The sequence below is a fragment of the Watersipora subatra genome, chromosome 4 (genome assembly GCF_963576615.1).
Source record: "Watersipora subatra chromosome 4, tzWatSuba1.1, whole genome shotgun sequence".
NCBI lineage: Eukaryota > Metazoa > Bryozoa > Gymnolaemata > Cheilostomatida > Watersiporidae > Watersipora > Watersipora subatra.
Window position 1 is genome coordinate 63,447,328 of NC_088711.1, and position 288,358 is coordinate 63,735,685.

The 288,358-nt window shown below is 36.7% G+C and overlaps 15 protein-coding genes and 1 long non-coding RNA gene across 25 annotated transcripts in view; 6 read left to right on the forward strand and 10 right to left on the reverse strand.

Moving 5' to 3' along the window:
* Positions 1 to 55,565: 55,565 nt before the first annotated feature.
* Positions 55,566 to 95,052, reverse strand: LOC137394475 (latrophilin-like protein LAT-2). Its single transcript, XM_068081198.1, has 21 exons — positions 94,932 to 95,052; positions 94,302 to 94,430; positions 93,014 to 93,208; positions 84,824 to 85,060; positions 84,095 to 84,229; positions 82,912 to 83,018; positions 77,539 to 77,697; positions 77,195 to 77,311; positions 76,217 to 76,418; positions 75,908 to 76,105; positions 74,754 to 74,897; positions 73,761 to 73,942; positions 72,579 to 72,758; positions 68,567 to 68,676; positions 68,327 to 68,426; positions 68,053 to 68,218; positions 64,795 to 64,922; positions 64,489 to 64,574; positions 57,435 to 57,561; positions 56,878 to 57,027; positions 55,566 to 55,673 (listed from the first exon to the last, which is right to left on the reverse strand). Exons 1-21 carry the CDS (start codon positions 95,050 to 95,052, stop codon positions 55,572 to 55,574), a joined length of 3,075 nt encoding a protein of 1,024 aa, XP_067937299.1. The 3' UTR covers positions 55,566 to 55,571.
* Positions 95,053 to 96,173: 1,121 nt separating this feature from the next.
* LOC137394476 (uncharacterized) lies at positions 96,174 to 101,418 on the forward strand. Its single transcript, XM_068081200.1, has 2 exons — positions 96,174 to 96,279; positions 100,991 to 101,418. Exons 1-2 carry the CDS (start codon positions 96,174 to 96,176, stop codon positions 101,416 to 101,418), a joined length of 534 nt encoding a protein of 177 aa, XP_067937301.1.
* A 5,257-nt stretch (positions 101,419 to 106,675) lies between these two features.
* On the reverse strand, positions 106,676 to 107,815 carry LOC137394477 (uncharacterized). The gene has a single exon (XM_068081201.1). It carries the CDS (start codon positions 107,813 to 107,815, stop codon positions 106,676 to 106,678), a length of 1,140 nt encoding a protein of 379 aa, XP_067937302.1.
* A 12,243-nt stretch (positions 107,816 to 120,058) lies between these two features.
* Positions 120,059 to 151,311, reverse strand: LOC137395146 (lymphocyte-specific helicase-like). 3 transcript variants are annotated; one of them, XM_068081970.1, is made up of 18 exons: positions 151,274 to 151,311; positions 150,607 to 150,959; positions 149,809 to 149,975; positions 148,546 to 148,631; positions 146,934 to 147,036; positions 145,089 to 145,238; positions 143,358 to 143,540; positions 142,418 to 142,641; positions 141,303 to 141,428; positions 140,313 to 140,580; positions 133,601 to 133,883; positions 133,022 to 133,128; positions 130,986 to 131,105; positions 130,106 to 130,222; positions 129,772 to 129,931; positions 125,566 to 125,757; positions 120,659 to 120,880; positions 120,059 to 120,589 (listed from the first exon to the last, which is right to left on the reverse strand). In XM_068081970.1, coding segments are annotated over exons 1-17 (2,769 nt in total). In that variant the 5' UTR covers positions 151,276 to 151,311; the 3' UTR covers positions 120,059 to 120,589; positions 120,659 to 120,752. The 3 variants fall into 3 exon arrangements, with proteins under 3 accessions (XP_067938071.1, XP_067938069.1, XP_067938070.1); XM_068081968.1 differs by having other exon boundaries at positions 149,809 to 149,978; XM_068081969.1 differs by lacking the exon at positions 120,059 to 120,589 and having other exon boundaries at positions 120,601 to 120,880; positions 149,809 to 149,978.
* A 309-nt stretch (positions 151,312 to 151,620) lies between these two features.
* Positions 151,621 to 176,138, forward strand: LOC137395190 (prolyl 4-hydroxylase subunit alpha-1-like). Of its 4 annotated transcripts, none has more exons than XM_068082025.1 (15): positions 151,621 to 151,744; positions 151,991 to 152,172; positions 153,589 to 153,743; positions 155,434 to 155,598; positions 157,867 to 158,030; positions 160,864 to 160,965; positions 162,157 to 162,306; positions 164,456 to 164,632; positions 165,311 to 165,381; positions 166,590 to 166,689; positions 167,829 to 167,882; positions 169,224 to 169,289; positions 171,409 to 171,477; positions 171,581 to 171,677; positions 175,771 to 176,138. In XM_068082025.1, the coding sequence occupies exons 2-15, from the start codon at positions 151,994 to 151,996 to the stop codon at positions 175,836 to 175,838; spliced, it is 1,617 nt and encodes a 538-aa protein (XP_067938126.1). In that variant the 5' UTR covers positions 151,621 to 151,744; positions 151,991 to 151,993; the 3' UTR covers positions 175,839 to 176,138. The 4 variants fall into 4 exon arrangements, with proteins under 4 accessions (XP_067938126.1, XP_067938123.1, XP_067938124.1 ...); XM_068082022.1 differs by having other exon boundaries at positions 151,670 to 151,749; XM_068082023.1 differs by lacking the exon at positions 169,224 to 169,289 and adding an exon at positions 169,386 to 169,451 and having other exon boundaries at positions 151,670 to 151,749.
* Positions 176,139 to 176,315: 177 nt separating this feature from the next.
* Positions 176,316 to 183,943, reverse strand: LOC137394766 (isocitrate dehydrogenase [NADP] cytoplasmic-like). Its single transcript, XM_068081528.1, has 11 exons — positions 183,856 to 183,943; positions 183,503 to 183,542; positions 183,305 to 183,417; positions 183,105 to 183,191; positions 182,855 to 183,015; positions 180,781 to 180,927; positions 180,413 to 180,549; positions 179,786 to 179,937; positions 178,756 to 178,896; positions 178,167 to 178,329; positions 176,316 to 176,612 (listed from the first exon to the last, which is right to left on the reverse strand). The coding sequence occupies exons 1-11, from the start codon at positions 183,869 to 183,871 to the stop codon at positions 176,531 to 176,533; spliced, it is 1,239 nt and encodes a 412-aa protein (XP_067937629.1). The 5' UTR covers positions 183,872 to 183,943; the 3' UTR covers positions 176,316 to 176,530.
* Positions 183,944 to 184,523: 580 nt separating this feature from the next.
* On the reverse strand, positions 184,524 to 187,179 carry LOC137393813 (elongation factor 1-alpha). Of its 2 annotated transcripts, none has more exons than XM_068080517.1 (6): positions 187,062 to 187,179; positions 186,612 to 186,783; positions 186,164 to 186,511; positions 185,608 to 185,985; positions 185,264 to 185,428; positions 184,524 to 185,159 (listed from the first exon to the last, which is right to left on the reverse strand). In XM_068080517.1, exons 2-6 carry the CDS (start codon positions 186,762 to 186,764, stop codon positions 184,803 to 184,805), a joined length of 1,401 nt encoding a protein of 466 aa, XP_067936618.1. In that variant the 5' UTR covers positions 186,765 to 186,783; positions 187,062 to 187,179; the 3' UTR covers positions 184,524 to 184,802. The 2 variants fall into 2 exon arrangements, with proteins under 2 accessions (XP_067936618.1, XP_067936619.1); XM_068080518.1 differs by having other exon boundaries at positions 186,969 to 187,080.
* A 2,112-nt stretch (positions 187,180 to 189,291) lies between these two features.
* On the reverse strand, positions 189,292 to 195,237 carry LOC137394762 (protein Mpv17-like). Of its 2 annotated transcripts, none has more exons than XM_068081522.1 (6): positions 195,123 to 195,237; positions 191,850 to 191,968; positions 191,061 to 191,153; positions 190,855 to 190,950; positions 190,278 to 190,363; positions 189,292 to 189,608 (listed from the first exon to the last, which is right to left on the reverse strand). In XM_068081522.1, the coding sequence occupies exons 1-6, from the start codon at positions 195,184 to 195,186 to the stop codon at positions 189,497 to 189,499; spliced, it is 570 nt and encodes a 189-aa protein (XP_067937623.1). In that variant the 5' UTR covers positions 195,187 to 195,237; the 3' UTR covers positions 189,292 to 189,496. The 2 variants fall into 2 exon arrangements, with proteins under 2 accessions (XP_067937623.1, XP_067937624.1); XM_068081523.1 differs by having other exon boundaries at positions 195,046 to 195,237.
* Positions 195,238 to 201,836: 6,599 nt separating this feature from the next.
* Positions 201,837 to 226,377, reverse strand: LOC137394478 (uncharacterized). The gene is made up of 15 exons (XM_068081202.1): positions 226,332 to 226,377; positions 226,096 to 226,243; positions 225,604 to 225,784; positions 225,047 to 225,221; positions 224,319 to 224,519; positions 223,661 to 223,751; positions 223,301 to 223,438; positions 221,431 to 221,602; positions 220,366 to 220,527; positions 219,770 to 219,898; positions 219,079 to 219,193; positions 208,604 to 208,726; positions 206,462 to 206,649; positions 205,365 to 205,444; positions 201,837 to 202,331 (listed from the first exon to the last, which is right to left on the reverse strand). The coding sequence occupies exons 1-15, from the start codon at positions 226,375 to 226,377 to the stop codon at positions 202,175 to 202,177; spliced, it is 2,106 nt and encodes a 701-aa protein (XP_067937303.1). The 3' UTR covers positions 201,837 to 202,174.
* LOC137393615 (uncharacterized) lies at positions 210,086 to 212,777 on the forward strand. The gene is made up of 3 exons (XR_010978307.1): positions 210,086 to 210,291; positions 210,807 to 210,848; positions 211,985 to 212,777. It is a non-coding gene; the product is annotated as an uncharacterized lncRNA (long non-coding RNA).
* Positions 213,369 to 215,055, forward strand: LOC137394411 (uncharacterized). The gene is made up of 4 exons (XM_068081129.1): positions 213,369 to 213,713; positions 213,829 to 213,969; positions 214,106 to 214,170; positions 214,562 to 215,055. The coding sequence occupies exons 1-4, from the start codon at positions 213,443 to 213,445 to the stop codon at positions 214,736 to 214,738; spliced, it is 654 nt and encodes a 217-aa protein (XP_067937230.1). The 5' UTR covers positions 213,369 to 213,442; the 3' UTR covers positions 214,739 to 215,055.
* On the forward strand, positions 215,256 to 217,617 carry LOC137393468 (uncharacterized). The gene is made up of 3 exons (XM_068080038.1): positions 215,256 to 215,610; positions 215,901 to 216,050; positions 217,136 to 217,617. The coding sequence occupies exons 1-3, from the start codon at positions 215,355 to 215,357 to the stop codon at positions 217,369 to 217,371; spliced, it is 642 nt and encodes a 213-aa protein (XP_067936139.1). The 5' UTR covers positions 215,256 to 215,354; the 3' UTR covers positions 217,372 to 217,617.
* Positions 226,378 to 232,146: 5,769 nt separating the features above from the next.
* Positions 232,147 to 245,151, reverse strand: LOC137394763 (serine/threonine-protein phosphatase 2B catalytic subunit 2-like). Its single transcript, XM_068081525.1, has 12 exons — positions 244,866 to 245,151; positions 244,530 to 244,730; positions 244,313 to 244,437; positions 244,049 to 244,160; positions 243,712 to 243,857; positions 243,457 to 243,596; positions 240,821 to 240,993; positions 239,674 to 239,799; positions 238,344 to 238,445; positions 235,305 to 235,389; positions 233,904 to 234,001; positions 232,147 to 232,982 (listed from the first exon to the last, which is right to left on the reverse strand). The coding sequence occupies exons 1-12, from the start codon at positions 244,918 to 244,920 to the stop codon at positions 232,855 to 232,857; spliced, it is 1,491 nt and encodes a 496-aa protein (XP_067937626.1). The 5' UTR covers positions 244,921 to 245,151; the 3' UTR covers positions 232,147 to 232,854.
* Positions 245,152 to 245,379: 228 nt separating this feature from the next.
* On the forward strand, positions 245,380 to 258,848 carry LOC137394853 (phosphatidylinositol 4-kinase type 2-alpha-like). Of its 3 annotated transcripts, XM_068081622.1 has the most exons (11): positions 245,380 to 245,534; positions 249,382 to 249,751; positions 250,060 to 250,260; positions 252,501 to 252,632; positions 254,164 to 254,317; positions 255,085 to 255,158; positions 255,258 to 255,296; positions 257,056 to 257,155; positions 257,275 to 257,408; positions 257,764 to 257,823; positions 258,634 to 258,848. In XM_068081622.1, exons 2-11 carry the CDS (start codon positions 249,392 to 249,394, stop codon positions 258,817 to 258,819), a joined length of 1,440 nt encoding a protein of 479 aa, XP_067937723.1. In that variant the 5' UTR covers positions 245,380 to 245,534; positions 249,382 to 249,391; the 3' UTR covers positions 258,820 to 258,848. The 3 variants fall into 3 exon arrangements, with proteins under 3 accessions (XP_067937723.1, XP_067937725.1, XP_067937724.1); XM_068081624.1 differs by lacking the exon at positions 255,258 to 255,296 and having other exon boundaries at positions 257,275 to 257,412; positions 257,768 to 257,823; XM_068081623.1 differs by lacking the exon at positions 255,258 to 255,296.
* Positions 258,849 to 265,610: 6,762 nt separating this feature from the next.
* On the reverse strand, positions 265,611 to 279,746 carry LOC137395270 (ethanolamine-phosphate cytidylyltransferase-like). The gene is made up of 7 exons (XM_068082139.1): positions 279,672 to 279,746; positions 273,395 to 273,735; positions 272,282 to 272,417; positions 270,146 to 270,269; positions 268,891 to 269,015; positions 267,269 to 267,474; positions 265,611 to 265,934 (listed from the first exon to the last, which is right to left on the reverse strand). The coding sequence occupies exons 2-7, from the start codon at positions 273,728 to 273,730 to the stop codon at positions 265,785 to 265,787; spliced, it is 1,077 nt and encodes a 358-aa protein (XP_067938240.1). The 5' UTR covers positions 273,731 to 273,735; positions 279,672 to 279,746; the 3' UTR covers positions 265,611 to 265,784.
* An 890-nt stretch (positions 279,747 to 280,636) lies between these two features.
* The window catches only part of LOC137393096 (peptidyl-prolyl cis-trans isomerase G-like), a 20,368-nt gene continuing 12,646 nt past the window's right edge, over positions 280,637 to 288,358 (reverse strand). Inside the window, exons 9-19 of the mRNA XM_068079507.1 lie at positions 287,802 to 287,951; positions 287,450 to 287,585; positions 286,733 to 286,874; positions 286,184 to 286,442; positions 285,824 to 285,877; positions 285,634 to 285,688; positions 283,080 to 283,212; positions 282,796 to 282,895; positions 281,796 to 282,602; positions 281,605 to 281,634; positions 280,637 to 280,872 (exon numbers count right to left, since the gene is read on the reverse strand). Coding sequence (XP_067935608.1) covers positions 280,842 to 280,872; positions 281,605 to 281,634; positions 281,796 to 282,602; positions 282,796 to 282,895; positions 283,080 to 283,212; positions 285,634 to 285,688; positions 285,824 to 285,877; positions 286,184 to 286,442; positions 286,733 to 286,874; positions 287,450 to 287,585; positions 287,802 to 287,951 — 1,897 coding nt within the window. The 3' untranslated portion in view covers positions 280,637 to 280,841. The remainder of the gene's footprint in view (positions 280,873 to 281,604; positions 281,635 to 281,795; positions 282,603 to 282,795; positions 282,896 to 283,079; positions 283,213 to 285,633; positions 285,689 to 285,823; positions 285,878 to 286,183; positions 286,443 to 286,732; positions 286,875 to 287,449; positions 287,586 to 287,801; positions 287,952 to 288,358) is intronic.

The following is a 288,358-nucleotide window of genomic DNA, read 5'->3' on the forward strand; positions in this document are numbered from 1 at the left end:
CTGACTATGCAGCAGCGGTCAGATATTTTTATGGACAATTCTGTCCCACATCTTTCTGTTGTATCGGCTACTAATATCTATTTAGAGCAGTTCTAATTTCCTACAACACTATTTTAACAATATTTGATCAACAATACAAACTTACAAGTATCTGTTATAATGAGTTCACACCCTCTCACAGCCATTAATTATGAAGGTTTTAAATTTGGCTATTTTCAACTGCCCACTATAATCAGTACAACTAAGATTTAAGAACATGGTATGTACGTTTTGTTGAACAAATACTGCTGGCTTGTTACTTTCACTAATGAAGAAGATGAATATCTGTTTGTTTTCATACCTTCTCACAGTAAGATAATTCTTGCTCATATTTTGGTGTCAACAAGAAATGATAGTCCAAAAAGTATATTACTTAAAACAGAATAGACAGTGTATATATATTGAATTGGATAAATACAGTCAAACATGGATAACTCGCCCTCGGATAGCACAAACATATGGTTAACTCGAACGATTTTGTTTGGTCCATTCTCACGCAATGATAAATTGCTTCAGATAGCTCGACCTCAACTTCGTTAACTCAAACAGTTTTTTGCCCAACGGCTACCGAAACGGTTGTTATCGCTTTAGAATATCACTTTATTCCAAGCCATAGAGATAAACCTCAACTTTTAGTAGTTTGTAGGCTTCGTTACTACCATCATCGGCAAAATATTTTTGTCAACGAATTTTCTAAAGGTTTGGTGATATTTGATTTTTACCAAACATTCGCTTAACAATGTTCCTTCGAAGACAAAGAAAAGCGGGGTAACCTTCGCATAAACTTCAAGAAAAATCAGCAAAATTGATCTTGGTTAAAACGCTCAAAAGAAAAAGATGTATTTTCTTCTGAGCACTTCAACAGCGATCAAGTTTTGCCAATTTTAGTCTGAAAACGTTCTGGCAGTCACACCACATAAAACAACAAACAAATCTTAAGTGCTTGAAAAATCTATTCTTTCTGATAAAAATTTTTTAAACTTCACATTAGAAGCATTTAATTTGCAACAAGCCATTCATGCTTTTGATTTATATTATAGTTTTTATATGTACATGTGTCTACTAATAAATACATGGACTTATGACAAAGCTCTGATAACTTGAACGCTCTGGTAACTCGAACACTTTCACTCGGTCCCGTGAAGTTTGAGTTATCAATGTTTGACTGTACTTGACAGTTTGCTAATTGAGATGTATGAGAATACAACTTCTTATTTGATTTCTGTACTTGTAGTTTAGATAGTTATTAGTTGTTCGCTTAAATTAGTATTGTATGTTGTAGCCAGTGATGTGTGACAGATGACACAAGAGAGGGGAGTACCTGCTTTCGCTAATCAATATAACAATTCATCTTGTTCTGAATATGAAAATGAGTCGGTTATATGTAAACCATCATCTAGACACCACAAACTGTTACCCAAACTATTAGATGTCTTTGAAATAAAATAGCAGATTGTTCTAGAACACTGTAGAATAGTTGTGGTATAATTGATGCTTTACTGATTCTATGATATTACTGGCTGAGAATATTCTGTAAATCATAGACTTTTCCATTAATCTTTTGTGACCCGCTTCTTTACCTGTTTAGCTATTTTATTAATATATAACATTTATCGACAAATATATTATTTTGATAAATATTAGATTAGTTCCATCTTGAACATGCATTACCTGCTCCATGGTTAGTAGCTGTTTGGCTGGTAGTTAGTACTTTAGTTATTAGTACCACTCTATTCAGATAATATAGATATTGATTTCTATTATTTCAATAGAAATGCTGTTATCCGGATAATATTGGATCGTAAGCTATTGATAAGGATTGACATTGGTAATTTTGATTGCTGAACCGCAATGTTTACAATTTTTGGCAAATTTTTCATTTGTAAACGTCTATAAGCAGTAGAGTATATTCTTTCAAAATGTGTGCATGTTATTGACAGAATATTGTGGGTGCTAAATGATAATCACATTTACTACATTTGCTATAAAAAACATCAATGAAAACCTGAAGAATGCAGATTTTACTACCTGTTTATTTGCATCGAAATTTGCATGAATTTTTGTGGTAAACTCAACTACTGGCATACTAACTGAATATTATTTAAACCATAACTGCCACGAACAACTTTTATCGTATTTATTAGGTAAATCAAACACGCTGATTCCGATTTTGTAATCAAAATAAAGATTAGGCCACTAACTTTCAGAGTAATGAAGGATTTTTTTTATAGCGTTTTAATATCGGTTTCGAAAACAACACTATCGGCATAACAAGCCCGCCCATAAATACGTGACGTAACCTAGCTTTTTAGGAACAGAAGTTACGTAGGGATGTTTAGACCGATTTAGAATAATAGAGATGGGTGTTTTAAAATCCATTAATATCTAAATTCACCCTTGAAAATAATATCAGTCTTTTCTGAGAAGTAGATAAGCTATTTAGCATTGCATATTTAAAAAGCGCGATAACAACGCTAGCTTGTGATAAAACCGCGCTTTTGAGCTCATTTTTCTCGGCATCCAGCCCATTTAAACGTCATGTAACAAGCTGCGAGCAATTTTAAATAGTTTATATCCCTTTCGTAAAAAACTGAAATTATTTTACAGGCTGGATTTAGATAATGATGGGTTTTAAGACACCCATTTCTATTATTCTAAATCGGACTAAACATTCCTAATTTCCGTTTCTGAAAAAGCTAGGTTTCGTCACATATTTATGGGCGGAGCTTGTAATGCCGATTGTGTTGTTTTCGAAACAGATATTGAAACGCTTTAAAAAAGCCTAAATGACTTTGAAGGTTAGTCGACTAATCTTTATTTTGAGTACAAAATCGGAATTAGCGTGTCTGATTTACCTAGTATCTACGATAAAAGTTGTTCGTGACAGTTATGGTTTAATATACATGTATACTTAATATTACTACGCCCAAAACACTCATATTTGCTATTGGTCACTTTTGTGTTTTTGTCAGTCGTTCTGCGTCCTATAGGATGTTGTTGATATAATAAAACATATACCAAAGGCCCTACTAGAATATGTTAGAAAAGAGTTGTACAAAACAGATGTGCATTAGCTTTCTTAATAAAAGAGCTACAACGGCTGGTCATATTGATCTGAAAATCTTCTAGAAGTTTCCATTAGTAACACACGCTACTTAAAATTAATTAGCTACCTGATTTGATGTTATACATGTATTATTATTATTATTGATATGCTAGTGGCTACCTGTAGTTGGTTGCCAGCTGGTACACGCTTGTGGACCACCAACAGTCACTTTTCCCATTATATGCCCACTACTGCTACTTGTGCACTTTTATAATTTATTCAATAACCTTGACATTAATCTACACACCAGTGTAGACACTATAATTGCTTGTGTGGACCATTAATGTCGCAACAGCAACACATCTATGGCATTGTGGAGGTTTGAACGTTTACGAACTTTGAACCCTGCAAAATAAACTGATGGAAAGTTGACAACTCGAATGCCTACTAGTAGGATAATCATCAATGACAGTGGGCCAGTAAGAAATTTGCAACTTACTAGCTTGACAAATTCCAACTAGATTGACCGTTTCTTTTTCCTTCATCTCTTGGCTCCAGAATGAAGAACTAAACAGATATTATCTTTGAAGAGTTGAGTTCTCTTTTCTGGTGTGTTGGGTATCTCCTCATTAATGGGTAAATTACCAAAAACTTACCGGGGGCCATATTGACTTTAAAATTTGACATACGGTCGGTCGGGTCAGCCCAAGATACAATACATATAAAAATTTATATTTATTTATTTGTAAATATATTTATTAAAAGAGCATGTGAAACATAAATAGAAAACAGCACTAAAGTATTAACATGCCATTTAATGAGAACAGCGGTGTTGATCACATTTTTTCTACAAGCTCGTTTGCTTGCAGTTCACATACATGTATATTAATATCTTAGAATGAGAGTTGTATTTTCAAAAGTACCTATGTCTTTTTATTTTTATTCTGTATTCTAACGAATCTTTTTACTACAAAAATATATTTAACAAAATTGTATGTACGCTCATTGCAGTGATTCATGTTTGCTACAATTAGCAGCAAAAACTAGCTTTTTATAAGCAATAGGAAATGAGTTACAAGCCTTGTTCAACCACAAGCCTAGTTTAGATAGCGGCCATTGTGTTATGTAACGGTATGCCATGATTAAAACTTGTTGGAGTTGGGTGGAGACAACTCTCACTTTTGGCATTTTTACGATACCCTCTTGGGACCAATTAACTTATGCTCCGCTGAAACCAACAGAGTACGCTGAACCCAACGCTTCCTGAAATACAACCTGCCTGAAGCTAACAAGAAAGACCTTAACTCTTTGTAGAAACGATAACTCTTTAGTTACCTAATTATTGTTGCAATCTTGTGCTATAATTTATATCTAAATTAAAGGATTTTTAAAAGATCTATTGAAAAATAGGCTCTGACCAGAGCTGTCAACTCTCCCGGATTTTGCGGGACCCTCCCGGAATTGAGATTACCCTCCCGCAAAAATAAAACTTCCTGTTAAACTCCCGAATTTATGTTTTGTGATCTAGAACGCTGGTGTCAATCACATGGCTCGCGGGCCACATGTGGCCCACCACGTCATTTTATGTGGCCCGCGAGAGCGCAACTCATTCGCACCCGACGGAGTTAACACCCGTATTTATAACGTTGCTAGGCACCCAACGTGAGTTATCTTGTCTCTGAATTTTATCTATTCCTTGTATCGTTATTTTTAGATTACAGAAGAATATTTTTGATTAGTTAGAAAAAACATTTCATTTCAAAATATGCGTCAATGATGTTTATGGCAAAAGTTAAAACTAAAATGCTACACCTTTTTTGACATCTAGCTAAACCGGAAATCATCGCGGTCACTTTAAATTTTATTGTTCGCGATCAATTTATTCCAATTCCAGAAGTAAATATGCTGATTCAGAAAGGGTAAGGCGGTGAAAAACTACATAAATCTAATCAAAACATTATTTTTAATGTTTCAAAGTTTATATTAACTTTAATTTTGTCAATTTGAATCGTTATGCTCGAATGAAAATGCACTTTTTAGGCTGTCAGCCGTAGTCAGACTAAAGCTGTCATTCAATCTCAATAGGATCATATTGATTCTTAGAGCTGTCTATGAAGTCGGAAAAGTCAAGAACAGAGTTACTGAACATATTTTTATAATTTGAAACATGTTTATGACAGGTTATTTGAGTTATATTGGCATGTAGGTTTGATATGCTTTGGTTTGAAGATCATTTCATAGGAGACTACTCGTCGCCTACACCATTCAGCATTGTATCTGGTAATAATTCTACCTCATGCTAGCTGTGGCCAACCCCTTTAGCAGCTTTCATTCACATTATATTTTTAATAAGTGTTGTTAAAGACAATCTTAATAAACAGTTTTATATTTAGAAAACTGGTTTATAATGTCAAATTTGCTGTTAGAACATGGGCCCCATCGGGAGCCAAGTTTGCTAGATTTGCACCATTTTGACTAGTTATACTATACAATTTCCCAGGGGAGAACCCTCCCCCCACCGAGAGGGCGCTCGGCACCCTTCTCGGACTCTCCCCGCAGTACCATTTTCAAACAGGTAGATACAGCCCTGCCTTCATTGCATCAAGCACTAAGAAGGGTAGTTGGGATGTGAGTTAAGCATAGTTTTAGAGCTGAAATCCTATGTTAACCTGCTTAGGTCCCCATTTAACAACTTGTCCGCTGGCGCAAGGCTTTAGACCCTAATTTCTCCCTCACTTGCATAGCACCAGGTTGGCAGGTCTGGCTCTGACAGGTCGTGCTCTGACAGGCTGCGTCGATATTGGTACGCTAAGGATTAAAAATAAAGGCAATCGTTTACAGCCGGACTAAAAGAACAACGGACCACATCTGGCCTGTGGGCAGTAGTTTGCCCACCTCTGTTCTAGACGTTCGTAAATATTCTAGGAGAGTTAGCAGTACGTCATTCTTGCTGTCAGCACCAGCGTAGAACACAGTAGACTAGTGGCCATACCAGACAAAGTGTGTTCCACAAATGCTTAGATGTTGAACAAGCACTACAACGCTGCCTAGCGGCCAGATGTGATGGGCGGAGCTTGTCTAACATGGAAGTTGCTGTAGAATAGTATAAAGGAGATAAATGTCACAAGGACACGTGACCTATCATCACGTCGTCTCATCACAGCATGTATGCCCGAGGTAGATAACGGCTCGGCTGTTAGACTGATAAATTGGTGTAATGCAAAGTCCATCCAAAAGACACTAGAGTACATTTAGCCCCTACTTTAAAGTGAAAATCTGCAGCTATACATTCTATGTTCAGGGCTTCTCTAGGTTGCTGATGTCTGAGTAGGAAATTGAGGTCAACAGTTGTAAAGTATGCATTTCTAATTATATAGATTTGTATTTACTTTCATATCAACAAATAATTTTTATGATAATGTAAGTTTTTTCTAGTTATGTAGACGCCAGATAATTCTGGTCATGCGCATTTGTTTTGTTATAAAAACATTTTGAAAATCTTCAAAAAGCATTTTTTCATCTGTTCTATCACTATAATTATAATGATAATAATATATCCAGAAATGAACAGTGGCTGCTTATAGACAAAACCTCTTTCTCACGGTTTGCTCTATGTGTATACAACTCTATATTTAGAGGCTGCCATACATTCATACATTTTGTAACAATCATTCTTGAGCGGTTATTACTGTTGAAAGGATAACTCGATCTAACAACCTGGGTGTTATTTTCCCTACAGCAAGACCAGAGCAAGCCAAGTTCAGCTAATTCTTACTTAGACCAGGTCAATGACCTCATTGCTAGGAGATGAGCAGTAGCTATCACTCCTGGTCGATATCTCAGAAGCTATATTCCGATCTATTTAGTGCTAAGCCGGTTTTGCAAAAACCAGTTTGCAGTTTTTTAAAAATGGACATTTCAGAATTGCTATATCCCTTCATACCATCAGAGCGTGTATTGGTCAGCAGGACGCTTGATGAGCGGATGCTGGCACTTTAATCAAGACTTGGCTAATAAAGAGAGCAGTTTGCTTTCATTGACAGGAGGAGATGGATAAACTTGTAGATGTCACAGTAAGTCGATAAAAATGTTAGTAAAAGCTGTGGTAGGGCTTAACAGCTAAGATTTGCCTGGCTAGTAAGAGTTTCTCAACCTACTAGCTTGACAAATCCCGACTACTTGTACCCCTTTCTCTCTTCATGATCTCAGATATAATCCTCTAGAAGTTGAGGTTTCTTTCTTTCTATATTCTGTGTTCCTTAATAATTGATGAGTTGCCAAAAGAACATTCAATGGCTCCACCCACTGACTAATCAACAGCTGTGGTGCTTTTATTCTAGATGTTTCTAATATTGTAGGCAAGTCCATGTAAGCAGTACATACAGCTTTCATTGCTACCTGCATTCACCGTAATACGTTGTAGGCTAGCGACCATCACTGACGAAGCGCCTCGTCTCATGTGAATGGTTAGATATTGAATCATGAACGCTGCTTAATGGCCAGACATAATAGGACTGTGCTTGTCAAATAAGAACAGTTTCTATGGCATTATGTATGTATCGTACTAAACTATCCTCAGCGCGCACACCCACACAACTGGACAATACACATCAGCTCGCCTCAAGGCTCACAGAATGTATGACCAATGTATGTAACAGTCCTGAGGTAAAATTTAAGGGGCAACTGAAGGTTTTAAACAGACAGCACATTCTTTTATTAAAGTACCCGGAAGTCTTGCAATAAAGACTATTCAATTGGAGATCATCAATAGCAATAACAGACATGAACAATCTACCAGTAAATGTCTACAACTAAACTGTTGACATGTATGGTCAATAGGAGTATTGTTCATTTAAGGGATACTTTAAGATGCACTAATAAGATACTATAAATGGACTATAAGGGTTGAGCATGGGATCAAGGAGTCACAGTATCTGCTTCAGAACTAGCAGAACCATAATTACTGTAATTATTTGAAATCTAGGAGTCGTCTCAGATCTAATACTGACTAGGCCGCCATGTTTTGCCTGTTGCGTAGTCTACTTTAAAATAGTCTTGTATAGCAGTTTGGCTCTGCTAAACATCTATGCAAGTTTTATTGTAAAGCGTAAGACTTTACTGATGCTGTCTGATATATAGCAATGTATGGAGTGAAGTGGTTATTTGCTGTTGTTTCCATATATTACAGTGCACCCTCAAGATACGATTACCCTGAGGAGGTCCTACTACACAAAGTTGTCGTCAGAATAGACACCTTTTTCAATTTGGTAACCAAAATTAACTCTTTCTTCACATTCGTTATTTTAATACAAATATCCATTCTGGTGGCACTGGGTTGCGTTGAAAACCTGAAACTTGCTCAGCTTGAACTTCTGCTAGTCAAAAGCATGACTCAACCAGCGACCTTCACAAACTTATAAGTATTGTTTGGAAGCGTTGCTGATTACTCCGCAAAGAGTGACAAGCGTCTTAGGTTTTTAGGGCTACACTTCCTGTACTGAAAATAGACCGAGATTGTTTTCAATAGTCACTGTCAGTCACATACTTGGAAACGGATTTGCTGTCAGTCTATCGTGGCATTTCACAGCTGTTTACATAAATTACCTGTCAGTCTATGAATGGTGGGCCAGATGCTTCAAACCGAAACTAGTGAAGTTTCGTTTGATCGTGTTGATTTATGGACAAACTAGCTGCATGACCCGTTTATGGGAATAGATTCACGTACAGCAAAAGGTTTATTGAGAGTTGTCTTTCATACTGTAAAACAACTCCAAATATGCAGTTTACTGCAATTGTTGCCCTGATCAGACTGTATACACATATGCAGTCATACATGTCAATAATGTTGGGGGAGAACAATGAAAATCTGCAATGTGTTTGACAGCTAGTCTACAATGCATCAGTCTCGAACCACTCGAATCGGAGTTGTCCTATTTTTGTACAGAGAGCTGATAATGAAATTGACATTGCTAGGCACACTGAAGTTCTTCATACTGGCAGTATTGAAAGATGTTGCATGTTTTAAGAAATTCTACAAAATATTTTGCTCATCACCAGCATTTATTGAATGGAGACTCCTACATGCTTAAAACACTAATCAGGGCTCACCAGTTCTTCTTCTATAGCCTGGGTTTTGACATGGTATATACAAACAGTGTACCAGTAATGTGGTTGTGTCGATAAAATTTACTATCAGTAAAATTTACATGTACAACACCACAGGCAGTACGATGTCAAGGCAGATACAGCATTAGCACCTTACAATAATAGAACACCGCCAACATGATAGCCTTTTTATGAGATACAATAAGGAAAACGAATGCATGAAAATATAAGCTTGTATATACTGAAAGATATGTTAGAAAATGCTGCATATAGATAACATGTAAGTATAGCAGAACATGAAGGACATAGCATGACATAACAATAACATAACGTTAATTCAATGCAAGCATGACATAACAATAGCGCAATGTTAATTTAACGCAACACTTGCGGATAAACAACATTATTTGTTTTTCTGTTGGGTGTATGAACAAACAGTTTTCGGCTTGTGCTTACTCTTGAGTAGGCAACGTACAGCTGGCCGAGCAGCTGCTGTAGTTAGTGCATCTTGCTGTTGTCGCCTTTTCGTCTGTTCTGGAAATTCAGCTCGCCGAGCAGCTGCTGTAGCTAGTCCATCATGTTCTTGTCACCGCTGCATCTGCTCAGTGATTACTACACGTCTGGCAGCTGTAGCAGCTGCTCTGAGCAGTTTGAGTCGCTGCTGGGTCGGCTCAGCAGTCTCTGCACTTCTAACAGCTGCAGCATCTATTCTGGCCTGCTCTTGACGTGGCTATGTTTGTTCAGCAGTTTCTGCTCTTCTAGCAGCTGCAGTAGCTATTCTGTTTCATTGTAGGCGTAGCTGTGTTTGCTCTGCAGTTTTTGCACTTCTAGCAGCTGCAGTAGCAGTTCTATTTCGTTGTAGGCCTAGCTGTGTTTGATCTGCAGTTTCTGCACTTCTAGCAGCTGCAGTAGCAGTTCTGGCCTGTTCTAGTCGTAGCCGTGTTTGCTCAACAGTTTCTGCTTGTCTAGCTGCTGCTTTGCAAATTCAGTCTCTTTCTCTACAGGAATCAATCTGTTTTTGCATTTTGGCAGTAGAGTAGGCTTTTTGGGAGACATCGTACTGCTTCAAGAGGTGAGCGTTTTAATTGGTAAAACTTCTGGCTTTTAGATTATTTGAGGTATATTTTCAATTGGGAGCGTTTCTAAAAGTGAATGAGATGGTGTGCTTTTTTGTAATAGATCCTGCTCTCTTTCTTCTCACCGTCGCCTATTGCAACGCTCGGAGTACCCGTGCAAGTTCTGTAGTGGCTGTAGTTCTGTAGTACTCGTAGCTGGAAAAAAAGTAAAAGTAACTCAGCTGCGGAAGGAATGAACATGTTTACTATCACAAACAGAGGCAAATCCAACGATTTTAACACTTTCGCTGCCTTTAACGCATTTATGCATTTTCTATGGTCGACTGCCGTAGACGCATTTTGCAACTTTCCCAGCAATTGCGTAGTAACTGAATTTCATTATTTGTTGATAACGTAACCAATGATCTTTAGGACTTTCATGGTAGTGACAGTGTTGTCCTAAGATTTCTCTATAAAATTAGCCTAAAGTTTAATTTTTTAATCTTTGCTTGGGAATTTCCAACTTAAAAATGAATATTTTGTGTAAGTTCTTTAAACGCCTCCGAGTTAGAAAACAAATAACTACTTATGTTGATGACATTATAGCCGATTAAGATTTTTGTGATTACACAAATAATTAAAATAGCTTAAAAATTTGACTCTGATGGTGGTAAAAGTAATGGTTTTGTAAGAATAAGGAACATTGCAGAGGATCGTTTTAGCTTCGTAGCTTCACATCGCTTTATCAATGCACAAAGTATAGATACAATGAATTTTTTGCATAGAAGTGTTTGTTAACATGTGGGCAGAATGAAATATATAACCAAAACAAATGTTCTAGATGGAGTTTGAAATTGAAAAAAATATTGTATACATATCATGAAGCAATGTCGGCAAAATGGCTGGCAGTCGGCCGATAATTAAATTTGTACATGGACGCAAGTGAAAGGGTTATGTAGTGTAGGTGTGGCAATTCATAGACAATACAACATTGAATGAGAAGTACTCACCTTTTTGATATATAAACTTAGTAGGTGAGAACAGCGTTTTTTTCCAGTGGCCCCAAGAAACAAACGTTCACATGACCTTCTCGGTACACGTTGGCAGTAAATATTAATTACATGTAAATAACTACTCATTAATTTATTTTATTAAGTACATTTGTGTAGCTGTATAGGCACCTTTGTGTAGGCCGCAGAATTCAGGACGGTGCTTTTTAACACGGCAGCAACTTTGCTGTTTGAAACAGAACAGTACCGTTGGGCACTGTAAAAAGGCGCGCTAACCGGAGATTTCGGTAAATGCGCCCTAGCGGTGAAAGAAAAACCACAGAATCGCCGCACCTTTATATAAGCCATTTGGCTCAAATCATCAGAAAAAAGTAGCCGCTAATAGTCCGAAAGTACGGTATTTACTACTCATATTAATTCAGTTGGCTTCGTACGACCGAAATTCGTACGACGAAAAAAGGAAAGACCGCTCTATAAGGGGGACCAACACGCACACGCACACGCACACCCACACGCACGCGCACACACAATAGTCGTCTCGTCTGTCACTTTTCAATTATTCCTGTCGTCAGGTGGTCAAAATCGTCATAAAACATGGTAGGACCTTCACCCTGATACACGATTTTTTCGCTTTATGAAGTGGAACATGATGATTTTTTCACCTCACCATACGAATCTTATTTCACCATACGAATTTAACAAAATAATTCGCCTGAGTTTAAATTTGGTAGTCAGTGTGCTTATTATGTACGGCAAAATAACAAGACACCAAAATGCTGTTCGCCGAAAATATTTCCACAACACCTGAAAGAGACACGATGACCGATTTTTCTCAGTTCAGCAATTCTCGTGTGTAAAAATGTAATATTTTCTCTTCAAAACCAGTAGCAAAGTTGGAGCTGCAATCTCTTCATATAAAAGGTTCTCGTGGTCAGACAACTTTTTTTAGTCTGCCAACAACGTCCACTTCATTACGAAAACAGCATCGTTTGAGTTTTCTTATCAAATGAGGTTGAAAATTTTTAAACAGGTCCGCTAAAAGTTTTATTAAAAGCGAAGATGGAAACTGATAAGTGATAGAATTTTAGTGATAAAAAGTTCGAATTCAGTAAAATAGTTAAAAATACATGCTAAAACTTAGCTTTAAGCGTGTGTGTGTGTGTGTGTGTGTGTGTGTGCGTGTGTGCGTGCGTGTGTGTGTGCGTGTGTGCGTGCGTGTGTGTGTGCGTGTGTGTGTGTGTGTGTGTGCGTGTGTGTGTGTGCGTGCGTGCGTGCGCGTGCGTGCGTGCGTGTGTGTGTGTGTGTGTGTGTGCGCGTGCGTGTGTGTACACACATACAAAAATACATAGGCCTACTAAAACTTAGCTTTAAGCATGTGTGTGTTTAGTAAGTTAAACTTATTTGAAGTGAATTCAAAGTTTTTGTTATACGTACATCTATCTTGAAGGTAAGAACTTTTTACGGTATGTAGTACTACTCATAGACAATGTAACGTTACATTTTTAATGCAGACTATAACCAATAAATTTACTAAATATAATTAAGTTACTGACGGTAACTATAGTTACTAAGGCTAACATACTATTTTGTTACTAGTTTTTAATATGTACCACACTTCTATAAAATTTTGACGATTTTACCAGGAGATGTTTGCATTATATAATTAGTATGGTTTCTATACCCCTACATACAATTTTTTTACCATACAGTGTCAACCCTGGGACGGATCAAAATCGTATCCTGAAGGTGCACTGTATATTCTCCCACAAGAATCAACACCGTGCACCCTATACAATGGGTGAAATATAGGCTCAAATATAGTTTATACTAGAAAGCAAATAGGTACATGCGATTGGGAAAGCGTCTATAACTTTAAGGTGGTAACCACAAAACGGTTAGGCTTATAATTACTTGCTTATTTCATTAGAGGTCAAATCAAAATAGCAATAACTAAAGTAAAATGAACCTTTTGTCCTTTGTAACTTGTTTTAGTGTTTTAGGCTTCTTTAGACATCGAGCAGTAAAATGGGATAACTCAGCAAGGAGTTTGAAAGACGTACTGAAGTTAAAGTCGCTGGTCACACACTTAAATGTAGCAGCCTACTGATCAGAAAACTGGCTTTTCTTAACTGAACACAAAACGTAAACAAAAAACCATTTTTGACCCATTGGTGGTTTGACTCATTTGACTCAAAGTTTTCCTAATACAGTGAAACTCGGATAACTCACCCTCGGATAACTCGAAAACACGGTTAACTCAACATATTTGTTTGGTCCATTCCCACGCAATGATAAATGGCTTTAGATAACTCGACCGAAACTCCGTTAACTCGAACAGTTTTTTGCCAAACGGCTACCGAGACGGTTGTTACTATCGCTTTAGAATATCACTTTGTTCTAAGCCATAGAGATAAACATCGACTTTTAGCAGTTCTTAGGCCTCGTTATTACCAAAATCAACAAAATATTTTCATTAACGACTTTTCTAAAGGTTTGCAAAAATCAAATTTTACCAAACATCCGCTTAGCGATAACCCTCCGAAAGCAAGAAAAGCGAGGTAAAATTCGGATAAATTTAAAGCAAAATCGGCAAAATTGATAATGGGTTTTTAATAGTAAAGCAGTTTTGTAATAACTGACTTACTGCAAAATTGATCTTGGTTAAAACGCTCGGTAGAAAATACGTATGTATTTTTTCTGAGCGTTTTAACCGCTATCAAGTTTTGCCAATTTTAATCTGAGAACGTCCTGGCAGTCACATCACCTAAAACAACAAACAAATCTCAAGTGATAGAAAAATATCTATACTTTCTGATTAAAAATATTTAAAACTTCATACGAGAGACCCTTTAACTTGCAACAAACAATCTATAGTTTTGATTTATATATAGTTTGTATATGTACATGGATCTACTGATAAATACGTGCACTTATGACTGTCCTGATAACTTGAACGCTCTAATAACTCGAACACTTTTGCTCTCGAACACTTTTGGTCCCTTGAAGTTTGAGTTATCCGAGTTTCACTGTATACAAACAAATAAACATTTCGGACAACTGTTGCTATGCAAGATCAATTAGAAATTTTGCTCAGCGTGGTGATATTATCATTAAAATGTAGTTGCCTATTATATGTAGTTGAATGTCAACTAATACACGCTAACAAACTACCAGCAGTCACTTCTCTTAATATATGCCAACTACTCATACTTGTACACTTTTATAATTTGTTCAATAACCTTGACAATCTATATTTCTGTGTTACTTAGTATTTCAGTCTAAGGAATATGGTCACTAAGGATGTTTGTATTGACTGTAGGAAATTTAGTAGTTTCTGTTCCAGTGGTTTTTATGGGTTAGTAGTTAAATACTTTCACTTGATCATCAAGTAGATCATGGCCATCCGGCGGCTATTGAGCTATTTCTGACCATTTCTGGTATTCTCTGAGCGAGACAGTAACTCAAACTGGTTAGCTTTATAAACAGCTTATAAATGTTGGCACTGTATCAGCAGAAACATCGCTTAAGCATCTATAACATTCCTGCAAGTTGTTCCCATACTGTTTACTTGTGATCAATTTAAATAATCCTATTTGAAGGCGGATCAAGCTCAACATCAGGACTTTAGCAGACTGTGATGTCGTTGTGTTGTACGCAACGAGAAAGCTGCTATCTCTGAGCTAACTGATGGTATCATTACATGTAACTAGTAAGTTGATTCAGTAAACTGTATAAAATAGAATGCTACTAGGTCCTACTTTAGCAAACTGTGATGTCGTTGTGTTGTACGTAACGATTAAGCTACTATCTCCCAGCTTACTAATAGTACCATTGCGTGTAACAGTGTAACTAGTAAGTTTGTTCAGTGAATTATACAAAGATAGAAAGCTACTAGGTCCTTCTCTCCTTATTGATATTTACTAGCTAGCATGCACTGAGATGGATGAGAGACTATCTAATTAGCAGCTGCGCTTTCACTAAGAAGCAAAAGTGACAGTTGTGTTACATAATATTAGTGACTAATATGGTTTCTTATAATTGCTTATTGATTAGCTATGATAATAATTTAAAATTATGCAACAAGTACTTAGAGTATTTTACTTTAAGTACTTGTATTGTAATTATGCAGCATTTCATCTGTATGTCCGCCTTATATAAAATTCTACATTGTATCATTGTAGAATTTTATATAAGGCACATTTCTGTACATTATAGTATATCAAGAAAGTTTGTTTTAGCCCAATTAGTCAAGGTTTTAGCAGATTGTGAGTTGTACTATAGATACTACCAATGCCCAACTATACCATATGCCCAACTCTATACTATATTTAGAAGGCTATTACTTTGGTTTAGGAGGTCAATTTGTTATGTTCTGCTGAGCAAATAATACCTTAAAACTTGTATTTTGAAAAAAGGAAGATTTGTGTGTCATAATACAATTTCATAGCACTTGATGCCAGCAATCTTTGTGGTAGATTTAATAATCCCTGCACATATTCTCATATAAGCACAAATTGGTTGTTCAGACAGCAACAGATGATATACTTTAGACAGAGATGATAATGTAATTCTACTAAATTGGTTAAATCCATCAGAGAGATGGGGTGACTAGAAGTTGGAAGGGCTAGTCACAGTTGTGGTCAGGACCTGATAGTTAGGATTTGACAGGCTAGTAAGATATTCTCAACCTATTAGCGTGACAAATCCCAGCTACTTTTACCTGGTTTTCTTGGCTCCAGGATCTAGAATAGACTTTATAATCCTAGTTGAGCTGAGCTCTTACTCTATTGTGTACCAGCTCGGTGATTGGTAAATCACCAAAAACACCTACACTGGCTCCACCTACTGCCTAATCAGCAGCTCTGAAACTTACTGCAGACTTGTAAAGATTTTAGGCAAACTGTAAGGGTTATTCTATCGAACAGAGATTTCGTGGATGTCATCATCAGGGGGGAAATTTAGTAATTTCCATTTGATATCTCAATCGAAATTAGTAAACAGAACTTGTAAGATAAGCCTATCTCATATTCACCATAAACATTTATTCAAATTTATATAAATAATTCAGATCCATGACGCTAATCTCAAAGTCATCACAACCAAACAAGACATTATTTATGCCATGCAATATATATCATCCTCCCTTCCTACTGTCGTACTATGTTAAGAATATTGTTCAGCGACCATCTGCATCAGCCAGTTGCTAACACTGCCTTTCTTTTATTTTCTATAACTCAATGGACTTTTATGCCATCGGTTACAGTGACACTGTTATGTTGTAATCAGCTGTTCTCTTACGCACACCTACCTATGATTGTGCCTGTCAAAATTAACATAAAATATTCTTATTATGTTAACTTTCTGTAACTTGTGTTTGGCTCAGAACTACATATTTTATACTTTTGTTATGTAATCCTTTGTTACTCGTGTATATAACAAAGTTCTGCCTTCTACTGGAGTCTTTTTCTTTCATTTCTACTTGGGATATCCAGCAATAAAATACTATTAATCTGATTGTAAAACTCTGGCCCCTCCTAGGCTCACTCAGTGTTATTCACCGAAGGGCAGCATTGTGCAATGAGGAAAAACACGCTGTTACAAACCTTGTCTCTAAATTTACTGCCTGATGACATACATGAAATATCCTTTCGATAGAAATATTGAAGCTGTAGTCCGTCATTCTTTCTATCAGCACATAACATAGCCGTTGCAGGCTAGCGGCCATCCCTGAGGAAGTGCATTGACAAAGTACTGTATGTTGTGCAAATGCTTAGACATTCAACTAGGACTAGAACGCTGCTTAGCTGCCATATGTGATAGGGTGACGTGTTCTTCACATGATGACAAGTTCTGTGGCATAATAGTCCGGCGTACTGGACAGTCCTTAGGTCTCACATCCTTACAATTTAACACATGACTCAGCTCGTCTCATCCTTCGCGAAACTTATGATCAAGGAAGGTAACAGTTCTGCAGTAAAATGATATTGGTGAGACTGACAATTTTTAAAATAGCAGCTTATTCATGCAGCTGGAAGCCTTGCAAGAAAAAATAGAGGTCATCAATAGCATTAACAAACATGAACAATCTACCAGTAAATGTTCAGTCTCAAACTAAACTGTTGACATGCATAGTTAATAGGAGTGTTGTTCATCTAGGTCAGGGGTTGGCAACCTGCGGCTTTTTCATCTACTCCGCTACAGCTTCCTAAAGCTGTGGATTTCTCTCCTTTTTTCACCATATGCCAAGTAATTCATAAAAATATAAAATTCTATCACTAGATTTTGTAATATAATTTAAAAAATTGTAATTATGGTGATAAATCAAACATTGTCGCTTGTTATGCGTCATTATTTATGTTATATTATTATTAGTACCTCATCACATGATTGTCACGCGGCTCTAACTTTAACATAAAAGTACAGAAAAACGTACCACTGGATTGGCGCGGAGGGCCAGATTGCTATAAGATGCTGTCTGATATTATGTCAACAAACTGGATTAAACAATTAAAAATCTAGTAAGGCTGGCCAGCCACTTAAGTCTGCAAATCATCAACAAAACTACTGAAAAACAACAACACTAATACAGGTAGTACACTTTAAAACTATTTATGTGTCAATAAAACCACCATAATTATTTTATTTTTCTTTGCAAAAGTGTAATTTTTTTCAGAACTTGCAAAATAAGAGGAATTACATGCGTAATTTTTCAAACTGGAAGACCTGCTCAGCTGTAACCCCAACTACGCTGCATCTTCTGCTGGTTGGTAGTTTTCAGGTGGTAAAAAGATATCACATAACTTGTTGTTCTAGGTGCCTGAAGGCAGGTTTAGATCGAGCAATTTAAAGACATACATGCAACTCATTTAGTCAACTCTTGTAGTAAATACATGACAGTTAAAGCAAGTTGCAGCTGCGAAACATTTTTTTTCTATGGACCATTCTGTCTTGCTTCTTCCTGTTGCATCGGCTACTAATATCTATTTAGAGCAGTTCTGATTTCCTGTAACACTACTTTAACAGTACAGTGCACCCTCAAGATATGATTACCCTGATATTCGATTTTTTCACCTTAAAAAGTGGAACATGATGATTTTTTCACCTCATCATATGAATTCTATTTCACCATATGAATTCAACAAAATTTCTCACTCGAGTTCAAATTTGGCAGTCGGTGTGCTTATTACGTACATCAAAATAACAAAGACGCTGAAATGCTGTTCACAGAAAATATTTTCACAAAGCCTGAACGAGACACGACCGATTTCTCTCAGTTCAGCAAATCTCATTTGTAAAGCGGTAAAATTTTTCCTTCAGAACTAGTAGCAAAGTTGGAGTTGCGATCCCTTTTTATAGGAGATCTCCGTGGACAGACAACTTCTCTTAACTTGCTAACAACATTTACTTCATTACGGAAACAGCATTGTTCAGGTTTTCTTGTCGAATTAGGTTGAAAAAGTATTAAACAGAGTTCACTAAAAGTTTTATTACAAAGGAAGACAGAAACTGATAAGTGATAAAATTCTAGCGCTAAAAAGTTAAAATTCAGTAAAAAATAATTAAAAGTGTGTGTCAGTGAATAAGCGAGCAAGCGATCGAGTGAGTGATGACCAGATGAAAAAGGGCGGCACTTGTCTAACATGAAAGTTGCTGTAGAATAATATACAGAAGACAATTGCCACAATGGACATGTGACATAATATCGTGTCGCCTTACCACAGCATGTATGGCTGTGTAGGTAACAGTTCGACTGTTAGAGAGATGAATTGGTCTGATGCAAAAATCTAGCCAAAAACACTTTAGCACATTTAGCCCCTACTCTAAAATGAAAACCTGAAGTTACACATTATATACTATTTAGGGCTTTTCTAGGTTGCTGATGTCTGAGTAGGTAATTGAAGTTAACAGCTGTAAAGTATGCATTTCTAATTATATAGATTTATATTTATTTTCGTATCATGAACAAATAACTTTTACAACAATTTAGTCTTATCTAGTTATGTGACAGATAATTTTAGTCATGCATATTTGCTTTAGCATAAAAAACATTTTTGAAAATCTTCAAAAAGCAATTTTTCATCTGTTCTATCACTATAATTATAATAATAAAAATATATCCAGAAATAAACAGTGGCTGCTAATAGACAAAACCTCTTTCTCAGAGTTCACTCTATGAGTATACAACCATGTATTTAGAGGCGGCCATAAATTCATACATGTTGTAACAATCATTTTTGAGCAGATATTACTGTTGAAAGGATCACACAACCTGCGGGTTATTTTCCCTACAGCAAAACCAGAGCCAGCTAAGTTCAGCCAATTCTCGTGTAGACCAGGTCAATGACCTCATTGTTAGAAGATGAGCAGTATCTACCAGTTCTTTTTGGTATCTCAGAAGCTATTTCGCTCTATTTAGTACTGAGCCGGTTTTGCAAAAACCAGTTTGCAGTTTAAAAAAAATTACAGTTTCAGAATTGCTGGTTTTTGATGAACAGCACATTTGTTAAAAAAAATTTTTGTGGAAATTTTATTTCAAATTTTAGAAAATGCTACATCTAGTATCTCTGCTTCCTAATGTCAAATTTGAATAAATGACACGAACATGTGGCTTATGCGATTATTTAATATCAATTATTAGCCATCTGTTATTTGCCTTCTATAACAGATTTAGCTAACTTTCTTTAGTTTTTTATATGCTGAGCACATTAATAAAACATTATAAACAAACTTTGACAATTAGGAACTGAATCTTAGAGCCACATTTTCCGATTTCGAACTAGCAGCTTCTTTGGAACTCATTTGAATTTTAGATGTCGGCTCAGCCCTAACACTGTCTTGGACTTCTGCATCTCTAGTGTATGCTTCAGGTGGCAGGGGACATTAATTTGTTGTTTACCAAACGGCAGAGTTACGATAGGCCGTTGGAAGATTTGATTATTTATTGTGTTAGGCTAATAGCAGGGGACAATATTGGTAGGTCATTGGGAGAGTACAGTTTTTTACAAGTTTTTCATCCCAAATGAATTGAAGCCCTAATTCAATATGGAGTAGCCAATGTCAGTAAGACGTGTAACTAATCCTGATTGTTTCTTTTTAAAATAGAAACAACTGAAATACTCAAGAGTGAAAGTGGTTATCATCGGATAATGATGAGATATGTGACCAACTTATTTATCATTCTACTAATAAACTGGATAGCAAGTTTTTAGCGTAAACCATATAGATTTGCTATCATCTACTGTCAAACCTACCTGTTAAACCTACTTGACCTTTGTGTATCAATGTATACCCTCGTGTAACCTTGTGTGCCCTCGTATTCACTTGTATACCGCCGTGTATCCTTGTTTACGTTTATGTACTGTCATATTAGGGCAAAACAACTGTAAAAATAATTCTCATAAAATAATTATATCAGTCTTCAACCTTTGACCTTTAAAATATTTTCTGTAGACCAGTAGAACTTGTAGATGTCACAGCGAGTCGATAAAAATGTTAGTAAAAGCTGTGGTAGGGCTTAACAGCTAAAATTTGCCTGGCTAGTAAGAGTTTCTCAACCTACTAGCTTGACAAATCCCGACTACTTGTACCCCTTTCTCTCTTCATGATCTCAGATATAATCCTCTAGAAGTTGAGGTCTCTTTCTTTTTATATTCTGTGTTCCTTAATAATTGATGAGTTGCCAAAAGAACATTCAATGGCTCCGCCCACTGACTAATCAACAGCTGTGGTGCTTTTATTCTAGATGTTTCTAATATTGTAGGTGAGTAAGTAGTACATACAGCATTCATTGCTACCTGCATTCACCGTAATACGTTGTAGGCTAGCGACCATCACTGATGAAGCGTCTTGTGTGAATGGTTAGATATTGAATCATGAACGCTGCCTAATGGCCAGACATAATAGGGCGGTGCTTGTCAAATGAGAGCAGTTTCTATGGCATTATGTATGTAGCGTACTAAACTATCCTCAGCGCGCACACCCAAACAACTGGACATGTAACGCATCAGCTCGCGTCAGCTCCTCTCAAGCCTCACAGAATGTATGACCAATGTATGTAATAGTCCTGAGGTAAACTGCCAGGTGCAACTGAAGGTTTTAAACAGACAGCACATCCTTTTATTAAATTACCCGAAAATCTTGTAAGAAAGACTATTCAAGTGGAGATCATCAATAGCAATAACAGATATGAACAATTAACAAGTACATGCCTTCCACTAAACTGTTGGCATGTATGGTCAATAGGAGTGTTGTTCATTTAAGGGATACTTTAAGATGCACTAATAAGATACTATAAACGGACTATAAGGGTTGAGCATGGAATCAAGGAGTCACAGTCTCTGCTGCAGAACTAGCAGAATCATAATTACTGTAACTATTCGAAATCTAGGAATCGTCTCAGCTCTAACACTGACTAAGCCGCCATGTTTTGCCTGTTGGTAGTCTACTTTAAAATAGTCGTATATAGCAGTTTGGCTCTGCTAAACACCCGTGCAAGTGTAACGGCGTAAGACTTTACTGGTGCTATCTGATATATAGCAATATATGGAGTGAAGCGGTTTTTGCTGCTAATTCCATATATTAATTTTCATATATTACAGTGCACCCTCAGGATACGATTACCCTGATATACGATTTTTTCACCTTACGAAGTGGAACATGATGATTTTTTTCACCTCACCATATGAATCCTATTTCACCATACAGATTCAACACAATATTTTGCCCGAGTTCAAATTTGGTAGTCAGTGTGCTTATTACGTACATCAAAATAACAAAGACACCAAAATGCTGTTCGCCAAAAATATCTTCACAACGCCTGAAAGAGACACGATGACCGATTCCTCTCAGTTCAGCAATTCTCGTGTGTAAAACAGTAAAATTTTCTCCTCAAAACCTGTAGAAAAGTTGGAGTCGCGATTCCTTCATATTAAAGGTTTTCGTGGTCAGACAACTTCTCTTAACCTGTTAACAAAAGTCCACTTCATTACGGAAACAGCATCGTTTGGGTTTTTTTACCGAATTAGGTTGAAAAAGTTTTAAACAAGTCTGCTGAAAGTTTTAGTAAAAGCGAAGATGAAAAATGATAAGTGATAGAATTTTAGTGACAAAAAGTTGAAATTCAGTAAAATAGTTAAAAATACATAGTAAAACTTAGCTTTAAGCATGTGTGTGTGCGTGCGTGCGTGCGTGTGTGTTTAGTAAGCTAAACTTATTTGAAATGAATTCAAAGTTTTTGTTATAAGTATGCCTATCTTGAAGGTAATACCTTTCTACGGTACATAGTGCTGCTCATAGACATTGTAACGTTACATTTTTAATGCTGACTATAACCAATAAATACACTAAATACACAAAAGTTACTGTAGGTAACTATAGTTACTAAGGTTAACATAATATTTTGTTACTAATTTTCAATACGTACGGAACTACTATAAAATTTTTACAATTTTTACCAGGAGATGTTTGCATTATATAATTAGTATGGTTGCTATACCCCTACATACGATGTTTTTACCATACAGTGTTAACCCTGGAACAGATCAAAATCGTATCCTGAAGGTGCACTGTATATTCTCCCACAAGAATCAACACCGTGCACCCTATACAATGGGTGAAATATAGGCTTAAATATAGTTCATACTGGAAAGCAAATAAGTACATGCGATTGTGAAGGTGTCTATAACTTTAAGGTAGTAACCACGAAACGGTTAGACCTATAATTACATGCTTATTTCATTAGAGGTCAAATCAAAATAGGCAATAACTAAAGTAAAATGAACCTTTTGTCCTCTGTAACTTGTTTTAGGCTTCTTTAGACACCGAGTAGTAAAATATACAATAACTCAGCAAGGAGTTTGAAAGACGTACTGAAGTTAAAGTCGCTGGTCACACACTTAAATGTAGCAGCCTACTGATCAGAAAACTGGCTTTTCTTAAAGGTTGACTTGCAACAAAATTCACATTACAGTTATTTGGTATCAAAAGATTCACCATGTCTTACTCTGTTGTGTTGTAGGTGCCAAATATGTGGAAATGTGATTACAAGCTCTTAAAAGCTCAAAAACGAATTCTGATCTACGGCGGTTTCGTGATGGCTGCGATTAACTGTTTGTTTTTGAGCTTTTAAGAGCTTGTAATCGCATTTCCACACATGTTGCACCTACAACACAGCAGAGTAAGACATGGGGAATCTTTTGATACCAAATAACTGTAATGTGAATTTTGTTGCAAGTCAACCTTTAAAGGCAACCGATTGGCACAGGTGTTACAGCGTCGGTCCACCAATCTGAATATTAAAAGTTGGAATATCGTTGGAAGTTATCTTTTATCGTAACCTTGACCACTAGATACAGATAGACACCAAACAGGTAGCATCGCATTTTTAGAGTAAAAATATTTCGTTATTTTGCTTTATTGTAGATGCATAAAATATTTGTTATTAAATTTGCTTTGCAGATTAAACTTTACTGTTTAGAAAAAATAAGCAAATCGTTATAAAGGAATGTCCAAGATGTGTGATCCCCATCAAATTATTGTAAAATTACAGCAATCATGGTCTATAGAACTAGTGAGATTTATCAGAAAAAGGAAAAAAGTTGTCAATGCAAGTCAATAATACTGCAGTTATGTTACAGCCAACAAATTAAAAAAGTTGAATCAAGTTTTTCTTTTTTATGGCCAAATGGGTGAGTTTGGAAAGATCTTGGAACCAATTAGGCAATGTGCATGTCTTTTAATGTTCTTATGACGTAAAATGCCTATAACGTCAACATTCCTGTAACGGCTTTTAACGCTGTAGGAGCGCCTACTTTACATGCTAACAGACTACCAACAGTCACTTCTCCCATTATATGCCAACTACTGCTACTTGTACACTTGTGTAATTTGTTCAATAACCTTGACACCAATCTATACTCCTGTGTTACTTACTATTTCAGTCTAAGGAATATGGTCACTAAAAATGTTTGTATTGACTGTAGGAAATTTAGTAGTTTCTGCTCCAGTGGTTTTTATAGTTTACTAGTTAAATACTCTCACTTGATCATCAAGTAGATCATGGCCATCAGGCAGCTATTGAGCTATTTCTGACCATTTCTGGTATTCTCTGAGCGAGAGAGTAACTCAAACTGGCTAGCTTTATAAACAGCTTATAAATGTTGACACTGTAGCAGCAGAAACATCGCTTAAACATCTATAACATTCCTGCAAGTTGTTCCTATACTGTTCAACTTGTGATCAATTTAAATAATCCTATTTGAAGGCAGATCAAGCCCAACATTAAGACTTTAGCAGACTTTGATGTCATTGTGTTGTACGTAACGAGAAAGCTGCTATATCTCAGCTTACTGATAGTACCATTACATGTAACTAGTAAGTTGGTTCAGTAAATTATACAAAGATAGAATGCTACTAGGTCCTACTTTAGCAGACTGTGATATTGTTGTGTTGTACGTAACAAGAAAGCTGCTATCTTTTATCTTACTGATGGTACCATTACATGTAACTAGTAAGTTGATTCAGTAAATTATACAAAGATAGAATGCTACTAGGTCCTACTTTAACAGACTGTGATGTCATTGTGTTGCACGTAACGAGAAAGCTGCTATCTCCTATCTTACTAATAGTACCGTTACATGTAACTAGTAAGTTGATTCAGTAAATTGTATAAAATAGAATGCTACTAGGTCCTACTTTAACAGAAGTTGTGTTGTACATAACGAGAAAGCTGTTATCTCTCAGCTTACTGATGGTACTATTACACGTAACTAGTAAGTTGGTTCAGTAATTTGTCTAAAAATAGAATGCTTCTAGGTTCTTCTCTCCTTATTGATATTTGCTTGCTAGCATTCACTAAGCTGGATGGCAGACTATCTAATTATCAGCTTTGCTTTCACTAAGAAATGAAAGTGGCATTTTTATTACATAAGATAAGTGAATAATATGGTTTCTTCTAATTGCTTGTTGATTATAATATTGATTGCTTGAGTTATAATATTAATTTAAAATTGTGCATCGAGTATACAAAGTATTTTACTTTAAAGGTTGACTTGCAACAAAATTCACATTACAGTTATTTGGTATCAAAAGATTCGCCATGTCTTACTCTGTTGTGTGGTAGGTGCCAAATATGTGGAAATGTGATTAAAAGCTCTTCAAAGCTCAAAAACAAAAAGCCGCCGTAGATTGGAATCTCTTGATTTCGATGACGTATCCGCGCCGTTTGGTTATTGTCTTGTCACGTGATGTTCTCGCGTGAATTGAAAGGCCAATAAAAAGCTCAATATCAAACTTATCGTAGCAATAGTTTATGATAAACACTTCGGGTTTTACCTAAGACCCCGTATCAAATATAGATGCTCGCTACTTTACAGTTTCGGCTTGGCCATTCCGTTCGACAATTCATGACTGAGTTGCGATCATAAAAAATGTCAAATTCTGAAGAGTTAAGACCCTGGCGTTTCGAGCCTGACGCTCTATCTGAAGAAGATCCTCAACAGAATCAAACCTCCCAGCAAGTAAGCACCGCCACTAGCCAGCTCTTATGTGCCAAGCTAGCTAGTAGTAATAGTTTTAGCTTGAGAGTGATAGAACGAATATTATTATATATGATTTTAATGATGATAATTATCGCTTCAATATTGCGAAAAAATAATTACAGATTTTTCTCGAATGACAACATTAACAATTTTAATATTTAAATCTAGTGCTGCACTGATATACTGTTGGATAACATCGACCTGATGTATTAGCTATGGTTGCATAGACATATCTGTTCATTTCTTTAGGAGCTAATACCACCGGCTACAGAGTGGTGTGCCTGCAAGCGTTGTCAAGACATGCCATCTCTTCCTGAATGTTTGTGCTGCCATTATGCTGAGTTTGCGCATTGTCTCCTTGACCGAGGGGAGCATGAATGCCTGTGTATGCATCCTGGTGTAAACGAATTTGTGGCGTCTGCACCCCTTGAGTCGAGGTGGAATAATTACCTGCGATATCATAGTGAGTTGGATATTCATTTAATGCCAACAACACCAAAGCTATGCTAATGTGTCAAGCATTATCTACAATTCTTGTGTTACACATTTAATGCATCAGTTGAACACACATATTCTGAACTCGTGGAACACAAGGAGAACTGGTATATTTTGCTTGCACACTTACTACATTAGAGAGTGTATTAGTTTTATGATTTTATTATATAAAGATCGAGATTATTTTGATGATCAGCAATTATTGTTTTTCAATAATTGTTTTGGTAGATAATCTATTCCCATTTGGAGAGCCATCGCCAAATGCTCGGAAAAGGTTGTGTGCATACCGCAATCTTGTGTTTTGGTTTATGCCGCAAAGCTTGTTTGCAAGTCTGCAAACTCTTCTTCATCATCTGTTGGTGGGAAAAGAGCCCGAATCTTAGACACCAAGCAGGCAGGTAGAGGCCGTCGCTCACGGCGACAAATTTGCGGCATAAGCCAAAACACAAGCTTGCAGTATGCACACAACCTTTGTAACAACATCCGTTGTAATGGACCTCACTCTCAGGCCGTGGGAAATTAGATCGGACTGGCATCGCTTGAAGCCTTCCAGCTCCATGGTGTTAGAGCTGGTGGTCTCTGTTGACTGCAAAGTAAAGAAAGTTACGACCAACAATCACTTTCACATTATTTGAATGAACTATTTAGCTAGATGAGCAACTTCATGTTTATGTATTGATAACTACTAAAAAATTTGGGTTTTTGTCAGGCTGTGAAGTAAAAACTGTCAAAGTTTTACCTTGACAAGATGGCTGCTGACTATTAAACCGCAGCTCTGATCCATCATAGTGTAGGCCCTGTATAGTGCGCAATGCCCCGGACTATCGCATCTACCGTCACCTGCCAAATCAAGCTCCCAATCGATTGCTGCCATCAATCCCTCGTTATGCAGGGTATACTGCTCAGCAATACACTGTAAAATATTGTAAAACTTCATTATACAAGATTAATTTGTATCATTATTATTAGTCTAAGAATGTAGAATCCTCTTCCCCTTTTTGTGCTATATTATGATGAAGAATCAGAATTGTGAATTATAATATATTTTGCTTGAAGGATGACATATTTTCATTTCAAGAAAAAAATTGTTTCTAAATGTCGTTATTCAATTAGTGTGCCAAGCTTTTACTCACATTTTCCAAGTTTATGAGTAAATATTAACACTCACACCATGTAAGTATTCTCTTTGTTGGTAGAGGCAAACGCTGTGGCTTGGTATCGCCATGTTCAGGAGCGACAGAAAACGGAGGTTCTGCGTAAGGCATCCGCCAGAAAAGAGTGATGCAGCTGCCAGCAGGGGGTTGATGACGTGAGCTCTGTTCACCCTGGCAGTTGTTTCCCAAGTGTACGATCGGTGACAGGAGGCACATGTAACCTTGAACTCTACCCATCCGCCTTCTTGCACCATCGTGAATGAGCAGGGGAGGGCGCAGGCGTGACAGTGAAATAGTCGCTGGAGTGCTGTCACGCTGTCACGCTTACTATTATTTTCTCCTCTTTGAAGGAGGATTCGGGTCTGAAATCACAACACAATAGTTGACTTACAATAAGATTTGTACAACATCATTTCCTGTTATTATATCATATTTGCTTGATCAGAAAAAGAATAAATATATAGCCATGCAATCATGACACAGATTTTACAAAACCCTATCAGAATCCATGATATTGTAAACATAAAATGTGAGTAATAACTCTATATGGATATTTTTTATATTTTGTCAAGTTTGGTTTAGTTCAGCTCTATCTTACATGTAATTGGAGAGCGTTTGACGCTGGCCAACATAGCGCTCAAACTCTTCCCAGTCTTCAGTGGTTGGCACAAACTCTTCATCTAATACTAATAATCATCAACTAATAATATTAATATGCTATTAACGATGATACCAGAAAATGACAATAACTATTTTATATAACATATCTATAAGTGAGTGGGGTTAAGAAATTTGGCGAAATTAATCGTGAAACAACATTATTTTATCAATTATATATTAATATATTACGTTTTACAGATAGATATGCAGTATGAATTAGTTTTTTATTATAATAAGAATAATACACGTAATTAAAAAGATAAAATACTAATAATATAATATTACAATTAAATGACATTAATATTGTTATATTAAATATAGATTAATACAGTACTATTAGGAGAATACTAGAAAATAACCCGAGTTACAACTACTAATACAAGTAGTTCATAAAATAAATTACTCACGTGCTTTGGTGATATGTGGAGTATGCAAACAGGTTAGAAAACATGTCGTCTTTGAACTGGCGAAAACAAAGGTAAGAGTAAGCAGGCGAATAAATAAAGTTTGTCACATCCAGCTTCACCCAGTTGCTCCACGCCCGGTGAAGGTCTGGTCTTTTCTCAGCTCTTGGCCAAAAAAAAGGTGCTTCTCAGCTTGGCAGCTGCACAAACACTATGTGGCGCGTTAGACATTATGACGAATTGAAATAAACAAGTTTAATATGAGAAAGCGTGTTTGCTATTTGCGATAGATCAAACTTGAACTGAAACTAACATTATCTGATCATGTGACTTACAATTCCCGCTATATGGCGCGAAAAATTTCTACAGCATTTTTCAACCATCATAGCGGACCAAAAGGCTCATCATTTTTATCAGAGGATGATATGCAATCGTTCAAGCTAAGCTTAAAAAATTAAACATATTTTTATGCTATGTTTTGAGATATCAGTGCTCAAAGTTGTAGCATTACGATGCCGATAAAACAGACGCGTAAGAACAATAGACATGGTTTTTATCGCAAGCGTGAAGTATATTTGTGAAAATAGTTCGACGAATAAGGATGCATGAAAGTGTAAACATAAACTATCTCGCACACATTTTAGCCGTTTTAGCACACATACGTCACATTTTAGCCGTTTTGGAAAACGAATCCAAACTAGGGCGGTCTCGTGTGGCTGCGATTTTCTGTTCGTTTTTTAGCTTTTACGAGCTTTTAATCACATTCCCACATATTTGGCACCTACAACACAATAGAGTAAGACATGGCGAATCTTTTGATACCAAATAACTGTAATGTGAATTTTGTTGCAAGTCAACCTTTAAGTAGGCCTAATTGTATTGTATTGAAATTATGCAGCATTTTACTTGTATGTCCTCCTCTCCTGGTGTATCATTGTAGAATTTTATACAAGGCACCTTTCTGTACATTATAGTATATCAAAAAAGTTTGTTTTAGCCCAATTAGTCGAGGTTTTAGCAGATTGTGAGATGTATTATAGACACTACCGATTCCCAACTATACCATATACCCAACCCTACATTATATTTAGAAGGCTATTACTTTGGTTTAGGAGATCAATTTGTTATGTTCTGCTGAGCAAATAATACCTTAAGACTTGTGTTTTGAAAAAAAAGGAAGATTTGTGTGTCATAATACAATTTCATAGCGTGTTATGATGCCAGCAAATTATGTGGTAGAGTTAATAATCCCTGCACATATTCTCATATAAGCACAAATTGGTTGGTCAGACAGCATCAGATGATACAGTTTAGACAGAGATGATAAAGTAATTCTACTAAGTTGGCTAAATCCATCAGAGAGATGGGCTGACTTGAAACTGGAAGGGTTAGTCACAGTTGTGGTCAGGACTTGATAGTTAGGATTTGACAGGCCAGTAAGATATTTTCAACCTATTAGCGTGACAAATCCCAGCTACTTTTACCTGGTTTTCTTGGCTCCAGGATCTAGAATAGACTTTATAATCCTAGTTGAGCTGAGCTCTTACTCTATTGTGTACCAGCTCGGTGATTGGTAAATCACCAAAAACACCTACACTGGCTCCACCTACTGCCTAATCAGCAGCTCTGAAACTTACTGCAGACTTGTAAAGATTTTAGGCAAACTGTAAGGGTTATTCTATCGAAAAGAGATTTCGTGGATGTCATTATAAGCTCTATGGGTCTGTAGGTCACTGTTAGGCATACTGATAGTGATCTACAGAGCTCATAGAGACAGAGGTATCTATCAATATATGATCATCGTTGTTAGGTTAACTAACAATGCATGAGACTCATATACATAACTTGGTACAATATTGAAATGCACTCACTAAACAGTATGAAAAATGAGGTTCATGCTATTTAGACACGTAAATAGTGTATCTATGTGACCAGTGGGCAAGCTCTTCTTGTGGTCAGAAAAGTAGATTGCTAAACAGTCTTAGCTGGTACAAATGACCGCCTAAACTGATTTAGAAATCGCTGAAAACGGAATTGCTCAGGATTTGTGCGGATCAGAGCTGATTAAATTTGCCGCATAAATCCGATTTTGGAGCCAACTTGTGTCCGATCAGAACTGGTACCTACGTCAAAAATAATCGGCTTGCGGCCAAAGAAATAGGTCCTAATCTGACTTGAACAAGTCTAGAAAAACATCCGTTACTTTTAATATAAAAAAGAGCAACTTGTGCTCAGGCTCATCAGTCGTTTGCCAGCGCTTTAACGAGACTGAAGTGGAGCACACAGAGCTTATATACTCACAAGTAAGTGTTTTGTGTTGATGCCAGGTTATTAAAACTTCAGATGGAAAACATTAGAGGGAGATGTTTTAAATTTAAATTGAGTGTTAAACTAATTTTATAAATTATATTTTATTTGGAAGATAAATGTTCAATTCTTTTATACCGTTGAAGATAATTGTTATTTAGTGTATTGAGACTTTTAACTATAACTGGACGAAGTGACTCTGGAAGTTTTGATTGTTATAAGTAAAGCCAGGGTTAAATGATAAACTAATAAATCGCACTCTCTTAATTTTGAGTCATACAAAGCCATTGTTGAAGTTTATAAGTTCACACAGCAGAACCGGGTTGCTCAGTTCAAAGTTCAAACGTGTAGTGTGTTACACATAGACCTTGTAATAAGATTTATATGCTAGCGAGTGAATAATAACTGAACAAAAACAAGACCGACAGAGAAATAGCCAACTAAAAGGATATATTAGGGACAAATTTGTAGCACAATAAATAACAATGGTATACTAAGCATATTTTTCCTATTACATCATCATCAGGCGAGAAATTCAGTAATTTCCGTTTGATATCTCAATCGAAATTGGTAAACTGAACTTGTAAGATAAGCCTATCTCATATTCACCATAAACATTTATTCAAATTTATAAAAATAATTCAGATCCATGACGCTAATCTCAAAGTCATCACAATCAAACAAGACATTAGTTACGCCATGCAGTATATATCATCCTCCCTTCCTACCATGATACTACATTAAAAATATTGTTCAGCGACCATCTGCATCAGTCAGGTGCTAACACTGCCTTTCTTTTATTTTCTATAACTCAATGGACTTTTATGCCATCGGTTACAGTGACACTGTTATGTTGTAATCAGCTGTTCTCTTACGCACACCTACCTATGATTGTGCCTGTCAAAATTAACATAAAATATTCTTATTATGTTAACTTTCTGTAACTTGTGTTTGGCTCAGAACTACATATTTTATACTTTTGTTATGTAATCCTTTGTTACTCGTGTATATAACAAAGTTCTGCCTTCTACTGAAGTCTTTTTCTTTCTTTTCTACTTGGGATATCCATCAATAAAATACTACTAATCTGATTGTAAAACTCTGGCCATTTCTAGGCATTCTAGAGCCGGCGGAACCTACCTCACAACCACCGGCATGGCTGGGTCGAGCCTTTCTATCATAGAAGGAGGCTCATTCGACGGTGAGCCGACTCGGCAGACTGAGATGAAACAAAGGAAAGGGACTGGTACCTATTGTAAAATATCATTACAAAAAGGAGCCATTGCATTCGTTACGGCAGAGGTTGCGCACACTCTCTGCATGCTTGTCGCTTGTTTATTGCATATGACTTTATGTATCCATATATTTTTGTGGTAAAATATATATATTTCGGTGATTAAAACACTTGGTGTGTTTATTTGCTTGACTGTCTTGTGGAGAGTAAAGGAATGGGCAGTTTCCTTTACATCAATAACCTTGACATCAGTCTGCACTCCAATGTTACTCATTACTTTGGCCTAAGGAATATGGTCACTAAGAATGTTTATACCTGACATATAAAATTGCTTGACACTAATAAGTGGCGTGAGGGCAACTCCGCGCCTTGCCAATGTTTATATGATTCATATTTTTGCTACAGGTTGCAGCTAAAACTGGCTTTTGATGTGCAATAGAAGATGAGTTATGAGCCTCGATGCATTGCAAGACGAGATTAGATAATGGCCTTAGTATGTTACAAATTTACCAATTTTTGTTTGTTTGTTTTATTTTAAATTAAATCATAACATAACAAAATTATAGAAAAAGTAAGGTGCAAGGAGGGCCCATATGCGCAGTAGCATTGCTATTCCAGGCTCAGAGCCTGAGTTAACAGATGAGATTGATTTTCAATGAAGAAAACATGGTTGTCTAAGCAATAGAAATCAGCACAAATCTATCCCAGAGAGTACAGAAAGTACTACTTCAAAGCAGCCCTAAAACCATCATGGCTACCTATTTTCCTCAACCAAATTGGCGAGGAATTCCATGCTGATGACAAACGATAGACAATCCGTCTATGGCCACCAGTTGAAGAAGGGGGTGGAAGGGGTAATGAAAATAAGGGATGACGAGTGTTATAATGTGTTGACAAGTTAGTTTGAGATTTAAATTGTGTGAAGGCTAAAAGACATATTTTTAGTTGGTAAAGTTGCTGCATAGACAAAACACGATATTTTTAAACAAGGGAGTTGATGGAAAATAAGAGTTTTTATGGTATATTATTCTAAGCAATTGCTTCTGGATGACTAAAACTTTGTTGAAGTAGCTGATTGGAGCATTTCCCCACGTTTCCAAGCAATAAACTATTTTACTGTTAATTAGAGTATTATATAAAAGCAAAGGAGGCATTTTCGGTAAGATCAATGAGACCTGATAAATAAGTCGCAAACTTTGTCGCAGTTGTTTTTTCAATAGTTCTATGTGTCAGGACCAGTTTAGTGTACTATCTATTGTAACACCTAAAAAATGTATGCTATCCACCATTTGTATGTTTTGTCCATACATGGAAATGTTTTTTGTTAATCAAAATTTATTTTGTGGATTTTGAATAACTATGAAATTATTCTTGTCAGCGTTCAACGTTAGTTTGCTTTGGTCACACCAATTTTTTATCACGTCCAATTCTTTGTTAATTATAGTTATATCTTTATTCAAGTTTTAAGCGGTATAAAATAAGTTAGTATCATCAGCAAAGAAAATAGTTTTAAATTTATCAGTACTCTTTACAAGATCATTTATATATAATAAAAATAGTGTTGGTCCAAGGATGGATCTTTCCCAGGGTCGATACTCTGAAAGAAACACCCACCTGGCTAGGCCCAGACTTGGATATTGTACCCCTAATCACCTGGTTGGCCAATTTGAAATACACCCCTAAACACTGGGAGTTCCCTAGAGGGAACTCACCAGTGGAAATCACCATTGAACAGTGTGAAGAAAGCTATGAGAAACATGGGCCCTTTCACTGGCTTGGCTGTGGAAACTCCCCTTAAAGGAGCAAATTTACTGACAGTAACCCACGGTCTGAAAACCCCCCTAAAACGTGATTTTGGGCCAAGCCTAATAGGCCTTTTGGAGGAGTATCAACCCTGGGAGATCTTTGGGTACTCCACATTTAATTACTAAAGGTTGGGATATTTTTTGAGATATTATAACACTTTGAAGACGATTTGATAGATAGTTTTTTTGTAAGTTATATAATAATAATTTATCAGACGTTACAAATATATGTTAAAAAACAAGTGACATAAACAAACAATGTTTATATTACTTGCATAAACCGAAATAAAAGCTTCTAGACAAATTGTTTGCCATTGTTAGCTTTTTGGCCTCCGCTACCAATTGTTAGCTTTTTGGCCTCCGCTACCAATTGTTAGCTTTTTGGCCTCCGCTACCAATTGTTAGCTTTTTGGCCTCCGCTACCAATTGTTAGCTTTTTGGCCTCCGCTACCAATTGTTAGCTTTTTGGCCTCCGCTACCAATTGTTAGCTTTTTGGCCTCCGCTACCAATTGTTAGCTTTTTGGCCTCCGCTACCAATTGTTACTTGATTGTTGGTTTTATTTTGACTCATTTTAGCTTGTTCTGGTTAGTTAATATTTTCTTCACAGTCTTCCGACCTGAAATCTTCTTCTTAACTGCTGAACTAGTTGATATTAGCGTCCAAACAAGTTTTTTTTAGCGACGTAACACCTTTTACGTATAGTCATTTTTAATACTTTGCATGTAAAGAAAGAGAAACTTTTGGCAAGATCACAGCTTGCACATGCATCCTAACCACAAAGGTTAGCCTCAAAATAGTAGTACAGATCATATCATAATTGCTCATACCGATAACTAGTTGTTATATAACAAATTTCTTAATAAATAAAATGATTTTAAAAGGTCTATCGAAAAGGGAATCTACATGAGAATTTTAAATGCCCAAACTTTCTATGTCTGAATCAGTCTGAACAAATGAGGGTCGACTGTACCAAAAATTATATTGTTTATTAGCATTAATAACTCACCATAAGGTTCCAGTAGCTGTATAGAAACTTTCCTATACTGCAATATACAGTCGACCTCATTAAAATGGACATTGTTAGTCCGAATATCGGATAAGATGGACATTGTCTGGTGTAGAAGTAAGTTAATCAATGTACAGATGTTAATGGCGAATGTCGCTAATAGATGGCGAGCTTCACAGCTGCACATGCTGCAGTTTTCACCAGAATTCATTTGTTTACTTCACAAAATTCCCAAGCTAGTGCTCTCCACTGTCAGTTTACCTCTGATTAATGTCTATCATCTCAAGCTTACTTATTATCCTAATAAAGTAAATAAATATTGTTTTTACTTTTTTTGTATTTAAACTGTAATTATTTTCTTACAGGTTAAATATGTTATGTATATAAAGTATAGTATAGTGCACAGTATAGAGTACAATGTATATAAGTCTTATTAGTATAGTGCACAGTATATAGTGCATTGTATATAAGCCTTATTAGTATAGTGCACAGTATATAATGCATTGTATATAAGCATTATTAGTATAGTGCACAGTATATAGTGCAATGTATATAAGCCTTATTAGTATAGTGCACAGTATATAATGCAATGTGTATAAGCTTTATTAGTATAGTGCACAGTATAGAGTGCAATGTATATAAGCCTTATTAGTATAGTGCACAGTATAGAGTGCAATGTATATAAGCCTTATTAGTATAGTGCATAGTATAGAGTGCATTGTATATAAGCCTTATTAGTATAGTGCACAGTATAGAGTGCATTGTATATAAGCTTTAATAATGTGACTTCCCTTGACTTAAAAAATCCCAACTACATTGACCTATTTTCTTTTCTTCTACATGTATTTCCTGGCTCTTTGCTCTTGAACAGAACAAATATTATTCTAAAGGAATTACGTTCTCTTTCATTCTATATTAAGTGGCTCCTTATTAATGGGGGAGTTACCAAAAGAATCTTTAGCTGGTGCTGCCTACTGAATAATCAACAGCTTAGAGCACATCAATTCCATAAGTACTTTTATCATATATTTCAGTACATCAGAGTCTTGGCTTTCGAATGAGCCTATATTCAATACACAAAGAATAATAGAACTATAAAAAACAGGGTGTCAAAAGTATGTTCTGCAATAAAAAACACTTGGTTGTGGTTCCCACAATGTGATGTCATAATTATCATTTAGCCTTAGGTTGTCAATCCCTTTTGCTGCCATTGAGGCTGCGATTTTCTGTGATAATCGGTGCTCTTAAACCCAGTGAGCGCTAATAATAAATTAGCATTATAGATAATCAACAATGCCTGGGGATCGTGCTAACGCCCGACTAATACAAACGCATGTTCTGGATTAATAGATTTCGGGTGATTGTTTGAGTTAGCTTATTCATCCTTTCGTTCATTTTAAACATTTATAGTAATTATTATCACATCGTTTTATATGATGGCATTGTTTGTCCAATACAGAAATGATTAATAACTTGATTAATTAGTAATTAAATATCAAAAAGAAAAAAATATAAAAATTACAATATTGATATTATATTCGAATAAATTACAGTATATGGAAAATAAAAAACAGGTGTATTGGACTGTTAAATTAATCACTTTGTGTATGATACTAGCTTATAGGCAGATTAAGTTATTTACAGTAGGCTTCTCTATTTTGAACAATCCCGGAGTGCACTGAGTCAACCCCAACAATTGATGTAATTCAATTGACTTCTACAACAAAATTAAACAAAAACAGGAATGACTACTAACAACATACTTGGTTGTTAACCACCCATGGTGGTAAAGGTAATGAAATCACATCGATTAAATTGTGACCTGCAGTGGCATGGCCCTAAGACTATATGTAAATTGCACTCTTGCGAGATCATGCAATTCTTAAATTTAATAAGCCTCAGTCGTGCCCCTCAACATCACAATAAAAAGAGAGGGCTAGTGCATAATATCATCGAAAAAATATAGTGTAGTGCTTGGAATCTGAGTTATTTATTATAAAAATAATCTGTACATTGAGAGCTAATGACACTGATTCCTTTGTCATCTTTGTTGGTTCTCTGGAGTTGTCCTACCTTCGCATGCCTTGAGCGGGCATTACCGTAGTTGATAAATATAAGCGGTAGGCGATCAAATAAGCGGTAAGAGCACACAACACTGAATATGAAAATTGTGATGTCACAATTTCCGAGCTTATACCATTGAACATTTCTGCGGTAGAGCTATGGGGAAATCCTATAAACACCAACTAATGTCTGTCTCACTATGTCAAACAAAGGCTCAATTGAAAGCCAAGATATTGAAGAACCTGAATAAGCTAAAACAGTACACATGTAATTGATGTACTTTAATGTTTCTAAATATTACACACAAGTTAGTAGAACAGCATTTTTATCACCAGCACACACAGGTGCGTGTAAGAAGCTGGGGGCTATACCTGACGAAGCATGTTACATTAATCATGTTACATTAATGATTAGATATTGAATCAGGAGTAGTGCTCTACCGAGGAGCCAGATATAATAGGGCTGGCTTGTCAAATATGGAGGTTTGCTATGGAATAGTATATAGTGGCACTGGACTATTCACAGTGATGTAAACATCACAAATTGACAGTTCTCCTGGTAGACTGTCAATTTGTGAAACAAATCACAGGTAACAGTTCTCTTGTCAGACTGACAGCTTGATCTCATGCAAACGTTGATCTATCTATAAATATATATGTTTCTTAAAGTATGTCGTGTGCCTGCATTCCGGCTATAGCTATTAAAATCCCTCCCATTCGCAAGTCCAACGCCCTACCCATTAGGCCACACAGATTTAGTTGTTCACTTGCTGATATGAGTCGCTATATAAAAGCAAATACCCAACGGCTTTGCATACCACACAGGGTTATTGTGTAAGTAAGTGATTATCATTAGTTAGCTCACTAAAATTTTCCATTGGCAATGTGCTAGGCTAATAGCAGGTGGCAGGCAACTCTCATTACTTCTCAATGTTTATAAGCTGATTTTTAATACCCGGGCAAAGCCGGGTAGCACAACTAGTCATTAATATATCAAAATACGTAAATAGAAATTCCCCTGTCATACAGCCCACGACCAAAGTGATATTGGAAAAAAGAAAGGGTACTGATAGTTGAGAAATGCAATATTAGCAGTCAAATGGCATTGCAGTGCAATAGGATAACTGCAATGGTAGCTGTAATGTACTGGGTGTTATTATGTACAACAAACAGCAAAAATGAAAGGAAAAGATTATATGTTTATATCTTCTCTCTGCAATAGGAGAAATGCAATATTAGAAGTAAAATGCACTGATATTATTAGAATAACCAATATTATTAATATAGTAATACAGTAATAATAATAAACCAATGTACAATTTTGTTTACATTTCAAAACGTCATAGCAACCAATATCAAGAAGTTGTGATATTTATCTAGATTTCTAGAAAATCTATTTAACAAAATTATTTAGAAAAAATAATAACAGTAACATATTGCACACCATCGGTCACTATATACTTTGATCTGGTAAATTCGAATGATTATTCTTATAATTAAATCTTATAAAATCGAATAATTATTCTTATAATTAAACATCGTAATAATCTTATAAGAATTGTTAGAAAAATATCATCATCATTATCTTTACTTTCACTGCTTTGGATATCAGTTGGAATACCAAAGTACTCATTATAAGTGTCCAAAATGTCAGAGTCTGGTAGAATCGGCAAAAAAGAAACGATTACTTTTCAGTACTTCTACGTTAATTACAGAAACCCTCGGCAATTGGACAATGCCATAGTCTGGTGAACTGTGCACGTTTTTCTCGTGAAATGCGCACGACTTAATGGTTCTACTTTATGTCGCACGGCCTTATCGGCGTTTCGTTGCCCGGTCTTAATTTTGATTAAAAAAGGCTTGTCAAAGTTTTAATAGCGATTTTAGGCCAAATTAATCTGTCTATTTATGTATAATCTGATCAGATGGGTAAGGTTTAGGATATTGTCTACAAATTTCAGACTTGGTAAATATTTAAATAGGTTTATAGGTGTTTTGTATCGTTATTATACTTGAACGACTTCATTGAAAAATGGTTAAATTTGTTGATGAGATTTTGGTACAAGGGTTTGCGACGGCCGTTGATGAATAATTTTCATGAGTTGTGTGCACATATGCATTTATCATAAAGCTCCCAAACAATCACTTCGCTCATGTTTAGTCTAGGGATTATAAAGGAACTTGTTATCTGGGTCGCTGATGGTGAAATGCTGACGGTGTCTTTTATGACAAATTACTAGCGATCTGTTCAATTAAACCCGCACTATTTTTACTGTAAGTATTCTACCCAATATGGCCTATTGGATATACATTGAACATACATGTACTTACCTATTATAGACTGAGGTCATGTATTACCTAGTTAGTTATTATAGACTGAGATCATGTATTACCTAGTTACCTATTATAGACTGAGGTCATGTGTCACTTAGTTAGTTATTATAGACCAAGGTCATGTGTTACCTCATTAGTTATTATAGACTGTGGTCATGTATTACCTAGTTAGTTACTATAGACTGAGGTCATGTATTACCTATAATAACTAGCTATAGTTAGTTATTATAGACTGAGGGCATGTGTTACCTAGTTAGTTATTATAGACTGTGGTCATGTATTACCTAGTTAGTTACTATAGACTGAGGTCATGTATTACCTATAATAACTAACTATAGTTAGTTATTATAGCCTGAGGGCATGTGTTACCTAGTTAGTTATTATAGACTGAGATCATGTATTACCTAGTTAGTTATTATAGATTGAGGGCATGTATTACCTAGTTAGTTATTATAGACTGAGGTCATGTGTTACCTAGTTAGTTATTATAGACTGAGGCCATGTATTTCCTAGTGAGTTATTATAGACTGAGGGCATGTGTTACCTAGTTAGTTATTATAGACTGAGGTCATGTATTACCTAGTTAGTTATTACAGACTGTGGTCATGTATTACCTAGTTAGTTATTATAGACTGTGGTCATGTATTACCTAGTTAGTTATTATAGACTGTGGTCATGTGTTACCTAGTTAGTTATTATAGACTGTGGTCATGTATCACTTAGTTAGTTTTTATAGACTGAGGTCATGTCGTTGTGCAACATAATTATATTTGTATTAACCTGCCTATTATCTGCCTAATAGCAGAGATACAACGGCTAGACATATTGATCTGAACATCTTCTTGAAGTTTCCATTAATAACACACGCTACTTATAGTAAATTAGTTATCTGATCTGATGCTAGAAAGCTATTATTACGATATGCCTGTGTCCACCTGTAGTAGGTTGTCAGCTAGAACACTAGCTGTCACTTCCTTTATCATACGCCAACTACTGCAACTTGTGCACTTTTGTCATACCTTCATTAATTTTGAAAGAGTTGTACAAAACAGATGTGCATTAGCTTTCTTAATAGTAGAGATCCAACGGCTGGTCATATTGATCTGAACATCTTTTAGAAGTTTCCATTAGTAACACACGCTAGTTGGAGTAAATTAGTTATCTGATTTGATGCTACAATGGTATTAGCATTGACACACAAAACTTGGCAGCTAAAAAGTACGTAGTTTACCTTTATTAATTGAAAGATGGACATTCTTCGCGATTTCACAGAAGTTAAACGAAGAGATTAGTAAAAACCGCAATTAAGACTTGACAGGATTTTATGGACTAGCGAGAGGTTATCAATCAACTATCATACAACCTCTATTTGAACACCACCTCTATTTGAGCGCTGCTTAGATATTTTCTGATTTTTACAAACCCATAAGTGATCAGGAAACATGATTCTACAAAATGGTGCTAATAATGAATCGGTTACATCAATAACAATTAATTCTCTTGTTGCTGCCATTCGTATCGAAGTCCGTTTTATAACTCCAAAGATTTACGGTTTTTCGTTAAAACTTTTAAAGTAACATCAAAAAAAACTAGTAGCTGTATCAGGCTAATAGTAACTCCATGAGTACAATAGTACAATGAAACTTGGAGGCTAAACATTGCGCTAAGCGTGCACGCGAATAAAAGTTTATCCCTATTTCTTTGAATAGCGGCGCGTAAAAGTTTTGCTCTATTAATATTGACTAGTTCGGCAGTGCCAAAAAAGAATTGAGGTCAGAAGATATTGTGGAAGGTATTGAACAGCCAGAAGAATAACAAGCAACAATTAAAACTCAACTGGCCGGGCAAATGATGCAAATATTTTAGTTTCCGCATGCATGTATTATATGCATGGTTTGTTTATGTACTTGTTCTTGAATATCTATTCGTAGCATTTGATAGATTATTATTATACAACTTATAAATTTGCAGATTTATAATGCATTATTTGATAGCACCAATGCCGTTATATAAACTCACTTTTCGATCGACACTCATAACTTCTTTTCTACGGTACATAAAAAGCAGTTTTGGCTGTAAATTGTAGCACATAATTATATCAATGAGTACAATTAGCTTTTGTGCAACATATACATTGTTAAATATAGTAATGAAATAAAAATATTCCTTCAAGTTTAGAATAAAACAAAAAATTGAAACCTCCAGCGAATAGCAAAGCATTGCACAGGCTACAATATCATCGCAGATTAATTGCAAGCAATAGATATCAACTGGTAGAGATATTTCTCAGATACCCAATGCATACTCATTTAAAGATCTACAACGAGTTGAAGGTAAGTTAGCAGATCTTTTTTATCTAAAAGTGTTAATTTCGCTCTGCCCGAAGGAGACTGCAAAATGTTGGCGAAATCGCTTCACCCAAAAAGGGTTAAATTTATTTTCCCAAAATTCTGACAAGCTTACCGTAAAACCTCTATTTGAATGCCATGGCGCGCTATGTTTCAACCCTTTTCCTGTGGTGGCAATCAAATAGAGGTGGCATTCAAATAGAGGCTGGCGTTGTATTTTTCAAACAGCTGGTCAGAATTTTGAGGAACTAAATTTAACCCTTTTACATGTGAATAGAAAATGTCGCTGATATTTTACACTCTCCTGCAGGCGGAGCGGCACTATAACCCTTTTAGATGCAATAAATCTGCTAACTTACCTTCAATTTTTCAAAAATCTCCAAATAAATATACATTGGAAAGCTGAGAAATATCTCTCCCAGTTGATAGCTATTGCTTGCAATTAACCTGTGATGATATTACAGCTTGTACCCTGCTTTGCACTGTTATGTTATAGCCTAAGTTATATAATGATCTATCAAAGGCTACAAAAATATATTTAAGAACAAGTGACATAAACGAACCATGTTTATAATACATGCAGAAACAAAAATTTATAATTTTGAAACAAAAATATTTGCATCTTTTGCTCGGCCAGTTGCGTTCTGATTGTTGTATTCGATAAAACAAGCATCTTCTTCTGGCCGGCCAGAAGAAAAGACGGCCAGTTGGAGCAAATGAGTTATTTAATTTGATGCTACGAAGCTATTAGCATTGACAAGCAAAACTTGGCAGCTAAAAAGTACTAGTTTACCTTTAATAATCATCTCAAAGACTGCCCATCTCTCAATTGTGGAAAGTATTGGGCAGTTAGAAGACCTTGTTCAATATCTTCCACACTGTCTTCTGACCTCACCTCTTTTTCTGCACTGCTGAACTAGTTGATATTGGCCTCCAAATAATCTTTTTAGCAGAACAAAACTTTTAAGCGTTGCGTTTTGTACAAACAATAATTAACTTTAAGCTGGAAAAGTGCTAAGCACAACTTTTACCCTAAAACTAGTCATTCATATACCATTGTAAATGTAAACCGTTTTTCGCATCCCGTTTTCACTCGTTTTACAGTTTTATCAAGACTGCGTGGAACAAAGAACTACTATTAGCCTGATACAGTTATTAACTATTTCTATGGTGCTGCTTTCAAAGTTTTAACAGAAAAAACAAAGAGCTTTGAAGTTGGAAAATGAACTTCGATACGAACAGAAGCAACGAAAGAATGAACTGCTATTGATGTTACAGAGTCATCCTTAGTACGATTTTGTGGACACTTTTCTACTGATCACTTGCTATTATGGGTTCATAAAGATCAAAGAATGTCGAAGTGGCGGTCAAATGGAGGGTGGCGTTCAATTAAAAGGTGGCGGGTTAGAGGTTAAAAATGAGAGGTTTTACGGTATTTGAAAAATACAACGCCAACTTCTGTGGGACCTCCATCATAGGAGAAGGGTTGAAAAATAGAATGTGCATTTTCTTAATAATAGTTTATTTATGACTGCATTTTGTCTAAAAATAGAATGCTACTAGGTCCTTCTCTCCTTGTTGATATTTACTTGTATTCACTGAGCTGTGTGTCATACTATCTAATTATCAGTTTTGCTTTCACTTGGAAATAGCAAGGACAGTTTTATTACATAATATTACTAAATCATAAGGAGTCTTCTAATTGCTTATTGATTAGTTATGATATATATTTAAAATTATGCAACATTTTACCAGTGAACTACAGACTTCTTAGTGTTGAGGCTCAATTAAAAGAAAGAATTAAATTAAACTGTTTCATAAAATGTCTCTGAAGGTTTTGTAGAATCTTACCGTAACTTTTTGTAGCAGCATGTATAACGAGCGTTTACTGATACTACAGTACATCATGTCTAGCGACTGACAGAGTTAGAAATCAATAGATTTTAGATGTCAGGGAAAGATGTAACTTTACCTTTAGCATATGACTGATATCATGATGGGCAGAACTCTTGCTGGTGCAGACTTATGGCTAGAATATTCGGAGTTAGGGATTAGCAATGGAAATTTAAAAAGCCAGTAAGAAATCTTCAACTTGCTAACTTGACAAATTCCGACTACTTTGTCCTGTTTTCCCTTTCTCTTGCTCTTTCTTTCTTCTCTTGGTTAAAAGGATATATATAAATTATATATATAATCCCAGAGAAGGAGTTGCGTTCTCTGTCTTTTCATATTGGGTATTTTCTCAGTAATTGGTGAATTACCGAGAGGAACTCTTCTTTGGCGTCACCTTCTGACTAATCAACAACACTGGAGCCTTGCTTCAAGCGTTTGTAATTATTCTAGGCAAGCTAGTATTACGTAAATTAGCATCCATCCTTGAAGAAACGTGTTGCACAAATGTTTAGACTGTACTACAGGAGTACTACCTTGCCTAGCAGTCAGATATAATAGGGCGGGGCTTGTCAACTGAGAATGCTTTCTGTTGCATAACATACAGCGGTACTGGACTATCCCGAGCGCGCATACCCTCACTGCGGGACACGTGACCCATCAGTTCATACGTCGCAAAACCTATGACTTACATGTAGGTTACATGACTTACATGTAGGTATATGAAAGTTCTGCTGCAAAATTCTATGTTAAGACTAATAGCTTTACGCGGGCAGCACATCCGTTGGGCAGCTTATTGCTTAAGCTGCTTGGGTGTCTTGTAAGAAAGAGTGGAGAGTGGAGATCCTCAATAGAAATAACAGACATGAACTTGAAATGTCAGTTTCCTTTTTTAGACATGAAGACAAATGACAAGTGTACATTAGGCAGGTCTACGCATTGTCTGAATGTGTCTCAGAACTTCTTCAATATGTGGTATATATTATATATCTATATATATATTAATCATATGTGTATGCGTACGTCGCTTTGTCCAGCTATAGTTATTAAAATCTTGTAATTGAAAACTCACATCCTGCTAGACTTGATCTCGGAACCTACCGTTTGGCAGGCCAATATCTTACCAATTAAGCTATGCGGGATTGATGTATTCATTGAGCAATATGAGTGATTATTTAGGTTAAAGGTTGACTTGCAACAAAATTAAGATTACAGTTATTTGATATCAAAAAATTCACCATGTCTTACTCTGTTGTGTTGTAGGTGCAAAATATGTGGGAATGTGATTACAAGCTCTTAAAAGCTAAAAAACGAACAGTTAATCGCAGCCACACGAGACCGCTGTAGTTGGGATTCTCTTTCCAAAACGGCTCAAATGTGATGTAGTTATGGGAGATGGTTTTTGTTTACACTTTCATGCAACCTTATTCGTCGAAATATTTTCACAAATATACTTCACGCATTCAATAAAACCATGTCTATTGTTCTTACGCGTCTGTTTTATCGTCATTGTAATGCGGTCACTTTTAGCACTAATATCTTTTAACTTACTGTTAAAATTCATTTAATTTTTTAACCTTACCTCGAAGGAGTACATATCATTGTCTGATAATCAAGACAAGCCTGTTGGGCACCTGTAATAATCGAAAAGTGCTGCAAAAATTATTTGCGAAGTATTGGGTCACATGATCAGATTACGACTTGATGATTAGATAATGCTGAAACAAAACTGTAAAGTAGCGAGCATTAATATTTGATATGGGGTCTTCGGTAAAACCCGAAGTGTTTGTCATAAACTAGTGCTACGATAAGTTTTATATTGAGCTTTTTATTGGCCTTTCAATTCACGTGAGAACATCACGTGACAAGACAATAACCAAACTGTCATGATTACGTCAGAGAAATAAATAGATTTCAATCTATGACGGCTTTTAACTAAGGGAAGATGATGTACTCAAGATATATTCAGTTCATAGGCTAAGTAGTTGCTGAGTATCATACTACAGTAATGTGAATCAGTGTTCGTTATTTATTGTTATGATTATACAGCAACGGCCATTAGTCTCTTTCATGCATGATTATTTATTTATATAAATTTAACTATTTAGTACGAGAATAACTACTAGGTACGACATAGCCTCAGGCTACATAACTAATTAGGTAACACAAAACCTCCATCTATGACGGGAAAGAGATAATGCAAAGCCTCAATCTATAGCACCAACTAAGAACTGCATGGCATCAGTCTATAATAACTAACTAGGTAATATATGTCCTTAGTCTATAATAACTAATTAGGTAATAAATGACCACAGTCTATAATAACTAACTAGGTAATACATGTCCTCGGTCTATAATAACTAACTAGGTAATAAATGACCTCATTCTATAACAACTAACTAGGTAATACATAACCACAGTCTATAATAACTAACTAGGTAATAAATGACCTCATTCTATAATAACTAACTAGTTAATACATGACCACAGTCTATAATAACTAACTAGGGAATACATGCCCTCAGTCTATAATAACTAACTAGGTAATACCCTACAGGATGAAAATATTCGTTGGTTATAAAAATTTGCGATTTCGCGAACAGTCAATTTCACGAATTATTAACTTCCGTGAATAATTAGTTCTATTTTTAATCACAAGGGAGAATAACTACTGCATCAAATTAAAAACTAGCTGCTAGGCTAGTTTTTAATATAAATACTAAACGTAGTTGAGTTCTAAAACATTTTTAAAATCATTGCCTGGACTTTGAGCTAACACCATTGCCAATGCATCACATTTCTTTACAAAATTATTCAAGGTTGTCACAATATATGCAGAATGGCGTCATTGCAAAAAATAGCCACTAGGCAGAAGTACTAAACGTAGCCGAGTTCCAAAACTTCTTTAAAATCATCGCCAGGCTTCGAGTTTTATTGCCATTGCGTCAAACTTTACAAAATTATTCAAGGTTTTCACAAGTTATTCCCCATGGCTTCGTCATCGCAAAAAAATCTCTCCTAGTCTTTTTACATTGAAATCAACCCCATCAATCTCTAATACCGAAGTTGAGGACGATCATGACTCTGATCTGGACATTATGGTATAAATTTGATTTGCAGTGCAGATACGTTTTTCCATAATTAACTGCATTAATTAATTCTTTTGTTTAAAAACTGATCACTTTCATTAAATACTTCAGCTATTGTTTTTGTACCTCCTTAACACTTATTAATATTTTTTTCTTTTTTGCGTTTACTGCAGATTGAGAATGAAACAACCTACTCCGATTACGAAAACTAGAGACAAGTAGTAATATTCATCAAGGCAGGAATATTGGCAGAGAAGCAACCAGTCAACCCCTTCATCGACAACAACTCCTTGATATCGCTGCAGCAAGCTTGATTAAATTATATATTTTATTTCATGTATAGATATATTATAATTTATTACAAACTTGAGGGTACAAATAAAATATTTCAAATACAAATAAAATTTTACAAACGATGAATGGAGTAAATATAAACAGTTTAGTCTATATGGCGGTTGTCTAGCAATAAAATTAAACTGATACTCTTGATAAGTGAATACTAGCGTGTAATGGTGCTCTCTGACTAGTTATTTTGGTAATAGCAGCTCTATATCGCTGTCACTGTCTTGGGTGAATGTTAAAGGCGATTCTTTCGCTACTACATGGCTGGTAAGGAAGTTATCATCAGAACTCTCCTCGTGGCTTACTATTGCAAAGTTCTGCCGGTTGGCCAAAGATTTGTGCTCGTAAAGGCGTTTTTGTTCCTTTTTAAAACAGATATATTCTCCTCGTAGGTAGCTGCAGTCACTTCTACCTCAATTTCCAGACTTTCCTGAATGATTCGTGATCTTCTAAAAATGACATATACCACCCTTGCAGTATTGTGCTTGCGTGTATGATGAAAAATCTCTCTCTCACAATAAAACAAATAATGAAGCGGTAAGGGTGGAAAAATAAATATTGCGTTTTACCGAAGAACCAAAGTAAAATTCAACTAATTTAGTAAATGGTTTTGAAAAACCTCATTACTTACCATAAATTGTTGGTTCATCAAAGGCCTCCAAATCTATGAATATTTGTAAAAACCTCTGAACGCAGCAAAAAATGTATAGGTTAGCTGTCCCGTCTTAGCACGATCCACCCGTAGTTGTAAGCTAAATAGAAAACGAAACACGCAATGCGCGCATGCGTAGGGTTAACTCTATTGGTAGACGTAATAGAGTTAACTCTTCATAGAGAGTAGCAGTTTTCAGCAGCGAATAATTTAATCCGCGAATATACATGAAATGGCAATTTTCGCGAAATTTAACTCCGCGAATAAATTCATCCTGTAGGGTAAATGACCTCATTCTATAATAACTAACTAGGTAATACATGACCACAGTCTATAATAAATAACTAGGTAATACATGCCCTCAGTATACAATAACTAACTAGGGAATACATGGCCTCAGTCTATAATAACTAACTAGGTAATACATGACCTCAGTCTGTAATAACTAACTAGGTAATGCATGACCCCAGTCTGTAATAACTAACTAGATAATACGTTGTAAAGGAAACTGCCGATTCCCTTTACTCTTCACAAGAATATAGGCCGATATATTATATATATATATTGTATTATGATATATATTATAATATATATAAATTATATTATAAATATAATATAGTATATTATTATATATATTACTAATATACATTGTATATTACTAATATATATATATACATGTATAAGTATAAGTAATATATATGTATATAAGTATACATGAAGTCTATGCAATAAACAATGAACAATCATGCAGAGAGACTACGCAAGCTCTGCTGGCTCCTTGGTAGCGCGCTAATTTTATCCTCTTGCTTGTACGATATGCTCCACCTCTTTCGTATTGTTTCCTGTGATCTTTTTGGTTGTGTTTTGGCACATCAAGCCGGCTCACTTGCTGCCGAGTCTCCTGTCATGGTACTAAGACTCGGTTACGATGTTGGTAGTGTGGACGATCCTGCCAGTGGATCCTGCCTTCCCCCTAGTGGAGGCCCTGGGGGCTGCTGCACAAGCAGAGCCAACTGACTGACTGCTTGGTCCCGGATCACAGCGGTCTGTTTCTCTGAGACCTCTTTCACAGCCTGAACTTTGGCCATGGCCTGGTCTTTGGGCTTAACATAGAGGAATTCGGTCCCAGCTTGGACTGCTTCCGTCAGAGTGGCTGTCGAAAGGTGCCAGGAGGTGGGGCTGTAGTAGCCTATCTTGACAAACTGTTGTTTTTGCAAAGTTGTCTCCTGTCGAGCGAAGCTAGCAAAACAGCAGCTTGTCACAATATGCACTGCATCTGATGCATCAGCTGCACTGAAAGGGAGTTGTTCTCTTCCGTCTATGCGGCTTGGCTGCGGTGTTATGTCAGTCGCTCAAATGGTAGTCATAACGGATTTAGCCCAAAAATTTATGTAGAAAAAAATGAGATAAAAACGTTAACATTAACATATCTTAAAACTGCAACTGAGGTTGCAAAAAGTCATACTGTAATGACCTGAGCTGGCTAATGTTGAACTTCTGCAGCAGAGGCCATGGTAACTAAATTTCGGCATCCATATAACTTATTTATTTATAATCTAATTAACTGAAAACGATGAATGAGCCAGCAATGAAACTGAATTTACTTTAGAACAAATAAAACCGACTGATACAAAAATACAAATAAAACTGACTGAACGTACAAATAATAACATGCTTAGTTGCGGTTGTTGCTTTTTAAGTTCTACTAAAGTTTACCGCAGAGACCGGTCTCTGGTTAAACGTTTCTATCTTATTTTTTTCTACATAAATTTTTGGGCGAAATTCATTATGATTATCAATAGAGCAACCGACATAACACCGCAGCCAAGCCGCACAGACGGAAGAGAACAACTCCCTTTCAGTGCAGCTGATGCGTCAGATGCAGTGCGTATTGTGACAAGCTGTTGTTTTGCTCGCTTCGTTCGACGGGGACAGCTTCGCAAAACCAACAGTTTGTCAAGACAGACTAGGCTGTAGGTGGACGTAGTTTATGGAGCTGCAGAACAGCTCTCAGACAGATCGGCCCTATAGGGTGCCGACAAGTCTCCATACGTTACACGCACCAAGCGCTCTACCTGACAGATATGCTCTTGTAGAGTGGTAGCTGCAGCCCGCCTAAGGGTACTCAGCTTACACCGAGCCTGCCTAGGGGAGAGGCCGAATCCGGCTCGAAGTACGTCAATGATGGCTTCTACATGGTTAGCTTGTCCGCAGTTTGCCGCTCCCTCCTTTAGAGCCGTCTAGAGGTGCAACAGGCTAGCTTTATCAGTCCAGTTATTGGCTTCTGCCACCTCCTGAAAATGGCTAATGAAGTACTCCACATCTCCGGACCCCGAGTACTGGAGACATTTGAACTGATTACCCGGAGACTTGGCCCGAGGCAACAGCACCATTTGCTCCAGCACCTCAGCCAGTTGGTGCGTGCCGTGGTCTGCGCTCTTGGTGCATCAGGCAGTCACTTTGTCTTTAGGATTGCTCAACGATTGCTGGGGAGTGGCGTTACTCTATCAATACGACCCACTGGATCAGGGATGCTCCCCCTTTCAGGCTACTTGGCTGAGTGCTCGCCGATAGTTAGGGGTGGCACTGCTCAAGCAATGAGGCCCATCAGGATCAGGGATAACCCTCGTCTCTCGGTGCTCTCTGCTTCTTGTGGAACCGAGATCCACGATTCCACCGCTGCCAACAGCGTAAAAGAAATTACCTGCTCCCTTGACTCTCTACAAGAATGCAAGAATAAATACACCGAGTGTATAAAACGCAAGAATATATATTTGCTAAATATACATGTATATAAGTATACATAAAGTCGGTGCAATAAACATTGAACAATCATGCTGAGAGACTGCGCCAGCTCTGCTGGCTTCTTGGTAGCACGCTCCTTATATCTTCTTGCCTGCGCAATATGCTCCGCCTCCTTCTTGTCGTTTCCCACGATCTTTTTTTGTTGTGCCTCGGCACACTGAGCTGGTTCACCTGCTGCCGAGTCTCCTGTCATGGTACTGGGACTCGGCTCGGCTACAACGTCGTTCGTGTGGACGATCTCGCTAGCCATGGTCACGACGTTCTGCCGTCATATTATGTACTAAAAATAGGTGTATCAGTCAATGTCAGAGTACCACTGAGTGTTCCACACTGCTATAGTATTCTAACTTCACTGATTATAGTAGATGAACTCAAACTATTGTGGGCATTGACAAGCTTTCCTTACTGGCAGATGTTTCCAGCATTTCTAGGTTTTTGTTATTATTTTAATACCCCAGTAGACAATTTTAGTAGACAATGGTCCTGGTGACCATTGTCTACTTTCTGTTTAAGAAAGAATATTCATCTACCAACCAATAAAAACTGATATGACTAAAATACAAACTAACAGGTATTTTAATAGTTTCTATGACCATGTTTTATGATAAGAGAATATAGATGAAGCTGTAGAGTGACTTGTAAATACTCTGTATAACAACACTCTAGTATAGTAGTCTCTGTTTATCTAGTGACCAGCTGTCCTCAGTTTAGTTAAAAAGTGAGTCACTAGAACTATTATATAATAGAAGGTCTCTTACAGTCAGATATAAACATTCTTAGGAACCATATTCTTTTGGCTGAGATAATGAATACACTAAAGTATAGATTGGTGTCAAGGTTATTGAATAAATTATAAAAGTACACAAGTAGCAGTAGTTGGCATACGATAAGAGGAGTGACAGTTAGAAGCCTTCAAGCATGTACTAACTGGCAACCAACTACAGGTTGATACTTGTATGTTAATAATAATTATAACAGCGTTATAGCATCAAATCAGATAACTAATTAGTTTTAAGTAGCGTGTGTTACTAATGGAAACTTTTAGAAGATGTTCAGATCAATATGGCCAGTTGCTTTATCTCTGTTATTAAGAAGGCTAATACTAATCAATATTGTACAACTCTACCCTAACATATTCTAGTAAAACCTTTGGTCAATATTCGATTATATTAACAACAATCTATGGAGCGGAGACGCTAGAAGATTTACGCAAATGATACGAGATCACTTATATTAGCATCTATTTTTTAAAAGTTTTTTCAATGTAGTAAGGCTTGTGAAGGCATTCCTTCTGAGTATCCTGAGCACATAATATAACCTGGGTTTTAAGAAGTCTAACGGTACTCACATTAGCCTTGGTATATAGTTTAGTTTTATCTTTCATTTCTAGTTGGGAGAGATGATGCCCTGACTGGCTTGGTTCAGCATTTACCATAAATCCTTGTGTATAAGCCATACTCCAAATGTCCACAAGCGCTGTACTTTGTTTTGAGCTGGACTAACTAACTTTAACCATATATTGCTTCTGCAAATATTCTAAAATATGTTTCTTTATTGAAGTATTATATATTAATTCACTTTTTGTTTTATATGTTTTTTAAGCTATTTAGGATCTCGAAATAATAGGAAAAAGCTGAAATGAGCAAATAGGTAGCTTTTTTGACTGCAAACTCGAGACCACCACCACCTGCTGAACTCCATAATGAGGTCACCGGCTACAATATCAAATGCAATGTACAACCTGACTTTGGTTTGCAATCACAAAAGGCTGGTCAGAAAGCCAATTGTTTAAATTCAAAGACGATTTTTCCATTACAAATAATCTAAATAATTTTTATCTGCTCTAAGACTAGAAAATAAGTGTTTAAACATTTTTACATTATTTCATATCAAAAACTATATTATTAAAGCTGGTAACATATAAAGTACACTGAATTCCTTCCAATACTCCATCAACAGTGATGGCGAGGCTGGAGAATGTATCCATGTATCTTCAGCAGCTTCTATCCCAGTTTCATTTCTTTAGATTTTTGCACAAAATTAACAAGTATAAAAGAGCATGCAAGTTTTATTCTAATAAAAACTTAAAAATTAAATAATACACTAAAGTATGACTCAAAACACAGAATCTACTCCCTGCTTTGTATACCACAGCTAAATTGTCTGCATACACCAGGTAAATATTAACCATTTTTGTAGTCCAGCTGCCTCTTCAGGTTTCTTCAGCTGATCTCAAGGCTGTTAGAATTCAAAATTTATGTTCAACATCTGATCTGTTCAATATCTAAGACCCTTGAGAATGGTATAAAGTGTGCTCTTCTTAGAGATCATTGCTATGACACGTCTGCCTGTGTACTGCTTAGTTTTAAAAAATTATATGTGTCTATTAAACAGTCTTGAGGTTTGCACTGTGCAAAATGGTTCATCTTATTACCACAACTCCTAGGGCTATGTATAATCTTAATATATATATATAGATATCAGTGTTTGTTTGTCTGTCTATATGTCCATCCATTTGTCTAGTTATAGCAATAAATTTTTAAGAATGAAAATTTTGCTGTAAACTGGAGTTGAACTCACAGCCTTCAGTTCTGCGGACAGCCATTTATCCAATACACTACACTGTGCAACTGTCAATACCATGGAATAAATTGGGCACATGCTTATCATACATGCCAATATTTCATGGCTTCACTGCATCTGCAAACTGCAGCTAAAAAAATTCGCGAAGCCATACCAGAAGAAAAATGCGTGCTCATATGTGAAGGGAAATGATAAAACACACATGGCCAACAAAACTATTGCAATCAATATAAAGCTGTTGTAGGCACAGCAGCCGGTATAGTATGAATTACGCAGACATAAACACAGTACACAGAAATTAACTGAACCTTCATTTAAAGGTTAAAATGGTAAATGTTGTATATGTTGATTAAAAATAAACTTTCTTTGCAAAACTTTTTTTATTACCTGTGCAATGCCGGGCATTTATCTAGGTAGCTTCTATAACAGGGCTTCCTGATTAGGGGCACAAGCTGATGTTTGAAAGCGGTACAAGAATCAATTGTGAAGACCTGTTACCCAACTCTCTCAAAAAGAGCATTGAAGGGCTTTTGTTCCATTTGCAACAACTTGGTTATGTGAATTTAGATTTTCGTCTTTTTTATACATCAAAAATAAATATCGTAACGCCACCAATTCTGAAAATAATCTGTGCGTTTCACTCACCCACAAAAAACCACATTTTGATCAGATGATAACAGAGAAGGGGCAAAAAAATAGTCAGTTATCATTAGATGTTTTTTAGATGTTGCTGTGTGAAACATTAGACTTTTCATAAAATGACCTTCAAATAACATGTTGTGTCGATATATTTCAAACATGTCTGTTATTCATTGTATGATTTTAAACAAGGGAGTGTGAGATTGCCCTCGCTAGTTGGAGGGAGTTCAGTGATGAAAAAACGGATAAAAAAGCTCTGCTCTATAAAAGCTCACGAATTGAATATAGTTTGACACCCTGTGAGAAAGTTACTTAGGTTACTTAATCCAAAGGCTTTAGGCTGACGCAGCACAGAAGTGATTGTGGTTGGATACCCTTCCTAGCATGGGTCCTTATGTAACTCAAACCACCGACATGCTGATGTTAAGTTGGTGCCCTGAGCTACTGAACCCCAGCTGATTGTTATCGACTATATTACTAGGTTCATGCTAACATCTTTCAGAAAAACCAGTTTAAATCTTACAGCTCACGTCTGTTAACTAACGTTTTAGCAGCTGTTACTGAACGTTGTAACAGAGCACATCGACCAAAATCCTCCAAGGTATCTTTTAAGCCCAAATATTCATCAAAACTTCTCCGATCACCATGAAACCATAAAGGCAGTTCAAGATGTCGGTGAGTTCAAATATGATGAGTTTTTGTGATTACCCTGAAACCATAAAGGCAGTTTAAGATGTCTGTGAGTTCAGATATGATGGGTTTATGTGATCACTATAAAACCATAAAGGCGGTTTAAGATGTCTGTGAGTTCAGATATGATGGGTTTATGTGATCACCATGAAACCATAAAGGCAGTTTAAGATGTCTGTGAGTTCAGATATGATGGGTTTATGTGATCACCATGAAACCATAAAGGCAGGTTAAGATGTCTGTGAGTTCAGATATGATGGGTTTATGTGATCACCATGAAACCATAAAGGCAGTTTAAGATGTCTGTGAGTTCAGATATGATGGGTTTATGCAATCAATTTTCCCCGACATGCTGATTAACCTCAGAGGCATTGTCAAATTTCAAGCATTTACTAGCTGTTAATCAGAGGCATCATACCAGCAGCACCTTGCTATTCTACATCTGCTTTTTGTAAACCTCTGCTCAACTCTCATGTGACTATCTGATTATTCAATGGTTGACATGCTGAGAATACTGCTGCTCTTAAGAAATAAATAATGGTGGAAGCGTGGTGTTACCTCTATGGGAGTTTAGAGTGTATAATATAAATCCTGGCAGCTGCATGAAAAAAATAGTTCCTCTTTACCTGCACTCCACTTTACCTGCACTCCACGTTACCTGCACTCCACTTTACCTGCACTCAACTTTACCTGCACTCCACTTTACCTGCACTCCACGTTACCTGCACTCCACTTTACCTGCACTCCACTTTACCTGGACTCCGTGTTACCTGCACTCCACTTTACCTGCACTCCCCTTTACCTGCACTCCACGTTACCTGCACTCCATTGTGATCTATGAGATGAACTTTCAGACAGCATCAGACAGTGTTTTACCTCAGGCAGTATAGATACTGTAAATCTATTGAACTGGATAAATGCTTCAGAGATTGTGAATTGTGATGTAGAAGAACACAACTTCTCTTACATGATTTTATGCCTGTAGCTGTAGTCTAGATGGTTATTAGTTGTTTGTTATAATTAGTATTATATCTTGTAGTCAGTGATGCGTGACAGATGACACAAGAGAGAAGAACACCTGCTCTGGCTATTCAATATAACCATTTGTTTTGAGTATGGAAACTGTGTCTGTTATATTTAAACTAACATCTAAACACTGCAAACTCTAATACATACGTGAAGAAGTAATAAAATCCAATCATAGAAGGTTTAAATATATGCAAAATATGGTATGCTAGAGACAGGAGAAACACTGAATTCTGAAAATTATTGCCATACTAAACGCTTGTCTCTGTCAGAGTATCCAATTCATCCGGGTTCATGTGCTGCACCTCAGACTCCATGTCAACTCGCCCTATTGTAGGTGACAAATTACCTCCCTGTCGACAAATCAGTACAGGCCATTATAGCGGACTTTATGAACTTATTATGCATAAAAAAGAATTATTGACATACTATTTGGGAGAGAAAATGGCATACAGGGGTATCACTATTTCATATGCTAGTAACCTAGAAGTGCGTGTTGTGAGAGACCGTCAGGAGTATTGATAAAGCAAAGAGAATAAGTAGCTGCACAAGTATTCAAAAATACCTAAAGATGTTCGGTTGGTGCAGATGTTGAAGTGTCAGTCTGCTGATCTGAATATCATGAATTGAAGTCTCATTGAAACCAATCTTTTACCCTAAGCTTTAACCCTGGCTTCAAAAAAACGAACAGATGGACAGCTACTTCTCTTATGATAGTAAATATTTTTTGTCTACTTTAATTTAGACAGATACTTTTTTTTGCGGCATAGACCTTGTTTAAAAAAAGGGAAAATTTGGTTATGTATGACATTGAAGGCGTGCACTTCCTTTAACTTAATGTAAAATTACCATTATGTAATCGTGAACCCTAAAGTGATAAAGATAAGAACAACAAGGAACGTTTTCGCTATAAACCAATACTAACACAGCTACTGTACAGTCAGCAAATCAAAAGGTCAAGTTAATTTTTTCCTTTTGAAGGGCCAAAGAGATGAGCTTGGGACTATCTTGGAATAGATTAGGCTATTTACATGTATTTTACTGATCGTATAATGTAAAATCCCTATGAAGTAAGCTTTTTCAGAATGAATTATTTACGTTGTATGTCTGTCTACTGTATTGTGTAGTTGACTAAATCTCTTTATATCTAAACCTCTCAGCATCAGCGCAGCTCGTATTTATCATTAAATGTTTTATGGTATATAAAGGCTTTGTCCATAAATTAGAGGGATGCTGTTTGACCGACAGATGCGGTGTGATGAGAGAACCATATACCGGTGGTAAGTGTGGTGGAAATAATAAATAAATGGCAAAGACTCAAAACCACCGACTACCACAAAGGGTGAAAGGGATGTGCATTGTGGGTAAAAGCATTACCAGTAAAATATTTAGACAGAAGTGACATTTTCTACTATTTCACGGCATCTGTCTGTGTGGGCACCCTCATGACTGTTGAGCTGTTTAAGACAAATGTACAAGTCACTTCCATAGCAGGTTTTCGTTACAGTGATGATTCAATCAGAATCAAGCAACAATCTTGAAGAGGGTGCTACTTACAGTGCTAGCCAGAGGAATGGTAGACTCCGTTCCATCACCATGCATCGAGGAGGTGGGACTCCACCCCAACTGCTGCCTTATCTCTTTTGTTTTAAACACAGACCGTACTTCTTCATTCAGTAAGAAGAAAAAGACAAACAAAAATGCTCCCTGTAAAAAAATTGGTGTATGTAGAACGATTAGGAGTTGTTTACCCAGTTATGACATAACTCCTAATTATAATTGCAAAGATTGTGAGCTGCATTAGTAAATGAAGTTAGTTTATTATCCTAGGTACTACTCAAATATCTGATGATCGATAAACAAATTGTACTTCTTTACATAAATGGATTAAATATGACAGATTGAAGAGAGAGGGTAACTTCTGCTGCGCTGTGTATAAGAATACGCACTTGAAGACAATGAAGTTAAACACTAAAAAGTAAATGACTTTGGTTCAAATGCAAGCAGTAAGAATGCAGCAAATTCAGCTAATTATTAATTACATCAGCTTACTTAAGCACTAAGGCTACCGCTAGATATGATAAAGTGAAGACAACTGATAGTATTCTGCATACCTGAGCTGTGTTGAGTATAAAGAAAACCCATTTGAAGACGATAGACTCAAACTTGAGGGAGAGGAATGCAATAGACCAAGTGCAAGTGATGAGAATAAGCTGAGTCCAGACAGCATTGGCATGGTACCTATAATGATAGCAAAAGTTTGCATTGTAATGGTCAAGGCCAATGAGAGGAGTGGAGAAATGGATAGCGCGGCTCATGAAACGTTATTAGGTATATCACTGCTGCAAAGCGTCTTTATAGTATCTCAATATATCACAGCAGAATAGTACAACTAGTCACTGGAAATAGTAAAAAAAATTTAATAGCAAAAGAATATGCTCAAAGAAAATACTTTTAAAGCTTATTGCAAATGACTGAACTGATCCAGTTATTTAAAATGCTTGTCCTTGTCTTAGACTCAGCTTTCCTCTATTTCCTTTTTTTTCCATGAGTCTGTCTATTTGTTTTAAGCTGATGTAGATCTGCTTTCATCACGTGAAGATATTACTCGATGAGAGCAGTCCTGCACCTATATCACTCGATGAGAGCAGACCTACACCTATATCACTTGATGAAAGCAGACCTACACCTATATCACTTATGAGAGCAGACCTATACCTATATCACTCAATGAGAATGAGAGCAGACCTAAACCTATATCATTTAATGAGAGCAGACCTACACCTATATCGCTTAATGAGAGCATACCTACACCATTATCACTTAATGAGAGAAGACCTACACCTATATCACTTAATGAGAGCATACCTACACCTATATCACTTAATGAGAGGAGACCTACACCTTTATCACTTAATGAGAGCAGACTTACACCTAAATCGCTTGATGAGAGAAGACCTACACCTATATCACTTAATGAGAGCAGACCTACACCTATATCACTTAATGAGAGAAGACCTACACCTATATCACTTAATGAGAGCAGACCTACATCTATATCACTTAATGAGAGCAGACCTACACCTATATCACTTAATGAGAGCATACCTACACCTTTATTACTTAATGAGAGAAGACCTACACTTATATCATTTAATGAGAGCAGACCTACACCTAAATCGCTTGATGAGAGAAGACCTACACCTATATCACTTAATGAGAGCAGACCTACACCTATATCACTTAATGAGAGCAGACCTACATCTATATCACTTAATGAGAGCAGACCTACACCTATATCATTTAATGAGAGCAGACCTACACCTATATCACTTAATGAGAGCAGACCTACACCTATATCACTTAATGAGAGCAGACCTAGACTTATATCACTTAATGAGAGCAGACCTACACCTATATCACTTAATGAGAGCATCTCTAAAAAGTGCGGAGTATTATAATTAACTAGAGTGTTGGAATAGATTAAGTTTGCTTATCTTTTTTCTAGGTTTTTCTCAAGTGACTTGCATCCAAATTAATTAACGCAAGTCAATTGAGGAGTGCAAAAGCCTAAAACAGACCTGTCGTGACCCTAAAGAAAAACACCAATCTAAAAAAAGATAAGTAAATTTAACCTATTCCAACCTATAACTCTAGTTAGTTGTACATCTACTATATAAACGGCAATCGTTGTCTGTGTGATTGATTGTCCGCCTTATAGAGCGGTCTTTTCTTTTATCGTCGTACGAATTTCGGTCGTACGAAGCAAACTGAATTAATATGTGTAGTAACGGTAAATAAATTATAGAGCGGTCTTTCTTTTTCCATTCGGTCGAACGAAGCCAACCGAACTAATATGAATACTAAATATCGTAATATGGACTATTAGCCGCTACTTTTCTCTGACGATTTGAGCCAAGCGGCTTATATAAAGGTGTGGCGATTCTGTTGTTTTTCTTTCACCGCTCGGGCGCATTAACCGAAATCCCCGGTTAGCACGCTTTTTAAATGGCAAATTTTCTGCCGTGTTAAAAAGCACCTTTCCTTGAGTTCTGCGGCCTATACAAAGGTGTCTATACAGCTATAAAAATGTACTATTCATTAAATAAAATAAATTAACGAGTAGTTATTTACATGCAATTAATATTTACTGCCAACGTGTACCGAGAAGGTCACGTAAACGTTTGTTTCTTGGAGCCACTGGAAAAACGCATTTCTCACCTACTAAATTTCCACATCAAAAAGGTAAGTGTTTCTTATACGATGTTGTATTGTCTATGAATTGCCACATCTCCACTACTTAATAACGTTGGATTTGCCGCTGTTCGTGATAGTGGGTCATGTTCATTTCCTTCAGCAGCCGAGTTACTAATTTTTTCCAGCTACGAGTAGGCCTACTGTAACTTACTATTACAGAACTTTCACGAGTACTCCGAGGGTTGCGATACGCTATTGTGAAAAGAAAGAGAGCAGCTGCTATCGACTTACTGTCACCCTGCATCAGCCATGACCAGCTATACGTCGCCTGCTCAAAAGTAGGCACACGCCGAAAACTGTTTCTTCATACGCCCGACAGAAAGACCAAAAATGTTGTCTATCCGCAAGTGTTGCGTTGAACTAAGGGAGAGAGAGAGGGAGAGAAAAGAAGAGAGAGGGAGAGAGAGGGAGAGAGAGGGAGAGCGAGGAGGAGAGGGGGGAGAGAGAGAGGGAGAGAGAGGAAGAGAAAGAGGGAGAGAGAGGGGGAGAGGGAGAGGGAGAGGGGGAAGAGGGAGGGAGAGAGAGAGAGGGGAGAGAGGGAGAGGGAGAGGAAGGGAGAGAGAGAGGAAGGGAGAGAAGGGGAGAGAGAGGGAGAGCGAGGAGGAGAGGGGGGAAGAGAGAAGGAGAGAGAGGGAGAGAGAGGGAGAGAAAGAGGAAGAGAGAGGGGGAGAGAGGGAGAGGGGGAAGAGGGAGGGAGAGAGAGGGGAGAGAGAGGGGAGAGACGGAGAGAGGGAGAGAGGGGAAAGAGGGAGAGAGGGAGAGATGGAGAGAGGGAGATGTAACTGCATATTTGGAGTTGTTTTACAGTATGAAAGCCAACTCTCAATAAACCTTATGCTGCACGTGAATCTGTTACTGTAGGCGGGTAATGCAGCTAGTCTAGTATATAAATGGCAATCTGTGTGTGTGTTTGTCCACCTTATAGAGCAGTTTTTCCTTTTTTCATCCTTTGAATTTTGGTCGTACGAAGTGAACTGAATTAATATGAGTAATAAATAAATTATAGAGCAGTCTTTCTTTTTTCATTTGGTCATACGAAGCCAACTAAATTAATGTAAGTAGTAAATATCGTACTGTCGGACTATTAGCCGCTACTTTTTTCTGATGATTTGAGCTATGCGGCTTATATAAGGGTGCGGCTATCCTGTGGTTTTTCTTTCACCATTAGGGCGTATGAACCGAAATCTTAGTTGAAAGAAAAAATGAAACAATGCCTAACGGTACTGCTCCGTTAGGCACTAGGTTAAAAAGCGTAGGTTAATACAAAACAGTGCCTTACGGCACTGTTCCGTTTTAAACAGCCAAGTTGCTGCCATGTTAAAAAGCACCGTCCTGAGTTCTGCGGCCTATACAAAGGTGTCTATACAGCTATACAAATGTACTACTCATTAAATAAATTAATGAGTAGTAATTTACATGTTTAACTAATATTTACTGCCAACGAGAAAGGTCTCCGTGAACGTTTGTTTTTTCCGGCCACCTAAACATTTGTTTTCGTGTTTTACCTACTAAATTTCTACTTCAAAAAAGTAAGTACTTCTCATTCAAAGTTGTATTGTCTATGAATTGCTATACCTCCACTACTTAAAAATGTTGGATTTGCCACTGTTCATGATAGTAAACATGGTAATTTCCTTCATCAGCAGAGTTACTAATTTTTTTCCAGCTATGAGTACTGTAACTTACTACTACAGAACTTGCACGGGTACTCTGAGCGTTGTGATAGGCAATGGTGAGAAGAAAGAGAGCAGCTGGTATCGGTTTACTGTCACCTGCTTTAGCCATGACCAGCTGTACGTCGCATGCTCAAAAGTAAGCACAAGCCGAAAACTGTTTGTTCATACACCCGACAGAAAAACAAAAAATGTTGTTTATCCGCAAGTGTTGCGTAGAACTAACATTGTGTTATTGTTATGTCATGCTTGCATTGAATTAACATTGTATTATTGTTATGTCATGCTGTTCTTCATGTTCTGCTAGACCTACATATTATTCACATGCAGCATTTTGTAACATATTTTTCAGTATATATATATTTTCATGCATTCGTTTTCCTCACTGTATCTTATAAAAAGGCTATCATGTTGGCGTTATGTTTTATTATTGTAAGGTGCTAATGCTGTATCTGCCTTGACATCATACTGTCTGTGCTGTTATACATATAAATTTTATCGACATAACCGCATTACTGTTTGTATATACCATGTCAAAACACAGGCTATAGACGAAGAACTGGTGAGCCATGATTAGTGTTTTAAGCATGTAGAAGTCTCCGTTTAATAAATGCTGGCGATAGCAAAATATTTCGTATAATTTTTTAAAAGATGCAACATTTTTCAATACTGCCAGTTTGAAGAACTTCAGTTTGCCTAGCAATGTCAATTTCATTATCATTTCTCTGTACACAAATAGGACAACTCCGATTTGAGTGGTTTGAGACTGATGCATTGTAGTCTAGCTGTAAAACATATTGCAGATTTCCGTTGTTCTCCCCAACATTATTCACATGTATGACTGCATATGTGTATGCATAGTCTGATCAGGGCAAAAAATTTCAGGAGACTGCATATTTGGAGTTGTTTTACAGTATGAAAGACAACTCTTAATAAACCTTTTGCTGTACATGAATCTGTTCCCGAGGACGGGTTATGCAGCTAGCGGTTCGGGTTTATGGTCGTGGCGTCACTCGGGGAGGCGCGTGAGACTTTTTCGCACCAAGTGCAGCAAGAGCCCCCGGGCGCGGCGCTCCGGATGAATGAGTTGGTGAGTGCGAGGCGATTGACTGCGAAGCGATTGAGTGCTAGGCAGTTGATTGCAAGGTGATTGATTGCGAGTGCGAGGTGATTGGTTGCGAGGCGATTGATTGCGAGGCGAGTGCAAGGCGATCGATTGCGAGGCAAGTGCTAGGCAATTGATTGCAAAGCGATAGAGTGCGAGGCGATTGACTGCGAGGCGAGTGCGAGGCAATTGATTGCAAGCGATTGATTTCGAGTGCGAGGCGATTGATGGCAAGGCGAGTGCAAGGCAATTGATTGCGAGGCGATTGATTGTGAGACGCATGTAAGGCGATTGAGTGCGAGGTGATTGCAAGGCGAGTGCGAGCTGATTGATTGCGAGGCGATTGATTGCAAGTGCGAGGCGATTGATTGCGAGGCGAGTGCAAGAGCGCGATTGTCAACTGTTCGGTGGGTTGTAACTGGTCGGCCGAGTTGGGGACTAGGTGGCAGGCAAAAGTGCGCGATCGTCAACTGCAAATATAGACGGGTATAAACGGATGCATGAATCTAGATGCATGAATCTAGAATATTTACTAGATTTTACACGCATCTAGCTGTAAAACACATTGCAGATTTCCATTGTTCTCTCCAACATTATTGACATGTATATGTGTATGCATACTCTGATCAGGGCAACAAGTTCAGTAGACTGCATATTTGGTGTTGTTTCACAGTATGAAAGACAACTCTCAATAAACCTTATGCTGCACGTGAATATGTTCCCGTAGGCGGATAATGCAGCTAGTGTATATATAAACTAACTGTACTACCGGGCGTTGCCCGAGTAATAAAATAGTCTTTGGACAGAAAATTTATTAGTATTTAACATATAACAACATTTGCCATTCAACTTTTCAAACTACTTATCATGAGAGAAGTATTTTGTGCAATTGAAAGAAATTGAGAGAGAAAATAAAAACAACTGTAAAGGTTTTCAAACTTTGTCAAACAACTGTAACTTTCAAACTTCATATCATGAGGAAAATTTTTGTGCAGATTAAATGAATTTTTAAAAATTAAAAGAACTATAAAAGGGTTTAAATGTAAATGTAAAATAATTAGCAAGTAATAGCTAAATTAAGTCTGTTTTGCTACGATTACAATAAAAGATGATTCGATAATGACACAATTAATACGAACTGAGAAAATAAAAGAAAAATCCTGAATATGTTGAATTAATAAAAACAATTCTTGCATAGAATTGTGTGCGTGTGTGTATTAAAAGGTTACTGTTCCACCAGAAACTATCCATCAAAACTTTGACTAAGGCGATACTGGTACCTCTCCACACTGGTACAAATGGAAAAATGGGCTATCAGACAGTTTTTGTTTGACGGAACGGTGAGAGAATGTAGAGGCTATTCCTATTGAGATAATACAATTGTCCACGTAAAAAGTTTTGACCTTCATGGCGGTTTAGCAATGGAACCTTACGAAAAACCAGAAATATAAGTTTACAAAAACACGAAAAAGCATCGTTTTTCATAGAGTTAATAGAATTCATAAAGCTTTAAATAATGCGTCATTTAGCGTGTGAATACGCTATACGGTATTATCCCGTATAGCGTATTAACACATATCATCATATAATATGATAATGTCTTTGATCAATATGCCTTGCATAGCTCAGTGGCAGAGCGCGTGGATAAACAAATTGTGGTTGCAATTTTCGTGAGTTCAAATTCATCAGAATGAGGAATTTGAATTCTAAGATTTTAATAGCTATAGCTTGACATACCGAATATATATATATATATATATATATATATATATATATATATATATATATATATATATATATATATATATACATGAGTAAAAGCGTAAAATCCGAGCAGAGTGCTCAGATTTTTATCTGAAGATCGCTCTTACTAAGCATAAAACTATTAGTAATGAAGTGTTTTATCTAAAGTTATACTCTGTTTTACTTATATATATTTATATACATATTTATATATTCAAAGCCACTATATATATAATACCCATAATAGCTTTAACACGGATTTCTATGAGTGAATGTTACACGAATAAAATGGTTCTACAGCGGAGCACCCAGCCACATAGATGAGTTCTCATACATGTTAGCTAACCTAATAAAAGGTAACCAATGATCTTAATGTTTAAATGTACTCACTCTGTCATGGCATTTGCTGATTCATTTTTAGTATATGAAACTTCGTTGTTCTCTTTAGCCGCGAATATCATAACTAGCAGCGTTACCTGCCAAACAGAAGATAGATCCATCAGTCAATTGATAAACTGCAAGGTTACATGTCAAATAGAATTCTGTGAGTGACTATCTCTACACTCCCTTAGAGAGCTTCATATCATATGTTACCTTTGTGCGACTAAGAACTTTTTTCAAATGAATGCAAATAAAATTATTGTCTTCATTAACTTGTTAACTTGTTAACATCCTGATAATATAAGCCATACATACACATATAAGGGCTAGTGGTGGCCCTATAAACAACCAGATACTGTCCCACGAGACAAAGCACATGTCTTTGGAGAAATACTTGTCAATGCTTGCACCGACAATAGCTGCAACGAGCACCGCTGGCACACCTGTATAAATGGAAAAGAAATTGCATTTTTTTGAGATTTTCATCAAGCTGCTGAATATTTTGTGCTAAGGCTAAAATACAGGTGGAGAAAAGGCAATTCATAAAACATGGCATCACATTAAAAGCCGTGAAGTGAGTTGACACCAAGAACTCATTTCTCGTATGAATTTGTGGTATGTTATTACTTAAAATAAATTTGTGTTAGTCTCTAGCATTTGATCTACATAAAATAACTTTATCCAAAGTTACCTACATCGAACTAAACCTCTAGGCAATCGTAGAAACAAAATTCTTGCAGAAGATATTTGTTGTCCAATCTGGACGTCAGATAAATTAATTAGTTTGGTGCTCCGCTTGAGAGAGCCATGCTTCTCTTGATGATGGCTAAATATGGTTACACGCAGCCAGTGGTTCAGACAGTGAAAATACTATGGCAGTCTGGTATGAGCAGTCCCTGTCTGCTTAGCATGTGCCTGTGAGGCATGAGGCGAGGCTATGGGTGTTTTTGCTCAAACAATGTCTCTGTCATTTTAGCTGGACATGTCCGAGCCTAGGGGCAATGTAACCTTGACAACTGGAAACATATACAGTAGCAGAGAGCAATTTAAGATTTGATGCCATTCCTGTTACAACTGGTGGCCATTTTGGGAATTGAACCTCAACTTGTTGTTTGCAGATAAGACATTCTAGAACATTCTAGAACATTCTAGACCACAATGACGTAGCTGTTCTCTAACACTCTAACACTGGCAGTCTAGCATGCTGTGAGAGATTGTCAAGAGTGGCGATAAAGCACAGAGAATATCTACATGCACAATAATTCTAAAGTGCTGAAAGGCAGGCGTATTGTGCAGCTGTTTTAGAGCATTGGTCTACCGAGGTGAAAGTGGAGGGTTCGAATCTCTTTTAATGCAATCTGTTTTCCTCATCTCCAACTGTGGCTCTGGACAGATGGGAACGGCTCTTATTATAGTAAAGTTTATTGTAGTCAAAAGCTGAATATGATAGTACGGGACGACAGCATGACCACCTCACCCAGACATGACATGTTTGGAGTAGTGATAATTTGTGTATGATGAACGCATTCAAGTCTTTCGAGGCAACTGTATAATGACTTGAAAATGCTTTGGTCACGACTCCAAGCAATCTCACCACTCTCGAAAGAATCGTTCTTATTACCTTCCACGTTTTCTCTATTTCTATTTTGCGGCCTTGATTGTTCATGTTCTTTTTTGTCTCTTTCTTGTTGACACTTACATCTATGAGGCAAGCTACATTGATGATGGCGGCCTGTTTTTTCTCCTTACCTTGCCATGGCATAAATTTTCTTACCTATGCAAATGCTGAAACCATAGAATAGCTTAATTTTCTCATTTTTATTGGCGGATTGCAGTTGGTGTTTCCAGCACTGCTTTGTTCATTCTAGCTTGTGTTCCTCACTCAAGATCTAATGAATGTACATTCATATACCGTTGCATCTGGTTTTAAATTTTTTGTTGACAAAGTATTAGTTTATTGTTTCTTTTTCTGCTTTGCATAGTCAGCATTTAGCATAGTCAGCATTTAGCATAGTCAGCATTTAACATAGTCAGCATTTAGCATAGTCAGCATTTAACATAGTCAGCATTTAGCATAGTCAGCAATTAACATAGTCAGCAATTAGCATAGTCAGCATTTAGCATAGTCAGCATTTAGCATAGTCAGCATTTAGCATAGTCAGCATTTAGCGTAGTCAGCATTTAGCATAGTCAACATTTAGCATCGTCAGCAATTAACATAGTCAGCATTTAGCATAGTCAGCATTTAGCATAGTCAGCATTTAGCATAGTCAGCATTTAGCATAGTCAGCATTTAACATAGTCAGCATTTAGCGTAGTCAGCATTTAGCATAGTCAGCATTTAGCATCGTCAGCATTTAGCATAGTCAACATTTAGCATAGTCAGCATTTAGCATAGTCAGCATTTAGCATCGTCAGCAATTAACATAGTCAGCAATTAGCATAATCAGCATTTAGCATAGTCAGCATTTAGCATAGTCAACATTTAGCATAGTCAACATTTAGCATAGTCAGCATTTAGCATAGTCAGCATTTAACATAGTCAGCATTTAGCATAGTCAGCATTTAGCATAGTCAGCATTTAGCATAGTCAGCATTTAGTATAGTCAACATTTAGCATAGTCAGCATTTAACATAGTCAGCATTTAACATAGTCAGCATTTAACATTTTGTTACTTTAGGTTGGTACTCGGTATTGATAGCCCGATCTTAGGCCTCTGTTGGGCTTTCAGATGTGCTTGCTATGCAAGTGATGTTTTTTAATCTACTTTATTTCCTGGCTGTCTATTTGTCTATGCATTGGTTTATCCTTCCATCCTAGTGCGTGATCCTAGTGCGTGATCCTAGTGCGTGATCCTAGTGCGTGATTCTAGTGCGTGATCCTAGTGCGTGATCCTAGTGCGTGATCCCAGCACGTGATCCTATCGCATGATCCTAGTGTGTGATCCTAGTGTGTGATCCTAGTGCGTGATCCTAGTGTGTGATTCTAGTGCGTGAACCTAGCATGTGATCCTAGCGTGTGATCTTAGCGCGTGATCCTAGCGCGTGATCCTCGTGCATGATTCTAGTGCATGGTCCTCTCTTGCAACTTTCTCCAGTTAGTTCGTAGACTGTCTGTACCTATTATTATTATAATTATTATTATTATTGCTACTAGTACAATGGCAGACCCGTGCGCTGTGAGAGACCATCATGTGTAATAGCTATGTATACAATTATTCTTAGATGTGGAAAGGTTGTAGCGCACTTGGCTGGGAATCTGAATATCTGGGTGTGATTTCCGCGTGGTATGGTCTTTTTTCCTTACGCTCTTAGCATGACTTCAGACAGACAAACACAGTTCTTATTATAGTAAAAATGATTTAGCTAATGTTTGAGCTCCTTCCTTAGCTTTCTCAGATGCTCGCTTGACACAATGCCAGGATACTGAATAGAAGAATACTTTCTTGCAACTAGAAGACCACTGGCTATTTGATCAGCCTGTGATCACAACTATGCAGTTACTAGTTGAGAATTACAATTACAAGAGGCTTTAAGTGAACTAAATACGAGATGTCAGGAAAGGGCACTCACCCCAGCCTATAATGTAGTATCGCCATAAGCCAGAATTCTCTTGAGTATTCTGGTTATGGGCTGTATATGTAATGGAAATGTAGACATTGAAGCCTTCGTTCATCAACCAAGCAAACATGGTTAGGAAGAAGTAGTGAAACAGGACAGCAAAAGCTTTGCAAACAATCTGAAATAGAGAAGAGTGCTAAAGTTGGTCAAAAGGTATGACAAGGTACTAACCACATCTGAGTCAGATTCAGGCTATCTAGAGATGGTAGTGTGAAGAGCTCCTTACCTCATTGTCTGTTTGCGTTATTCCAACCATAAATACAAAGGTCGTGAAGACTACAGCTACTGCGTAGTGCTTATGCATGACAGCCGTTCTGCTCGCAGTGCTGCAACCCAAAATCATTCCAAATAGCAATCGATATACAAACCAGCCAGATGGGACATCATCAACCGTACCGATAAATCAATCACACTAGCAAGGTATAGCTTGGCTATCTAACAAGTAATTGCTAGAAACATGACTCACCCGACATATGCCAGCATGGCGAGGGTGGAGATGCAGAGAAGCAGCGACAAAGAGCAGCCAAGATATGACGGAGCAGTCATCAGTACTGGATCTGGCGGAGGTTTCCACCACTGAAATACCAACAGGAACACAAATTGAAGAGCATGCGCAAGTGTGTAAACACGTGTGTATGTGATTAAGTGTGTGCTATAAGTATAGAATCAAAAACTAAAGAATTTTTTATTTTTTCAAGTTTTAAACTTAAAAAAGGTCAAGTTAAAAACACTAGAGGGTTGTTCCAATTACACTTATAAATTATTTTTACCACAGAATTAAAATCAATGCAACTTATTGCCCTATGACTTAATACAGCCATAAAGGTATTATCGAGTTGCCATGGAGACGTCATTGAGAATGTGTACTAAAAGAGTATAAACTAGTATTAATACTATTTGACTTTTCTCACAACCTGGCACTCAGCTGCAGTTTATACTTAGACAAAATTTACCAAAAACATTGGTGACTTTCATAGTCTTGAGCAGTTCACCATAAACGAGCTAAATTGAATTGCATGAGGAGGCAACTCCCTAAATCCTAAGTCAATACATGTACAGTGCACCCTCGAGATACGATTACCCTGATATACGATTTTTTCACCTTACGAAGGCAAATACAGACGGTTCCCAACCTACGAACGCGTTACGTTCCAAACGATTGTTCGTAAGGTGAATTTGTTCGTAAGTTGCTTCAGTGCTATATTTTGTATTATAATTTATGTTTAAGGCCTATATAAGTATATTGAAGGTTTATATAAGTATGTTTAAGGCTTGTATAATTAACCTGTATTGGTTTGTATTGAAAAAAATATTTAATAAAACGGAAATAATACTTTGGTGGACGCCGGGCCATGACACTGCATTTCTTATTTATTGTATGTCTTGTCCTTTCTATTATATTGTTGTTTTAATCGTTATGCTATCACTTATTGTTGTTGTCTTATTTTTTGTATGTGTTGTCCGTTTATTATATCGTTGTTTCACTCGTTATGCTATTGTTATATCTGATATACCGTCATAGCACCATCACTTATCGTCACTTATATTGTTGTCATACCAACGCGCTAGCGGTCCTATTCATTCACCTTGTTAGCCGGTGTTCTTACCATTTGCCGTTAGCCGGAACGGTTGATATTATTGTATACACATAAATGAGTGCGCTCATTTATTAGTTGAGCAGAGCAGATAGCCGTATGCTCCTCGGCTGGTGAAATTTCCTTCGCTAATTAAAGGCTGAATAAAACCACAGGCACTCTCTTATCTTTATTTATTAGTAGAGATCTTGCCAAGTAAAGGCCGGCAAATCTCTTTACAATACGTATGTAAAGTTCAAACAAATAATTCGAAAGTTAATCGAGTTACGAACAACGTACATGCGTTCGTATGTACCGTTGTTCGTAACTCGAATGTTCGTAAGTAGGGAACCGTCTGTATTGTGATATCTTTACCTCGCTATACGAATTTTATTTCACCATACGAATTTGAAAAAAGTTTCGCCCGAGTTAAAATTTGGCCGTCGGTGTGCTCATAACACACGTCGAAATAAAAAAGACACCGAAATATAGTTTGCCGAAAACATTCTTAGAACTTTTAGAAGAGACACGATGATCGACTTCTCTCATGTCCGCGTGGAAAATTTCACACAAAGCGAGAGCAAATATTCATTTGTAGCGTTATTATAGCTTTTACTATAAACATTCAAGTCAGCATACGTATATAACTACAACTATCTACATTTAATTCGTTATCTATAGAATCTGAGACCGATACAAACGTTACAAAACGAAAGAAAAATGATTTCTATGTCAACAAAGTTGGATGTCGTAAATAAGAAGAAGGGACCCGTATTATTAACATTGTCAAGGAATATGATCGCAACCAATCTGCATTTGTAATTATTATTAAAACAAGAACTCTATTAAAGCAAGCACAAGAGAGAGCTTCCGACTGAAGATTTGAATGAGCTAGGTCATGCACGCGATCAGCATTCAAAAGGAGCAACCATTTTGTAAAGGCGAAGATTTAGTAAATACAGAAAATCCCACATTCGCAGAAATGTTTCAAGTGTTTAATTTACTGATGTGGACTAGTACATTAAAACAATGCATGTATAATATATATTATTTATCTCTTGTGTGGCATGTTTTTCATATTTTATTCATTTTATTTGTTTCCTTTTGATTTTATGTTATATTTTCTTGTTTAACCATGTCTTTGCTTATGGGCTTGTTATCTTCTACGTGAATACAATTCATCGTATGTATGTATGTATGTATGTATGTATGTAACTCATATAACTAGCTACTCAAGATAGTCGACGCATCCACATGACTTTCTAAAACTTGCTAAAGCCCTGTCCCCCATAGGGTATAACTACGTACAAACTTTGTATGTATGGTTACATTGATTCTTGTGCACATTTCATACAAGACAAACTACTGTACCACATTCTCTGGATCCTTTTACAAGCGCTAGCTAGCAATTTTCTGCATTGCACCATTAATTTTTTCGTAGAAATTTTGGACAGGAATGGACAACTTCTTTTAGTGTGCTAAAAAATTCCAATTAATTACGTTTTAAATTTATTTTCAAATGTACAGCACCATAATTAACATTGATACGTTTTTGCTTCCTCTCTGCTTTACCCGCTACATGTACCAGCTACGTTACTCCAAAGGTATGTACGTCCAGTATAGAAAATATAATTTAATTTTTCTTTTCGGTAGCCATTAAATGGTCAAGTGTGCGAGAAGCCGCTTTCTATAACTGCATCGCTCGGCCTTATTGATTTAGGTCGAAAAAGATTTCAACCAGATAGGCTAAAGTTTATAGTGAAAGTGAAGATAGGAACTGCTGAAGGATAAAATTTCGTAATAAAAAGTTGAAATTCAGTAAAATAGTTCAAAATACATACTAAAACTTAGTTTTAAGTGTAGGCTTAGCAAGCTAAACTTACTTGAAGTGAATTCAAAGTTTATGTTATGCGTACCTTTTGAAGGCAAGAACTCCTTACCGTACGTACTACATTTGGTACACACATTATAATTTTGCGTTTTATTGCAGATCATAACCATTAAATACACTAAATACAATACAGTTACTGTAGGTAACTATAATTACTAAAGTTAACATACTATTTTGTTGCTAATTGTCAATATGTACACATTTTTATAAACAAAATTGACGATTTTTACCAGGGGGTGTTTGCATTGTATAATTACAATGGTCTTTATACCCCGATATACGAATTTTTCACCATACGATGCCAACTCTGGAACGAATTAACATCGTATCTCGAGGGTGCACTGTATTCTTTAGCAGTCACCTTACTTCGGATCTTTTAGAAGCGGCTCAGCCTGTTGTATTGCATAAGGCAAAATGTGTGAATAATTTAGGACAAAACACACAGTACAGTTTTGTGACAACTCGCTAGCAGCCAGAATTAAGTAGAAATATGTTTAATAGGTAGGTAGATTTATTTTGACACTGGTAGACAGGTAGCTTTAGAGCGACACTCATGAACAGGTAACTTTAAATCAGTCTTATTAGAAAGGCGGCGGGTGAGTTAGCTATATACCGACACTGGTAGACAGGTTGCTTTATAACGACACTGATGAACAGTCCTAAATCAGTTCTATTAGTCGGGCAGTGAGTTCACCATCTCTCAACACTGATGGACAGGTGAATTATCTGACGTTCCAGTTACTCTATCAGGTATTGCCCGCCTGTTTTCTGTGGTTTAGCAACATGCTGTACATCACAATAACTACTATATCTCATGGTGAAACTCAGCTGAATATTTTATCATTAATCAATGAATTTTATTTACAGACTGCGAAACAGTTTAAAATTCTTCACTAAACTCTACATATTTAATACTAAAGACTTGTATTTGAGCTGGTAGTGCTTATTATACAGTGTGTATCTTAGCAGGATGGAGTTTGCAAAGACTTATTTATGCTATTAGAGTAACATACGTGTTCATTGTACATGTCTGTAGTGGCAGCAAAAAAGGAATTCCCTTGGCATTCGCACTCCACGGCCTCCGTACTGTTTGAAATCACGATGCAAGGAGATGTATCCCTATTCCAGACTATATTTGCTGAACTGTTTCCATGCACTATGGCTACGCATTCTGGATTGGATATGTTGTTCTTCTGTATCACACAGAAAGTGTACTAGTGTTACTGTAATAGAGGTAGTAGTTATACTGTAATAGAGGTAGTAGTTATACTGTAATAGAAGTAGTAGTGATACTGTAATAGAGGTAGGAGTGATACTGTTATAGAGGTAGTAGTGGTACAGTAATAGAGGTAGTAGTGATACTGTAATAGAGGTAGTAGTGATACTGTAATAGAGGTAGTAGTGTTACTGTAATAGAGGTAGTAGTGTTACTGTAATAGAGGTAGCAGTGATACTGTAATAGAAGTAGTAGTGATACTGTAATAGAGGTAGTAGTGATAATGTAATAGAAGTAGTAGTGATACTGTAATAGAGGTAGTAGTGATACTGTAATAGAGGTAGTAGTTATACTGTAATAGAGGTAGTAGGGATACTGTAATAGAAGTAGTAGTGATACTGTAATAGAGGTAGGAGTGATACTGTTATAGAGGTAGTAGTGGTACAGTAATAGAGGTAGTAGTGATACTGTAATAGAGGTAGTAGTGATACTGTAATAGAGGTAGTAGTGATACTGTAATAGAGGTAGTAGTGTTACTGTAATAGAGGTAGTAGTGTTACTGTAATAGAGGTAGTAGTGATACTGTAATAGAAATAGTAGTGATACTGTAATAGAGGTAGTAGTAATACTGTAATAGAGGTAGTAGTTATACTGTAATAGAAATAGTAGTGATACTGTAATAGAGGTAGTAGTGATACTGTAATAGAAGTAGTAGTGATACTGTAATAAAGGTAATAAATGTGAATGAATAGTACAACCATGCTAAGTGTAAAACTCTCACCAAATGCAATAGAATAGATTGTATTAAATAATTAGAATAGAATTAAATTAAATGTAGTAGAGCTAGTCTCGACTGTGTTCATTCTAGATAATCCTGTGATGGTCAGACAACTAACACACGGTATCTAATGCAGGAGCTTTGGAGTTATATGATAGTCAGAACTAAAATAAAGTTTAGGGTCCAAAACAAGTGACTCACATTGCTGTAAAGGAAGGACAATCTCACGGTTGTGCTATTAGAAGCGATGAGCTTGCTTCCGGAAGGTTCATAGATTTCTACCCTGAAGACAGGGGTGTTGATCGAGTCCTCTCTGTGATACCGAGGATCGTAGAGGAGCCGGGTGAAAGTGCCAAGTCTCACGGCAGCTACATACAAGTAACCTGCAAACACAGCTAATTAGCTGTAAGTTACTATAGAATGTAAACTGCAAGCTAATCAAGGAGACACCATGAAATGAGTTCAAGTGGAAGCGTCTGTAAGCATGAGAACATCGTCATAACTGAGAAATATGGTTAACAAACATGACATGAAACTGCAAAGATGTTGGTGCACCTGTGCTATATTTAGAGATGAGCTTACACAAAATTTTAACAGATTTTATCCGAAAGTATCAGACATTGTGTTATTCGTGATTGACTTTGATGTTTGAGATGATCTGACTGCTAGTATGTTTCAAGATTAAAATCGACAAAACTTGATCGCGGGTAAAACGCTTAGAAGAAAAATACATGCCAAAATGATGTCACTAGTTGCTCAGCTGCTGTCTCTCATTATTGCTGCCGGCTATTGCATTTAGATAGCAGCATTATGGGTCTCTATTCTGTCAGCCTTCTCGCAACTATAGGCGTCGTAATCGCACTTTCGCTTGATCTGGGCGTTGTAACCACGATCAAGTTTTGTCGATTTTAATCCTTAAACATCCTGGTAGTCAGATCATCGCAAACATCAAAAGTAATTGCAAATGACAAAAAATACTGATACTTTCTGATAAAATCTAGTGAAAATTTGCGCAAGTTTATTTTTCGGGAGCGTAAGCTATAATGCCCACTTGCTATAATGCCCACTTGCTATAATGCCCATTTGATAATACAATATGTAATCTGTCTTTATCTTGAAGGGAACAGGTAAAGATGAAGGATCAGTGATAAATTGGTGTGATCAATCTAACATATACAGCTAGTTAATTCTAACCATCTGTTGAGGTGAAAGTTTCTTCTTCAAGGCTGTAATAGGCTATAGCCGGGTCCTCAACCATTCCTATGGCGAATTGGTCGCTTATATCGGGGAAGATAAATCCTTCAAAAGTGGCTAGTTCTACTATTTGCACTTTGAGATCTGCAAAAATAGAGAATTACAACTGTTTATAAGTTCCAATCAGGTTTCAACCGAGGTTAACATACATGGTTAACATACAAGGTTAACATACATGGTTAACATACAAGGTTAAGATATGAAATTAACATATGAGATAAGCATACGAGGTAAACATAAGAGGCTAACATACGAGATTAACATTCAAGGTTAACATATGAGGTTAATATACAAGGTTAACATACAAGGTTAACATACACGCTTAAGATATGAAATTAACATATGAGATGAGCATACGAGGTAAACATACGAGGCTAACATACGAGATTAACATTCAAGGTTAACATATGAGGTTAATATAAAAGGTTAACATACAAGGTTAACATAGACGCTTAAGATATGAAATTAACATATGTGGTGAGCATATGAGGTAAACATACGAGGCTAACATACGAGATTCACATTCGAGGTTAACATATGAGGTTAACATACGAGGTTAACATACATGGTCAAGACATGAGATTAGCAAATGGGGTTAGCATACGAGGCGAACATACAAGGTAAGCATACAAGGATAAAAAGTTGCTAGATACATCTGAACCGTCGGTGTATCTGGTCATATCAGTTGACAAGTGTTACTAAAATGAACCATCATATGACTTTCATCAAATAGTTTGAGTAGCAGGCAGAGTATCAGGCAGAGTAGCGAGCAGAATATCGGGCAGAGTAGCGGGTAGAGTAGCGGGCAGACTAGCGGGCAAAGTAGCGGGTAGAGTAGCGGGCAGAGTAGCGGGCAGAGTAGCGGGCAGAGTAGCGGGCAGAGTAGCGGGCAGAGTAGCGGGCAGGTAGCGAGCAGAGTAACGGGCAGAGTAGCGGACAGAATAGCGGACATAGTAGCGGGCAGAGTAGCGGGCAGAGTAGCGGGCAGAGTAGCGGGCAGAGTAGCGAGCAGAGTAGCGGGTAGAGTAGGGGACAGAGTAGCGGGCAGAGTAGCGGGCAGAGTAGCGGGCAGAGTAGCGGGCAGAGTAGCGGGCAGGTAGCGAGCAGAGTAACGGGCAGAGTAGCGGGCAGAGTAGCGGACAGAGTAGCGGGCAGAGTAGCGGACAGAGTAGCGGGCAGAGTAGCGAGCAGAGTAGCGGGTAGAGTAGGGGACAGAGTAGCGGGCAGAGTAGCGGGCAGAGTAGCGGGCAGAGTAGCGGGCAGAGTAGCGGGCAGAGTAGCGGACAGAGTAGCTGGCAGAGTAGCGGGCAGAGTAGCGGGCAGAGTAGCGGGTAGAGTAGCGGGCAGAGTAGCGGGCAGAGTAGCGAGTGGCTATCAGAAACAAGCACAAAGAAGAAGCTTACCTATATTTTGGAGAGACTTGCGATAAACAGAGTTCTGTGAGGATTCACTAATCTGGTGGTATCTCAGGCTAAGGACAAGCGCATAGACAAACTCTTCAATAAGCTGTAAAAGTTCATCGGACTCCTGACCGAGAGGCAGCGTCTTATTCCACCCGGCATCGTGCCTCCCGTCCATGAGGGTGTTGAGCACAGACAGGTGCAACTAAAGGTAAATGAAGAGCTCTGATTAAACAGTGATAACAGTGACATCACAACCCATTATGAAGTGAAGTAATCATATTTGTGTACTTGAACACTACATGAGTAGGCTAACAAGCCCACAATGAGCCATTCCAATAATGCACATTTATATCTGTTAGAACCAATTTGCTGCCTGTGAAAACCCCTGAAGAACAAACGAGATTTCAGTAGATAATAATTATACAGCTGTATATTCTATGGTTAATGTAGCAATCTATCGTTAATGTAACAGAGCAATTTATGCACACCTCTCTGGTATTTAGGAAGCCAGCTCACATCAGCTTTTACAACATGACAAGGACCTCTTCTGCTATTCTTATAACAGAGACATTATGACAAGGACCTCTTCTGCTATTCTTATAACAGAGACAATATGACAAGGACCTTTTCTGCTATTCTTATAACAGAGACAATAATTTATGACAATGACCTCTTCTGCTGTTCTTATAATGAAGAAATTATGACAAGGACCTCTTTTGCTACTCTTATAACAGAGACAATATGACAAGGACCTCTTCTGTTATTCTTATAACAGAGACAATATGACAAGGACCTCTTCTGCCATTCTCACAACTGAGACAATATGACAAGGACTTCTTATTATAATATAAAGTTAACAAAAATAAAAACTTTTTTAATGAATTAATCAATTGATCTAAGAAAGTTTAGCCATTCTAAAGAACTTCATAGTCTAGAGAAATCTGTTCATATAAGAAAGTCTGAAACTGTAATACACACATTGAGGAGGGAGATGGTGTCATTATAGCTCATAACCCGACCGGGTAATTTTTCCGAGTAGTACATCTGGTGCTCATCCCTAAGATGGTTGTTGATGAGCCGTTCTAGTTCGACTTTCTAAAATTAAAATATTTACGTTTAAGGTGGACATGCTTTAGCCTTGCAGTTGAATAGAAATTCAACTAGTTTCATGTAAAGAGAAACTGACAACTATCACGGAATTCATGACTAAGCACCTGTAGAGACATGCCATGTCGAATCTAGCGAGTATGAAAATCACCCTTATCTAAAAGCTCTACAGCCATGCAATCAATGAATAAACCAACAGCTGGCCGGAGTCTTACCTGCAGATGCAGGAGGGTAGACATGGAGCTGATAGTAACAGATATCTCTACTGGATTTGCATATGTCCATGTTCTGGTGTGGTTACTGAGCAGAGAAAGCAAAGAGTGTACAAACCGTTCATCAAATGATTTGCCAGCATTAGTTTCATATGACTTGACCTAAAGGAATGTAAGATGAGATTGAAGCAACAGCATACCGAGTAACTTCAATGTAAGAGTGTGTTTTGTATCCAGATATTTACAGTACAGCATATACTCGCAGTTATACAAAAACTGGTAAACTTGTTCATAGACTCTACTGTATCACTTCTAACCAAAATAAGTACACCATTAAATACGGGATAGTCTGAGTGACATCCATCTTTCATCAAGCGGTCAGTTATTTAATGAATTTTCTCTACTGCTTTCTATCCTGAAGTACCTCTATAGATGCCTTTTTATCAATACTAATTTAACTAAATCATTGCCTACTGAAATCAAACGTGTAATTTTTCACTTTTGTTCACGCTCCTCCATTGATATTCTCACTGTACGGTGTCTTTCAGAAGTCTCAGAAAATGTCTGTAAAAGCACGAGCACCACTTGATAACCACTGAGTTCCATGGTTGTCTGTAGAAGCATGAACACCTCTTAATAACCACTGAGTTCCATGGTTGTCTGTAGAAGCATGAGCACCACTTGATATCCACTGAGTTCCATGGTTGTCAGTAGAAGCATGAACACCACTTGATAACCACTGAGTTCCATGGTTGTCTGTAGAAGCACGAGCACCTCTTGATATCCACTGAGTTCCATGGTTGTCTGTAGAAGCACGAGCACCTCTTGATAACCACTGAGTTCCATGGTTGTCTGTAGAAGCACGAGCACCCCTTGATAACCACTGAGTTCCATGGTTGTCTGTAGAAGCACGAGCACCTCTTGATAACCACTGAGTTCCATGGTTGTCTGTAAAAGCACGAGCACCCCTTGATAACCACTGAGTTCTATGGTTGTCTGTAGAAGCATGAACACCTCTTAATAACCACTGAGTTCCATGGTTGTCTGTAGAAGCACGAGCACCACTTGATAACCACTGAGTTCCATGGTTGTCTGTAGAAGCATGAACACCTCTTAATAACCACTGAGTTCCATGGTTGTCTGTAAAAGCACGAGCACCCCTTGATAACCACTGAGTTCCATGGTTGTCTGTAGAAGCATGAACACCTCTTGATATCCACTGAGTTCTATGGTTGTCTGTAGAAGCACGAGCACCTCTTGATATCCACTGAGTTCCATGGTTGTCTGTAGAAGCACGAGCACCACTTGATAACCACTGAGTTCCATGGTTGTCTGTAGAAGCATGAGCACCTCTTGATAACCACTGAGTTCCATGGTTGTCTGTAGAAGCACGAGCACCTCTTGATACCCACTGAGTTCCATGGTTGTCTGTAGAAGCATGAGCACCACTTGATAACCACTGAATTCCGTGGTTGTCTGTAGAAGCATGAGCACCTCTTGATACCCACTGAGTTCCATGGTTGTCTGTAGAAGCACGAGCACCACTTGATAACCACTGAGTTCCATGGTTGTCTGTAGAAGCACGAGCACCTCTTGATAACCACTGAGTTCCATGGTTGTTTGTAGAAGCACGAGCACCTTTTGATAACCACTGAGTTCTATGGTTGTCTGTAGAAGCACGAGCACCTCTTAATAACCACTGAGTTTCATGGTTGTCTGTAGAAGCACGAGCACTTCTTGATAACCACTGAGTTCTATGGTTGTCTGTAGAAGCGCGAGCACCTCTTGATAACCACTGAGTTCTATGGTTGTCTGTAGAAGCACGAGCACCTCTTAATAACCACTGAGTTTCATGGTTGTCTGTAGAAGCACGAGCACCTCTTGATAACCACTGAGTTCCATGGTTGTCTGTAGAAGCATGAGCACCACTTGATAACCACTGAGTTCCATGGTTGTCTGTAGAAGCATGAGCACCACTTGATAACCACTGAGTTCCATGGTTGTCTGTAGAAGCACGAGCACCTCTTGATAACTACTGAGTTCTATGGTTGTCTGTAGAAGCACGAGCACCTCTTAATAACCACTGAGTTTCATGGTTGTCTGTAGAAGCACGAGCACCTCTTGATAACCACTGAGTTCCATGGTTGTCTGTAGAAGCACGAGCACCTCTTGATAACTACTGAGTTCTATGGTTGTCTGTAGAAGCACGAGCACCTCTTAATAACCACTGAGTTTCATGGTTGTCTGTAGAAGCATGAGCACCACTTGATAACCACTGAGTTCCATGGTTGTCTGTAGAAGCATGAGCACCACTTGATAACCACTGAGTTCCATGGTTGTCTGTAGAAGCATGAGCACCTCTTGATAACCACTGAGTTTCATGGTTGTCTGTAGAATCACGAGTACCTCTTGATATCCACTGAGTTCCATGGTTGTCTGTAGAAGCACGAGCACCTCTTAATAACCACTGAGTTTCATGGTTGTCTGTAGAAGCACGAGCACCTCTTGATAACCACTGAGTTCCATGGTTGTCTGTAGAAGCACGAGCACCTCTTGATAACCACTGAGTTCTATGGTTGTCTGTAGAAGCACGAGTACCTCTTAATAACCACTGAGTTTCATGGTTGTCTGTAGAAGCATGAGCACCCCTTGATAACCACTGAGTTCCATGGTTGTCTGTAGAAGCATGAGCACCACTTGATATCCACTGAGTTCCATGGTTGTCTGTAGAAGCACGAGCACCACTTGATAACCACTGAGTTCCATGGTTGTCTGTAGAAGCATGAGCACCTCTTGATATCCACTGAGTTCCATGGTTGTCTGTAGAAGCATGAGCACCACTTGATATCCACTGAGTTCCATGGTTGTCTGTAGAAGCACGAGCACCTCTGGATAACCACTGAGTTTCATGGTTGTCTGTAGAAGCATGAGCACCTCTTGATAACCACTGAGTTCCATGGTTGTCTGTAGAAGCACGAGCACCTCTTGATATCCACTGAGTTCCATGGTTGTCTGTAGAAGCACGAGCACCACTTGATAACCACTGAGTTCCATGGTTGTCTGTAGAAGCACGAGCACCTCTTGATAACCACTGAGTTCCATGGTTGTCTGTAGAAGCACGAGCACCACTTGATAACCACTGAGTTCCATGGTTGTCTGTAGAAGCATGAGCACCTCTTGATAACCACTGAGTTTCATGGTTGTCTGTAGAATCACGAGTACCTCTTGATATCCACTGAGTTCCATGGTTGTCTGTAGAAGCACGAGCACCTCTGGATAACCACTGAGTTTCATGGTTGTCTGTAGAAGCATGAGCACCACTTGATATCCACTGAGTTCCATGGTTGTCTGTAGAAGCACGAGCACCACTTGATAACCACTGAGTTCCATGGTTGTCTGTAGAAGCATGAGCACCTCTTGATAACCACTGAGTTTCATGGTTGTCTGTAGAATCACGAGTACCTCTTGATATCCACTGAGTTCCATGGTTGTCTGTAGAAGCACGAGCACCTCTGGATAACCACTGAGTTTCATGGTTGTCTGTAGAAGCATGAGCACCACTTGATAACCACTGAGTTCCATGGTTGTCTGTAGAAGCATGAGCACCACTTGATAACCACTGAGTTCCATGGTTGTCTGTAGAAGCACGAGCACCACTTGATATCCACTGAGTTTCATGGTTGTCTGTAGAAGCACAAGCACTTCTTGATAACCACTGAGTTTCATGGTTGTATACTTGTACTAGTTTATACTTGTATGGGATGTTGATCGCTAACAGGATTTTAGTAGACGATGAATAGAATAGGCTACAAACAATAACTCTACAAAACTCCATTGTTAATCTTCCATTGTTTAACTGAGTTCAGAATCTAGAATCAGTATATGTTTAATTATTTAGTTATAGTGTTCAAACGACTCTAAAATAACTTTGGGAAATTCCAGAATGAAATACTTCTTGCCTGAATCTGGTAATCTGATAGGCTACTACTACTACTACAACCTGTATTTCTTGCACTCTTGTACCACCTTAGAACATCTACAATGAAATCTCTGATAATGCTATATGGTGCCTGTGACTGTTCAACTCATTCAATCTTGTAGTAGGAGAGGGAGACAAACCAACCGCACTTTGATACTCTTAGGTTAGATTATCCTAGCAGATTCGATTTAGCTGAAGATGAAAGTTGGACCAATTGGAGAGAGTGAAATGGATTAATACAGAACTGCTGGTTGATTAGCTAAACAACTGAGAATTGAACAAATAATCAAATGTGCCTTCTAGTCTAAACCAAACCATCTGAAGCTATAACATCACAAAAAGCAGCAAACATGTATACAAACAGCACATGAAGTTTAACTGCGATTGTAAGCATAATGCTCATCTATCCAACATTAAGCCTCAAAGTAATGCATACATTTGAGGTTAAGGTAGGGACGGTGTCGTTAAACAGAAACCTTTTGACAACTTATTTACATCTCAATAGGAAATACACGAGGTTTGACGAATTTGTAGATCATTTTTTACTGTCCACTTTACACTGCTTAGTTGTTCGTTCAGCTACTATCTTTTGCTGTTATGTTATGTTTGTAGTCCAAATGCTCATTATATGTCCAAATGCTCATTATATGTCCAAATGCTCATTATATATTGCATCTGTAATACTTTTTGAATAACGCTGAGAGATGTAGTATTAATGTCATTTTGTCATGAATGTCGATTATCACAATAAATAATGTAATAAAATATTTAAAAAAATTTACTCGTTCGGTTATAATATTGAATCAGTTTTTTTCACACTTTGGAAAAATTAAGGAGTAGAGCATGTCCGGTCTTCTTCTGATAAGCTACATCCGGAATTTCTTTACAATTGTGGTTAATCATGAAACATTCATGTTTAAAAATTATGTTTCAGGGTTATGCTACCTGATATGAACAGTTACAAGCAGAGTCTAAATGCCCTTAATGCTGAGGAGCTAAATGTGTTTTTAGATATTCGCTGTCAAAGATACTGAAATCGTATCTCCAATCGGCCTGATCATTCATTAAATTTTTACTTCCCCAAAAAACTACTACACTTTATACCAGACACAAACACTTTGCCGATTTACATTATAAAACAGAGTTATGGAAAATGAGGTTTGTCTTTCAATACATATAATTTACATCAATATTCTTTGTTTTTGTCTACTGATCTAATTTGCTCTAAATACCATTGACCGGTGTAAATAAAGTTTATATCTATCATATCCATAATGTAACTATAAATAACACTACTTGGAAATTGAAAAACAATCAGACTAAGTCGAAATCTTTAGTAAACCTTTGTTTAAATAGGCTGATCAAAACAAAGGCTCATTCCTTTCTGCTCTTCTCACCTTCCGAGAGAAAGTCCTAAAAAAAGGAGAGAGACAGGCATCCATCTGAGGCTCTCCCCAAATGCCGACTTTATCAGAACTCGACTCACACGATCTGTTTGCCATCGCTAAAAAAGACACTAAGTCGACTTAACAGCTTGATAACGACATTCGAAGTCCGAGAGTTGCTGGCCAAGTGCCAAGTGCCAAGTGCTGACATATAATTTAACATACCTTAAAATAAACTAAAGTACCGTGTTTATCCGAGCAAAATGCGCAAAACTTTGTACAAATTTTTAATAAAAAATTAAGACATCACAGACAAATATTATAGACGAGTAAATAGAGACAGCCACATAGCATGCTGTTGCATCAAGACTGCTCATTCTAGCTACAGTACACAGTGTAACCATGTTTCAAAGCAAGGTGTAAAACAAGTTTTCATAGCAACTTTACATAATGGTTATATGGTTTCTTGCTTTGAATACAGAACAATGCAACTGTTATTTCGCATGCGCTTGTTCTTGTTAGCGTGCCCTTAGCCACCTTGCTGATAAAGGATGCTCCACCTATCTACCGCATGTTGTCAATAAATTTATTATTACAACCCCATGTCTTCAACAATAGTTTAGTAGCTGATACTTATTATAAGTCTTCAACAGTAATTGTTACTTATTCTAAGTTTGACCAAGAAAAAATGGTCAATAAAATGGGTACCAATTTTCATTCAAAACTCAAAGAAGCATGTTATACTTGAATAAATATAGTGGATATGATGCAGACAAAGGAAGGCACCAAGGCTATACAACATACAGCTTTTGTTGGCAAATAGGTGAATAATTTTTTGCTGTTAAACAGAGAACAGTCAACGAGCAGGAGCAGTTATTGAAAATGTGAAGCTTTGGTTTCACATTTCAGAAAATTTGATGTGGAAGTTTAAGTTTAGAAAATAGAAGTCTCATTTTATGTTGAATGTTGGTAGATGAATAACTACGCATAATCTGAAAAAAAATAGAAAATTATCTTTTCAATATTTTTATATCTACTGAAAGTGAGAGCTGGCTTTTACAATAAACAATATTTCATTTAGTTGCGGCATCAAATCCACAGGAAATATATTTTAGCCACAGAGCTCACACGCTGATTACCCTATGACCCAGGGTACACATAGTTTCAGTAATGCTAGATATAAGCCAAGACTTACGTATGTCTGTTCTGTTATCTGATGTGTCGACACCAGGACACGGATTTCTAACAATAGCCAAAGAACCATCTTCTGGCTCAGCCTTTGTCCTTCCCCACCGGACACTCTCTCTGATCTCCTGCTTACATTGCACACCTTAAATAGGAGCAGCCAAGCTAAACTCCAAAGAAAAGACTGTGAAGTTGTCCTCTTTATATTCAATCATATATGCTTTATTTAGCTAAGTGAGTGCAAGGTTAGCAATACACAAAGTATTGTAATCCGTAGACAGAGTAATACCACTGAGGGATCGGAAATGGAACCACTATGGCCTACTTAAGCATCCGGTAGCTTTACTCACTCCACACATGGCTCTCTGAGTGTGAAGTATTTTATAACGATGACGAAGTATCCACTTTATAAAACTGGGAAGCAAAATATGCTAGTTCTTAGGCTAATTACAGCAGCTCCATTTCAGGCGGAAAATTTAATGATTTGTTTCCTGTACACACATAGGTTATCTCAGAGCACAGCAAAACAGGTATAAAAGTACCATAAACGGCCTATTCATGCTCCCTCAGTGAAACTACTTTCCCTATACCATGCTCAACTAAAGAAAACCAAGGGCGAATGACTGAGCCAATAACAGGCCATTGTAACAAGTTGATCACAGGCTACACCTACAAAACACCAAGATGTTGCTATAAGCAATCAAAGCTATTCTTACAAGGAACCTCAGGCTATTATTACCTATCACGAAGCTGCAGTATTTGTCACATGTCTCCAGGGCCTCAGCTTTGCTGAAGCAGTGATGGCTGATATCGATCCCTGATGGCCAGCGTAACCTCGCAGTTCCTCTTGTGCCTTCTCTCAGGTCGACCCACTCGACTCCATTTCCGCAGTGCGTGAAGGAACAATCTGATTGAAGTACACTCAGCTCCTCAGGCGTGAACACGTCACGCCAAATGTTGAAATGAGCGAGATTGCCTACGGCAGGTCACATGAGAGACTGATTATGTTGTATCAGTTTGTGTAATGCTTAGATAGTCCTTTGTAGCCGAATAAAAACTATTAAATAGTAAATAGTACCTGTATGTACTTAAAAATGGATTAATTTTGGCTGAGAAAAGCAAGCAAAGCGTGTCTCGAAGGTTTCATTCTCTCCTCATGTAAAGCCCAGAAATATGAAATACAAATAACAGCTAAGGAGACTCTTAGCTCAATCAAATGTTATAGAAAGGATTACGCGTAACAAAAAACCTAAAAACCATAAAAAAAATAATTTGTCTCTCGGTATGCCTACACCCTGCTTGTAATGGCTTCCTGCACCTATTAACAGCTTTGGAACACTACGCACTACCTGCTATTGAATAGTTCCCTGTATTCACCACCTGCTATGGATGAAATACCTGCACACACTACCTGCCATGAAATAGTTACCTGCATACCCTACATGTTATGGAAAAGATACTTACACACACTACCTGCCATGGAATAGTTACTGCACACGCTACCTGCTATGGATGAGATCCCTGCACACACTACCTGCCACGAAATAGTTACTTGCACACACTCCTTGCTATGGAAAAGATACCTACATGCACTACCTGCCTTGAAATAATTACTGCACACGCTACCTGCTATGGATGAGATACCTGCACACGCTACCTTCTATAGATTAGATACCTGCTATGGGGTGATGACACTGACCTACATAAGCAGCAGAAAGGTTGTATATGTTGTTCTCATCAGGTGAGTCCTGCCCCAGGACCATATAACCATTGGACTCGATATCTTGGTTTCTGGACACAAGCTGAATTGCACCCTTAGATTGTAACCTTGTCTTGTTGAGGTATACATTCAGCTCACCTAAACATCAGTAAATATAATCAGTGGATATCCATGAGTTATGTATGGCTAAGTCTGTGAGTTGTGAAGGGTGTAGAGTGAGGTAGCTATCATCTTTTTGACCTTTGCATAAAAAAATATACAAATATACAAATAAAATGCTACCCACATTCATCTACCTCGGAAATAACTTCTTTAATTCAGATTTTTTTCAAATTATTTTGAAAATTGCCGAATTGCCGAATTTTGTCAAGTTGAATAAATTGAACATTCATAAATTAGCAACTGCATAGGCTTTTGATGAAAGCTTAATTTAATCCACCAGGTGTAGACAACACCTAATCAACCAGGTGTAGACAACACCTAATCAAACAGGTTTAGACAATACCTCACTTGCCAGATGGAAAATAATCAGTACAGTATATCTTTTCACGAATTGGCGGACCTAGGCGTAATAAAGTCTTTGTCTAGATTTGAGGTATTTTGTTACGGCTGGTCTAGACGTTGTTAGTCATTTTTATTATTTTTCATCACAAGGGAGAAAAATTCTGTGATGAATTTTTCTCACTTATAAAAAGTATGTAAATTAGCATATTTTACATTTACATATTTAGCATATTTACTTAGCAAAAACCTCAAATGGGGTTAGGGGTTTGTGTATCTGCATGATGACTAAAAATCTCATGAACAATTGAGTGTGACTTTTAAAAAATTGTGGTAAAACCTAAGGATTTAAAATCGCTTAGCAATTACCTCAAATCTGAGCAGATTACGCCTAGATTTGAGGTCTTCCAATGCATGATGCACTGAAAATAGCTCTTAATCGATAGAGTGGAGACAGCACAACATTTATCAGACTGATGCAAATATGCAAAGGTTTTATACAGTCTAATGTGTATTTGCTGAAGATTTTGATTATATATACATGTATATCTACGTATTTAGTTTAGTATTGATGAGGCTGTTTTGGCTCTACTTTTCTAGTTTACATGTGTCACCTCATAAAAACAAGAATATAAATGTCCTTGATAAAATAGGAGATGCATGTGTTTTGTAAAAGTACATTTACACTATGTGACATTTAGTAGTGGGCGCTAGAAATCAAAAGTCATGCAATTCATCCATGTTGGGTTCAACTAATATGCCACATCATCAATTGATTGATGGCAGATAGTGTACCGGTGATTACACCTTTCTCATTTATTAGTACTATACTTAGGCAACTTCTGCTTGTAAATATTCCGTCATGACATGACGAGTTGCAAAACAATTTTCACATAAATATTGGCTAATAAAGTTGAACATCCAAATTATCAACTATATGGCAGCATATATACTATATACATTATATATACTACTATATGGCAGAATATATACTATATATATATACTACTATACGGCACCATATATACTACATATATATACTACTATATGGCAGCATATATACTATATATATACTACTATATGGCAGCATATATACTATATATATACTACTATATGGCAACATATATACTATATATATATACTACTATATGGCAGCATATATACTATATATATACTACTATATGGCAGCATATATACTATATATATATACTACTATATGGCAGCGTATATACTATATATACATGTATACTACTATATGGCAACATATATACTATATATATATACTACTATATGGCAGCGTATATACTATATATATACTACGATATATACTGGCAGCATTACTAATTGCTCCAAGAAGTCCTCTTTAACTATGTTTGATTTGCATGTTCTGATGTAGATATCTGATGTGGATTGTGAAAAATATAAATGCCGATGCTTCATCAACCAGTTTCTACTACAGATCTTGTTTATGACCATGACGGGACAACTCCTGTCTATAGACTTGAAAGAAAGCTACTAAGAATGGTTACCTAATCTATGCAGTGTGCATGACTAGGCCTACAATAATGAATGACAACTGTCTGCACTCAAAACCCTCACAATTATCCAGTTCCTATTGGGCCATACCGGTCTCAGACGTCCATGTGACCACCAGCTGAGTCCAGTCTCCATTCCTGTGGTACATCCGACCAACCTCAACCGTCTGGTTATGAATGGTCAGCTGAATACCCTTGCCAAGGCAAATGGAGAAGATACAGTCTGCAGCTTTTCCGGCAGCTAATAGAAGACAAAAGAGACACGAATGAAACATTCTTAAAGCTAAATAAAAATCAGCGAGATGGATGACGAACCTTTTTGTAACCATCATCAAAACAAGATGTACAAAAAAGGTTTTTATAGCAACTTTACATATGGGTAATGCAGTTTTTTGCTTTGAATACAGAATCACGCAACTGCTATTTCGCATGCGCTTGTTTTTGTGAGCATGCCCTTAGCCACCTTGCTGATAAAGGATGCTTCACCTATCTACTGCATGTTGTCAATAAATTTATTGTTACAACCCAATGCCTTCAACAGTAGTTGTTACTTATACTAAGTCCGAGTCAAAAAAAAGTAAAAACATTTCAATTTCAGAAAAAAAATCTATATTCGACAAATTTGCAATGAGGTGACTTCAAAAAAGGAACTGATTAGTTCACAGCATTAATGATAGCTTTTATAGTCACCATGGATCGGGTAGGCAACTTCTATAGCTGATTTCATCACGCATTGAGTAGACAATCCTATAATTCATTTCATCATGTATTAGGTAGGCAACTTCTATAGCCAATTTCATTATGCATTGAGTGGGCAATCTTATAATTCATTTCATCCCTGTGTTGGGTAAACAACTTCTATAGCCAATTTCATCATGCATTGAGTGTGCAATCCTATAATTCATTTCATCACGTATCGGGTAGGCAACTTCTATAGCCAATTTCATTATGCATCGAGTAGGCAATCCTATAATTCATTTCATCACGTATTGGTTAGGCAACTTCCATAGCCAATTTCATTATGCATTGAGTGGGCAATCTTATAATTCATTTCATCCCTGTGTTGGGTAAACAACTTCTATAGCCAATTTCATCATGCATTGAGTGTGCAGTCCTATAATTCATTTCATCACGTATCGGGTAGGCAACTTCTATAGCCAATTTCATTATGCATCGAGTAGGCAATCCTATAATTCATTTCATCACGTATTGGTTAGGCAACTTCTATAGCCAATTTCATCATGCATTGAGTAGGCAATCCTATAATTCATTTCATCCCTGTATTGGGTAGGCAACTTCTATAGTCCATTTCATCATGCATTAAGCAAGCAGTAGAGAGTAGCAATAGAGGCATCATGACCAACTACTGTGAAGGTTGGAAGGGTACCTCTTTAGTAACATAGATAGTTGAGGTCTCTTAAATTTAAAACGTTTAATAAAGTCTTATCATCTTAAGTTACTCATAGCTAGTTCAACTGTATAAACAATAATTTGTGTGCATCATTGACCAGCGCTACAGCTCACGTGCAAGTATGATAAACAGTTATGAACTGTTCTACAAAAAAGTTACTTTTGATTACAACAAAGTTGTTTTACCTTAATTATTTCTGTTGTAATTCCTTTTTTTTAAATGATCTCACTTCTCGACTTTTTTCATTTTTTTGTTTTGCTTTATGTCGTTTTGAAATATTTTAGTGCGTAATTTAGCGAATGGTTTAATTCACTACATTTCAAATGTTTTAGAACTATTATGTGTGTCAAATTGTCCAAGCAAGCTAGTGTCAAAAGTGTCAAAGCGCGCTAGTGTCAAGCAGTCAAATGTGCAATTTCAAGGTGCACTGTCAAAGTGTTCGAGCATACTAGTGTCAAAGTGTCAAACCGCGTTAGTGTCAAGGTGTCAAAGTGCTGCGCTAGTGTCAATCGGTCAAAATATCAAAATGTCAAAGTGTGTGATGCCAAGGTGTCAAAGCATACTAGTATCAAATTGCGCAGTGTCATGTTGCAGCATGTACATAATGAAGGCAGTAAATTATTGCTAGAATTTGATTTCAAAGTCAGTCAGTGTTGATAGTGTTTGCAAAAGGTTTGATACAGTCTTGGATAAAAGCCCAGACATCATGCATTCCTCACACTGTTTTAGCACAATTTTTGTATTTTGATCACCTCTTCTGGCTCCTCAATGTAGTCAATATATCGCTTAACAAAACTTACAGGCAATCTAATGACTAGACAATCATTGTCTGATATACTTGTACTGAACCATTATGGTTTAGTACAAAATTAATTCACTCTTAACGATGTGTAAAAACAAGTGCATGCAAAACAAACAGTAAAATTTATAAAATACTGAAAGCCCGGCGTTGCCCGGGTGATACAAAAATTTTTGGACAGAAAATTTATTTTTATTTAACATGTACAACATTTACCATTCTAACTTTTAAACTTCATATCATGAGAAAAGTATTTTTTGTGCAGTTCAAATGAATTAAGAAAAAAATAAAACAACTGTAAAAGTTTCAACACTTTTTCAAACAATTAACTTTTAAATTTCATATCATGAAAGAAGTGTTTAGTTGAAACAAATTAAGAAAGAAAAACTGTAGAGGTGTTTGAATATAAATGTGAAATCATTAGCAAGTAATAGCTAAATATAGTCTGTTTGATACGATTACAATGAAAAATTATTTGATTTACACTTATATGAATCTAGTTTGTTTTAGTACTGACATCATAAAGCGAAAATATTGTATAGGCGTATAGAGTGGTATAGAAACCCATAGTAATTATCTAATGCAACCTTCTTGCAAAAATCATCATCATTAAAAAATAGTAACAAACAATATGTTAATCTTAGTAACTATAGTTACCTACAATGACTTTATTGTATTTTGTGGTTATAATCTGTAAAAAAATGTAGCATTACAATGCACTACATGCAGGGTTATTACCTTTGAAACAGACGTGTAACATAAACGCTGCATCTAACTTAAATGAATTTAGCTTACTAAACACATTCTTTAACGAGGTTTTAGCATGTATTCTAATAAATTTCAAATTTCAAACTAAAATTTTATCACTTATCTGTTTGCGAATCCATTTTTACTATAACGGCTAACACTGATAGCAGCGAAATAGCATATCGACATTTTGTTATTTTCTCATAATCAGTACAATAATCGCCAAATTTTAATTTTGAGAGAAATTATTGTTGATATCGCGCGGCAAAAAGAACTCGCCTTAACAAAAAAATAGCAAAAAAGCATTGTGTTTCATAGAGTTAGGTGAGAAATGTTTAATAACAGGAACGCCATAACGCGCAGTCGCAATGTATCAATTAATACGTCATTTAGCATGCGCATACGGTATACGGTAGCTAATAAGAACAATAAAATTCTAAGGACTGCATAGCTCAGTAGTTAAATGCGTGGTTGGAATCTGGTGGTTGCCATCTCCGTCACTTCAAATCCAGCATGAAGTGAGCTTTTCATTCCAAGATTTTAATAGCTGCATGTATAACTGGACAGGCAGACATCTGAACGGACAGATGACAAACTCTGAGATTTATGTACATAGATTGAACAACATGATTTAATAACCTCTCATAACTTGAAAATTAGACACTATATGTCACTTGTTCAACTTGTCACTTATTTAACTTGTCACTTGTTTAACTTGTCATTCGTTTAACTTGTCACTCGTTTAACTTGTCACTTGTTTAACTTGTCATTCGTTTAACTTGTCACTCGTTTAACTTGTCACTTGTTCAACTTTTCACTTGTTTACTATTAATTTAAGATGCCGATAAGTTTGCAGTTACCTCTTTTGTTGTTTTAACTTAAATTTATGTTTGTAGACATAAGGATGCAATTTAAAATTCGCAATTTTGTAACAGAGTTATAGTTTGCATAGAGTCATTTTCGAAAACTTTACGACTCAATTATCTAATTTAGTTTAAAACTGGTAACTGGTTTGCTGGGTAGGAGAATACAAAGCTGCTCTACTGCAAGTGTTCTGTTTTGATGAAGTACATGTACTAATACTCTTGCTAGTCTCATGCTCTGTGAGAGATCATCATGAGTAATCACTATATGAAGAATAATTATTATCCTACAAATTCTTAGCGCTGCTTAGTGGTGTAATAGAAGCTTGCTTGACTTTCATATGTATGCTCCGGGTTTGATTCCGGTACGAGGCAATCTTTTTTTTAACACTCTTCTCTAATTCGATAAAACCTAATATTTGGGCGAGTTTAAATCGTCATAACTTTTGAATCACACGGTTTATAAAAATATTTTGATACCAAATTAATCATCACAAAATTTTACATTAGCTGATGCCATAGAAATACCATAAATACGTTACAGAATGAGAACAAACACATTTTAACCATTTTTGAAAAAAACTGTGAGCCTCTCCGAGTCGGACGATTTATCATTATTATTACAGTTTATGGCTTGGTTTTATGATTACTGATAAAATACGAATAATAACTTTCAGTAATACTACTAGTACTATTGTTCAATAACAATCGTTTAAAGTCCATAGATCTGAAGTTAGTAAAACTGGTAGCTGTAATTCGTCTAGCACGACTGGTCAGTGCTAAAAGTATTGCAATAAATAATAAAACATTTTGCAAAGCAAAACTGCGTTCAGATTGTATTGTTAAGATGTTTTTATTGACTCTGCTGATAACTGTTTCCTTTCATTGAACTACAGATACGATAGGGTGGTTTAGTGGTATAGCTGTTGCAGTGCCGGACTGTAAATCAGACCCGAGTTCAATTTCGAATCATATTCCTAAAGGTTTTGATGTTCCTTTGGACAAACGGACAGATACCGCTTTTAATGTAGTTTAGATTAATACTGGATCAAATATCAATAATGACTTCCAATCTTCTTGCAAACATGATATAGTTGTTATTTTCTTAAACTGAGAGATATCTATTTGAGCAGATTTGATGATGCACACACCCTGCAGTCAAAGTTATACTAGTTTTAAAATTAAAACTAAGTTTGCATTTTTAGCTTGGCAGCAATGGCTTGGCAGCAGAGGTCTGCATTCACCTTTGGACTGCATTCACCAATGCTGATTTAGCAAAGGTAGTTTTAAAGCATTTTTATGATTTTAATGGCAGACTCCAAAGAAGCACATTTTGTGATTAACTAAACACACCTTGGCAGCTGTATTTGTAGGAGAATATGCACTGTCTAGACGGAGAGTCAGTAATGGCAGGTTGCATGTAGAGACTCAAAGTAAAATGCTTCAGGAGAGGAAATGGCTTCTGGAGCAGTGCATAGGCAAAGGCTCCTTTCAGATCAGAGCTGGTTATGGGTAAAGGAAATTCCAGTCTGGAGTTCACAGCATCAGCTTTTGGCGAATAAAAAAATGTGTTTAGGAATTTACCCAAAACAATAAATGATGTCCCAAAAAAACTAAACAAAGAGATAGAAAGGAAAGAAACAAGAAAGATGGGTGAGAGATGGGAGAGAGCTACAAGAAACAGAAGAGAGATGGGAGAAAGATAGAGAGAAACAAGAGAGAGATGGGTGAGAGATGGAAGAGGAATGGGAAAGAGATGGGAGAGAAATGGAAAAAAAATGGGTGAGAGATAGAGGCAAATGGGTGAGAGATGGGTGAGAGATGGGAGAGAGATAGAGGGAAACATGTGAGAGATGGGAGAAAGATGGAGAGAAACAGGAGAGAGATGGGTGAGAGATAGGAGAGGAATGGGAAAGAGATGGGAGAGAAATGGGAAAAAGATGGGTGAGAGATAGAGGGAAACGGGTGAGAGATGGGTGAGAGATGGGAGAGAGATAGAGAGAAACAGGTGAGAGATGGGAGAGAGATGGGAGAGAGATAGAGAGAAACAGGTGAGAGATGGGAGAGAGAGATGGGAGAGAGAGAGAAACGGGAGAAAGATGGGTAAGAAATGGGTGAGAGATGGCAGAACCGTATAGCTTCGCACAGTCCCGCGACCAACGGAAGCGTATATGGGAGCTCGTTCATTTCCAAACAAACAGGCCATGGCAACTATTTTTTATATAAGTTATAATGGAGAGGGCGCAACATTAACCAACAAAAATTACTCCCATTGGCAGTCACTCTAAAAGTGATCGTTGTATCATACACCATCTGAAAGAGGACAAAATTCCTACAAAAAGCTACTAATAACTTTTTTGTAAAAACGTAAAGTAAGTGCAAAAAAGAGCAGTATTGAGAGTGAGGCAAGAATATTCCATTAGAGATCAGTACGTCGATCGGGTTTGTTTGGAAACAAGCATTTTTGTTTCCGGTTTTTGATGTGGAACTCTGAAGCTATCCGGCTCTGAGAGATGGGAGAGAGATAGAAAGAAACACGAAAGAGATGGGTGCGATAGAGGGAGAGAGATAGAGCGAGGAAAAGTGTACCAGTTCTAGTAGAATGTTCACTCGCTACTTGTTCTACCAGCGTAGGACTCACATATGCATATCTTGGTATTCCAGTAAAAGCCTGCCCCACACAAACACTGGTAGCCATTGGGTGTGTCTTCACAGCAGGGCCAATTGTAGTAGTTTGTTTTGCATAGGCTCTCCTTTTCTGTTAAGATCTCTGAGAGAAAGTCAAGCAATAATGAGGCACAAAAATTGAGCAGGCTAGAGCAAACATAGTCAGGTCTCTTTTCATAGATTGAGATATTCAACAACAGCAAGAGTTTAGTTTTACATAAACCAAACTCTGCCCTAAATGCTTATAACAGCAGTCTTCAGATTCACAGGCTAGACGCTCAACAAGTTTCTACGAAGCATTTTATTGGCCATGCACTAAACAATATTCACAGAGTTGACCTTAGACTCTCATGCTATATGCTGTAGTTCTAGACAGTCAACAGTTTAGAAAACTATGAAGGTTTCACGACAAATTTCTCAGCGAATTTGTTCTCAAGTGAAAAAAAATTATAAATTTAAGCTAAAATTGTACTATTCACTCAGTACTCACAATTCAACAGTAAATGTGTGTTCAAACCAATAAAAAGTACACTCTAACCGGTAGCAAAGCTTTGCTAATAAAAATATATGATTAGACAGTCTGACTATGGCAGCGGTAACAAACCTGATGACGCCTCAAGTAAGGCACGTGAATCTGTAAAACACAGGCTATCTAAAGAGCAGGCTAGCGCCAGGAGAGCCAGCAAGAGCACAGACTCATACAGTAGAGTAGAGCACCTGCCCATGCTGCCGAAATAGAGGCAGCAATAATCACTGACTGGTGTTTACTTCTCAGAGTCAATAAAGATTTGTGAGGCCCTGAGTTTGAACAGCGCTTGAAGAGAGAGACTGATTGAATGGATAATAGGAGTAATTAGTTGGTGATAGTGTTTGCATATTGACTGTAAATTCACTCTTTGCCCAATAGAAATTCTTACCCATTATGCCTGCTACACACACAAGGCTCTGCCAGCGCAATGCCTTAATTATTCATTACTCATAGGGTTTGGTGAGGACGCTGTTACGTCATACGCATAGTCAATGGCATAGAGTATCTGTCTATAACATTAAATCGTTTGAAACACTAAAACACTAGCTAAGCAGACAGTGAAATGATGGAAGCATACGGTAGTTCAAGAGATACAAGAAGACAGCATAAATATGTGCAATAAGTGTTATTGATTCTCCTTGACCAACTCAGACGAGAGTGTATCAACACATTTAGTGTTTGCATCAATAAAAAACTGTTGCCCTTGCTCAGTTACAAGCTAAATACATGCATAAGTTGAGGCTCTCAAGCTAAATTAGATGGAAATAAAATTACAAGGATCATGTTGCGAGCGAGAGCATTTTTTCGCATGGGCAGAAGGGCAAAATCAATTCTTGCCATGCTCATATTTTATTCATAAGTTTGATGTCGGAGCTTGCAGAGACTTTGTGCCTATTGGCTGATCATGACAAATGGTAGCAGCTTTAAAATTACTGTGCAAGTCTGCGATTCTTTAGAGCACTATGGGTAATGTATCGCCACCCGCCATTAGAACAGGTAACTTCAAGTTTAATAGTGCAATCACTGGCTAATCGTTACTATAAGCACCATGTCTGTTTGTCTATCTAAAGCCACACTAGGAGCGTTAGAAAAATTAATTGCAGGGCACAGTAACGGAACATCAGTACCACACGACCATGTGTCCACATCTAAAAATAGTTGTACACATAGTTATTACGCATGACGATCTCTCACGGTGCACGAGACTACTAGTGTACTAGTAACCAGTAATAGCGGTGGAGCTGGCTCGAGCAAACTGTAGGTTGTCTATACAGCCACGCCATTTCAGTCGTTTCTACTTTATAACTGCAAAATTTCATGTCTCCAACTAGCCACATCGGTGCTGCTGCTCAATTGGAGCCTCCGGAAGCCAATCAGCGAAAATCATTTAAACCGTCAGCCAGTATTCAAAAGATCAAGCTAGGTCAGCAGTCAATATCAAAATTATTGATAATGGCTGCGTTAGGGCTGACAGAGCAGCAGTTAATGCAGCCTAATGCGATGAAAAGAGGTTTATTACAGCTATTAGAGTGTAGATAATTCATTTTCCTTCTTGCTCCTCCCTAACAGCCCCTGAAGGGGTAGTTGTCTCAACTATTTCATCTAGCACTGTTGGAATGGTTGATGTCCACAGCCATAACACACTGCTCTAACTCCCAGCTGTGTTATTCTACAGCAATCCTCCACGAGCTCACAACGATTAACAAAATTGTGACAGGAAAATCCTATAATCATTAAAAAGTATTAACTTCTCGATATTTGTATTCCTGTTAAACCAGTACTTGATTCATATCTGCCTGTTTTATGTGATATGATGGGTTCCAATGCTGCCAGCTACAGCTACTGATTACGTTACAGCTACCGATGCAATACTTTATACAAACATGTAAAAACTTGAAAATGTGCAATTACATTGTTAGAGCAATTAGAAATGGAAGATTTCATACGAGTTGTTTTTAAAACATGCAAATAAGTTTAATGGAAAGTCAGGCAATAGTAAACTATATAATTTGAAGACACAAATTTTCTAGACAGATTTGATGAACATGTTACAAAGAAACTCAATAAGTAATTCTCTCACTTACACTTGGTAGCCTTGTATACTTTTATACCATAGCACGCCTTTGTCTTGAAGATTAATAGAAAAACTGAGAACCTTTCAAAAACTATGTTTTAGGTTTATGCTACCCAATATGGACACTTACAATCAGCCTCTAAATGCTTTTAATGCTGATGAGCTAACTGTATTCTTAAATATTTGCTGTCAAAAATACTCAGAACACATCTCCAATTACACCATCCATTAAATGCCTTATACACCTTATACCAGACACCAACACCTTATACCAGACACCAGCTCCTTATACCAGACACCTACACCTTATACCAGACACCAACTCCTTATACCAGACACCAACACCTTATACCAGACATGAGACACCTTATACCAGACACCAATTCCTTATACCAGACACCTACACCTTATACCAGACACCTACACCTTATACCAGACACCAACTCCTTATACCAGACACCAATTCCTTATACCAGACACCTACACCTTATACCAGACACCTACTCCTTATACCAGACACCTACACCTTATACCAGACACCTACTCCTTATACCAGACACCTACACCTTATACCAGACACCTACACCTTATACCAGACACCAACTCCTTATACCAGACACCAATTCCTTATACCAGACACCTACACCTTATACCAGACACCTACACCTTATACCAGACACCAACTCCTTATACCAGACACCAATTCCTTATACCAGACACCTACACCTTATACCAGACACCAATTCCTTATACCAGACACCTACACCTTATACCAGACACCTACACCTTATACCAGACACCTACTCCTTATACCAGACACCTACACCTTATACCAGACACCAATTCCTTATACCAGACATGAGACACCTTATACCAGACACCAATTCCTTATACCAGACACCTACACCTTATACCAGACACCTACACCTTATACCAGACACCTACTCCTTATACCAGACACCTACACCTTATACCAGACACCTACACCTTATACCAGACACCAACTCCTTATACCAGACACCAATTCCTTATACCAGACACCTACACCTTATACCAGACACCAACTCCTTATACCAGACACCTACACCTTATACCAGACACCAACTCCTTATACCAGACACCAATTCCTTATACCAGACACCTACACCTTATACCAGACACCTACACCTTATACCAGACACCTACACCTTGCCAATTTACGTTATAAAACTGCTTTACGCACAAAGAGTTTTTTTTCCAATACACATAATTTTACTTTAATATTCTTTATTATTTTTTGTTTCATGGTATAATTTACTTTGAACGACCTTGACCTCTGATTATAAAGTTCACATCTAACTACATTAGCAATTAGTAACTGTTAATGTTGTAACTGTTAGCGTTGTTACTGTTAGTGTTGTTACTGTTAGCGCCGTATCTGTTAGCGTTGTAACTGTTAACGTTGTGCCTGTTAGCGTTGTAACTGTTAGCGTTGTAACTGTTAGCGTTGTAACTGTTAGCGTTGTAACTGTTAGCATTGAGAGTAAACACCGATATAATATGTTTAATTGTTTTATAGAATATATTTCCGCTCAAAAATAATTAATCTCAAGTATCTGAGAGACGCCTCTACCTATCGATGAGAATTCTGTGGCGGGTACGAGGTTATTACAAACTCGGTTATCCCTCGGCCTATCAGTCTGCATGTACCAGTCTGTTAGCATCTGGTGATCTGATATCTTAAAATCGCTCAAAACAATTGCTGGTCTTAATCAAGCTCAAAGTTGCTTCAGAATGCAGTAGGCCTGCATGAGAAACTAATTATCACAAAGGTAAGGCAACTTCAACCACTTTGTGTGGTTTTCTTGGCAAACAAACTATAAAAAGGTAATCCTTCAAAAGCCCAAATACCAACTTGCTGTCAGGCCATGTAGGCCTATAATGGAACCTCTAACAGCGAGTTGGTTTGTAGTTGTCTTATCTTGTCAAGTAGTTCATAGCAATCTAGAAAGAAGCTATTTACGCAATTTTCTGAGAGTTTCATACAAGATTGCACAGAATTTTGACGGAGCTTATGTGCATATTTTAAATGGTGATAGTTTTGAAAGCTGACATTTAAACACAAAAGAACCTTATGGTTAACATAGTGTCATGTTGTTACTAATTTACCTTACGGCAAACACAACGTAAGACATTGCGCATTTACTATGAAGTTCACCGCAAGCATCCAAGTGTTTAATTTTGCAAAACTTTCTTTAGTTATTGGCAGCATTTTAACGAACATATAAGTAATCCGAACATATATGGAGCACAATATGGCTGCTTCAGGTATTCTTAGAATCTTCAAGTGATTAGTGTTTTCATAGCACTGAGCTGTTGTGAAGATGTCAATAAATTGTAAAATGTTTGTTGTAGAGCAAAATATTACAACTCCTCTTTTGTAAATAATATCACAACATTGAGCTGTGGGTGAGGCATGTAAAGTTTATGCTGCCAACGAGTCATCAAATATAGAAAAGGCAGCACCGAGATAAAGATGCCAACTAGACATGACTGAAGAAAGTAAACAGCTATTTTCACACTTTGTTGGGTCAGCCAAGAGAATCCACATTCCTTGCTTACATGGTATGTAAGGATGTTCTACCAAAACAACAGTTTAAAAGAAAACAGTTTTAAATTTGACTAGTTTGCAAAGTGCTGCCATGATAACACCATGTAAATCAGCGAATATCATAGAATAGAGTTCTCTAGCGATACACAGCCAACTGAATTTAATTCTGTAACCAATGACTCTTCATGTTAAAAATAACGAAAGAATAACAGTTTGTGCCTCAGCCAATCATAGAGCAGAAGCATGGATTATAAGGTTTCACCCACCACGGGATAGAAACAGCTGGATAATTATCTATAATGCAAAAGTCTGACCAAAATCATTTTAAATCATGCAATATTTGGTCACCCAGCCAATGTAACAAGTTGTTTCTTGAGCCTGTGATCTAACATCTACATGTACTAGAAGGCATGTGGAAAATCTGAACGACTGAGAAACTAATTTAGGGAGCTTGGCTAACAATAATTCTTTGGCCTTTGACAACTTCTAAGGAGTGACAACTCTTAAACGGTAACAACTTCTAATCACAAATTACATGGGGTGACAACTCTTACGCAAAAAAACTGCTAAGAAGAGACAGCTTCTAAGCAGAAACAGTTTATAAGCAGAAGTTAAGAGTTCGCAACATTTTTACACTGTTTTAGCTGACAAAACATTTTACAGTATAATCTTATTAGCTTAATACCCCCTGGTATGTCACTCTAATCAAAAATGTTTATTCTATGTTAGAAAATTAATAGTTAATTTCAAGAATTTCTCCAGAAGTTACGCTTATTAGATGATAATGATAAATGCTTTATTACAGTGCTTCTCGCAAGAGCCTTGATATCTGCTAGTAGAAATGATAAACCACGTTGTATGAAGAATGAAGGTTGTATGAAGGTTGGTGTGGACACGACTGTGCCAGCATGACTCTTTCTGACTGACTTTCAGACTCTTTACCCGTACGTATCCCTTCAAGTCACCATGAGTAGTTGTAGAATGGGGTATGAAATAACCAACTATTTAGGCCTGGGTAGATATCAACTTGGAGTTAATCTCTCAGTTAATAATATGTGATTAACGCTTTTTATTGCTACTAAACAGAAGATGACCATTGAACAAATTCATTAAACAATTTTTAGAGTTTACTGAGCCCGACAGTTACATGAAAAGCATTCAGTTATTGTAGTACACAAACATGGTTCATAACAATCTTAAGCAAAGCCATTTAATAACGGACCACGCGGGCTCCACACTCCACCACTATCGATGAAGGCACCCAACATGGTAAATAGCATAAACCTATTGCATCACAAAGCTGATGTAGCAGTTCAATAATTGTAAAGGGTGTGTGATAGACCCACCCTTACATTGACATAGGCATGCATAGTCATAGCTTTACTAGCTGCTAGTACATGTTAAACCATGAGTTGAATATTTCAACTTCATATTAGAAAGTAATTTGGAATAACTTGAAACGGGTTAAAGAGATTTTTAATGATTTGGAAAGAGTTAAGGAGATCTGGAATGAGTTGATAAGAATTAAAGAGATCTGGAATGAGTTGATAAGAGTTAAGGAGATCTGGAATGAGTTGATAAGAATTAAAGAGATCTGGAATGAGTTGATAAGAATTAAAGAGATCTGGAATGAGTTGATAAGAGTTAAGGAGATCTGGAATGAGTTGATAAGAATTAAAGAGATCTGGAATGAGTTGATAAGAATTAAAGAGATCTGGAATGAGTTGATAAGAATTAAAGAGATCTGGAATGAGTTGATAAGAATTAAAGAGATCTGGAATGAGTTGATAAGAATTAAAGAGATCTGGAATGAGTTGATAAGAGTTAAGGAGATCTGGAATGAGTTGATAAGAATTAAAAAGATCTGGAATGAGTTGATAAGAATTAAAAAGATCTGAAATGAGTTGATAAGAATTAAAGAGATCTAGAATGAATTGGAACAAGTAAAACTAAACTTTAATGAGTGTTAATATATTTATAATAAATTGAAGCACAAAAAATGAACATTTCAATAACCCAGCATTTCAATGCTATTATAGGGTGTTTGACAATGACACATATGACAAGATCCTTAGTGTATCATTGATAGTTAAGAGTCTTCACGTCAAACAATGTTTTATAGAAAAAGAAACTCGGTATTGATGGTCCAGTCATAAACCGATGCAATAAAAAGATGTCCTAAAACATGTACTGAAATGATGACAGCTTTTTTAACTACTGTACTTGTATGTTACTTCAAATTATATTAAGAGTAAGTTAGTTACGGTGCATAGCTACCACTCATTTTACTAGTAAACTTACAAATCAGTCAGCCTAGACCCCTGGTACCTAGTTTACAAAGTAGGGTAGATATATAAGTCTATTGTGACTGACTATCCATTAATTAACGCTTAGCATGTAATTTAGCTTTTTTACATAGTTTTGTATCACCCATTCGTAATAATCCTACATTTAATTATTTCAATTACAATGTATTTGGTATTGTTTTTGGAACTTTGAAATAAATTACACAAAATACCACGAGTTCTCCTAAAATATTTGCTCCACCAGCATATTTTCAACCGATAGCAGAACTGATTAACTTGGCATGTTAAAGCGCAACTGCAATTTTTATTGTTGTTAAAGAGTAGCGGGACCCAAAAGGGCACTAACCATGACTTGTCAATAGTTGACAGCTAGTCTAGGAGAATGACACCATTAGTCATGTGATACAATATATACAGTGATCCCTAATTTACCATAGTTATAAGGACTCAAGGCAGGTATTGACTAGAGCAGTGATTTGTAACCTTCTTTGAGTCGGATAAAACTTTCACATTTATAAAGGTTAAAGGCTACAAGCTACCAAAATGACACAGAATGACACTCAAACGCAGTAATACATTTAGTTTACAGACTTTTATGGTATTTAGACATGCACACTCATCTAGTGTGAAACCTGGGCCTGTCTTGATGAACGCAACATAAATATCTTCACAGGAATGATGGAAAGGAGCGCACGAAGCTCTTGCTCCAACGGCTCTCAGCCTCTGTTTTTAGTTTTTTGTTACAGTCAGGCTTGAGAAGGTCAGCGCACACAAATATAGGGTTGACAACAAAGCGGCGTCAAAATGGTTGTGTTGGCCCGAATGGAAAACTTCTTGGCAACAGAAAACTAGAAACTGTCCAAAAATGATCAGCAAATTTAGCTTTCAGTTTAATGAGCCGCTTTTTGTTTTTAAATCATAAAACCAAGCTTTTTAGACTGACTGTTTAACTAAGTGAATCAACCACTTTCAGTGGCATTAGAAAAACTGTATGAATACCTAATCTTTGTGCTTAAAGACAGAATATGTAATATGTAAGCAGACGAGAAAGACAAACAGATAATGACCAATAATTGTAATATAAAAGAAGTGGAAAAAGCCATTTTGTTGATAATTTCCCACAGCACAAAGGACTACGACTTGCAACATACTAGAGGAGTATAACAGTACTAACAGTTGGTATATACTAGAAGAATATAACAGTACGAAAGGTTGGTATATATTAGAGGAATATAACAGTACTAAAGGTTGGTATATACTAGAGGAGTATAACAGTACTAAAGGTTGGTATATACTAGAGGAATATAACAGTACTATATGTTGGTGTATACTAGGGGAATATAACAGTACTAAAGGTTGGTATATACAGTACTAGAGGAATATAACAGTACTAACGGTTGGTACATACTAGAAGAATATAACTGTAAACTATGCTCATGGAATACTGAATTATTAGCAACCTATTGCCACACTATATGCAAGTTATTGCACTTCATAAAAAACCAGATTCGAAGTATAAAAGCCTATATGGATTCTAAAAAACTCAGAATAAACACATGCTTCATTTCACTAACGCTAACATTTTTATTAAAAAAGTTGCTGTTTCCACGGAGATTTTACAATTTTAAAATAGCAGAAACATTTCATTTTTAATGATTTTAAACATTTCTTACTCTTTTTAAATCTTCAAGTGAAAAAAGCTTCATTGACAAGTTCGTAATTTTATTATCATTGCTTTTATATATAGGGGCTGAAAAAACACAAAAAGTTTCCTGGCGGCATAAAAACCCTGAAAAGATGTGATAAACCTACCTCCTTGCTTGTACTGTCCCATTACCAGGTGAGCTAAAGCTGCGAGAGCACAGATGTGACTAAACATTGCAGCGATGTGTAATTCTTCAGCTCATTCTGAAAAGTTGTAATACAATATATGTTACATGTATATAGCCACACATAATCTGTAGGTATTTAGTAATGCAGTGGACCAGATTGGCAAGAGTATCGCGCTTCAAGTATGCTCATGTAAATAATCTGACAGCTGGTGCCAATAACTTTACTGACACGTTAAGACAAGTGATAGGTAGTGGCTTGACACTTTAACGCGTAATGCTAATATCTATCTCTGCTTTTGTAGTGATTTCAAGGCTTGTGGTTTGAACAAACACTCTTACTGGTTTATATCCAAAAATTTCTTCAAAACGTAATCCGTGATAAGTGTTCCACACTAACCATATATAATCTCACTGTACACGAATTCGAATATCATATCATAGAACATAATTATCCAACAGGTGATGGCTAGATCAGCCGCTAATCATATCTTGACATCAAAATAAAGAAAATTATTGATTTCTCCCCATTATCAAGGCATGAAATATGTGTTGTGTGAAAGTGCCTCGACTTGCTCCTGTGAACTCGAGTAGTAACTGCGCTAGTCTTTCAGCTGGTCTCATCACTCAAGGCTGTCTTTAAACCAATTTGGTAAAGATTGCAGAAACAAGAAAGATATCATAGTTTCTCATAACACGGAATCTACTATACTTTATACCATATAAATCCTTGCCAATTCACATTATAGAACAGTGTTATGAAAAAAGAGTTTTTTCTTCCGATACACAATTTTTTTTTCACCATCTGAAGAAAGTAGTTTTTCAGATATTTTTGTAAGGTGGCCAGGCATGATGGTGTTTTACTGATGGACAAAGGCCTGTGTTATCCATGTTATCCTGTGTTATCCATGTTATCTTGTGTTATCTAGGGGTAAAGGCCTGTGTTATCTAGGGATAACGGCCTGTGTTATCCATGTTATCCTATGTTATCCAGGTTATCCTGTGTTATCCATTTTATCCTGTGTTATCCATGTTGTCCTGTGTTATCCATGTTATCCTGTGTTATCCATGTTATCCTGTGTTATCCATGTTATCCTGTGTTATCCATGTTATCCTGTGTTATTTAGGGGTAAAGGCCTGTGTTATCCATGTTATCCTGTGTTATCTAGGGGTAAAGGCCTGTGTTATCCATGATATCCTGTGTTATTTAGGAGTAAAGGCCTGTGTTATCCATGTTATCATGTGTTATCTAGGGGTAAAGGCTTATGCCTCCCGACTGACTGATGAGAGTTTGAAAAAGACAAGTTTAACGTGAAACACTCACTAATCTATTTTTGACAGGCGCTGGAGCCCTGATATGAAACAAAATTATCTCTAGTATATCCTTGGTACGGTTACTAGAACTCTAGTATATCCTTGGTAGGGGTACTAGAACTCACATACCTAAACATATCTCGTTGTCAAGCCATAGAAAGCTAAGGCTATGTACTCACCCTCTAGCAGTTGTAATGATATCTAATCAAGTAGATATGTGCATTTCATTACCATATATGGCAAAATTAGTTAATCTTCCACTTAGCAATGACTCTTCTGAAGAAGGCGAAACTCCAATATGTACATACAGATTAATAGATAAAGAAAAGCAATGAATACAGCTAGAAATGCACATTGAACAAGTACCTGCTACTTCTTGGGTTCATCCACCTGCTCAGCTTGTCACTTATACAAAGCTCACTTGATGGACAGAGAAAGTTCCTGCTTTGCAATGATTAAATTCCGCTCTTTCTGTGTATCTCTCTCTTAGCAGATGGCAGGTTTAATTGCCTCGTATATAGCCACTCTCAGGTCATAACGAGTTATGTATGAGAAATGTCTGCCGCACTTCTATCATAAATATTGATCCCTGCCGCAGAGGCCAAGTGCAAAATCAATTGGATCCGTGATTAGCTGAATAAGCTAAAAGAGTTATACAGAGTAAACGTTGAAACTGAATAGAGGCATTTCTATTGTTGTAGTACCATTATACCACCCCATAGAGATAGTAGATGCTTAGGCTAATTGCAATAATATGAGCATAAAATGTTGGAACATAAAAACAGCTGGCGGATATGAAAATCACCCATATTTATTTGAATAGTTTTCATACTATGAATAACATTGCAGTATTTTTTAGATACAAACACACGCTAATAGGATACTGCTTTGAAAAAAAACAGGAGAAATATGTCACAATATAGCCACACAGCACACCCAACTGTAGAATTCTAAAAGCTAAAAGAAATATCAGTAAATAGTGCCATATGAAAAGCCAAAAGAACTCCATCAATGTCTATTATAATATAGATTGTCCAAAAAACTAGTGCTTGGCAGTCATGTGCAGTATTCAACCATTCTCAAAGCAGTGAAACTGCGGACGAAGGTTTCTCAATATGTATGTCATAAGCTGAGCAAACAGTACTGGACTGGCAGAAACTTGAAGAGCCAGTCAGGTGAGAGAAGGTGATGCCTTTCAATGCTTATATTGATCCATGCCACACAGTGAATATGATTTCTCTATGTAACGGAAATGATAAGTCTAACAATTGCTATATACAGCTCCTTGATTTTGTATATTTATTCACTGGTTAGTGAATCACTTCTAGTCACTTCATCAGAAACTGAAAACCAACAATCTTGGAGGTCGTGTGCCATCATGAACTTCTAGTAAAGCATTTTGTGAATTATAACTACTGGTGTACAATAAACCAAGTAAATTTTCGTTTGAAAAAGTATACTTCTTCTGTAGCGAAAGTGTTATTAGCCTTGTAAGTTTCCTTCGGTATTAAATTAGTACACTTGTGTGGTGAAACTAAGTTCCCTTAAGTTTGTTTCTGTTTGGTGATTACTAGTTAAAAGGAATTGCCTGTAATTAAGTCAGTCCCCTATGCATACTTACAGACCTTTTTATTTAAGGTTAATAAAGATGAACATGGGTCAAGAGGAAAGTGCCGTAACTGAGAAAAAAGACCAAGAGGCCAAGACTACCCAGAGAAGGGAGAGAAACATTGGATTTTACTGCCTCGTTGTCTATCACTTTGGGGCAGAACGACAAACTGAGTGAGCAACCGACATTGGCTAGACAAAGACCGGTAACATAACCCAACGCAAGTATCGATAGAGACGCACTGGTAGCTACATCCTTCCAAGCTGCTTTGCTTGGTCGACAGCGCAGCCCAATGAGTTCCGGGGTCCCTAAGGTCAACTAGAACTTCTGAGAGCTGAATATATTTACCCAGACCACTCGTTGACATCCAAGGTTTGTTGGAGGCACTTATAATGGTGTAAGGAGCAGCTTCACTATTTACTAATGTTGTGTTTTGACCTGGAGTTCGAGTGCTGCTAACATTGCTGGCACATGTTTGATTGTAGAAAGGAGTTGCGCTTTTGAGAAAATAACTCGATGGATTCGTAGATGCCCTTGAGCCTTGAGTAGAAATGTTTGTGCGTTGGGTCACAGATGTCGTATTAAGTGTGGAGGTACTGTTGCTTTGAGTGGAAGATGTTGTACGCAGGGCAGAGGTGATGTTGCTTCGGGTCAAAAATGATGTATTAAAAGTGGATGTATTGTTGCTTCGGGTGGAAGATGTCGTTCTCGGGGCAAAGGTAATGTTGCTTCGTGTCAAAAATAATGTAGTAATGGTGGAGGTACTGTTGCTTTGAGTGGAAGAAGTTGTACTAGGGGCAAAGGTGATGTTGCTTTGGGTCAAAAATAATGTATTAAGGGTGGAGGTACTGTTGCTTTGAGTGGAAGTTGTCGCACTCGGGGCAGAGGTGCTGTTGCTTTGGGTCAAAAATAATGTATTAAGGGTAGAGGTATTGTTGCTTTGAGTGGAAGCTGTCGTACTCGGGGCAGAGGTGATACTGCTTTGGGTCAAAAATAATGTATCGATGATGGAGGTACTGTTGCTTTGGGTAGACGGTGTTGTACTCAGTGTGGGGGTACTGTTGCTTTGAGTAGAAAGTGTTGTACTCATTGTGGAGGTGCCATTGCTTTGGGACAAAGATGTTGTAATTGGGATGGAGGTGCCATTGCTTTGGGTCAAAGATGTTGTAACCAGGATGGAGGTGCTGTTGCGTTGTGTCGAAGAAGTGCTGGAGGCAGTGGTATTAACATCTTCCATAACTACAATACAACAAGTAAACAATTCAATATGTGGCAGAAGATGATCTGTTATGATAATCTGAGAGAAAATCAGAGTAATCCACATTTTTCTAGCAGCTAGCTTGAACAAGATACCGTAAAACCTCTAACTGAACGCCACTTCTTTTTGAACTCCGCCTCTAGTTGACCGCCACAATGAGAGAAGGGTTAAAAAATAGAGCGCCACCCTCTATTTGAACGCCACCTTTATTTGTCCGCCACTTTGACTATCTTTGATCTTTATGAACCCATAATATCAAGTGATCAGTAGAAAAACGTCAACGAATTTGCATTGATAATGAACCATTTACATTAATAACAATCAATTCTCTCGTTGTCAAACACCCAAGCTTTTCGCTTCTTTTCGTTGAAACTTGGAAAGCAACACCATAAAAATAATCAATAACTGTCTCAGGCTAATAGTATCTTTTGTTTAATATAGTCTTAATACTTCAAAAAACAGGCATATAAAAATGGTTTGCAAGTTTTGGACCAAAGGTTACGTTTAGCGAGTAAACATTTCCATGTTGCATCTATGCTAAATGAGGCGCGTAAAGGCTTTGCTTTGTCAAAAAATTGTTTGGACGCTAATATCGACTAGTTTAGCAGTGCAGAAGAAAAGTTGAGGCCAGAAGATATAGTGGCAGCTATTGGACAACTGGAATATGTTTTTTCCATTGAAAGCAACAATCAGAATGCAGCTATCCGAGCAAACGATGCAAATATTTTTGTTTTAAAAACGTTAATTTTTGTTTCTGCATGTAATACACCGATAAGTATGGTTCGGTTATGTCCCTTGTTCATGAACATATATTTGTAACATTTAATAGATTACGCAAACGTAAACGTTTGCTTTGCGTTTAAGCAGACGTTTAAACGCAAAGCAAAACATAAAAGTTTTGCTCTTCAAAAAAAAAATTGTTTAGCCACTTATATCCACTAGTTATGCAGTGCAGAAAAAGAGTTGAAGCCAGAAGACAGTGTGGAAGGTATTGGACAACTAGAAGTTGTTCAATTCATCGTAAGCAACAATCAATGCAGCTATCCGAGCAAACAATGCAAATATTTTTGTTTTAAAAACATTAATTTTGTTTTCACATGTAATATAAGTATGGTTCGTTTATTTATGTCCCTTGTTCACGATTATAGATTTGTAGCATTTAATAGATTGTCATTATATAACTCATAAACTTGCAGATTTATATATTATTTAATAGCATCCTTGCGGTAATCTGATCTTACAATGGATCAACTCTCATAACTCCTCTTCTATTGTACATAAAAAGCTAGTTTTGGCTGCAAACTGTAGCAAAAATATCAATGAGTGCAATAAGTTTTTATGCAACATATTAAATGTAGATTTAAAATAAAAATATGTCACCCAATTTGCCAACAAATTGCGAAGGACACAGGCTATAATATCATAGCAGGTCAATTGCAAGCAATAGATATCAGCCGGTAGAGATATTTCTCGGTTTCTCAATGCATATTTATCAAGAGATCTTTGAAAACTTGGAGGTAAGTTAGCAGTTTTATTGGGTCCAAATGGTTTAATATTGCTCCATCGGAAAAAAGAGCAAAATAAAGGCGACATTTGCTTTGCCCATAATAGGACTAAATTTATTTTCCGAAAATTCTGACGAGCCATTTAAAAAATACACTGCCAGCCTTTATTTGAACGCCGCCTCCAATTGACTGCCACTATAGACGTAGGATTAAAAAATAGAGAACCACAACGTTCAAATAGAGGTTTTACGGTATTTGCAGTCAGGTTATCAAAATCCTAATCATGAAAAATGCATTTAGGGTTAATACATGAATACTGGTGATTCGAAACATCGAATCATGCATTCATTCATTTTGCAGGAAACTTTTTTTGTATTGATAATAATTTTAATGACTGATATTTAGTAGCATTCGCCAAGCTCTATAAAAAAAACTGGTTTTGCTTTGTCAAGGTTTAAAAACTTTGCATGCTTTCGATTTACATTCATCTTTGTATTAAGCAGTTCATAGAACTGAATTGCTCCAAAGCATCTCTGGTATTGATGGGGTTTGTTAACTAAAACCTTTTGTTTCTTGAAATCAGACAAGAAATAGCTGTGATGTGCTTTGACTTCACGTATGCTTTCTAATTCATGGTACAAATAGTTGATTGGAAGTGTTTTTAGTTTTTTGTGCTAAAACAAAAAAGAGAGTTGTCATAAATGTGATTAACCGATCATAAATAGGTTATAAATAGAATAGATTATAGGTTATAAATAGAATTATCTAGCAAAACGCAGTACAAACATATTGTGTCCTAGTTCTGCTCAAACATTGCACATTTCCTTAGGAGTTCAGCACGCATGCACAGATGCAGTCTTGACATGCGCTAACAGGTGCTCATACCCTTAGGAGCTCTGCACGCGTGTGCAGATGCAGTCTCAACATGCGCTGACAGGTGCTCATACCCTTACGAGCTCTGCACGCGTGTACAGAGACAGTCTTGACATGCGCTATCATGTGCTCATTGCCTTAGGAGTTCTGCATGCATGTACATATGCAGTCTCAACATGCGCTAGCAAGTGCTCATTCTCTTAGGAGCTCTGAACGCATGTACGGATGCAGTCTCAACATGCGCTGACAGGTGCTCATACCCTGAGAAGCTCTGCATGCATGTACAGATGCGGTCTTGGCATGCGCTAACAGGTGCTTAACAAAAGGAATTCAGTTCTTAGTAATATCTTACCAAAGCTGAATCTGTGAATAAACCAGTTCTGATCGTCAGGTGTGGCTACAATAAAGAGGCTTTTAGATCCGTCTTCCTGAATCACAAAACTGTCGAAACGTGAGACCGAATGTTCAATCTCATAGCTCGCGAACGCCCATTCATTACTCAATAAATCACATACTCTTACACTATTATCAAAGGTGAAGAGAAAGAGATATGATGTATTGAACCAGAGGAGTTGGTCATATATAGAATAATTCGTCACACAATGCACTCTAGCAGTGCCGTGCTCTTCCTCTACTTGCACAAACATTTCCTGGTTTATAACTGCTGTCCAGTACCATGTTTGGGTGTGCCTTGCAATTTCGAGGTGCAAATCCTGAATACTTGATGGTTCAACTGGACGCCCAACCCAAACGTTTGCCAGAAACTCTGATAGCAAAAACAGTACAAATTGATAGGTATCAATGCTGTAGCACAGAAGAAAGGGTTGAGGTTGATTGGGAGGGTCTGGGTGCAAAGCAAAGGAATAAATAAAATGGCATGTTGGATTCCAAAGAGCTGGAGCATAAAACTTCGTAGTCATGTTTGATAGAGTCATCATAGCAACATAAAGTCCATGTGAGTCGTTGGAACCTGTGATCCAAAGCACATCTTCAGTATGGGAACCATAGTGTACTACGTTCTCAATTTCTGAGGTCTCTGACAGCATGGCTGCAATAAGAGACAGCACTACATATATTAATAGTAAAGATCAGTCGACCTTGACCTTAAACTGTAGGGAAGAGACTAGCCACTACGCCTGCTAGAAATAAGACCCTGAAAAAGTTAATAATGTGAAACTCTACATTAAAAAATCAACCAAATGTTAAAAATTTCTGGAAGTAAGAGCTTCCTGTTGGCAGTAAATACAAAGCCTTCTATTTTAGTTCAATGGAGAGACTGAAAGCTTTTAGTTATACAAAGTGTTACAAACATATAATTGTACATTTTTCAGAAACAAACTGTTTGACAACAACAACAATTACATCAGACCACAATAATGATATTTCTATAAAAAGTCAATTTGATTCAACGGTTATGTTTACATTATATGATATATATCTTACTAAAGATACTAATGTTTATATCATGTGTTATATATCTTACTAAGGATACTAGTGTTTATATCACATGGTATATATCTTACTAACTGTACTAGTGTTTATATCATATGATATATATCTTACTAAGGATACTAGTGTTTATATCATATGATATATGTCTTATTAAGTATACTAGTGTTTATATCATATGATATATATCTTAATAAGGACACTAATGTCTATATCATATGGTAGATATCTTACTAAGGATACTAGTGTTTATATCATATGATATATATTTTACTAAGGATACTAGTGTTTATATCATATGATATATGTCTTACTAAGTATACTAGTGTTTATATCATATGGTAGATATCTTACTAAGGATACTAGTGTTTATATCATATAATATATATCTTACTAAGGATACTAGTGTTTATATCATATGATATATATCTTACTAAGGATACTAGTGTTTATATCATATGATATATATCTTACTAAGGATACTAGTGTTTATATCATATGATATATATCTTACTAAGGATACTAGTGTTTATATCATATGGTATATATCTTACTAAGGATACTAGTGTTTATATCATATGGTATATATCTTACTAAGGATGCTAGTGTTTATATCATATGATAGATATCTTACTAAGGATACTAGTGTTTATATCATATGGTATATATCTTACTAAGGATACTAGTGTTTATATCATATGATAGATATCTTACTAAGGATACTAGTGTTTATATCATATGGTATATATCTTACTAAGGATACTAGTGTTTATATCATATGGTATATATCTTACTAAGGATACTAGTGTTTATATCATATGATATATATCTTACTAAGGATACTAGTGTTTATATCATATGGTATATATCTTACTAAGGATACTAGTGTTTATATCATATGGTATATATCTTACTAAGAATACTAGTGTTTATATCATATGATAGATATCTTACTAAGGATACTAGTGTTTATATCATATGATATATATCTTACTAAGGATACTAATGTCTATATCATATGGTATATATCTTACCAAGGATACTAGTGTTTATATCATATGATATATATCTTACTAATGATACTAATCTCTATATCATATGGTATATATCTTACTAACTGTACTAGTGTTTATATCATATGATATATACATGTAACTTACTAAGAAAGCTAAGAACTAAGAATATTTGTAATAGTAGATAACTCCACATTTGACAAGGTTGCGTAGATAACAAACAACAGGAGAGTTTTTACAAAGCCACTAGACAACTTTAATGATTAATCTAACAGTCAAGTTTGAAGAAATGCAATATTCGAGCAGCTCTCCATCATCACAAGTCTAGTCGTAAACATGCAAAACTCAAGTGCAGATTTTCTATTGGCAGGTTTATTTAGTAGTTTATTACTTTATGCATATAAAAGATTTTTGCAATTTTTTAGCAATAACCTTAAACGCAGAAACTAAAAATCAAGTCAATATTCTTATTTGTATCTACAATATTGTTACTCATTTTTTCTAAACTTGGGATTTTGTAAGGCCTATTAGCACAGAACTCTGGTCAAAAGACCATAATATAAAATATTCCGTATGTAGTTATGGTATCAATCAGAAGCCACTTATTGGGCCATACTAGTTGCACTGTAAACTGTAATAGACAACAATGTGACAATTTCACATCATCCATCAGTTAAAACGGAAAGTAACAATATTTGCACAAAATTTGATGAGCTTCGACTCCGCGGAGCCAAACTGTAAACAGGAGACAAATACTTGCAAACTAAAGCTCTGCATACTTTTGGTTGTATCAAAAAAGGTTTTTTAAGCTTTTGCAGAAAAGTGACTGAAAAAGCTGAAATGAAAAGCGTGACTTATAGACACCCATTTACTGATTTAAAGCAAACATCATGTAAAGAGACCCTTGAACGGTTATTCACGTTCATAACAGTAATATATCAAAGAATGACAGCTTCGGGGGCATTATGAGACTCAAACGCCATGTCCAAATCTCTATTCTCTTTGTTAAAAGAAGAGGGCGCAAGATCAACTTAATCCAGCGCAAAGTCCGCACCAGATAAAAATAGCCTAATATCCTGAAAGATTCTATTTGATTTAAGTGATGTGATTAACAGACAGAGGCACTCCTTCACTGTCATAAATTAAAACGTGATAAATTAACTGACATCTTTCAACAGGTATTAGAATTTGAGTTCATAGAAGGGATGAATTCTCATGTCAGATGGAGTTTAAATGGATTAGCTATGAAGCCATGATCAGTGTCTCATAAAGCATTGGTTCTCTTCTTTGAATGGTTAGGACTAAATTTATTAGCATGAAGAACGGCAAATAAAATATAAGGCTCGCTTTGACTTTTTTAACCGATATTCTAACAGACAAGCGCTTTTTCTGAAAAAGCTTTACTGTCTACGAGCACTAAGATGGTATCACAACAAAGATTAAGAGAAGAGCAAAGGTTCAACTCATTTTGAAACATTCAAAATTAGCATCAATGCCTTAGAAGACATCTTGATATTATTAGGATAAATTCTCATGTGTTTATCACTCTATGTGAAGGTCATCAATGTTGATTTTCTAAATCCTCACTATAATGGCCTTATAGTAAGTAATACAGTAATAAATAGTTTTGTACAGTAGACGCTCCGTAATGTATACCTCCAATAATCCAAATTTTACTTGACATGAATAATTTAAGTAAAGTTGTTGCTTCGAATTACTTGAAAACTGCATAAAACGTGAAGCGTCCAGTTGGTGTAAGTTCTCCAATTCGATTTGAAAATCGAGAATCTCATAGTTGGTCTTGAAATATCGTTTTCTCTCTTGTCGCTCTAGAGCAGGGGTAGGGAACTTATGGCTCGAGCCACATGTGGCTCTTTTGATGATGTTATCTGGCTCTTTGATAAATCAGTAAAAAAGTAATCCATAATTTTGCTGTTAATTTATTTAACATAATAATAAAAATAATGCTGAAATTACAGTAGCAACAAACAAAAAAATTGTCCATTTAACAAAAATATATTTTCATTTGCAACTCTTTGATGTGGCGCGTGCAGTCAAGAGTTTCTAGTGCTTTCGGTACTCCGCTGTACATTTTGACCATGATTGGCTCTACATATGCATGCGAGCAGTCATCCTCACACATGAAGAATATTAAAACGAACCTGCAGTCACGACTAACAGATGGAAGACTAAATGCCTACATAAAGCTGAACCTCACCACGTATCAAACGGAGTACAAAGATATCAGCAAAAACATGCAGCATCAGAAGTCGCATCAATAGTAAGAAGTACTTTTCATAATACCAACTTTTCAAAATAAATCTATTTTTCTTACACTCTAAAATTGCTCAAACATACTAAATTTGTTGTTCTTCTTTTTTCATTTTGTTTTTGAGATTTAAAATATACATATGGCTCCCCTAAAATTAAATTTTGAAACGTGTGGGTTTTGTGGCTCTCTCAATCAAAAAGGTTTCTGACCCCTGATTTAGAAAGAGAAAATGACGTGTATGAGTATCTCTATTAAATATACTAGTACCCTGACATATAGGGGTATCTCTATTAAATATACTAGTACCCTGACATATAGGGGTATCTCTATTAAATATACTAGCACCCTGACATATAGGGTATCTCTATTAAATATACTAGTGCGCCGAGAGAGATCGCCAGAGGCGCTAATAAAGCGCAGATAACAAGTAGCTAGATAATTATTCAGAAATATCAAAATTTGCTGATTGGCACCGGTGTAGGAATGTCGGTCTACCAAGCTGATTGTTGAGCTGGAGTCTCGTTGATGTGTGATCCTAACCTTCAACTCTGGCTTCAGACGGACAGAAGGATGGACAGACATCGCTCTTATTATAGTAATGATATATTTTTGTTTTATTTTATTTTAGACATTCAATTTTTTTCTTTCAAGCGTAGACCTTTCCATGTAGAAAAATTCTATTTGGATTGACATTGAAGATGTGCGCTCCTATTAACTTAATTTAAAATTATCATAATCATGAACCTTAAACCAAGTGAAAATGAAAAAAAGAAAATGAAAAAAAACAAACAAATAATACCACAGTTACTGTGCAGTCATTTAATCAAAGATTAAATTAATTTTTTCTTTTGTATGGCCAACGGGATGAGCTTGAAAATTTTTAGAATGGATTAGGCAATTTAGATGTACCATTTTAATTTTTACTGTTGGTTTACGGTAAAATCCCCATAATGTGAACGTTTTGGACTATTTACGCTGTGGGAGCATCTACTGTATAATTGATTGCTGATCTGAAAATAAAGTTCTACTAGACCACATGTGTGCTTAAATTTATGTTTAACATCTAATAAAATATATATTTATATTCTAATATTACCAGTGGATGATAAAAACATTCTATTTTATTATTAGTTATTTCTCTCTCTTTATGGCGCATTTTAGCTAGAGACTCCATCAGTCATAAATAATCAATGAGTGAGCATGTGCTAAGAAATTTGGAATGTCTGATTTGAAAGTTCTATATCGTTGCAGAACAAATTAGAGGGGACATCCAGTACGGTTCCCTTAATGAAGTTTGAAGTGAAGATCACGGCTAAAAGCAATTTTAAGAATACTTGGTTACGTGCCAGTACACGGTGTTCATTTGTGTAGAACTTTACAAATATATGTATAAATATACACAGATATGTATGCAGATCATGCACAACTGTTTCAATAATATTGCATTAGGCAATATTATGAGACGCACACTAAAATCTCTTAACGAATAAGAGAATGGAGACACAGAGAAAACGGATGTTATATTCTGTAGCCTTAACAATAGTTAAAAATGGAAATACTAAACAAGATTGGATTTAATGCCATCTTTCGGCTTATGACAAACTGTTAGCAACATTCTTCCGAGTAACAAAAAAATTTATTATGGGGTTTTTAGTTGTCATGAGCAATTTTATTTGAGTTCCCAAGTAAGATGATATCACAAGCATGAACAACTTGTGTCAATTATTACTAATAATACCCCATGTGATGTATACGTAACAACAGCATTGTAGTGTTGCTCTAGCATGCATTCAAATAAAAAACCTCGACTTAGGTAAGAATGTGTAATCTTTTAGCTCCACAATAATGCCAAATTTGATTGGTTTACAACAGGTCATGTGACCTGGGGCTATTTTCATTTAGCTCCTTCCAAATGTGAAGTAACCTGGTAAGCATCCTAGAATTATCAAGCAGGAAACATGATAATAAATAGTGTAATAATGTCATAGTTTAAACTGGCGTAATAATATAAAAATTTTGTTTTTATAAAATACAGGTGCAACTTGATGCAAACTAAATTGAATATCCTACGTAATTTTCAGTCTGAGTACTGCGGTGTTAAAGATGAGAAGTTCATCTATTGTAAAAAAATATAAGTTGCAGACCTACCCAATTGCACTAAAGTCGAACTGGTAATGTTGTATCGTCCTAAATGATTGTAAGAGGCTAGATAGATTATGTTGGCTCTCCAGTAGTCTGGACACACATCAATGATTTTGTGGCCCTCCAACAAATCTATTTGCTTGCTTTCTTCACGAGTGATAGAGAGTAAGTGTACAGAGCCTAGAAATACACCAACAGAGAAAGGCATAAGCTCAATATTCCATGAATGTTGCTTATCATCTGTATCAAGACAGATCGTAAAGGCGTGATGGCAATAGTTCACCGATTTGGACCCACTCGTTACAAAGGTCGCCGACGATCAAACAAGTATCTATGCTGAACCAACAAACTTAGTATTTTAAAAACAAATAAATTAATTTTATCAGATGTAGTGCCTTCACTCACAACTGGTGATTGAACATCCTAAAGTTGAACCTTAAAATATAAAAATAATGCGTTACAAAGCCTGCAAATTGATTTATTGGAGTAAATATTCTTTTAAGAATACACTGCAATTTATTACACAGCTCAAAACCCTATGATAGATCAATAATAAATGTTACAAGTATAGCAAGCAAATAAATACAAAAATATGTATTAAAGAACATAGAATTAATAAAAATGAATTGTGACAAATAAATTACTTGTAAACACTGCAGTAGTAATCAACAAGGTTATTATTGTTATCATAGAGACAAGCTATTGGAAGTGTAAGTAATAGGCGATAATCAATATGTAATTTATTTAACTTTGGAGGTAAAATTGAAATTAATTTAGCTTTTTAATTTTTTATTGATGTTATATTTTTTGTTTTGTTTTTAAAGTTGCCGGATTTTTTTTTACTTGGAAAACAGCAACATTTTGAGCAATTCTGAGCATGACATGATGGAAATTACTTTGAGTATAAAAATATTTAATAAAGTTTTGTGATCGTATGGTTGAAAAATAGTTTTGGTTATAATAAATAAAAGGTGGACAGCATGCATTTGCTAATATGGCATTTTCAGGTGTTCATGATAAAGGTAAGTAAATAAACTGAATGAGTGTAAGTTGTTTGAAAACAGAGTTGATGATTTATCATCATCCAATTTTCTTCGGCGTCTCTAAGTGCCCTTTTTTAAAATCTGAATATAAAAACTAGAAAGAATTCAGAGCTAATTAAAGGAACGGTTATAACAATAATAACAATTTTGGATCACTAACCCAAGAGGAGGAGAATCTTGGCAGCATTGAAAACACCAGGCATCATGACAGCAGCGACACAGACCACTTTCTGACAGCAACTGGTGATGATATTCAATGAATAATTGAGTAGAGATCTTGTTACTACACGTCATGTACCAATAATAATGTAACATATGCAACAACAATTATACGTGTAAACAGAATAAATAATTCAGTGAAAAAGTAATAACAAATATTTTACATCTTAAGGTGTTTAGTTATACATGAAACCTATGTTTAGATGTCAATATGAAGAGCAGTCTGTATGTAGACTTAGTGATCATACAATAGCGGATGCTATTTAGATTAGCACTGTATCGATTTTGCCTCTAACAACCAAATTCAATGAAGAAAGTTTTTGTGAAACTTGAATATGAACTAAACAGAGGAAGCTTGTATTTAGAGGTAGAAATAGTCAAGAGGCCATCATCGCCTGACTAGATCGTTTTTAAACCCACTTTAAAACATAAATGCCGAATATTCTATGTATCTAGCTAGACACATTGTCTATCGAAAACAATTGCACACAGTAGTATTGTAAGACGTGAGACAAAAATGTGAAATTAAGCTAAAAATATGGCACTTCGGTAAAAACATCACTTTTTAGACAGAAACAAGCCGAAGCACTTACCTTTCAAAGCAGATCCTTTAGAGTGCCATGAGCAGGAGGGATGGTATATCAGGGTGACCAATTATGAGAAACATGGTATGCGGGAAGAAAAACTCGTCCAATGCAACACCAGATGTTAAAATTGATGTATTTGTGGATGAAGATAACATATAGCTTACAAGTTCCTCCTTGCTGATATAATAATGGTGTGTTATATAGCTGATATAGTACTGGTGTGTTTTATAGCTGATATAGTACTGGTGTGTTTATAGCTGATATAATACTGGTGTGTTTTATAGCTGATATAGTACTGGTGTGTTTTATAGCTGATATAATACTGGTGTGTTTTATAGCTGATATAGTACTGGTGTGTTTTATAGCTGATATAGTACTGGTGTGTTTTATAGCTGATATAATACTGGTGTGTTTTATAGCTGATATAGTACTGGTGTGTTTTATAGCTGATATAGTACTGGTGTGTTTTATAGCTGATATAATACTAGTGTGTTTTATAGCTGATATAGTACTGGTGTGTTTTATAGCTGATATAGTACAGGTGTGTGTTATAGCTAATATAGTACTGGTGTGTTTTATAGCTAATATAATACTGGTGTGTTTTATAGCTGATATAATACTGGTGTGATTTATAGCTGATATTATACTGGTGTGTTTTATAGCTGATATAGTACTGGTGTGTTTTATAGCTGATATAGTACTGGTGTGATTTATAGCTAATATAGTACTGGTGTGATTTATAGCTGATATAGTACTGGTGTGTTTTATAGAAAGAAGTCATACTACACAAATACCGGTAATACGCTAAAATATTTATGGCCACTATGTTAGTGTCTGCGATGTTTCATAACTTAGATACCTGTGTTTTTTAAAACTCACATGCCTGTGTGCTTTATAACTCACATGCCTGTGTGCTTTATAACTCACACGCCTGTGTGCTTTATAACTCACATACCTGTGCGCTTTATAACTCACATGCCTGTGTGCTTTAAAACTCACATGTTAGCTTACACGCTGATGTACTTCAAACATCAGAGCGAAAAAGCTGTGGCGTGAAGGTAAAGGTTAATTTTAAAATCACTAGTGAAAAGCAAGGGAAAATGACTGAGTCAGAGATAAACTGTGGTTTATTGATTTATTGAATACGCGTAATAAATGATTAGAAAAGAAAAATAATACTTAGAAGTTAAACAACAGAGTGTAAAAATACTTTACCTAAAATATAGTCTATAATACTTTGTGGAGTGAGACTCAGAAAGTAGCAAGGGTTGTCTAACCTAAACCTGTCTCTGACACAAACTAAAGTGCAGATAACATTGGTTGATTACGAACACGTGGAAACAATCAAAATTTTACTGCAACCTATGTGGAGACAAACTTAGTCCTACACCAAATCTATGTGGAGACAACATTATTCGAAAGACTTATGCAGAATCGATTGAAGTAGCCGATATGAACGTATTTAGGCAACTCTCATGTAGTGCCGACAACCCTAATACCCAATAAACCAGTGCACCAGAAATGAACCAAAAAATAACAACAAAAAATTAGTGTTTATTCTGACTATGAGAAATGATTGACTTACTAAATCAGCCATGATTGACCTACTAAATCAGCCATGATTGACCTACTAAATCAGCCATGATTGACCTACTAAATCAGCCATGATTGACCTACTAAATCAGCCATGATTGACCTACTAAATAAGCCATGATTGACCTACTAAATAAGCCATGATTGACCAATAAATCAGCCATGATTGACCAACTAAATCAGCCGTGATTGACCTACTAAATCAGTCATGATTGCCCTACTAAACATCATCAGATACTTTGTCATCAATTACCTTGAACACTCTGCTCAGGTCTGATTTTTTACTCGCTAGTTGAGTTGGTTTCTTGACTCTTTTACGTTTGACATCTTCTCCTTTAGCCTGTGTTGCTGCAAACAGCATGCCACGTAAAAATATTTTGAGCTGACCTGGCTTTTTGTGAATCATTCTCTCCTCAAGCAAAACTAGCAAAAAGGTAAAAACAATTCTTCAAATTCGATTCTTAAAATTCCATGGATTCATTTTCAAAAAATAACTTTATAGTGTCAAAGCGCAAACCACAAGCTTTGATTTCGCTGCAGCAGATAAGAGAAAGATTCTGAATGTTTCATAATTCATTTTCAAAAAATAACTTTATAGTATCAAAGCGCAAACCACAAGCTTTGATTTCGCTGCAGCAGATAAGAGAAAGATTCTGAATGTTTCATAATTCAACACCATAATGTATCTATTGTTTACTTGGCATTCAGGAACAATAAATCTCAATTACTGATAATATACTAATAATATAAATGAAAAGTTCATTTGGTAAGTATCAAACATTTTTGAAAACAGGTTATAATATCGTAAAATTATGATATTCAAATGTTATGTGACAGCAGTTGCAAAGAGCTTTATCGTTGGGTAATTTTAGCATAAAATAACCTCAAGTCAGCAAGTTCAAGTCAGAATAAACATAGAGCATGAACAATAATGCTATGCAGCTGACCACCAACTTGACTTAAAACACTTCCGCTGGTTGGCAGTTTTCCTCTCCATTTCGTGTATCACCGAATCTTGTTTAAGATCTTCGAATCTTGTTTACGATGATAGATTTATTATTGATATAATTCTGAACGCTTTGATATCAAGCAAATTTCTTAGGCACCCAGCAGGAAAGAATTGAAGTTTATCACACACTGCTGTTCATTATCTGCTTTTATAAATTAATTATTAATTAATATAATCAAATAAATAAATTTTGACTTGCAACAAAATTCACATTACAGTTATTTGGTATCAAAAGATTCACCATGCTTTACTCTGTTGTGTTGTCGGTGCCAAATATGTGGAAATGTGATTACAAGCTTTTAAAAGCTCAAAAACGAATAGCCGCCGTAGATTGGAATCTCTTTATTTCGATGACGTAACCACGAAATTTGGTTATCGTCTTGTCACGTATGTTCTCACGTGAATTGAAAGGCCAATAAAAAGTTCAATATGAAACTTATCATAGCACTAGTTTATGACAAACACTTCGGGTTTCATCGAAGTCCCCGTATCAAATATAGATGCTCGCTACTTTACAGTTTTGTTTCGGCTTGATCTAATCGTCAAGTCGCAATCTGATCATGTGACCCAATACTTCGCAAATAATTTTTGCAGCACTTTTCGATTATCACAGGTGACCAACAGGCTCGTCTTGATTATCAGACAATGATATGTACTCCTTCGAGCTGAGGTTAAAAAATTTAATGAAATTTTACAGTAAGTTATAAGATATCACTGCTAAAAGTGACAGCATTACAATGACGATAAAACAGACGCGTTAGAACAATAGACATGGTTTAATTGAATGCGTGAAGTATATTTGTGAAAATATTTCGACGAATAAGGTTGCATGAAAGTGTAAACCAATACCATCTACCACAACTACGTCACATTTGAGCCGTTTTAAAAAGAGAATCCAAACTACGGCGGTCTTGTGTGGCTGCGATTAGCTGTTCGTTTTTTAGCTTTTAAGAGCTTGTAATCACATTCCCACATATTGTGCACCTACTACACAACAGGGTAATACATGGTGAATCGTTTGATACCAAATAACTGTAATGTGAATTTTGTTGCAAGTCAACCTTTAAATATCATAAAAATAAAGCATGTCAAACATCTAAGTTTCAACTGGAAACAGATGAATATTTTTACTAAAGTTTCAAATACGACTTCTCGCGTAGAACTTATAAGGAAATTTTAGACAACTTGACAAGTCTGGAGTATGAATAGTAAATAAACAGGTTGACAAGTCTGGAGTATGAATAGTATATAAACAGGTTGACAAGTCTGGAAATGAATAGTAAATAAACAGGTTGACAAGTCTGGAATATGAATAGTAAATAAACAGGTTGACAAGTCTGGAATATGAATAGTAAACAAACAGGTTGACAAGTCTGGAGTATGAATAGTAAATAAACAGGTTGACAAGTCTGGAGTATGAATAGTAAATAAACAGCTTGACAAGTCTGGAGTATGAATAGTAAACAAACAGGTTGACAAGTCTGGAGTATGAATAGGAAATAAACAGCTTGACAAGTCTGGAGTATGAATAGGAAATAAACAAGTTGACAAGTCTGGAGTATGAATAGTAAATAAACAGGTTGACAAGTCTGGAGTATGAATAGTATATAAACAGGTTGACAAGTCTGGAAATGAATAGTAAATAAACAGGTTGACAAGTCTGGAATATGAATAGTAAATAAACAGGTTGACAAGTCTGGAATATGAATAGTAAACAAACAGGTTGACAAGTCTGGAGTATGAATAGTAAATAAACAGGTTGACAAGTCTGGAGTATGAATAGTAAATAAACAGCTTGACAAGTCTGGAGTATGAATAGTAAACAAACAGGTTGACAAGTCTGGAGTATGAATAGGAAATAAACAGCTTGACAAGTCTGGAGTATGAATAGGAAATAAACAAGTTGACAAGTCTGGAGTATGAATAGTAAATAAACAGGTTGACAAGTCTGGAGTATGAATAATAAATAAACAGGTTGACAAGTCTGGAATATGAATAGTAAACAAACAGGTTGACAAGTCTGAAGTATGAATAGTAAATAGACGAGTTGACAAGTCTGGAGTATGAATAGTAAATAAACAGGTTGACAAGTCTGGAGTATGAATAGTAAATAAACAGGTTGACAAGTCTGGAGTATGAATAGTAAATAAATAGGTTGACAAATCTGGAATATGAATAGTAAATAAACAGGTTGACAAGTCTGGAATATGAATAGTAAATAAACAGGTTGACAAGTTTGGAGTAAGAATAGTAAATAAACAGGTTGACAAGTTTGGAGTATGAATAGGAAATAAACAAGTTGACAAGTCTGGAGTATGAATAGTAAATAAACAGGTTGACAAGTCTGGAGTATGAATAATAAATAAACAGGTTGACAAGTCTGGAATATGAATAGTAAACAAACAGGTTGACAAGTCTGAAGTATGAATAGTAAATAGACGAGTTGACAAGTCTGGAGTATGAATAGTAAATACACAGGTTGACAAGTCTGGAGTATGAATAGTAAATAAACAGGTTGACAAGTCTGGAGTATGAATAGTAAATAAATAGGTTGACAAATCTGGAATATGAATAGTAAATAAACAGGTTGACAAGTCTGGAATATGAATAGTAAACAAACAGGTTGACAAGTCTGGAATATGAATAGTAAATAAACAGGTTGACAAGTTTGGAGTAAGAATAATAAATAAACAGGTTGACAAGTTTGGAATATGAATAGTAAATAAACAGGTTGACAAGTCTGGAGTATGAATAGTAAATAAACAGGTTGACAAGTCTGGAGTATGAATAGTAAATAAATAGGTTGACAAATCTGGAATATGAATAGTAAATAAACAGGTTGACAAGTCTGGAATATGAATAGTAAACAAACAGGTTGACAAGTCTGGAATATGAATAGTAAATAAACAGGTTGACAAGTCTGGAGTATGAATAGTAAATAAACAGGTTGACAAGTCTGGAATATGAATAGTAAATAAACAGGTTGACAAGTCTGGAATATGAATAGTAAACAAACAGGTTGACAAGTCTGGAATATGAATAGTAAATAAACAGGTTGACAAGTTTGGAGTATGAATAGTAAATAAACAGGTTGACAAGTTTGGAGTATGAATAGTAAATAAACAGGTTGACAAGTCTGGAGTATGAATAGTAAATAAACAGGTTGACAAGTTTGGAGTATGAATAGTAAATAAACAGGTTGACAAGTCTGGAGTATGAATAGTAAATAAACAGGTTGACAAATCTGGAATATGAATAGTAAATAAACAGGTTGACAAGTCTGGAATATGAATAGTAAACAAACAGGTTGACAAGTCTGGAATATGAATAGTAAATAAACAGGTTGACAAGTCTGGAGTATGAATAGTAAATAAACAGGTTGACAAGTCTGGAGTATGAATAGTAAATAAACAGGTTGACAAGTCTGGAGTATGAATAGTAAATAAACAGGTTGACAAGTCTGGAATATGAATAGTAAACAAACAGGTTGACAAGTCTGGAATATGAATAGTAAATAAACAGGTTGACAAGTTTGGAGTAAGAATAGTAAATAAACAGGTTGACAAGTTTGGAGTATGAATAGTAAATAAACAGGTTGACAAGTTTGGAGTATGAATAGTAAATAAACAGGTTGACAAGTCTGGAGTATGAATAGTAAATAAACAGGTTGACAAGTTTGGAGTAAGAATAGTAAATAAACAGGTTGACAAGTTTGGAGTATGAATAGTAAATAAACAGGTTGACAAGTTTGGAGTATGAATAGTAAATAAACAGGTTGACAAGTCTGGAGTATGAATAGTAAATAAACAGGTTGACAAGTCTGGAGTATGAATAGTAAATAAACAGGTTGACAAGTCTGGAATATGAATAGTAAACAAACAGGTTGACATGTCTGGAGTATGAATAGTAAATAAACAGGTTGACAAGTCTGGAGTATGAATAGTAAATAAACAAGTTGACATGTCTGGAGCATGAATAATAAATAAACAAATCTGGTATAGAGAAACAAGCAAGGATGGTCTACCTTGCCACTCCTCATTCAGGGAGCTTCTGTCTAGAAGGGCATTTAGGTCTCTCTTGCTGATTACTTCCTTCCTGGTGTTCATCTCGATGACACCATCATGGTCATCTGACTTGAGGAGATCGAGGAGTTCCTGAGAACTGATAGACTTGCAGGTGTCTGTGTACGACTTTGTCATCCCTGTTTTGAATTTCTCTGTTGAAACGAAATGATAATAACAGAATGCTGCACACAAATAACATGATGGCAAACTTTTCTACCATATCTACTCATATAAATATGCAATAGCTGAACTTAGTGCATAGAAAAACTACTTGGCATACCAAAACAACTAGAACCATATACTCTTTAGGAATTCTCATGCTAGTCATGCAGGCTTGATTGCTGAGGAGGCATGCAATAACCTTCAACAAAAAACCAACCAATATGAGATCTGGCCATCTCAGCATAATACTTTAACTAAATCTGTTAGAAAGATAAGCGGTATAACATTCATTTAAAAACCTTGTCGCGAGTTCGGAATTGTGATTTCAAACAAATTGGTACTAAAGATTTTTCAAACGTAATTGCAATCGCTAATTTAAAGAACAGTAGCTGATGCCTTAGGTTTTTCAGCATGTTCACTATTAGGCAGGACATCACATACCCCTTTAACAAACAATAATTATTGAAAAGCTATCCATCAGATGTCTTTGCACTCCTTAATGAGACTGCATCAAACCATCTCAAGACGTTATTGATGAGGCTGTTAGTGGTGAGGCTGTTATTGGTAAGGCTGTTATTGGTGAGGCTGTTATTGGTAAGGCTGTTATTGGTGAGGCTGTTATTGGTGAGGCTGTTATTGGTGAGGCTGTTATTGGTGAGGCTGTTATTGGTGAGGCTGTTATTGGTGAGGCTGTTATTGGTGAGGCTGTTATTGGTAAGGCTGTTATTGGTGAGGCTGTTATTGGTGAGGCTGTTATTGGTGAGGCTGTTATTGGTGAGGCTGTTATTGGTAAGGCTGTTATTGGTGAGGCTGTTATTGGTGAGGCTGTTATTGGTGAGGCTGTTAGTGTGGACAGATGCAAAGTCATACAGTAGTCCTTCGCTAGTTCTCGGTTCAAAATTCGTGACTTCAGTACTTCGCTGGGTGTGAAATATTTATTAAAAATAGGTATAAAAATAAGACACTGTAAAACCCCTAATTGAACGCCACCTCTATTTGAACGCCACCTTTATTTGAACGCCACCTTTGTTCGAATGCCACCTCAATTTGAACGCCACCTTTATTTGTACGCCATCTCTATTTGACCGCCACTATAGGAAAAAGGTTAGAAAGTAGAGCGCCACCGTTTAATTGAACGCCTCCTCCATTTGACAGCCACTTTGACATTCTATGATCTTTATGAACCCACAATAGCAAGGGATCAGTAGATTAATGACTCGGTTACATCAATAACAATTAATTCTTTCGTTGTTTCTGTTCGTATCAAAGTCCATATTGCAACTCCAAAGTTTTTCAGTTTTTTCGTTAAAACTTTGAAAGCAACACCATAAAAATAATTAATAACCATATCAGGTTGATAGTGGCTCCTTGTTTAACACGGTCATGATACTTCGATGTATGTGAAAAACGGTTTACATGTACGATGGTACATGAACGACTAGTTTTAGGCTAAAAGTTAGTGGCCATGGGGCTAAAGGTTTATCATTATTTGTGCTAAATGCAACGCACAAACGTTTTGCTCTGCTCAAAAAATTGTTTAGACACTAATATGAACTAGTTCAGCAATGCAGAAAAGTTGAGGTCAGATGACATTGTGGAAGGTATTGGACAACCCGGAGATGTTTGTTCCGTCGAAAGCAACAATCAGAACACAGCTATCCGAGCAAATGATGCAAATATTTTTGTTTCTGCTTGTAATATAAGTGTGGTTTGTTAATGTCACTTGTTCATGAATATATATATTTGTAGCATTTGATAGATTGTCATTATATAACTTATAAATTTGCAGATTTATATACAATTTGATAACATCCTTGTGGTTATCTCAACTCGGCTTACAATGGATCGGGCTTGTAACTCTTCTTCTATTGCACATAAAAAGCTAGTTTTGGCTGCAAACTGTAGCAAACAGATCAATGAGTGCAATTAGTTTTATGCAACATTATTAAATATAGATATAAAATAAACATATGCCTTCAAATTTAGAATGAAATAAAAAATTGAAAGCTCTTAACAAATTGCAAAGCAAGGCACAGGCTATAATATCATCGCAGATTAATTGGAAGCAATAAATATCAAATGATAAGAGATATTTTTCAGCTTCCCAACACATATTTATTTAGAGATATTTGACAAGTTAGAGGTAAGTTAGCAGATTTCTTGCATCTGAAAGGGTTAATGTCGATTTACCCGAAGAATAGTGCAAAATGTAGGTAAAATTCACTTCGCCCATAAAAGGGTTAAATTTATCTTCCCAAAATTCTGACGAGCTATTTGAAAAGTACAATGCCAGCCGCTATGTGAACGCCAACTCTATTTAAACGCCACTACAGGGAAAAGGTTGAAAAATAGAGCGCCATGGCATTCAGATAGACGTTTTATGGCATATAAAATACATAAATCTTTTTCATACTATGATACAGTGAGATTCCACCGCGAGCATTTTCGGCCTACAAGCCGTCGCAGTTCGATATTTTCCTATTACGTTTTGTGAATTGTAAAAGTGCAATGCGCTTGTGACACAATTCATCGTGTTTCTTAAAGCACATAAATTACATAACTTTTTGATTGTATATTTCAATACATCAGAGTCTTGGCTTTCGAATGAGCTATTGTTTGCCATGGTGAGACAGACATTGGTTGGTGTTTATAGGATTTCCCCAGAGCTCTACCGCAGAAATGTTTACTGGCATAGGCTCGGAAATTGTGACATCACAATTTTCATATGCGGTGTTGTGTGCTCTTACCGCCTATTTTATCGGTTACCGCTCATATTTATCAACTACGATAATGACGCTAGTGTCAGGCGAAGATAGGACAACTCCAGAGAACCAATGAAGATAACAAAGGAATCAGTGTCATTAGTTCTCCATGTACCAATTATTTCTATGATAAATAACTCAGATTCCAAGCACCATACTATGTTTTCCCGATGATATTATGCACTAGCCCTCTCATTTTATTGTGATGTTGAGGGTCGCGACTGAGACTAATTAGTTTCAACATTGCGTGATCTCGCGAAAGTGCGATTAACATATAGTCCTAGGGCCACGCAACGCAGGTCACAATTTAATCGATGTGATTTCATTACATTTATCAACGACAGTACATTTATTGAAGCATAATTAACTCAGAACATGTGTTTGTATTGGTCGGGTGTTAGCACGATCCCGGGCATTGTTGATTATCTAGAATCCTAGTTTATTATTAGCGCTCTCTGGATTTAACAGCACCGATTGTCACAGAAAAGCGCAGCCTCAATGGCAGCAAAAGGGATCGACTACCTAAGGCTAAATAATAATTGTGACATCACATTTTGAGAACCTGAACTAAGTGTTTTTTTGTAGGATATACTTTTGGCACCGTTTTTCATGGTTCTATTATTCTTTGTGTATTGAATATAGGCTCATTCGAAAGCCAAGACTCTGATGTATTGAAATATATAATAAAAAAATTATGTAATTTATGTGCTTTAAAGGCCCACAATCCTCAACATCCTCACATGTTGAACCTACGTAAAGGAGAAACATGATTACGAATGATGAACAAGTGACTTTAATAGATATGACTTTATTAGTTTCTATTTCACGTATTTCCACTTATCGCTGGAAGCGATAAATGCTATTAACAGCTGAAAGTGAGAGACTACTGTATTGACACAGTATTGACACAGTATTTACACAGTATTGACAATGTATTGGCACTGTATTGACAATGTATTGACACTGTATGGACACTGTACTGAGACAGTATTGACACTGTATTGACACAGTATTGACACAGTATTGACACTGTACTGAGACAGTATTGACACTGTATTGACACTTTATTCAAACAAAACAAATTTTCAGCTTTGCAAACAATTATCACAATACCACTAGTGCTATAATACATCTTGCATTTAGCACAGGTATCTTTTAGTGACCTTGACCTCCTTGACCTAGGACATTCCATATATTTTACAGTTTGTAACGAAGAGGCCATTTGACAAGAAATCCGCCTACCTTTGTGTATGACGAGTTTCTCAAGACGTCTCTTTCTAGCAGCCCTCTCAACGACTCGCTCATCAACAGTGTTAGCGCAGACAAGTCGATAAACAACGACCGGTTTTGTTTGACCAATGCGATGAGCCCGATCTTGAGCCTGCAGATCACACTGCGGGTTCTAAAAAATGGAAGAGAACTATGTAGAAACTGAGTATAATCAATGTTAACAAATATACAACACATTTTGAGTGGAGTGACAGGTTGAGCAGGTGATCAAATACAAAGAGGTCAGTTGATTCTCTAACATTTTCAATTGTATGCTCCACTTACGCCTTTATAAGACAGTACTTACCCAATCGCTGTCAAATATAATAACTGTATCAGCAGCGCATAGATTGATGCCAAGACCACCAGCTCTTGTGCTCAGAAGAAAGAGGAAGTAGGTAGGGTCAGTGTTGAACAACTCCATCTACGAGAAACCAACCAGAAGGTTCAAGGATGTGAACATCTGTTTATATTATTGCAACCAAACACCCAACCTAGCTTTAGGAATGGATTACTTAAGACCTGATGACACAAGTGAGTGGTTGTCTTCGCTAATGCACAGTTGGCAGCCAATTTTGGTTACTGAAATGATGACACAAACTGATGGTTCAATATTTTCAGGAGTAGTGTGGTTTCATAAAAATATCATAAAAATTAATAAATACCAAGTTATACAGTTGGTTGCGAAAGATTTAACAATTACATATGAACAACAATGTACGCATTCTTAGGTGAGGTAAATTCTTGAGAGTAAACCTTAGCCTAAGTTCCTTCAACTAACCAGGTTTTTACTGATTGAGTATGCTGGTAGAAAAAACTTTTTACATGATATATGAGGGAGAAAGGGGAGACTATCACCCATAGCATGCCTGCGTGTAACTTATAGCTCCCATGGGATTAGCTGAATTTAGATGAAACTGATTCAATAACGTAATGTGACAGCGTAACGTAATACTTTAATGTAGCAACTTAATGTAACAGCGCAATGTAACAGCGTTATGTAACACTGTAGGTAACAGCGTAATGTAATAGCACAGTATTAAGGGAAGCAGACAAATGCTGATCAACTTACAAGACTCAATGGTTTTCAGGCCTGATATTTTTTCAAGATTATTTAGTACTCAAATTCAAATGTTATAAACTGTATAATGGTGAATAGGGGTTGACCAAATTAGAAAAGATCCCACCTGTTCCCTTCGACTGTGTATGTCTGTCTGTCCATCTAACCTGCAGTACTCGTGCCGCCGCACATGACAGTAGTCCTCTATCAAGTCAAGCATTTTAGTCATCTGGCTGAATATGAGCACCTGCAAGACACAAGACAGCTAGTGACTAGTAGGGACTAGTGACTAGTAGGGGGCTGCTATTAGTAGGTCATATCTGGTGCTGTTGATGTCAACAAAGGTGAAAAAAGGAATTAACTTATCACGAGTTCAATTTAGCATGGACTTGAAAACTTTTTGGACGCTGAAACATTGAAGTAAAAACAGAATTCTCAGAAACAGCTGACACACAAAAACCAAAGTCATTCGCTAGAAACACGGCATCTATAAAAACAGATCTTTGTTAAAGTTGTGCGACACAATGGAAGAATTTTGATACATTTAAGAGACTATAAATTTAGAAAAACTAAATGTAGATCTTCCCTTGGCCTACTTTGCCATCGTATGCTAATGCACTACTGCCTGTTTCACAGCCATGAGTGAACTTGCTGCTGTCTAGGCAAATGGAGCTATAAATATCTGAATAATCTACTGCTTTCTAAACTCGAGGAATAAACAACATATACACATAAAAACCTAATGTTATGATTCCAGCTCTGCAGAGTGCTTGCAGGTGCTTGATTAGATGTTTCCCTTAGCCACAAGAAAGCTTTTACTAATCGCCCAGCGATGGTGTATCGCCAGCAATTTTAAACGATGTCCAACATACTATTAGCTATGATTAAAACAGAAGGTAAGATGGCAACACAAATGGACGAACACAAGAACGACACCCTCGACTCAGGACAAGCAGCGAATCATCGTGATATCTTGAAAGTCAGTATGAGTTGGCTGCACTCATCTTATGCATATAATTATGTTCATATTAGTTACACTGAAGTTCTTTTAATATCCTATGGGACTGGCCTTACCTCGGTTCAACCAACAATATCTGTATCAATATATATATCAATATCAACTAGATTTGTTTTAAAGGTTTGATGTTAAAGTTTATGTTAAATTGACTTCAACACCAGCTGATGTTAAAGTTAGGCTATGAATATTATGTACCTACAGCGAGCCGTAGGGGTTAAAATGCGTAGGGGTTGATGAATATTCCCATCTGTTGCGCTTGGTTGACAGAGCCACAGATGATCTTATGTAGTTATATTAAAATATTCCCTTAGATTATCTTATAAATACATGATAAATAGAAATTTTTGCAAGCAAAATCGGCAATCCTTCCAGATTGTTTTTACACAAGAGAGCACCTGTTGAGCCTATCAACATTACAAATGATAGGAGAACACAAGAGAGCACCTGTTGAGCCTAGCAATATTACCTGTTGAGACAACTCATGATGATACATGTGTAGACTCATACAAGTGGTCAATTTTTAATAAGTTCCACCTTCTACTGGACGCGAGGTATTCACTGATTTTGAAGTTGTCTGACACTTGATGCATTTAGAGATAGCATTAAATTTTTAGCATCGTGCAAAATTATGAGCGAGTATAGAAGGCAGCAAAAATTGGACTTGAGTCATTTAAATTTCGAGAAATCCTCATGACAAAAAAACAGAAAAAAGCTGTGACTGTACGCCTCTACAAAAGATTGCCAAGATGATAGGACACTCCAGGGAGTGTTAGAACAACCATTGCTAATTAGGAAGAGTGAGAGCCTTGCAGTGAAATGAAGATCAAGAATGCCAGGAAAGACTACTGATAGAAGTGGAGTAACAGCCATCCACATGCAATTACTAGTCAACCTTGACTAAAGAATGAAGGGATAACTAATGATTCGAGGTTGAAACATTATTAAAGAATTATCGTGTTGTCGAGTTCACGAGAGGACAACTTTAGACATACTAGCTTCTTGAATGAACCTAGTGTACTAAAATGTGTTAATTCATTGACATTGGTTGACACAATGAGCACATGCGTTGTCAAAAAGCTCCCTTCCTACAAGGTTGGACAAAGGTCAACGCTCATGTCAAAGCTAGAAATAATTTGATAACCCACCTTATGACCTCTCTTCTTCAGTTCAGCCAGCATGGCATCCAGCAGCAGCATTTTACCACTGCTGTTCACAACTTCCTCATCAATCTTACAATATCCAGTCTCAGGATCTGCCAACATAACAACGCTACTCGTAGGGAGCAATCTTGCTATAATAAGAGCCGTGCCCGTCCGAAAGCCAAAGACGTTGGGAAAAAATATTGCACTGCCCGAGAATTGAACCTGCATTTTCAGATTTTAAGCAAAGCACGCTGAACCACCTTTCCACATACAAGAATAATTGTGCACATAGTTGTTACAAATGATGACCTCTCACAGCACCAGGACTGGCTCGGCATTTCATAAACTATCACAAAAAACAAAGGCGTGTTATTTTACCAAACTGACAACCAGAGAGGGAAATGAGATTTGATAATAGAAACATTGATGATTCTAAGAGCCAAATAGAAAAGTAGTGGACACCTATTGGCTGAGAGAGTAAGTGATTGATACCTATTGGCTAAGAGAGTAGATAGTTGATACCTATTGGCTGAGAGAGTCAATAGTTGATACCTATTGGCTGAGAGAGTAAGTAGTTGATACCTATTGGCTGGGAGAGTAAGTAGGGGTGACTACAGCATTTCCTTAACTGCATCATGGGATTCTGCAGTTTCACTCCGTGGACATGAGACTTGACCTTGTTTACTTTAGGAGTGCCTGTGGTCCTATTGGTGGTCAGATCCATTATCTCCTCGACCCAGCTGTCCAGCCCTACATCGTCTTCATCTTCTTTAGTCTCCATTTGGCTCAGGTAGTTGACTGGTTTAGTGCTGCGCCGTGAGCGTTTACCGCCGGGGCTCTCCGTAACTGTGGTGGGTTCATCACTCTGTACGCAAGGCCACAAACACTAATACAAGACTAATTCAAGAACATATACATGTATATATATATATATATATGTATATTAACTAAAAGCAAGTGCAAAAGCATATAAAAAGAGAACTCTACACTAAAAACCTAAAAGATTATTAGTGGAGTATGAAATTTTTAGTACAATCGCGTCTGAGGAGTGCTTCGCACGAAACAAATTTGTAACGCAAATACTAAAAGTTTACTTTTTTCGCAATAATTTTTCAAATATATATATATATGTATATATATATATATATATACATATATATATATATACATATACAGACGGTTCCCAACCTACGAACGCGTTACGTTCCGAACGATTGTTCGTAAGGTGAATTTGTTCGTAAGTTGCTTCAGTGCTCTATTTTGTATTATAATTTATGTTTAAGGCCTATATAAGTATATTGAAGGTTTATATAAGTATGTTTAAGGCTTGTATAATTAACCTGTATTGGTTTGTACTGAAAAAAATATTTAATAAAATGGAAATAATACTTTGGTGGACGCCGGGCCATGCCACGGCATTTCTTATTTATTGTCCTTTCTATTATATTGTTGTTTTAATCGTTATGCTATCACTTATCGTTGTTGTCTTATTTTTTGTATGTGTTGTCCGTTTATTATATCGTTGTTACACTCGTTATGCTATTGTTATATCTGATATACCGTCATAACACCATCACTTATCGTCACTTAGATTGTTGTCATACCAACGCGCTAGCGGTCCTATTCATTCACCTTGTTAGCCGGTGTTCTTACCGTTTGCCGTTAGCTGGAACGGTTGATATTATTGTATATAAATGAGTGCGCGCATTTAGTTGAGCAGAGCAAATAGCCGTATGCTCCTCGGCTGGTGAAATTTCCTTCGCTAATTAAAAGCTGGATGAAACTACAGGCACTCCCTTATCTTTATTTATTAGTAGAGATCTTGCAAAGTAAAGGCCAGCAAATCTCTTTACAATACGTATGTAAAGTTCCAACAAAGTTCAAACGAATAATTCGAAAGTTAATCGAGTTACGAACAACGTACATACGTTCATATGTACCGTTGTTCGCAACTCGAATGTTCGTAAGTAGGGAACCGTCTGTATATGTATATATATATGTATATATATACATATATATATTCATATATATATGTATATATATATATGTACCACCTGAGACCATCCAACACATCATCAGTGGATGCAAGCAGCTAGCAGGAAATGCATACACTGAGCGGCATAATCATGTCGCAAGTGTTGTGTATAGAAGTCTATGTGATGAGTATGGCCTTAATAAACCACAACACTGGTGGGAAGCTCCTGGTAAGGTCAATGAAAATGACTGAGCTAAGATCCTCTGGGACTTCTACATCCGAACTGACAAGCATGTCCTAGCAAACCAACCAGATATAGTGGTGGTAGACAAGGAGAACAGGAGGGCTACTATAATAGATATAGCAGTACCCAATGACTACAATATAGCCAGCAAAGAAAAAGAAAAGGTAGAGAAATATCTCCCTCTTGGAGAAGAGATTGAAAAATGCTGGAATGTAAGAACAACTGTAATCCCAGTAGTCATTGCGCCATTTATGCGCCGGTGTTATTGCACTGGGCGCAATAACACCGGCGCATAAAATGTGGCTTGCCCAAATACCAACAACAATCAACTCAGGTGAGTTGCAGAAAAGTGCGCTATTGGGAACAGCTAAGATCTTGAGGCGAGTGCTCAAACTCCCAGGTCTCTGGTAGGAGACCCGAGTTAGAGCAGAATTTACCACCCATATGGGGTATCCGGGGTGAGGAAACAATTTTTGTATATGTATATACATGTATATATACATTTATATACGTATATATATACATATATATGTATATATACATATATATATATGTATATATACATATATATATGTATGTATATACATATATATATATACATATATATATATGTATATATATATATACTAGTACCTATATATATATACTAGTACCTATATATATATACATATATATATATATACATATATATATGTATATATATATATACTAGTACCTATATACAGTCAAACATGGATAACTCGTCCACGGATAGCTCGAACACATGGTTAATTCGAACATTTCCTTTGGTCCGTTCCCACGTAATGATAAATTGCTATAGATAACTCGAACTCAACACTGTTAATTCGAACTGTTTTTTTGCCCAACAGCTACCGAAACGGTTGTTTTCGCTTTAGAAAATCACTTTATTCAAAGCCATAGAGGTAAACTTCATCTTTTCGTAATTCATAAGCGTCGTTATTACCACCATCGGCAAAATATTTTTGGCAACGACTTTTCTAAAAGTTTGGTGAAATTTGATTTATACTGCGATACGATGAATAGCACGTGCTAGCCGGGTCACGCGCGCAAGAATTTTCGCCACGCACATACAAAACAAAAATCGCATGTTGTTTTGTATATGCGTGGCGAAAATCCTTGAGTGCGTGACTCGGCTAGCCCGTGATGAATAGTTTTTCGACGTTGATTCCGTGTTGAATCAACGTCGGAATGTTGAATGTTTAAAGCGTCTTAAAAATGTTGTAATTAAACGTATACGTTGTCTGAGCTACAAAAAACTATTCATCGTTTGACGTAAACACAGAATACGTGTGTACATTCAATAAGTTTCTATTAAAAAAGCATGAGTGATATAGAATGTACCGTAAAACCTCGTAAAACTTCTGATTGAACTGCCTCGGAGTGTTGCTCTTAACGAATCCCAGGTAAAGTAAGGTAATCTGCATAAACTTCAAGAAAAAACGGCAAGATTGATCGTGGGTAAAACCCCAAAAGAAAAAAATGTCTTTTCTTTTGAGCATTTAAACAACGATCAAGTTTTGCCAATGTCAATCTGAAAAACGTCCTGGCAATAACATCACCTCAAACAACAAACCAATCTCAAGTGATAGAAAAATCTCTATACTTTTTCATGAAAACGTTTTAAACTTTACATTAGAAGCATTTAATTTGAAACAAGCCATTTGTGCTTTTGATTTATATTATAGTTTGTATATGTACATGTATCTACTAATAAATAAGTAAATATATGGACTTGTGACAGTGCTCTGATAACTTGAATGCTCTAATAATTCGAACACTTTTGCTCGGTCCCTTGAAGTTCGAGTTATCCATGTTTGACTGTATATATATATATGTATATATATACATGTATATATATATACTAGTACCTATATATATACATATATATATGTATATATAGGTACTAGTATATATATATACATATATATATGTATACATATATATGTACCTATATATATATATAGGTACTAGTTGAATGCCCGGCGGTGCACGAGTAACAAAAAAGTTTTTGCATCGAAAATTATTTTTAATTGGCTATGTTTGTTTAGCCAATAAATTGGAGTAACTTAAGCTAGTAACTTCAGCTAGTCTAAATCTTTACTATTACTATAATAAGAGCTCTGTCCATCCCTCTGAATCCAGCATTAGCAAAAAAGATTGCATCATGATTTCTCACGCAATCATGATCTTCAAGTGTGCAAGCTGAAGCATGCTATATTAATCAATCGGCATTAAAGATTAGCCGGTGTAATAAGTGTGACGTGCAGATTTATTCCATGGTATAGTCAACTGGACGCGTAGTGTAATAGATAGTGCGCCAGTCAGCAGAACTGGAGGTTTTGAGTTCCATTCCAGGGCGGAGTGAATTTTCCATTCCTATGAGTTTATCGCTATAACTGAACACATGATTGACCGACAGACAAACACTGAGATATATATATATAGATGGTATGGTCCTCTCTGGCATATACATTTATATATATAGATGGTATGGTCCTCTTTGGCATATACATTTATATATATAGATGGTATGGTCCTCTCTGGCATATACATTTATATATATAGATGGTATGGTCCTCTCTGGCATATACATTTATATATATAGATGGTATGGTCCTCTCTGGCATATACATTTATATATATAGATGGTATGGTCCTCTCTGGCATATACATTTATATATATAGATGGTATGGTCCTCTCTGGCATATACATTTATATATATAGATGGTATGGTCCTCTCTGGCATATACATTTATATATATAGATGGTATGGTCCTCTCTGGCATATACATTTATATATAGATGGTGTGGTCCTCTCTGGCATATACATTTATACATATATATAGATGGTATGGTCCTCTTTGGCATATACATTTATATATATATATATCGCTTTTTTTGCAAAACACTAGTTGTAGAAAAGCGCATTACAGTAATACTTCAACTTACGAGTGCTCCAACATACGAGAAACTTGAGATACGAGCCAGCTTTTCAGCAAGTCTTAGCACTAACATACGAGCCATGTTTGAGATACGAGCACGTGAGTCAGTTGCCAAGTATGCCGGAGGTGTTTTATGACAACAGCATCAAACTGTATTTTTCAACTGCACAGGTTATACTTTTGGACAGTGTTTTTGTGCGCGCTGTTCAATGCAGAATTATGTGAATTAAAAGTACTGTGCGTAGACCGAAAGTTTGCAAGTAAAATGAAAAATAATACAAAGAAAAAGAAAATGATAACAATTGATATTAAACGAAAACTTATTGAAAAATATGCGAAATGTGTATGCATGATTGAGCTAGCTCAGCAATTTGAAAGAAATACATCCACAATTATCAAACAGAAGGATTATATTCAGGGCATTTAGCTTGCAAAAGGACTAACCGTAGTTTCTAAACGGCGCAGCGATCTTCATCACCGCTGATGGAGAAACCGCTCAGGCATTGAATAAAAGATAAACAATTGGCCGGTGACAGCGTAACTGAAACGACGCTATTTAAAAAGGCCGGTGCTATCTATCAAAACTATAAAAATAGACATTCGGACAAGTTGGCTAGTGGTCGTGCATTAAACCTTTGTGACGACACCTGTGTTCGTCCTAATCGCAACATGTTGAAAGGGCGACAAAGGCAAACGTCCTTAGGTCCATCTTAAAACGACCGGCTAGTCGTGAAAGCGAAACAAAAGAAAAATTAGCTAACTAGCGAGAAACTTCAAACTATGAACGCCGAAGAAATTTTAATTACGTTAAGTTAAAAATGAAGGTTTGCTTTTAGATTTGCTTCTAAGTTTGTCTTTTAAGACTGATAAAATTCAAATTTATCGAAGTCAACTGTTGTAATGAAGGATAACTTATATCTCTCTCTCTCTGGCAAATGCTAGCGTTAGCCGCTACTGTATGTATTTAATTTTACGTTTTAATTTAACACATTTCCTTGCATTATTTTTTATTTGTTGCTTTTTGAAAGCAAGTGGTAAGTTAGGACAATAACCAACATGTTCTTTCTGTTACAATATCTTGTTTTGAGTGTTTTATTTGCATTTTTCAGAGTATGGAAACCAATAAATATATATTTAATTGTTCTATATATAAATAAATTGCACCAACATGCGAGTAAATTGACATACGAGCTCAGTCTCGGAACACATTAAGCTCGTAAGTTGAAGTATGACTGTATTGGGAACAGCTAAGATCTTGAGGCAAGTGCTCAAACTCCCAGCTCTCTAGTAGGAGACCTGAGTTTGAGTAGACATTACCACCCACTTGAGCGAACCAGAAAAAACAATTTTTATATAAAATATATACAAAAATATATAAATAAAAATATATATGCCAGAGAGGACATGCTACCATACCTACAAGGACTCTATGCAATCCTCATGGGAATAAATTGGATGGTGTGTAAGTAAAGAGAACATTATGAATGACACAAAAGGCTAGCAGACGGATGCATCGATTACTAAAATGCACCAGAGATTGAATGTATGACAGCACATTTATAGCAAATCGATTGTCACATGGCTTTTACGGTCAAATTTTCTGAGCAACCACCTGTATCATCAGCAATTCATGATGGATTATTTTTTACTTTTGTCAACAGCCATAGAATTTTTTGAAGAAAACCAAAGGTAGCGATAAATATCTGTGATATCTGAATTCATTCAGTGTATACTTATCGTAGATATGGAAGATGTCAAGTTACAAGTTTTTAAAACTTGTATTCAGTTTTTGCCCTCTATCATCTCACTGAGAGTTTCTGAATGCTAGCCAAGTACATATCAATGTTGTATCCAAGTACATCTCGAGGTTGTATTCAAATAAATCTCGACGTTGTCTCCAATATTTGTCAATATTTCTGGAGAATGCACTCTTAATTTGATTCATTAACAGAAGAAATGAGGCCTTTTACAGTAGTTTTGATTTAGAAGCAATTTTGGAATTGTTTACGTAGTAGAAAGCAAAAACTTTGCATAAATTATTTACGTTATAAGGTCGTCTGTTGTAATAGATAAATGAGTACAAGATGTAGCTCTTAGAAACAAACCCTCACCGGTTCTTCCTTCTTTTTTAACAGCTGCATTATAGTCTTGTTGACAGTAGCCTCATAGAAAGTTCGCTGTTGTTGAGTGAGCGGGGCATAGACGAGGAGCTCCTGTTTAGGAGGTAGATTGAGCTCCACATCGGCCTTGAGACGACGCAGAATGAAAGGAGTCATGATCTTGTGAAGCATGGCCAAAACATTTCTTTTCTTCTCTTCGGCGATAAGTTGTTGCTGCTGGTCCTTTTTAAGGCAGTCGAGTTTGAACCAGTACTCAAAGCTACGGAAAGGAAATCGTGTCTAAATAGCGGAGAGACCTGCTATGAACATGCCATTAGGAGTTGCGCTGCTCACTACTATTATTCAGTTCCTAAAGAAGGACAACGATTATAGTGTGCCATACGGTATATGGGGACGGCCGTAAGAACTGATATTTTAAGAAAAGAGTCAGACAGTTGCATTTGTAGCTGCAAACAATACTTTGCTGCTGTTTCACAACATAAAGATTAAATAAAATTATGAGAACTACCAATATATTTAATGGTAGATTGTTGCTTTTTTGTAAAGCAAAGAGGAAATATATAAACCTTGTATCTTCGAGCTCCCAATACAACAAAAAATGCAATAATAACATAATAATAAAATATAATGTTAGCAACTCTGGTGTAAATATTTTGAATTAGCTTCCAACTAGTCAATTATCAACTTTGCCAAACTTTAATAACAGATTTTGTTGTGAACCCAGACTTTGATCTCCTTAACCCTATTGATGCCTGAGAGAAAAAGTTGTCTGTCTCCCTTGTTTATGTTAAATTAGATAACTGAGTAGTCGGATGAGTCAAACCAACCTGAAGAGAAAGATTTCCTGAGAGTCATCAGATCAACTGTTATTGTTATCATTTAGTGGATCATTTTTGTTATTTATAGTCATGTTTCCATTAGAACAAAAACAGACAAGCATTCTCTAATCTTCATCTCAAAAACTGAAAACATGAGCGATACCTGTCCAAGTCATCAAAGACTTCTGGAAGAAGAAAGTTCAGCAAAGACCAAAGTTCTGAAAGGTTGTTTTGGAGAGGGGTGCCTGTCAGCAGCACTCGATGTGTACTGTCATATAGCCTTAGCTCTCTGTAAGCAAAAAATATTTATGAGTTGCCGATTTATGTAATTATGTATATGGTGCAGCCTTTGCATACAGAGTTCATCTGTTTAAGAGTTGCTAATGCCGTCACAGTTGAGCAATTATTCCCTTAATAATATACAGTACATTGTTGAATAATTATAAAATAAATGATAAATACTTCCAATAAGTACATAAATAATATTAGAAAGTAAATGCACTATATAAAACATATAAAAAATACATGTAAAGAAGTAAACTGAAAACAACTAAATTCCTTGAATGAAACTAAGCAGAATATAAAAATATTTTTTTATTGTCGCTTCAGCCTTACCAGAGAGACAAGCAAATGGAGGTGCAGCCTTGGCAATACAGGAGAGCGACGAAGTAGTGTTAGAGCTAGTCTAACATGACCTCCAATTGTCCTCCAAATTAACATATAAATCAACTTGTTTACGTTCTCTTGTTTCATTTTGGATTTATGAATATTTTATCTTTAATTATGACAGCTTTTCCAATTTGACTCTTTTTTTCTTGGCTTCTTTTTTATTCTCATCCCGACAATAACCTCTAGATGGCTTGAGAGATTTTTTTAAAGATGTCTGATCAAGTTTTAATTTAAAGAAAAGCATCGCCCTTCTCCCTTTTGTCCACCACTACTTTAATTTGCACTAGCTATTCTGAAATCCAAAATTTTAAAACTGAAAAAGGCAGTAAGAAACACTATCGAATATTATTTGAACACCATCAAACCAAAAAGTATGAAGGAGAATGCATAATATTTATTAATTTATAAAACTGCCATGTTTCAAAAAACTTCAGACACCATACTTAGTGAATTACTTCCAAAAATGACTTATAAATTACTTATAGAAATACCACTTGTAAATTATGCCGCACGTCAGAAGAATTCATAAGTTAATATGATCAGAATTTGAGGTGCAACCCTATAGTAATGACTCTAAAATGCCTTTAGCATAGACATTAGGGTGCCTACTTGATGAGCCTGCACTGGGCATTCTTGATTCTATGGCCTTCATCAACTATGAGATACTTCCAGTGCATGGACATGAGGTACTGTCTATCAACCATGGCTACTTCATATGACGTGCAAACTACTGGCTGACTTGACCATTGGCCATCAATGTCCGTGGATTTGCGTATGGATCTCCTCAGTACTTCCCTTTCGTCTTTTGAGCCATGGTAGAGCACCACTGGCACCTGTCAGAGAGCATGCACTACATTGACACCAAACAACACGGTAGAGCACCACTTGCACCTGTCGGAGAGCATGCACTACATTGACACCAAACAACTCGGTAGAGCACCACTGCCACCTGTAAGATAGCATGCACTACATTGACACCAAACAACATAGTAGAGCACCACTGGCACCTGTCGGAGAGCATGCACTACATTGACACCAAACAACATGGTAGAGCACCACTGGCACCTGTCAGAGAGCATGCACTACATTGACACCAAACAACACGGTAGAGCACCACTGGCACCTGTAAGATAGCATGCACTACATTGACACCAAACAACATGGTAGAGCACCACTGGCACCTGTCAGAGAGCATGCACTACATTGACACCAAACAACTCGGTAGAGCACCACTGGCACCTGTAAGATAGCATGCACTACATTGACACCAAACAACACAGTAGAGCACCACTGGCACCTGTAAGATAGCATGCACTACATTGACACCAAACAACACAGTAGAGCACCACTGGCACCTGTAAGATAGCATGCACTACATTGACACCAAACAACAAGCTTCAAATCTGTCTCAGGATGTAGACATACTGCTATGAGAATAGACGTGGACCAACTCAGAAGCTAGGAGTTCATGATGAGATAAAAACTACGAGAAAAGTTTCCATCGAATGGAATTTATATTAAACTATGTAACAAGCATTCTAAAACCTACCTTGGGAGCAAATCTATGGAACTCATTCACCCAGTTGGGGAGGGTTGAGAGAGGCACAACAATGAGGAATGGTCCCTTGATATCCATGGTTATGAGATGCGCTATAGCTGCTATGCACTGAATTGTCTTCCCCAGACCCATTTCGTCAGCTAGGATTCCATTCACTCCATTCTCAAACATGGTCTGCAATACAAATCCATTTCACATTCAACATCAGATCCAACACATTCATCATTCTAACATGACCCGTTCAAGACAAACTAGTTTACCGCCAACTACTGAGCATATCGTGTAAACGCCTTGGGATTGAGTTGTCACGAGAGGAAAGAAGTGGCTCACATCACCGTTTCGAGGTTTATCGACAGTTCTGTTGATGAATGAGTACTATTGTCAATCGTAATCTCGACCAAAATATCAAACCGCTGATAGCCAAAAAAATTGCAAAATTATTTGTACAAAAAAGGTTAGAATAGGAAATAAGCTAAGATATCAGTGGATGACGATATCCACGGACAACACATAGCATCTCTATCAATAAATCTCACTTTGACATCGTGTCTGTCTGTTTGTCTGCTGTGCATATCTAAATTTTTTGCTGAGTTTGTCCAAAATTCACAGACATACTCAGTGCCTTCCGCCAGGTCACCAAAATATTTGGTTTCACAACTCCATCAGGTTCCTGACAACCAGCCTCTTAAACACCACCCGCTGGCTATCTGATTGTAAATCAAAGAATCGTTGGGCGTCACCTGGCTCACTGCTAGTCTATAATTGGAATAATTCTATGTCCTTCGCATAGCTCATTGGAATAACTCTATGTCCTTCGCATAGCTCATTGGAGATAAAAGCCGCTCACATTGTGTAAGAATGTTCTAGTTCATGGATGGGTCTAATTAGCTAGTTCGTGGGGTCTTACAAACTCAGTATGTTTACAAACAATGGGTCAATGTTGTTTGGATTATCAGGAGTCATTGCTATGGAATCTACTACAGGTTACACCACGTAAAATTGTAAATGCTAATTCTTTCAAAAATGAACTGAAGCGCTACCTCAGACAACCAGACTAGACTAAACTAACTAGACAGACTTCTGCTGACTCTACTTTCAGGTTCAGCGCCTTGATTAGCCTTGCTATTGCGCACAGGGACCTCATCATCACCTTCCCTGGAGTGACATTTTTTTTCTATTTTTCTTGTTTTTGTATACTGTAAGAAGCACTCTTCATATTATTTTTTGTAGTTATATTATAGATGAAAATAAACAAACAAACAAATATAAATGTGTCGGGAACAGATATGCCAATTGTCAGGAGCAGACTTGCCAACCGCTTGAAAACTTAAACTAGAGTATTCTGTAGCCCCAAATAGCTACGTAAAAACCTAAGTTATTCACAATTTTACTGCAGTTCCAAAATTTGTATATAGTCAATATCTTCATATCTATCATAGTTTCATTCTAGAGCAGTCTTGTGTTTACAGTATCTGAGTTTTTCCTATAAAAATTACTCTCAAGTTTTTCCTATAAAAAACTCAAAACACACATTGTGAACTAAGGTTGTACAAATGGAAGTTGTGCGCTCCACAACAAGCAGATCTTAACAGGAAGCAAAGGAAATTCGTATATACTAATAACTGTTATGCCAGCCCATATCGATGAGGGCATTTGCGCAGCTTGCCAGTATCATAAAGTGTGCCGTAATTTGATATAGAGTAGACAAAAAGGGGAGCTTACATTGAGCCAGAGGAGGCCATCAACTTGGTACGGTCGGAGAGTTCCAGTGAACAAAAGAGGGCAACCCGAGGAGAGAGCCATATCAGAGTTGCTGACTTGAGACTGCTGACTAGAACTGATGGAATCGCTAAGGCTTGTCTCGTTTTCAGCCTGCAAATCCATCATTGACAGTAGCTCTATGACACATATCTATGAATCTAGGTCATTACACGCATCTATGCAAGTAGCTCTACAAAATACAACTCTTAGATTAGATCTGTTGCATGCTTATGAGAGAGGCTCTACAGAAAATATCTATGAGAGTAATTTTATAGAATACATCTATGAGGAAAGGTCTGTAACATGTATGCATTATTAAAATGGGTAAGCAATAAATCGAAGCATAACTTACTTATGGTCAACAGCACAACAGTTATAGAGTTGAGTGTATTCTACAAGCGATATATGATATTGAAGGTATGAATTATTTGTGCCCATCCTATGTGTGACAGTTTGACAAAAAATATTAAGTAACACGGTTCTGTACAAAGAGTGTAGCTATAGTACAAAGAGTGTAGCTGTAGTACAAAAATTGTAGCTGTAGTACAAAAAGTGTAGCTATACCTAGTACAAATAGTGTAGCTATAGTAGAAATAGTGTAGCTATAGTAGAAATAGTGTAGCTATAGTAGAAATAGTGTAGCTATATGTACTACAAATAGTGCAGCTATAGTACAAAGAGTGTAGCTATAGTACAAATAATGTAGCTATAGTACAAATAGTGTAGCTATAGTACAAATAGTGTAGCTATAGTAGAAATAGTGTAGCTATAGTAGAAATAGTGTAGCTATATGTAGTACAAATAGTGCAGCTATAGTACAAAGAGTGTAGCTATAGTACAAATAATGTAGCTATAGTACAAATAGTGTAGCTATAGTACAAATAGTGTAGCTATAGTACAAATAATGTAGCTACTGTACAAAGAGTGTAGCTAAGTTCCAAAGAGTGTAGCTATAGTACAAAGAGTGTAGCTATAGTACCAAGAGTGAAGCTATAGTACAAAGAGTGTAGCTATAGTACAAATAGTGTAGCTATAGTACAAAGAGAGTAGCTATAGTACAAAAAGTGTAGCTATAGTACAAAGAGTGTAGCTATAGTACAAAGATTGTAGCTATAGTACAAAGAGTGTAGCTGTAGTACAAAAATTGTAGCTATAGTACAAAGAGCAACTCGGCCAATCAGTCGGCTAACTATAGTCAACTAGTACCCAGGCAGTCTTGAGTGCCGAGAGAGATCGTCAGGTGTGTCAATAAAGCACGGAGAGTAAGTACATGTACATGCATGATCATTCTAAAATCCTGGAAGGTGAACGAATGGTATGAGTGGTGGTGGGTTCGAATCCCCCACAATGCAATCTTTTTTTCCTCAGCCGTGGCTTTGGACAGACGGACACTACTCTTGTTATTGTAAAGATTGACAGACTCACTTCTGCGTCGATAGACCAAGACTCTGCCTTAGCACCGTTATATGAAAACTTAACATATGAGAGTAGATCCATAGCATGTATGTATGTATGTATGAAGTACTTCATAATATGTAATTATGAGAATAGCTCTATGACATACATCAATGATAAATGCTTGTTTTCTAGCCTCGGCCACTGACCCTGCAGGCTCACACAAGGGCAGCAGGCTCTAGAATATTATTTTAGGATAGGCTCAGATGCCCCTGTCAATGCTCTGTGACAAGGACTGACAAATTCCAGCCTTTTCCAACCTAAGAACTACTACGGAATAACTGAAAGCATCTTCTTCTATGGATTTGGACAATATTTTACATACAAATACAGGTTAAAGAATTGCACTACCTTGTGAGATTTTCGAGACTTTTTTGCCAGCGGCTGGTTGCTTTGAGACTCTTGTGTTTGATTCATTTTACTCTTTTGATGGTCCATTCTTTCCAGTAGATACCTACAAGGTAAGTGTGTCATGCTAGATCATTTAGAGTGCTGGCTGTGACGCCTCATAGCACTTCATTTGTACCGTTGTTACACGGAGTGCTCAGGGGTGCCCCAAATGTCAGATCTCAGGTCGATCATGAAATTCGTAAAATCTTACATGTGCATAGAACACCCCGCACAAATGACAAGAGTTGTCTATACAATTAACAATAAATGTTGTAAGTGGCAGGTAGCTACACTATTCTGTATACAAGCAAAAGGTTGGGCAGAGTTGTGGTTTCCACAACTAGTGAAACGCTAAGCAACCTTGACCTTGACGCTCAGCAACCTTGAACCCTTAGCATTTTGAAGCTTAACCTTGTATATACATGCGAGTTCCCCGATCGTAGACTTTCAACTTTTCATTGACTGTGAACGCACTTAGGATAGCACAACTCCTTGTGAACTTGAAGCTCCTAGTTTCAAAAATCAAGTATAGCAGTTTCTTTTGTCACACTCTTGCAAGGAAGTCCTGCTTTAGAGGTAACTGAAGAAACAATGATTGCAGTACACCGATTTTGAGTGTATACTGGTTATGAATAGAAAAACATGGTTTCAGAGTAAATCTCTTGTAGCTACGCTACATGTAGATAAAACTTTCTAGCTTTGTCTATTTTTAACCTTTAGTACTAAGAATTTCAATCAGTTTGTCATAAGAAACTAATGTTTTGTCAGCAGACATGTTATAGTTCTCGGTAGGTTAGAAGTACCCTCCACATTTTGACGAAATCTCCAAAACTAGTAGTCCAATCAACTTGAACCTTTGGAATTACATGCAGTACGTGTATTATAATTATATGCAGTATGTGTATTACAATTATATGCAGTACGTGTATTACAATTATATGCAGTACGTGTATTACAATTATATGCAGTATGTGTATTACAATTATATGCAGTACGTGTATTACAATTATATGCAGTACGTGTATTACAATTATATGCAGTATGTGTATTACAATTATATGCAGTACGTGTATTACAATTATATGCAGTACGTGTATTACAATTATATGCAGTATGTGTATTACAATTATATGCAGTATGTGTATTACAATTATATACAGTACGTGTATTACACACAAAGCGGCCAAAATTTCATAATCCTTCGTAAACAGGAAGTGCGGAAAAGCAAACCAAAACTATGCAGCCGAGTTTACTCGAGTGTACGATCAGGTGGCAAAACAACTCCCAAATCATCTCAGGTCCAGGCTTCAAAGTGATGAATTGATTAAAAATTTTGACGTTTTGTGTCAGTTCAGAGAGTGAAATTTATGTCCAAGTGTTCATTAAACAAGAAATATAATTTTTTTAGTATTATGAACAGTTATACGCTTCATTATTCAATATTTTATTGCAACTTTCGGCACTCCTCTGTGCTAGATACTAATTCGTATCCTTGGCTTTCATATTGTAGTGAATAAACCAAACACCTGCAAGCACCTGCAAGCACCTGCAAGCACTACCCTCTGTAACTCACTTGGTATATAGCTCACTTTTAGTCAGCAACAACTGTAACTTCTGGTATCTTTCTTCTTTCTCCTTTTCTTCTTCCTTCTGCCATTCCTAACCAAACAATCAAGTATCGTATATCCCCGCGTATAAGCCCATGCGGGAATATATGGTACACAATCAACACCATATCTCTGCACCGCAAACTCAGGTCTCGGCGCAACAAACAGGATACATAACTACAGTATTACTTTGACTGACAACCTCAGCTACGTACATACTTTGTGATATAAATTTGAGCAAATATTTGACGTGATCTCTCAATTAGTTTCAAACATAAAACATTCAGAATTGCTCGAAACGCTAAAGCAAATAAGCTAATACAAATTAAAACTGAAATGTAAAAATAAAAGCAAAATATAACTTACATTAATAACCATATACAGTGTAAGTTAGAGTAAGTTATGTCACATATTTTTATGACTTACTCTAATACCAAATCTGCTCATAGCCGAGCATACAGTTTCGTATACGTGTATCCATGGTAACGTAACAATTTTGTCGAGCATACAGTTGCGCATACGTGTATCCATGGTAATGTAACAATTTTGCCGAGCATACAGTTGTGTACACGTGTATCCAATGTAACGTAAGAGTGAAGACCTAGCTTTACTGAATGTCATATTGATTTAGTTTTTACATATAATTTGTCACATGGTTGTATATAATGCAATTGTTTTAATGTTTCATGTATCGATAGTTGTTTTTGTGCATCTAAAACAAATTCAAATACAATTTATACTTATAAGAGTATTTGCGCTGACATATGATAGTTGTGACATACTATAAATATCGGGAGACCAGCTTGTGACGTGCCAAGATTTCAAGGTACATGCCAACTGCAAATACGCATCTCTCAGCATTTTATTGGTATGCCTACGCATAGATCATCTCTCCATTCCTCTAGCTGGTTCAGCATGGGAAATATTTAAATCTAACGCGATTAACAATGATGCTAAAGGTGTTTGCAAGTTGTCGCTATATTGCCATAGCAACCAGTAGCTAGTTACAGTATCATGTGGAAATGATTTAGCATTTTATAAGCCTTGACACCATCTCAAGATATTAAAACTATTTGCTATTACACGAATGAAAATGTATTTGACCGTAAGAATTGTTGTTAAAGCTAAATTCTGATATTTACAAGTAAATATCGAAAAGAATTGAGGCGTGTTGTCATATATATTCCCTATTCCAGTCATTTGCATATTTACAATTGGTAGTTGTCTACCTCTAGAAATATCCTCGTGTCTTCTTTCTCTTTCTCATCATTGAGTTTGTGCAGCTTCTCCTCTTCAGCCTCCATCTGCTTACTTACTACTTCTGAGATTATCGTTTCCAGACAAGGTGCCTTTAATGGACTCGCTGACAGCGCTGTTGCATCATCTGTCCCAACAACTACTAATCATATTAGTGCCTAGTGATTAAAATCATCATCGAATGGATCAGTTGGAAATTGCAGAAACATTCAAGCATTTATGATGTAAACTTCTAACAGAAAACGGTACCTCGAGACAAAAACCAGTAGCAGGAAAAAGCAGCTAGAGACAATATAGTGCAACGGTTTATGATGATCCAATATTTGCAACATTATAATATTTACTAGTGCAATGAGAATGAACAAGGAGAACATGAATCCCCAGTAACCAACCTAGTTAGAAAATCTTCAAACAACAATGCTTATTCTTCCTGAGATGGCAACCACTCACTCTGTGAAGTACTGCAGGAACTTTTGTACTACTTATAAGACATCATAGAAGTGAGAACTTGAGAAACAAAAGAGAAAGATAAAGCCATCCATCATTTCGGCTCTATTAGCAGATCTAGAAGGAACTACTGCAATGTAGTCCATTTAGTTCTAACAATCTGGTGTCTTAAAATGGCATCTCATGACAGACATGCTGGTTGATTAATTGATATATAATTATAACTTGCATGTGAAGTTTATCTCAGCTCGTTAGTACAAATGCATGCATGTGCATTTATTATGCAAATGGCTCCCTAGCAAAGCTAGCTATACACTGAATACCTGCACTGCGGTCGGTTGATGAATGAGATTCTAATTCGGCTTGATTAGGTGCGGCTGAGCTAGATACGGCGTCACTTTCGTGCTGCTCACACGGAACATTTTCAATTATGTCAACAGTCTTTGCTGACTTATGACCGTTCAGTTGAGTATGTGATGTGTAACTCTCCGGTTTAACTACTGCTAGAGAGTTTTCAGTATGATCTGTGGCCGAACTACTGATTGTACACTGTTGAGAACCATCAGAAGGAAAATCTCTCTCATTATGTTCACCAAGCACCCTTTTACATCGATTCGCTAATGAATCTGAGAAAGTTTTATTGGTGTTTGTAGACTTTCTTTGGCTTTTACGTCGCCTGCAAGGATAAAATCACAGATGTTATGTCTTTACAATTGACGAGACTGCTTAACAAGTAGCAAACACTAAACATATCGGTAAACAAGAGGGTCTAGAAATAGAAATTTAGTATAAAACTGCAACTCTAATCAATATCAATTAAACTACATTCGTCTGTGTTATATCCAGATCAATTACTCATTTGTGGATAATAAACCAAAGCACAATACCGGCATGATATAACCAATGCGGCATGATATACCGCACTTGTGCCTAATATTACAAAAAATCGTCTTAATAATACAACAGACATTATAACATAGTATTACCTACATGTTCGTACTTTTGATAAAGGCAACAAAATCGTTATATTCACTAAAGCGCTGAGACCTTCGTGGAGCGGCTTCGAAAAAACGTGGAACAGTTTTTACTTTATTATTTCCCGGGATTACTAGTAGTGTAGCGCGTGCACTTTGACAAAGGTTACGTTTGTCTAGTGTGCTATTGTGTTTTTGCTTTAAAACAACAGTTCACAAGCTATATGCACGATCGAGCATTTTATTGGCTGTTGTATTTCCTCTACGATATAAACACATGCCATAAAGGTAAGTAATGCTTAGAAAGTATGAGTAGCAAAACTTTCTCATAGACATAGTGTTGTATACTTCGCACTCGAAGGACAACCTTTCTCTGGGTACGTGAGGATCTGGACAACTGGTGCATTATCGTCACGTTGGCAGGAGACGGCAGGCAGTGCTAGTTTTGGATTCTTCGAAAAGGCCAGATTTTTGCTGAACATTGAAAGTATGGTAGGTACTCAGGTATTACCAAACTTTTAGCTCTTGGTTGATCGACAAGTTTTGTATGTCAGTTGTATATTAACATTCGTAGTAATTTATTTTTAATAGGATGGACATTGGACATAGTTTTTTAGAATAAAACACCAAAACAAATAGATAAGAAGGCATTTTATGTTCATAGACTTATCACACGATAGTAGCAAATGTTTTTGGTCGTTTTGATCATTTAACTGAGTTCACCCTGTTGCAGGTAATGGCTGGATGTAGTACAATTTGTGCTATTCTTCTTGCGTCTCTTGCCGCAGTTGTTCATTGTGAAGTATTTAGTGCTTTGGCTACCCTTACGGATTCTCTTCACCGAGAAAAAGTTCTGGCTCATGGCCTGAGACAGTATGTTGAGCTTGAACAAAACCGTCTACAAAAGGTCTTGGCGTAAGTAGTCAGTTCTTGGTAGTAAGATTGGTAACTCCTCAAACGTCATCCTAAAAGAGTTTTATCCATAGTTACATTAAAACTCGTCTATGATCACGTGAGAACTGCGGCATTGGTTGTCGTTTTAGGTATTTTTCAAAGCATATTTCTAACTATTTATTTTAGATGTTTTATATATTTATTTTGATATGCTACATTTTTAATTTAATAGTCTTAGTGCTGAGATAACAGACTCTGGCTAATTAATTGTTATGAAATGTGAAAGTGAGCATCATATCAAAAGTTATCCTCATTAAACTAGCAAAATCACAAATTAATGCATGAAGATCCATAGGAAGTCAATGGAATACTCCAGATAAATATATCATCTCATGTCAACCAATTTTTCTAATATTTTAGTGATATAACTTTTTCTTGTTTGTAAGCCTGAAATAGTATCATAATAATGAACATTGATTCTGGCAGATTTCATAATCTTGTTTAAATGGCAATTCCTGACACTTTGCTGGCTTGTTAAGAGTATGTGGGAAGATGTCAGCTATGCTACGTTGATAGTTTGTCAGCCCCATCTAAATATGTTAAGGTATGCAGTTTACAATCATTTCTTTTTGACACCTTGGAATCTGCTAGATTACTAAGGATGGAGCTTATTATGTTACAAAACCGTTATCCATACTTCTCCAATCCTGGGCAAGCAGTATGACAAAATTGTATTGTGTTTAAAGCTCTATACCACTCTTCTTTCCTTCACACTTCATGAACTCCCATACATTTTATTTTCTGATGTTTCCGTGTACAGTATCATCTTCTAGCTATGTTCATTTATCTTCATATTTAATAAGTTTTTATAATTCTTTTTCTTATATTTTATGTGTTTTTTGTAAATTCGTCTGTTGCCTTGCTGACAACATTTAGCAAGATGAACAGTAACCCGCATACAGCTTTGTAGTGGCACCATCACTTTGCTTTGCAAGATATTCTAAGCAATGCGACTTGCGGGCGATTCAAAGTACCGCAGGTATTACTTTGTTTCTCCTTCATAGAAATGTTTAGGATTTGTAACCGAGTATCACGTACACTTGTCAAATTAGATATCTGTGACCGGAGGTAGATAATCTGTTTCAAACGTGGTAGTTTCCCCATGACATAGGTACTATCATATGACAGCTGTCCGTAAAGCCGCTATAATCTCTAGACATGACAATAGAAAGAAGTTGTTTGACATTTGAAGCTCTTTATTTAACTAATCACACTTCAATGAGATCGCGATCAATCCCGTGAGTGTCAATTTCTCAGACTGTTAGACAGTAGACATCACCAGTTTGTCTTCCTTTTTCACCTCCTCGTGATCTTTCGTCCCCTCTCCGTATACAAGCTGGTACCAGCACATGTGTTCAGTTGTTTTTCTGCTTACAGACTGGCGGATGATTACGATGAGCATGCGGATAGAGCTCTTGTGAATGCAGAGAGTTACATAGCAAATCCCATCAATGCTTACCTCTTTGTTAAAAAGTTCACATCAGAGCTGCCACAGACTCAGGAACTTGTCAGCTCCGATGAGAATTCTAGATGTATGTATAGTAATATAGATGTATGTGTAATAACCATAGATGTATGCATAATAGCCATAAATGTATGCGCAGTAACCATTGATGTATGTGTAATAACCATAGATATATGTATAGTAACTATAGATTTATACATAGTAGTCATATATATCTGTATAGTCGCCATAGATATATGTATAGTAGCTATAGATATATGTATAGTAGCCATAGATGTAGGTATAGTAGCCATAGATGTATAGTAGCCATAGATGTATGTATAGTAGCCATAGATGTATGTATAATAGCCATAGATGTATGTGTATTAGCCATATATGTATGTATAGTAGCCATAGATGTATGTATAGTAGCCATAGATGTATGTATAGTAGCCATAGATGTATGTATAATAGCCATAGATGTATGTGTAGTAGCCATAGGTATATGTATAGTAGCCATAGATATATGTATAGTAGCCATATATGTATGTATGGTAGCCATAGATAAATGTATAGTAGCCATAGATGTATGTGTAGTAGCCATAGATATATGTATAGTAGCCATACATGTATGTATGTATAGTAGTCATACATGTATGTATAGTAGCCATAGATGTATGTATAGTAGCCATAGATGTATGTATAGTAGCCATGTATATATGTATAGTAACCATAGGTGTATGTATAGTAGCCATAGATGTATGTATAATTACGATAAATATATGTATAGTAACCGTAGATGTATGTGTAGTAACTAGGGCCCCCAACATACCTATTTTGTGACACGAAATGGCTAATTTGAACAAATATTTGCATCGACTTACAAAGTACTTACCTTCATGCGATGTCTGACATTTTTCTCATGTGCTTTAATTAAAGTATATGTTTAATTATAATGTTGATATAAATTATATGTATGTTAAAACGGGGCTTCACTCCTGTCTGTAAGGACATTAACTTAAATTGTTATAATGATTGTAGTTTGACAAATAAGACATGTATGTATATGTAGCATCAGTTTATAAGCTTAAGTGAGAGTACAAAGGCTAGTTTATCTTGATTCCATCTAGATAAGTCAGTTTGAGCCTTGAAAGAAGTTGTAATAACTGTTCATAAGTTGCTGCCAATCTCAATGGCATCAGATCAATTTGTACAGTGGAAGTTTGGAAGGATCGAAAAAAGAGCGATCAATATTCCGTGGTGAATTGTTACCAAGTGAGATTAAATTATTCACAAAGTGTTAGAGGCGTTGCTTACAGTAATTAACTCTGGTGCTAGCATAGAAAGGATAGTTTTAACTTTTTGTCTAAGAAACAACTTTTCGTTCCAAAATCTTTAAAAATAGCATTTTTTTATAGATTAGCAAATGCTGCCACAAACGAGGATGACGCATAGAAACATTTAGATTATATGACGGAGTTTTTAACACTTGAAAGACATTTTGTTTTTGCTAATAATGTTGTGTTAGAGGTTATAAATTTTTAATAAAATCAGTATTAATTTTATAAGTAAAATATGATACCTAAGAACAGCGTGTCAGAGCACAAGTACCATAATAATTTTACTAATAACACAGATTTCATGCTAATAAAAATACTGCTTAATTATAAAAACCAGTTGATTTGTTTTCTCATAAACCAAAGCCTTTGGTTTATGAAACAGCAATAGTTCATGTATCAAAAACCAAATTGGTTTGTACTAACCCTGTTTATGCCTAGTGTTTCTGGACATGCTCGAGGAGCACAGGCCATACCTGCCAGACAATGAGGATCTGGAGGGGGTAGTTGCAGCAGTGCTGAGATTACAGGACACATATGAGCTGACCTCACAGCGAATTGCTGACGGCACTTTTACTCCCATCAACAGGTCTCCTCCCCTTACAGGTACTCCTGCCTTGAGTAGCTTACGTAAGGTCATGGATTGTGCGTGATATCGTGTGGCTCTCAGTTGGTTTGTGCATTTTTATGTTAACAGTGTAAGGTTTGTGACTAGTTTAATAGAGGTGCTCCATATCAGTGTGCGATTCTTTCAAATATGAGTTTGGATCTCTTGCTATTTATAACAGACCAGTTTGTATTTTCATACGTGAAACCAATATCTAGTTAAGCCTTGACTTATAATTAACTTAAAATACAAATATTTTAACATTCAATCTAGCATTTGGGTGTTTTATTCACTCACTGAAGCAATAGAGCTCTGTAAATCAATAGATATGTGTGCAATTCTCTCCAGGTAGTATGGCTGTTTGAATAATATTCAATTTGCTTAATACTTTTTTTATTGTTAAATTACTGAGTTCCAAGAGGAATAGCATGAGTTCCAAGAGGAATAGCATGAGTTCCAAGAGGAATAGCATGAGTTACAAGAGGAATAGCATGAGTTCCGAGAGGAATAGCATGAGTTCCGAGAGGAATAGCATGAGTTCCAAGAGGACTAGTATGGGTGGTGGTAGTGATCACAAAAAAGAAAAGCAATGCTTAGAATTAAAGCAAGAAATTATAGAAAGACTTCAGCAAACATGCAGATCCACGCTTGAAAAACTCTCTATTAGTAATCATATGGAAAAACTCTCTATTAGTAATTATATGGAAAAACTCTATTAGTAATTATACGGAAAAACTCTCTATTAGTAATTATATGGAAAAACTTTCTATTAGTAATCATATGGAAAAACTCTCTCTTAGTAATCATATGGAAAAACTCTCTATTAGTAATCATATGGAAAAACTCTCTATTAGTAATCATATGGAAAAACTCTCTATTAGTAATCATATGGAAAAACTCTCTATTAGTAATCATATGGAAAAACTCTCTATTAGTAATCATATGGAAAAACTCTCTATTAGTAATTATATGGAAAAAGTGAAAGTTGTGGGAAGAAATGTAACTACAGCGTTAACATTTGGTTGTTAACTTCCTTTATCATGTAGCATTAGTGGGTATGAGTTGTCTTTCCTTGAAATTGAATCAAAAGCTACAAGCTATCGCGCTGCAACATCAATAAAAAAGACAACTATAATTTATGTTTATCATGTTATACCGCTTAGATGCCTATTTTATGTCTATTTTGGACTGTACGATCGAAATTGTAAACTGACCTTGACATTCAGGTTACTCTTTTATAAAAGTTCATTTCTACTATGACCGTTATTCACAGCTTTGTTTTAAATGTTTTTCACTGCTTGTTATTAACTCAGATGTCTATGATTAGATTGTGCAGTTAGTTATATATGGAAATCATCATGCCTGTTATTAACTCAGACGTCTATGATAAGATTGTGCAGTTAGTTATATATGGAAATCATCAACAATTTTTACTTCAACGACTCTAAGTTCGGTTTCAAATCAATTTGAATTTACATTTCTGCAACTTAAAAAGGCTTTTAGTGCCATCATCATAACGAGTTTGGAATTAATAGTACCAGATGTGTTGACACGCTGTCTGCACTTCAGTGATTACTGGAATGCACCTGTAAGTCACCAGCTACTAGGCAGTTATACAACTACCTTATGCAACTCATTACAAAACGTGACTAACACCTATTTCCGTCTCCTTGTTGTGCGCTCCAAAGACACAAAGGCCTTGTCGCTGAATAAAGTTATTATGTGGCTGACATCTATGTTGCAGTTTTATTCGTCTGGTACATGACCATTTCCTAAATTCTTTGTAAATACGTGTCAGTAGTCACTGTATATCGCATGCTGATTATCTTGTGTTGTATATATTGAGATATGGCATGTCACCCTCAATTCCTAATCACTTACTAACGGTAATACTGACCATATCCATTAACTGGTCGGTGTTATTAGGTGGGGAGTCTGTCATGATTTATATACCCAGCGCCTTGCTGACGCAAGTGCAATCATTTTCGTTGTTTAAAAGTTAGTATGAATAGATAGGAACTGCTGCCATCACCATAAAGCATGTGATACACATCAATACTTATTTCAACCCGTAGCCTGCCTCCACTACAACCTTATTGACAGTAGACCTTTGTTCTATCATGTCTGTCTGTCTGTCTGCTTAGTGTGAGCTCTGCTTATGCATGTTTTATATTTGTTGGCACGCAGTACTGCATGCCCTTTCTCTACCCCATCTTTAGATGTATGCACCTGAGCCTACTAACAGAGGAGAACTACTAATCTTGCAGCTGCCGACTGCTACCAATTTGGAGTGCACGCTCACGACCGCCAGGACTACTACCACACACTCCTCTGGATGGAGGAGGCCCACACTCGTAGACTGCGTGAGGCTAGCAACAGCACGGCATCCCTTCCCAGCATTCTTGATTATCTCTCATTCGCCTGCTACAATGTGAGGGTAACCTCTGTGCGGCTGTGTTCTGTCACGGCTAGACGAAGTCACGTTCAGCTTGAGTTCTTTAGTTTTAGCTTTGAGGTTTTGCTTTTTATGCTTTATCTTTTGCTTTCTTACTATCCGCATGTTCATTCTTCGCTCTCATTCTTTAGCCCAGCTACTAACTCTCTCTCTGATGCCTCTTACCATCCTAGACTGTCTCTCTTTGCTTACAACAGCTTCTGACTGCTTCCATCTTGGGCGGTTTGCCTATGGCCAAGAGGACTGGTACCATATGCTCTCGTGGATGTCGCAGGCACTGCATGTTCTCGAAAAAGAGGAGAACAAAACAGCGAAGGAGTCTGAGGTGCTAGACTACCTATCTTATGCTGCTACATTGGTGAGTGGCAGTCCCGCTCCCTCTTTCACTACCCGCGCCTTGCTCTCTCTCATTCTCCTTCCGCTCCTCTTTTTCAAGCGTCTTTTTTGTGTGGGCAGCATTCTCTCTCTATTGTCTTTATGTTACTTATGAAAAAAATTTATGTTGACTTTTACAGGAAAGAAGAATAATTTTTTACAACTTGATATAGTAGTTCAGGCTTCACCTATTGTTTTAGCCACACAATTTTCTTTTCTGTATTGGGAGTTGTGCGCACGTTCACTGGCGCAAGTGTGATGGATTCCAAGTACATGTAGCATCTAGCGATTTTCTGTTAATGCATTGTTGCAAGTTTTCAGGTACCCTAGGACACTTAAGTATTCGCGGCATCTAACTTTCGCGTTTTCGCGGAGTCATCATCACGCGAAAAATTCATGCGCGAAACTAAACTATCATAACGAACTAGCGAAAATTCGAAATTAAATAGCTATGTTCTACGCAGGCCTGTATTCACTGGTTGCAAGTTGGGGGGCTAATGTTAGACGACTAGTTATGAACATCTGGGGTGTGGAGAAGGGGGGGGGGTGCTGTAAGCTCCCAACAGGTTTCTCTTATGCAGGGCCTCAGCCGGGCCTCTCACGTGAAGTTTTAAAAAATTTTATTGGCAAGTATCAACATTTTTCTATTTTTTGAGATTTGCTTTGTTTTAGCTGATGTGACTGACAAAACGTTTTAAAATTAAAACAGGCAAAACTTGTATGCAGTTAAAAAGCTCAGAAAGAAGACATCTTTTTTTTAAGCGTTTTAACAAAGATCATTTTTGCCGATTTTATTTCAAGTTCATTAAGTAGGATATGGGCAAGCAGATGTTTGCTAAAACTTGATATTTTGCAAACCTTTATAAAAGTCGTTAACAAGAATATTTTGCCGCTGATGAAGATAATAATGACGCCTAAGAACTACTAAAAGTTGACGTTTGTATCTATGGCTTCGAATAAAGTGATATTCTACAGCGATAAAAACCTTTCTATAGCCGTTGGACTATGAAATTCCTAAAAAGTTGGGGCGTCTTAGCCGGCCAGCTGTCCAAGGGAATACGGCCCTGTAGTTCATTGATATCCACAACAAAATCGTGATATTAGAAATGCAGATAATTTTGTGTGTGATTGAGCTCATTGGGAAATTTCTAGTAAATTCGTTAATACACCGAATGAGCAGCATGGCAAAGCAAATTAAGATAACAAGTTTTTTTGGAAAAGCCAAGACAAACGAAGAAGATGATGATATCAGTTTAGTCACCGAATTTGTAACTGATGAGGATGAAAGTCTGGTAGGTGAAGTCATACAATTAAATAATACTTATTGTAGTGATGAATTTTACTGCCAACCAAAAACGATAACAACCCTCACCAGGTCCAACCATGTTATACAGTTCTGGTTGTGATGTTGGTTGTTATCTATTTTCTTTTTTATGAGACATGTACTGTATTTGATTTTTTTTAAATTTGAAATATTGTGAACTCAATACGTGCCATGGCCATCGCTTGCTATAAATACTTGAGATCTAATATTGGTACCATATCGGTCACGACGGAAAGGACCGAGACGTCATTGATAGTCCAAGAAACAAATGGCAGCAAGCGATCACGTTGAATTATCGATTTCTGCCATACATTTATACCTGCGGGTTACAAATACAAACTAGTCGCAAATATAACAACTTTTTTTACAAGAGGACCGGACCTGAGGAATCTAATTTGTTTGTTCCACTGTATTTATTTTCACATCACTATATTTTCGCACTCATCAGAGCTGCGAAATTAAGTTGCAGCGAAATTTTACTCTGTGTGCTACTCACGAAACTAAATACTAGCGAAATATAAGTGTCCTAGGGTACAAGCTATCTATATAAACATCGCACAACGACATCACTATATAGTTCTCAATGACACTGTTGATGCAGTGATAATTTTGTCATAGATAGAGTACCCTTTCGTATAGCTCTAGTCGATTGAGTTTGGAATTGTCGCACCCTGGAAATGTTCTCACCAGACGTAATAGAATATATGCTAACATTTCCTGTATGTTGCAGACTGCTTGCTGGCTCACCATTTTGATGCGTACCTCTATAGTGTCAGAAATTAGGCTTGTTTTATTCAGTTATCACAATCTTGACTAGAAGTTGTCTATAGGTCGTGAGTACACCGGCTATTGTTTTAGGATGTCTGCGGTTGACAAGGGACGTCATGAATATCAATACTTTCATCATGATGTTTTATAAACGCTCATTATTTTTGGCAATTTCTCAAAGTAAACGATAAAATGTATTTGCTATGACCCTTTGCAACTTTTGAACAAATACATGGGAAGTTTGCTGTTATTACATGAAAGCATTTGCCCCAAAGCACTGTCCAATGTAAATGATGTGATGTGCACTGCGTGGTACTTGTAACTTTGCTTTACCTATTGCAGCAAGGCAACCTCAGGCACGCCAAGTACCTGACCGAACAGTGGATCAAGCTTGAGCCAAACCATGATCGGGCCCTCAGCAACCTCATCTATTTCAACAATGAGGTAGGGCTAATAATCTGTATTCCTCTCAGCCATAGCTTTACTCAACGGTTTATGAAAGTTGGAGCTTGACATCCGGGAACCAGTAGATCAAAATCTAATCGTTGTATGGAAATATTCATTTAATTAAGCAGTAACCAGTAATTTTAATTTGGGCCTGTAAAATTTGCGTCCGTCCGTTTGTGATAGCAACAAGCATGCAATTACAGATACCAACTGTATGAAGTTTTTAACTACTGCTAATCTACCATAGCTTTGCTCGCTTTCTAGGAATTTAAAAAATAAATTTTTCTAGGAAAATAAAAAACTAGGAATTTAACGGCTGTATTTATTAGCTAGGAATGTTGTACTTGGGACAGTTGTTCATATTGTCGCATAAAAAATGTAACATATTTAAAATTAAAACCGCATAAAACAGCACATGACACTCGTGACGCTGTGTAAACCTTGCTTTCATACATCTTCTATGCCCTCACACCATGTGATATGAAATAGGAAGACAATATGATGCTAATACAACCATTCTTATTGGTTGTCCATATAGGATTGTTAACTCAATAGACAACCCGTTTGGTGGATTCAATTTGTTTGCTTTTTAATATGCTCTCAAAGGTAATTGTCGAAATTGCCGAGTAAATGCGTATTTGAATAGCACCTTGTGGATCAAGGACAATATCTAGGTGTGCATGATTATGTGTACTTGTACAATGGCAGACCCATGCGCCGTGAGAGATTGTCGTGTGTAATAGCTATGAGAACAATTATTCCACCATGCGATGAGATGGTTGGGTGGTGCAGATAGTAGCATGCTCAGCTGTGAGTCCGAATATTCGGGTTTGATTCACGTGCTGTGCAAACTTTTTTCCTAAAGCTCTTAGTGTGGTATCAAGGCCTATACACACTATCACTCAAATCAACATCTAGCTTCGGACAGACAAATGGACAGACAGACATGGCTCCTATTATAGTAAAGAATCATTGTTACGAACACAAAGTAATCGATTGAGTTTAGAGCATGACATCACGCGAGAACTGTCTCTTTGTATTCTCTTATGTTCCTAGCTCATGTTTTTCACAGGGCATCACATGCCTGGCTCAGAGCACATATGGATATGATCCTCGTGCCCATGTATGCCTTATAGAGTACATGTATACCTTGTCACTAAATGTTGCTGTTCCACATCATGTCAACAGATAGAGAAGGAAGAGGCAAGTAAATTGGAGAGCAAAACAGGAGATGATGGAGTGCTGCCTCCACTCAAGAACAAGAGAACAGCAGACAGCTACAGGAGTGGAGCAGAGTTTAAAACGTATGAGGCTCTCTGTAGAGGAGAGGATGTCAAGGTCGGAATCACTGATAAACTAGTCCTGTCGTATTCTGTTCTAGTCTGAAAACTAACCTACACACGTGTTGTGTGGTTTGTTACTTATGATGCTTTGTAAACAATGACCAATGAGATAGCCACTGTACAAAATATTTCTACTAGTACACTGCCAGTCCCGGACACCATGAGAGACCGTCGTGTGTAATAACCATGCGCACAATTATTCTAAGATGTGTAGAGGTGGTCGAGTGGTGCAGATGGTTATGAGCTTGGCTGGTAATCAGATTATCTAGGTTCAACTTCTATGCAGTGCAATATTATTCTCAATTCTCACTCATCACACATCTTTTACTATAGTAAAAACTAGGTGAGTGCCCGGTGTTGCATGGGGAATATAGAAGTTTTTGAGTAGAAAATTTATTTTTAATTGGCTTTTTATGTTTGTTATAAAATTTTTCTAAAAAAATTTAAGTTTTTTTTATCCAACGAATTTGAGTAATTTAATCTCTTATTTAACCCTTCGGGTGCCATTTTTGCATTCCTGCGAATCTGTAATTGCTCAGAATCGATGAAACTTAATGACCGCTGAATGAGTATAATATGTTTACAAATTATCTACAAACTATATATTCACAGTAAAAATATATTTCGATTGCCTATGAAGCAGTATTAGGCAGTTAGGACGAGTATTTAATTGATAAAAGAAATAGATAACGGCAAAATTTAATAAGAAAATAGATAACGGCACCCATTTAATCACGATGTTGCAAACGCTTTTTAAAAAATCATCGCCTTTTTTCAAAACTTCATGACAGCCTCCTTAATCCGAGTTCCAACACAATATCAACCTTTATACATCTATGAAATATTTAAAGGAAACGCTATATTTCTTGGTAATTGCGTTTCTCACCCATAGAAGAATGATGTTTTACGAAAATCAATTATTCGAAACTGTTCGTTTTTATAAAAAGACACGTTTTTGTATGATGTTTTATGTCTAACGTTTGTACAATGTATTTTAGTTCCAAGTTCGAAACCTTTTTTCTGTGGGAACACTCATTGTTTTTAATTTTATGAAGTTTCTGCTATCGATAATCATATTTTAAAGGATAAACATGTATTTGTTAGCTGATCGTTTGTTGTTCAGAGCTCTATTTCTGGTCTGTAATATATTCATATTACGTTATATAACTCTGTATTAGCTTATTCTAGTCCAAACTTCTTTCATGTTATTTTAACACTTCTAGCAGCAAAATAAAATGGTTAGCATCTATGAAATATGAACTAGAGCTCAGACACCTGTATTTTTATTTTAAAAAACAAGCTTTTTGTATTCGGCATCATCTAGTTTACTATAAGGTCACCCAAGACAAGTACTATTGGTCATATTCTGTTGTTTAACGGGTTCTAATGATGCATAGTTAATTTGGGCTAGATAGACCAAGTAATAACAGGGCAAGAGATAAAAAAAATTGCGATGTTTTTTAAAGTGAAAAAAGGTGTCACCGAGCACATGGCGCAATGAATAATGCGGCAGTTAAAGGGTTAAGCTCTTAACTAAGAGGTTTCGTTATAACTTGAGCTAGCAGTGGAAAAAAAATTGAGTCATGCTCTTTAAGCGTGCTAGATGAAGGGTGGGTATTTTAACCAATTGGCATTAAAGGTTGGCAGGTGTAATAAGTACGATGTGTTATTCCGTTGTATAGCAATGTGACTGCATTGCTTACTGGTTTAGCACGCCTGTCTGCAGGCTTGTAGGTTCCAGTTTCAAATACTGTTCAAAGCGTATGTTACCTTCCTAAACATGTAGGACACATGTAGGACAAATGACAGACAACTGATAAACGCTAAGAGTTCTATATAGATTGGTAGTTCATCATTGCATGTAGAATACTTTTGAGGAAAGTAATTCCTATAATTCCACTCAGAAACTTGCTTTCAAAGGCGTTGTTCTCAGCTTTTTCAAGGAACTGTAAGAGAATATATGTCTGTATTAATGACAATAGCAGCTTCAAGGACTATAATATATTATCTTATTTATTAATTTAATATGTACATTTTATTATCATCATAAGGAGTTATTTCTACAGTGATTTACAAGCATGATTGATTTTACAGGTCCAGAATGGGTGTGGTGAGAACATGACCTAAATTCTCTTGTTTTATAGCCCAACCCTTACGTTCACAAGCTACGGTGCTTTTACACGACCTCAGGGGACCACCCGTTGCTTATGCTTGCCCCAGTCAAGGTGGAGGAGTTTTACCTTGACCCTTACATAGTTCTTTATCATGATGTAATTAGTGACAAGGAGATAAAGGTGATGAAGGAGATATCCACACCAAAGGTTTGTCCACATGAAGCAAGAGCCCCAGTTACCGTCATAAGCTCATTGCAAGTAGTAGGGATAAGCACTCGAGTTGACGCGCTTGCTCAAGCAAGCCTTAATGCTCAACTCACAATTAAATTGATTCTATGATATATTTTACTTTCTGTAGAATTGAACCGACTTGAGACTTCCTATCAGTAAAATTCAATTGAGTCCGACCCTTTACTATCACCATAGACAAATAGACTTAATTCTCTATTTTCAAATGACTCGAGTTAAAATGCATCAACGCTTCCCATTATTATTAATAATTGATGCTTTATGATTACTATCTCTCTGATTATTATCGGCTGACAAAAATCCATCACTGACAATGATGTCTCAAGTAAACCACTCTGTTATTTGATACGTGCCGAAGCATCAAATAACAGGGTACCAACCTCCAACTTACTTTCAGACAGATAGACATGCATAGACATACATAGACATAGATAGACGTAGCTCCTATTGTAAAGATTATTATTATCTCCTGTCTGTCAGTCGATACCATAAGTTGAGTCCTTAAGTTGACATGTAATACACAATCTGTTGATTTTCTTAAATATATTTGGAGAATTTATTAAGCCTTTGTTCCATAATGCATGTCCATGCCGAGTACATGCCCTGTGTGACTATAGCTAGCTGTGAATATTGTAGCTGGCTCGTGCGACAGTAAATGACCCAGCTACTGGGAAGTTAGTAACCGCCCACTACAGGGTCAGCAAAAGGTTAGTAATATGCATACATTGCTCTTCCCTAGCTCGGATGTATCTGTCAGGTGCTCCTATATACATGTATATAATAATTTATATAATACACCCACATATATACTAGATATATATGTGTATATATTTAGATTGTGCTAATATATATTTTGTTCCGATATATATATATATATATTGTGCTGATGTATATATATAATATGAGATAAAATTTGAATGCGTATATCAAATCTTGATGTTTTTTATTAAGGGGCTATTGCATAGTTACTATGGGTTTCTATCATACCCCTCTATATGACATTTTCGCTATACGATGCCAAGACCGGAACAAATTAAAATCATACGACGAGGGTCCGCTGTACATACCCTCTATTGACATATATGTTATCTACTGACGTATATATTTTCTACTGGCGTAAATATTATATTTTCTACTGACATATATATTCTCTTCTGACATATATATTCTCTACATGCGTATATATTCTCTACTGGCGTCTATATTCTCTACTGACGTCTATATTCTCTACTGACGTCTATATTCTCTACTGACGTATATATTCTCTACTGACGTGTATATTCTGTACTGACGTATATATTCTCTACTGACGTGTATATTCTCTACTGACGTATATATCCTCTACTGACGTATATATTCTCTACTGACGTATATATTCTCTACTGGCGTCTATATTCTCTACTGACGTGTATATTCTCTACTGACGTATATATTCTCGACTGGCGTCTATATTCTCTACTGACGTCTATATTCTCTACTGACGTATACATCCTCTACTGACGTATATATCCTCTACTGACGTATATATTCTCTACTGACGTCTATATTCTCTACTTGCGTCTATATTCTCTACTGACGTGTATATTCTCTACTGACGTATATATTTTTTACTGACGTATATATCCTCTACTGACGTGTATATTCTGTACTGACGTATATATTCTCTACTGGCGTCTATATTCTCTACTGACGTGTATATTCTCTACTGACGTATATATTCTCGACTGGCGTCTATATTTTCTACTGACGTCTATATTCTCTACTGACGTATACATTCTTTACTGATGTATATTGTCTGTACTGACGTATATGTTTTGTACTGATGTATATGTTTTGTACTGTTGTATATGTTCTGTACTGATTTATATGTTCTGTACGGATGTATATGTTCTGTACAAGTATAATTGATATGCAGTGCCTGGTTGAGAGATGAAATGCATCCGACTGTCCAGACTCTCTCCAATAGAATCAGTGCTATAACTCATTTGAGTATGGAGAAGGCTGAGGACTTGCAGGTTAGTCAACTAAATACATAACTCATTTGAGTATGGAGAAGGCTGAGGACTTGCAGGTTAGTCAACTAACTACATAACTCATTTGAGTATGGAGAAGGCTGAGGACTTACAGGTTAGTCAACTAAATACATAACTCATTTGAGTATGGAGAAGGCTGAGGACTTGCAGGTTAGTCAACTAAATACATAACTCATTTGAGTATGGAGAAGGCTGAGGACTTGCAGGTTAGTCAACTAAATACATAACTCATTTGAGTATGGAGAAGGCTGAGGACTTGCAGGTTAGTCAACTAACTACATAACTCATTTGAGTATGGAGAAGGCTGAGGACTTGCAGGTTAGTCAACTAACTATTTCAAGTTAGAGTTGTCTTAGCAGTAAGTGACTAAGTTGCGTAAACAAGAAATAAGTTAATTACCTTAATGTAAAAGTGAGTAGATTATCCATATAGGAAGTAAATAGATCATTAATACAGAAAATGTATCCATTATTGAAAATGAGAGTAAATGGGTTACCTAGCTAAATTTACTAAAGCGCGGAGTGTTCAGACAGTTTTTCATCAGCATTTGTTAGTGTTTGTTACAACTGTGTGTGCGCATGTATGTATCTATTGTTGTTCACTATGGGCTTCAGAGAAGCGACAAAAAAGTGGTGAGAAGAAAAAAGTTGTTTTGTCTAAACAAGCAAAGCCTAGGATAACAGAAGGTACGAAAAAGGGATGCATTTAGTTGGTCTAACCAAAGAATATGGCTGAAAAAAACCAATAAACAAAAACTGTATTCTTTACATTATGTACTACTCTCATTTTTATGTTAGTTTGGCTGTAATTTAATTCTTAAATGTATTTGTTACAGGCTTGGATGCATTTTTGTAATTTATACAAAAAAAGTTCAATTTTTAAGGGGCCCAGAACCGATGAGGGCTTTGATATTGTGAAAGCCTTTTTATTTTGAAAGTTTCTGCATCACGAATATGATTTCCAAAACAAATTTTTTTCTTATGTGGAGGTACTACTGTAATAGTAGAAATAGCTAAGCTATTGGTGAAAAAACTGATCAGACTATTCATAGAGTAAGGTGAAGATTAAAAATCTAATCCTTTATGGCAAGAAGAGATGTTTAATTGAATAACATTTTGTAGATTCAAAACTATGGCATTGGTGGACAATATGAACCTCATTGTGATCATGCGAGGGTAAGTGTATTAAAATAGACATTATTGCTTGAACTATGTGTTTAATAAGGTGGACATAAACATGTCTGAAGCAATCATTTATGCCATTCTCTCAGATATCATCATGTCAGTAGGTATTCTTATATCTGCTCTCCTTCAAGGCCAGTCGGTTTAACAAAATTGATCAAGACTTTCTGTTTAACCCTTAAGATGTCTTATATTTTAAAGCGAATGTTTGCAATATTACAGATTGTTTTCGATTCTACATTGGTCAAGTTATATGAGGTTTTATTTGGGTGTTTAAGAACTTTATTGCTGCAGCTTACTATCTTGATAAACGATAAGTTAACACTCACATGTACATTTCTATATATTAAGGTAACGATGTGTTCTCACAACATAAGGTTTGGGCACCAAGAGACTTGCACAACGTTATTAGTGTGAGGATTCTGTTCTTCAGCCGACACCAAACTTCATTCTTGAAATATTTTGTTGAGAGAGTCACCTGCGACTGGCTTTTTAAGTTTACTCACAGTCAAGTTTCTTCTAAACATCTCTTCTAGTTCAAAATAAAAAATGTGGTCTAAAGCGTCATGTCAACAATTGCGGATTGAATACAATGGGTGAGCAACTTCCAACTTAGTTGCTTTTTACCGCTAATGTAGTGATTCACAATGAACATTCACACTAATTTTTTCACCCAATTGTTAATAGAGGTATCTGTGTTCGGGTATTATAAAAATTTTGCTAAAGATTTTTTGTTGAAACTGTTCTGCTGAAGCTAATTTATTCAAAGTGTGTCCGAGCTTACTCAAAGTAACTCTACTTATCCAACTTAACTCTACGCGCATGAAAATGTTTGTGTTTTTGCTTTCGGTGATAGACTAAAATTTATTCTAAACTGATTTTTAAGATTTGTTCATGACTTACTTTACATCAGTTCCTCTCATGTACCTATGAGAGATTAGCCTGACCGACCTTGATTGAATCCAGAGGGTTAGTATATGTCGACCAGATTTGCTAGTCGTGTAGCGTTTATACCTCTCGCCGGACCAAAAGATAAATTAACAACATGTTGATCATACTGGGTGACCGTTTAGAATTGTTTGCTCTTGAAATACGCAACTGATTAGCTGAAAATATGCTTTTATGTTTTCATTGGTTGTTATGAGTTTTCACCTCTGTACTGTAGCGTGCCTCACTTGACTCTAGAACTCTAGTTACATGCATGAAAATTTTAGTAAAACCAACAACTGTGCTTAGTAGTTTTCGGTTACACCGAAAGAGTTATCAGCACTTGTTGTTTTTGATGACACTCTCCAGTGTCAAACCAGTCATAGATGTAGTAACTATGGTTTTCAGAGAACCAGAGAGATGGACACATTTTCAGAAGATGAGGGTAATAGAATAGCCACGTGGATGTTTTATGTAAGTTGCTAATGTGGATGGGGCTATAATTCTCCCATCCTCCCTGGTGGTCTCGGGGCTATGTAATATTGTAAGCTTTTCTAATTCCATTTATAGCCTTCTGTAGATGTTAGACAGTTTGAGGAACATCGCGGCAATAGAGTTGCAACCTTTCTCATCTATGTAAGTGGAAGTCTATGTGTTTCTTTACGATGCATGGGCTGATCTCATTTCTATCTATCTAGACTGTCAGTGGTCCATTAGCTAACAACATGGATTTCTAGCATACATTGCAAAATTAAACTTGTTTCAAAAAATTATGACCTATAATAAAGCTTATTGGAGATCAACTTATTGGAGATACACAGTCAAATCTCCAGTTATTATCTCTCCAACATGTGAATTTCTCATCAATTCAAAAAAATATTTCACTCAAACCCCAAAGCAATCTCTAACACAAGACATTCGTAATTTTCAAAATATAGTTATGTTAGTGAAAGTGAAAAGACTGATATAAATTATAATTATTATATACAAATATAATAATTATAATATATATTATACAATAATATAGTATAACAAAATAATATAGCAGTGATAAATATATAAGCTAAGTTAGTTTAAACTAGTCTAACTTGGGAGTTTGGCCTGCAGCGTTTCTTTATCACCACCTCTACCTGCGAATCTATGCATTGCTTAGCCCTCACTTTCATCTGCATGTCTTCAAAGGTAAAGTAGCAATAAAGATCTCTTTTTATTGATTATTCCTTTAGGGATTTAGGTTTTATACCAAAAATATTATGCATGAATCACAATAATATTTCAACTTATAAGGACATTATCCTTACGAATCGAATCAAATAATTTAGTTGTTTATATAGTAATATGGAATCTTTGTAGCCTTTTTATTTTCCTGTCTATATTTGCTCCAACATATGAGTTTTAACATATAAGGCAGATCTCATGACAGATTAACGTCATATCTAGAGGTTTTGACTGCATGAAGTTAAATTTACTTCTCTTAAAATTGTTAACTATCACTGGCTTTTTGTGTCTAACATGGGAGATGACGGCCTGTGTAGGTAGTGTAACTTCATAGGTAGTTCATTTCATACGCACTGTAAGCCTAATACGTGTCTAAGAATATTATCTACACAAAAGTAAATTGTTTTTATTGATGGTCCGTCTATAGATTTATATATAATAGCTGTTAAATTTTCCTTGATTTAATCAAGGAAACTTATACTAGTGTAGGAGCTACTAAAAGTTACTATTTGGTACCAGGATATTTGTGCCGCATGATGCAATTTTAACGTGTCAAAATAGAAAAGAATAGGCATGCCATCAAGTGAATCGTGTCATGTGAATCATTGCCAATAATCAAAGATATCTATAAGCCTTGAGAAGCTACTAATTCTGTATGGGACAAGCTAACCGAATCTGTCATTCTACTCACAGGATTGCATTCTGGGTATTGCTAACTTATGTTGCTTATCTTCCTGTAAATCGGTAGACAGATTAATTTGGTATCTAGTTGTAAGGTGTTACATGATTCTTATGTAACTTCTGATTGTGTCATTGTCCACGCTTATTTGTTCTCTACTTAGGACTTTGGTCACGTCATCTGTTGTCAATCGTTAGCCAGGTTGTGTCCATGTATATCTGATATAGTACACCACACAGCTACTCACAGTTTCTGATGGTTTTCAGCAATTTTTGAAAATCTATTTTTAATCGATGATGAGTATAGCATTTCTTAGCTTTACCTGTTTGATTACATCACACATTTGGATGGAGTTGCTTTTTCCAAAGTAATCATTGAAGGCTACCTTTGTTGTCTACATGCCTGCCAAAACTTGGTTGTTGGTTAGTAATGACCAGTCAACGAAGTTTACAACAATTGTGCTAATTTATCTTGTTAGAATTCATAAAGTTACTCATTTGCAATCATATTTTTATAAAAATGAGAAGATAAACTTATAAAGAGTGTTTCATAAATATTGATTTTGGGATATCATAACCAATTAATAAAATGATTAAATGTATCCAATTTTGATTGTAAATATTTATTATTGGCCTTCGTGTTATTGAACAAACGTACAGTACAGCTTCGTTCATTGTTTGTGTGGGTCAATTGTAGTTCACCGATGTGGATGCAGGAGGTTTGACAGTCTTTACTCAAATTGGTGCTAAAATTCCTCCTGTGAAGGTGTGTACTAGTATCTAATCATTAAGCATTGACTTCTCAAGGATATGTAAGATGTGGACATGTTGGATTCAATCGGAAAAGGGATGTATTCTTCATATTGCAGGGTGCTGCAGCGTTCTGGCACAACTTGAAGCCTGATGGTGAGGGAGATGATAACACTCGACACGCCGGCTGTCCTGTCCTATCTGGATCTAAATGGGGTTAGTTGCTGGGGTGTTTTTAACCGTATAAACACCGGTTTGTCACTGTATTGTAGCAGATGGAATTTGTAACCAGCAAATGCAGGATTAAGCTCACTCTGTCCAACCTTAGTTGACAAATATTGTTTGCTTTCCTTCTATATGATGCGGTATTTACATGTACAGTCAAACTCGGATAACTCGCCCTCGGATAGCTCAAACACATGGTTAACTCGAACCGATTTGTTTGGTCCGTTCCCACTCGATGGTAACTTGCTTAGATAACTCGAACTTAACATCATTAACAGTTTTTTGCCCGACGGCTACCGAGACGGTTATTATCACTTTAGAATATCATTTTATTCCAAGCCATAGAGATAAACATCAATTTATAGTAGTTCATAGGCGTCGTTATCACCATCATCGGCAAAATATGTTATCGACTTTTCTAAAGGTTTGCAAAAAATCAAATTTTACCAAACATCCGCTTTGCGATGGCCCTTCAAAAGCAAGGAAAAGCGTAGCAACCTTCGGATAAACTTAAAGTAAAATCGGCAAAATTGATCTTGGTTAAAACGCTCAGGAGAAAACGATGTTTTTTTCTGAGCGTTTTAACCGCGATCAAGTTTCGCCAATTTTAACCTGAGAACGTCCCGGCAGTCACATCACCTAAAATAACATACAAATCTCAAGTGATAGAAAAATATCTATACAGCCATACTTCAACCTACGCGTGCTCCAACATACGAGAAACTTGAGATACGAGCCAGCTTTTAAAGAATAGAGAAAGCATAATATTATTATGCTTTATTATTTATCTTGAGGTGTTGACTGATGTTCTAAAAAAAGAATCAAGGAGATTGACCAACCAGAAGCTGAGATATAGCCAGCCAAACACAGGTCTACCAAAAAACATAAGTGTTTTGGTAATCATCAATATATGACGTATGAAATCAACTTGTGTGCCCATTGGTCAATTAAGCCAACTATTGCGCTCTCCTATAACAATCACGGCGTTTTAATTGGTTTAATTGGTTTAATCCCTGGAAGTATAGAACAATCAAATTGGGCCTAACAATCATCGCTCCTAGAATTCCGAACCAGTCCCTCTGACGTGTAGATTAGTTTTAGCATAAAATAATTACAAGCATCTATTATTTCGCAACATTTCGCTATCTTGCTAGTTCAGCTCAGTTTTGTTGTTCTCCTACTTAGCTTCCCTATTCAGACTCATCTTTAGCGTTGTTCAGATTTTTTAACTATAGCTAATAAATGGAATCAATTAAATCAATCATCAATCTCGGTTATCATTTGGAATTTTTTACAAATTATATTAGTTACGTCATTTATTCTATACGCAGTTATATTATTATTTTGTATAATATGCATTATGAATATTATATAAATCATAAAAAATAATCATAGATAAGATAATAGATCAATAGAAAAATCAAAGCAAATGTTATCGTTTTCTTATAGCAAGAGCAGCACGGTCAAGTTAGTCTTTTTAAGATTATGGCTGTAGTGAACTTCCAGTCTGTTAATAGTGAGGATAATCATGAAAATCAACTGAATGCTGCAGTAGATACACAGTAGAAGAATGCTGCGGTAGATACACAGTAGAAAAATGATGAAGGAACAAAAAGTCCCATTCCTATTTCTTATTCGAAACAAACTGCAACTCGCGGATATCGCATATAGACTATACACGCGCCATTCGTTGAACAGATGATCTTCGGAGCATATCCGTGGAGATCGAGTTAAAATTTGAAGCACAATAGTCAAAATCTGCTCTTCTGCTTTGAAAAATCATGACGGAGGGTTGTGGGCAAATGCCTTTACCACACAATGTTTGGATGATTTTCCTGAGAAACCAGAGCTAGTATGTAAATTATTTACTATCGCGAGAAGCGTTTCACATCTCGTAGCCAAAACAATCATTATACATAACGGCGGTAAGGGTGCGCAACTCCGGCACATGACCATTAAGTCGATTTTATACGTCACAGTTTTCGGGATTTTCGAAGGGTTTTCCTCTGATTCTTTATTAGGTAGGCCTGTGTTTGGCTGTCTATATCTCAGCTTCTAGTGGGTCAATCTCCTTGGTTCTTTTTTTAGAACATCAGTCAACACCTCAAGATAACTAATAAAGCATAATAATGTTATGCTTTCTCTATTCTTTAAGCAAGTTTTAGCACTAACATATGAGCCATGTTTGAAATATGAGCATGCGAGTCAGTGGCCAAGTATGACGGAGGTGTTTTATAAGAACAGCATCACTCTGTATTTTTCAGCTGCTCAGGTTATACTTTTGCATCGTGTTTTTGTGCGCATTTTTCAGTGCAGAATTATGTGAATTAAAAGCACTGTGCATAGGCCGAAAGTTAACCAGTACAATGATGGATAATGCAAAGAAAAAGCTAATGATAAGAATTGATATTAATGCCTGGTTTCCATATGACAGCGCAAGGTGCGCAACAAGGCGCACGACGTCGTATGTAAGCCGGCTGTGATGTGGAAACGTCATCGCACGCCAAATGCACGAGGAACGTACGATGATCGCAAGGATCCAACCGAATGGATCCTTGCGACAGTTGCGTGCGATGTTCTATCCCACTATACACCGCTCGACCTTTTCAACCTATCCACAATGCAAACGGGGGGAGGGGTTTCAGTCATTACAAGAAATCAGCACGTAGCGATAGAAAATTAAAATCGAGAAGAAATCGGTCTCCTGTACGAAAGAGTAAGCGGAAATTACCCACCCTTCCTGATGCAAGCATGGCGCCTACGCGCGCTATGGAAACACTGCATCGCAGCCCAAGCAATTCCCTGTGCACGATCACTGCGCCGCGCACGATCATTGGGTTGTCATATGGAAACCAGGCTTGAACGTGAAATTATTGAAAAATATGAGAAAGGTGTACGCGTGATTAAGCTGGCTCACCAATATGACAGAAATACATCCACAATTATCAAACAGAAAGATAATATTAATGGCATTCAGTCTGCAAAAAGACTAATCATAGTTTCCAAACGGCATAGCGATCTTTACGACGAGATGAAGAGACTGCTCATGCTTTGGATAAAGGACAAACAATTAGCCGGCGACAGCCCAACTGAAACGATACTATGTGAAAAGGCCGGTGCTATCTATCAAGACTATAAACATAGACATTCGGACAATTTGGCTAGTGATCGTGCATTCGTCCTTTTTGACGACACCTGTGTTCGTCCTTTTTGACGACACCTGTGTTCGTCCTTTTTGCAACATGTTGAAAGGGCGACAAAGGCAAACGTCCTTAGATAGGTTTCTCTTAGAACGGCCGGCTGATCGTGATAGCGAAACAAAGAAAAAATTAGCTGAACCGCAAGAAGAAATTTAAAACTATGAACGCCAAAGAAATTTTAATTACGTTAAGTTTAAAATGAAAGTTTGCTTTCAAGTCTGTGCATCAGAATCCAAATTAATCGAAGTCACATGTTGTAATGAAGGATAACTTTTCTCTCTCTTTTTGGCAAATGCTAGCGTAAGCTGCTATTGTATGTATTTAAATTTACATTTTAATTAATCACATTTTCTTGCATTATTTTTTATTTGTTGCTTTTTGAAAGCATGTAGTAAGTTAGGACAATTACCAACAAGTTTTTTCTGTTACAATATCTTGTTTTAAGTGTTTTTGTTTGCGTTTTTCAGAGTATGGACACCAATCAATGTATCTTTGATTGTTCTATATATAAATAAATTGCACCAACATGCGAGTAAATTGACATACGAGCTCAGTTCCAGAATGCATTAAACTCGTAAGTTGAAGTATGACTGTACTTTCTCATAAAAATTTTTAAAACTTCACATGAGAATCCCTTCAACTTGCAACAAGCAATCTGTTTTTTACTTATTTATAGTTTGTATATGTACATGGATCTACTGATAAATACATGCACTTGTGACAGTGCTCTAATAACTTGAACGCTCTGATAACTCGAACACTTTCACTCGGTCCCGGGAAGTTTGAGTTATCCAAGTTTCACTGTGTATGCTGGCATTTTGACTAGTGAGTGAAACTGCTAATTATAAAGAGTCCATCTTGACATTGTATTTAAATGTTTGCAGTGGCCAACAAGTGGATTCATGAGAGGGGTCAAGAGTTCATGAGACCTTGTGGATTGAGCCCAAACTAGTACCTCTTATCTCCAATGCTATGTTAACAAATTGGGGCGTTCTGTTTGTTTTATTATTTATCACATTTGTTACTTTTGTAATCTCAGTCACTGGCTTGTACCATTTTCATAACATAAAACCTATAGACTAGCCCACTGGTACGTTATTGACATTCAATGTTCTCTTCATTTCCAGACAGCATGTGTATGTATCTATCTGACCTTTTGCAAGATGGCTATTAGTTGTACTTTGTATAGAATGACTCGAAGTATATGTTGAAGTTGGTGCTACAAGTTAATAAAGCTACCTACAATTTTGCATCAATACATAACATAAATGAAAGTGTCTAATTATCTTCCTGGTAAAACTACTGTAGTGTTCTGCATTTCATATCACCATCATCACCACCTGTGATCACACACCATGTCAATGACTGATGTTGCATTTGAAGCATCTCCTTCATGCCGACATAAGAGAACAAATCATACATGCGCTGATGTGTGGGCAAAGCTGTAGCAATGTTTATTAGGAATGTGAAAATTATAGATCAATATCTGCGAGTCTAAGAATGTAAACCAGATGCTTGTGCTGACTAGGTCACACATAGGAAATTAAATGTCAGAGCAACCACCGCCACCACCACAAATCCCTTAGAGGGATGACAAGGGAGGCAATTCATAGAAGGCTAGAGCCTGCTGTGACCTCCAGCTAGTCAACTGCTCATCCTAGCCGTCATGTTCTCAGCGAGTTTGTCCAAGAACTCGAATGTGTTCAAGTAATCCTTCCTTTGTACGCTACAAACAGAGTGGATAAGTAGGAATACTGATTCTCTTGTAACTGCTAAGGCTATCAGAATGATTTTGACACGCATATGAATCCCTAGAGAGGATGGTCAAAATTATTTACCGTAAAACCTCTAACTGAACGCCACCTCTATTTGAGCCTCCACTATGAGAGAAGGGTTGAAAAATAACGCGCCAATCTTTATTTGAACATGACCTCTATTTGATCGCCACTTTGACAATCTTGATCTTTATGAACACATAATATCAATGGATCAGTAGAAAAGTATCAATAATCGTTTACATTAATAACAATCCATTTTCTCGTCCAACTCCAAAAACTTTTAGCGTTTCTTCGTTAAAACATTGAAAGCAACACCATAGAAATGGTTCATCATTGTATCAGGCTAATAGTAGTTTCTTGTTTAATGCTGTCTTGACGCTTCGAAGTATATAAAAACGTTTCCGTATCTGATAGTATATAATCGACTAGTTTTAGGCTAAAAAAGTTGTGCTTGATAATTCGAAGTACATGTATATAAAAACTTTTATGCGTTGCAGTTGTGCTGAATGCAACATGTAAAAGTTTGAAGAGCAAACGTTTGCTAAAAGTTAACGTTTACGTAAACGTTTGCTTAAACGTTTGCTTTGCGTTTAAGCAAACGTTTAAACGCAAAGCAAAACGTAAAAGTTTTGCTCTTCAAAAAAAAAATTGTTTAGCCACTTATATCCACTAGTTATGCAGTGCAGAAAAAGAGTTAAAGCCAGAAGACATTGTGGAAGGTATTGGACAACTAGAAGTTGTTCGATTCATCGTAAGCAACGATCAATGCAGCTATCCGAGCAAACAATGCAAATATTTTTGTTTTAAAAACATTAATTTTGTTTTCACATGTAATATAAGTATGGTTCGTTTATTTATGTCCCTTGTTCATGATTATAGATTTGTAACATTTGATAGATTGTCATTATATAACTTATAAACTTGCAGATTTATATATTATTTGATAGCATCCTTGTGGTAATCTGATCATACAATTGATCAACTCTCGTAACTCCTGCAAACTGTAGAAAACATCAATGAGTGCAATAAGTTTTTATGCAACATTGATAAATATAGATATAAAATAAAAATGTCTTAAAATTTAGAATAAAATTGAAAGCTTGAACAAATTGCAAAGCAGGACGCAGGCTACGATATCATCGCAGGTTAGTTGCAAGCAATAGATATCGACTAGTAGAGATATTTCTCGGTTTCTCAATGCATATTTATTAAGAGATCACTGACAAGTTGGAGGCCAATTAGCACATTTATTGCATCCAAAAGGATTAATATCACTCTGCCGAAAAAAAGAGGGCAGAATATAGACGACATTCGCTGCGCCTGCAAAAGGGTAAATTTATCTTCCCGAAATTCTGACGAGCCTTTTGAAAAATACAACGCCAGCCTCTATTTGAATGCTCCCCCGATTGACCGCCACTATTATAGAGGAAGGGTAAAAAAATAGAGCGCCATGGCATTCAATTAGAGGTTTCACGGTATATATAAAAACACTAGTAGCCTACTTGCTCATGCCTTTGACACAAATGGCCAGGTCCTTGGTCATGAATCCTCCCTCTATTGTCTCTATACAGACAGACTCAAGAGTTTCAGCAAATCGTAGAAGTTCAGGAGACTCACTCAGTTTAGCTCTATGAGCCAAGCCTCTGCTCCACGCAAATATAGAAGCTGTAAAGAATTAAGAACTAGAGTTCTTACTTGAAAAGAAATGAAAATCTTTAACAGTACGGAGTACAAATAACTCAATATGATACCCTATATATGTACTCTTATGTGCACATGTATATTAATTTTTATACATGTGCAAATAAGAGAACATAGGAATAGAGAACTATTTCCGGCAAGGTAGACATCTAACAACATGCACTCATACACGATATGTATATGTGACAAAAAATGCAACAGCAGGGTACAAATAATTCCATATTTGGTAGTACAGTGTAAAAAATATTTATCTAAAAATATAATGAAAAAATAGCTTTGTAGCTGGCAATACAGTGTGCACATCATTCCTCACTGACTACCAAGTCTTGATGACATACGTCAGTCAGTGATCTGCTGGCAGCTATTACATAACACTACTAAAAATCATACCAATAGGGTTAGTTGAAGTCTCTTTGCCTTGCTGATGGAATCTATAATGCCTGGTAACAGTGCCATGAGCAGCCTCTGCTTCCACAGTCTTTCCGTCAGGACAAATGAGCACACTAGTCATCATCCCTAATGAGCCGAAACCTAAAGGAATGCCCTTATTTGGTCAGACATTGCCCTTAATAGATAACAAGGGAAGATGACATGGGAAGGTGACACGGGAATGTGACACAAGAAAGAGAAGCAGATATGAATAAAGTCAAGCCTCTACTTCATTAATTAAAAATTTTTCAACATAGAAGGTAAAAGTTGACCAGATATTTGACTTTAAACCTGATGGTCTTATTCACACGATCACAGTTCTGTAAATGAATGTGAAGAAACTAAAAGGTAAAACAATAAATTATATGAAAATAATAAAAAATTAAATAAGATAAAGCGCTCAAGTTATTTTAAATATCATTTAGTTGGAGTTGAAAGTAAGTTATACTACATATCTCTATCACTACCGCCACCTCTCCAGACTAACACTTATTTATCGTTCTTCAAGATATAGTAATAATAAATACCTGTTTATTGGTTATTTATTAATTTTTACATCTTTTTTACTTCTCTATATCACATTTTTATTTTATTGTTGAGTATAATTATCAGCAGTATATATGGAGAAGTTTTAGTAAGTTTTTAGACTGTATAAGAAATTACAGTACAACCCTATAATATTCTATTTAACATATGAGTTTTACATAGAAAGAAGGTCATAGAACAAATCATTGTCGCATGTATGAATCAATATCTAAAAATATGTGATCAAATTATTCTGCGGGTCAAATGGTGTCTGTAGGGAGGCCATTTTGATCTTCCATGGCTTATACCTAGATTTAAAACAATTCTATAAAGCAAAAAGCATCACATTCACTATGGATTCTGTGAAACTAAGCTATTAACATCTGACTGAGTTTGACATGCTAAAGCAAGTCCTAATTTCTTTATGAGTTGCACATAGTCACTACCCAAACACAATGGTCACTACCTTGAGCCACCGAGTCTGATTGCACATCTCCATCATAGTTTTTACAGGCCCAGACAAATCCTCCCTCGCTTTTAAGAGCATAGGCAACCATGTCATCTATTAGCCTGTGTTCATACCATATTCCAGCAGCCTCATACTTGCTCTTATACTCCCTAAAAGCGAGCCAGCTAGCAATTTATCAGTAGACCAATGAAGTAGTGAACGTTGCTCAATTGACCAATGAGCTAGTAAAAACCGGTCAATTGACCAATGAGCTAGTAGCAACCGATCAATCGACCAATGAGCTAGCAACAAGCGATCAATTAACCAATGAGCTAGTAAGAATTTATCATATGATCAACTAGCCAGCAATGCAGCGTTTAACTCCAATGAGTTGTGACTAAATGCTACAAGAATCATTTAAAAATAACATCCATGAATTTCGTTGGCAATCAGCTAATTGTCTTCAATGGGACAATTAGAGACACCATTAAACATGCTTTGAGCAAAATATCAAACATAACCTTAAAATACTTGATGGCGGTACCATGGTCATATTAACAACTAAAGCTCACATTCAAGGGAGATCAAGCTATAGGAAATTCAACAAATATATGCAGGAAAAGCGAGAAATATGATGCTTCTAACCGTTCATAGATGTCCTGGAAAATGTCCTTGAATCGTCCGTCATACTTCTTAAGAATAGTGTTCTTAGTGCTCAAATAGAGAGGCCATTTCTTCTCGAGTGCGAACAGCATGGAACTGTGGGCGAAACTGGCAATCGACTAGAGCAGAAGAAAAACAGATCATGAGCAACAACAATAACACGTGAAGACAAAAAGAAACACATTAAATACAAAAAAGTGTAAGATGTTATAATCAGGCCTTTTGGTTTGCAGTGGCTGCACAAATACGAATGATAGAGGCAGCTTTACCTAGGCCATATGGGCTGTTGTCTATCGATGAAAAGTACATGCACGTGTAAAAGTGATGATTCGTTATTGGATGTAACAAACCTCATCAGTGTTGAACATTCCCATGGTGACGCCGCCTCCATTGTTGAACTCATGCACCACATACTTGATAGCCTCCCCTCCATCTGATGGAGTGAATGACAACTCCACTTTACCATTTCCAGGCACCACAAAATCCGTTGCCTTATACTAGAAATATCCATTGTAGAATTTTAACACAAAACTGAAGTCAAAGTGACAACTTGCCCAACTATATATGTATTATAAACACTCATTTGAACAAGTAGACCTACATGAACATAATAGATAAAAAATCTCGTATAAGCCAAACAGTTACCCTATTCAACGATTTCACTGCTAATCAACCATCATGATCAATCACTAAGCATTACCTTTTTTGACTCTGCACTAACAGAACATGCCAGTAGCATCGATACAAACATTTATAGTACATTCAAGATAAAGCCAATGACAATTTATACATCGAGCACACATTGCCGGTGTTATGCTTTATGGTCTGGAGGGGGCATACATAAACTGGTGTTCTATATATCGACACAACCAATCGGTGGTTTAATGGTCTGGAGGGGGCAAACATAAACTGGTGTTCTATATATCGACACAACCAATCGGTGGTTTAATGGTTTGGAGGGGGCAAACATAAACTGGTGTTCTATATATCGACACAACCAATCGGTGGGCATCAATAAGAATGAGTTCTCTGATAATAACAAAAAGATATTAAAGTGTTACCATCTCCTGTTCAAAAGTACTTTAGCTCTATATGTATCTTCAGTGAGGGCAAGATTACAAGAATAAACTGCGACAAAGGCTTGTGATACTTGTATACATACATACTTGTATTCTCTTGTGATACTGTATACATACATACTTGTATACTCTTGTGATACTGTATACATACATACTTGTATACTCTTGTGATACTGTATACATACTTGTATACTCTTGTGATACTTGTATACATACATACTTGTATACTCTTGTGATACTGTATACATACATACTTGTATACTCTTGTGATACTGTATACATACATACTTGTATACTCTTGTGATACTGTATACATACATACTTGTATACTCTTGTGATACTGTATACATACATACTTGTATTCTCTTGTGATATTTGTATACATACATACTTGTATACTCTTGTGATACTGTATACATACATACTTGTATACTCTTGTGATACTGTATACATTTTCACCATCATCTTTAAACATGATATCTGTGATGACGGTAGAAAAGGTAGAGAATTACTACCAGTACTTGACCAGTATACCTTGGTAAAAAAATCATTACTCAAAACCTCCAAAGTAAAAACCTGCTAATGAATGTTATAACATGACGTTGGTTGAATGTTTCTTTCAGAATTTGCAAAAAACAGTTAGTTTATCCAAAACACATCATTAAAAAAAGTTTTATCTAAACACAAATTGATTTTTAAGTTTAAGATACGCTTTGCAATAAATTGTTTCGTGAATCAAAAACTAGAAGAATAAAGATTACAACAATAGTACAAAATGTAGACTCACCATTACTTCAGACAAGCCCTAGAGATATCTAACGTAATTCGACCAGAATTATCATTCAACATTGAATCAATTGTGATCAAGCTTTTCACCACTTTTGTCGAACTTTGAAATTACTGGTTCAAATAAATGTACGAAAACTCCACGATTGTTACTTTTCTTACGCGGTTTTCGTTTGCCAATTTTACTGCTAAACCGGTCCAGTCACGCAAATGCACCATTTTTTTTAGTATAAATTGCCAAATGGATAGCATCACGAAATTATCTAAAAGACTTGCGATGAACTGGCAACGGATTCCTAATGCATAAACAATTACAATATAGAGAAAATGTCAGGCAGTCAATGAAGTGAATTATTCCTGAAGTATATTTAGGCTCAAGGACACTATAACCACGTATGACACTTTGACAACCCTGTCTAACTCTTCAGTGTCCCACTAGGCATAAAAAAAACCGTCATAAAATTTGAAAAACAATTAGCTTACAGAATAGCAGATTTTTAAACTATATGATAGTTTGAGAATACCCAATTGCATTATCATCAATAGCCTTAGCACCAACCTGGTCTCCGTAGGCATGACGACCAACTACAATACTCTTAGTCCAACCAGGGACCAGCCGTGGGATATTCTTGCAAATTATTGCCTCTCGGAAGACAGTACCACCAAGGATGTTACGGATTGTTCCATTAGGAGATTTCCACATCTTTTTGAGGTTAAACTCTGGTGAATAAATGCTGATAATAAAAAAGTTCATTGATAATGATAGAAAACAATCATTTCAATAGTATTTCAGCACTAGCATGACTTACCTTCCACCCGTTTCTCATCAGGGGTAATAGTTGCACATTTGATCCCGACATGATATTTCGCAATAGCATTTGCGCAGTCAATAGTAACTGAAAACAATATGGTACGGTCTTAGAATTAGGAGAAGACCTACAAAAGCAGCTAAACAATATTGATAATCATGTAGCATTTATGTAGGCTAGGTAAGAATAATTTATAGTACCTTGATCGTCAGTTTTATCACGATTTTCAATGCTTAGATCGTACGTGTGCAAATTGGCACCAAAGTCAAGCCAAGGAAAAATAAGCTTTTCCTTAATCAACTCCCAGAGAATTCTACAACACGGAGAAAATCAAAAAGTTCACCAAACGAACGAACTCGCAGATCACAAATAACCTATACAAGTAGATGAATACAAACCTTGTCATCTCATCTCCTTGCACCTCAACAACTGGTCCGCCTGAAGCAAAATGCAACAAAATGAAAATGTTAGATTCCGAAAACAAAATATATTACGAATAGCAGACTGTTCGGATTGCAATCAACCAATATGACTAAATGTTTTAATAATGACAGTTAATTTCGCAACCAGCGATCAGTAAATCCAATGTACTCCTTAATAGTAGTCACAAAAAGACAAATGAAAACGAATTAAACCTGCATAAGCTACTTTGAGCTTAGCGAAAAAATGCGCTTGAGTGGTTTTATCTAGAATATAAAGTGAATAAAAACATTGGAAATATTGATTAATAAAAATACGGTCGATGACTTACATAAGATTTTAGACATTTTAGTACTGTTTTGTCGCCGATACCGACACCCACAATGAGAAAGAAAATCTTAGTCACAACATATACGTGTATTTTTGCTAGACCGTGGTCTTTATATTCATTAATAAAGAACACCAACCAAATGCTAAGGCTAGACACTGAAATAGCCAAGTGATGACAATCCCAAAAGAGAACTCTTTTGGGATTGTCATCACTTGGCTATTCCCAAAAGAGAACTCTTTTGGGATTGTCATCACTGGGAGTGATGACAATTCATCCCAGTGATTACAATGGCGAGATTTAATACATTAGGCTAGTTCATAATCATAACTAAATATTCACCAGTTGCATTACTTCAGGTAGAGTCCAGTCATATTTGCTACACAGCCATGGTTCAGCTGACCGCGTACTCATGATTTATGATGTACTCATCAATACGTGTATGGGTGCTCCACTTGTACCCATACACGTATCTATACAAGTGGGGAGCAGTACTTATCAGTTCACGCAATAAAGGTTGGCTGGTATATCTATTTACAATTAGTGGTCCTCGTGTCAAATAGTTTGAGTCAAACGATAGTTGTGGGCAACTGACTAGTAGAAGTTGCTTCTAAAATTAACAAGATCTTGTCTGGTACATATATGTACCAGATGAAACAAGGGAGTAAGAGTACTGCACAATGAATTTTATTTGTATTGCGTATTAACCTAGAAGCAGAAAATAACGAATGTAAAGGTTTTGTATATCAAAACATTTATTTCATAACAGCAAGTAGAACCCCTATCCTGCGAAATTCTTTGCGGTGATACATAGACCTAAGCAACCACATTGTCAACTCGAGCACTATAACAGTGCATACAATTTGTGTCAATAATAAATAACTAATGAGACGCAATGTTGTTTCCTCTCCCACATAACACCGACGGATTAGGGCATCCTTATGCATGTATCACTTCTTCTGGGCTTTTTGGGCAGCTTTGGTTACCTTGCCACCAGTGGGCGCCTTCTTTTCAACTTTCTTGATGACGCCAACAGCGACGGTCTGCCTCATGTCACGAACAGCAAATCGACCAAGAGGAGCATAATTAGTAAATGGCTCGACACACATAGGCTTTTGTGGCACCATGGTGACAATACAGGCATCACCGGACTTGACAAACTTAGGATTGTCCTCTAACTTCTTGCCACTACGTCGATCAATCTTTTCAAGGATCTCACTGAATTTACAAGCAATGTGAGCTGTATGGCAGTCAAGAACTGGGGCATATCCCTGTCCAATCTGACCAGGATGGTTCAGGACAATGACCTGAAGGATTAAACAATATATTAGTTCCAACTAATCAGCAAGAAATATGCAAAACAGAATTTGGCAACAGCAGACATTTAAAACAATACTTTATCAAGCCTTACTTGAGCAGTGAAGTTGGCTGCGCCAAGAGGAGGATCATTTTTGGAGTCTCCAGCAACGTTTCCTCTCTTGATTTCTTTAACAGAGACGTTCTTGATGTTGAATCCAACGTTGTCTCCTGGTACAGCCTCTGGAAGAGATTCGTGGTGCATCTCCACAGATTTAACCTGCAATTTCACCAAATATAAGTAACGATAGATTTCAACACCACAAAAACAATTTGCAAGGAATATCTACATCAGAAGACAAAAAATCAACAAAGAGCATTTCAGAACGCTATGGGATGTTTATCAGTTCATCAGGCCAAGATGGTAAATTATGTAGCAAGTGTAAACAAACAATTCACCTCAGTAGTCAAGTTGGAAGGAGCAAATGTAACAACCATTCCAGGCTTCAAGATACCGGTTTCTACTCGACCAACAGGCACTGTTCCGATACCACCAATCTTATAAACATCCTGGAGGGGAAGTCGCAAAGGCTTGTCAGTGGGCCTTTCAGGTGGTGTGATGTTGTCTAGAGCATCCAAGAGAGTTGTGCCCTTGGATTCTTTCTTCTCCTTACCAACGACAGTTGTCCATCCCTTGTACCATGACATGTTAGTAGATGGCTCAATCATGTTGTCTCCATGCCAGCCAGAAATGGGTACAAAGGCAACTGCATCAGGATTGTAACCTATTTTCTTGATATATCCACCAACTTCTTTTTTAATTTCACCGAAGCGAGCCTGCAATCAGCAAATAAAAAAATGATTAGACAGAATTTCCAATATAGCAAAATTTATAACAGCTATTACATTACTTCAGTTAATAATGATCATCATTAACAATCAGAACGTTAACGGATATTTACTAGCAATCATCACTAGTAATGTGGCAACTTTCATTACATAAGTGTAGCTATACCTCGCTGTAAGGTGGCTCAGTACTGTCCATTTTGTTGACACCGATGATCATCTGCTTGACACCAAGAGTATAAGCAAGGAGAGCATGCTCTCTGGTCTGGCCATTTTTAGAGATACCAGCTTCAAACTCTCCTACACCAGCAGCGACAATAAGTACGGCACAATCAGCTTGAGATGTTCCAGTGATCATGTTCTTGATGAAATCACGGTGGCCTGGAGCATCGATAATCGTGACGTGGTATTTCGCGGTTTCGAACTTCCACAAAGCGATATCTATTGTGATACCTCTTTCACGCTCAGCTTTGAGCTTGTCCAAAACCCAAGCATACTTGAAAGAGCCTTTTCCCATCTAAAAAACAGATAGACGCTACAGCTAACTGCCAAATATTAAAGAATTGGAGAGTTAGGCAAGTTGGAGTTGAGTAGTAAATAACTCTCTCGACACTCACCTCTTGGGCCTCTTTCTCGAACTTCTCAATAGTTCTTTTGTCAATTCCACCACACTTGTAGATCATATGTCCAGTTGATGTAGATTTTCCAGAGTCGACATGACCAATCACCACAATGTTGATGTGGGTCTTCTCCTTTTGTTTGGGAGCCATGGTTGTAGATAGAATTCAACTGCAATATCAATTACACAAACGTTACCAGAATCGTTATTTACATTTGAATGGCTTCGTACAACTCAAGTAAAAACAGCAACTTTATTCACGCAGCATATACACCTAGTTACACTTTTCATTCAAACAAGAATACATTTTAAAACACTCCACAGATATACTGTTCATAAACAGTAACACGCTTACAGAATCTAACGATGTTCGAGTAATAATCCTAACAGAGTTGCGAACTACGATGTCCAACTGCAACAATGTAAATTGACGATATGAATTTCTTACCTCGCTGCTAAGTGTGCCACGAATGAAGAAAAGGGAAGTGGCATGGCGACCAGAAGCTTTTATATACCTTACGAGTGGGGTACCCAATCTGGAACGGATTTTTCAATACTGTCCATCCCTGTAATTATAGCCTTGGTTTTACAACAATCATTTCAGCTTTGAAATAATCTTACGTCCCGCAATTGTTGATCTATACAACCAAGTTTATACCGTAAAGAAAATCCTTCGAGATTTCTATAATTTCAGTGAAGAATACATGTAATATACTTTAGTGCGATGTCAATTTGTTGAATGGCGTATGGAAGCGTTATAGGTATAGAAATGCCTATAGAAGATAACTCCAGTTGTGTTAAGCAATAGTTATTTTCTATGTAAAAAGCTTTATATTAAACGCACATACGTGAAGGAATAACAGCCTATAACACACAAAAAGACGTGAACTTTTATCACGTATAATCATCTAAGTAGGCTACTCTTATCTACATGATTAGACAGTATTATAAGACACATGTAATTGTCAGGAGTAATCTTTGCTTTACCTCTTATGCTTGAAATTACAAAAACAGTTTTAAATTCAACAGTTGTCTAGCTAGCCGTTTGCCAATTAGTTGTTATTGAACAACATGTAATGCCTTCATTTGCACTTTCCCCAACACACTATTATGTTGAAGTTTATAAGTGGCCTTTGTGTAAAAAAAACAAGCACTTGGCCTAATGTCTTCTACCAGAGTTGCAAGGTTCTGGACTCCTTCTGGACCTTACGACACTGCAGTAAAAGCACAGATAAAATAGGTTAGTTAGATATGCAGTCTGCTTGCAGTCATGAAAAGTATTGAATGGGTTGTGTAGTTTACGCAAAAGGAAATCTAACAGGGTTTTAGACTCTGCAGTAGGTTTCAGTAGCAATATATTTCTTGTTTTTGTCAAATGCCGCTCATATATGCCTTCTGCGTTATTCTATAAATTTGTGATTGCAAGTTTTAAATCAAAAGTTAAACAGTAAAACTAGGCATTTTGTAAAGGCTGCAACTTACTAGGCTTTGTAATTCTTTCTTAACTATTCACAAATTAGCATATACAAATAAGCTTATGTCAAGTACATGTAGTTGAGACTTTTTAAAAACCCACCTTTGTTTCCCATCAAACTCTCTTGTGAGCATGACATAAAATTAATACTTATAAAAACCCAAGCATATATATCATCCTGCAGATTGTTATTGCTATTCTATCGAGTGATGAATTTTTGTGGATTGACTCCTCAGGTATTATGTGTTATTACTAACATATAAAGGAAGGCGATTATCCAATGGTAGTGAGTTATGAGAAAGCAACTACCCTGAATATGTGCTCAATGTCTTGATCATTTGTCTGAATGACGCATGTGTAGGTGGACGCTAATATGTGTAGGTGGACCTATCAGTGTTCACCTATATAATATGTCCACCTACACATATCAGTGTTCACCTATATAATATGTCCACCTACACATATCAGTATCTACCTACACATATCAGTGTCCACCTACACATATCATTGTTCACCTACACATATCAGTGTCCACCTACACATCAGCATCCACCTACACATATCAGTATCTACCTACACATATCAGTGTTTACCAACACATCGGCGTCTACCTACACATATCAGCGTCTACCTACACATATCAGTCTCTACCTACACATATAGACACTAATACATGTAAGTGGACGCTGATATGTGTAGGTAGACACTGGTGTGTGTAGGTGGACGCTGATATGTGTAGGTAGACACTGATGTGTGTAGGTGGACGCTGATACGTGTAGGTGGACACTGATATGTGTAGGTGGACGCTGATATGTGTAGGTAGACACTGATATGAGTAGGTGCTTAGGTGGACACTGATATGAGTAGGTGGACGCTATTATGCGTAGGTAAACACTAATATGCGTAAGTAAGCTGATATGTGTGGGTGGACGCTATTATGCGTAGGTAAACACTAATACGCATAGGTACGCTGATATGAGTAGGTGAACGCTATTATGCGTAGGTAAACACTAATACGCGTAGGTATGCTGATGTGTCGATGGACGCTATTATGCATAGGCCAACACTAATATACGTAGGTACACTGATATGTGTGGGTGGACGACGATATGTAAAAGTGGACACTGTCACTCTGGCTGCTGCAGCATTCTCAAATGAACATTACTGTGATTTAGCACTTTACTAGTTGAAGTACAAACTAATATACAATGCTGACAGTTTATTGCAAATTAACAAGATAAACAATAATCTTTAGAAAAATGGACAGCACAAAAAATAATGAGAGGGAAGAGCAAAGTAACAACAAAGTCAAATATGTTGACGGCTACTGGAACCAATTGGAGTATCAATTATATCGCAAGAGGAAGGACCTGGACAACTCGACACTCTAATCTTCAATGATGTCTCCGTCAAGTCTCCGTCTTCGCATATGTATTATTAGAGGCATACTTCTTTGTTCCTCCGACCTTCCAAGACATGTAGGTATTCCATCCGAGAGATATCGTGTTGGCAAACAAAACTCTGACAAAAATAAACTAGGCTGCAAACAGTTTAAAAGAAATGCTATTTTAATTTGTTTGTAGCAACCTGAAGACTCGACGTAAAAAATGGAACAGACTGGAAAAGTAAAGTTATGGAGAAGAATTACAAATGGCATCGATCAAGATGCAAGATAGCACAGTCCTAGTTGAGAAACAATCAGCTCTAAAAGCAAGATTAGTTTCATGAGATCTTCCAGCTTCTGATGTTTGAAGAATAGTTGAACTGATATCATGTTGCGACAGCGCTGACGTTACCAACAACCAATCAAATTATCTTTACAGAATTACTGGAAATACGGGAGCTTTTTATAGCATCAGGTAGCTGAACAAAGCCTTTAAATTAAAAGCAAAGTTGATTCTTACAAGTTAGCAAGTCTAACAGCTAGCTATGCGAGACTAGATTGAGATAAGCTTCTCTGATAATGCAGCAAGCTGATTGCTGGCATAAATTGGTAACACAAATTCTACTTTCTCAAGGCTCACCATCTTCATATAAGCTTCCCTACATGAATGTTGACTTTTATTTTAATGACAAGCACTATGTTTCCTGTCTCCGATGATGCAAGTTTGGAATAGTTTTTCGCTAAACTGTGTTCAATACGCCGAAAACTTACTATGTGCTAACACATACTTTCAAGAGTGAACCAACCTGTGCTGCAGTGGGACGAGGTAGAAGTTGAAGAGTTGTGCTGCTGGCCATAATTTATAGTTGCTGAGAATAATGCTGGGCAATGTCTACAACAGTGACAAGCAACAGTATGTCACACCAAGAGGATAGGAAACACCATGAGGGCAGGCAACACCATGTGGCCAGGAAACACCATGTGGCCAGGAAACACCATGTGGCCAGGAAACACCATGTTGGCAGGCAACACTATGGGTGCATAGAACACCATGTGGGCAGGAAACACCATGTGGCCAGGAAACACCATGTATCCTGGAAACACCATGTGGTCAGGAAACACCATGTGGTCAAGAAACACCATGTGGCCAGGAAGCACTATGCGGGCAGGGAACACCATGAGGGCAAGAAACACTATGTGGGCAGGGAACACCATGAGGGCAGGGAACATAAATTATGGGCAGGAAACCCCATGGGTAGGAAACACTATGTGGGCAGGAAACGCCATGTGGCCAGGAAACACCATGAGTGCGGGTGGCATCATGAGAAGAGATGACACTATGAAGGCAGCGACTAAACAACACTGTCGCTGACCTCTACTAACCTCCTTTAGTCCTGACGTAAGCGCTGTCCAGTTTTCTCCTTTTAGAACCCCCATTGTCATACAAAAGATTGTTAAGAAGCATGGAGCGAAGACTAGCTGCAAAAGGTAGACGGACAGTTTAAAATGAAACCACATAAATTGGCTATATAGTTATACCCATATACAGCGTAACTGTAAATTTACTAGAATTACGTTACTTAACCAACCTGGTCTAAAGCCATCATTCTAACAGGCTTGAAAGCTAAGGTCGAAGGAACGATCTTGTCTAATGTTTTATACCAGAGCCGCAAGGTCGGGCCCTGCAGTAAAAGACAGATAAGATGACTGGCAAGAGTGACCAAAGTGTAACACGGAGCTAGCTTTAGTGACTGTAAAAGCTCAACAACTACAATTATGATATGAATTCGGTTGTGGATGCAGTCAAACCATTTTGTATTATTAAGTTTCCATAAGGTGACGGTGTGGCGACACTTGGGCCGACCAGCAGATCATGTTTCCATAGGGCACTATAGTATAGCAATGGTTGTGCGATGCCCTATGTCAAGGCCATATCTATGTCAAGGCCGTATCTCATATTACAAATATAAATTAAAGTTGTGATCACTGCTACACAAACGTTACTCATCATGTTTTAATGTACAATAATGGTGAGGGTTAAAAATAACCAGTTAATTTATTAACAATTAAATATTAATCCTAACATTTGTTTAATATTAATTATAATATTGAATATAATTATATAATATTTCTTGTGATACATTAAGTGCGATGGCATTAGTCACGTAGGCCATTTCCGTGGCACAAAAGACGTGCATTGCACCTGGGTTCTACTTCTAAACAGCGACACTGAATCATGACAGAATGAGAGCCACACAGCCGTTTCCAAGATGGCTTCGCAGCCCCCAATGTGGGTGTGTCACTACCCTATCACCGTATAAAACTTTAGTAATTGTTGGACCAGCACTGTGTATAACCATGATAACCAACCAACTTACTGCAAATATTATCCCAAATCCTAGAAACCGAAGAGTTCTCAATGGCTCATACGTGCCAGATATGTGACTTTTTTCAATCGCTGTTTGAGATATGATGTCTCCAACCGACATAAGGGTACCTAAGATAGATGATACACCATATCACACAAATGCATTACAAAAAGTAGTCGTGAAGTACTGAAAGAGAAGACAATTTATTTTCAAAAAATTAGGTGGAAGCTGCCAGAGAACTGTTATACATAGACCTGTTCCCCTCCAGGCAATCAGAAGTTCTGCCAAGCTCCAAAAGCGTCATTAGGATAGGGTGGGTTGGGGAGAGAAACCTGATAAAACACCGTTACGAGGGGGCGTGTTGGGGAGAGAAACCTGATAAAACACCATTAGGAGGGGACGGGTTGGGGAGAGAAACCTGATAAAACACCATTAGGAGGGGCTGGGTTGGGAAACCTGATAAAACACTATTAGAGGAGGTGGGTTGGGGAAAGAAACCTGATAAAACACTATTAGGAGGGGCGGGTTGGGGAGAGAAACCTGATAAAACACCATTAGGAGGGGCTGGGTTGGGAAACCTGATAAAACACTATTAGAGGAGGTGGGTTGGGGAAAGAAACCTGATAAAACACTATTAGGAGGGGCGGGTTGGGGAGAGAAACCTGATAAAACACCATTAGGAGGGGGCGTGTTGGGGAGAGAAACCTGATAAAACACCATTAGGAGGGGACGGGTTGGGGAGAGAAACCTGATAAAACACCATTAGGAGGGGCTGGGTTGGGAAACCTGATAAAACACTATTAGAGGAGGTGGGTTGGGGAAAGAAACCTGATAAAACACTATTAGGAGGGGCGGGTTGGGGAGAGAAACCTGATAAAACACCATTAGGAGGGGGCGGATTCGGGAGAGAAACCTGATAAAACACCATTAGGAGGGAGGCGGGTCGGGGAGAAACCTGATAAAACACCATTAGGAGGGACTGGGTTGGGGAGAGAAACCCGATAAAACTCACAAAAGAACGCATATGCTGAAATCAGTTTGTACTTGAGCCAATAACCTACTGGTAAAGTTCAAGCAAGTTCTGATGCAAGAATTTAACAATCAATGAGCATTATTTATCCCTTCATCCTTATTGGCTATAACAAGACATGACTTGAAGCAATCATTTTTGTGCGAGTCAGCGGTCAAGAAGTGCCTCTTATTTGACTATCGTTATCGCAATAGAGTGATGAACCATAGTGATAGCTGTTGTTACAAACTTATCATTCGCCGGAATCTTTCAGCTTAGCCAATTATGAGTTATTCATCAATGTTCGGAGTTGTCTATACAAAAATGTTCTAATGCCACAATATAAATTCAATTTTAGAAGACTTGGATTACACTAAACGCAAAAAATGTATAATAACAAGCCAATAACGAACAATAGCAATAGAACTTTTTTAACATTAGCCATGAGTTCCTGTAGCTCTAAAGGTCTGGCTAAACACAGCAAGGAAATTCATCACCATAGTGTAGATAACTGTTGTGGCTACACACACAGCGCTACTTAATGATGTTACTAAATGATGCGTGGTGTTGACAAATAGATAATGGTTGACAATGAGAATTGGCCTCATTCATGTGAAGCCCATGACATCCTTGCTGTACCCTTATTTATCATCAGGATATTTAAATTTTATTATCTAATATGGAGTATGAAAGATTGGTGATCACAATAACATTTGTGTACTATTTGCATTGCTGTTTTGCTCCAAAAAAACTACACATCAACGATGAAAACAGTTAGATAAAAAAATACTCAAAGTTCATGACACACGTACTTTAAACTATAGAAAGGATTTTAATATATTCAAATATCCGGACTGTTTTATGAAACATTCTAATCTATAAAAGTAACTATCGTATAACTGTTACAAAAAGTAATATATTTTTCGTAAATAAACATTTGCTTGTGGGATTGTCGTTCAAAGGCCAATCTTGAGATGAACTTGTTATGTTGGAAACAAATAAAACTGAGTTGAGATTTATATGATCAACTAATTCAGGCAATCACTTTTGTACTGGTTTTATCGCTTCTGACATGTACTAACTTGTTGTTATAGAAATAACGCATCAACCATGCATGGCTAAGCAAAAGACCCATTTCGTTGACGCGCGTATATACACTTCTGTGATTATTTGTAACTAAGGTGTTCGCCATCGTCCAGATAGTTGGAAGAACTGTAGCAGTCGTGTATAATAACAGACATCAGCGAACTTTGTGAAACTTGAAATTTCATAAAATTTCATATAAAATTTCGTGTAAAATTTCAGCAATAAAAAATACTACTGATAAAGGTTGAAGTGAAGTCGATCATTGAGGTCAAACTACTGAATGTGAAGCCTTTATTTATTATAAATATTATTATTATATTAGTTATAATAAAATAATCATCTGGGAAAAAACCGCCTGAACAAGATGGCTTCTGTTTACACTTTCATGCAAACTCATTCGTCAAAATATTTTCACAAATATACATCTCGCATTCAATAAAACCATGTCTATTGTTGTTATGCGTCTGTTTCATCATCATTGTAATGCTGTCACTTTGAGCACTGATATCTCAAAACCTATCGTAAAAATTCGTCTAATTTTTTAACCTTAGCTGGAAGGAGTGCATATCATCCTCTGATAAACATGATGAGCCTGTTGGTCACCTCTGATAGTCGAAAAATGCTACAGAAATTATTCACGCGATTTGGCAAGAAGTATGGGTCACATGATCAGATTACGATTAGACGATTAGACCAAGTCGAAACAAAACTGTAAAACCTCTTCGGCAAAACCCAAAGTGTTTTTCATAAACTAGTGCTACAAGAAGTTTTATACTGAGCCTTTTATTGGCCTTTCAATTCACATGAGAACATCACGTGCCAAAACAATAACCAAATCGTTTGACTACATCAGAGAAATAAATTCATCCCAATCTACGGCAGTTCCGTAATGGCGGCGATTAACTGTTCATTTTTGAGCTTTTAGGAGCTTGTAATCAGATGTCCACATATTTTGCCCTTACAACACGGCAGAGTAAGACATGGTGAATCTTTTGATACCAAATAACTGTAATGTGAATTTTGTTGCAAGTCAACCTTTAAGAAAGGTTAACATAAAAAGCAACTTTCAACTGTACAAGTATGAGGCGAGTAGGAAAATAGATGTAATACCTAAGTAGTCAAGACTAGTGAGATAAGTTGGTTGGGATAAGTAGTCTTCCCCTACTCATTAAGATGTGAAGTCTCACCAGTGGCAAGGGCCTGTGTTATCACTGGTCTCCGCTCAAGCATGCGTAGGTAGAAGCGCAACATTCTACAGAAATGGCCACGCGCAGACTGCTGCACACATGAGCCACCAATGTCTGAAACTAAGAGAAGCATAACTATGGGTTTGTATTTTTAGGCCGACAAGAGATACTTATTAGCACACCTACTTACTTTACTAATGTATAGTGGAAAAATACCAAATGTAAAAAATTTGGTCACATATGGCGGCGGCTCAAATTTCCGTGTACTGCACAAATGTGGCACGGTGGCCACTAGAATCGCTATGAATGAATGAATGAATAACATAGCTATGGATAATAGTTCGCAAGTTTGGCAAGACTGTTATATTATGTTATATGGAAGAAAATCTATGCCAACTTTCCGTTATCAACAGGTTTGGTTTACACTATCAGGAATACCAAAATACTGTTGTATGAAAAGCAAGGTAGTTTGCTGCAGTTGATTACTTTAAAACTTCCGCACTTGTGACCAAAGCCAACAATTATCTCAGCATTGCAAACCCAAAAAAAGCTTGTGAAAAGTCAAGGTGAGGCTGCACGCAGACTACCGCGCTTACTGATCACTGGTCTCAAAGTCAAACAACCCTAGACTAGCTTTGCTGATAATTTATAATGGAGATAATAGCCTGCTTGTTATAAAAAGTTCTTTCTAGCAAAACCAACCCATCATCTTATAGCTACTTTGATGTTTTACTCATTTCGTTGCAACAACTTTGGGCGGTTGATTTTTATTACTTGGCAGCATATTAAATTGTCTTCGACAAACCAAAATTAATTCTAGAGTGAACAATGATAGAAAAACATTGTTAGCTATAGTGGAGACCCACTGGACCTCAAATGAATACTAATAAATGTGATGAAAATTAGGAGATTGCAGCCATTGAGCATTTCAAGATTACTATAAGTCAGACAGCTGGCATTGACTGAAGGATAAACTCGATTAAACCAGTAACAGCTGTACTAAATCTCAAGAATTCACTTTTCTATAATTACATCAACAGAAAGTTTCAGGCTTTGCTAATTATCTAAGTGCACTAAAAGGCTTCGGAATTACGCATAATTAAACCTCTCTGTTTGGTGATAAGACTGGTGGTTATGTAATAAAACTAACCATGGGAAGATTGAATAACTCAGATAATTCAGGTTATAAATTTGAACCTCTGAATCTTGCCTTTAGAGACTTATCATTGAAACTGCCAACTCAGTCAGGCCTTTGTGGGACATTAGACAAAGGGTGCCACATGAAAATTACCACACAAAGAAGAAGTACTAGAGCTCTTTCTAGTCTTCAAATCTTTTCATGGGATGTCATAAAGGGTTACTAATCTTCAGGACGGTGTTGCACTCATATAGTACTACTTTGTTAACAACCCTATAGCTTTTACTCCCTGTTGAAGCATAAAAGAAAAGCAATAAAGTAAAATAGAATGCTCTAATTTAATAATAAATAAGTACGATAAATAAAGATATTCAATGTAAAAGAGCAAAGCATGACAATTTTCAGCGATCAACACCACTGGTATGAACCGGGTAAAAACCCAAATTCTGAAACATTTATGAAATAACTACATATAGCAGCAGTAATGCACTCACTAATTTACAGAAAAAATTAAGCTAATGCGATAATTTTGCATCAGGATAATCTATACAAGCTTTATAAAAATACCTAAAAGGCTAAACACCAAGAGGCTTTGCAGACTTAAATATTTCCGCAATATTTATTCATGTCTACCACAGTTTTCATATACCATAAAACCTCTAATCGAACACCACCTTCATTTGAACGCCACCTCTATTTGACCGCCACCTCTATTTGACGGCCACTTTGACATTCTTTGATCTTTACAAACCCATAATCGCAAGTGATCAGTAGAAAAGTGTCCACAAAAGCATCCTAATAATGACTCGGTTACATCAATAACAATTAATTCTTTCGTTGTTTCTGTTCGTATTGAAGTCTGTTTTCCAACTCCAAAAGTTTTCATCTTTTCATTAAAACTTTAAAAGCAACACCACAAAAATAATTAATAACTGCATCAGGCTGTAGTGACCTCCTTGTTTAAGGCGGTCTTGATACTTTGACGTGTGTGAAAAAATGGTTTACAATTACGATGGTAAAGAATGACTAGTTTTAGGCTAAAAGTTGTGCTTAGAGCCCATGTGGTTAATGGTTTATCATTTGTGCGAAAGGCAACGCATAACAGTTTTGATCTGCTCAAAAAAGTTGTGTGATGCTGATGTGAAGAAGAGTTGAGATCAGAAGACATTGTGGAAGGTATTGAACAGCCAGAAGATGTTCATTCCATGGAAAGCAACAATCAAAACGCAACTGGTCAAGCAAATGATGCAAATATTTTGTTTTAAAAATGTTAATTTTGTTTTTGCATGTATCATAAGTATGGTTGATGTATGTACTTTGTTCTTGAATACATATTTGTAGCATTTGATATATTATTATATAACTTATAAATTTGCAGATTTATAGCATATTATTTGATAGCATCCTTGCGATTATTTTAACATGGCTCACAATAGTTCGACGCTCATAACTCTTCTTCTATCACACGTAGAAAGCCAATTTTAGATGCAAACTGTAGCAAACATATCAATGAATGCAATGAGTTTTTATGCAACATTGGTAAATATAGTTATAAAATAAAAATATGTTTTTAAATTTAAAAGAAAATAAAAAACTGAAAGTTCCAACAAATTGCAAAGCACGGCACAAGCTATGATATTGTGCTAGTATCTGAGTAGGATTTATGGATGGTGACAAACAGATAGATGTTTTCGTCAGTTGATTTTCATTCATTTGATTGTGTCGATAGTTAGGAGATATCCTCCAAACACTAGTAAGACTGGAATGTGCCTCAGGAAAAGTAGGTGAGACATAAAGATTAGCTGTGGATCAATTGGCCAGTAATGATGGCATCCATAAGATCAGATGTTCTTTATGATGTGTGTAGATAAGAGGTTGAAAAACCTGCACACTTTCAAATAGTCCTTTAAGGTGGTCTTGTAAACTAACTAGTGACCAATTTTAAAAGCTAAACGTCGTTATATAAGCTAGTCATTATATTGATAGATCGTAGCAATGCTTGTGACTCCTTCACCCGTAAAAAAGTTAAAGTTATCTACCAAAAATTCTGACGAACTATTTGAAATATATAATGCCAGCATCTACTTGAATGCCACCTGTAGTTGATCGTCACTATAGGAGAAGGGTTGAAAAATGGAATGCCATGGCATTCAAATAAAGGTTTTATGGTATATATATTATATATATAATACTGTAGTTTAGATATATGTGTAGTATATAATACTATGGTGCGCATATATACCTAGAAAATAATACCGTGGCATACATATATATCTAGGATATAATACTATGGTACGCATATATATATATTTAGGATTCAATACTATAGTTTACATATATGTGTAGTATAATATAGACTTGAATTAATACTGGTAACAAAGCCCTGATAAGTACATATATATATCTGCAATAACCTATTCTTTATACTAATATATAGTGGTCTACAAAATGTTGCAACGAAATGTTAGGATAATGAAAATTTATATGCAACAATACAATATCAATCACATAAAAATTACAAGTACATGTAGGTACACCGAAATGACATGGGCTTGTTGCATATGCAGACCTATATCATTCCAAATTGCTTTTAACTACAACTAACAATTATTTCTGCAAAAAATTAACATTACCTGCTGTTAAACTTGTTTAAATTATGGCATCTTCCATCACATTTGCACTCACGTCTGCCTCTATATCTTTAAAAATTGATTTTTGGCAAATTTGCTTTTTTTTTATCAAAATATTCATTTTATTCTTTGTGTAGTTGCTTTATTACATCAAATGTTAACGAATTACAGCATTGTTGCTTTGTCACAATTGTAATTCTTTGTTTACATATCTTTAATAATTTTTTTATGTTTAGTTAAGTATAAATGTACTAATAAGTCTTTAGTATAGACAGTATATTAGTAAATGGAAATTCTTTTCAACAAATATTTATCTGAATTCACATTCTTTCTTACTAGCTAAAGCTTATGAGCCACTATGAAATTGTAAAATTTATAAAACTACTATAAATTTAGACAAAGTTTCTAAACAAGAAACATTAAATAATGAATAAAACTTGTTAACGTAGCAAAGACTACGAGATAGGATTTATACATCTACATTTGTGCAAAGATGGTGCTTTTTAGACAGATACATTCATTTAAATTGGAGGTTAAGCGACTTTGTCGACACTTGCATTTTGATATTATGCAGTTACTAATAACGTACAACAAATAGCTTCAACTAGTTTATTGGTTTAGTTAGGGTATGCATTACTAGACTTCGAAGAATCCCCAAGCCAAGTCATTGTTGGACCGAGAATTATTGTAAACATTGGACAACCAACATTACGTAAAAATGTAACTACATGTATGATGAAACATGCTCAGCATGTCACAATCCGTAAAATATGTCAATAGAGAATATGTGTTTATATAGTTCATAGTGTTTTTAGACAGTGCATTTGCAATGTCGTATTGGGTTTACGTAGTTCTCTACTCTAAAGAATTGTAGCGGACTAAATTCCACGCCTACGGACGCACTACCCATAGTGAGATAATTGTTTAGTACGTTAACGGTTGTTCACTAGGAGACCTTTTCTCATAAGTCTGAGTTACTAGGAATAATAGCTATGTCAAGGACGTATTATCAAACGTATTATCAAAGCTTTTTGTAAATCAGCGCGGTGCGCGATATGTTTGTGAAGTGACAACTCCACACATCAATGTTATTTACATAAGGTTCAATAAATACACACATCAAGTCAAATTTACATTATCCAATCACTAGCAGTGCAAAGAGTGTATCAAACAAATCAAAAATTAATTGAAATCGCTGGACAATGTAATATTATGGCACAAAAGTTTAACAATGCTTTGTCAGGCTTTTTAGAGCTTCCAAGAATGTTACTCAACTGGCACTTTACATTTTTTTTGATTCATTGTAAATGTACAATGTATTCATGGGCTAGTCAGCCTTTTCTTGTTTATTTTGTCGCTAAAAGTTATCTAAGTAAACTGGAGTTGTCTTTCCACAATTTTGTTCATGAAGACAGCATCTTCAAGCCACATTTACAAAAATATTCATCATAAAAACACTGTACAGTAATAGCATTGTGTAATAAATATACACATAATTCATTTTTTCTTCAGGTTCAGTGCAATATTTTTGTGACACAACTGACTATAAGCATAAAACAAGGAACGACTGGGTGCCGTGGAAATTTACACACATTTGCTCAATATTGACATGTTTTTTTTACATTTAAAGACAAGTTGAGCTTTCATGCGCATCAGAAAAACACAAACAGGTTTTACGGCGAGACAGATTGTTAGGTCATAACATTACTAATTGGGGCAAAATAAGAGCACAGCAAGATATATTTGGTATTACAAAATTTTTACCATTTGGTTTTTTAGAGCAGGTAATTTTTAAATGTGTTCAAGCACTTTACTACTAGGAGTTACTTTACTACTAGGAGTCACTTTACTACTAGGAGTCACTTTACTACTAGGAGTCACTTTACTACTAGGAGTCACTTTACTACTAGGAGTCACTTTACTACTAGGAGTCACTTTACTACTAGGAGTCACTTTACTACTAGGAGTTACTTTACTACTAGGAGTCACTTTACTACTAGGAGTTACTTTACTACTAGGAGTTACTTTACTACTAGGAGTCACTTTACTACTAGGAGTCACTTTACTACTAGGAGTTACTTTACTACTAGGAGTCACTTTACTACTAGGAGTCACTTTACTACTAGGAGTTAGCTAAAATCACAAGCTTCCCCAGTAAAGTATCAATAGAACCAAGCAGAATCCTACTGTATACTCCTAAGAGATACCTTTATTAATAACATGAAACAACAAACTGTGAGAATAAGATAGCTATAATTGATTCTCTATTTTTGCATTTTTTCACTAATTAAATAGAAATGCGTATTTAATATAGCAGTTTCTTTGGATGCTTGAAAGATATTTAATTTAAATTTGATTGAGAGTTGTCTCCCCTTGCCACTTTGAACTAATCTCTTTATATACATCTCAGTATATGTTTGTTGTCTGTTGGTCGTGTGTCCAATTATAGCGGCGAAGTTGAAGGAATGAAAAATCTGATTCGCACTGGAGTTGAATTCGGTCCCTCCAGCTATAGAGAAAGGCGAGCTAATATATTAAACCACAAGCCTACTTGTGGTACAGTGAAATAATTGTAGACGTACTTATAAGTTATTACATCAGTTGAAATACGCATAACGGTGTTGTGTGACACGAACAGGCTTCATGACTCCCGGCTCTTTTTATAGTAAGTTTAGCAATATAAGCAAGCTCAAGTTACTAGCTTAAGTTACTCAAATTAGTAAATTTGCTAATTTGCCATTGGCTAATTAGCCAACTAAGCCAATGGCAACTACATTACCTGTCAATGTTTATAACTGTTTTTATTACCTGTACGACGTCAGACATTCACCTAGTAACGACAGATATGATCTAACTATTAGTTGTATTTTTAAACAAGATAATGAATGTTGTGAAAAGTGGAAAAGAGCAGTCGGTTAGGGGCGTCTGCACGTAAATAATGTGGAATTGTCCCCACCATTCTTTAAAGCTCATTTGAATATCAATAAAGCGTCAAATACAGTAGAAATTAAATTAAAAATATTTGAAAATGCAAGGATGGTGAGAATAATCTGATAGCAATAAAGACAGATGGCAGCATCTCAATATAAAATATACACAAAAAGTTAAAATAAGAAATGCTTTGATATGAAATAAGAAATGCAAGCTTTGATTGCAAACTAACAGTGGTTCAATTTGATTATTTACAAGTTTGCTTCAAATGAATCAAGCTTCTCATTAAATGAAATCTTTTTCTCTTTGTTTTTGCTAAAAAATCAACCTTCTCTAGAATTTTGTAGCCGTCTCTAACTAGTATTGAGATCCAGGCTAGAAAGCTGCCCTAGTGAAGCCGGAATATTCTCATATGACATCAGACTTCGTGAAGCAGCCTCGGTTCCAACCTTTAGACTTTTTACTACATCGAAACCTCTCAGCTGAGCGTGTATAAACCCAGCAGCCATGCTGTAACAGTACGGTAGGAACATATAAATACACCAACCATTTTATAGTTTGCAACTGTTTGACTACCAGCAATGCCAAATGACAAGTGAAGGTTGCTGAGGCAGGCAAACTCTTCAGCAGTTATATTACCCCAATAAGCAGACAATTCTGATTGTACATCTTCCTAACAAATTTAGATATTAAATCAAATTAGAACATTAAACAATAATAATAATAAAACGTCATGATACATAAGCAGCCAAAGCATCTCATAAGCAGCCAAAGCATCCCATAAGCAGCCAAAGCATCCCATAAGCAGCCAAAGCATCTCATAAGCAGCCAGAGCATCTCATAAGCAGCCAAAGCATCTCATAAGCAGCCAAAGCATCTCATAAGCAGCCAAAGCATCTCATAAGCAGCCAAAGCATCTCATAAGCAGCCAAAGCATCCCATAAGCAGCCAAAGCATCTCATAAGCAGCCAAAGCATCCCATAAGCAGCCAAAGCATCTCATAAGCAGCCAGAGCATCTCATAAGCAGCCAAAGCATCTCATAAGCAGCCAAAGCATCTCATAAGCAGCCAAAGCATCTCATAAGCAGCCAAAGCATCCCATAAGCAGCCAAAGCATCTCATAAGCAGCCAGATCATCTCATAAGCAGCCAAAGCATCCCATAAGCAGCCAAAGCATCTCATAAGCAGCCAAAGCATCCCATAAGCAGCCAAAGCATCTCATAAGCAGCCAGAGCATCTCATAAGCAGCCAAAGCATCTCATAAGCAGCCAAAGCATCTCATAAGCAGCCAAAGCATCTCATAAGCAGCCAAAGCATCCCATAAGCAGCCAGAGCATCTCATAAGCAGCCAGAGCATCTCATAAGCAGCCAAAGCATCTCATAAGCAGCCAAAGCATCTCATAAGCAGCCAAAGCATCTCATAAGCAGCCAAAGCATCCCATAAGCAGCCAAAGCATCCCATAAGCAGCCAAAGCATCTCATAAGCAGCCAGAGCATCTCATAAGCAGCCAAAGCATCTCATAAGCAGCCAAAGCATCCCATAAGCAGCCAGAGCATCCCATAAGCAGCCAGAGCATCTCATAAGCAGCCAGAGCATCTCAAAAGCAGCTAGAGCATCTCATAAGCAGCCAGATCATCCCATAAGCAGCCAAAGCATCTCATAAGCAGCCAAAGCATCCCATAAGCAGCCAAAGCATCTCATAAGCAGCCAGAGCATCTCATAAGCAGCCAAAGCATCTCATAAGCAGCCAAAGCATCTCATAAGCAGCCAAAGCATCTCATAAGCAGCCAAAGCATCCCATAAGCAGCCAAAGCATCTCATAAGCAGCCAGAGCATCTCATAAGCAGCCAGAGCATCTCATAAGCAGCCAAAGCATCTCATAAGCAGCCAAAGCATCTCATAAGCAGCCAGAGCATCTCATAAGCAGCCAAAGCATCCCATAAGCAGCCAAAGCATCTCATAAGCAGCCAGAGCATCTCATAAGCAGCCAAAGCATCTCATAAGCAGCCAAAGCATCCCATAAGCAGCCAGAGCATCCCATAAGCAGCCAGAGCATCTCATAAGCAGCCAGAGCATCTCAAAAGCAGCTAGAGCATCTCATAAGCAGCCAGATCATCCCATAAGCAGCCAAAGCATCCCATAAGCAGCCAAAGCATCCCATAAGCAGCCAAAGCATCTCATAAGCAGCCAAAGCATCTCATAAGCAGCCAGAGCATCTCATAAGCAGCCAAAGCATCCCATAAGCAGCCAAAGCATCTCATAAGCAGCCAGAGCATCTCATAAGCAGCCAAAGCATCTCATAAGCAGCCAAAGCATCCCATAAGCAGCCAGAGCATCCCATAAGCAGCCAGAGCATCTCATAAGCAGCCAGAGCATCTCAAAAGCAGCTAGAGCATCTCATAAGCAGCCAGATCATCCCATAAGCAGCCAAAGCATCCCATAAGCAGCCAAAGCATCCCATAAGCAGCCAAAGCATCTCATAAGCAGCCAAAGCATCCCATAAGCAGCCAAAGCATCTCATAAGCAGCCAGAGCATCTCATAAGCAGCCAAAGCATCTCATAAGCAGCCAAAGCATCTCATAAGCAGCCAGATCATCCCATAAGCAGCCAAAGCATCTCATAAGCAGCCAAAGCATCCCATAAGCAGCCAAAGCATCTCATAAGCAGCCAGAGCATCTCATAAGCAGCCAAAGCATCTCATAAGCAGCCAAAGCATCTCATAAGCAGCCAAAGCATCCCATAAGCAGCCAAAGCATCTCATAAGCAGCCAGAGCATCTCATAAGCAGCCAAAGCATCTCATAGCAGCCAAAGCATCCCATAAGCAGCCAGAGCATCCCATAAGCAGCCAGAGCATCTCATAAGCAGCCAGAGCATCTCAAAAGCAGCTAGAGCATCTCATAAGCAGCCAGATCATCCCATAAGCAGCCAAAGCATCTCATAAGCAGCCAAAGCATCCCATAAGCAGCCAAAGCATCTCATAAGCAGCCAGAGCATCTCATAAGCAGCCAAAGCATCTCATAAGCAGCCAAAGCATCTCATAAGCAGCCAAAGCATCCCATAAGCAGCCAAAGCATCTCATAAGCAGCCAAAGCATCTCATAAGCAGCCAAAGCATCTCATAAGCAGCCAAAGCATCCCATAAGCAGCCAAAGCATCTCATAAGCAGCCAGAGCATCTCATAAGCAGCCAGAGCATCTCATAAGCAGCCAAAGCATCTCATAAGCAGCCAAAGCATCTCATAAGCAGCCAGAGCATCTCATAAGCAGCCAAAGCATCCCATAAGCAGCCAAAGCATCTCATAAGCAGCCAGAGCATCTCATAAGCAGCCAAAGCATCTCATAAGCAGCCAAAGCATCCCATAAGCAGCCAGAGCATCCCATAAGCAGCCAGAGCATCTCATAAGCAGCCAGAGCATCTCATAAGCAGCCAGAGCATCTCAAAAGCAGCTAGAGCATCTCATAAGCAGCTAGAGCATCTCATAAGCAGCCAGAGCATCTCATAAGCAGCTAGAGCATCTCGTTAGCAGCCAGAGCATCTCATACCTGTCTCCAGCTCCTGAGACACTTGAGATGTGATCTACTGTTGGAGCTTTCATGTGTAAACACACTGCCTTCTCATTGCTCTGCAAACAGTTTAACAATGTTTAAATTTTACTCTAAAATGGAGAAACAAAACACTAGGGTGAGTAACAACGCTTGAAGGTCATCTTAAAAAAATGTAATTGAAACCTTTTGTTTTGTGAATTGTTCTGACAGATGTGCTTAACAATTGCTTTACAATTATGAGATCAAATGCTTAAAATTAATTCACTTGCTATACTTTAAGGCATAAGCTTGGCAAGCATAAAGGTACGACCACATGTAATGATTTTATCGTTAGTTCTGACCGAAATCACAAAATGAATGAAAAACACAGAATTATTCGGCCGAAATTCACAGAATTGTCAGAGCTGTGCATGCACGCTGAAATCGTTGACGAAATGCATTTAATTGGCTAAACAAATTACTGGCGAGCACGAGTCTAGCAGCTTTCGCAAGTTATATAGTCCAAAACACATAACACGACACACAAGAAAAATACTAACGCAATTTGCCATAGTAAATACCATGCAACTGACTTTGATTCTTAAAGCTTGGTTTCTAATCCTTTCAAAATATAGGATGGTGATAAGTTGCAGACTTTAAGGAGTAAGAGGAGACAACTCCTTAGAATCTTTTGAAAGAACATTTAGCATCTTTAGATAGAGATTAGAAGAACATCATAGACTAAGAACAGCTTTAAGGAATGATAAGAACTGCTGCTACAAAGCTTGCAGACAGGAGAAATAGCAACGACGAGTAATTAGATGTGAGACGTTTCATACTTCTGACAGCTAATATACAAATAGCTTCACAACTAGTGGCTCCCTCAATGACACAGTTATAATACTGCAACCTACCAGACAGATTCTCGTGTCAATGCAAAAAATTTCTAACTAACCGAATGAATAGCTAAGAGTTCAAAGATCAAAAATAAACCTTTCTAAAAATTTTATTCTAAAGCTTTTAAAAAGATTTGCATTGACTGTTATATAGAAAGCCTTGTTGGAAAATGAAAACCCTCAAAGCATAAACATGCCAAATGAAATAACAAACCTCACCTTAATCACTGTAACGGAGGTATCCATGATCGAAGGTAAGGCAAATCTCTGGGTGTTGATGCAGAGAAGGACTCCTTGGGCACCGAGAGTGACCAGCATGCAAGGAATGTGAGAGAGATCAAGACAGAGCTGAGAGAGGTAAGAAATAAAAGCTGATGAGCTCGTATCAAAGATGTCCAGACGTTTACCTAAAGTCAGTAAATAGTAGAAGTTTATATATACAATACCAGGAATTGCCTACTCATAACCAGCTCTGAGTGGACAAATCAGAATAATCAAGATGGAATAAAGGTTATAACTTGAAATGTCCTCCAATATATTTAGATTACAAGCTATAAAAACTAAATGTGTTGTAAGTCATAAGCTGACACGACCCACATATCTATTTGTACTCAGGCAGCTAGTTTAAAGTTAACATGACAAATGAATGGCTGTATAACAAATATTAGGAACTAGGGCAATAGAGCTACATCGCAGACACTGGACGTTGCCCGGGATAAATAATCAGTGAACACCATAGACATACAAATAGCACGAATGGAAAGACACTGAAAGTCACGCAGAATAAACAACCAGTGAATACCGTAGACATACAGGTACAATGAACAGACAGACATTGAAAGTTACACAGGATAAACAGCCATTGCACACCATAGACATACAAATACCATGAACAGAAAAACACTGAAAGTCACGCAGAATAAACAACCAGTGAATACCATAGACATACAGGTACAATGAACAGACAGACACTAAAAGTTACACAGAATAAACAACCATTGAACACTATAGACATACAGGTACAATGAACAGACAATGACACTGGTCTCACATAGAATGAACAACCAGTGAACACCATAGACATACAGGTACAATAAACAGACAAGGACACTGAAAGTTACACAGAATAAACAACCAGTGAATACCATAGACATACAGGTACAATGAACAGACAATGACAGTGCTCTCACATAAAATGAACAACCAGTGAACACCATAGACATACAGGTACAATAAACAGACAAGGACACTGAAAGTTACACAGAATAAACAACCAGTGAATACCATAGACATACAGGTACAATGAACAGACAATGACACTGGTCTCACATAGAATGAACAACCAGTGAACACCATAGACATACAGGTACAATAAACAGACAATGACACTGGTCTCACATAGAATGAACAACCAGTGAATAACATAGACATACAGGTACAATGAACAGACAGACACTGAAAGTTACACAGAATAAACAACCAGTGAATACCATAGACATACAGGTACAATGAACAGACAGACACTGAAAGTTACACAGAATAGGTAAACAATCATTGAACAGCATAGACACACAGGTACAATGAACAGACAGACACTGAAAGTTACACAGAATAAACAACCAGTGAATACCATAGACATACAGGTACAATGAACAGACAATGACACTGGTCTCACATAGAATGAACAACCAGTAAACACCATATACATACAGGTACAATAAACAGACAATGACACTGCTTTCACATAGAATGAACAACCAGTAAACACCATAGACATACAGGTACAATTAACAGACAATGACACTGCTCTCACATAGAATGAAACACCAGTAAACACCATAGACATACAGGTACAATGAACAGACAATGACACTGCTTTCACGTAGAATGAACAACCAGTGAACACCATAGACATACAGGTACAATGAACAGACAATGGCATAGTAGTAAACTATTCTGTGATATAATCGAATTAACATTTGGGTCGAATATCGCTAATTGTCATTGTGATAAATTACAATGTATTTTCAATTTATTTTGTACCACCTCTAATAAAACTGTGGCGCATACACTCTATTGTCATAAAAACATTTGAGATTCAGTTGTAACAGTTTTGCAATAACAACAAATGCAGCTTTCAGTATCCTATAATGTTACTCTCAAGTTTTTGAAGGCGCTCAAGTAGATATGGTGGCGAGTGAAATATCAGATTAATGTCAGAAAAATCATAGGTGATTATGTATGTATCGTTGTAGTGCAGAGGTAAGTTAGCATATAGTGTTGTAGTGAAGAGGTAAGTTAGCTGAGATTTCTGAATAGGCTTAAGTTTAATTAGTTAATCTGAGTGTACATCAGACTTACCTAGAAGATGGGCGTAGATTTCTCTAAATTCATTTGTATTAGGTTTAAGATAAGTGACATAATCACAAGGAGTCATGCTGAACACTTTACAGGCTTTGTCTGTATCCGTAGGATCATAGAACACTAAAAGACACATAGGCACCAATCTCAAGTTGTCTTCTCGTACAGAATTATAAATTAATCCACACAAATTAGATAATGAACATTTGTCATCTCATAAATTCTATCATTAGAGCATGATTACAATAACACAGTGAATTTTAGTCCAATTTGCAACATTCTTCAGTTTTAACAGCTTCAACTGATTTCATACAATTATTTTGATGTCTCAGAGTTTTTTTCTGGCTGTGCGTTGGAATCGAAAAGAACTTCCATCTTAGCAATGCATGTTTGGGTCAAGCGATATGGTAGAGTAGAGGTGATCCTGTTCACAGTATTTACCATTTCTGGAACTGTCAGATTAACCTGAAGACATGCATTTTTGCAACACATCCAGTCTGACAAAGCCAGGTAGCCATTTCACTTGCCCAATGTGTGAAGGACAGAGGTGAATCATTAATGTTCCCAAGATGTCAGTGTGGTAGACGGGGCCTCCAAGGCATGGTCTAGATCTAGGTCTAGATCAGAAAGATCCAGCAAGTTTAAGGTTGAAAGTTTGCTGAGAGTTTTTTGTCAGATCGGCATTAAGCGGGACTCGAAACCACCAACCCCAAGGTTGACAGTCAAAGATGCTACCACTAGGCCACCCTGGCACCTTAAATTTCAGAATAAAGTACTAGATATACTGTAATACGTAGAACAAATTGCTACAGACCAAAATCTTTTTAGTCTAGAATCGTCTCTTCTTACTCACACATGTACATGTATAAGCAAACATATAAAAGGTTTGCCCATCATCAACTGTGACTGAAATTGGAACAATGTTATTGAACTGTTATTGAGTAGTTGTTGTCTGAACTAGGGATTACTTGTGCCCAGATTAGAGAATACAAATAGAATAACTATTGCATCAGTTATATATAACAATAGAATATAACAATAGAATATATGTATATATATAAAATATGTATAGAACAAAATTTTTACCAGTTTTGTTTGTATCTTCCGATAATTAATCAAGAAAGTGACCGTGTACACCGCTGACACCAATAATTTACAAAGTCATGCAAGTCCTAAATTTCAAAGGAAGGCCTGTGGGTATGTTATAACAACTTCTTAAGCTACTAAGAATACTTGAAGTAAAAATGACAGTTGTTTAAGATATGTCAAATCCACAGTGCTAATGTACTAGCATACATACATGTATTAGGCACTGAGAGTTTATAGATAGGCAATCAGTGCTACAAAGACTGGTCGTGACTCACCACTCATGGTATCACCATGGAGAGGGGAGACGATGTCATGCACCAATAGGCATTCATATCAAGTAGCGCATACGTTTACCTGACTAGAGTTTATCTCAGCTATTCATATGCAAATAAGCTAGACTGAGCCATTGCTAGTGAGGCAAGAGAAGGACACACACCTGAGTAGGGTTTCGATTACTAGTGTGAGACTGGCCTCGCGGCTACGCCAGTCCCACGATAGACTACAACCACTGGTACGCAAGGAAATGAGAGTGATGGTGGTTGGTGGTGGTTGTCATTCTCTCAAGATGAAAGGACCCGCTAAGAGATTCTCTGATACAGGTGAGTAAGAAAACATAAAAATACCTCAGATAACGCAGAGCAAAACATTTTTATATTGTATAAAAACAAAGTTGACACTGTAGTTATTCCTAGAGTATTCCAGCTCATGGTCTCGAGTTGCGTTGCAAAACTTTCCTTATACGAGTCTGTTGAGTATACAGCGCAGCATTTATCAATTAATTCTCAGATTTTGCAGTTTAGTTAACTCTTGTGCATGTATTATTATTGTAAGAAAGTTGATGAATAATATTTTAATACCCTTGAACTATGCGGTTGCATTATATTTGTCAGTAGATTAGATTGTCAGTAGTTATATTGAACTGTTGCATTATATTTGTCAGTAGGTTTCAAAAGTTAAGGCAGCTGCTATGCATTGTACTGTATTGTGTACAAAGTTCAATATTACCACAGTTCCTAGACAGATATGATGACTAAGGATTTTGAGCTGGACAACAGCTGCAGACAAGTGCTAAGAGCTCCTTTGAATAGTACAATATTCGTCTGTCTGTTTGTAGAGTAAGGAAGAATGACCAGAATAGAGAGAAAGTCTTTAGTTGGTAAGAATCCTCAAATAACAGCAAAATTACCCTTAACTGTTATTTTAACTGTTATATTAACTGGCACCCTTTTTCAAAGAGGTGTCACAAAGCGAACTAAGAAACCCTCTGGCATACAGTTCTGGTGCAAGGCAGCTCAACTCTCCGCGAGTGTAACAACAGGCTAGAACAACTCCACGTGCATGTAACAACATGCAACACTTCAACTCACTATACATGACAATAGGCAATTACAACTCCCTGTGCATGGGACAGTAGTCTTGCACTCATTGATTGCGCCAAACAATGCTATTAAACTTCTGCAACTATATAAGACCGGTTAGTTTTATATAGATTCCCTACTTAATCTTGCTACAAGTCCAACTGCAATGGCAATTCTTTCACAGCTTCATCTCGACTCATGGCTATTATTTTTCCACTAGTTATCAGAGGAGAGTGGACAAAGCTCCCGTTGAATTGTTAGTCAATCCCTATCATGAAAGTTTCCTACAGCTATCTATAAAGCAATAAACAGAACCCTTTATCTTTTTGTCTCCAATCCTTTGTAATGCGCTGACATGACTAACATAAGATATCCTTTATGAAAGCATAGACAGCATCATGCAGTGGATTAAGCTGCCCGTTTAAAATGTTCGCACACTTCTTATAATGTTTTTCATACCAATTTCCTGCAAACACTCTGATATCAAATTGGATATAATTATGTATTTGCAGTAAGAACACGCAGAAGACACAGTAAGCAGTGACCCGCAAAGGTTTTTAAAAGTTTGAGTAAACTTGTCTTTGTGTGGTTGCATTACTGAACTTCCAAGCTTAAAGGATTAGATAGAATAACAAAGGCTTTTCAAAGTGTGAATCTTTCATGATTAAAGTAAAAAGTAATTTCCTAATACTTTTAGCTCTTGGTTTTAGAATCTGAGCGGCGAGCTCTCTGCAATACTCTTTCTAAAATACCCTACATTTCCACAGTTTTTCCAAGCTTCATTTACTGACGAATAAACATTATAAACCCTGACTATCACGGGCAACCCGTTGACACCTGTCTCAACTTACTGACAATTATTATTAAACTTGCGCAGGTAAAATCAATAACCCTGTCTCAGTGAAATAAAGTTAAAATCAATACAATGTTATAGGAATGGAGTGGGAAAGCGGAGAGACGATGAGAAACAACTATGTTATAATCTCTAAGACTACAACTATCTCATCTTTATATAGTCAAGAGTCGACTCAAAGTGCACTTACAATATAATCACTCTAATTCTAGACCCATGCATTTGAATGTGTATATAGCGTGTAGTAGTCCAGTAGTTTCACTGATCATGTTACTAAGTCTCGTAGCCACACCTTTGGAATAAGTCTGAGAGAGCAGATATTACATTTTTCTCTATACACATGTGCTTCTATACATTCCAAGATACATTTGTACATAGTGTGAGTGAACGCGTGTGAATATGGTATGAAGTATGACTACACATGCAAGTTAGCATGAATACTATTGGATTTAATAGTACTGTGACTGTGATGGGAGTTGCTGTTATGAGTGACTGTGAAGAGAGTGACTGTGAAGAGAGTGACTGTGGAGAGGGTGACTGTGGAGAGAGTGATTGTGGTGAGAGTGACTGTAGAGAGTGACTGTAGAGAGTGACTGTGAAGAGAGCGACTGTGGAGAGAGTGACTGTGAAGGGAGTGACTGCAAAGAAAGTGACTATGGTTGGAGTAGCTGTTGTGAGTGGCAGTGAAGAGCGTGACTGTGAAGGGAGTGACAATAATAAATTTGATAGTTATGCTAGTAACTGCATACACAAAAAACTACATTTGTGCTATGACGTTTGTATTTTATACTTATTATGTTTTTTAGTAATCACTGAGTTATATGTTGCTGCTTCATGTTTATGATGATAATAAAAGTATTTTACTCTCACTTAATGATTGCCTTTATTTCTCTTCATAACATCATAACACTAGGAAGATATTAGCACCTACCTTGTGAACCTTTACAGCTATATCATAAATATAATATATTTATGACAAATATTACTGGCTTGTTACTGACCTTGTCACTTCAAGGGACTTTCAAGGGAAATTCTATTGCAGTACGTAGAGAAATAAATGCGGAGGTACTACTTTTACCTACTGGTTTGAAATTCACATATTAAACACCACAAAAAAACCTCTTCAACAAAAAAGTGGAAGGCTGGTTCGATTGATTGATTGATGAAGGCTGGTGATTTTCGACTGGCGGTCAGGCATTCCACCAACTATACCAGGTTCATGCAGAAAAATTGTACATACCAAGTCAAATGTTTTACCAAATTTTAAACATTGTAAAACTGGTTTTAGAAGCTGCAAAACTTGAAAGGGAGAAACTTAATAGAGCTGTGAGTGGTTTTTCGGTCTAAAAGTTTACAATTCTACAGCGAAAGCAGATTCTATAAGGTTTCAGAGTTGTTCACTCTCTCTTTTACAAAGCAGATATACCACAGCGCGTGCGCGAGTTTTTGCAAGTAGGTTGGCTTAGTACAAAATCGCAAATGTAGAAAGTAGGTGAGCTTTAAAGGGTCGACCGACCAGTAAATAAGCTTTTTAGAATCATGGATGAGTCGCAATTATTTTTTGTGACAGGAATAGTGTTGGAAACAATTGCTACGATTTCCAATATATTAGCTTTTAGTTTACCATCCTGGATTTATACGTATAATACAGACTCAACCATTGGAATCAGTTATGCAGGCCTGTGGACATTCTGCCTCGATACGTTTTATGATTTGAGATACACGTACAATGATAACATTCCATTGTATGGATGCAAATGGATATACGGAGAAGATCTGAAAGAAATCAGATGGACCATTCTTAACCCAGGTTAGTGATGTTGATGCCGTGGTTGACTATTTTGACCGCTCACAAGCCACCACAGTTGAGCTTCGTATCACAGTAAATTACATGAAACTAATCATTTGTGCTTTATTCTTTGCAGATTGGTATATTGCCGTACAGATAATGGCTACAGTCAATCTCATCCTATCCTTGATTGGGTTATTTGGCTTATACATGATCTGTTTCGTAAAAAAGCACAATTGTCCCCTTATTTTCGGGATTATCTCGTCATTCATATGCTGTAAGTATTCTGTCTTCTAAACCAGTTGAAAATTCTAACGGTAATAATGCTTTTATCTAATTCTTTTGTATGCTCAAGAATGGCTATCAACTATAAATTTGATGTGTTTTGCTATAATTATATTCTATGGTTTCAGCTTTGCTCGGTTACTGCGAAGTTCTTCTCTATGCACTACGGGTTAAAGATGAAGAGTATTACAAGGTTTGTACATACGGTTTGGCCATTTATTAAGTGCAGGAATGAGACAGGTAGTGCACAAACTATACATTCATCCAACACCAAAATGTAAATTTTCTCGGACTAGCTAAATTGTTTTTTTAACAAACCAGAACATTTGCAAACACCTAATAGAATTGTTGGAAATTAAAATGTCTACTCTCCAGCTACATTAGCTATATCTACATTAGCAATTATAATTGTTTAATTTAGTGCTCAATAAATGTGCCAGCAGGTCAGTACAATGTAAATAGCCATAAATTGACCCTAAGAAACTTAATTGGTTACAATTCTATGTTTCATAACTTGCATGAAATTGAACGCATAAATATAGTTATACTTTGTTGATGGTTAATTTGATGTCTTGTTATTCTAGGTACCCAATGTAAAAAGTAAATCCTTAGGGGCAGCTTGGGGAATGGCATCTGTGGCTGCAATAATTTCTACCTTTGCACTGGTAGCACTTGTGCTCAGCTATATGACAACACGCAAAGAGAAACGACTTGTAAAGAAGTTGAGAGAATCGGCCCAGCTTCTTGGCACTGATTACTGAACTAATTCACTTCATTTATGTATTTTATGACATGAGGCATTTACCTATAACGGTCTGCCCAAATATTGCTGTATTTTTCTTCAAATGCATTCCACTTTCATGAGACATTTTCACATTCATCACATGCAGAGTTCTTGTGTATGTCTTCTGAGTGTTTTACAAATTTATATCTTTGCTAGACTTCATTTATGATTTTATAGTAAAGGCCTGTGACAACATTCCAGTTTTTAGATTTTATTATACAATCCATACTATGCGAAACAATAATTATGGTTGCACTTTTATGTAAATATATAATAAAATGTAGGTTTATCCTATTGGTTGTAAAAGCTAAACAAATGGGTAGCTTGACGATTTATTTCATGCATAATGTTGAATAATTTTACGGTTCGTGTTGATTGATTCACAAACATCGCAGAGCATCGATGCAATGTTGGATTGGAGCAATTATTAGCATGAGACGGAGTTGTCATCTCCTTAACATAGAAAGTTATTAGTCACGTGACGAGCGTAAGAAAGTAGGTGAAGTTAGTAAAACGAGCTAGTAACGATTTGCTACCTGACTTGAGGGGTAGCGACAAAGGTTGTTTTTCTCATTACTAATTGCCTCTGCAGAATGGGCAAAAGTCGTACGTTGATCATCGGGTCGACGTTTGTAGTACTCGGAAGCATGTGTTATTACATATCATTTTTTTCTCCATATTGGCTCGTGTCAGAAGAAAGATCTGATAACCCATTTCAGAGAATCGGTCTTTGGGAAGCTTGCTTGAAAAATTTTGTTGACCCAAAAGATTATGTGTCCAAGCTGTACAATGGATGCTGGTGGATATTTTGGCCAGAGTATATAGAAATCCGATATTGGCTAAATCCATGTAAGTTTCAATTTATTTTCTCATCTATGTTTTTAGAAATACAGGATAACAAAAGAGTACATACCCCTTTCAACATAGTTTTAAAATCAGAACTACTATACATACAGTTTTTTGTTGTATATGTGGTGTTATCTAATAAGGAACAGCAGGTTCTTTTCAAACAGTTCATAGCCACCATGTATCATGTAATAGCAGGTGTATGTTATACGTATACTTATATATTTATGTATCATGTGTAACTTGGTCAGGCATTTAAAAACTACATGTATACAAATGCGTTATTGTTACAGCGTGGTTTGTGGCACTCCAGGTACTTGCGTCATTCAACTTTGTCATCCTAACTATTGGAATGCTCATCGTCACAGGACTAGCTTGCCACTGCTGTTCGAGGGATAATGACACGAATATACTTCGAGGTTTATGTTTTGTGTTCATCTCGTGTGAGTATAGAATTACCGAGTGTTCTCACGAAACGCAATGAGTGTTTGATATATAATTTTAAGGATGATTAAAACTATCACTAAAACTAAGAACTGGCTTATTAGCTTCTTGCTTTTGATATTTACAAAAACCTCTTGAACAATTATAGGAAAACAAGAAAAGTTAATTGTCAAAATAGCCACTGAACTCCTACAATTATGCTTTCCAATGAGAGTTATATAAGGATTGTAGTTTCCCCAAGATAGAATGTGAACGTACAGGAATGTTATAGTTCTTGGTGAGATACAAGCCATGTAGCAGATTTTCAATTGTAATAATGGTTTGCGGAAAATTTACAGCACTCGATAACAGAAAGCAAAAAGATTTTATGAGGATTGGCTGTGGGTACATGAATTTTACATTCTTTTACTAATTACTATAAAACTTTTTTTAATCCAAAAGCTAGTTGTTCAAACATCAAAGCCATTTGGTATTTACAAATTGACCAATTGTATACAGGCGGGACAATCTTTCTCTAGCATAATAATCTTAAATCGATAAGAAAAAATTCAATAGCTCGTCATGTTTTTCTTTTGTCAGGAAAAAATTAAATGATTTGAAAAAAAAGTATGTATAAGTTTTAATTTATTATCTTAGGTTCCGAGAAGGCACTAGCAACTAGAAATTTTATGGAGAACTCAAATAAAGGAATTCTAAGTAGTATTTTTTTACATGGATTAGGAATAATATCATGGGATTCTGATTGAACTACTATTAACCACTATACTTATTTTTCTGCAATGGTAGCTTAATTATTGTTTTAAAAAAACTCTAAATAGTAATACATAATATATATATTTAAATATTGATCATGAACTTGAGACTGACATCTGTGACTTCACTGCGAGGCTTGGAGTACCTGTGTTTGTGTTAGCTGAGTAGAAAAGGGGCTGCATGGCAACCACATCAATATAAAAATTCGCCACTGAAGCCCGGTCTTCCCTCGCTACATTGAGGTTGTACCAACGTTATAAATAATTCAACCACAGACAAACATTTTTCAATATAGATCGTTTAGAGTTGATGCTAAAACTTTGTTTTACAGTTCTACTGAGCACCATCGAGGCTATACTATTCGGCCTTGGCAGTATAGACAGGACATGGATGCCTAAAATAGACTTCAACACCCTTGCTTGGGGTTACTGGTTACATGTTATCGGAGGCTTTTGCACTTTCATATCCGCTGTTGCCCTGTTTTGTAACTGGTTTAGCCGGCGCTACGAGGAGCTTGATGACAAAGATGGCTCAGGTTCTGGCAGCGGCCACAGTGGTAGCTACTAAGTCATTCCTGCTGCCATTTCTTCGGTTATCTCTAGTGTTTTATTGTTATACAACTTTTTATCCAGCCATTTTGTACATTCCATTCAAAACAAGCATTCCATCTGGTTAGCAGTGACTTTGACAAAATGCATTATGAGTCATTGCGGTTAAAAATTGACTTCAACTTCAATATTCATTTTACTATTTTTATATGCCACAATATTTTAGTGTTATTATGTAAGTAAATAAACATTGACTGATCTGATAGCCAGGGAAGTTTATATAGATAAGCACTTTTTAACCGCATAGTAATAGGTGCAGAATTCTAGTCATGATTTACTAATTAAACAGTAAGTTCAATACTAGCTGGTCATTCTAGAAACCATGATTAAGTCAATTTTAAGTTAAATTCTGATTTTACAATGTACAATAGGTGTACAATAGTGATTTAACAATATGTATGTATAGCAATAGTCGTCTTGATGGTCTTAATCGGTCACATTAAAAATGGTATCTAGCATTGCTTTAAGAGTCACGAATATTGGTTATTGGTAGTTATCTGCTCATGACTTGTTGCGCAAATCAAAACTAATTATCTATTGATTAACCTCAGCAATTTGCATTTTGTGTTTGTTCTGTTGTCTACTTGCCTATTTCAGAGGAGTTTTCTGTGAGTTTTACTGTTGTTTCATACTCCACAGCCTTTAGCCAATGAACACACAATCGAATAACCACCTCAACTCAGCAAAATATGCCCTCAGTATGTAAAACTGAAGTAATTTATTATATGAGTTTTTCCACTTTTTCAAAGTGCATGGAAAATGATCATAATTGACGTTCTAAAATGTCGAGTAAAGGAGATGCAGTTTCTTCCAAAAAATCAAAATGGTAGATGATATTTTATTAACAAGAGCAGCTCATTACAAATAACTGAAAGATAATATACTGCATAGGCTTTAAAAAGATCATTTAGAGTCAACAACCATACCATAGGTAGCTCAAATAACCAGCTGCTTGCCATTCATGATTATGGAATAAACCTTTTGTCAGAAACTAAATTAACCTGAGGCAGCACAATACAATATCAATTATTTGAAGATTAAAAATAAATCTTTGAGAATATATATTTTAGAATGCAATATTGCGTAGAAAATGTGTTTAGTGTATATACTTGGTGATGTGTAACAAAGCATTACAGTTACACAGCATAAGCAAGGTTTTTTGTTAAATGAGGTAAACTTATTATCTAAATGCAATGAGTGTAGTCTTTGGCAGCAATAAAAATCAATCACAAAAAAAGAGATAAAATTATATTTTAAACTACTTTGGCAGGTTAGTAACAACAATTCACACCGATATTATTGTATACTGTAGCTTATAGTGGATAGTGACGGACTATAAGCAAACGAGAAAGTTTTGTAACATTTAAAGGACCTTGTTTATGACTATTATCACAGAAAGAGCTTGAATTATAAATTATGTCTTATTCAAGCAGACAAACTGATCAGCTTCGCATACTTGTTCTACGGTTTCGCTAAAGGAATTATGCTTATTTCCGGTCTAGGCCCAAGAGAGACGTACTGAACTCTATTAATTCAGTGCTTGTTAGCGCGTGTCTACTTTCAGTTGGTCAACATAGCAACTAAAAGGGTCATCATCAGCCATCTCCAATTCTTTAAATTAAACATTAAAATTTTTTGCTTCCTTGACAATAGACTGAGCACTTACCTGGGATGTGGTGTGCCAAGGCTAACTGCCCTACTGCTGAAATTGTCTCCACACTGAGGTTGGAATCCATGACTATCATAGCTGACCTGACTAATGTTTCCTCATTTTGCATAACCTGGTTGTATAAAGCATCACTAAATGGTACAGTAACACAATAATGACAGAGGCACTATTTTTTTTCGATTGTAAAGAATATGGTTACTATAACAACTGTTTTTATTGGTTGGTTTTATGGTTTTAAAATCTCAATGACTTGGCAAAGAAACGAATCATGAAGGACTTTTTTGGGTCAATGGAATGATGTCACACATTTATAACGATACTCGGCTCATATAATAAATTTCAAGAAAATATATTTGTGTTAACGTATGGATGAATTCTTGCTAATTTATTGACAAGTTTTTGTGTTACAAGACACTAAAATGACAGTCGATGTTCACAAGCTTTTTTAGGTGCACTTAAATGAAAAACTAGAAGGCTGAAACCAGCCTTACGACACATTTTACTTGAGGCAAGATACGCTGGAGATAAAAATAAGGAAGAGGAAATGACCTTGCCTGAAGGTGAAGTAGATGAGATTTGTACGCGTAGTCCTATCTCTGATTTTTACTGACTACTCCCTAACAGCTATACCAATAACTTGGCCAACACCCGTTAATAGTCAGAAAAGATCTTGATGAGACAAACTTACATATTCTGGAGTTATCTGTTCATGTATATTCATGTCTCCAATCCCTAAGACAACTCCACCATCACTGTTGAGCACCACTGAGTATTGGGCAGTGCTACTGTTGGGTAGCCTTAGAACTTGAGTCCAATCCTGCAAAGGAAGTGTGACAAGTCAGCGTCATAGCTTCTCCAAGGAGCTTGGAACCAGTAGTTCTACGAAAACATGGCTGTACAGTATTGCATTCAAAATCTGTAGATGTATCGCGAGCCGGTTCATAAGATATCAATTACCGATTTCTGCCACAGAATTGGTGCATATGATACACGAATGGGTAGTAGTTAGCTAACAAGATAAAAATACAAGCTTTTATACCTTCTTACTGTATAATTGTTACGCAAGAGCTACCATCACCCTATGCTATCACATTATACCATGACGTTTTGCCAACGCAATAGGTCATCTGTTATGCCATCATGCATCTCGACAGATTAAAAAGACCGCCCATGTACTTACAATAAAAGTGTTTTCTCCACATGGTGGCTCTGTACACCATCTCGAGGTTATCAAATTATTAGTGTTCATAGCCTTAGTTCCATCAACTCTACAAAGCATCTTACCATGTGCTGGCAAGAATCTACTATCCAGTCTCCGCTGAGGTCTGCACCGAGTGCACTCAAAAAAGAACATTCGGTTCCAAGTCTAGTCAACCCATCGCATAAGTTCCTTCCAACTCCTCCGCAGCGCATGCTAGATGTGGCGTGGTTGGTTTGGCCATGAAACTGCAAGCATTTTATAAATCATGGATGCTTTACTCATACAATGTATACACATGTATATACACGTACATGTTCATATATATACATACATATACATCTATATATATACAAATCTCAGTGTTTGCCGGTTCGCACAATCTGTTTATTTGCCATATACATGTACATATTTATACACATATAATGTATGTATATATATATATATATATATATACCAGTATATATATATACCGATATATATATATAAATATATATACACGCCAGTATATATATATATACTGGCTGAATACCTGACGTGGCACAGGTAATAAAAAACAGCTTATAAACACTGGCAGGTAATGTGGTAGTTGCCATTGGCTAAGTATACTAATTAGCCAATGACAAAATTAGCATATTGGTTAATTTGAGTATCTTAGCTAGTAACTTAGCTTGTCTAAATCTTTACTATAATAAGAGCCAGTTTGTAAATGTTATGATCTTCCACGCGATCAATCATGATCTTCAAGTGTGCTCGTAGTAATCAATAATATTTTTATCGGTGTAATGAGTATGTGCACAATTAATCCAATGTATCGCAAGTAGGCCGTGTGGCTTAGTGGATAGAACATCTTTCTGCAGATGCCGATGTTCCGAGATGAATTCCAGTGTGAAGCGGATTTTTCGTTTCTATAACTTTATCGCTGTAGCTGGACACACGAACAACAAACAAACACTGAAATTTATAGCGATATAAGGTATATATTTAGATATAACATGTACATTATTATTCTTTTTGAAACTAGTGTTTTTACTGATATTATAGATATTGGTATATATAATAGAAGTTTATAAACGTCTGTTGTAATATATATAATATATATGTTTAATATACATGTATAATATATGAAACAGGCGAGTCATGTAACCTACCTCAATAGGATCAGTGTGGATATGTAGTATGGTGTCCACATTGCATGCGCCAACAACACTGACTCGATTTACTCCAGCAGTACATCTGCCTGTTAAAGGAGAAGGGTTAGTAATTGTTGAACTTGGCCGGGGTGTCTGTACAAGTCTCTCACTTTGCTCTATCTCTGCTAACCTACAAATAATTCATCGACAGAACATAGTGCAATAGTAGAATATTACTAATAATGGAAATACATATTTTAGACTTTGTACCGAAGTAATGTTAGTTGAAGTATGACAAATATGCTGCAGACGATATTGTGGTTAATCAGTTAAACAAAATTTGGCTAAGCTCTAATCCAGCCTGAATAGTCTTGATCCATCTACCTTATAGTGCAGGAGTTGTGTGCTCTCTATATCTTTTGTTACGGCTCTCATAAATTCATATACCGTAAAACCTCTAATTGAATGTGACCTCTATTTGAACGCCACCTCTATTTGAATGCCACCTCTATTTGAGCGCCACCTCTATTTAAACATCCCCTCTATTTGACCCCCACCTCTATTTGACCACCACTATGAGAAAAAGGTTGAAAAATAGAGCATCACCCTCTATTTGAACGCCACCTCCATTTGACCGTCATTTTAATGACTTTTGATCTATATGAACCAGTAACATCAAGTAATCAGTAGAAAAGTGTCTGCAAAATCGTATTAATATTGAATCATTTACATCAATAACAATCAATTCTCTCGTTGTCCAACTCTAAAGCGTTTCACATTTTTTCGTTAAAACCTCAAAAGCAACACCATAGTAATAATTAATAACTGTCTCAAGCTAATAGTAGTTCCTTGTTTAGTACGGTCTTGATACTTCGAAGTAGATGTTTATAAAAACCGGTTAACATTTATGATGGTAGATGAATGACTAGTTTTAGGCCAAAGGCTACGTTTAGCGAGCAAAACAACACCTAAAGCAACAATCAGAATGCAGCTATCCAAGCAAACAATGCAAATATTTTTGTTTTAAACACGTTAATTTTTGTTTCTGCATGTAAAATAAGTATGGTTCATTTATGTCACTCGTTGATGAATATATATTTGCAGCATTTAATAGATTATTGTTATATAACTTACAAAATTGGAGATTTATAGCATATTATTTGATAGCATCATTTCGGTATTCTGATTTTACAATTGATGGACGCTCGTAACTCCTCTTCGATTGCACATAAAAAGCTAGTTTTTGTTGCAAACTGTAGCAAACATATCAATGAGTGCAATGAGCTCTTATGCAACATTGGTGAGTATAGATATAAAATAAAAACGTGTCTTCAAATTTAGAATGAAATAAAAATTGAAAGCGCCAACAATTTGCAAAGCAGGACACAGGTTATAATATCATCGCAGGTTAATTGTAAGCAATAGATATCAACTGGTAGAGATATTTCCAGATTTCTTAGTGCATAGTTATTAAGAGATAATTGAAAAGTTGGAGGCAAGCTAGCAGACTTATTGCATTCAAAAGGTTAAATATTGCTCACTTGGATAAAGAAGGCAAAATATAGGCGACATTCACTTCGCCCGTAAAAGGGCTAAAGTTATCTTCCCAGAGGGTGGACGAGCCATTTGAGCAATACAACGCCTGCCTATACTTGAATGCTACCTCCAAGTGACCACCACAATAGAACGAGGGTTGAAAAATAGAGCGCCATGGTGTTCAATTAAAGGTTTTATGGTACAATAGCTTTTCTGCAGTGACATAGTCGTGGGCTTGGTTGTAGTACAAAGAAATGCTAGTTCAGGTTTGGCACCTTGCCATACAAGTAATGTCACAGAGAACCTTGCATGGTAGTAAATTGTAGATATGGTAATAGCTGTATACACATACCGAACTGCTATCTTAGCTCCTAGTCTCGCATTATTTTCCACAAGAGCAATATTTGACTTGAGTGATTGACCATCTGTTAATTCATTTACTCGCTTTAGTATATATGGAGTTATCTGCTTTCCTTCCAATCCCAGGACTCTGCAACATGTAAGTTACACATTGCAAAAAGAAAATAAAAATGTTATAACATACTAGATATCTTCAACTAATAATCAAAAGAGAGCTCACCAAATTCTTTAAAACAAAATAAATAGGCCAGCTTTTTAAGTCATGTTTAGAATTTTGAAATGGCACTAGCGTTGTTTGGTCACTCATTTCTTATTGGCCACTCATTTTTAATCATTCAGCTTAGAAACTTGCTCTATTTCTGTGAGAGCTTTCTGTATATGTTGTTCTACTCTCTGTGCAGGAATCTCATGCTCTTCTGGAATGGGGTTGGCTATGAGCAGCCCTGTAAAAAATCATGGGAGATCTGAGAGAAGTCTCCATTTCCAAGTAAGATTTGAGAGTTCACATAAACTACATGTACATGTATATGCAGAAGGAGTGCAAAATAATACAGCAACTGCATGTTTATATAATATAATATAAACATAATATATATATCATATAATACACATATTACAAAAATTTTGCAGATTCAAATAATATTCTCTGTTTGCATGTGCATGTATGTTTTACAAAATACATAGAAATTACAGCTAAATACATGTAAGTTGAAAAGAGAAAAAAAATTTTTTCCAGATTTTCTCCATTCATTTTCTTTACATTAATATCTTGCTAGAATCCAAAAAAAACTCTTTTTATTCTGAATGGTTGACTCAAAAAGATTAAGGTTAAGTTTTCTTTTACAGAGAGTGACGCTAGTTGTATACACAAATACAAACATTTAAAAAATTTTCCTGTTGCACGATATCTGCGCAAGATGCAGGCAACTTCAATACATTGGCCAGCATCTCTCTAGAAAACTTTGCCTGAGGGCAGTCATAAAAGGAATAAAGCAATTAATGTTACGTACCGGAGTCTCTGCCAAGAGAGAAAGTGGTGTGAACAAGACGAGCTGCATCATCAATATTACTGACGTTACAAGCTGAGCTGTGTCCACTTTCTCGGCTAAAGAAGGCTGGAAACTCCTTACTCACACCATAAGTTGCAACGCATACACCCAATGTCTCGAGATATTCCAATGTTCTGCCAATGTCAAGAATACTTTTGACTCCTACAATCAATTACCGATATCAAAAGGATAATTCAACAGTATTTATATCAGAAAAGGTTTGAACAGCAAAAAAGGGTTTTTAGAGACATAAAACAAATTGGTCAATTCCATTTTTCCATTTTGTCAAATTTGCTATCAAACAACTCATTTAAAAAAACTCTCATTTCAGACCTCGATCTGATTTACCATAAACCAATTTAACAAAGAAATAGTCTCTTGGGTTTCTATTTAAGTAGCTTACATGGAAATAGAATAATTTATATTTACTATGATGTCACATTTTGCAGGTGCTTACCTTCAATGATATGATTACAACCTTGATAGTCAATTATAAATGTAGTAGTTACCTTTGGTAAACAAATCAGAATGTTATCTATGAGTACAGCCAATGTTAGAGAAGACAATGTGACAGATATAAGCGTGCTAGCACTGGTCGATTACAACACAGGTTCACCATGCTAACATTTATAATAACCAGTACTAGCATAGACATTCACAAATGTACATGTAGCAATACAAACACTCACCAGATGTCACTAATGCTACTGGTGTACGACCAAGCTGAGTGAGATCAGCGCTTACATCCATGGACAATTCTCCGCCTCTGTGAACACCTCCTAATCCCCCAGAGACAAACAATTTTATCCCCACTTTGTGCGCCAAAAACATCGTGGCAGAGATGGTTGTGCCTCCTACAAGACCCTAGAATATACCAAACAAATTTTATACCTGTTGTTGTAAGAGTTAAAAATTTTGCTAATTCACTTGTTAAGTTTTACGATCCAAATAAAATTATGTTTAAAGTATGACTCTATGCCATGCCAAGCTAATAAAGAATTTTATAATTTAAAAAACATAATGCAATACTGGATCTTATGACATGGCGGTGGTGAAAATGCTAGACATAAACAGTTAAATGCTTTCGAGCCGGAAAACACTCATCTAGCCTTATGATCTCTGCCTGACTATTTTCATACTTATGCTCAGTCCTACCGTGGGGCTCAAGTTTTTAGTAGAAGCATAGGCTACAGCTTTTTATCCTAATGTACCGAATATGCAGAACCAAATCAACAAGGTCGTTTACCTCATTTAATGCATAAGCTATGTCCCTTCGAGAGACTTTGGTTGACTTTCCATCAGCTGCTTCCGCAACTTGCTGCAACTTTGGGCCTTCAAGTCCGACATGGACACTGCCTGATATGAGAGCAATGGTTGCTGGTTCTGCCCCTTCCTCCTTTATGATTCTTTCAACAGCGCGGGCCATTCTGTAAACATCACAACAAATGAATTTGTTTTGCAAATATTTGAATTAGTAGACGTTGAAATTTTAATAAAAAGGCACCATTCCATCTCAATGAGCAAAGTCATTGATGTGACTGAAAACGGAGATGATTGAAGTGATGAGATGCAGAGAGAGAGAGAGAGAGAGTGATGAGATGTAAAGAGATGCAAAAAATAGCTATGACGAGAATGTGCAAGAAAACTTATATAGAGTTTGAAGAAGTATAAAAGGAAAAATGGCAAACCTGCTAAAACAAAAAAATATTTGAAGCCAATATACCGAATGTGTACTCACCTGAGGTTATCTGGAAACGGCATGCCATGCGTGAGAATTGTACTTTCCAAAGCTACTACTGGTTTACCTGTTTCTAAAGCTAGCCGCACTGGCTCATGAACCAGTAGTGAAGAACTCTGTGCACAAATGCCTCTTTTTAGCTTTTCAACTAAAAATATAAGTGCTTCAGTTTTTCATGTTTCGCAAAGTTTAAAAAACTTGTTATATAATTATCAAAATAACACTACTGATATTACCAAAAAATAGAGACGACTTAAGCCGACTGGAAAGGTAGGCAGTCATCATCTTCTTCTTTAGAATCTTGTAAGTAAAACTGAAACTAAAAAGTAAAATGATTAACTCCTGTGATTAAATATGCAAATGTTTTGTTTTAAGCTCCTAAAGTAGTTTTTTTGGTCTGCTTTCTTTTCACTGTTACATTTTCACCATAGTGTTTAGTTTGAAAAATACTCATGCTCTTCTTTTTCACCAAAAAGCAAAATTAGCATTTTAGCATGATATAGTAACTTGTCAACACATCTATTTCTTAAAATTTCACATGATATTTCTTAAAATATTTCATTTTTTATATTGAATCCAACATACACTTATTTAGTTGTCAAACTCTTTAATTTGGCAATAACAATGTTTTTAATTGCTAGTCTTTAAAAGCGATTATTTTCATGCTTTCCAACTAAAAATTACAGCATTACGAATTGTTAAACCAGGAATGAAACTAAACGAACTAACTTAACTGATGCTAGCATTAACGATCAAGCTCGAAAATACAAACGACAAAGCTTGCCAAAAACATATGCTGCAAATGTTAAAAACATTTAACCTAATTAGATTTTTTACTATTTGTTTTGTTAGTCATACGTATATGTGATTTATACTCGGTATACGAGCCATTTATTAGTTTTACTCACACCTCGCGATAAACGCAAAAATATGCAGCGCTAATATGCATACGCCTGAAAAGCTTGTGATATTAACTTAGTATTTTTAAAGTTGAACGTATAGAATTGTTTAAAATATGCTTTGATTGAATCGCAGGCTATGCAGTAGCCGTATTGTTTTCAAACTGGTGGAATTTCCATTGACGGTCATCATTCGACGCGATAAACTTACTCTGTATCCACAGTGCTTGAAAAACACGTTTTTAATACAGTGATATAACTCAAATGTTCAGTTTTTATTTAATTAATGGTCGTACCTTTTGTATTATGTGTAGAGCACGACCCAGCGATATCCTTTGTCCTTGCTGTGAATATAGTTTGACGAATCTGTCTCTCTTTCTGTGGCGAATGTCTGTGTGGCTTGGAGGACCACTACTGCATATAGTCAATGTCCTTTTCTACAGTAGTAGTGGTTTCATGTGGCCTAGTGTCTGTCTTAGAAGCTATCTTCTCCTAGCTCACCACTAGCTATCTTACTCTCCACTCCTTAACACTTCCCTCTATATAACTAGGGTAAGTGCTAATATTAGATTAGTATACTATAGAATTATATTTTCCTGGTTGGCGTTAACAGTAAGTAAAGGTATAACGTTATCTGAGGTGTAGTCTGTTCAGTATCTTGGTATAGACTGACTAAGAAAAAGAAATGCTTGAAAAGAGCTTGAAGCCAAAATAACTTCTTTAACATTTCCACTTACTGAGATAAACAAAAATCAAACTTATGCCAATGTTTGCACCACGCAAAACGAACATCCGAATCATAACACTGACAAACAACCATTTGCACTCCAATATCCGCTAATCAACAGGAATACTAATACCAATAGAAATCCTGTAGTAAACTCTACAACTGTCCCTGCTACTACATGTACTACATCTCCAGCTAGCAGAAACAACGCTAGTCAACCCAAATCAAGTAAAACATCTACTACAGTATTTAAACCTAAAAATTGTATTGTCATAAGCCCCAGTGAAGGAAACATCGACAAAAATCTATTCAAACACACCAATCAAGACACTATACGGCGTACGTTATCTGTTAACCATGGTCCTCTGATAATAGACATGGTCAACAGATACAAATTTCACTCGTCTAATCCGAGATTTATTCTACAACTCGATTCTGCAGAGACAGCAGCTAAGATCACCAGAGACTGGAAAGCCGATAATTTTGGTGGCTCTGTTATTAGAATGACTATCGACCCCATAGACTCATTGGAACATATTGGTATGGTAAAAGGAGTTCCTAAGGATATACCTGACTCAGAAATATTTGATGCCATACAAAACAAATATTCCGGTGCCTCATTTTCTAGGCTTTTCAAAGACCAGCAACCACTACGTACGCTGAAAATAACTTTCAAATATGAATTCCAACTAAAACAAGCAGTAAAAAATAGCCTATTACTTTCCAACATGATCTTCAGATTAGAGCATCTCTATGCCAACACAAACTCAATAGACACAACAGTGTTCTTTAAATTTGTCGGATTACCCATCGTTCACATGAACATACGAGGACTTCTTAACAAAATGGATGATGTAAAATATCTAATCAATAAATACAATTTAAAAATTTTTCATGTTTCTGAAACACTGTTAAGCAACTCAATAAGTAGTAATTTGTTACATATTCCTGGTTATGTAATACAGCGTAGAGATAGAATAGGTAGGCAGGGTGGTGGTGTTTTGACCTATGTTCACTCATCTATTGACTTCATCTCGCTACTTGATTTTGATAACATTCTACCGGAATCTATTACTATTAAAATCTCTCAACCATACTCGAAACCAATTCTCACCTCAGTTGTTTACCGGCCTCACAATTCTCCTGTTACATGGTCAGACACATTTGAAAATTATATAGCAAATTGTAAAGACATCTGTCATGAACTTATCATCTTAGGTGACCTTAATATAAATCTAAATGCTCCCAAAATCAAATGGAGTAATATTTTAAAACAACTGGCTCTGGTTCAGTTAGTCAAACAAAACACTCGAGTCCAGAAAAAATCTCAATCACTTATTGACCACATATACACAACAAAACCAGATAACATTCATCAATCAGGTGTACACAAAACTGGTATGAGTGATCATTATCTAATCTTTGCATCTCGTAAGTTAGGCATCTCAACTACAGGACCTAAAACACGTCAAAGACTAACATATTTTGACTGGAAAAGCTTCTCAATTCAAGCTTTTCAAAAAGAATTAAAAGAAGCTGACTGGCTAACTCTTTACCAATCACCTTCCATTGAGACTATGCTTAACTCATTTACTTCTAAACTAAACTCGATTATCTTGTATCACTTAAAAACCAAGACCAGATTTGTCAAATCCTCAACTCATCCTCCCTGGTTGGACAGTGAAATTCTAAAAAATATGGAAAAGAGAGATAAACTTAAAAGTCAGCAGTTATGGAACAAATATAAAACACAGAGAAATTACACAACAAATCTAATACGTAAAAAGAAGAAACTTTATATTTCTAACTTAATTTCAGAGTCAAACGATAAGTAAACCAAAAAGCTGTGGCAAGTTATGCGCAACACTAACAAAAACAACACTAATCCAGATATGTCATCAGAAACTGATACCCCGTAATGCTCATTGGGTAATGCATTTAACAAACATTTTGTCAACATTTCTAGAAATTTAAATATCGAAAACGAATGCAGTTGGACTCCTAATTCACATAGCTATTTACCTGCTTCAGATACTATTTCACCTGTACATACAACATACAACCGACGTAGTAAATATACTGCATCACATTCGTTTAGACAAAGCTACAAGTATTGACAATATCTCAATTCGAATATTTCGCATATCACCACCATTCATAATCATCCCGCTCACAGATATCATTAATAGAGCTATTAAGAAAGCAACTTTCCCTGAACTATGGAGAACTGCTATAGTTACCCCACTACACAAGGGTGGTGATAAAAATAACTTATCTAATTATAGACCCATATCGGTATTTCCTATACTTTCTAAAATTTGCGAAAGACATAAACTCAATGCGCTTCAGATACACTTACCGGTAGATAGTAACAAAACTATAAGTAGCTCACAGTCAGGATTTAGAAAAAAACCACTCTTGCATCACTACTATTCATCATCTTTACTCCATTTGGTCAAACATGGTCAAAAACAAAAATACTTTATTCATTATTTTTCTTGACTTTCAAAAAGCTTTTGACATGGTTAATCATAATATACTTATTTGAAAAATAGGAAACATAGAAATAACTGGTAAATTTCTTGACACCATCAGGTCATATTTGAATGGACGGCACCAATGCGTGAAAATAAAAAATATCTGCTCAGATGCTCTTCCTATAGCTACTGGCGTTCCACAAGGTTCAAGTCTTGCACCCACACTGTTTCAAATTTTTATAAATGATTTACTTAAATTACCACTCCACAGCACACCTCATGCTTATGCTGACGATACCTCATTCTCTATATCCAAAACTGACCCTTCATGCCTCCAATCTAAAATAAATTCAGACCTAAGACTTATCCAACAATGGTGTGTGGCAAATCAGATGCCTCTTAACATTTCGAAATCTCACTATATCTTAGTAAATCCACTATTGAATTTCCCTCTGACAATTTCTATATTCGACAGTACCCTAACAAGACAATCTACTTCTAAGCTACTTAGCTTTATCATCAACGACTCTTTATCATGGCTAGACCACATCTCATTCATTTCAAATAAAATATCATCTAACCTACATTTATTTTATAACATTCGTCATCTTATGAACTTTGATACTGCCAGACTATATTACTATAATTTTAACCATTCCTATCTTATATATAGACTACATATGTTTTACCCTACAACACCTGTAAAATATACCAACACACTATTTATTTTACAAAAAAATCTTTACGACTTATATGCAAAGACCTAAACATACCCCATAAAAACCATCATTTAGTACCTACCAACTTAATAGCAAGCACTAGTTGGTGTTCTTCCCTTACCTAAGCTATCACAGTACTTTACCTGCCTCACTGCTCATTCAATACTCCACGATAACTGCCCTAAATATCTCAGCTATAGCTTTCAAACCGTAAACCATGGTCACAAAACCAGAAACAGATTCAAATTACCTAGTGCCATAAACCACAACAAACTCAACAGTAACCTGCTAAATTCATTTAATAATCTCTGCACTAATTTAAGAACTCTTCCTCTGCAATCTTTTAAAACAAAACTCAAACTACACCTACTATCCTCTGACCAATAATACCATTCACCATATAGCCTTAAATATTTTAACATTTTTATATTACACGGTGTTTTCATAACTAGAAAATTGTTGTCATAGATATGCATACTATTTTCACAGAGCTATTATTTGTCTACTTTTTGTTTAAACAATACTCATATCAATCCTCAAGCTTGCGTTTTACATATTTTATGCATTCAGTTCCTACATTATTACATTAATTAGACTATTCACTAGTTTTTTTAGTTAGACTATAGTTTCTATGCGTTCCTTTTTATTTTTTTGTTGTACACCGCTTTTTAGTTAGTTTACTTGCCGTGGTACCTTGTGAAAAACATATTGTAAAGTATGACTATTGACTACCACAATAAAGATTGCTCATATAGAAATGCACTTGCTATTATACTGTCTTGTCAAGTGTGAGTTGTCTGTCACTAGGCCACCAATATAATCATGGAACAACAACTCCGAATCTCAATAATTATGTGACAAGCAACCCGGCACCGCTGAAAATAGGAATGGCTAAATGAATATGAATTATTCTACTCATATCAACAGTATAGCCCACTGGTGATATTTTTGCAGCATTGAGTATTAACCTAAGACAATCGTGGAAATAGGAGTTTTACCAAGCTATGTTATGATATTTGGGCAAAGCGTTGCAAAACAGTTAAATGAGGCACACAAAATTTTGTGCTTTCGTTCGTTCAATATTTGGACATGCAGTGATTACACAACGGGAGCACAGTCAGGAACTTATATAATTTCGGAAAAGCTAAGGATGTGCTTTCATATATAACTGGTCAATCATTCAACGAATGTGTAAGCACACTAACTTTTGTAGCATAGAAAGAATGAACTAGCAATAACAGAATGTCTATTAACAAAATACGTGAAAAAAAACAACCAAGGATAATACGCACAACACTCAAGCCTCGGAGTTAAATCTAGACACCATTAATATATAAAGGTTATTATTGCTAGTCAGATTGCCTGCGCTATAGTGCCTTCTTACAATGACTCAAAAACAAAATGACTTTAGTGTCTAAAAATAGTAACATCAAAATTATGACTGTAAATGCCACTATATAATAATATAAGGTTTACCGATGTATACAAAACTGACAGACAAGCTTATTATGCAAAGTATAACAAATCTAACACTACACTAGATAAAATATCAAATTAGTTTATACAAAAGATATGAAAAATTATGAGAAAAGGGTGTAAGATTCAAAGCAGTTAAAAAGTATTTTAAGAAAAACAAATGGCTACAAACAGCATTTTATGCGAGTGTAGAAATGTTCTACTTCACTTGAGTGAAGAGTGGAGGTCAGAGGTCAGGATACTGTAGTCAGATCATGTGATAGAGCAGCCCCAGATAGCAGTTGCCAGCTTCTGAGACAAGAGATGTAACTAACATAGAAGAAACCTCTTGAAAAGAAGCGGAAGACATTTAGGGCAAAAACAACGAAGAATAGACAACTCTAAGCATGCTAACGTAAGCGCGGAACAATGCGACAATAGAGACATCATGTGTTGAGAGGATTATAGTCACTCGCAATCAATTATGTTTTACTGTTGCTAGAATTAACAAGTTTGTCCTTTCTAGGAGGCATTCTTTCATTAGACTTGTCTAAGCTCCGAGCCTCTTCAAAGCTCCCTATCTTGTGTGTAGGAGTGACACCGCTAAGGGCTGCAATAAATAAATAATTTATTTATTTGAAGTTTTACAATTTCAATAATAAATTCTTTACTAATTAAAGACGGCGTAAGACTGCAATACACCGCCTGAAAAGATGCGATTGTTTCAGATGGACTGGACACACACAAAATAATTAATCGGTTTAGCAAATACTTTACAACTTAAAGATTATGTGGATGCGATAAAATCTAAAACTTTCAATGGAGGTGGCCACTCGGCATGCAGTACTAAAAATGTAAACCACTACTGCCAATATACAAGTCGTCTGTAATCGCTGTCGATAAAGAATTTTTGCCAACATGGTAATAATCATAAAAATAATTCGTGATAATAAAACATCAATTATCAATAATATTAAGGCATTGATGTATTTTTACTTGAGTCGTTTTGCTTATTGGAAATAGAGAGTTGGGTCAATTCAATTTATTTGTGAGTTGAGCTCTAAGGCTTGCTTGAGCAAGCATGTAAACTCACGTGTCCATCTCTAGTCATAAAAGGCACGCTAACTCTAGATATTCCTACATCATATGACTTTTAACAATTATGTTGTAATCGTTATCCTCAACTAAGAGGGTGTCAAAAACAGGTCTATACACTTGTCGCAACGTTCCTCTTCACAGAAATCTTTAATAAAAGGCGTATTTAAGTTAAAGCACAACAAAACATGTATGTTATGATTTAAACCTCCACATTAAAATCATAGCATGAGATTAATGCAGGAATAAAAAGGATTGGAACTGTTCTATCTATAGAGTGTTGAGTGAGCCCAATAATGGTCTTTCCACTTTAATATGCTAATACAAATCACCTGGTATGAAAACTGATGAAACGAATGAATAAAGAGTTTTCTCTAAAAATCACGAGTGAGATAATGACAAGGGAGATAATGACAGAATGGAAAAGGAAACAAACCTGAGACCATTGTCTCTTTGCCCCCAGATAAAGCTCCGACAGGAAGCAGCCCATTCGGTGTAAGTCCTTTCAGCTCAAGAACTGTTTCGCTTTCTTCCCTGATAAAGTACATTTATTAGAGACACGTACAAACATTGAACCTATGTGATGAGTGTAAAGTAAGTACATTTACTAGAGACACATACAAACATTGAAACTGTGTGATGAGTGTCAAGTAAGTACATTTACCAGAAACACATACAAACATTGAACCTGTGTGATGAGTGTGAAGTAAGTACATTTACTAGAGACACGTACAAACATCGAACCTGTGTGATGAGTGTGAAGTAAGTACATTTACTAGAGACACATACAAACATTGAAACTCTGTGATGAGTGTGAAGTAAGTACATTTACTAGAGACACGTACAAACATTGAACCTGTGTGATGAGTGTGAAGTAAGTACATTCACCAGAGAAACGTACGTACAACCTGTGTGATGAGTGTAACTAGTAAAGATACCATCTGCTTACACATTCATGAGTCATGTTATGTGTCAAACGTACAGCTGCATGTCAGCCTATAGCACTCAAATAGCACCATATAGCACTTACATGGCAGCATAATTAATACAGTAATGCAGTAAATCCCTATAAAAAGGCAATGTAAGAAGTGGGTACAACATCTCAGCAGGAAACAGAAAGCGGCAAATGGCTGGACTGGTAACATAAAGACCTGGTTGGGTCGCAATAAAATACCTTTACCAAACTCATTTGAGTAAAGTAAAGATATGAAGACGCACAATCAAAGTAAAGATATGAACACACATGACCACAGTTAAGACATGAACTCACAAGATCACAGTAAATATATAAACTCACCTGAGCACGGTAAAACTATGAGCTCATCTGATCGCAGTAAAGATATGAACTCACCTGATCACAGTAAAGATATGAACTCACCTGATCACAGTAAAGACATGAACTCACCTGATCACAGTAAAGACATGAACTCACCTGATCACAGTAAAGATATGAACTCACCTGATCACAGTAAAGATATGAACTCACCTGATCACAGTAAAGATATGAACTCACCTGATCGCAGTAAAGATATGAACTCACCTGATCACAGTAAAGATATGAACTCACCTGATCACAGTAAAGACATGAACTCATCTGATCACAGTAAAGATATGAACTCATCTGATCACAGTAAAGATATGAACTTACCTGAGCACAGTAAAGATATGAATTCACCTGATCACAGTAAAGATATGAACTCACCTGATCACAGTAAAGACATGAACTCACCTGATCACAGAAAAGACATTAACTCACGTGATCAAAGTAAAGATATGAACTCACCTGAACACAGTAAAGATATGAACTCACCTGATCGCGGTAAAGACATGAACTCACCTGAGCACGGTAAAGACACGGGCCATTTTTCCAATCGCTCTGATCTTATTCTTTATAACTTCCTTTCTCTCAGCAATAGTAGAGTCTACAACAAATAACATGCCTTTGAGCATACGGAGTTGTACTTCACTTGTTTGATCATGTTTAGCCCAGAGCGTAAAGTGAACGAGTTTTCCTAGTTCCAGAAAGTCACTGTTATCAAACAACAACACATAATTGGCATCATTGCCTAGAGCAGCTTTCTCTTCAGCTTACATAGACAGCTCGTAGAAAAAACATTTCACCACAAATTTTGCAAAATATCTCGGGAATTGCCAACAAGTTTTATACAAGTATTCTATCACATTAATATGCTTAAAAATGATCAAGTACTCTACATACACCAAGAGAGCTAGTACCCTACATACACTGAGAGAGCTAGTAACCTACATACACTAAGAGTGCTAGTAACCTACATACACTAAGATAGCTAGTAACCTACATACACTAAGAGAGCTAGTAACCTACATACACTAAGAGAGCTAGTAACCTACATACACTGAGAGAGCTAGTACCCTACATACACTAAGAGAGCTAGTAACCTACATACACTGAGAGAGCTAGTAACCTACATACACTGAGAGAGCTAGTAACCTACATACACCAAGAGAGCTAGTAACCTATATACACTAAGAGAGCTAGTAACCTACATACACCAAGAGAGCTAGTACCCTACATACACTGAGAGAGCTAGTAACCTACATACACTAAGAGAGCTAGTAACCTACATACACTAAGATAGCTAGTAACCTACATACACTAAGAGAGCTAGTAACCTACATACACTAAGAGAGCTAGTAACCTACATACACTAAGAGAGCTAGTAACCTACATACACTGAGAGAGCTAGTAACCTACATACACTGAGAGAGCTAGTAACCTACATACACTGAGAGAGCTAGTAACCTACATACACCAAGGGAGCTAGTAACCTACATACACTGAGAGAGCTAGTAGCCTACATACACTAAGAAAGCTAGTAACCTACATACACTAAGAGAGCTAGTAACCTACATACACTAAGAGAGCTAGTAGCCTACATACACTGAGAGAGCTAGTAACCTACATACACTGAGAGAGCTAGTAACCTACATACACTAAGAGAGCTAGTAACCTACATACACTAAGGGAGCTAGTAACCTACATACACTAAGAGAGCTAGTAACCTACATACACTAAGAGAGCTAGTAACCTACATACACTAAGAGAGCTAGCAACCTACATACACTGAGAGAGCTAGTAACCTACATACACTAAGAGAGCTAGTAACCTACATACACTGAGAGAGCTAGTAACCTACATACACTAAGAGAGCTAGTAACCTACATACACCGAGAGAGCTAGTAACCTACATACACTAAGAGAGCTAGTAACCTACATACACTAAGATAGCTAGTAACCTACATACACTAAGAGAGCTAGTAACCTACATACACTAAGAGAGCCAGTAACCTACATACACTGAGAGAGCTCAATAAAACTGTCCATCGACAAACAGGCAATGCACTGAGTTAACAAACTCCACATCGTTAATGTTGTACAGATGAAGTGCAAAGCAACACGCCTATTTGCCATGACTATTAGTTACTAGTAGCAATACTAAGGCATAATTTGGAAGACAAATGTTTACTATACACAACCTAGGTTATGTGCAATGCTTCTATGACAAGGTTGTTAAACAGAAAGAGAGAACAAGTCTCGACATATTACAAATTATGATATCACAATGACTGTTAACGCTTCCTACTATTAAAAATATGATAAGTGCCGCAATGACGCCTTGTAATGAAGTGTCCGTGGCACATCTTGTCCAGCATGTTGGTGTTTGGAAGGATTTTCATTATTCACTTGCCATCAGCTATTTCTACTAGAGTCAAAAGCACTTTTGTTGCTAGTGTTTTTACAGGAAATGCCGTCACCAGCCTTGCTATTAATTTTGTTGAATCCAACAAAAATACAAAGAATTTTCATTAAGACACCTCCATAAGCGAACACCTCAGAGATAACTAACATCTCATTCCCATTGATATAACAGATGGCAAATCGGCAGTATAGTAACTCATATCTGCGTATTATCGTGAGCCACAGCACACACCATGAGCCAACAAATGAAGCATCATCCTTTACTCCACCCCTAGTATGAGTAAGCCATAAAAATAATACAAATGATTAAAAGCTGACAGAGGAGCCACACGAGTGATCTACATTACTTACATTTGACAACTCCGACACCTAAGACTGATTAGCTCGTATAAACAGTAATTAAGATACTAGATGATATGCAAAAATATATTAGTCTCAGCTCATATTATGTATGAAAAATATGCTAATCAATGGCTGGGAGTGCATCGTAGACTGAGCCCAGACAATAACACCAGATCTTATAGATAATGAAACTAAAGACTGGTTTTAAATTACAGCGGATGAACATTAATAAAAAACACAATGTCATGAATGGCAGCGTTAAACTCAAGAAATATTATCAAGTACAAGTGGCCTAGCTTTGCAATATTGCGAAGGAAGAAAAGTGCATAGCTTTTACTGGCGTAATCCATTTTCCACGGAAACAAAGCTGCGTGTTAAGGTTTACGCTGAACCTCTAATTGAACGCCAGGATGCTCTATTTTTCAATCCTTCCTCTATAGCAGCGGTCAAATAGAGGTGGCGGTCAAATAGAGGTGGCGGTCAAATAGAGGTGGCGGTCAAATAGAGGTGGCGGTCAAATAGAGGTGGCGGTCAAATAGAGGTGGCGTTCAATTAGAGGGTTTCCTAGAAAAGCATAGACTTGTCTAAGTCACAATCTTTAAAAAGCTGAAAATTTCTGGAAAATTCTCAGCTCACTAAACGCACAGAGATTCGTATCAAGTGTTCAAATGTTTAGAAGGCAGGAATCCAAAAGAACAGCGGTACAGACAAGCAACAAGGTAAACTGATAGGCATAAAAAGACAAGCTATCATAGAAATACTCGTCTGTTTGAATGAATGTTTAGATAGACTCACTGTCCTGTTCATTAGCCTCGGCATTATCTGGTTCGTCAGTGTCGTCAGGGCTCAGCTCATCATTTGAACATATACTCAGAACGTTCACAAGCATTTCTGTAACTGTAAGCAAACATAGGCCAAGGGTGAACAATTACTTCGACAACATGTCAGACTAGTGTGAGACACTGAGCATGTCATGCAAAAGAAAAGATGTTCTGGGGTGATCCTGAAGCACTCTGCAATCTTACTTGACCTTGAGTGAGCTCATCACTGGTAAAACACTTTGCGTATAAAATGGGGCATACAACCGCTCTTTGGTTGATAAGATGGTTCTGTTAACAATCATGTAATTCTTTTATTCATGATATATGATAGATGCATAGAGATATACTGGAATGTGGTAGAGCTTTTATTCATGATATATATGATAGATGCATAGAGATATACTGGAATGTGGTAGATCTTTTATTCATGATATATATGATAGATGCATAGAAGTATACTGGAATGTGGTAGATCTTTTATTCATGATATATATGATAGATGCATAGAGGTATACTGGAATGTGGTAGGTCTTTTATTCATGATATATATGATAGATGCATAGAGATATACTGGAATGTGGTAGAAAAACTAAACTTGCTGTCAATAAAATACTGAAAATGTGACATAAAGTTACCACTATAGAAAACCAGCTAAGGTGTAACCGCCCGCAACTCCTTACATTTACAGTCACAACTATTTTAAAAATGATTTGCATCTCGTGTCTTATAAGATTACATTAACTTGAAATAAACGCTTGGTGGTTCGCAAATGATAATGCCATGTCAGAAAAACACTTTTTGTGAAACATTTTTTGGGGCATGCCAGCTATCTGTCAAGCTAGACAGGCCCGACAACTTCTTACAAGTGGCTTGCCACATGCGAAAAAAAAGGTGGCACACGCTGCTGATTTTAATGATGATTTTGTCACCCTTCACGTGCCCTCAAGTAACTACATGTATAGTTAACAGACCATATTTTTAGTTGCCAAAAGAAAGAGTACAAATAACAAAACCAGCCATGGCATATCAACCACAATACCAAACTTTTGGTGGAAATATCTCTAAGTTATCCATACAATTTGCTTAAAATTTTATAGTTGCTCTACGTAAAATTTCTTTAGTGGAAGGGCAAGTCGCCTGCTTGTGTAGCTAATAATATGATAAATCTGGCAGCAATATCAGTTGAGATTTCAAGCGAAGCATCGCCAGACATCAACAATAAATAGCTAAAGACTCACGAATAGCTGCATAAACTGAGATCTAGAGTGGAGCGAACGGAGAGTAAAGGTAACAAATCATCTCACCTTTCTCCCCGACAAAAGGCAGTGACCAGGTGAAGACATCCATGAAATTTGGCAGCCAGTATGGGTGCGGAGAGCAGTTGAACTGTCTAATGTTCATCACATTATTTTCATATTTCAATATGGCCGCTAAAACAAATTGCGAGCTGCCGATAACATATTGACAGGACAGTAAGCCACCGACAGCACACTCATTGAATAGATTATAACAAAATCAAAATATTCAAATGAGCAAATGTACATGTATGGTTTTGATAGTTTTGTTAAACTGTAAGCTCATCTTCGACTCAAGGCAGGGGAGTTTAATACTCGATGAAATATTAGCGAGTGCGGCGACAAGCAGTTACTATAGCAAGATACAGCCATGGTTGAATCTGGTACCTGAAGGCTATATAGCAGAACTAAAATAATCTAACTCTCAAAGGCTTGTTATAATTTTGTTCTAGAAAATATTTAAACGGAGGGTGTGCTGCATAATATTCCCAAAAGATGAATGGAAGATGGACCAGGTTTGGTATTATTTATAGAGTACCTGACCTAGTAACAGAGACCTAGGGTCGGTCACCTGAAAGGCTATTTATAGAGTATTTGACCTAAAAACAGAAACCTGGGATCGGTCACCTGAAAGGCTATTGGTGGTGGTAGCAAATAATGTTGGAGCCTGATTTGAAATCAGTGATCCACTCAAGTTGGCACTTGAGTGGATCACTGATTTCAAGTGTGCCAGCATCAGCATGAAATGTCAGAACGAGCCCAGGTGCTGACATCTCATGTCTAGTGACACTGTCTATAGCCAGGTTAAGGTATAGCTCCGATGAGGTAATCTGATCAGCCAAGCATGCTTTCATGTAATAGCATAGTCTTGAATTGATCCCTTCTAATATGTGCCTAAACTAATTTACCGATAATCGCAAAGTTCTATAAAAAAAATTAAATACAAAAGATTGGCGCGACTGTTAATAATTATGCATAATGTGTTAGTAAAACTTGTAATCATTTATTGAGTACTCAGAATAGAAACGATGTTGTCCTGTGATTTTTTCCCAACTCCGTACTGGTATACTCTACAGCTGCCAAGGCCGCTCTACAGGCACAAGTTATAAAACAAGATATACTGAGAGGAAGAGATAATTCCTACTGGTTTGCTTACCTTTATTGTTGTAAACATCCAGGTAGTTGGGAGCAGAGAATATAGTGATTAGAGAGGGGAAGCCAGTCGCCTGGCTTTTTTTGTACATTCGATAGCCGGCATCCTGAGCCTCGTGTGCACGGATTATAGATAACAGGTTATTCTGTTGAGCAAACTCACAGCAAGCTGCATAGCTGAAATTATTATACGTGTATATAACAAAACAAGATGCCATAGTAATATATATAACAAAACGATATGCCATAGTAATATATATAACAAAACAATATGCCATAGTAATATATATAACAAAACAATATGCCATAGTAATATATATAACAAAACAATATGCCATAGTAATATATATAATATAACAATATCTAATTTGAGTAAAAGTTACTAAAATGGTTAAAGCATTTGACTACTAAATAGTTTCGTGCATAGTAGGTGCATTCTTCAGATAAAAGAAGAGTGGACCTTCAGTGCAAAGAAGAGTCTTTTACCTGAAGAATGCACCTACTATGCACGAAACTATTTAGTAATAAAATACTTTAACCATTTTAGTAACTTTTACTCAAATTTGATTTTAGTCAGCTCTAGTCTTAATATTGAGCACTTTTTCAAACTATTCAATAATCCTTCATAATCATATCGCATAATATATGATGGTATTATGATTATATTCATAATATAACAATATAATATATCATTATATAAATATAATGAAACAATATAATATAGAATTACCGTAAATTCATATAATATTATATAAATATAATATAAAAATATAGTATTACATAAATGTAAAAAGGATATTTCATGCTATTCACAAGAGAGTCAAACCTCAGTTAAGCCATTCTGGTATTTGCTTTGCTTTTTAAAACCATGTAGCATATGCAAAAAAGAGAAATGCTTCAAGTAATTGCGTATAGCATTAAATGAAACACATTATACAACACTACGCAAAACAAACTAAAGTATAAAACAGAAATAATATGTAAAAATTGAATTAACAAAAGAATAGCCAGAAAAAATAACCAATATAATGACAGATAATGGCATTAATTGTAAGCTCAGTGAGAAAGTCTGGAGCGAATGATGTAAACGCGCGTAATTTACATTAATTGTAGCTTAACTTAGTTTATGCGAGTTTCTTTACTTTAGTGTTTGGTTTATGACCACCTTTTTACATCTATTTTTAAAACTGCAACGTTTAAAACAATTTCAAACATCATATGTTAGAAATCATTTGGCACATTAAAATAAACTTTCACAAAAATTTTACATGTTAAAACATTCATATGTAGAGGTGATTGTAAGTTGAGGTCTGACTGTAAACCTATGATAGTTATTGAAATAGCAAGACATGGTCTAGGTCAAAACTAAATAAATTCCCAGACTTTTCGAACCTTATTTCAGTCTTCTTTTGAAAATATTTCCTGATATTATCCTCACTGCCAAAATCTGTGAGAAATTTTGAAAATGCCTGTATTTTTGAAAGCTAAATTCAGTCTGTACATGCACAAAATTATACTTTTCCCTAAAAAATATCGCAATCAAACAATAATCCATTAGCAATCTAATGAAAAACCTTTGAGAGAATGTTTATAAACATTGATTTCTAGAGTCTTTTAAAAGTATGACTATAATATGCCAAACATACGGTATGTTGAAGAAATACGTGTTATGGCATATTTTTATGCCGCCCGGATAGCAAATACAACTAATAAGACACAATGCATACATATCAGTAGTACAATCACATTATTAAAGGCTGATCCTAATAATTGTATAATGCTAGTACGAAAAATAATTCAATAGTTTTCTTTGAATTGAATGAATTCTTTGACAATTCATTTAGAAGAAAAGAGAAGAGTATGAATAAAAGATGACATTATGAGGGGACTTTTTGGTCATGAAATTGTTCATAACTCAACTCATAGCTAATCTAATACACCATTTAAAATCCTCATTTACAAACATAGAGACTGGAAAGAAGCGAGGAAAAGCAGCAGCAACTAGAACTGTCTAATCAGAATTAAGAAACTTGATATGAATAAAGTCAGAGGAGTTTGTTACACAGGCAAACATTTGTCTATAAATCTGCTTGATTAAGAGTCGTTATTTACCATCAACAGGTGTACCATAACACATAGCGCAACACGTAGTGTAACACATAGCGTAACACATCGCGCAACACGTAGCGTAACACATAGCTTAACCAGTTCAGAATCTCCCGCTTTATGTATGTAATAGGAATATTATCAGATATGAACATCTGGGTATTGCTAGAGGTAGACAAAGGATATCATGGTTTTTTTGTCTTTTTTTCACGTCACCACTCTGTTTGCACATGCGCTCGTCTACAAAAAAGCTGCCATCTTTGTCAAAAACAATCGTCTTTCTCTTGATTAATAGTGTTTTTAAGTGTTGTTTTGATATTAAAACAAAAAATTTGCAAACAAAAGCATTGTTTGTAATAATTAATTGCAGAAGCATCGTGTTTTAAACGATAAAAGTTGTCCATAAAGATGGCAGACAACGATAGAATAACGTCACGAAAAAACGAAGGATGTTTAAGTAAAATTGACGATATTACAAGGAATTATGGGATTACGCTAGGCATAGGGCTAGTGCGGCATGATAGGTAGACTTACCTATAGAAATAGGAGCAGCCTCGCACACTGTTGTGGCTAAAGCGCTCCTTCTTTTTCTCATTGCCAAAATCCTCCAATGGATCTGACCACAGCAGGTCACACATCGCTCCATAGGCAGGGGGCTCTCTGAACCTGTTTAGCTAAACATAAGTTCAAACTATGATTAGATTCAGTGATAGTTAAAACAAGCCGACGGCTCAAGAGAATAAACATGGCTAAAATGGATGCTCTTTAATCAAATAGTCAAAAACTCACCTTTCTGATGTCCTCGAGGGTGTGGATCTCAGGTGAAAGGCCGCCGTGGACACAGAGAAACTGTTGGTTCATAAGCGCTGCTAGTGGCAGACAATCAAATGACTCCATACAGGCTTCGTAAACCTTCTCCGAGTACTTAATACGACCTGCAAGCACCTGTCACGCTCACTCTCTATTCTCATAAACAAAATTAAAAGCCAGTAATTGAAATAGAATAACATAAAAAAATGGAACACTAATGGATGCAAAAGCCAATAAGTCTGTAGTGATAAAGGTTTAACAGTTGCACAGACACAGGAATAGCCTGTGGTTCCAGAAGAGTTGAGACAATACTTACATTCCTGTCGAAAGGTGAAGTAGTCAGTTAAGTGCCGACATTCATGATTACCGCGCAGCAAATAAAATGTGTCAGGATAGGTTATTTTTAGTGACCATAAATAGAGAACACACTGAAACACAAAACAACAAAATATTGCATCTTCAACCTAACAATATGATACGTTTTCAAGGAAAACTGTTTTAGAGACTTTTGGGAGACCAATTAAAATATAATCAAGCTGTAAGTCATCAATACTGGTCAGAACTTCAGAAATGGACTCACTTCTATGCTGAAATAACCACGGTCTACATAGTCACCAAGAAAGAGATACTTGGTCGTGGATGGAGATCCACCAACTTCAAATAACTTCACCAGGTCATGAAACTGGCCATGCACATCCCCGCATACTACCAAGAAAACAACAAATCAACATTAAAAGAATATCAAATCTTCATATTACAGGCACCGCAAAACTGAATGAGTAGAATTGAATGGCTACCAGTAAGTGGAGCCTCTATTTCCAGCATTGTGCTCTCTTTTCGGAGTAGCGCAGAGCACTGTTCTATAATCTTCATCGCACATTCTTCCGTCAATCTGCCTTCAGCGCAAAAGTGTTGTTTCAGGAGGTCAACATCTATTTGTCCATTTTGACTGTATATATCTGAAGATTCCAACTTTTTTGCAGGTGGATATGGAACATCTGTATAATAAAACAAAGATTAAACATAAATAAGGTCAATGACAACAACTAAATACAATGATTATGATGGCTAATGATTAGGATTTTGACATCATGAACACAGATGCAAATGCTACGAATCCATAAGAGCAGTACGTTTTATAGGCCGTTCAGTAGTTGGTATTGCTATGCCACTCCCGGTTTCAGCCATGCTTCTAAAGGTATCCAAACAGGTTACATCTTGCTACATAGACATTTCATGTGCTTTTTCTCTCTCTCCAGATAATCTGCATGAGCTTTTCTGCGTAAATAATCTTCCTAATATATAAACCGTATCCAAATTAATGTTTATTTATCGTAAGCAAATGTGTACAAACTAATGCAGTGATGTTTTGTTAACGAATACGGTGCATTAACCAGCAGAAACCCAGGTATTTCGAGAGAAAATGGCGTTGCTAAAGGAAATGTAGTTGTTGCGCGACTATAGAAACTATCAATTTTGGGACTCAGTTTAGGCACTCGAATTGCAAGCAGTGATTATTATCGGCTTTTCTGGCGACTCGAGTTTGATGTTTTGTCATCATAGACCTAAATAACTGCGCAGGGCAATATGTACCATGGTTAATATTTTGATATTATTGAATCAAGAAATATTAGTCGTCCAACTCCTACTGGCGAGCAACGTCATGTAAGGTCGTCGTCATATGACCGAAGTTTTTACGTTGTTTTTTCGCTTGATCACTTATTCTAGTTGGTTATCTTGTAAACAGAGTACATAAATTGTATTCGAAATTTAGAGGATGCTTTACCTTCAATTTTGAATAGGTAATACCACTAAAATGTAACAGTTGTGTGTGACGTTATTCGACCCTACCATTACTTTTATCATTTATAGCGGTCTCCTGCATGAAGTTATGAAAATAACTTTAGTTTACATTTTTTCTCTTAAATTGAGCTAACTGGTTAGTGTGTAATTGTATTTGTATAGCAAAGGAGCAATATTTTTCCTTTGTCAAATATGTAGGGGAGAATGGTGTAGGTCAAGTGATACCAAACTTGCAGTTTCCTCTTTGTGCAAATTTCGAAGCATGTACTGATTTTAAATTAATACACCGTATAGTTTAATATATTGAATTTTTATGCTCAAAGTTGTATGCTCAACTCATGTGAATAGCTATGTAATATGAAGAAAAGCATATTTATTTATCATATTATACCCTTGTTGTTCTGGCGACCGACCGAATTTTACCTCGGAATTACCTGTGATAAAGTAGAACACTCTTTGTCTCTGGGATGTAGAGAGAGTGCCTTATATGTTCAACAGTGTGCTATGATATATTTGGCTTGGGTTTCAGCAATACCGCTGATTAAGTTTAGCAGTCGACTGGCTAGTGTAATGATAAGCATCGTGGGCAATTACCTGTTTACCCGTCTTGTAGCAAGCGTCAGAGCATATCAGGAAAACAGGGACTGTCCGGCTAGAGGAGAGGGGTATCAGCTGCAAAGGTGTGATCAGAATCTAAATTCAGTTCTTGTTTGTAATCTTCTTGTTCATTACGTGCGCTTCTACCAATGATATGCAGCCTCCGAGGGCTGTATATCATTGGTAGATACAGCTCCCCTGTATACAGAGGGGCTGTATATCATTGCTTCTACTGAGGCTGTCCTTGGCGGTCTGGCGAGATCACAATTACGAGCATTAAATTGTCACGTGCACTCAATTAATACTATTACAGACAGCCCCATATTTCGCTTATGGTTTTTGGTAGAAAGCTTTGTTGGTGGCATCTAGAGTTCAATGAAATCGATTTTAGTTTGCCATGAACCGCTGATCATTGTGCATCATGCAGATAAATTGTTTTCTTTTGGTTGCATGTTGGTTATTGCAAAGAAAGGATTTATCGTTTCAATTAACAATCGCAATTTTTTGCCGTTAGGAAGCACTGTCGGTTCGCAACGCTGGGAGTTCATACAGTATATATACATAACTAGAGCATTCTAAAGTTGTTGTGAGGCAGCTGTCATCTCTGAGACATCTTGGACATAACTACTAAGTTAAGTTAGATTATGGGTTACCTTATCTTATAGTGAAGGCTACTAATTCTTCTGTATGACTAATGTCTCAGTATGATCGGATCACTTAACGAGACAAACTACCACTAACTGTTGCAATAACTGTTACTATTGTTCTTGAAGTAAATAAAGTATTATGTAAGCAAGCTTTCTCGGAAGTTACTTGGTTTTGTAAGCTTTGAAGATTTAAAGTAGTAATTTGCAATCTTCAGGTTAGTAGAGTAGTTGACTATCGGAAACACTCTCCATACCTTGTCGTACACAGACACTTAATCCAAATTGGGATTGTGCTGTGAAAACCCACGTTTGCGGATCAAACTGAGGGCTGTAGATCATTCTTGAACAGAGGCATTGGGGTATATAAATGCATCTCAATATATCTAATGTTAACCTGTAGGTAGGCCAGCAACAAAATATATGGAATATACCAAGAAAGAACATGGCATGCTTCATTTTTTTAACCGCTGCTGCATCCTGTTGGATTTTTATTTATTGTGACTCTATATTAGCACATCGAGTCAACAACATCCTTTCACATTCGCATTCCTTTGGTGATGATGTATATTGGCACATGTCAACAACATCTTTTCACAGTCCTTTGGTGATGATGTATATTAGCACATCGTGTCAACAACATCCTTTCACAGTCCTTTGGTGATGTTGTATATTAGCATATATCAATGCTGACTTTCTTTTAGTGATAATGCAGCAGTGATGCTGGTTTAAAAATTGTTGAAAGTTGTAGTAGCTATCGAGCAAACGGCAGCTTACTCTAAAGGGTTTTTTTTCAATTTGTGAAATGGTCAGGCTTTGCAGCTATTGAAAGGAATACTTGTGGTGATATCCAGGCACCTTAAAACATTACAGGCTATCATGAACATGAGTAAATCAATATGGTATGGTCAGAGTTAAGATTGCAGCGCAAAGTTTATAGAAGGCCACATAAGAAAGGAGCTGTCCTGTAAAACATGTTAATGGAAGGGAAAGATGTTGATCTCAAGCTGGTGTGGTAAAATGCTACCATTGCATTTTTAAGACCAATTTTAGGTCATTTAAAAGATTTGGTAAAAGCATAGAATGAACTTAGATATGCCTTTCGTCAGCAAGCCTGTTGAGTGAGAGAAGATGGCACGTGGCCACCGATGACAATGGTCAAAACTAATTTTTTCTGAGTGCACTTGTATACATTCACGATTATCTAGTGATCCGAATCTACCGCCAACTCAACAGTGGAATTGGTAAAGAGGCCAATGCAAGCTCTGTGGACACTTAGCTCACCTGGTTGGATCTTGACAATAAATCTGAAGCCTGGCCGCTCTGTTGTTTTAACCTGAAGCGTCTCCAAAAACTCAGGCATATATTACTGTTCTTCAATCAGTGAAAAAGGTTGATACCTTCCTCTTTACTGCTGGATGAGGCCATGTGATTGACATTAATAAGCGCCGAAGTTATGGTTTATTCCTGTGTCTTTTTCATACGTTGTGCCAGGTTAGGCAGTTTTTGCTTGGTTGATTCGAGTTGCATTATACCCGCGAGATATGTATATAATTCACCTTTTGTAAATTAAATAATAGAGCAATCTGAACAGAGCAATCTGCAGTTCTAGAAGACTCAATGTTAGCTTTGTGCAGATTTTTGTTTGTAAGCTTTTTTCAACCTGACCTCATGTCCTTCTGAATTAGTCACATGGTTTGAGAAGCTTTGGCGCTAGAGGACAAGTAAGCTCTGTATTATTTTTGATAATTTGATTGCAATAAAATTTAATCTTGTAACATCAAAAAAGCTATATATGGATTTATTCCTCTTCATAGTGACATTCCTATGGGCAAGGCTGGTCAATGTATTCTTATTAGTAGCAAGTGTAAGCTCTAGATTGGTGTAATTTGTATCGACATAACTTTCTGTGGATTTTGTTTTTAAAGGTAATCCAATAATTCCAAATATGGGTAAAGTATGTATGTGAAGGTGATCTACATGGTTAGCTAGTTTTGTGTAGTTTTATAAAAAGTAAACTTTTTTGATTCTCAATACATCATAATTATTTGGCTGTAATTGGAATGTTGCAAAACAAAGCAATGAATGATTAAGGCAAGTTTTGTAATGACTGCAGGCTCAGTGAGCTAGTCAGTTTTTGTGTGTAAAATATGTGAATCTGGCATGAAGTTTGCTCTGTTCTACCCATGAACAATTTGTCTCGTTATTATAGAGTCTCACGTCTGATGGGTTGAGTTGGCCAACCGACATATACTCTAGCTAAAAACTGATTGTGTTTACACGCTAAGGTTGTTTAGATATTTTATTTCTCAGTTGAATTTGAAATATGGTTTGAAATCAATCGATGTGAAAGCCTGTTACTTTCCGTCAATGCTTAAATCCAAAGATCATTCATTCTGACTTTTGTCAAACGTTTTATAAGCTGATATTTGAGTATTGCAGCTTTTCATTAATGATCACTATCTCGCATAAAAATACCATGTTTTGGTATTTAGTAATACTCACTTGGCAACACATGCTGGATATTCTTGTCATCGATAAAACGCCGATACGATTCAAATGCTTCCCTGTGCAGCCAGGCTCTGAATGTCCCCTGTATTTTTAGGCATCAAATAATGCAGACTTCATATGACAGCATGGCTACGACCCCACCTCCCGATGTAACATTTGCAGGACTTCCTGCTCCGCCTTCTCCAGGAACCTCTTACAACCTTTCAGACTCCTACCAGTCCAGCGGTCCTAACATTAACATGTCTACGTATAATCAGTCAACTGCCATGTTTGGCAAAGGTCGAAAGGAAACCTCACGACTTGTATCTAGAGATAGCACAGGCGAGGTTATGAATGATTTTAAAGATGACCCAGATTATACTGAACTGATTAAAGATACCGAAAATGCAATAGACAATGGAGTTTATCCTGAGAGAATATACCAAGGCTCTAGTGGGAGTTACTTTGTCAGGAATATAGAAGGGGTGAGTAGAGGTGGTAAACATTCATGTTTGTTTTAAACTAACATGGAAATTTCTGTTTGATAAAAGTATGTGCTCAAAAAAGGTGTGATGTTTTGCTTGTATCATGCTGGACAATGCTCTTGACTTCCTGCGCCGTTGAGTATTTGCCGATTTATGTGCTACCAATTGAGGTTAGATGTTTTGCCTCTGCCTGGTGATTATCTGACTTTCTTAGCTCGTGTTCTGTTTACCCTAAACATGGGGCATGTAATATGACTGACTCAAAAGTTAACACGCTTGTAAACATACCTTTGACTATGTGGATGCAGAGAAAGATTGGCGTCTTCAAGCCAAAGGATGAGGAGCCATACGGAAAGCTGAACCCTAAGTGGACCAAATACATGCAACGTATGGCTATGCCTTGTTGTTTTGGCAGAAGTTGTCTTGTAGCTAATCAGGGCTATCTTTCTGAAGTTGGCGCTAGTATAGTTGATGAGAGGCTCCAACTGCATATTGTACCTAAAACCAAGGTTGGTGTGATTTTCTTGTTCGAACTCTATAGTCGTTAATAATACAGTCAAACCTTTACTTACAATCCTGAGGTAAGTTGAGGTACGGGTTTACGTACATCAACATACAAGTTTTTGAACATCGGAAGATGTAAAATTTGAACCAAAATCGGGCTCTACACCCAAAGGAAGTTTCAAAGGAAGTTTTAAAGTACCATCTTGAAGCTTGCAGAACACGACAGTTTCATGAGTGAAAGGCTAATAGGATATAAAAATTAAGGTAGAACGTAAAGTATATACGTATTCTGTTAGCTTTGAATTCATTACTCCATCTATATCAGCAAATTTATCTCTAAACCTTAAATGTATTGCTCACTATACATTTTCGCTTGTCTTTCCAAGGAAAAGTAGAAACAAAACCTTGTTTATTGAGTGCTAATGTAATATATGTAATCAGCTGTACTCTGACAGTATAGTGCACAGTGAGAGACCATCAGGTGTAATAACGAACTGCACAATTATTCCGAAGTACTGTAAAGCAGTCAATTGCCACAAGTCGTCGAGTGTCGGTCTACCATGCCGAAAGTTGTGTGTTTGAATCCCGTTGAGAGTAATCTTTTTCCCAACCTCAACAGTAGTTGGAAGTTGGGAACCTCCAACTACGCTCCAACCTCTCAACCTCCCAAGTAGCGACAGATGGACAGACACGCCTCTTATTATGTCAATGATTACCTCATTAATTGAACTTTCAATTTAATCTTGTGTTTAGTGTATATAATGCAGTCTGTTAATGCTATGTCATTACCTACAGTATTTATTATGAAGTTATCATAGGTCATTGTGCTGTGAAACATATTAGACAAGTCTTTGGGTATTCTTACAAGAATATTTGGTCCAACATGTGACAGGTCCGACTTAGGAAACAGTTCTCAAGATGAGATAACTTCATATTTCACCTGCTATTAACCACCTACACTAGTGATAGCCTGTTGTCCTAGTGAATGATAAGTTTTCTTTGTAACTTTTGAACTTAACAGACTCAATTGAGATTTTTTAACTTGTGTAAATTGTTTAGTATCATAATTTTTCACAACTTTTCAGACAGCTGTTATTTCCGGTAAACAGGTATACGGGCTCAACATAAATTTACAAATGTATTGACTTTTGTTGATGCCTCAAGTGATTTGTTTCATTCTGCTCGCTGCTGCGCTCTTGACAACTTTTCGTTTGGGTTTATGCTTTTCTATTTCTTTTCTATGAGGAGTTTGGCTGTACAAATTTATATCATTACAAGCAATAAAAACAAGCTATTCCATAACATTAGAATCATATGTGGTTCTACGGCACTAATTATTTATTTATTATGTTTAAAACTATTGTTATCCAAAATATCATTGGTTGTACCTCCTTGCCTTGTTCAATAGCTGAATGTTTCGAACTTGAAATAACTTATCTCTTTAAAGCTGTTGATGGTACTCAGCAAGATATTATAATTATTATAATTATTTAATATATTAAATGATTGATAAAGTAATAATTTATTGGCTTATTGCCAAACAGCTGCGCAAAATTACAGTTTGTGGTCATGAAAAACTCAGATAATGCTGTGTCCAAAAATATTGAAACCTTTTTGGCTTGTCATTTTTAAAATCTATTTAAACTTTTCTCAGATAGTGGAAATTCAGCTAATAGATTTGGTCTAAAACATTTCATACTGAGAGTAAATTAGTATGCTGTACTTTCCGGACTATTAACCGCACCCCTATATAAACCGTATCTGATTTATTTTCAAAAAACCGATGATAAACCATACATAGGCCGCACCTTTGTATAGGCCGCAGAACTCAGGACGGTGCTTTTAACACGGCAGCAACTTTGCTAGCTAAAACGTAACAGTGCCTAACGGCACTGTTACGTTTTAGCTAGCAAAGTTTTAACTAGCGGTGAAAGAAAAAACTACAGAATAGCCGCACCCTTATATAAGCCGCTATGACTCAAAACATCAGAAAAAAGTAGCGGCTAATAGTCCGAAAAGTATGATACATATCCGAGTTCTCAGCATAATGAGATACATGTAGATGCATTACAATATAGGCAAACAAAGTCTCACCTCACAGACATGATTATAATAAATTATTGCAGAGTCAGCTGATAAACCAAAAAAGGTGTCAGCTGTATTTTCACAAGCAAAGTTCTATCGCCTTGATAAAGAATCCTGCTTTTCTGAAGTTGTCATCTTTCAATTTTGTTGTTCTGGGCAGGTAGTCAAGCTTGTCAGTACAACTTTCAACTATTCAGCTATAGACAGAGGGAAGTCACGACTCAAACAGCAGATCAACGTGCGAGTGCCAGATCTTGGGAGGAAGTTTCACCGTCTCGGGCTGCCTCGAAAGGTAACAATTGGCATTTTCTCATTCCTTCTGTATCTGATAGGAGCAATGAGAATCCTAGAGATGTACAGTAGTTTATGGCAATATTATTGTCATCCAGAATTTTCTTATTAGCAATTAATAATTCACCTCGTTATTACCTTCATCCCATGAGACCGTAAGCGCTAGGTTTGTGTGTTGTAGTTTCCACATCCTGAATTTGTTCATTGGTTTGAAATATAAATTTCTGATGATCAATATAAAACCATGAACCATTATATTGACACGATTCAGTACGGACAGTGTTCGTGTCACTCATACCACGGAATGTAAATAATTTATCTTGTGATAGCGCCTTCAAGCGCCTTCAAGTGTAAGAATCTTCAAAACAAGGTTTAAAATTCTCAGTCAACATACATTTAAGAAATCAGTTAACATTCATATAATTAATGTTTTCAAAGTTTCAATTTTGCCAACCCTTTAGAAACTGGTTGTTGACTCCCAAATTCTGTAGTCCAATTAGGTAACAGTCGATTGTTTTATATTTTAAGTACTTAAAAAATTAAATATAATATAAGTTAATAAATATATATCTTTAATAAAGTCCTAAATGACTCGATGCATAGTGTTCATCTAACCTAGATTTCTATAAGCCTACAGCCTGAAGAATGCACTAGCAGGAAACTGTCAGTAGCCGAAAAAAGATAAGTGAACTATTTAATTTTCTAATTCATGCTGCTCCATCTTATGTTGAGCACTATGATTTTAGTTTTAAGTATGATACATTTCAATATATATATACTAGCCGAATTACCGGCATTGCATGGGTAATAAAAACAGCTTATAATCAGTTGCAGGTAATGTAGTTGCCATTGACTAACTTGAGGAAGCTAGTATATGTATTGCTTAACTTAGCCGTTAGAGCAAGCTTTAATGACGTTTAACACAGAGTCGCTATGCGTATTTTAACCCAGATAATGACTATCTGTCCAATGAATACATTGTATCCAATGTAACTTAATTGGTTAGCTTGTCGCCTTGTGGTTCACTTTACCTGGACTTGGGGTGCACAAAAAGTCAAAGATAAAAAGACAAACACTGAGATTTATCTATATATATATATATTTCTCAAAGTATGTCCGTGTGTCGCATGTCTGTCTGCATTCCAGCTATAGCTATTATTAGAATAGCTTAGCTGGGCAACAATGCTGACGCAATGTCATTGCCTACCGAATTTGAAGCTTACTAACTATGTAGGTTAGTGGAATTTTCCATTGGCAATGTGCCAGGCCACTTGGCAATGGCCTGCCACTTGCTGGAGAGTTGCCAGCAAGTGGTAAGTAAATCTCATTACTTCTCATTGTTTATAAGCTGATTTTTAATACCCGGGCAACGCCGCAGGCACAGCTAGTATATATATATATTTGTATATATATATGTTTGTATATATATATATACAAATAAATTTATATATATATATATATATATATATATATTTGTCATATATCAAGCTCTGGATCTCAGTTATTTTTAGACAAGTGTAATTTTTCTCTAGGCTGGCTCTTTCCAAGTGTTTATGGAAAATTATACTGATGCTGATAAAGTGCTAAGGAAGTGGGAGAGCAGCCCATTGACCGAGAGGGCTGCTGCTCAATTTCAACGACAATTTGAAAAGCTGGTCGTCCTTGATTATGTTATACGTAACACAGGTATTGTACGATTGATATATTTATAAATCATAAACCATAATTATAATACTGTATACCCTAGGACACTTATGTATCGCCTCATCTAACTTCCGCGTTTCCGCAGAGTCTTCTCGCGAAAATTTCATGAGTGAAACTAAACTATCATAACGAACGAGCGAAAACGCAAAATTAAATAGCTTTGTTTATTGATAGTCCAAGAAACAAATGGCAGCAAGCAATCAAATTGCATTATCGATCTCGCCCACACAATTCTACCTGCGGTTCACAATTACATTACAAACTAGTCCCAAATTGATAATTTTTTTCTTACCAGTGAACTGGACCTGAAGAGTCTAATTATGTTTGTTCCACTGCATTTATTTTTACATCACTATATTTTCGCGCTCATCAGAGCTGCAAAATTAGGTTGCAGAGAAATTTTACTCTGTATGCTACTCACGAAACTAAATACTAGCGAAATATAAGTGTCCTAGGGTATATAATTTTAGTTTTTAAATAAAATGTCATTATGACATCGCTGTCATAAGAGTCTAGTGGCTGATCAAACATCAAGGCCTAGCTCACCAGCAAACTGATTGCCTTACTGCTAGCTAATGAGGTAAAAGCATTTACAGTCGTACCTCTACATACGAGTGCCCCAACAGGGGATACATTCGAGATACGAGCTGACTTTCTAGCAAGTTTCTGCCTTGATAATACGAGTAATCTTTGAGATACGAGCATGACCACACTGTATACGAGCACATAGTGAGCCAGTTTTTTTTCAGACCGAGGTAATGACAATTGGCTTATTCAGTATGAAGGAAGTGATATTGTCAGTGCGGCTGATTCATCAACTGAGGTGGGTTTAATTAATTAAGGTACTCGATGGATACTCGCATCTCTCCACGCCTCCATATCCTGCTGACCAAGCGAACCCATTTTTTTCTTGGCTTTGTAGGCTGGGCACTTGCTAGATGATATAGATTCCGGACATGTAGTAAGTTAGACCTTATAGCTGCATGTTAGCCTTAGCCACTTTCCACTCTACTCTCTCATTCTCTCACTTTATCAAGGTTTAACGGTTTGTTTGTTGGGCTAATATGTTAACGGCTTCTAGAAGTCAACTTTGAGAAATGAAGCATTTCATCACGCGCCAGCCTGTCAATTGTTTTTCCCTAATGGCATAGATGTGATGACAAAGGACATGTAGCATGGCTAATTCTGGCTAGCATTAAGTCTCTGCCTTGTCAGATTATACTCATCAATTTGATGTAATTAATACTAGTACGCTTGCACTGTGAGGGATCATCAGTAATCACTAGCCTGGGCATGGCTCTCGTGGGAATTGGGAGAGAGAGCCTGGGACACATAGCGAAAAAAAGGTAAGATAACTTCTGCAAAACGAGCGACATATGTTACATATGACGCTCAAACTGATATTAATGAAAGCGTGTCGATAGATTCAGATCTCACGATGTATTAGATGTGGCGCGTTTAAAAGCCTATCGTCACGGTAACGTGAATTGATCTAGTAAAAGGCCCTATGTTTTTGATAGACTGGGTAGTTATGTAATACCCCGTTTGATAACAAAACGATAAGAACCATAGGCTACTATTCTCTTGCGTTTTCACGTTTGCAGTTTCATTTCATATACTGATAAAAGAAAATGGAGCGATTCAAAATTCATCTATTAAAGCTAGGCATAGTCACGCTGAGACCAAAACAGTCTCAAACTTTACAACATATTATCGCAAATTTTGACTAATTTATAGTTCTTCTTACTGGCTTCGGAAAACGTATTTGCTTTCAGATGGCACCATTTTGCAGTGGTAGGTCCGAGTTGTTCATAATAACTGTCGCGAGTAATCACAATACTCGCGAGTGAAATAAAACTGAGATTACTTTCTACTATATAAACTTTTCTTTAATAGCAGCGTGCGATTCATTTTTGTTGTTCTATTGCTATTCGTTTGTATTGTTATTGTGAAAATCTTTTATTCAATTGATTTAATTTTTGATTATAATTAAATCAAAACCTAACTAATTAAACATATGAAATAATATAACTTCCGTGATTGACTTATTATGCAACCAACATTTCATACTTACCAACCAGCGTTTGTTTGCTGCCAATTCAGATTAAAAATAATACATAATACTCGCGAACTTCATAAAAAAGACCGTCACATGATACTCCTTCGGAAATAACGATTGTGATATTAGCGACTGCAGAAGTCGACTTTTAGAGTTGTCTTCCTCGCGTGTTGCTATGTGTCCCAGGCTCTCTATCCCAATCCCCCCACGAGAGCCATGCCCAGGCTAAGTAATCACTATCCGCATGATAATCCCTGAAGTAGTAAGGCGAGTGAGTGTTGTAGTGGTAGCATGCTTGCCTTTAAATCTGGTGCCCGGGCAGTCTTTTTTCCTTAATGCTCTTTGCGTGGCTTCGTACAAATGGTCACGGCCTTTTTTATAGTAGAGATTTGCTCATAGATTAGCAGTCGCTTTCAACAGATCTGACTGCGCTTTTCAACATAGCAAAGGATTTGATCTTGTATCCTCTGCACAGTTTTCTCAGAGCACCTGTCTCAAGTTGCCAGCACATCACCTTCTCATTCATCGCATGATAGTATACTGTTACTCCTTGTCAGATTTGCGTGTTACAAGATGGCTGTGTAGCGGTCTTTGCATTTACAGAGTGCTGTGGTACTTTTGTGTCAACGCTTGTTTACCTGATGCAATTGGATGTTAATAGGGCGGTGACTGGAGTTTCGTGCAGGAAACAGACATGAAAATAGCGGCAATAGATAATGGACTCGCCTTCCCATTCAAACATCCAGATGAATGGAGAGCGTGTATGTCTCTTTTACACTGTTTCCACTTGGATACTTACCATTATGTATACTATTGCGCTTGAGGTTTTGTACAACGTACCTCAAATACAGTAACTTAATTCTATCAATTGTATGCGCAGATCCGTTTTACTGGGCCTGGCTTCCACAGGCCAAGAAACCTTTCTCTCAAGACATCAAAGATCTGATTCTCCCACAACTAAGTGATTTAAACTTTGTGCAGGAGTTGTGTGAAGAACTTTACCAAGTATTCAAGGTAGGTTAGCTCTATGCTTAGCTCGTTCTCCGACTGCTAACATTCATGAGATATTCATGGTAGGTTAGCTCTATGTCTAGTTTGCTCTATGACTGTTAATACTTATCGAATATTCAAGGGCTGTTAGCTCTATGTTTTGTTGGCTCTGTTAATATCATATGAACAATATACAAATGTGCTTGAAAGGCAGAAATTGTTAGTGCATCAATAGAGATGTTGTCATTTGGTGCATAATCTTGTTGTTGATCACTGGATTTTGCTTTTCACAACACTCTCACTTATTGTTTGTGTTTATTCATTTTGTCAAATGACGCATCAATACTTACACTAAACCGATTTTCCTCGATGGTTGTAGTTAGACAAGGGGTTCGATGAAAGAATGTTTGAGAAGCAGATGTCCGTCGTCCGTGGTCAGGTAAAAACTGTGGGTGCCATGATATTCATGAATCAGGCAATACTAGTCTAGTAAACAAGGTCAATCCAGTAAACTGAAATTCTTTGATGCATTGTAAGACAACTCCGGTGATACTTTGTATTTGCCATACATATAAATTATATAAAGGGCAAGTGTAGCAGTTGTTCACAACAATATTTCGAACAAGTAAATGTAGAAGAGAGATTTTCTTGCATTGCAGCATAAAATATGACCCCAGAGTCCTAGCACTTGACTAAATAATAAGATCAGCGTGTTTGCATCTTTCAATTTTTGTGGAACCATTTCCATGCAAGGCTATTTTTGTAGCGTTTGTGGCAGGCTTCTTGTGTTCACAAAGTTCTGTTATTTTATTAGTATTCATAGTAGTGGGGTTGCTGGTTGTGGTAAAACTTGACTACTCATCCTGCTACACTCCGTCATGTGTTTCTTTAAATGTGTGACATGCTTCCTATAGAGTTTAAAACATTGTACCTCTATATTAAGCCGCTTGCATTTGGCTATAGAATATGGTAGCCCATAGTGACCTAGGTAAATAGCATAAAGTGAGACTATTTTTGTAAGACTTAGCAAGCAGTAAATATTCTTGCCCAAAGAGGGTCTGACAATAGAAAAGGGAGAACAATATTGGCTGAACGTAATATACTGACAAAAAGGCCTGTCCCTATAATGGTCTCGTAACGCGACGAATGGATCCGATCATCAGCAGATATTTTCTAGAATGTTTAATAAAATTAAAAGGTACCTCGCGCTGTGCAAAAACATCATTATTTGACCGCATTACTATTGTAGATTCTAAATTTGACACAAGCATTAAGGGAGGGCAAGTCTCCCCTGCAGTTGGTGCAAATGCCAGTGGTAACTGTTGAGAGAAGCAAAAAGAAGTATGGCAGGTCTCACAATAGAGAAAGAACGACATCTGGGGAAGTTACCTTCACACAGAGCTTTGCTCGCAGACCCTTCTTTTCTTGGTGCTGATCTCAGTAGGATCCATATATACGCGCCGAAGCAGGTGAGCGAATGTGAGAGACGCTAGGATAGTTTTCAAGCTGATTGGTAGGGTCATTGATCAAGACTAAAGCTGCAATAGATTTAGTGTATTTCACTTCCCAATAGATCTGAGATCCAACGGATTATCGGTTGTTAGTTGTATGTGAATAGTATGTTTATTTGATATATATGCATATACCGATATATCGTGAATCTAAAATGAAATTAAATGAAGAGTAAATAATAATAAAAGAGGCGATAGCAAGTTTGATAGCAAGTGAAAGTAGCATAAAAGATGTATAAAAACTCGCAATAATATGTAGCAGATAAAACATTGCTAACAAATTATGATTTGATATGAATGAGTATACAACATATATAAAGCAGAAATGCGCATATACTTGAAAAAGCAGCTGAAAACAAAGCATTAACTATATGAATAATAACAAATAAAAAAGGCACTCTGTATAATAATGATATTAAAGTAAAAAGGTATTACCTTGTTACATCCTCTCAGGAAATGCAATAAGAATTGTCCTGGTTGTGATATAACGTGATACGTATTCTTGATCGTGCTTTCTGATGACTTTAGTTTACTTTAGGAATATTGACGAATATGATAAGTGTAAAACACAAGTTACCAGCTTGAGGTGCACAAGATAAATGCCTCAGGTGGTCCAAAAAATAGAAAAGTGTTGCTGCCAATTGCTAATGAATCATACTTCCGATTATAAACCAAATACACAAATGTTGAAATAGTATTGAAAAACACATAAAATGAGGACAAGGCTTGGTGAAATCACAACCCTGTGGTTAAAATTGACTTGTTTGCTGTCTCTTGAGGACAGCTGATAGACTAGGACAGTGAGTAAAGATGTACGCATTACTACGTGTATAGTAAATAAGTTGCTGAATCTAACACTCCCACCTAAAATTTTAGGATGAAATTTTATTGGTAGCTTTGACTAACACAACAATTTTGCTAACTGGTCTTACCAGATGCTGTGGTTTATTATTAGGATAGCTTTTTGACCCAATCAATAGTTTTACAGCTCTTACCTCAGTTTCCCTGTCTGACACAGAGCCTGATATTCTTTGATCAGGTTTACGGCCTCAGATTCGTTTCTGACACTGGCAAGGCCATCATCAACATAAAAGTTATGGTGTATAAAGTAGTGCGATTGTGTGTTGTGGGGAAACGTGTTTCTGAAATTGTCAGCCAAAAATCGTAGCCCATAAGTGGCACATGCAGGAGAGGACCTGGCTCCAAATAAATGTACAGTCATTTTGTATGACTGAAGCTGACCTTCTGTGTTGTACGAAATGAATTGTAAATAATCTTGGTGATTTTCCGATACTTTGAACTGGTGAAACATCCTCTTGATGTCTCTCATGATTGCTATTGGTCTCAGTCTAAACCTTAACAGGATTCCTTGTAGATCGTTCATATGTTCTGGCCCTTGAAGAAGAAAGTCATTCAGGCTTACTCCTCCCACCTTGGCAGCACAGTCAATTCGATCCGGTAATTCGATCAGTAATTCGATCCGGTTTTCTAGGGTGGTACACCCCAAAGTGTGGAATGTACCATGAGTAGTCAGTAGTTTTTCTCAGTTGCAGGGATAGCTTCTCCCTTGTTTATTATATCTCTCATAAACTCATGGTACTGTTCTTTATAACGCGAGTCCTTCTGGAATTTCTTTTCTAGCAGCCTAAACCTATGTATGGCAGCTGATTTTGTATTTAGTGCATATGGTTTTGATTTGAATGGCAAGGGCATGGTTACCCTATCCTTTTTCAGAGTAGTTTGTGTTTTTAGTATGTGAAGAAATTGTTTATCATCTACAGAGAGGCTTGGTGTGTCTTCATGTGCACCATGAAATTCTTGGTTGAATATATTTATAAGTTTGTGCAGTTCTTTGTTTGATTTGGTTGTGCACTGAAATGTCACAAATTCATGTTTGGCTAATTGGTCAACAATTGTTGCTAGTGTGGTATGTGGAGCACTGTCACCCATAACATTCCAGCCTATGGCAGTTTTGATGGCAAATGGTTCATCATCATGATCAGTGTCGATAACTTGCTGAGGTTTGAAGGCTTTGGTAAAATTGTTGCCTATGAGTAGGCCGACAGGTACATCTTTGTGATTGTTAGGTAATTCATTAGCTACTTGTATGAGATGTGGCCAACGGCTCAGTACAGTTTTTGTAGGTATTTGTCGTCTGTCAATAGGTATTTTGTGATGTGAATAGCTAGGGGGTAATTCATAGCAAACTTTGTGATTGTAGGCTCTGACTGTCAAACCATACACTAGATGATTATGGACTTTCTTTTTGTCAGATGTCATTGTTGTAATATCTATTTCTGTGTGGGTATAGTCTGGTTGTATCTTGTGTATCGTATCTACAGTGATATAGGTTCTGTCGGACATTGAGTCAACAAGAGCATATACTAAAGCTTCCGTCAGAGGGTTTTTTTTTATTTGAGACCCAAACAGGTAGTATCCACGAAAGTGAGTTCAATTCCATGTTTAAACATATATTCAAACATGATTTTTCTGGTCATTGAGAATTGTCTTTTGTTTTTAAAGGTTCTGCAGCTTTTGGCTGCAAGGAGTTGTTGGCTATAGGCTTAGATTGCTCCAGATTCGAGCTATTGCCAAAACCAGATTTTACCTGTTGTTTGACGGATGAAGTTCGCATATTGTGTAAGGCTGTTGGATGTTTACCTTGACAGACTTTACATATAGATGGTACTTCACACTGTCTGTAGCTGTGGGCATCAGACAAGCAAGAGAAACATAGCTGTTGGTCCCTCATGAAGGTTTGTTGTTCGTTAAAGGAGAGTCGACCAAATTTCCCACACTCTGTGGTGGAGTGGTTTTTCATGTTGCAATAGACGCACTCCTTAGTACTGATTTCGCTTCTAATACCTTGAGTTGGCCCATTATGCTGAGTGGCATATGTTTTCTTCAGGTTTCTGCTTTGCTTGTTAGTATCGTTTGTGTAGGCCTTGCCTGCGTATATGTCAGCGTACATAGGATTACATGACATCTCAAGTTCTGTACTCAAAAACTTGCACAGTGCTTCAAAACTTGGGCTTTGGTTGTATTTCTTTTGATATTTAGTAGCCTTTCGCACCCATTGCCGAGTTATGAATTCAGGCAGCTTAGCCAAGATTTGTTTATGAACCTCATAGTTGTCAAGAAATGAAAGCTTTTCTATACAGACTTTTGCAGTCTTGCACAACAGGAGGAAATCTATGAACTTCTGCAGTCCATCATGGTCTCTAGGTTTGATGGCAGACCACTGTTCAAGTTTGCTTCTAAAACCTTGAGCAATAGTAAATGGGTCACCAAATCTGGCGTCTAAGACTGCTCTGGCTTCAACATAGGCAGTCTCACCTTGTAGGAAAAAGTACCCGTTTACAGCTTCTAAAGCTTTTCCTCCAAGATATTTACTCATGTAGTCTAACTTTTCGGAGTCGGAAAGTGGTTTTTTGCCTATCAGGTTATCAAAGCTGAGCGCCCAACGAGGATAGTCTACTGGATTTCCATCAAACACCTTTGGCTCTGATAGTGGTAGTTGATATGTCATAACTACAGTCTTAACAGGTTCTGCTGAGATATGCTGCTCTGAGCTTGTATTTTGCTTTAAGGCAGTAGCTACCGGAGTTGTGTTCACCTTGCAATGCGAAGTTGTAGGAGGCCTAGTCGTCCGTTTTTGATTGAAGGTGTGTGCGCTGGGCATAATTGTTTCAGGTTCAAGATCATCATCCTCAGATTCAGAGTCTAATGTATGTGGGACCTGATTGGCAACATGATTTGTTGCTTTCTCTTTGCACGGCTTTGTAGTTGCAGGTGGCTTGCTGGGTGCAAAGGGAGACGCAAGGTTCAAAATATTTGGTGGTGCATCGAGTACTTGGTGGCCATTACCAGTTAGCATGAGACCAGATCCTTCGCATTCTTCTTCAGCTAATGCTTGACTGTATATGACAGCTTTTCGTTTTTCAGCCTCAATTTGACTCTCGATTTCAATTGCCTTTTTGGCATTTTCTAATTTTGTCAGTTGTTCTTGAATTGCTTGTGTTTTGCTGTTAGCATGTAGCTGCATTTCTAATTCGACTAGTCTAGCATTTGCTTCAGCTTGTTTTTGTCTTAAGATTGATGAAGTTGTTGAACAAGAAGTGCTGCATGAATACTGTGAGCCAATCGCTGAATTCCTTGATTTGTGTGATAATGCTCTTGAGGTTTTTGGCCTAACTACTTTGCTGCTTACTATCTGGCTTATTTGATTACACAACTCGTCATTATCATGTGTTAGCTTGTCAACCTGTTGTGTGACAGCTTTGCATGGCTCGCCATTCAAAACTCTAAATTCGTTATAGAGCTTATGCACATGTCTCTCACTGGCCTCAAGATCCTTTTTTATAGCCTCATACCTAGCAAAGGAGGTGTCTTCTTGGTCTATTTCATTGTGAAGTGTGGCATTTATCTGAGCTTGCACTTTTATATCACTTAGCAGTTGTCGCTTTATTGTTTCACCTTTCACCCTAGCTGATCTTCTAGGTTGGTTTGAAAGTGACAAGGTGTCATATTGGGTGCTAATTTTACGGGTGGGCTGGTTGTGAAGTGAAGGAGTTTTATGAATGGAAATTAGGTCGATACGCTCTGAATTTGCAAGGTGTGGATCGATTGACTCAGGCACGAGATTGGAGTCGAGCGGCGTTACGTCAGGTATGATCTCATCGGCACCAGCAACTGCGACGGCTGCACGAGCAAGCAGCCCTTCATGCGGCGAGGCAGAGCTAGTAGCCATATTCATTTTAATAGTTTGGCTTATTTATCCAAAGAGCAATTATCGCAGCTCCAATAGACCAGCAGCTAATTGTTATACCCAAAATAGTGTAGTTAGCTACTCTACATTTATATATGACAGTCAATATTTGGCAAACATAAAACCTATGGTTGTGATTTCACCCGTGCCGAGATTAACAATATACCGCTGACAAATAACAAAAAAAGAAACAAAAATATACAAGCTGTGTAACTAAATAATACAACGATGAAGGCTATGCTCATGGTTATGTAAAATTAATTGCAGGCATTATACACCGACTTCTTGTAGACTTACTTCTCTTCAGCAGGTTGACTTGCCTGGTGGAGATATTACACAGCTGTTATTTCTTTCTTGCTGTTGATTTAGTGGTTGTGGCTCATCTGTGTATCAGTAGTAGTTCAGGCGTAATATCCACTCCATTCTATTCTTGTATTCTTAGGTGACAAGATTCACTGTATTGCACTTCCCAATAGATCTGAGATCCAACGGATTATCGGTTGTTAGTTGTATGTGAATAGTATGTTTATTTGATATATATGCATATACCGATATATCGTGAATCTAAAATGAAATTAAATGAAGAGTAAATAATAATAAAAGAGGCGATAGCAAGTTTGATAGCAAGTGAAAGTAGCATAAAAGATGTATAAAAACTCGCAATAATATGTAGCAGATAAAACATTGCTAACAAATTATGATTTGATATGAATGAGTATACAACATATATAAAGCAGAAATGCGCATATACTTGAAAAAGCAGCTGAAAACAAAGCATTAACTATATGAATAATAACAAATAAAAAAGGCACTCTGTATAATAATGATATTAAAGTAAAAAGGTATTACCTTGTTACATCCTCTCAGGAAATGCAATAAGAATTGTCCTGGTTGTGATATAACGTGATACGTATTCTTGATCGTGCTTTCTGATGACTTTAGTTTACTTTAGGAATATTGACGAATATGATAAGTGTAAAACACAAGTTACCAGCTTGAGGTGCACAAGATAAATGCCTCAGGTGGTCCAAAAAATAGAAAAGTGTTGCTGCCAATTGCTAATGAATCATACTTCCGATTATAAACCAAATACACAAATGTTGAAATAGTATTGAAAAACACATAAAATGAGGACAAGGCTTGGTGAAATCACAACCCTGTGGTTAAAATTGACTTGTTTGCTGTCTCTTGAGGACAGCTGATAGACTAGGACAGTGAGTAAAGATGTACGCATTACTACGTGTATAGTAAATAAGTTGCTGAATCTAACATTTAGCTTACCCATAATCCTCTTAGATATATATTGTGTAAACTGTGTTGAACGCTTTTATCTCAAGATGCATCAAATACCCATCCTTTGTAATGTAATCATTTGATACAACACTTCCTCTGTGTGCTACAGGCTGTTTCCAATGAGCTCTATTGACTGATGCGTTCAGCTGTCATAGCAACTCTTACCTTGGCCGCAATGAGACTATGGAACGAGCTGACTGAAGTAACTCCTGCATATCATATTTATTGTATTTGTAGGAAGTTGCTAATATCCTGGTTTCCTAATATTGGATTGTCTTTTGCTTTGAAAGTACTGCTTGCCATCACCAGTTTTGTTATATTTTTAAAAACCAAATTTTTTGTCTCTGTGAAGTCAAGACAAAAAAGGATGGAGTCAGTTGAATTTTTTATACGAAGATATCTGCTGGATGAAATGCGATCTTTTATTTGTGTAACCCTCATAAGTAGCTTGGACCAATGGAAATGCTTGTTCATTATGATTGGTTGAATCTACTTTCTCGTTTATGAACAATCTTTCAACTTCTATACATTCTCTCCTTTGATACGAAGCTCTCTCTCTGCTGATCACATTCTGTTTGTAATGTTCTTCTCAATTTGAGTGAGATAAAAAAAGTTTTTCAGATAGTCTGCCACACAACATCACCTATAGCATCACATAACAGGAGAAATCTTCTAATTTTGATACAAATAAATTGAAATTGAAACAATAAAAATATTACTAAAACTAATGTCAATAAATAGCATATATCAAACGAAAATTAGAAAGGAAGAAATAAATAACATGCTAAATGACCAGAACTTGAGCGAAATAAAGGCTGTGAGCTTCACCTATTGCTCCTCAGTCTTTGCAATGTAGTCCAGTTCCTTTTTCTCTTTCTTGGCGTTACGCTTCATAAACTTCTCTCTATTTTCGATAATTCGTTCAACTATGTTGGCAGTGGTAAGCAGATTGGCGCTATCAATCTGTTTGAACTTCCCCTGAATAACATATAAGTGTGAAACCCTTGGGCTTGTAGTGTATAATAATATTGTGTTTTTATGGAGAGAGAAAAGGTAATTCTTACTTATTGCAAAATCTTAAAGGCTCACTTGTAACAAAATTTACATTACGGTTATTTGGTATTAAAATATTCACTGTTTTACTGTGCCGTGTTGTAGGTTCAAAATAACGTATGTGGAAATGTGATTGCAAGCTCTTAAAGCTAAAAAATGAACAGTTAAAAAACCAACCGTAGGTTGGAATCCCTTTAGTTTGATGACGTACTCAACGAGTTATTGTTGTGACACCCGATGTTATCACGTGAAATAAAAAGCCAATAAAATGCTCAATATAACACTTCTCAGAGAACTACAGAACTGTAGTTTATGACAAACACTTCGGGTTTTACCGAAAAGCCCGTATCAAATATAGATGCTCACCACTTTACAGTTTTGTTTCGGCTTGGTCTAATCGTAATCTGATCATTTGACCTATACTTCCTGCCAAATGCCGTGAACAGTTTCTGCAGCATTTTTCGACCAACAGGCTCCTCATGTTTATCAAAGGATGATATGCACCACCTCAGGCTAAGGTTAAAAAATTAAACTAATTTTTAGGCTAGGTTTTGAGATATCAGTGCTCAAAGTGACAGCATTACAATAATGATGAAATAGACGCGCAAAGACCATAGACATGGTTTTATTGGATGGGTGAAATTTCTTTGTGAAAATATTTCAATGAATGCGGTTGCATGACATGTAAGTGCAAACGGAAGTACATCGTGTTCAACTATATCACATTTGAGCAGTTTTGAGAGGCGTCCAACCTACAGCGTTTTCGTGATGGCTGCGATTAACTGTTTGTTTTTGAGCTTTTAAGAGCTTGTAATCATATTTCCACAGATTTTGCACCTACAACACAGCAGAGTAAGACATGGCGAACGTTGTGATACCAAATAACTGTAATGTTAATCTTGTTGCAAGTCAACCTTTAAGAGAGGAACCAATCAGTGTTGTCAAATTATTTGAATGGAAGAGAAATAATTGTTAACTGTTTTTAATTTCACATGGTTAAATACATTGCAATAGAAAAAAGTATTAGCAGACAGATTAAAACAATGGAATGTCATTTGTTGAATCTGTAACGCCTAAAGAAACTGCAAATGAACAGCTACAAAATCTCCAATAACGCATCAACAACTTAGAATTCGACAGGCGGTCTGGCAAATTCATGAAAATGCATTGACAAGTTAACGTAGCTCCGGACTTACATGTAGGTAATAAACCGCAACTAGATGAAACAATTCTCATATATGAAAGTTCAAAACCCTTACAACACTCTTGGGATATGCGTATGGGTCTGATCCATCCTCATCAGCAGCTATCGGCGTGGCTCCGTGTAGGACAATATCAACATTGAAATGCTTCATCAGCTCCTTGGTGACTGAATAAGGGGCCCCTATGACTACTTCAGAGACGTATCGACAAGCCAGCACACTCAACGTCCTCTCATGCAGGTTCATGATTGGATAGTTTTGGCCTAAAGAGGGCATTTTAAAGACATGTCAGACAACAGTGATCAAAATGGTTTCAGAATGAAGAGCCAATCAATAATTCTTTAGTCCTCAGCTAGCTACTAGTATATAACACGTAAAAAGCGCTTTCAATTATAATTATTCAGTTATTATACAAAGGCCTGATTTCACAGACCGTGTATCATTTGAATTACCGATATCTTTTAAGTTCAACAGATTGTCAAGTTATATGGCAATATAGCCACATCACTAAAGCTTGCTCTCACGGCTCTCATTGGCAAGTTTAGCAATATGGATAGCTTGCACAAATTAGCCATTGGGAATGTGCCACACTAATGGTAAGTGGTAGGCAACTACATCACCTGCCACTGTTTATAAGCTGTTTTTTAATACCCATGCAACGCGGGCCATTCTGGTAGTTGTAGTATAAAATTATGGTTTGTGAACCACTTCCTTCTTGATAGACAATTGACCTCACTCTTTGCAGCTAACACCTTTTTGTAATGAAAGCCAACACCTATGGCTGCAGATGTGTGAAGTATTACACTGTTACTTTTTTATAACCAAAGAAAAGGTAAAGTTAAGCTACTGGTTGATTGCATGGGAAGCAATTCACAAGCTTATTGACCAGAAGTTGATTTCTACGGGGAACAGAGCCAATCAGACTACAGCGTTATGCAAAGGATCACCAAGGTTGGAAGTGAAGGCTGGAGACAGGCTTCACTCATTCGAGAGATGGCGAGAAGTCCTGCTAAGCATTAAAAACTTACCAGCACCTACTAGGCCTAACAGAATACAAATCATATTGATAACAGTTGGCATGACAAAGCAGGTGTGCAAAGGCCACAGTGCATGATGCACAGATTTGACTACTATCAGCGAGTCAACCAACATACATGAAGTCTCCTATCAATTCCACAAAGCGAGCTTGATTTTGACAGTGATGGCCAAAATATAGATTGATGCAGGTGTCTGATAAATTTTAAAATCTCTAATAAAAAATTATTCATTAAAAATGATTTTAATTGTATGAGCCATGATAAGCAAAAAAGAGAAACAAGTTATCTTTCCGTCTACGGAGAATCAGCACAAGTTCGTTCCGGTAAAAGTTCCAACGTGGCACAGAGCTTATCAGTGGTTATATTGAATATGAATGATCAAACAGGGGAACAATGCTATTATTAAATCAGATTGTATCACAGCCCGATTTACAGAATCGGTTGGCTAAGACCAAGATAAATGTTAATGTATTCTTTGCACGCAATAATAATGAGACAAACAGCCAATACCTATGAAATCAGTAAACATTCAATACAATATTGAATGTTACCTTACCTTTGTACCTATTCAGTGTAAAGTCAATATGAAGTTATTTTACCTTTGTACCTATTCACTGTAGAGTAAATATGAAGTTATCTTACCTTTGTATCTATTCACTGTAGCGTCAATATGAAGTCCCACTATGATAAAATCTGCTTCTTCAGCAACTTTTCTCAAAAAATCAACATGGCCGACATGGAAGAGATCAAAGGCTCCAGCTACATATCTATAAATTAACAGGTTACAAGCATGAGATTTACCCTACAACCCTCCTAGCCTGTTTATCGTATCATCAATGAAACTCAGATGCTTTTGTGAACTCCCAGTCAACCGTTTAGAAAAATTCCTCAGTTCTAAACAGATTATCTTTTAACTGACTTTAAAAGTTGCCTAAACAAAATATTGTGGCTTTTGAAGCAGCAGTGAACTTGTCTTTGTTGCAGCTCAGAAAACAAAAATGTGAAAATACAAATAGGTCTGGACGGGAGAAACACTTTCCGTTTTGAGTAGAAAGTTTTTTCGTTTCAAGTATGCACCAGCAGAAGACTGGTTTAGACAAAATATATACCAGTTTCGGTAACGCATTAAACTGAACTTCAGTTTGTAAATACAGTGAATAAGCAGTTACGAATGAGGATTATTTTACAAATTGCAAGAAACTTGTCATTAAAACCTGCATTGACCAATAAGCTTCAAAAGAAACTTGTCATTAAAACCTGCATTGACCAATAAGCTTCAAAAGAAACTTGCCATTAAAACCTGTATTGACCAATAAGCTTCAAAAGAAACTTGTCATTAAAACCTGCATTGACCAATAAGCTTCAAAAGAAACTTGTCATTAAAACCTGCATTGACCAATAAGCTTCAAAAGAAACTTGTCATTAAAACCTGTATTGATCAATAAGCTTCAAAAGAAACTTGTCATTAAAACCTGCATTGACCAATAAGCTTCAAAAGAAACTTGTCATTAAAACCTGCATTGACCAATAAGCTTCAAAAGAAACTTGCCATTAAAACCTGTATTGACCAATAAGCTTCAAAAGAAACTTGTCATTAAAACCTGCATTGACCAATAAGCTTCAAAAGAAACTTGTCATTAAAACCTGTATTGATCAATAAGCTTCAAAAGAAACTTGTCATTAAAACCTGTATTGACCAATAAGCTTCAAGAGAAACTTGTCATTAAAACCTGCATTGACCAATAAGCTTCAAAAGATTTAGCAAAGGAAAGTAGTACATATCGCTATATTTGCTATATCTGTCAAACAGCTTTATTCAATTGTCATGTGAGTAGATAAAAGTTTTAGGTATTTCAAAAGACACACAGCGAAGTCACTGAATGGAAAGGGTACCTACGCTATGCGATCTCCAGGCTGCGGCTCCTTCCCTTCAGAAAATTGTATAATTTTTTGAGTGGTTGGAAGGAACTGGGTTGTACCGGTGTAGGGGGACTTCCCTTGCGGACTCTTTGATAATTCAGCTATGAAACAGGACAGACTACTAGTTTGGCTGGTGGTTGCGCTGTGGTTCAGTTAGAGTTGTCAAGATGGGCTAAATCAGGGTGGTGCTAGACAAACTCGAGAAATAAGTATTAGACAACATACAGAGTACTTATTTCTTAACGATCCAAAACATAGCAGTGATGTCATAAAGAAAGTTCATGTCAAAACTAAGGTCTAAAGGCAGTTCTGATATACCAAAGTTTCACCAAACTAATTTCGTACTGTGAGCATAGAATACACCGTGTAGCAGCAGTATCTGAGGCTTGCTTTATTTCATTAGTAATTGGTGAATGCTGTGGTCAGACCATCAAAGCAAGAGTACAAGCGTTAAATGAGAAACTATGAACAAAGCAATTGGTGTGAAGTCCAGCTATGAATATGCAAACCTTTTGCTATTGAGGAAAGAACAAAAACACATGTATTACATACATACAGACAGTACATACATGTATTATATACATACACACATACATACGCATGTACATACATGCAGACAGTACATACACACATACACACTTAGGCCTGCACATTCAGCACTGAAATATGCGTCTATGGCGCAGTTTAGGAGAAAATAATTATTTATATGACATCTTTAAAGATTATCAAGTAGATAACGCCTGTCCATTTCTGACAGTATATAAAAGCCTTGAACAATACCTTGAATAAACAGCTTTAGGTTGCATTTATACTTTAGCTTCATGTTATAACATCCATATCAGTATGAGGTAATCATGTTATAACATCCATATCAGTATGAGGTAGTCATGTTATAACATACATATTAGTATGGGGTAGTCATGTTATAACATCCATATTAGTATGAGATAGTCATGGTGTAACATCCATATCAGTATGAGGTAGTCATGGTGTAACATCCATATCAGTATGAGGTAGTCATGGTGTAACATCCATATCAGTATGAGGTAGTCATGTTATAACATCTATATCAGTATGAGGTAGTCATGTTATAACATACATATTAGTATGAGATAGTCGTGTTATAACATCCATATTAGTATGAGATAGTCATGGTGTAACATCCATATCAGTATGAGGTAGTCATGGTGTAACATCCATATCAGTATGAGGTAGTCATGTTATAGCATCCATATTAGTATGAGGTAGTCATGTTATAACATACATATCAGTATGACGTAGTCATGTTATAACATACATATTAGTATGAGATAGTCATGTTATAACATCCATATTAGTATGAGGTAGTCATGTTATAACATTCATATCAGTATGAGGTAGTCATGTTATAACATACATATCAGTATGAGGTAGTCATGTTATAACATCCATATTAGTATGAGATAGTCATGGTGTAACATCCATATCAGTATGAGGTAGTCATGGTGTAACATCCATATCAGTATGAGGTAGTCATGTTATAGCATCCATATTAGTATGAGGTAGTCATATTATAACATCCATATCAGTATGAGGTAGTCATGTTATAACATTCATATCAGTATGAGGTAGTCATGTTACAACATCCACACTCATATGTAACTCATATGCTCAGCACGAATAGCATTATTACGAATAATAGAAGCAAACTCTGGTGAACTGTTTTCATTTTCTATTTTTTGTGTTACTGCATGGTTATCTTTGCTCATGCGATTTGCTGTTGGACTATATGTATTCACCATAGAGTTATGTATGCACCATAGAGTTATGTATTCACCATAGAGTTATGTATTCACCATAGAGTTATGTATTCACCATAGAGTTATGTATTCACCAAAAAATATAGGTTGAGCCAATCAACTCTCTGATTAAATTAACTACAAAAATAGCCTACTCAAATTCTAAGTCTACTATTGGCAGCATCGTTTTATGCCTGACCTAATTTGAGCTGATGTGGTTAGCTCATTTGGCAGACATACTAAAGCCCAACGATACTAGGCAAAGGTCTAACAATACACATTTCTTCACTATACAAACAACTGCAAGCAACTCATGCATGCCGCTATATACCCACCTAAGGTCTCATCTTCCTTCAACTTGTTTTCCTGTGAGAAATGAGCTTTCGTTGCCAACAGCATTCGACCAACCAGCTCTGTAGTAGACACACCTTGAGTCCTTTTGCATTCTTTATATCTGCCTGCATCCTTGACCTGTAAGGTACCTTATACTGTCTTATTTCTATATTTTGTGCCAATTTAAATCTATTTTAGTCCATGACCAAACCACGAAGCTGGTCTTACAAGTATTGCTTGTACAAGTAGTAAAAGCTGAAGGCTAGCAAGTATAATGTGTTCTTTGCTTTTCTCACTACACATATTGACTCGAGCTGTATTCGAACCTGCAAGTTTTCAAGCTGTCCACAGAACTATCATTTTTCTCAAAATACTTGGTTATAAAACACTTTAGCATGATGAGTGCTCATGACACCAAATATCCATTTCATGTAACACCAATAATTCAGAGGTCTCTACTCCATCAAAAAGTTGTCCCTATGGGAGCTGTCCCTCACACAAAATCGATTGGTTAAACCCTCTGCTAAACAGCCATAGCACACTAAATGACTTCCAGAAAATGCCTTCAGGCTGTCACAGACACTGGCTGTCACACACTAGCTGTCATACTCACTGGCTGTCATACTCAATAGCTATCAAACTAAATAGCTGTCATACTAGCTGTCATATTCACTAGCTGACATACTCCGTAGCTGTCACACACATTGGCTGTCTGCTCACTAGCTGTCACACTCACCAGCTGCAATATTCATTGCCATACTCGCCAGCTGTCATACACACTATCTGTCATACTGACTAGCTGTCACACACACAGACTGTCATACTGACTAGATGTCACACTCACAGGCTGTCATACTCACTAGCTGTGACACACATTGGCTGTCTAATCACTAGCTGTCACACACACCAGCTGTCATGATCACTAGCTGTCACCCACACCAGCTGTCATACTCACTAGCTGTCATACTCATTGGCTGTCATACTAGCTGTCACACACACACACGCACCAGCTGTCATACACACTAGTTGTCATACTCACTGGCTGTCACACACACGGACTGCCATACTCATCCGCTGCAATAGTCACTGTCGTACTCGCCAGCTGTCATACATACCAGCTGGTAGGTGTCAGTTCCATCAGCAGTGAGGGTGATATCATCACCATGTACACAGAAATCACAATTTTGTTCATCAAGCACTTGAAGTTGTGTAGTATATGGGGCATCTTTGACCACTTCATCTACCCATTTCACTGCTAGAACCATTCTATATCTCTCCTCTTGGGTAAAAACTGGAGGCCCCTTGTTCTTTTCTATTTCTTCATCGTTGTGCACTCCAACAACTAAGACGTCCCCCATTGCCTTTGCCTGCCGCAGAGCGTTAGCATGTCCAAAGTGAACCAGATCAAAGCAGCCATCAGCCCAGACTCTGGTAGGTTTATTAGCTGACATCCTGACTACAAATAGATTGGTGTTAGCTATGGATAATCTGATTCTGGCAAATGGTGTGTTTTGACAGCACGTGGTCAGTACTTCGTTTTTTTGTGTGACTGGAAATCTGGATGACTGTACAGTGTGTAGACAAGAGTAGGCATGTAGAAGATTGTAGGTTTGTGAAGGATTGTAGAACTGTAGATGTATAGGTTTTGATCATATAGTTTCAAGTCATGGTTAGGTTTACTGGATGCCAAAATGCCTTGGAAGTCTTTGTTCTCAGAACAGTACAAGTTATCGATACATGCTAGGGCGGATGTTTGTATTTCGACACTGGGAGAGTACAAAGGCTAACGATAGCATGCTTGAACACAGAACCATATCTTTTTCTTGGGGGCTTCAGCTTGTGGCTGCTACAGTACCAACTCACTTAGTGGTACAAGTTGAATTTACTGATGACTGCCTTACAAGACATGCCTCATATGCACACCATTTGACCTAGAGAACAACAACCATAAAATTTTATAATAATTATCAAGCAGAGACGGTTGTGGTGAGGAAACAAGATGGCTGTAAGTTTGGCCAATCACACGAATTTAATTGCAAAGTTATACAATTTATCAAACACACATTGTAGGTATCACATCACTATAACCTTGTACAGCTTATACCTTGCAACTAAGAATTTCAGTATTTGAAACTAGGCGGAAAATATATATCTTAATGCATGTTACGTATTCAGCTAATTCATTTAGTAAAAATTTTACACTATTGCATGAGTTTTGCAAGTCATTCATTGCTGATTGATACTCTGCCTAGCACAATATAAAATAGTATGAGACAACTCGTGTTACTAGCCAGTTATTTACAAATACGAAACAGACAAAGTTATGTGTGTACAGCAAAGCAGCCGAGTACTTCCAAAAACTGACAAACTCACAACTTTCCTAAACTTAAATACATGTAGATGTAGTTACATCGCTATCTCTTATTATCAATGACATACATAGCCAGCAACAATTGTTCGATATTTCACGCCCCAAAGCTGGTCCCTTATCAGCGCTTCATGTTTCAAACTTTATCTCGTGATAAAGCCTGTTACATTGAAATGTTTTGACCTCTGCCCCCTCCTCCCTCTTCCAATCTTCCTATCACGGTCAAGTACACATACCATAGAAGCATAAGCCAGATATTCATCTGACAATCCTACAACTCATCTCACTAATTGTTGAAAGCTTTCATAGTACAACTTAACAAAGGTAAATCAATTTTGTCTATGATAATTTTTAAACTAAACTAGCTGAAATGATCAGCATTGTGCTTATGAATTTTACATTGTGTCTATCTGTTAATCTATCTCACATGATGGATGTATGTGTTTGCCCTCATTTACCTAGAAGTCATTTTGTACGGGTGATCGTATATACACATGTGCACCCACACATGCATGTGTATGCAAACACGCATGTGCATGCAAACACACATGCGCATGCAAACCCAAAGGTGCATACAAACATACGCGCATCTATACACACGCATACCTATACACACATACATCAAAACACATACACACCTATACGCGCACACCCACAGGCTCAAATTCCCATTACCGCACAACATTTCTTTATTTAAAAACCAATATAACTAACACTTGCAAGTAAAGGAAAAACCAAGCAAAAACGACAAAAACTAGGGAAGCGGGGCTGCATTGTAGAACTTGTTGGCAAATAACATTTTTTGTCTTACCTTGTTTATAAGTAAAAAAAATTGACAAAGTTCCCACTCAGGATTTTACAGCTTGTGAAAAGAAAAGCGCGGAGACTCTAAGAAAACACCAGCACACTCTGAGATTGATTTGCTTGATTGAGAGTGCTTATTTGATGGTAATCATAAAGCAAAACTTTACTGACTTTCATATGAACTCATAAGGCAAGTCAGTAAGGATGAATGGTATCTTGGAAACAAACAAAGACTCTCATTCAAAGGTCTTTGAAAGGACTTCAAAGAATTTCCAGCAGAATATAATAATGGTGACCCATGGAGATCATATTGTGATTTAATTAAGATTAAATTTTTCAACATTTGTAGGAAAATATTTCTAATGCCTTTTAATGAGATGTGAGCAAACTACACAAAAAGTTCCAAGAGATTCTTTTCAACGGCTTAACAGTCCATATGACCAGAAAATACAGAGTTACCATATTATATTACCAAATGGCTTTTATAGCATTTGTAACAATTAAAAGTTTAAAAGTGCATTTTTGCAGGTGGACATGTCAAAACAGGTTAATTGCTAATAAAGTTTAAATTTAAAGACACGAAAAATCAATGTTGCAATAGAAACAGCATTTAAAGCTTTTAGAAATTTCCAATGAAGAGTCATTCCGAACAATAAGGGAGACTTTGGTCTCCCTTATTGCTCTATAAGGGAGACCAAAGTTACTTACCATACTTACCATAAGACCATACTTACTCTCTCGTCTTATTGTACTCTAATGTTGCAGAACTGTATCCTACTAACTTCTCTAGTCTTATTGTACTCTAATGTTGTAGAACTGTATCCTACTAACTTCTCTAGTCTTATTGTACTCTAATGTTGTAGAACTGTATCCTACTAACTTCTCTAGTCTTATTGTACTCTAATGTTGTAGAACTGTATCCTACTAACTTCTCTAGTCTTATTGTACTCTAATGTTGTAGAACTGTATCCTACTAACTTCTCTAGTCTCATTGTACTCTAATGTTGCAGAACTGTATCCTACTAACTTCTCTAGTCTTATTGTACTATAATGTTGTAGAACTGTATCCTACTAACTTCTCTAGTCTTATTGTACTCTAATGTTGTAGAACTGTATCCTACTAACTTCTCTAGTCTTATTGTACTCTAATGTTGTAGAACTGTATCCTACTTACTTCTCTAGTTTTATTGTACTCTAATGTTGTAGAACTGTATCCTACTAACTTCTCTAGTCTTATTGTACTCTAATGTTGTAGAACTGTATCCTACTAACTTCTCTAGTCTTATTGTACTCTAATGTTGTAGAACTGTATCCTACTAACTTCTCTAGTCTTATTGTACTCTAATGTTGTAGAACTGTATCCTACTAACTTCTCTAGTCTTATTGTACTCTAATGTTGTAGAACTGTATCCTACTAACTTCTCTAGTCTTATTGTACTCTAATGTTGTAGAGCTGTACAACCACTTAATTTCCTTTTGTATACAAATACATGTCGTATTAACTGGTCTATCTGATGATAAAGTAGATGTTTTGATCAACTTCACAATGCCTATGTAACTAAAACTTTATGATTGAAAGACGCGACTTATGTTTGAAGGAAAACAAATGCCTTCATGTCTGTGAAACGAAAAATTTAGCCATGATTGCAATGTTAAAAATTACAAAATTACATATGGTTGTCATCCCTAAAACTTTTCAAGACTGCAGGTACAAGTTATTGCTCTACGTCATAATTTGCTAGAAAAGAAAAAAACAGATGCATCACTACTCTGTAGTTTCCATTGAGAGAGAACTGAACAAAAAAAATACTGCAAAAAAATACACAGCGTCTACAAAATAAGAATTGCCAAAAGCATAAATTGTTGGTTAAAAACTATAATCAGTTAACTTAAATGAAAACAAAAAGGCAGAAATGTTTTTGAAACTTAAAAAAACGACTCAATTCAATCCAGTTCTCATCAAAAAATTAGCGATTCAATTCCCAATTCTTTTGCATCATAGATCAGGTTAGAATTGATTCATTTCAATTCAATAAGCAAAACACTACAATTCAATTCTCAATTTTTAGCTATTCTAATTTCCAATGAATCAATTCAATTCTGCTATTTGACAAAATCAATTCTCTATTGATTCGCCACCTGTACACTAACTCGCCTGTTCAACCATTGCTCTAAATAGAAGTCGCTCAACCACACAAGTGTTGTTCGGTAACTTCTATGCAAGACAAGCTTAGAAATAAAATAAACATTGATCGTTGAAGTTTTATTTTATCATCTATTATAGGACAATTTCTCAATGCGCTTGGTTACACTTGCAAAATATACCATAACACCTTTATTTGAACGCCGTGGCACTCTATTGTTTTAACCTTTCCCTTAGAGTTGCACTTTATTAGAGGTGAGGTTCAAATAGAAGGTGGCATTGTATTTTTCAAACACCTCGTCAGAATGTTGAGAAGATAAATTCAATCCTTTCACCGGTGAATTGAATGTCGCCCATGTTTTGCATTTTCCTTCAGGCGGTGCTACAGTAACTTTTTTGGATTAACCTCCAAACTTGTAGATCTCTAAATAAATGTGCATGAGGAAGCTGATACATGTCTCTACCAGCAACTAACCTGCAATATCTTATTGCCTGCGGTTGCAAGTCGTTGGGGCTATAAAGTTTTTTATTTCATTTTACATTAAAAGGCATATTTTCATTTTTCAACTACATTTAACAAGGTTGCATAAAAGCTCATTGCGCTCATCGATGTTTGCTACAGTTTGCGGCCAAAACTGGCTTTTCATGCGCAATAGAACAGGAGTTACTTCATCTATGCTACAGTAAAAGCATAGCATAGATGTCGTCTATCCTGACAGTAAAGAATCTATTCAATTCTTACTGGTAGAATGTGCCGAGTCTTTTCAATTCTATAGTAAGAGAAAGATACCTGAGAATCAATTTAATTCCTTTGGAAAGTGAGCCCTAAGGCTTGCTTGAGCAAGCATGTTAACTTGAGTGCCCATCTCTGCGAAAAGGCTAAAACTAAATACAATGAAGAGATTCTCTATGAACATGAAAAAGTAATAATGTTTGAGTACATTGAACCAATTGTACTTTCAAGAGCAGATATATTAGTTTCTAGTCCACTTGCTAAGCTAGACATAGAGATGCACCCACTTTTTTCTTATTAATGTCGCAAAGCTTCCACATGCTCTTCGGTTAAAATTATGGTGTTTTTCTGCATTAAATTGTGCTTTTTATGACACAATCTTTCGGCAATTTAACAAAACATGAATAGCTCATTTGATAGCAGATTAGGTTAAATCAGATAAACACATATTTTTCTCTTGAAATAAAACCAAGGAGCACAAGGATAAGAAGCATTACAAACAGTCTCATTAGACACAGACTCTTTGTCAACAGGTTTCTGAGAAACGCCTTTTACAATTGCATCCTCAACGGCTAGTTGCCAAAGAAATATCCACCCTTCTTAAAAGCGATCTTATCAGTCAACCACTACAAGATACATTTGTGCTCTCATGCCATTCTTGAGATAAATCTACTTACATTCTATGGGGAGGATAAGAAGGAGAAAGAATAAGAGTCCAAAGTAGTATAGGTGTTTTTTAGCTCGAGCAAGTGCTGAAATTTTGGACAGCAACTACAGCCAGCAACTCTGTGTCAGTTATAGTTCAAATGCCCTTTTCAGGGTGCTCCACTACTTTTCACGGTCGTGTTCTTGTGTTTTCTTTATGTTAAGCTCTCATTCTCAAGAGTAATATGAAAATCTATCATTGGTGTTCGAGATCACTTTCAAAACACTTAAAATATTCGCATTTAATTCTGCACTAAACGAAATAGGGTAGCTATCTTGAACAAGCTCTAAAAAATAAAATTATTGCTAATGTATTTGTCTGTTTCAATCTTTGCTATTTGTAAATTTTTGATGATTGTTAGCAATTTTTCGATATAGATAGTAAATTTGTATACGACTCTATATTTGAAGATATTACAAACATTCTCTATTACGGAAGTCCAACGATATTTCATTTATATTAACAATGCTAAAAAGCCGGTTTGGTGTAAACAATGCAATGAACTAGCTTACTGTTCATGTAGAACCGTTGGTATTTGTCTAAAATATAGTAATTAAATCTAATGAAACAATCCTAGCAATATTATATGCATGCAGTGATAAACTTCACAAATTAGAAAATATATTATGTACACGTACAAGTACAGCTTCAACGCGAATTTTAATTTGCGCTCACTATTGATGGAGAACTGGTTAAAATGAGCGTCAGAGGCCGTAGCTGTGAAGCATTAAATCATCAAGGGACGCTCTTCGTACTAATATATGGTACGCCGCTGTATTGTTAAACTATCGGTATGACTTTTCCTGTAAGCGATTCAGCATTTTCAAGATTCTCTTTACTCGTTTTTAATTGTGGGTAGACAACTCTAGTTCACAACCACAGAGACCCTACATGTAGATCTACTTGTGACTGGTTGTGAGCTTAGTGATCTACTCCAAAGTCAATGCTTCGTCAATTGTTAATGGCAACAGAGCAAGTAATGATTTATGTCATATGCTCATCATCATATGGAATAAAACAATTCTATTCCTTTTTGGTATTTTTTACTGTTTCCAATGTTTTCCCATTGGGAAGTAGTGACATGCCACAGTGCCACAAAATGTTGCAAGCTATAAATCAAAAAGAGCTACCAGTAATGATGTAACAATAATAATGGCATGCTTCTGTCATGTGGTGACAATGCTTGGTAGTGTTCTCTAGTAAAAACACACCACCAGGACTAGGTTTTCTATAAGCTACCTTGGGTGGTCCTAACACTTATCAAGGGCTTCTTCTGGAACTGTCAGATTAACCTGAAGGGATACATTTTTGCAACACGTCCAGTCTAACAGAGCCAGGTAGCCATTTCACTTGTCCAATGTGCGAAGGACAGAGCTGGATCTTTAACGTGCCCACATTGTCAGTGTGGTACACGGGGCCTCCAAGTTAAGGTCTAGATCCGAAAGACCCAGCAATTTAGGGTTGAAAGCTTGCTGAGAGCTTTTTGTCAGATTGGCATTAAGCAGGGCTCGAACCACCAAACCCATGGTTGATAGTCAAAGATGATACCACTAAGCCATCCTGACACCCTAATGAACACACCCTAATGATGTAACAAAACCTGTTTTCAACCATATGGAATATATTTTTAAGGAATATACACAATTACTATCAGAAGTCTAGTTCGGATCCCAGATGATTGCAGAATGGTACAAAGTAAAAATTTAAACGTTGAAACACCAGTAAAAAATGAACAAGCATGAAAGGCAGCCATTGCAAAGGATAATCTTCTCAAGTCCAATTTACTTTAAGCATCTATAACCAAACTGCTATGGAGAAGATGATCTGGATCCACTTGACCTGCAAGCAGAGGATGCAGTTAAACCAAGAATAAAAAAGACAAGAGCTGCTCCTCTGACACGAGGAAGCAAGTGGTAGGTGGCGAAGCAACTGTAGGCATATCAATAAGTCTGGCTGTCGCTCATCAATACAATGATTATTATTTGCTGAAGAATAAAAGTGATGACACATTGAGAGATCTAGTGTAGACTTAAATGTGATGAACATGTTTATAAGAGTGTGTTACATGTATAATCTGTTTTCTGTAACTGCAGACAGCTACTCATATCAACTGAATAAGTGCTCTTAAACCTGACATTAAGGTGAGGCCAGTAGCGGAAGAACTCATGTGTCACAGTATAATGAATAGAAATGGCTGTTCACATGATTATCTCTTTAAGCTCAGCAATACTAGTAAAAGTTACTACTAAACAGTAATTGTTATACTTTTACAACACTCCTCCTTTACAAAATATAGATTAACCAATGTCTATTCTCTATTATCCATTAGTGATGGTGTATATTACTACATGCACATTATGCATTGTGAGAATTTGAAAGCCTCATGTAAAATAAGGCTCCAGCATATTGGTAATAGCAATAGATGAGTAGTTAAGAATGCCCTCCCAACCCTTACTACAGCAGTGAGTTACTAGATTGAAGAGTACCGTGAAACAACTTGTTTGCAGTAAATGAGAACGTAGGGTAACAGAGGGTTAAATATGAAACTTGCAACAAGCAAGTTTTGCTTACCTAGACGACTGGCTGCTTCCTGCCTTTTTCCTGTAATAAGAAATAAGTGATTAGCGTGATTTGAAGAAACCATTCTATAGCAACTAGACAGCGGTGTGCAATTGAGTGCGTACCGCTGGTAAATGCCAGAGAATTAATTATAAATATTTAGAAAGCTAATAGGTGGGCCAATTTACTATACACAAAGTTACCTGGTGGCTCTTTGCCATGGGTCAGTGATGCCTGGCTCAGACTTGGAAGTTCTCAATGGACTTTTCGTCTCAGGAGACCGACTTGTAGATGATCCACCCTTGCTCTTAGACCTGCTCCTTCCACCAGAGCTCCTACTAGAACTGCTTCTTGAACAAGAGCGTCTTCTTCTCGACTCGGAGGGGGACCTTGAGCGTCTCCTCCTGGACACAGAGGGTGACCTTGAACGTTTTCGATGTTGGTTCCTCTTTCTTGAATTGGATCGAGAATAATGCCTATGTGATCGAGACCGCCCTCTACCTGATCGTGGGCTCGGGCGACGTAATCTTGAAGTTCTTCTGCGTGACCTTGATCGCTCTCTACGTGACCTAGAATCATCGCGCTGAGATCTCCTCGGCCGTGGTTTGTCTTCTCTCGATCTCGAAGTTCTTCGCCGAGATCGTGAATTTGAACGCCTTCTACGTGAACGAGATCTTGAATGCCTTTTTCTAGACCGAGATCTTGAATGTCTTTTCCTTGACCGAGATCTCGAATGCCTTCTCGGCGAATGAGATCGAGACTTCTGCTTGCGAGAGCGAGAACGTTTTCTGCGGTTTCGAGACAAGGAGCGACGACCTCTCGAACGTGATCGAGACTTTTTTCCATGAGAACGAGACCTTCGTGAGTTTGTACGATTATGTTGACGAATGCTGGATCTTTGGTATTCTCTTCGTCTTGGGGATCGACTGCGAGACCTAGAAGCTCTGCGTTGGCTTGATTGCAAGCGACTCACCTTTTTCTGTGTCGGCTTTTCAGCAGGTGATGCCGCCCTATTAATACACACAAAGTAAAAATACATAATGAGGGAGAATGTAATCTATGATTTTAGATAAGCCATAAGAAGTACATAAAGAGTTTATAATATTCGTAGCATTGTTTATCACACTGAAAGACCAGACATGATAGACATTTCATATAGGCAGCAGTTGACAGTTTATCACAAAAGAACATCATCTAACTCACCTGCTAGATTTGTCAGAGTCAGTCGATTTGGAATTGCTTCTGGTCCTTTCCTTCCTGTTTGCAAGGTTTGAACTAGCTGGTGCCTCCTTCTCATCCTCACCTGAGTAACAAACGATACATTATACACTTTGAAATACTCTCAACATATTCCTACTCCTTACTCATAATAAAGTCAATCTTATATATCAGCATAAATCTCTTGTGATGTTTGACAAAACATCGCAAGAATCCATAGCAACAAATAGCTTCATTTACTGAATGCATCGCACATCATATTTCCTTACTGTCGCTACCCTGAGAATCCTTTGCGCTCGAGTCAGATGACGACGACCTTTTAGCAACCTTCCTTGAGTCTTCAGTTTGTGATTTAAGAGTGCCAACTAGGATCTGCATAGGAGAGTATTCCTTGTTCGTGATCTGCAAAACAAAAGCAAATTTATTAAAGGAATGACCATGAACCTCAGTTAACTACCAAGTAGGACGCCCTCCTAGTTTCAGATATCCAGCTAGCAGACTACTTCTCTTTCGTCTTAGTGAGGTATCGGAAAGGTTTAAATGAACACAACAGAAAAAGCTTACAAAGTCTGTTGCAGATGATTGACTAATAGAACAACATGGAGTGGATAATACCAGAAAAAAACATTGAATCAATAAAAATACATGAATTGTCTGTCATTTAACAATAATGTTAACAATAATGCGTAGTGTAAAATCAATACACCGCAGTGTAATAAATGTAATGACGCATACACTGTGATGGCACAAAGATATCACATATACCTCAAAACCTCTAATTGAATGTCGTGGGCTCGTGGCGCTCTGTTTTTCAACCCTTCCTCTATAGTGGTGGTCATATAGAGGTGGCCTTCAAATCTGGCGTTGCATTTTTCAAATAGCTTGTCAGAATTTTGGGAAGATAAATTTAGCCCTTTTGCGGGCGAAGCGAATGTCGCCTATATTTTGCACTTACACCCTCTTTTCGGTGGAGCGACATTAACCCTTTTGGGTGCTATAAATCTATTAACTTACATTGTAGAAGAGTTACGAGCATCGATCCATTGTGAGATCAGATAACCGGAATGATGCTATTAAATAATATGCTATTTATCTGCAAATTTGTAACTTATATAACGATAATCAATCAAATGCTACAAAGATATATTAATGAACATGTCACATAAACAAACCATACTTATAATAAATGCAGAAACAAAAATGAACGGTTATGAAACAAAAATATTTGCACTATTTGCTCGGCAGGTTGCATTTTGATTGTTGCTTTTGATGAAACGAACATCTGGTTGTTCAATAATTTCCACAATGCCTTCTGACCTCAACTCTTCTTCTGCACTGCTTAACTAGTCGATACTAGCGTCCAAACAATTTTTTGCAAGTAAAAGTAAACAAACCAGTAAAAGTTTCGATCGATAAACTTCTAGCCGCATGCGCGTTAAGCACAGCTTTTAGCATATACTATCGTACATGTAAACCGTTTTTCATATACTTTAAAGTATCAAGACCGCGTTAACCAAAGAACTACTATTTACCTTATACCGTCATCAATTATATTTACGGTGTTGCTTTCAAAGTCTTAACAAAAAAAACAAAAAGCCATATGGTTGGACAAGAGAATTAATTGTTATTGATATAAACGATTCATTATTAATACGATTTTGTGGACACTTTTTTACTGATCAGTTGATAATATGGGTTGATAAAGATCAAAGAATGTCAAAGTGGTGGTCAAATGGAGGTGGTGTCCAATTCAAGAGTGGCGCTTTATTTTTCAACTCTTCTCCCATAGTGGCAGTCACATAGAGGTGGCATTCAAAAAGAAATGGAGTTCGATTAGAGGTTTTACGGTAGTAATAGAGGGTGATGTTTTAGGGCAATAATGCAGATAACATGAGATAAACTGCCCTCAGGCCTTTATTCACTGATTGCAAGTTGGGGCGGCTAGTGTTAGGCGATTAGTTATGAGCACCTGGGGGTGTGGAGGGGGGCGGTGTAAGACCCCCAACAGGTTTCTCTCATGTAGGTCTCAGCCGGGCCTCTCATGTGAAGTTTTAAAAAATTTTATCGGAAAGTATCAACATTTTTCTATTTTTTGAGATTTGTTTTGTTTCAGGTGATGTGACTGCTGGGACGTTTTTAGATTAAAATAGGCAAAACTTGACCGCGGTTAAAACGCTCAGAAAAAAGACTTTTTTTCAGCGTTTTAACACAGATCAATTTTGCCGATTTTATTTTAAGTTCCGGAGGTTTGCACGCTTTCGATGGGACATGGCCAAGCGGATGTTTGGTAAAACTTGACCTTTTGCAAACCTTTATAAAAGTCATTAACAAGAATATTTTGCCGCTAATAATGACGCCTAAGAACTACTAAAAGTTGATGTTTGTCTCTATGGCTTGGAATAAAGTGATATTCTACAGCGATAAAAACCGTTTCCACAGCCGTTGGGCAAATAACTGTTCGAGTAAATGATGTTGAGGTCGAGTTATCTGAAGCAATTTATCATTGCGTGGGAACGAACCAAACAAATCTGTTCGTGTTAACCTTGTTTTCGAGATGAAATGTTACATTTTATCCTAGGGCGAGTTATCCGAGTTTGACTGTACTTAGCCACAGAAAATTCTTAAAAAGTTGGGGCGGCTCAGCCAGCCAGCCGCCCCAGAGAATACGGGCCTGACTGCCCTCACTATCTATAAGCATACGACATTACATTCACTGAGAGTAATGAATAATAGAATATAATATTATTATATTATATAATTAATAAACTATAATTCATTATTATAATATTATAGCAATGAATAATAAAGTATACTAATCATTACCTTGGAAGAAATATCTTCCTTTGTCTTCTCTTGCTTATCATATCGGAGAGCTGAGCTAAAACAACACCACACAACATAAATAAATGTAATAAAATAATGAATAATGAATAAAATAATGTAATGTACAGCAGGATGAGGTATACAAATGAATATAAACAAATACATCATACGGTAATAATCTGAGCAGTACCTCTTTTGTCGACCATCGCTAACTTCACCATCTTCTGAGTCAGAGTCCGCTGACCTAACATAATAAATTAGAATGATAAACGTTAGATACGAAGAGAGGAAAGTACCTTGTCAAAGCAGAATGCAAGAAACAACAAAGAACAATGCAAGGATTAATGAAAAAATACTACAGCTTAAAGCTTTAGAACTGCATCCATCTAAAATGTCATCAGAAAAAAATCTCGCAATGAAAATATAGTGATGGCGGTCATCATTGAGAACGAGTTCTTCACAAGTACCAAGGTCTTTATAGCTGAACAATCACACAAAAAACTATTTATGACAAAAGCTGAACGCCAACTGTGAGCATTTTCCATTTCACCTTTTAACGCCATTAGTCCCTCCGCCGTCTGGTGACTTCTCTTTTTCGGCAGCAAACCTGTTCCCTAGAGACTCAGCCGACTTATACTGGTCACTTTGCCTTAACTTTTCTCTCCTCTCTCTCTCCTTAGAGTCCCGAGCCTCCCGTACTCTCGGCCGCTCTCTTTCCTTTTCCCTCTCAGCCTGTCTCTCATCACGAGCATCCTTCCAGTTCCTCTCAGTGTCTGGCTTGCGAGATGCTTCACCATTTCTCTTTTCCGCTGAATAAGAAGATGCCAAGCATTAGTTCTATTTTAGCAACACAGTCTCAGATTCGTACATAAAATAATTAGCTAGGTCACACTTTGTTCAAAAAAAGAAAATTGCAAAAACTACCGGCCTGTAGACCAGTTTAGGTTGCTGACCCTAGCGGCTGCAGAAGAAAAAATCAGGGCAAGTTACACTAAACTAATCTCTATAACCATTCCTATAGTTACACTAAACTAATCTCTATAACCATTCCTATACTACTTTTGAAGAGTCCAGAGAAAAGGAATCAGTATAAGGATACCCGGAGGGCTCTCCACACGAGCGTATCGTTCGGCAGCTTTGGCTATAGCCTCGGTGTCATTTATGCTAAGTACCCTCCCTTGGGCACTCCTCCAGTGAGGGGGTGTGACGCTCCTGCTCCTAGATCTTCTGTCTAGGTACCTCTGCAAGATGTTCAGTATACAGAACTCTCTACACCAAAACAAATGCTAAAGAAATACAAACACCGCCACTTGTCCTTTAATAATCATAGAGGAAGTGATATAAATAGAAAATATGAAAAGTAGAGAAAGGTATAGCCAGAGGATAAAATGCTTGGCTATTGATTATTTTGACATGAAGTTCTTCCTGAAAAGTTCAAAGTTCACACAAAATTTTAGTGTAAGAATAAATTGTTTAAACAAAGTGCATGCATATTAAAGAAACATTGGTCATTTTATTGACTAGAACTTGTGGAGAGATGACAAAAAACTAGTAATTCTAAACAGGATGAAGGAGTGATACAGCTATTTGTCTGAAAAGGCATGAGATAAAGATATAGGCTATTCCACCTATGCTTTTACTCTTTATGTTCTACCTACTAGACTAAACATTCTTTGTCAGAGCGTCTTGTTGAACTATGCAGCATTATTAACATTCTCATTAACAGTTTGTGTGCTGACATCAGAACGATATTGACTGAATATCTGAGTTTTGTATACAGTAAAGGTGGCAGTAAGTTGTAAGTCAAAGGACTTACCAAAAAACCCCTTCCCTTGATCACTCGACCCTTCGGGTCATATCTTTTTCTTTCATAACGCCTTCTCTCAAAGCGACCAGTATCTCTCGACTCACGTCTAGGCCTGTCACGACCGACATCTTCCTGTCGCTGTTCACTACAAGTTCGAACATTGCATAAGGAGCATGAATTACTGGCTTCACCAGCGGCTAGACATGGTTTATATATCAATAGCATTGATGGCCTCAACAATATATAGTACAACCTAGAGCTAATAATTCGAGTATTAACTCTTTTACCATGAGAAACCATGTTCGATGCAATGTTAAGTCATATCAGCCCTTGCAAAATGCTAAGAAAAAGTGTCACCTACGGTTTTTTAGCCTCTCCTGACTCCTGCTGATCATCTGTTTTCGGTTTTCGCATAAGAAAGGTATTGGCGGGCAATTCAGGAATCTCATCCGCTCTTACTGTACAGTACACCTTCTCTTCCTCAGCCTCTTCCTCCTCCTCCTCCTTGTCTCTATAAAAAACCAATGATGAGACACCATTTAGAGCTCAATGATGGGTTATATCAAAGAATTCTTCAGTCGTACCATGTACAGGTCATCTGCCCTCAATCATATCATATATATGTCATCTCTCCTCAGCCACACCATATATAGGTCATCTCTCCTCAATAACACCCTATATAGGTCATCTCTCCACAACCACATCATATATAGGTCATCTCTCCTCAATCACACCCTAAATAGATCATTTCTTCACAACCACATAATTTATAGGTCATCTCTCCACAATCACACCATATATAGGTCATCTCTCCTCAACGACATCATATATAGGTCATCTGTCCTCAATCACACCCTAAATAGATCATCTTTCCACAACCACATCATATATAGGTCATCTCTCTTCTATCATACCCTA

What these genes read in the sequence shown, in the direction of transcription:
- LOC137394475 (XM_068081198.1), bottom strand. Translation starts at nt 95,052, where the DNA reads ATGGGCAGGTGCTCTACTCTACTGTATGAGTCTGTGCTCTTGCTGGCT. An exon ending in CTTACTTGAGGCGTCATCAG is followed by an intron (nt 94,431 to 94,931) that starts GTTTGTTACCGC and finishes ACTTTCTCTCAG; the next exon opens with AGATCTTAACAGAAAAGGAG. An exon ending in CGTTACTCTGCTCGCTACCT is followed by an intron (nt 74,898 to 75,907) that starts GCCCGCTACTCT and finishes CTATTTTTGCAG; the next exon opens with ATCTCAAAGTGCAAATAGTA.
- LOC137394476 (XM_068081200.1), top strand. Translation starts at nt 96,174, where the DNA reads ATGTCTCCAACTAGCCACATCGGTGCTGCTGCTCAATTGGAGCCTCCG. An exon ending in TATTCAAAAGATCAAGCTAG is followed by an intron (nt 96,280 to 100,990) that starts GTCAGCAGTCAA and finishes AACGGGTTAAAG; the next exon opens with AGATTTTTAATGATTTGGAA.
- LOC137394477 (XM_068081201.1), bottom strand. Translation starts at nt 107,815, where the DNA reads ATGGAAGATGTTAATACCACTGCCTCCAGCACTTCTTCGACACAACGC.
- LOC137395146 (XM_068081968.1), bottom strand. An exon ending in TAAAAAAGAAGGAAGAACCG is followed by an intron (nt 133,884 to 140,312) that starts GTGAGGGTTTGT and finishes CCTTGCGTACAG; the next exon opens with AGTGATGAACCCACCACAGT. An exon ending in CCTGAATGAGGAGTGGCAAG is followed by an intron (nt 120,881 to 125,565) that starts GTAGACCATCCT and finishes TGCTGTTTGCAG; the next exon opens with CAACACAGGCTAAAGGAGAA.
- LOC137395190 (XM_068082022.1), top strand. An exon ending in AGGAGATATCCACACCAAAG is followed by an intron (nt 164,633 to 165,310) that starts GTTTGTCCACAT and finishes TGAATATTGTAG; the next exon opens with CTGGCTCGTGCGACAGTAAA. An exon ending in CCTATCTGGATCTAAATGGG is followed by an intron (nt 171,678 to 175,770) that starts GTTAGTTGCTGG and finishes AAATGTTTGCAG; the next exon opens with TGGCCAACAAGTGGATTCAT.
- LOC137394766 (XM_068081528.1), bottom strand. An exon ending in CAAGGAGATGAGATGACAAG is followed by an intron (nt 183,418 to 183,502) that starts GTTTGTATTCAT and finishes TCCGTGTTGTAG; the next exon opens with AATTCTCTGGGAGTTGATTA. An exon ending in GACTTCAACTAACCCTATTG is followed by an intron (nt 178,330 to 178,755) that starts GTATGATTTTTA and finishes AATTCTTTACAG; the next exon opens with CTTCTATATTTGCGTGGAGC.
- LOC137393813 (XM_068080517.1), bottom strand. Translation starts at nt 186,764, where the DNA reads ATGGCTCCCAAACAAAAGGAGAAGACCCACATCAACATTGTGGTGATT. An exon ending in CTGAGCCACCTTACAGCGAG is followed by an intron (nt 185,986 to 186,163) that starts GTATAGCTACAC and finishes TGCTGATTGCAG; the next exon opens with GCTCGCTTCGGTGAAATTAA. An exon ending in CTTCCAACTTGACTACTGAG is followed by an intron (nt 185,429 to 185,607) that starts GTGAATTGTTTG and finishes GTGAAATTGCAG; the next exon opens with GTTAAATCTGTGGAGATGCA.
- LOC137394762 (XM_068081522.1), bottom strand. Translation starts at nt 195,186, where the DNA reads ATGTTGCGCTTCTACCTACGCATGCTTGAGCGGAGACCAGTGATAACA. An exon ending in AACACAGGCCCTTGCCACTG is followed by an intron (nt 191,969 to 195,122) that starts GTGAGACTTCAC and finishes CATCTATCTTAG; the next exon opens with GTACCCTTATGTCGGTTGGA. An exon ending in CTCGTCCCACTGCAGCACAG is followed by an intron (nt 189,609 to 190,277) that starts GTTGGTTCACTC and finishes TATTTTTGTCAG; the next exon opens with AGTTTTGTTTGCCAACACGA.
- LOC137394411 (XM_068081129.1), top strand. Translation starts at nt 213,443, where the DNA reads ATGGATGAGTCGCAATTATTTTTTGTGACAGGAATAGTGTTGGAAACA. An exon ending in ATGGACCATTCTTAACCCAG is followed by an intron (nt 213,714 to 213,828) that starts GTTAGTGATGTT and finishes TATTCTTTGCAG; the next exon opens with ATTGGTATATTGCCGTACAG. An exon ending in TATCTCGTCATTCATATGCT is followed by an intron (nt 213,970 to 214,105) that starts GTAAGTATTCTG and finishes CTATGGTTTCAG; the next exon opens with CTTTGCTCGGTTACTGCGAA.
- LOC137393468 (XM_068080038.1), top strand. Translation starts at nt 215,355, where the DNA reads ATGGGCAAAAGTCGTACGTTGATCATCGGGTCGACGTTTGTAGTACTC. An exon ending in CCGATATTGGCTAAATCCAT is followed by an intron (nt 215,611 to 215,900) that starts GTAAGTTTCAAT and finishes TTATTGTTACAG; the next exon opens with CGTGGTTTGTGGCACTCCAG. An exon ending in ATGTTTTGTGTTCATCTCGT is followed by an intron (nt 216,051 to 217,135) that starts GTGAGTATAGAA and finishes TTTGTTTTACAG; the next exon opens with TTCTACTGAGCACCATCGAG.
- LOC137394478 (XM_068081202.1), bottom strand. Translation starts at nt 226,377, where the DNA reads ATGACTGCCTACCTTTCCAGTCGGCTTAAGTCGTCTCTATTTTTTG. An exon ending in AGTAGCATTAGTGACATCTG is followed by an intron (nt 224,520 to 225,046) that starts GTGAGTGTTTGT and finishes AATTGATTGTAG; the next exon opens with GAGTCAAAAGTATTCTTGAC. An exon ending in GGAGCTAAGATAGCAGTTCG is followed by an intron (nt 221,603 to 223,300) that starts GTATGTGTATAC and finishes AATTATTTGTAG; the next exon opens with GTTAGCAGAGATAGAGCAAA.
- LOC137394763 (XM_068081525.1), bottom strand. Translation starts at nt 244,920, where the DNA reads ATGGCTGAAACCGGGAGTGGCATAGCAATACCAACTACTGAACGGCCT. An exon ending in GGATGTTTACAACAATAAAG is followed by an intron (nt 239,800 to 240,820) that starts GTAAGCAAACCA and finishes AATTTGTTTTAG; the next exon opens with CGGCCATATTGAAATATGAA. An exon ending in CAAAGAGACAATGGTCTCAG is followed by an intron (nt 232,983 to 233,903) that starts GTTTGTTTCCTT and finishes TATTTATTGCAG; the next exon opens with CCCTTAGCGGTGTCACTCCT.
- LOC137394853 (XM_068081622.1), top strand. Translation starts at nt 249,392, where the DNA reads ATGCAGACTTCATATGACAGCATGGCTACGACCCCACCTCCCGATGTA. An exon ending in ATATTGTACCTAAAACCAAG is followed by an intron (nt 250,261 to 252,500) that starts GTTGGTGTGATT and finishes TGTTCTGGGCAG; the next exon opens with GTAGTCAAGCTTGTCAGTAC. An exon ending in ATATAGATTCCGGACATGTA is followed by an intron (nt 255,297 to 257,055) that starts GTAAGTTAGACC and finishes GGATGTTAATAG; the next exon opens with GGCGGTGACTGGAGTTTCGT.
- LOC137395270 (XM_068082139.1), bottom strand. Translation starts at nt 273,730, where the DNA reads ATGTCAGCTAATAAACCTACCAGAGTCTGGGCTGATGGCTGCTTTGAT. An exon ending in GAACTGACACCTACCAGCTG is followed by an intron (nt 272,418 to 273,394) that starts GTATGTATGACA and finishes GGTACCTTACAG; the next exon opens with GTCAAGGATGCAGGCAGATA. An exon ending in ACGCATATCCCAAGAGTGTT is followed by an intron (nt 265,935 to 267,268) that starts GTAAGGGTTTTG and finishes TATGTTATTCAG; the next exon opens with GGGAAGTTCAAACAGATTGA.